At 38.9% G+C, this 288,358-nt stretch overlaps 4 protein-coding genes across 17 annotated transcripts; 2 read left to right on the top strand and 2 right to left on the bottom strand.

Annotated features, from left to right (window-relative positions):
- Window positions 1–39,431: 39,431 nt before the first annotated feature.
- On the bottom strand, window positions 39,432–124,246 carry FTCDNL1 (formiminotransferase cyclodeaminase N-terminal like). Of its 13 annotated transcripts, none has more exons than XM_037523781.2 (8): window positions 124,038–124,246; window positions 121,520–121,598; window positions 93,709–93,881; window positions 79,173–79,294; window positions 76,456–76,551; window positions 75,088–75,240; window positions 55,018–55,203; window positions 45,592–47,337 (listed from the first exon to the last, which is right to left on the bottom strand). In XM_037523781.2, exons 4-8 carry the CDS (start codon window positions 79,282–79,284, stop codon window positions 46,901–46,903), a joined length of 984 nt encoding a protein of 327 aa, XP_037379678.1. In that variant the 5' UTR covers window positions 79,285–79,294; window positions 93,709–93,881; window positions 121,520–121,598; window positions 124,038–124,246; the 3' UTR covers window positions 45,592–46,900. The 13 variants fall into 13 exon arrangements, 12 of the variants coding, with proteins under 12 accessions (XP_054555950.1, XP_037379678.1, XP_037379679.1 ...); XM_037523782.2 differs by having other exon boundaries at window positions 124,006–124,043; XM_037523783.2 differs by lacking the exon at window positions 124,038–124,246 and adding an exon at window positions 123,987–124,023.
- On the top strand, window positions 123,583–138,883 carry CUNH2orf69 (chromosome unknown C2orf69 homolog). Its single transcript, XM_037523778.2, is given in 3 exon segments — window positions 123,583–123,785; window positions 123,788–123,981; window positions 134,250–138,883. Coding segments are annotated over 3 exon segments (1,152 nt in total). The 5' UTR covers window positions 123,583–123,655; the 3' UTR covers window positions 135,078–138,883.
- Window positions 136,403–166,953, bottom strand: TYW5 (tRNA-yW synthesizing protein 5). Its single transcript, XM_037523790.2, has 8 exons — window positions 166,807–166,953; window positions 161,690–161,844; window positions 157,366–157,435; window positions 146,994–147,038; window positions 145,976–146,113; window positions 144,289–144,376; window positions 143,368–143,484; window positions 136,403–141,158 (listed from the first exon to the last, which is right to left on the bottom strand). The coding sequence occupies exons 1-8, from the start codon at window positions 166,882–166,884 to the stop codon at window positions 140,902–140,904; spliced, it is 948 nt and encodes a 315-aa protein (XP_037379687.1). The 5' UTR covers window positions 166,885–166,953; the 3' UTR covers window positions 136,403–140,901.
- Window positions 166,954–166,958: 5 nt separating this feature from the next.
- MAIP1 (matrix AAA peptidase interacting protein 1) lies at window positions 166,959–177,584 on the top strand. Of its 2 annotated transcripts, none has more exons than XR_008553630.1 (5): window positions 166,959–167,666; window positions 171,367–171,438; window positions 171,812–171,938; window positions 173,852–173,995; window positions 175,411–175,445. XR_008553630.1 is itself a non-coding variant. In XM_037523791.2 (5 exons), the coding sequence occupies exons 1-5, from the start codon at window positions 167,217–167,219 to the stop codon at window positions 175,487–175,489; spliced, it is 876 nt and encodes a 291-aa protein (XP_037379688.1). In that variant the 5' UTR covers window positions 166,963–167,216; the 3' UTR covers window positions 175,490–177,584. The 2 variants fall into 2 exon arrangements, 1 of the variants encoding a protein (XP_037379688.1); XM_037523791.2 differs by lacking the exon at window positions 173,852–173,995 and adding an exon at window positions 173,667–173,814 and having other exon boundaries at window positions 166,963–167,666; window positions 175,411–177,584.
- Window positions 177,585–288,358: the final 110,774 nt, after the last annotated feature.

Here is a 288,358-nt window from a genome sequence, read left to right on the forward strand (position 1 = left end):
ATCCTATGCCAAGTTCATCAGTGGAAAGTGGGCTGTTTAACCCCCTTTGCTTCTATCTCTCAATCTGCAAAAGATCTGAAATAATGTTGGCCACCTGCTTCCCTCAGAGAATGGTGAGAATTAATGATATCAGGGGAATGCTGTCAGCTTTCTGAAAGCTCCAGGAATTTGGAACAAGAGGCCCTGCGTGGATTTCAAACATGGCTCCTAATCAAAAGACTCCAGGCGGCCCATATATCTTCAGAACCAGGAGCTCTGCAACACCAGCTTTCCGATTTGTTATTTGAACTGGTGCCCAAAAGAGAAGGGGACAAGACATGACTGAAGGATATGACCAGGACAGCCCTTCTGGTGACTGTCCATTCAGCATCTGGCCAAAGTGGGTGATGACAGGCTCAGATTGCCAAGGCCATTATCATTAGCACATTACTTGGTGCTGAATGCATTGAAAGGACGGGTCAGGCCACAAATGTCACAAAGGCAGAGCACACCACCCCTACCCTCCACCCACCTCTGCCAGGTCATGTAAAGTGAGCTGTGGGGTGCCTCTCTTCCCTCTCCTACCCTGCCTCCACTAACACCCCTATTCTGACTCCCACCCCTCATTTAAGAGTTCAAAAACTGAGCCTGCCAATTTAAGCAAAAAATGCTTTGTGAAGTAACAGGGCCACAGTAATTAATTTTGCTCCTTGACTGGAAGGTGAAAAGCTTTTTATTATGTAAATTATAAATGTCCTGAAGGGAAACTTTATCTCCCTCTCACCAATGAGCTCATCAGGCTGCCTGAATCAGGGCTTTTTTTTTAATGTTTATTAGTCTAGGGGGGCCAGTTAGGACATTTCATAGCTTCTAAGTGCTGACATTTATCTATTGCTTCCAAATAAGCCTAGTGGCAAGGAGCCATGGGCAGGCGGATCAGTGGATATGGGGGGTGGGAAGGGGGGCAGCCTGTCCATAGATGGGCAGAGAGCAGAGCCAGCAACCTCTGAGCCTAAGGCAGAATGGCAGCCCAGGGTCCCCCGTGCTGAGAACCTTTGCCTCTTACTCCCTCTGATCTCCACATCTCCATGCTCCTCTCCTGAGATTCTCTCATCTCTGTCAAGATCAATGACACCTGGATCTTCCCGGGCTGAGGCGGCCCTTACCATCCTCCACCCAACCTGCTATTCCAGCCATACTATTTCAGTTCTTTGGTTAGGGCCCTTTTTTTGCTCAGAAAAGAACACTGGAATTTTTCTTACCCTGAAAGGAACATACGAGGATTACACTTTTTTGTGTCAACTTGCCTAGAGATGTGGTCAAACATTATTCTGGATGTTTCTGGGAGGGGTTTGGTTTTGGCTGACATTTACATGAAAATCAATGGAATTCGAGTCAAACAGACAGCCCTCCATAATGTGGGTGGTCCTCACCTAATCAAGCGAAGGCATGCATTGCACAAAAGACTGACCTCCACTGAGTAAGAGGGAATTCTGCACCCTAAGGTCAGTCTTCGAACTTGAACTACAACTCTAACTCAGCTCTCCTTGGGGTGTCCAGCCTGCTGGTCCACCCTATAGATTTGGGACTTGCCAGCTTCTTTATCACATGAGTTCCTTCAACTTGAGTGCTCTCTTTCTAATATATACATACATACACATGCACACTTACGACATGTATAGTAAGTCTTCCTTTATGTGATCAATAGGTTATCCAAAAGTGTGACTTTAAGAGAAACAAGTAGTGAACCCAGGTCCTAGAATAATGTCTTCTTGTTTTTTCTCATCAACATTATAAGGAAATTATATGATATTGGGCACCATTCAAATAACATAATAAGGATCTGCTGTGTGTCTATATGTGTGTATATATGTGTACATACATACATACATACATACATCCTATTGGTTTTATTCTCTGGAGTTCTATGAAATTCTGCTTCTCTGGAGAATATGGCTTTGACATTGTAGACTACTAACATCATTTTGCTCCAAAAGGTTAAGGTATATAGTAATGATTGGGGCCTAACAAGCATTGAGACAAGAGAAAACTTTAACTTTCTTATTTTACACTGGAATTTCTCTTGATCTGTAGCTGGGCCTTGGGAAACACACCCTGGGCTGCCAAGTGGAGCAGAAAGTAGATGGAAAAGAAGCAGAGAGAGGAGAGAATTTCCTAACAAGTCCAGATTTCAGAGCAGGTTCTGCAACCTCTGCTTAAAAAACAAAACCTCTATCCCACTGATAGACAGATGATTCAAGTTCATAAAAAGCTTCTGGGGAGAATTTCATCCTCCAAGAGTATAGAGGTCTGGCTACAGGTGGGGAGCGCACCAGTGCCCTGCTTTACAGTTTACAGTCTTGTAAAGGACTCAGGAATTAAACCAATAAACTGACATATAAATGTATGTCTTTGTTACTGACCACCAAGTTGGTCTGTATGCCCAATGCCCAGTGAGACCAAACACTGAGCATCAAGTGTTTGAAGCGGAGGAACATTTTATTTATCAGAAAATGGTGCCACCTGTGGTAATGGGCACCTAAGCAAAAATTCACCACCCTGAATGAAGAGGTTTCAAGGTTTTTATAGGAGTGGGTACATGCCAGCTTTGGGGAAAGAATTTAAATATTTTGAGAAAATGTATAAATCAGTAAGGTGTTTAAGGAAGAGGGCATCCCAGCGCTGCCTCAAGTAGCTACTCAGTGGCAGCAGAATCATGCCATCTTGTTGACTATTCAACTCAGGTTCCTACACTATCTGACTTTCTGGATATAGAGAGGTTTGTGCAAGAAACAATTTTACTTGTAGGGAGGTCTGTTAGAGAGTGGTTAGTTAGTGCTGCCCCTTGACTAGTTTCCAGGCTGAGATCATCATGATGTCCGCTGGATCCCATTAAAGGAAATAAGCCATTTTGTTATAAAGTGAAAGGTTAGAAAAGGCATCTTTGAAAAGACATTTTAGAGAAACTGAAAAGTATCAATAAATAGGAGTTGCCCTTGCTGCAGGAGAGCCTGTCAGGTAAGGCAGGGGCTGATGTGGTGACTTGAGGCAGGGAAAGTCTCACTCAAGAGCAGAGGGGAGAGCAGGCTGGGGCGGGGGGGGGGGGTGGGGTGAAGGGGTGGGTGAGGCAGGATGCCTTACAAAGGAAGTTGTATCCCCACCCCTACCACTAGTACCCCATATAGTCCTCCCCTGGATTTTTATCTCAGCCCCACCCCTGCCACCACCCCTACCTGCACCCTGGCCCACATGAGAAACCAGTACCATGAGAAATTGGTGACATATTCTAAGCAAGGAGCGACATTGCCCTAACCCACTTCTAAGTACTGCTTTGGCTGCCTCTGCATGGAGAGTGGATTGGACACACAGAAGACTAATAGGATGACCATTCTCTTTTTATGTCTTCTCCAAATGGATAAGGGAAAACCTATATTTACTTCCTTCCCTTGTTGACTTTTGAGCAGAGACATTGCTGATAATAGGAAGATAGATTTACTTGGAAAGTCTAATTCTAAAATGGCGACATGAGCAAGAGTAGAAATTTGGGGCTGAATAATCAGAGGTTTTCTTAGAGGTCACAGGGGTTGCTAGTAAGTAAGATATTTACTTGAGGTTTCTTTTTCTGGAAGCAGCTTTTAAGGATTGAGAACTAGGAAGAAGAGAAAGTGGAATTTAAAACTACAAACCCTCCCTGATTTAGAATGATTTGACCTATGATTTCTCAGTGATACAATGGTATGGAAGCATGAATTTTCATATTTTCCTGGGCTAACAATATGCAGTATGATACTCACTGTCTCATGATCATGGGCAGTGGCAGTGAGACCCACAGCTCTCAGCCAGCCATGCCATCACAAGGGTAATATCCTATATTCTGCAGGATGCGTTTCACTCTCCATACAGTGAAAATTACACAAGGCAGTCAACACTTTATTATAAAATAGGCTTTGTGTGAGATGATTTTGTCCAACTGTAAGGTAATGCTAGTTCTGAGCACATTTCAGGTAGGTGAGGCTAAGCTATGATGCTTGGTAGGTGAAGTGTATTAAATGCATTTTTTTTAACTCACAATGGGTTTTTGAGATGTAGCCCCATCGTAAGGACAAGAAGATATGCATTACTGTAGATGGCAATGGGATATTTCCATATTTATCAAGAAAAGTAAGTGAGAATTTAAGTCATTTACTGGTTACTGTGGGAAGGACAGTGCTTCTCGGAGCCAACCACTCCTCCAAGACTGGTCTGGGGCCACCTTTAGAAAAAACTTGTAACCTGCAAACACGATGCCCAAGCACTCAACATGACAGAGCAGTGATGTCATAGGTTTGCTTGTGATAGAGTTGAGCCTTCCTGTGACAGAGACATAAAGCAGAAGAGGGAGCAAAGTGGGGTTGCCCCAAATATCTGTTCTCCCTTCTCCCACAGGAATTGCATTTTCGTCTCAGCATTTGGACACCCAAGAAACAGATTTTAATTCCCAGTCTCTTGGAATTGAGTGTGACCATGTGGTCAAATTATGACTAACAGGATGAGTGAAGGGGGTAAGTGTAACTCACAGATCATGCCCCCAAAGGAAAATGGCATGCCCTCTCCTACCCTATTTCTTCAAGTCTATGGGCTGAACCACAGCTATGGTGTTCAGCCAAATTAAATGATGCAGTAAAAGCATCACTTCAACTCTGGGGTGACAGAGTTGAAGATGGAAGGGGCTCCCCACCAAGTCAAGGTGGTCAAGCTTGGACTCAAATGTAAGAGGGAAATCATTTCTATTTTATTAAGGCCATTATTTTAAGCCATATCATAACTAGTACAAGTTGTTTCCTAGAGAGCCTCTAGTATCTTAAAATATTTCCATCCCCTCCCATCCTAGAGGTATGAGGCTAAAAGAACAGAATAGGTTATTCTTCCCAAAATCCTGCTCAGAGTGAGGGACTTAGGAATTTCATGCCAAAGTCCTGAAGCTCGGGTAAACATGCCTCCACTGACTTACCCTCAGCTGCTATTAGACAAAAAATTAAAATGCACATTTAAAAATCTTTTTCCAAATATTTCTTTTTAAAAATCAGTTTTAACATTTTAAGTGGTAGAAAGTTCCAGTAAGGCTTTGGAAATCTCTGCAAAACACATTTACAGATAGTCAAAACTGTGAAATCCATCATCTAGAACATGATATCTGAGTAAAAAGACCCTAGTTTTACTACCTGCCCCACAAGTGACATCAGAGTTAGCAGCCTCGGGGCTTTAATGCTCTGCACCTTTACTTTACTTTCCAAAAAGAGGACTTACCTAAAGAAATATGTGAGGATCACAGCATCGTAGAGACTTAGGGTGAAAGAAGATCTCGCGAGGCACCTGTTCTAAACACCCATTGCCATGCCTTTCCCCCTTCATCTCCTTGATGAGAAGGCTCCCTTCTAATTTGCTCAGAGGCTAATGTTTCCAGGTGGCCAGGTCCTCTCTATTATTCTATTTAGTGCATTTAATACACAAAGTAGTATACACTTGCCAAAAGCCATGCTTTTACTCTACCACACTGCCTTTTTGTAGAGATGAAACGACAAGGAGAAGCAGCATAGCAATATGAAGTCTGTCCTCCTGGCCTTGACTCTTAGCTTCACCACCACGTGACCTTTGGCAAGTCACTTAATGCCCTTAACAGTTAAACGTCCCCTTCCTGAAATATTATAATACATATTTTAAGGATCACAAATAAGCATAAACTGACACATTGTCTGCACATGGCTATTAGTTAATAATGCCATGGTTGTTTTTATGCTTTTTTTTTAATAATTATCAATATTAGAGACATTCGAGGAGCATATAATTAAATCAATGAGGTACAAATCCTAGCTTTGCCACTCACCAGTTGTGTGACCTAAAGTAAGTACCTAAAGTACTTAACTTTTCTATGCTTCCATTTCCTCATATGTAAATGAGGAATGATAATAATATATCACACACTTGCTATGAAGGCTAACTGTGTAAAGAGATAAAAAGCACTTTGAACCGAGCTGTAGTAATAAGAAGCAGTATATATCAACCTCTGTTATTATCAAGGGACAATAATTTACAAAATAAGAAAGCCAGACTTGACTAATTTAGAAACATTTGCTCAGAGTCAATTGTTCATTATTTAGTAAAATGAAGAGGATCATGAAGGTGGATATTTTGGAACAGTGCCTAAAAGAAAAACCTCTTATACTTGTCTTTGATAGCAACTTTTCTTCTTGAAATAAGTGTTGTACTTGGGTAAGATTAAGTAATCTCAAATGAAGGAGTGGTATAGGAAATGAGAGACAAACTGGGGTTTAAAGTGGGCAGCTAGAAGTTTTTAATATGTTTAAGGTTTTCAGAAATATTTTAAACAAAGTGATAGAAAGAAAATTTTAATTTCAGAATCTTAACTTTTTCCCAATGCTAAGTGAAAGTGCAAAGCTGGAAACCTCAGCTGGTTGAGAGAGCATGTCAGCAGGAGCCTGGCTTCCTCCAGCTGGGCCACTTCTTCCACCAACAAGCTGACTGATTTAAAGTGTATCACTTAACATCTCTAAGCCTCAGTTTCCTTAAGGGGAAAATGAGGGCACTTATTAACAAGAACTCTAAGATCCCTGCATGTCTCACATTCTAAGATCCTATGTTAACCTGGCCAGATACACATTAGCAGGCAAGAAGCACAACCCAGTTTTAGGAATAATGTTCCTAGATTCCTTATTCCATGTTCTACTAAAAATTATCATTGTGTTAGAGTATTTTATTGTACAGACCTGCAAATGAAAGGACATTATATTAGTCACAGAAGGTTAGGTAATGCTGCAATAACAAATATTCACTAATATCTCAATGGTTTTTGACAACCCAGTTCTGTTTTGTCTGACACCCTGTCCTTCAAGGGTCAACTTTTACTCTGCTCCATGTCATTATTTCAGACCTCGGCCGACAGAGGAGCACACTCTGACTGGTCATTGGTGTTCTTGGTGAAAAAAGAGACATTCAAACACACGCTGACTTTTAAAACTACTCAGTGGAAGACACCCACATCACTTCTGCCCACATTTTATTGGCCAGAGCAAGTTATACGGGTTCTTTTGACTTCAACAAAGTGGGGATGAATACTCAATCCACTCACAGGAAAAAAAAGCTTGACAGGGAAAGAAATTGGAATATTTGACAAAATTAGTACAACCTACTGCAGATGTCAATGGAGTATCTATCTCCTGATCTGGAAAATGACTTGCTCCTTAAAAGAAGAGGAGCCCTCTCTTCATTGAGGGGAAACACACAGGAGTATGTGGAGCTCAAATGCACAAATAGAAGAACACTTCTAGAAAAACATTAGCTGAGGAAGCAGTTTCTCTTTGCTATTCTGTGAGAAGATAAATGCCAAATAAATAGAAAATAAAAACAAGGAAAGGGGTACCATTAGGGGTGGGGAGAGAGATGAGGATCTGGGGAAACCCACTCTTGGAGAGATGACACCATTTTCTGCAGCTCCAGGCAGTTCCAGCTAATGATTGCGTGCAAGCAGAATGTGAACGCAAAGGATGCCAGCAAGTACATAAAAGGCAGAGGAAGAAGGATCAACATGTTTTGCTGCCATTTCCAGGAAAGGGATGGTGTCCCCAGCAGCCTCCCACAGTAGATGACCAGAAAAAAAAGCAAACACAAATAACACTCATTGAAAATCCGAGTCGTGACTACTGTGTTTCACAGCACATCCTCCCTCAAATCCTGGCTGCAAACCAGCCCAGCCACTTGAAGCAGCGTTGGCAGCTTGCTCTCTCTTGGCACTGGGTATGCATGGCAGCTGGATGGCTTGTAGTCAGTGTAGTTTTGCAGCTGGTGGTGGTAGCAATTGGCAAAAACTGACTGTCCAGATGGGCATTAAATTTTCTTTAATGTTTATAATATGTCAAAAGAGAATAATCCTATGTCAAAGTGGCTTAGAAGAACTTTTACTCTGGAGTTTACAGAAATTCCTTTTTGACAAGATGGAGGTCGCTTTATTCCACTACATATGTGAGTCTTATTCCCTTAAATTAGTTTGGGATGCTCCTCCACAATGGAATCTCCTTTGGCTAAAAGGCACTGGGGGAAGTCTCCAACCTATTCCCTTTCTCAGTTCTCCACAATTTGTTGATCATTAGTCGACATTTAGCAGTATGGTCACAAGCCTTGAGCTGAGGGTCCAAAAGGAAAATAATGTTTTATTCAGGAATTTTTATGATCCTCAGAGGAACCAGCACCATTCAGGTAACATTATGAAATTAGGAATAAAGTAATAACTATGTTTTATAGAGAAAGAGCACCAGGCAAAATGCACCAGGCAAGGAATTAATATCCGAAATATATATTTTTACATTGTTATAAATCAATGAAAAAAACCCAACAACCTATTTTTAAAATGTGCTTAGGGAATAATATGCAATTCATAGAAGAGGAGATGCAGATGGTCTGTATATTATGAAATGATGATCAACCTCATTAGTATCAGGGAAAAGCAAGATTCCATTCTCACCAAACATATTGGGGACACACTAAGTATTGTTATTATCAAGGGCAGTGAACATGTGAGGAAACACGTGCCCTCACCCTCCACACATGGCTGGGGGGAGTAGCCAGATAAATAAAGCAGTATGTCCTCTACCTCCAAGGCTACTTTCTCAGTGCCTATAAACTACAGCTGCACTAGTCATACGACCCAGCAAATGCTCCTTCACATGCACCTTCTTCCCTGCCCCAGGTGCATGCAGGAAACCTACATCTTGATATTCATGACAGCAGCTACCTCAAAGCATGGTCCTGGCCCACAAGTATTAGCATTCTCCCAGAGCTCTTAGAAATGCTGGAAAAGTGGGTGAGGGTCTCCCATCCCAGAACTACTGAAGTACCAGAGTATGTGGGCTGTGGGGCTCAGATATCTCCTTTAACAAGCCCCTCTGGTGATTCTGATGCTCACCACACTTTGAGAAGTACTATGTCTGACATTGTTTATAATGAAGGAAAAATGGAAGTAATCTAAGTGTCCATCATATGTCATGGTTCATTTGTATTTTTGAAAATTAGCCAGCAGTTTAAATGATGGGGGTGGATATGTACTGATCTGGAAAAATATCCAAGACAGACATTTGCAGTGCCGAGTGTACAGTATGACATTATTTATGTTTTTTAAGAAACTATAGAATATCATATATTTTCACATGCATATATTTCTCCATGTATGTGTATGTGTACATATATAAACATTCAGCAAAATGTCTAGAGACACATATCAATCGATCACCATGTCTATTCAGATATTGAGATTGAGACAACAGTCGAATAAAATTGTAGCTTTTATTTTGTCATTTGATTTTGGGGAAGAAGAGTTCATTTTTTATTTTGGCCAGGAGAGTTGGGTTCTAACCCAGTCTGGGCACCAGCCAGCCATGTAGTCTTGAGCCAGTGCCAGCCTCCCTGGACTTCACTTTCCAACCTGGCAAACAAGGTATCGGCCAGTCAAGCCTGAAGTGCTTTCCTCAGCTTTATCAAGGTACGAGTCTTGTCAAAGTCATCTGAGTGTGACAGTCAGGGCACTTGATAAATATGACCAAAGAAATCAAGAGAAGCATGTGTATCTGTGTCACATGAGGAACTAGTTAGGAATCACTTGCACAGTCAGCTCAAGACCAAATGACTTACATGAGAACACTTCCATTTAAATATACAACAAAGGCTATGAGGAGCGCTTTATTTTTAAAGTAAAAGATTAGAAACCTGACAAAACAAATTGCTCCTCAAAATTTTCCAAGGACATCCATTGAAGTGAATCTTCAGGATCCTGTTCTACTAGCACCAGTATGTGAACATAAATGATATGCTGCCCCATCCCAGCAGAATGTACTGGCTCAGATGATAATCACGCATGTGGTGAGTATGTAAATACATCGGGTACATAAATGGTGTCAGCTTGAGAGCTACTGTGATAGGCAGTATCATGTTAGCAGGCGAACAGAAAAACTGGAGATCTGTGTCAATCACTCAAGTATTTCTTCAATTTTACATATCATCAAAAAAAAATTGAGAAAGAGAAATAGCTTGAATTATGTTTAAAGTGGATTTGACCAACAAGATACAGAGAAATTCGAATAAACCCGAATTCCCATGAGGATATAAGAAGCTTGATCAAATTAGAATTAAAAAGAAAACAAAATTTACATTCAAAAGTAAAGAATAAGATAAAGCTAATTACAAACTTCAATCAACTTTAGCCCCATAAGAGAAAATCCTTCACCCTTGATCAAATGCAGGATTCAAACACAGCAGTGAACTAGAAAGAACTTGAGAGACTATTCGTGGCCCTGTCATTTTATAACCAGTTAATGATAAATTTGGAACCAGAACCCAGTTTTCCTGATTCCTAGGCCAGGGATCTTGTCTGTGTATAAACAGAACAAATATGAATGTCTTTAATACCTTGTGTACAAGTGGATGAGTCAGCCAATTTCATAAGGCAAGCACTTTTTAAACACAGTTAATGCTTTTTCATTATCTTTGGAGTGAATTTTTAAAGGAGATTCATTGGGAAGACATTCTTTTTTAAATGTAAGTACAGTATATTTTATTATAATTTAGTAATTCTGGGTATGGAGTCATTTTCTACATTTTTTAAAATAACACAATACACTGTGCTAGTTACTCTGCATGGATTGTCCCAAATCTAGTCTCCATCTTTTCTTGCCCTGCCCTGGGCCCTGAAGTTGACCTCCACAATGAGTTCCCTTTTCTGCAAGCTTCTACTGAATTTGTCTAGTGGGAGACAAGGCCAGAGAGATCAGTAGTTGAAGGGGAAAAAGAAGTAGGGCATTACCCCTCTTTCCTCCAATTCCCAGTCCCATCTTCTCACTCTCTTGCTGGCAGCAGCTGCCAGGAGGTTCTCTTCAAGGCATTGAACTGTCTCTGGACTCGGGTAACAGTGCTCCCTGAGTCCCTCACCACCCCCCCTTTGGTAGCCTTCACTCAGCCCACAACTCTGAAACTAGTCCCTTCATGAAACCCTTTCAGTTCATCTGATAATCGTTCCATCACTTTCCTGGCAGGGCCCTAACTGCTCGCTACAGAGAGTGCTAAGAAGCCCGCAGGTGTTTGTGAGCACTGGTATAAAGCCAGGAGAGGTAAACGAATAAATCCTGGCCAGGGCCAGATCAGTCCTGCACAACCTGAGTCTACTTCTCTGCATGCTCTGCCCGCACCTTGGGAGAGGCAAACTGCCATGGACCCCAGCAGCCTGGGAGGTTCTTTTCGGTCATGCAGAAAATGCAAGTTCCTGGCCACTCTTGACCCAGGTCAGCTGCATGAGATAATGTCTTTCTCCAGCACGGTCTTGGTGACTACTTGCATCAATAAAGCAGTGGCTTCCCTGGCTCATTGTTCATCAGCTGGACACAGATCCACTGAGTATGCAGCATCCACCCAGCCCATCTTTGAGGACCCCACGGATCTGGGGAAGGAATTGACACAGCAGGACACCCTGTGCTGCTTGCTCATGTCACCGTCAGCCTCCATGACACAGGAACAGGCTGACAAGTTTGTCACGAGGGTAAAATCTCCAGCCCTGACAACCTCATCTCTGCTCTCCAGTCACACGAGCTGTTCCCTTTCTGTTCCTCAGACACAGCTGAGTCCTATCCTCAGGATCTTTCAGGTCCTTTATGTGGATTTCTCAATCCTAAGGACTAAGCTGATTCCTCAGATCACTGGACTTCTCCTCGGAGAAGTCTTCCCTCACCGTCTAGTCAAGAGGGTCTCTAATTGTCCCTTTTATTTTCATCTTAACATTTCACTGTCTTACATTATCTTTCAGCTTTTTTTTTTTTAACTGTCCTTTCTCTGACTAAATAGTAACCTTCAGGAGAAGTAGGGTCTTTTTGTTCTTGTTCTCTATCTCCCCAATTTAGAACAGTGCCTGGCCCAGTGAAGTAGCATGGACAGATGTTTGATGGTAAATGAGCAGCTAAGTCAATGAAAGAACTGGCACCATGTGGCCGTTTATTGTGTGATATGACGCTCTGAACTCGGGTGCCTCATCTGTACAATGGGGGTAAGAAAATAATGGACTGTGTATTCGATATATTACATTCCATGCATTATCTAATTGTGCATTTGTAAATAAAATACATTCATCTTATATATTATGATCAAATGAGATACTATAATGAGTCTGAAAGCTGTAAAGCACATCATTCCTATAAAATGCAATGTTCAATTTTAATAAGAATTCATGTATTTGGGGTCAAATTTAATATTTTCTGCTTTGTAATATTTATAGAGGTCAAAAAGTTGTCACTAGGTGCATGTTCAATTCAAAAAGAGGGAGCTGAAAGGGACAGAGTAAGAAAGGACTTCTCAACACATCTAGCTTTAAGTAATAACACATTAGTGTCCTCTAACCAAAAAGCACTGCTGAGGGCCCCGCCAGTTCCCAGTCGCCACAATTATGGAGACATCCTGCAGAGATGACAATGCTCCAGTGATCTCCAGGCTTCACCCTCCCTAATGAGGTGGATTCCACCAACCCTACAGGAAAACCAGGCTCAGCGCTGAGGCTCCATCTGGGGTTTGGAATGCTCACTCTCTCCCCAGCGTGACTGGCAGTTTGTACTGTTTTACAGAGCCTCATGCAAAACGAGTGATTTGCATCCTTCTGCCACAAAACAAGTCTGATACAATATTAAAGTGGGAGGAGTCAGGAGTCTCCCTACTTGAAATATTTTTATGTAGCCTCCACCAACGGAAGGTTCACAGGGGATTTTTATGAAGAAATAATGGTGCCTTCCTCAGAATCCTTCTGGCTCTTTCCTCACCTTTCTCCAACACTGCATACTTCCACGTCTTCCCCTGCCTGGTCTCCCACCTCTTTTCAGGGGTCCCATCCAGGGAGGGAAACCTGAAGATTTGAACATAGTAACTATTCCACAGGAAAGAGCTCTGTGCATTGCTGGGAAGCAATTAGAGACATCTCAAGGCTCCTGACACAAGCGACTTCACAAGTACAAGGTTTTATGGTTAGGCTGGAGAAGTTGCCTTGATTTTTTTTTTTTTTTTTGGAAGTAAATTATGTCTAAGAGAACTTCCCTCATCTGTTCGATGACAAGGGTGAAGTATTTACTGGGTTGTCTGAAAAGTCATGACATATTTTTTCTCTGTTTTTCAAGCAAAAAAGCATCGTGACTTTTCTGACAACCCAATATTAACAAAGACTGCCAGAGCACACACTTTTTGTGGGGCAAGGCCAATAGAATAAACATTACCAAAATGTTACTAAATTTCTAACATATTCCTTTGTTTAATCCTCACAAAAATCCTTTGAGGCAAGTACTATTCTAATCTCCATTCTACAGGTGAAAAAAAATGAGACAGAGAGGTAGTCACCTGCCCAAAATCATGCAGATGACAAAGTAGCATACCTGGGTTCTGACCCCAGGCAGCCTGGCTGTAGGGGCCATGTCTCAGCCACTGGGCCATGCTGCCGCTTACACTGTCACCGGATCTCCTTCTGTGCCAGCAGTCATGATGCCTCACTCTGTGCCTCAGATTCCAATATATTCCATCACGTCTAATGTTCACATGACAGACTGATTATTTGGGCAGGTTCTCACTACTTTCTATCTCATAAGCCTACTTGATGGGTAAGTGTGGGATACTGAAGAGAGAGAGATTCTATTGCCATTTGGCATTGGGTAGTATTGAAAGTGATCCCTTTCCGGGGCCCAGAAGAGTCTGCCTGCCATCAATTTTACTAGACAGGAGCTCTTTGTAGATACCTTAAAGAGAATGTTCCCAGTGGACCTAGGTTTGTGAAACCAGATGTGGCTTCTGTTATACACAGCTCCATACCTGGCCGAACAATGGGAATAAGGAGCCTGTGTCAGGCCCATCAGCTCTTCCCTACACCCATTTTCCCTTCTCCTTGACCTGCCAAAGCCCTGTCTTGAGGGTCCCCTGACCTGGACACATTGTCCTAGTGATACTCTCTTGTGTGTGTTCAGCTCTGGCAATATGAGTGTCACTCCTGGTTAAACAGCCCCTACCTAGAACCTGTATAGGATACTTCTTTCTTCCATCTCAACAATCAGATCAGCAAGATTCAGTCCCCAAATACTCAATAGCAAAAAGTGTTAATAACATGGGGAGGGACGAATAGGCAAATCACAAAGGATTTTTAGGGCAGAGAAACTATTCTGTATAAAACTGTAGAGGTGGATAAGTGATGTTATGCCCTTGTCCAAACCTATGTACAACACCAGAAATGTACACCACCAACAGTGAACCCTAATTCAACCTATGAACTCTCCATGATGATGAGTCAGTATGGGTTCATGCATTATAACAGATGCACCACCAGGGGCTGGATGTTGATAGTGGGGAAGGCTGTGGATGTGTTGGGATGCAGGGCATATGAAATATGTGCTTTGCACTCCATTTTGCTGCAAACCTTGAACTGCTTTAAAAAATAAATTGTATTAATAACATGATTTCTTCAGATTCTTGAAAAGGAGGCTACAGGGAAACCACATCCTAAAACTACAACCACATGGCATTTCTTCTTTTGTCTTCCTAAGGCTTGTTTTCTGTGGTTGCCTCCCCACCCCCCACCCCACCATGCCACTGGGTCTCTTTTTCCTTCTCTGTCCTGATTTCATTGTTTCTTTCTACTTACAGGTCCACACACCTGGACACCACACACACACATCCTCTCTCTCTCCAAAGATCTTTTTGCATGCAAGTCAACTTAGTTTCTCTCTTTTTGCATTTGCCTCATGCTCCTTGTTTCCATTGCTCACGTTGAGTACAGACAACCCGGGTAGAGTCTACATAAAACCCTCCTGAAACGCCAAGTAGCTGGAAATGCTGTTAACACAGTAAGGTAGCACTGTAAGTGAAAATTTAAATTTAAAATTACATGTAGTACAAAGTTGTGTGGTTTTTGAAACACCACAATTTTAACAATATTGAGAGCTTCATTTTATGAACAAATTTTGAAATAATTACAAATAAACATTTTAATGATAACAGAACTTAAAGCTGACAGGAAGAATAAATTGTGGCCTGAATTTAGTCAATGTCATGACCTATGAAGAGAAATGTCATCTTTTTGCTTTAACTATGGCCTCGTGCTATGACAGATTAGAATTTTTTTTTTAAGATTTATTAATTTATACAAGAACCCAGGTACAGGCCAGATGTGCAGGAGGGTGAGAGGATTCACCAGAGACAGAGAGGGGAACAGAACAGGCAGACTGACTGAAATACACGACTGAGGGGAGCAGTGGGTGAGACAGGAGAGGTCTGCCACACCATGTGGGTTTCTCCATGGCCAGCTGGGATCGAACCCACACTGCAGAGGCTGCGGACAGCTTTGTAGCGCTGTGCTCAACCGCCTGCGCCACCAGAGAGGCCCAGGCAGATTAGAATTCTCCAATGTCATCTGGATGCAACTTTTGATTAAAGTAGCAGGATTGTTGTTACACTTCAACAATTTGCTCCCATTATATGATTTAGATATCAAAATCACAACACCTTATAGTTTTAATATTAAATTCAATATTTCATTTTCTAAAGTGTTGAGTATTTTCCCACGAAAGATAATGTATCCATGTACAAAACAGTGCTTTTTCAGTGTATGTGGCCCTGAACTTAAGTGTTGACTCAATGCTTAATGATGTGTCTGCTAAGAGAGCAGATTGTAAAGAAAGTACTTTCTATTGTTCAATAATATCTCCTATTTAATTGCTCTATTATTGAATAAAAATCCCCAAAGTAATTTCACTTCCGGCAATGGGTTCTGACTTTCTTTTGGTGTCTAGACAATAATGATTTACTGAAACGTGTGGGGAGCAGCCAAAGAATAGACTTTAAAAATATTTAATATTTGTAGTTATTGGAGTAGGGGGCAGGGAAGAGCAAAAACAAACCAATACTGCAGGTTGCTACTAAGTTTCTAGATTGAAACAACTTTGATATAAATAGGATTTAACTATCAAAACTCCAATGTAAAAATATTTGATCAAGATGGTAATGCCATGGTCAGAAGTGAGACATTCAAAAAGTCAAAATGAGAATTGTCTATAAAAATATCAAAGACAAGGGGCCTCCCTGGTGGCCCAGGTGGTTGACCGCCGCACTGTGAAGCTGTCTGCAGCCTCTGCAGTGCGGGTTTGATCCCGGATGGCCAGCAAGGGTCCCACATGGCAAAGCAGACCTCTCCTGTCTCTCCCGCTGCTCCCCTCAACAGTGTATTTTGTCAGTCTACCTGTTCTGCTCCCCGCTCGGTCTCTGGTGAATCCTCTCCCCCTCCTGCGCATCTGGCCAATCCCCTGGTTCTTGTATAAAAATAAATAAATCTTTAAAAAAAAATAAAAATATCAAAAATAAAAGGGCCAAACAATCTTTTAAGAAAAAAAGCATTCTTGGAAATTGGACTCCCTTCCACATCAGGTACCATGTTTTCCATGAGTATTTATGAGTGAGCTCATCAATTTCAGTTTTCAGGAAATCCTAAAACTCAGGTATTAGAGGTGCTTGGAGTCTGATCACTCATTCACCATCTGAATTGTCTCCTGAATCACCAAGCAGTTTGTCAGCCTCTACTGATCTCTCTAGAAATAACTGTACTCCATTTGAGACAGCTTGGTTAGAATTGTCACCTATTGGCAATAATTAACCCTGTATGACAATAAAAGAAATATACTCATTAATCCTTACCTGGTCTAATTTTTAAAATCTCTAGATAAGCACTGGCCACATTTTATTTCAATGAATTAAAAGGACATTTACAAACTAAGGAATTTCTCAACTAACTGATGATATTAATTGAATTCTGTTTCACGGGAAGCATACACATTTAACATTGACCTATTTTCTAGGCTTGGCAAGCAAGCTGTGCCATATACAGTGGAGGGCTTTATGTCTTATTGTGTATTCTCAAGAGAGGTAGACATTTGAGGAGATGGAAAGAAATTTGAAAACATGGAAATGAACCATGCTGATACCAGGATATATTCTGGGAGTTGTGGATTCTTAATAAAAACAAATATCAACCCTACAAAAAAGATTACACTGTCAGTTGGCTCATATATTTGCATGCAGAAACATTCTCAGCACTAAATTCTTAGGCTGCCATAAAAGTAGTATACTCCAAATCATTATCTGATTAAGGGGCAGCAGACGAAATGCTTCTACATTATTTTCTCTTTTCATATATTATTATATTACCACTCTTCAAAAAAAGGCCTCTTTACAGCCGAGGCCTATCTGAAGGGAGAGCCCACAACCCCACTTAGTTGTACTGGCCTATGGCAAAATCAGAAAGATAGACTTGGTCTTAGACATTTTTCCACTTCCCCTCTTTGAGATCAGCTTGTGTTACTTCAAAATCAGAAAGAAGAGTTTCCTTCACCAATGCACCAACACACCATTACTTCAGTCCCCTGAGGGGGCAGGGGGAAGAAAATATTATTTAAAAATGAACGATGTAAAAAATAAAAAAAAAATGTATCAAAAATAAATTGTCAAAAAAAAAAAATCAGAAAGAAGAGCATTTCAGGAAGGAGAGGAAGACTGTCTACAGAATAATGGCAGGATACCCAGTGTTCTAGGAAAAGCCCAGAGACAGCTGGCTCTGTATCGGCTGCCAATGTGCTTGTGCGTTCTCCACTGATGGTGCCCACCAACGTTCTTTACATTTGTAACCTACAACTCACAGTCTGTCCTCTGATTCAGGTTCTTTTCCACCTCTTCAGCATCACCAGTACAGTTGAAAACACTCCACTTGTATCTTCACGGCACACTACTGTGTGGGTTGAATATTAGGTGCTCAAAAGAAGACTTTCTTGGTCTATCCAGGTCATGAGTGAATGTTCCCCCCAAATCTTATGGGTATGGCACAGAATCACAGATGGCGTAAAAAGGAACTATGGAGATAATTTGGCTTAATCACTCCACAGATGAGAAAACTGAAGCTTAGTGACATAACAGCCCAGCATCTCACAGTCTAAAGGCAGAAAATTTTGTAAATATTCTTTGCTGCATCTTATCCTAATTTTAGCATCTTCATGTCTTATTAGGCAAAAATTCACCCCTTCATACCGGGATCTTTAGTATATATTTTTTTTCCTTTTCAAAACCGCCTATATTTGCTCTTCCAAATAAAATACAAATTTCCTGAGCATCCTCAGAGCTTGTTCCTATTCATGCATTATCCCCACACCTACCACTTTTAAGACAAAGACTATATTCTGTTCTTCCTTACATATCTGGGAAGGGGGAAATAGAGCCCTTTGGTTCTTCACTTCAGTATTCTCAGATCATTTCAGACTAACACAAAGAGTATTGTGTCTATTGTCTGCAATTTCACTCACAGCTCATGCTGAATAGAAGAGGAATCAACTACCCACCTGTAAAATGTTTGTAATTGCACACTCTCTCCTACAAGGAGCACTGGCTACTGGCAGATGCAGACATAGACAAAACTGCCCGGGGCCATGAGCTGTTGCTCTGCCATGGCATCCAGCCCTTTTAGAGGCTGAACATGGGAGCTCTGAATGTTCAGGCTAAATGCAAGGTTGCAGTGCACATGTGTCATGAAGAAGCCCTCTCAGTCCACTGACTGCCATGAGTTCTCAGATATGCCATAGTGAATTTATTCTCTGCTCTTAGGGAGGATGAGCAGCATATGCAAAATTCACCTGAACTTTAACCAGACACAAATGTTCAGATTAGCTCTTGCTTACACCATCCAGTTTAGTCACACAATTCCATGTCAGGAAACCAGAAAACATGAAAATGATGGCGCCCCATGATTTGACCCAGAACATTGCAGTGGGTTTCAGACAATGACTGTCCCTCCCCTTCCTATATTAGACACCTCATTTAGTGTAACACTTTTATTACATTAAAGGAGGCGCCACATAAAAATGTCAGTAGCATCCAGTTGACTCATGGAATTGAGAATGGTGCATTAGCTGCCGATTTAAATTAATTTTGCTTCTTGAACCATGAAAAACAGTTCTTTGAACAAGAATTCATGATAAATACACATGTGTAAAAGTCCTTTAATCATAATTATTTTAAATACATAAAACACAGTTTAAGACTCTTGGGCTCATTAATTTCTTATGGTATAAAAGAACAAAAACAAACAGTAAATGAGAGAAGTATAAGTCATAATTTAAATGTATTATGCATGGTCATTTAGCTCATTAAATGAAAATATTCTCTGTAAACTCTGAGATCCAGAACATTTCTGCATTACCCAACAACAGGGAGTCATGGTACAATTTTCCTACGACGAACCAATGTTCTATGTCATTATGTCATGTTTTAGCTCTTAAAAGAAGTTCACCTACAATTAAAACAGCAGAATTACAATAATGAATTCACCTTGTAACACCTTAGGTTTCTTCTTTTAGAGCACTTGTTTTCCCTGCAGCGAGCCAAAGAGCAGCAGACACATTCTCAAGGTGTGGCACATGGTAATGGCTTAGTAAATATCAAGTGGGCTGACACTAGACAGGCAGTATGTTCTACATTTATACATGTAGAGTCTAATCCTCCGCACCATCCCCTTTTTTGAATCATAATCATGTAGGGTTTAGATCCCATTCTCTGGAGCAGGCATGTCTTACCAAGGCCTCCAATTTCCTGCTATTGGATATCCTCCAATATCCTGCAATATCCTTCTTGGTCATCCCGTTGGATTAGCATGACCCATCAATATGGCAGAGCATCGTGCTCTTCAGGGCATTCAAAAGGTCCAGTTTCCTTCATACTATATTGTGGCAGAGGATGGGAAAGTTAACTGTAGAGTGAAGCAAGAACTTAAATGTAAACTGTAACTACTTCTGCTCCTCCTTCCTGATGAAGATGGGAAAGAACACACTTGCTAGGTCTACGGCTACACACCAAATAGGATAATCGCTGTGTCCATCTGCGAAGATAGAAATCCGGCAAAGTAACTGCAATTGGTCTGCTATCTGGCTAAGTTTGGAGCAGTCCACCATCATCCTCTAAATATCCACTTGGTTTTTGAAGGGGCCAGAAATTGATTAACTTAATAGGGCTATGATGAGTATCACTACCCCTGAGCTCTTTAGGTCCTAAGAATGGTGCTAATTGCTGCCATTTCCCCTAGATACATGATTGCTTTTTCTCTATTATCTTGGTTGTGCTAAGGAGGTACAGTTTCAGATGCTTCTGCTTGAGTTTTCCACACTGATAGCTCTTAACACTCATGCTAAGTGATCAATCAGGATTTTTGCTGAACCAAGTACATATATTCCATTACACATTTGAGGACTAGAACACTGGGTGGTGCGTTCATGGATCCAGCAGAGCCATCATGAACTAGGTATAAGCCACGACTCCATTTTATTGCCAGTTTCTCCAAGTCCCCACCCTAAAAGGGGTGGAGGAAGAATGTATGATAATGCATAGCTTTCCAGGCATAAGGGCTACCTTGAACACGTATCCATTAGCACTCACATATATCTGAGTATTAACTATTTCCTTGTATACAGTTGTCTGAATAAATGGCCATTTTTTTCCCTGTGGGAAAAAAGCATGAACGAATCAATGCCACATATACTTCGGATGGTGATGGGTCCTTCCTCCTAGAAACTTCATCTCTCCTTCCAGGTCTGAGAATTGGCTCATGGTGAGTCCCTTTTTGGGGACGCTGTACAGATTGAGAGATTCACTTGCTGAAATATCTTGCTATGTTTTTTATTAACCGTGTCCCTAGACCTATGTCTGTCACATCCTTCTAACTATTTATATATAATTGTAATAACTGCATTACACCTTGTTCCTGCAGTTTAAGAATGACCACTTGGCCTCCACTATTCTGGGATCCCATCATCCCTGTCGCAACAAGGGAGTCTACTTCTACATTGGCAAGTCTCTGGCTCACAGAGGACAGCCACTACTTTTCTCAGTGATGCTGGGACACTAATATTGTCCATTGTATTCCTTATTACTTTGGTCAATAGAATATTCTCTAGACTATCTTTGAACCTATTCAGTTCTGCTTTTTCTCACCTTACGAAATACATCTGCACTCACATGTCCTCATCTCTGAGTGTTTTGGTCCTTTTCCACCAGTTTTCCCAGCATTTATTGCTTTTCCATTTCACTTAGTATGAACTATAACCTTCCCCAATCTTCCAGGAGCCATCCTAAAAGTGCATTAGCAACTATAAATACACCCAGGGCCCATATCAGGGTGTTAAATTATATAGAATAGGACATTACTATATTATCAATATATTCTCCTTTATCCAGCCTTGTGGTCTGCTCACATCTTCAGGATCAATCACATATACATTCTCTCAGTATGTGTGCTCAGGTTGTACAGCCATTGTGTTGTTTTTTTCCTTCTTCGGCTTAGCAAGTTCAACACTTCCGCAGACAGTTATGTTGGACTTGCCCCTACTGTTTGTTTAGACGTCAGGAGGACTGGTGGGGATAAATTCTGAAGGGCATATATGTTACTGCATGTATCATCACAAAAGGGGGAGGCGTGTCACTGTAGCCACAGGAATGGACACTATTTTCCCTGACCCTGCTCCTACCAACATCTCAGAAGCCTTGGATTACAACTCCCAACATGCCATGAACCAGACTTCCTGAATGGGAGGACAGCTGAGAAGGAGGAAAGAACTACACAAAAAGACATTTGAGGTGGCACAGGAGGAAGGAGAGACATGAGAAGAGGCTGTTCCTGGGATGGTAGTGCTATGGGGGTTGGGCAGGACAAGGGCAGCAGTTGTGGACCTCATGGTGGATTGTATGCTACATTGTGAATCTTAGGCCTTTTCTACTGTCCCAGTTCTCTAAGATGTGCCTAACCCTTTTCTTGTATTTCTTTGTCCAGAGATGCCTTGGACTCCTGGCAAGATCTCTAGTCTCAGCTCCTTCCCAGCTCTGTGCCCAACATCTTTGGCTGAGAATTTGCCCATGAGGGGAAGATTTTTGGAGTTTGGTCCAGGAATCTGTTCTATTAAGGCCTTTGAATAATTGTATGACGCCCACCCACTTTATGGAGGATAACTTGCTTTATTCAACTAGAGTAAATTTTAAGAGTTCTCATCACAAGAAAAAAATAATTGCAACTTATTTGTGGTGATGGCTGTTAACTAAACTTACTGTGGTGACCTATTTGTAACATATATTAATATTGAATCATTATGCTGTACACCTGGGGCAAATATGATGTTATATGTTAGTTATAGCTCAATAAAAATATTTATGCTCCCGATGGATGTTGATGATAAAAAAGTATACTAATTTAAATGTTAATCTCATTTGCAAAATACCTTTAGAGAAATATTGAGAATAATGTTTGACCAAATATGTATCTACTGTGGCCTAGCAAATGGATACACAAAAAATTAATCATCACACTCATATAACGAGGCGTTTTGTGTTGAGAAGGGGACAGATTCAAAAATGGTGCAAGAAAGCTTGGAAAGTGAACTGGCTTGAGTTATGGTGGTGGGGGTTGGGGAGAGGGTGAGGATTCTCACAATTGTCAGAGGCTTATATGGTTTGAACCTCTCTCCCTCACCAAGGGAGGTAGCGTCCAAACTTTCTTCTCAACAATGTTGAGGTGTTTCATGCAAAGGGAATAAAAAGGGGTGAGGCTTAAGAGATATCAGCAATAATATCAAAAGTGGACTCAGGCTCTGTTACAAAAGACAATGTAGATTTCACTTAGTTTAATGGATAAGAAAATATAATAATGGTTAACAAACCAAGAGGAAGAAATTTTAGGCAAAGTAGGCTTAAATCCTATTGGATTAAAACTGCAGGCACCTGCCATTTAAACAGAAGTCCATTTGAAGTCACCACCATAGACAAGAAGAGTACCCTAGAACACAGCCAGCAACTGTATTGTGGCCAACTAGTACATTTCTAGGTCTCAAAAGGACCTAGACCTTATCTTCCAAACACATCAATGAGTCTTGTTCTCTCTAAAGAGAACATATTTGAAGGAGCAACCAGCTAAAAGTCAGAATGTTTCTAGGTAATGAGGAATAAAAAGCTGACAGCACAGTAGAAATGCAGAAAAGCAGAGAAAATCTCTATCTAGTGGAATTACTCACAAAACTCCCACACAATCTCTAACTTTGTGCAGAAGCTTTTAATACTAGACAATGTCTAGTATTAAATTGCTAGACATTACTTTAGGAGAAATATCAGTGTCAACATTTAACGTTATCCATCACAAGTGTTTAAGGGCATTTGAGAACGCGTGGGCTTCCTTTAAGTTATGATAAGACTAATTCCACCTCCCACAGAGCCAAGATAGTGATGATCTCAACAAGACTATAAATTAAGTCATGAGTTTTACTTTTCCCAGCAAAGTAAGTTCAGAACGTACCATATAATTCTCTAGGCTTGACATATCTCCACTAAAGGGGATGCCCATTGAGTGTGGGATTACAAAAAGAAACTATAGATTTTCTAATAAATGCTTCAAACTGCCAAGAAAATCTGGTTCTCAGGATACTTTTTTCCTTTGTGGCTGAAAATAAACATGTTCCCTGCTTTATAGTTTCCTGAAATGATGACATCCTACTGTAATTGCAAATTCTTGTGACAGGCCAATGATTTTTACCAATGCAGTGATCTATGAAGTGCATTTATAATGACTCAGGGTAGCTCCTATCAGTGGCCATGAATATTAAGTAATCATCATGAGGACTTTTTTGTTAAGAAGGAGCAGAGATTCATGTACTTTTCCATCAGATTACAAATGAAACCCTTATTGGTCTTAAGAAGTAATTCTCCAAGGACATGAATGCAAAGATTGATAGTAAGACACTTAACCCAACACTGCTTTCCTGATTATTTAAGCAAAAGACAAGATCATCACCTACCACATTCAAATCGTAGTTATACAGAGAATGATTTTTTTTGTAAGTTGGTTAAATTATCTAGGCAAAAGACTTTATGAAAGGTTTGCTCAAGAAAAATTTCTAGACTAGTTCTATAAAGTTGAAATGGAACATATCCTAGAAAGTTATGCCAAACAATCAAAACTCCCCAAATTTTCTTCTTGCTAATTATCATTCTTGCTGATTATCTAGGTCAGGACTAATCATTTGATATAGAAGACCACCTATCCCTTATACCAACACACACAAATCCTACTTGTCTCTCTTGGACCAAATAGATGCTGGGGTCCTTTGGGCTATGCTCTTAGAAGAGAGCCTCTGCAAAGCTGCCTTCCTCCAAGGCTGCACTGATCGTGAGAGCAATGTCAGAGGGTCCTACAGCAAGAACACAAAAGCAAGAAATCCTGGAAAATTATAATCAGTATATTCAGGGAAGGGCGGCAGGTTGACATCAACCACCAGAGAATGTGTAGGGTCTAGGTAAATGACTCACACCAACACTACATATGTAGGATTATGCTCACCCCTAAGAGGAGTTCACACTGCATCTTCCCTTCCCCAGGAGCTATTGGTATGCCCTCTAGTACCAGTCATGGGGGTTCTCACTGCCAACCAGTTTCCAAATCCTTGTTAGAGGTTATGCATCCTGGGAAATGAACCGAGGCTCTGAGATTGCTTTCTAGAGGCACACTGAGGCATAGTCTCAGAAACAATACCTGCTGGGAATTAAGGGAAGCAGGTGTAGGCAGAGGGAGTTAAAATACAAATGCAGCTGCAATAGAGGCCTCTGTCAATCCACTGGAGGCTATAGAGCTGGGAAGCTCACTCAGAGTTGCCCCCAGTGATTCAAGGAGGCGAGGGCTTTGGCTACACACCAACCAGTCCTTGCAAGGCACTTCTCTTTTTCTGGGGGCAATTCCTGGAGAGAAACTTAAGTATGAGTTGTCAGCAACCAACTATCCCAGCAGCTGGGAAACGAGGGTTTCTGGAAAAGGGGGTGGAATGGTTTGCTACAGTGTCCATTATGCCATTGGAGAGAAATCTGTAGTGAGAGAACAGTTAGAACACAGATGGTACATGCCCAGTTAACTAGAATTGCTGAAGAGGTTTGATATTCATTTGTACATAACTGATGACAGCAAGAACACTCATCTGAAGCTAAAATTAAGGATTTCCCAAATATACAAGAGAATGGCAAGCCTCATTGTTCACCGTTTGCTCCTTCATCTTCCCTAACATTTGTTATCTGTTCTGCTGTGTTCAGATCTGCTCCTCTGAGGCACATTCTTAACTATCTTCATAGACCTCATGGTAAGTGACCTGAATATTATTTAACATCACACATAACGTTTTTTCACTGAGTCTCTGAACCCTACAGATTCTCAGAGTGCTTTTCACTCATAACCTATAGATTCTACTTTAAATTACATTTTTATATAGTTTTAGTTATTATTGACAGTAGTTAACATAATGGGGCTGAATACTGCTTAGCCATCAACAGAACAGTGATGTCCTGAGCAACCTTGCATCACACCCTGGCTGTGAGGCTGTGCAATGAACACAGGCATGAACTCTGGCTCAGATCCTGTCTGCCTGTGTACTCAAAGAACTAATTAGTATCAGAAGTTTGGAAGAAAATCTCAGAAATAGTGAATCATTGTTTTCAAGTATTCTGCATCTCCAAGAATCTCGATGTCACAGAGGTTGATGCTTTATGGGGAAAAAAAAAAAAAAAAAGCCGTGATGGTCAATGACTGAGATTTTAAAGTGACTTAGAAAAGTCAAACTCTGCATGTGGGGGAAATATGAGGAATGCCTCATCCAATCTATTTCATGTATCCATCAATCTTGTCTAGGCAAAAGAATAATGGAAGATTAAAAATCTATTTGAAGAAAGTTTGGAACAATCTTTAAGCACAAAGTGTTAAGTGTTAAGAAGCACAGTCATGGAATTATGTAATTGGCAGACATTTTTCTTTCATAAAAGTATGAGGAGGAGGAGTGGTATGACTAGGAACAATGGCATCTTAGGGTGATTAAGGTATAGTATACTTTCACAGACAGCCCATTTTAATATTTCAAATATAAAATATAAGTGATACAAATATATATGAACACATATTTTTCCACATAATTTTGTCTTATATCCCTGTAGTGAAAGTGTAAAATTGGAATTGCAAGCATTGCATTTTTTATTCCATGTAGGAATTTGATTTTTGCATTAAAGACTAATAGCTGTCCTGTCATGAAAAGATGTGTAAATAGGAGCTTGAATACTCATAGTTATAAGGGCTACAAGCTATATAAAGAGAACAAAAATGATGTCCTGCTAATGTGAGAGGTTCTGGCAAGGAGGAGGCTTTTCCCACAAGGCTATTAGATGAGGTTCTTCTAGCTTTTGATGCCCTCCCAAGAATGTCTCTGCCATTAGCTTGAAGTAAGGGCTGATCTACCTGTATTCTAGCTGAAGGTGAAGAAAAAAATTTGGCTTCATAGGAAAAGGGCAATTAAGTGGAAATTTTTAAACAGGGTGTCCTCTATGATCACAACTTGATAAAATTAAAAGCAAATAATGAACGTGAACAGAATTATTTTAACAACTTGGAAATCTGAAAATATTTTCTTAAATAAATCCCACAAATGAATGAAAAAGAAACTAGGAACTGTTTAGATAATAAAACCTATGCAATATAGTAAGATCTTTGTAGAGGAAAATTTATGACCTTAAATTATTCATTTTTACAGGAAAAAAGGCTGAAAGATTAAAGAATTAAGTGCTTCCTCTTGAAAAAATGGAGACAATAAACCTAAAGAAACTAGGAAACAAGAATCAATAATGACACGAGATGTCACTTAATTAGAACATAAAAAGTGGAAAGGATATCACAAAAAGTTCATTCTTGAAAATAAAGTGATTAAACTTCTCATGATCAACACAACAAAAAAAGGTAGAAAATATCTTTACTGACTTAACTGCTTGTAATACACTTCTCTTAGGGTTTTTAAAGACGAGTCATTACAATACAATAATCCTTCATGAATTGAAACGTGAATCCTTGAAAACAAATTTCGAATTGCGGTGGCTACCACTGTTTTCTTTTGGGTGGCAGAGCTTGGCGTAGATTTCACTCTTATGCACAGAATTTAATGTTGAATACATTAAAAAAAATCTTGCATGTTTTGGGGAGGTTAAATTTACTGGAAATATATTCATACTGTGATTTGTGCTCTTATGGTTAAAAAGAAACAAGGATTGTCAAGCACTCCATATTAACGGTGTATGCAGAAATTTTTTTCAGATGGATAAAATGTATATGATACAGATGTAAAGTTTTCTATGTAAAAAATTCTATGTAAAAAAAATTTCTATGTAAAAAAAAGCTTTCTGCACAATGTTGATTCTCATCTGGCATATTCTAATCAGGTTATAGTTCAATAAAGTATTTGAATTATTTTTAAAAAATGATTAAAATAGACTCAAAACCCTGATTAAAGAAAAGAAAGTAGAAACAGGATGCATAATAACTACAGATACAAAAGAGATTAAAAATTGTGAGAATATTGTGTGTGACTTCATAGAAAGCAAATTTGAAAATCCAGAGGGACTGAATGATTTCCTAACTGAATAGAAACCACTAAAATTGACCTATGATGAAGTAAAAGTTTGAATATGGTAGTTAGCAAGGAAGAGAGATTCATTTTGGAAAAAGTCACCAAGGTAATATGGTTTTTATTCAATCTTTAAAAGATGGAAAATTCTTGATTTTATTTCACAGAGAAGCACTAACTTAATATCAAAACCTATTAAAGATGACAATACAAAAAACACCCCTATAGCTCAATTTTACTATGCATAGAGACAAAATTCTAAATGAAACATTAGCAAAAATAGAATCAATGTGCAAAAGGAGTAGTATAATAAGGTCAAGGGGTAGTTTATTCAAGGAATGCAGGCGGTTTAATAATAAGAAAGCTATCAACTTAATCACCTACACATTAAAGTAGAAAGTTTATTGAAAATATTAATAAATGCAAAAATGTTATCTGATATGATTCAGCAAATCATCTCCAATTATAAAAACTAAAATAGTAATAGAAAAACTTACAATAACTTACAACACAGCATGTTTATAAAACAAGAGCATATTTATCTTAAATGGTAAAACACTGCAACCACCTGCATTTAAGTTAGGAATTTAGCAGATATGTTCAGTGTCTTTGTTATTATTTAATAATCATCATCATTATTTAATAACATTTAATAATGTTATTACTTAATAATCTTTGTTATTATTTAATAACTTGATTTTTTAAAGAAAATAAAGTAACTGACATTAAAATTGGAAAAACAGACAGAAAAGTAAGCATTTCCTATTGGTAATATGCATAACCAATATGCTTATAAGGAATGCAAGTAAAAAAAAAATGTTTAGATTAGTGAAATGACAAGGGAGCCAGCTATATCTAAAAATCAACATCTTTTTTCAACTTAGGTAGAAATGGACAGATATTATATTGTAGTTACAGTAGCAACACTAAAATTCTTAGAAAAGGTGGGATCCTATATTTCTGAATCATATACAGTGTTATAAATCAACATTACCTTAATTTAAACAACTGTAATAAAAAATACTCAGGATAAAATTTCAAAGATATAGAACTTGTATGAAGAAGACACTACTGGAAGATATCCACTAAGGTCTGGCTGGAAGAAGGACATCTCCATTTGAGAAGACTTAATTTCCTAAAAATGTCAAGTATATAAACATAATGCTATCCTAATTAGAAATGTAACAGGGTTTTGTTTGGGGGAGTAGGATAAGGATTAGATAATTAAATATTTTTGAAGGTCTGTGAAGAAACAATTTAAAACATGTATAGCATAAAATATGTGAAAGGCAAGAGAAACAAAGGATATAGAAATAACCTCAGTGATGGTACACAAAGAGGTATATTTGTAATATATAATGAAATCTCACAATCTGATTTTTGAAAAGGCAAAATCTAATAAAATGTAAAATTAAGTGGGCAGGAAAAAAAAGGACAATTCTTAAATAGATAAAACTTTTTAATAAACATATTCTTTCAATTCATCCAAATTTACAGCCAACAAAATTCACTATTAGTCAGGAAAATGCTAATTAAAGTAACAATGAATTTTTACTTTACCCATATCAGAGCATCTCAAACTAATGAGAATCACCATTGCTGATAGGGACATGAACAACAGGGACCTGCAAATACTGCAAGGCATAAATGTAATGTGTTAGTTACAGTCTTTCAGAAAGCAATACGGTTAACTTGTATGAAGATTTAAAATACATATTCTTTGTCCCTGCAATCCCAACATTTTGGAATCTCTGCCCTAGAAATAAAGACACCATCAGAGAGTGCAGACCTAATGTATAATGATGTTTATTGAAGCATTACTCATAGTAGAAAAAAAAATGGAAATGAAGTGGTTAAAGACATTTTGTCTCATTCACAGCCTGGAGTATTAAGTAGTCATTAAAAGGAATAAATAGGCATGACTATGTATTAATTAATTTGGAAAAACGTCCATGAAATCCTGCTTCATTTTTGTACATGCAATAAATAGGTCTGTATGTAACTGCATGAAAACAGAGGGGAAAAAATGAAAAGATACTTGTCATTAGTTAACATAGCTTACTGGAATGGGGAAGAAAGGAGAAAAAGGATGTGGGAACCCCAGAGAAAGAGAAAAAAAGATTTTAAGAATGTGTAATTTGATCAAATTACATATTTATGTAAAGTTATAAATCTATATGTGTATATACACATTTCTTTTAAATAGGAAAATTTAAACGTCATCTATTGGATTGTGATTGCAAAAACATGCAACTGAATTAAGACCCAAGGGAAAGACAACATCATAAAGCACTACAATTTAGTCACTATGGTAACTTGCAAAGTATTTTTGCAGAGCCGTTCTCACAGCTCCCACACGTACAATCAAAACAAATATGCTAAACACTAAAATTTAAAGAGAATTGGTCATTTTATGTGTTGTATTAACACATTTAATAGTGTCATTGTACATAATGTGAAATTTATGTTAAATCCATATAATATTATACAGTCCAGGCCATCTATTTTTGTGTGCTTTGATGACTATGGTTTCCAAAGACTTAAGGGTATAAAGAAAAAATTTTGATACCACAGGTAATGATAGATATAAGGTGTCCCTTTCAAATATATATGTATATTTAACTTGTATATACTGTATGCTATAGCATATACTGTACTTGTATACATGATCAACTTTCAAAACTCCTATCATTTATCTGAGTTAATTTCCACAATGGTACTAAACAAATGAACTACATTATGCTCTATAGATTATAATAGCATGCCCATAAATAATGCAATACCCACTACAGATTTTGCCTTTTTTTTCCATATAATTTTATGTGTAAAAATGTTTGCTGAATTTGGTTAAAATGGAAAAATCCTAAAAATAACTTAAAATGTTGAAAGATGAAATCTGGGACAATCATAATTTTTCTATCATTCTTAATGAAATGTTAGCAAATTTCATAACTACTTTAAAAATGAAGGTCCAAAGCAACTGTACAAGATCACATAAAGTAACTTTTTCAGCATTTAGAAATAACTGATATTAAGTTTTAAACAACACTGAAGATTGTTTCTCACCAAAAAGCTGACTCCATCCAACCAAATCTGGCATTCCCTTTGTCTGAAAGTCCTTGCTTTGTTCTTCGAGAAGCCTTCACCAACTCCCACCAGCAGAGTATTTATTTGTTCTTAATGTCAATCCTCACTTAGTACTGCTGCTAAAGTGAGTCATTTGCATTTTCTTACCACTTTTGGGATGTGAGCAACTTCAGCGCAAAAACCAAGGCCTGGTCTGTGTTGATTGCACATATGTCCACGGAAGGCCCATTTATGGGTCACTTAGTTACCACTTCTGAGACCTGTTCATGTGATTTTATTCTTGAGTATTCTTATCCTTCTCAGTGTTTCCTGGAAAACTGATTGTATATCCTATCTGTACAGCCCATTTATTTATGCCCAGGATATAGATTTATCTCCTCCTTGTGTCCATTCACTGCTTCAAATTGCTGTCTAATTACTCCATATGTGCATACTTGTCTAAAGCAAGAGCCTAACCAGAAACCATGAAGACTATTTTTTAAGTTTTCAAATATCCTAGTACCAAGCTCATGTAATTTAATCATCAATTCTGGTTAAAGTAAGGAACACATCTTTTTTTCCCTCTCTCTGGTTTCTCATTGTACTGCCAAATTTGTTATTAAATTTATAATTTTCTGATTCATATTTAATGGATGGATTGGGGAGTACACACATAAAGGCAATGACCTCAAAATCCTTCTGGAACCACACAAAGGCCAGGGCAGATGCTGGGGAAAGCAATAAAATGGGCCTTTCTTCATCTCCTACAAGAGGGCCCAAGTTCCTTCCTCCCACTAGACAGCCCCTTGATCCTAATTGCCACACTTGTACATGTGGAATTAACATTTCCAACTGCCTGCAATTATCTCTGTACCCAAAGTTCCCTTAGAAACATAATGACATGGATGGAAATGGAAATACTACATGAGGCTTAAAAAATAATAATAAATTAGGTGGGACCTAAATAAGAGAAAAATAACCCAAGGTGTAATTCTCATGTAGTTTTCAACAGAAACCCTCTGAGAGTTAGTGCAAATTGGGAGCAGATGGGGGAAGGGAATACTTACTTGAGAAGCAATTGACAGAAACATAAAACATATATGAATGTTCATCATCAATAAAAAATAATAAAATTACCAAAAACAAACCAGAGAACAAAAAGGGGATTAAAGCATTTTGAAGTTTGATGCAGTACATTTATAAAGACATGCTGTCCTTGTGAGTTTTTACCAAAAAATCTTATCCATTCTTCAAAGCTAATCATGATTTGATTATAAAGACAATTAAAACTCGAAGACAATTTTTTATATAGACATTTTCATTAAAAGTAAAGCAGAGTCCAGTATTAAAATAAATGTGTAGCACATATGAATAAAAGGGAGGGTCTAAATGGCTATTGGATTGATATTCCCCTCTAAACATATGGCATTGATATCAAGAACTCAGAACAACTTGGGCCAAGACCTAAAACCAGCTGTAATGTGAATCTGCTAAAGAAGTAGAAAAAAATTCCTGTGTTGCATTAAACTTTAGTTTCTTTCCAGAGCTATTATTTTAACAGATACTCATTATATGTGCAATTCACTTCGTTATCATTTTTTTCTCTGCAAGGTTAGTTCAAAGTGTAGGACCAAAACTTTACAGAAAGGAGCAACATAAAGAGTAAGATCTGCATCTCTAATTATCCCAGTGCAAGATCACTTTTCCAAATGAATCAGTAACCCCAGTATATGCTGACCTATCTTAGAGGGACAGAAATACCCTTAACTTCATCACTGAAAAGAGACAGATAACCTAAAAAATTTATAATTCCAGATGAGTAGTGTCAGATAATAACTTTAGAATCTATTGGAGTAAAGATTGGTAGAAAATTTGGGAGGTGGCAAATTTTTAAAATACTTCATTGGCTGCTTAAAGAAATTGGATGGTGGGCCTCCCTGGTGGCGCAGCGGTTGAGTGCTGGGTTGCGAAGCTGCCCGCAGCCTTTGCAGCGCCAGTTCCATCCCCGGCTGCTCCCCAGCCACGGAGGAGGGTCCCACATGGCCGAAGACCTCTCCTGCCGCCCGCTGCTCCCCTCAGCAGTGTATTTCGGTCCTTCTGCCTGCTCTGCTCCCCGCTCTGGCTCTGGTGAATTCTCTCACCCTCCCGCGCTTCTGACTGTACCCAGTGCTTGTATAAATAAATAAATAAATCTTAAAAAAAAAAAAAAAAAAAGAAATTGGATGGTGTTTGCTCATAATAGTAGGCTGACTATGTCTACATAGAAGACCCAGCATCCCTAATAAAGTACACAAAAGATTACAAGTGAAACAGCATTGTGGCCAAAGCAAACAGTTCTCATGTGAAGGGAGAAAGAAGTTATGGGTTATGTTGGAAATTTACTAGACAATAGTCATGTTTCCACTTCTCTGTGGTGGGAAATCTTACTGCCTGTAGTGAAGCCAGTCAGAGCTTGGTAGCCATTTGCAATTCTGACTTTCCCAATAGACAATTCAGCCCCCCTCCCATTCTGTTGAGAGCATTACTATTTGTCACAGTTTGAAGATATTTCATTAATCCATTCATGTTGCCTTTTCCCCAGCCACTTCCTCCTCTTGGAAAGGCAGCAGTATGCACAGAGGGACTCTGGAGTCAGACTGACCTGAGGTCACTTTCTGGCTCCACCATTAAAGTGATGTGGGCCTGAGCACTCAGCTTCAGTTAAACAGCATTTTCCTCATTAGAGAAAAGGAAATCATAAAAATTACCACCTAGACTACAAATGTCCCACCCAATGGCTGCCACACAAGACACTCAAAAAATGGGAATGATAAAATTATTTTTCTACTATGGTATTTACTGGAGAATAAGGGGTCCTTGATTTCAATATTTCATAGTTCTGTCTGTCCCACTTGTTATGCTATGCCAAACAGGACCGCTGAATACAAAGTGGCTAGAGATGAGGGCTTTGTCTGGTTTATTCTAGCTGCCCTGGTTGTCTTGCCTCTCCCCTCATAAACCACATTCTGTTCTTTCTGTCCTCTCTCTGCTCAAAGGCCATCTTATCAATGATACCTTTTCTGACCATGTGACTCAGACCCTTACATCCTTCTGCTCTGCTTTTGTTTCTACATGTTACTTGGCACCAACTGAAAAGTTTTCCATCTACTTGTTTATTTGCACACTACTGCCAGAAAGTAACCCTAAGTTCCAAAGTTCCTTGAGGACAGGAACCTTGCCTGGGTCACAACTCCTCTTTGGAACACTGCCTGACACACAGAAAATCCTCAATGAATATTTATTGAATAAGTAATTTCCTGAGAAAAATAATCTACTTGGAAACATGAGAAGACAGCATCTCTTCCAAACCCCCTGTTGTGGCTCTTTCAAAGAGAGGCTATCCCCCATCTATCCAGTCAGGTTGAAAATGACAATACAGAGTTTGAGGGATGCTTGTCACTCGGATCTGTCAGTGTACTGTCTAGATCACATTGTCATTCACGTTCCTTTTACTTGTTAGGGTAAGTGCCATCTGCCTTAATTCCAAGTTTTTATGAAAAAGCATTATGGCTCTATCATTTCCTACCACCACTTTCAGATGCTTCATAAATGCTGAGAGGTGATGATTTTTGCTTTATGAAGAACATGCAACACTCTTAATTGTGGCCTTAATGACAATCTTTACCTCCTAGAAGTGGTCATAACACATTGCGAGAGAGTACTAAGTCTTCAGAGCCTTATATTATGAAAAAGATACAACTGAACATGTGAAAGTGCTTGTGATTCTAAAATTTTAAACATGATTAAAAACTAATTTTTTTATGTTTTCATTACTGTCACTTAAAAATCTTGAATAAGCTAGTCATGATGATAATAAAAATAATGAATATACCAGGATAATTTAGGAAGACCAGAATTTCACCTGAATTATTCAGAATAGTTGCTCAAAATGGCTATTTCCTATGTAACATATTAAATAATTAACTTAAAATGCCAATAATAACCAAACTAGACTCATTCAATGAACTTATCCTTGGTAACACACATTTCTCTAGCAAATAGTACCATCATTGGACTGAAATATGTGAACTGCATTTATAACAGTCACAAATTGTATACTACTTAAAATTGACTTTATTGAATTACAATTTAGAGACTATTGACTTTCTGGATGTTGAGTGCATTTGGTTTTAACTTTAAATAATCAACTCGAGGTCAGTCATTTCTTCAAGTCAATGTCCAGATTTTAATGGATAATTGAAGATTTAAAATCACATACTCATAAGCTGATTAATTGTGATTGACACAGTCCCTGCTGCTAACGTTGGATCAATGGCAAATTTACCCATGTTACAAAATTTGTTTATGCAGCAAGTTTTCCTTTTAAGAACTATCTTTTAAAAGAAAAACTCAGTCAACTTACACCAAAATGCTTTTTCTGGTTCAGAATACAAGCAGTAAATATTTAAAAGCCTTTTAAATGTCTAATCCTTTATAAAGTAAACTGTATTAAACTGCAGGGCTATATGCTTTAAGTCCTCATTGACCAACTCAACACTCTTCCTTTGCAGTTTCTCGAAAAACTAATAATTGACTAGTTCAGAAAAAAAGTAAAACATAAGATTTCTACATTTTATTTGATTAAAAATTAGAATGATAACCATCATTATAGTAATAGAGCATTATTGATATGTAAGATGTATGTTTATAAACAATAGCAATCATTTCTAATGAGAAATATAACATTTACAAAAGATACACTTGCAATTTCACCTTCAATCTATGTTTTACTAGCAAGAGTGTGGGATAAGTCTTATTTAAGCAGAAATGAAATTCAATATGTAAGATGAATGAATCAATTTATATGGCAGGTGAAATTCCAGAAGACAGACATGTATTTACTCTAAGAAAGTAGAAAGTTCCACATTACGCTATTAGAGTAGGAATACCTGAAATTTCATGCTTTTGAGTGCTTAATCCTTTTTTTATTTACAAAAAAGTCACACACCCAAAATGCTATTTTAAAATCAAAGAAATCTGTTCTGAATCTCATTTTACTATTTAATAGAGCAGCTGAAAAATGACTTAAAGATGTGGCCATATGGTGTGAAAATCCAGAATCAAGGAAAGAATGAGATACTGTAAACATGTAAAAAAAGCAATAAAAGGAAGCAACACTGAGCTCAGTTAATGAAAAGCTGATGATGGAGACTGTCTTTTATTGATGACATTTGAGGACACTGACTCAGTGGTGTTTTCCAAAACATGAATTTTGCATTTCAAGTGTTTGAGAGATTCAGTTAAGTCTCTTTCCCTCAGCCTGGGATTGTTTGCACAGAAAGGCTCCATAGAATAAATTACCAAACCTTCCCGCACAGCTCAATTAACTGAATGAAGCAGAGAGAAAAGTTCCAATCTGGTAGCCACAGAACAGAATATGGCATCATTTTGCTTAAAGAGTTTACAAGTGGATGATGGGGTATTTACAAGGCAGCCTGGATTTAAGAGGAAAGGCTATAGGAAGAAGTGTGAGGAGCTCAAACTAACACTCTTTCTTCTGCTGGTGTTTCCATGGGAAGGTAGACTCAGGTGTTTGGGTTCTGGAGTCATTTTATTGTCTGTCTTTATGAGGAAATTTGGTGTCTCCACCCTATCTCCCTAGCCTCACACATAAACTGAGCCAAACTTCCTGTTCCTAGGAAGTTCTAAACAGTTCCTTCCTTTAACTGTACCTCTTCAATGCAACTCAACTTCCCGTGATAAAACCACAAGTCAGTTGATAAATGATTCTACCACCTAATGCCTAGTCAGTTGTATAACTCTGACCCAACACCTGGGATCTGAATTCAGTTATTTGAACCTTAACTTATTCTGCAAAGATTTTCTGATGCCAGGCATTGGAACTACCAAGATGAATAAAACAGTCTCTGTGCTCAATGTACTCACAGTCCAGCAGAGAAAACAATCTTGCAAATAAAATTTATAACAAATGAGTGAAATTTGACAGTCTAGGTATGTCAACTTTTCACAGGGGAGTTCCGAACGGGGGCAGTGTTACAGGAATTCTGCTGAGTTACAGTGTGCTCATGTCCACAAAGCAGTTTTAGATTTAACTTCTCAGAAAACACGTGGATGCTCTGAAGGCATCCGAGAAATTTCCCTCAAATCCTTGAAAGTGAGGCGTGACCCTTGCCACCTACCCCTTCATTTTAATTATAGCATGTGGATGGCAGAGAGAGACCAGAAAGGAGACTGACAGTTCTGAGGTTGACTTATGGCACAAGGAACTTGGATTGTCTGCCCTTGGTTCTCCCAAACCACTTGGTGACAAGACAACAATAAGGGAGGAATAATGCTAACAATCGCAGGATTTGCTTACACATTAACAATTGACTATTGCCCTCAACCATACATGATCCCACAGTCAAATAAGTCAGAAGCTGTGGAAGTTGGGAAAACCACAACTGAAAGGCTAAAAGCCCCATATTGCACCAGTGGCGTCTTCTGACAAATAGATGACATCCTCACCAGTAGCAAGTGCTGAAAACACAAAGAATGACCAAAAGATAGGAGGGGTAGTCATCTGAGAAAGGGAAGAGATGTTTGTGCTAGCTGAGGGGAAATCATGACACACCAACTTGACCGCCCCCTCCCCACCAAAATCCTCCTGCCTGGGGGATCTGGCCTCCTTCCAATGGTGAGGCCCTCACATGCTATAATTGAAAATAAAACAAAGGATATCATTCATCATCTTTTTCAACAATTGGTTTCTTTTCTACGTTTGGAAGAAAAACTTGGCAATCATAATGCTAAGATTTTTATTTTTATATATTTTCTTCTTAGTGTCAAAATAAACTGAAAAAGAAAAAAAAAATAGCCCAATGGTAAGAAAAGAAAAATACACAAAGCCTTTCAGGGCTCAGTCAGCCACACACTGCCATCAACTGACACCAAAGCATGGAGGCAACACTCACAAGTTCTCCCAACCAAAGAACAGGCTGCCTTCTGCTTCTGTAAGATGTGGCTACTTAGGGAAACTCAAATAGGCTCCCAATGTTAAGTGTGCTGCATATTTAATTTAATCAAAGGACATTTCCCAGACAGTGTCAGCCAGAAAATCTCATCTGAAATGACAAGTATAAGAGAACACAATTGTACACAATTGTACATTCCAGGGAAAACTGAATACAGGTGTTACCCCATTTTACAATGATTATGGAAATACACAACTATGAAACAGATACATTGATGGCATGAATGGCCACCACAGCCACTGCCTGGAAGTAGGTATCTTGTACTCAGAACGGGGAGTACCAGACATCCATATGAAAGTATGAATGATGAAACCACTGCTTTTCATTATCCAATACATATCCCTAATACTCTCGGGTACTTCTTCTGAAAATTGAGTTTTGTAGTACTCAGATCCAGCTTCCATCTGGAAGAAGAAAGGTGAGGGGAAAAGCACTTGAAGCAAGAAGCTACACTAAGTTGCTTCCTTTTTTTAAAAACTTATTTTTTTAATTTTCTTACATTGCCACTATTGTGGCACCCATGAACCATTACCACAGTCCCTTGTTTTCTTCCCTCCCCTGTTTTGCCCCACCCTCTTTTCACCCCCTCCTTTGCTGTAGCCTCAGATCTATGGTCAGCTTGCAAGTTTTGTCTTTTTCCTGATCCTTTGTTAGATTTCCCTATACTCCCCCATAAGTGAAACCAGCCTATATTTTTCTTTCTCCTTCTGAATTATTTTGCTCAGCATAACCCTTCCAGCTCCATCCATGTTGCCACAAATGGCGTGAGTTTATCTTTTTTGATTGCTAAGGTGCTTCTGAACATTAGTAGATCCCAAGGAACTAATTCACTACTTCTACAGGTTGAGTTCATGACAGCTTCCTCCATGGAGGCTGAAGGGCAATGCTGACATTCACTTTAGTACTTAAATAACTGTAATATGCACTAGAGAGAAAGGACAGGCATTAGGGAGGACATGAGCTGACCTGGTGGTCTTAGAAGACTTTTCTGTGAAAATGAATCCAGGCTTCAAAAAACAGAGAGCAATGGGTAAAGGTGTGAACCCCAGGAAAGACAGACCTAAAATGAAAACCTGGTTCTGGAACTTACCAGATATGTGACCTCAAAGAAGTTACTTTAACCTCTCTGAGCATTGGTTTCTAACTGGAATAGTACTGACCTCAGATGTTGTGAGGATTAAATGAGATAATTATGAAATAAGATAATAAGATAATAATGAGTCAAGTGCTCACAAATGTTCAGCACACAGGGCCCATTGGGGTTCTGGGAGGCCTGAAGCTTATATGATTTTAAGGACCATCTTTAAGAAAAATAATCCAGAAATAAGTTTGAGTGACTTTAGAATAAGAAAAATAAATAACAACAAATTACACGTGTGCAAAAGTGAAAAATACTATCATTTTTTGGTAAATTCCTGAAAAACTCACATGATGTTTTAAATAATTATCTCCATAATAATATTTTATATGTTTTCCAGTTTTAGGGCTGCATGTTCTTTGGCTACCAACTCAAATGACAATGATGTGTCATTTTATTTATTTATTTATTTTTTTAAAAGATACACTTTTTTTTTCCAAATTTTTTTTTAAGATTTATTTATTTATTTATTTATTCATACAAGCACTGGGTACAGTCAGAAGCGCGGGAGGTTGAGAGAATTCACCAGAGTCAGAGCAGGATGCAGAACAGGCAGAAGGACCGAAGTACACCGCTGAGGGGAGCAGCGGGCGGCAGGAGAGATCTGCGCGCCATGTGGGACCCTCCTCTGCTGGCCAGGGAGCAGCCAGGGATCGAACCGGCACTGCAGAGGCTGCGGGCAGCTTCGCAACCCCGCGCTCAACCGCTGCGCCACCGGGGAAGCCCTGATGTGTCATTTTATATAAAGAAAATATAAAGTTAATTCACTCCTTAAGAAATGGCTGATAGAAATGTTTTTAATTATCAATGTTTAAGATGCAACTCCCCCCAACACACACATACTTGTTCTTTGTATTTCTACCAGAGATGTTACTAAAAATCAGGGGTTTTGACAATTCTAGCTCATGTTATTATCATGATAAAAGGAATAATTTAGCATGTTTATATTTCTAATTGTGTCTATACATCAACATATATATTTCTATAGGACAGTCTAGATAGACATTATTAAGAACCACAGACTTTGTTTACAATTGTATGCTACCAATAATTACAAAGATTTTCCACAGACCAGCTTTTTGAACCCTGTCTTTCCTCTTCAACTTATGTATTTCTGGCACTGGGCACCAGAGGACATACTCGTTTGTGAAGATCCTCTGACCCTGCTGCATATGTCACAGTATGAATGAGCAGGCCAGCGAGTGAGAGCAGTACTTCCAGAAGCCGTTCCATGCTGGAAGAGTTGGCAATAATTTAACTACACATGACATAACTATGAGCCATGTAAGTAGATCCCACCAAATCCTAATCACTCCCAATTCTTCTTGCCCTTTAACTGGGTCCACAAGTGCTCACAGTCACTCTTCAAACTAGCTAAATAATTTGGGGGGCCCAGTGCAAATGAAATTGGGTGGTCCTTGTCTTAAAAATTATTCAGAATTAAATTGACAGCAGAGCAGTGGACCAAGCACTGGACCCTGTGCTCTTGCACAAGTTATAAATCCATGAGGCCAACCCTGGCCACAGCTACACCACCTGTCATGAGGGGGATATAATAAAAAAAGTAAGTAGGAAGAAACAGCAGTTTCAAAAAACTGTGGCTAAAATATCTTACATCTGCAAGTTTTACAAAATTATAAGTCCACATGGGTTTTATGACCAGGACCTTACAAGAGTCTCAGGTCAGTGAGGGCACCTGAAACTTAAGTCACTTCACCATCATGGTAAGTCTGCCCTGCTGCTGAAATACAGTCGGCACTCAATGAATACTTGAAAATGAAGCTTGTTCCTCCAGGACTTTACAGTCTAGTCAGGAAAAAAAACAAGACATTGATAAAACCCTCGCACAGCTCAATGTGCCAAGTCAGTGAAAGGTGGAGATATGAATTCAAAGGAAAGGAAAGGGCCAAGTGACTCTATATGGTCAGCTGGCCAGGAGTTCTGGGGTATTGGCCCACAGACCAAGTCCATCTGATTCTAGCTGCAGTTTGGGCACCATCTGGTGGCAATTTTCCTCCCTGAGTTAAATGCTAATTGGTCCTAGGGTCGACTTGACCTTTTGGGGACAGTGGGAATGATTCCAGGAGTCTCTCAACTAGTGAGAGCAAGTTTTATGGCTCAAAATGGGAAAATTCAACTGGGAACCACCTGGAAATGTGGTGATTCATCCTCCACTTCCTCACTTGAGGAGGTAGAGTTGCCTCTAGCAGCACAGAGTGCACAGTCCTGCAGAGGAGGCCTGACAGTCTAGGGATGAAGCTAGCAGAAGAGATGCCGATGACTCTTCTAGGTACAGGAAGGAAGTGGGCAAGATGCAGAATATAATAATGGTGTAAAGGATTGGAAAGAAATTTTAAGTGAAAAAGGAGCTCAGGGTATTGGAGAGTGGTCTAAGAACTGGAAGGAGCTTTAGGAGTTTGATATGGGCCATCCCATACAACTGCCCTGGAAGGGGAGGGTTAACCAACTGGATGTACTAACCCACTGGAAAGAAACTGAAAAACTAAAGACAAAAGACAAATAGGCCTAGGAGCAGAGGTCTAGAGTCTTAAGGAGGTGTACTCTCCAGGATTAGGGGAGTGGTATAAATCGAAAAGTTATAAGGTATGGTAGGGGGAGGCTCCTGGTTAACCTAATGGGATCAAAGAACTTTTATTACTTTACAAGCAGCTATTCCAGAGAGTTGTTGTAAAAATCATATACTAGTACCTGACACTTAGCTGGAATTCAAAAAAAGATAACTCTCATGGCGCTAAGCAGATTCATTGAAGACTTCCTGTATCTTACCATTTTATCTTCCCTCTATCCTTGTGAAATACTCAAGTGGGTATCATGATGGAAGATACTACCAAATTTGGGGGTACACAGAGAATATCAATTACCAAATTTATTACCAAAAATTATTTGCACATACTAGATACAAAATAGTTTTGTAACAGTGAATCACTGTTCTACTATGTCAATACTGATTATTTTTTCCAAAGCAGTTGGTCTTCATGAAAATACAGGTTATCAAGAAGTTAGGAAACAGTGACTGGCTTGCAGATGGGGTTTCCTAAGAAAAAGCTAATAGGATGGTACACAGAAGGTTTGGGAGTGGTGTTGGGGGTGGAGCCTACCAACTAAAAATCTTCATTTATCTAGAAGGTTAAAATGGCTACAACAGGAAAGAGAAGTATCTACTATAAGACTGAAAAGATTACAATTCTTTTTTTAAAAAGATTTATTTTATATATTTATGCATACAAGAGCTGGGGTACAGGCCAGAGGTGTGGGGGAAGGGGGGTGAGAGAATTCACCAGAGACAGAGTGGGGAGCAGAACAGGCGGATCGACTGAAATACACTGGTGAGGGGAGCAGTGTGTGAGACAGGAGAGGTCTGCTGTGCCATGTGGGTCACTTCCCTGGCCAGGGATTAAACTTGTGCTGTGGTGGCTGCCGATAGCTTCATAGTGCTGAGACTTAACCCCTTGCACCACCAGGGAGGCCCAGATTACAATTCTTTAATTATATTAATCTACATTTTAAGTAGTGGGATAAACTACATGAAAGGCATTCATTGGAAAACTCTACCTAATGGTTTACTGTATTTCCCATCCCTACCCCAAGTCAACACTCAGACCCCTTATTAGCTAAAAACAAAACAAGACTGTAAAAGGGAACATAAAATTTGACAATAAGAAAACAATTAAGAAAATAGAATACTAATGAGAATAAAAGGCAAGCAATCACCAATGGACTGCTTTCATTTGGACTATATCCACACTGAATATTTCTGCCTTATTTGTCCTTCCTTCCGTTGGATCTGCCGATGGGTTTATTTCTGACAATGTCCAGTCAGGAAAACAGAAACCACAATAAGTATTTATTTCAAAAGAGACAATATAAAAAATTGGTCAACCATTGAAGAACTAGAAGAACAATGAGAGAACATGGTACCCCAGAGACATAACTGCAGGAAGCACCATGCCCCCAAACTGAAGGAGCAAGAGAGGAAGGCTGAGTTCTCAAAGCAGAGCAGCTTACAGGAGAGACGCAGCAGAGCTGGGATTCAGTCACTGCTGGACCTGGTGAGAGGTGCAATGAGGCTAGTTCTGAATTTGTCAAAGTCAGTTGGAGGCTGGAAGCCAGAGCCACTGTCAAGTCACTGCTGAGATGGGGCTGCCAGAAACAGGACACAAACTGGAAGGCAAGTCCCTCTCTTCCCCCACTCCTGCAGCCCCCCACCCAGCTCGCCACAATGGCCATCTACAGAGATGCTAGCTGACAAAATGTGGCTTTCAGAGTCCTTGTAGCAGATGGGCCTGCAGGAAAAGTAGGTGTGGGGCAGAGAGACAATAGCAGAAGATACACACATTACATACTCAGAAAAAGTTATCCACCCCATGTTTATGTCTCTGACTCACATCACAATTAACCAACTAACCTGCTTCAAAATACACCAAATAGGAACAAAAGTTGTGGCAGCGAAATCCATGTGAAGCTGAGATCAACCAGAACCATGCTCACTGGGACCTTCTTTTACACCTTTGGTAAGCTTTCGAGAAGCATTTTAAGAGCCTGCTGTTAAGTGTCCTAATTGTTGTTACCTATGAAAAATGGGCTCCTTCGAAGCCATGTGCAGGCCTGCTTAAAACAATAAGCTTTTCTAACCCCCGAGCGCGACACACTCCGGGAGCATGGTCTGGATGCTTATCAAACAAGTTCCTGGGCTGTTCTCTGAAGTTTCTGGGCAAGTACAAACAACAGAGTCAAATAAATGCCTTTTAAAAGCAAGGCAGTGGAGCACGTACCCTGTCAGTGAGATCCTCATATCCTCACAGAGTAAACAGTAACATGAGAATATTTATACTAAACAAAACTGTATATCAAGTCTGCTTTGGCTCAGCCAGAGGGAATGATAAATTCCTTGCAGATCTCTCATAGAGTGGTCCTTTGTGGGCCACGGACGCCACTTCCAAGACAGTACAAACCAATTACAGAGCAAGACTTTTCATTATATTGAGGGATGAAATTATTACCTCCCATTTTGTTTTATTTTACAGTTGTTTTACTTATCCATATCTTCCCCCTTATGTTGCAGTAGTTTTAACTGCTTATTGAGTCAAAACCAAATTTAGGTTGAAAACAAATGACCAATGTCTCCTTCACACACATACACACACTCCAACAACAAAAGTCCTTATCACCTGCATCATCTAGCTTTTTGCTTTATTTCAAGGTGGGTAAAGTGAAAACATGAAAGAGTTGATAAAATGTGAACTCTATTTGTGCACATCAATTTTGTTCTATTCACAACTGGCACAAGTCATGGGCAAAGTCAGCTGGCAGGAAATGGAGGTTAAATGAGCTATGAAGCCACACTCCATACAAAGTCCGCTTTGTGGTCCAATGGAAAAAAATACTGAAGAAACATTTGTACAAATAGCCGGTTTGTTTCTAAGAGGCCAATAAGAGGAAAGTTTATTATGAATCAAGGTATTTGATAGTTCATTTTGTCAGATTTTCTCAACCCAACCTGACAATCCTTCTTAGTTGTTATAGACCCATCCAGGCTACTTCCACCAGCGTGCAGAGAAAGAGCTGATACTGGAATCAGTCCACGGGAAAGTCAGCAACTTACAGCTGTTTCAGATTTTCTAGAGAACCCTTGGGGCAGTGAGGGAGAAGAGGAAGAGAAAAGGACAATAAGAGGAAAAGGATTTAGAATATGACGAAGAGGTAAGCGGTGGGAAAATTATAACAAAAATAGCAAATGATTGTTTTTCAATAGCTTGATCAAAGTTAATTTAATCAAGTCTATTGTAAACCATTAACTAAGTCTTACATGTGGTGCCAGGGTCCATTATAATATTAAAAAGGGAATAACAGTTCTTATATATTTGTACACATTAGTGAATATTGGAAATTTGTTGACATCTTAGTTAGAATGTATGAGCTTTGTGAAATTCTTATTAAGATGTCTGGGTTTTTTTTTAACTTTCATGGAATATATGCTTTTTATTATTTAATTGTGGCAAAATACATATAAAATGTACCATTTTAACCATTTTTAAGTGTATAGTACAGTGACATTAAGTATTCATATTTTGGACAACAATCACCACCATCCATCTCCAGAATTTTTTCATCTTCCAAAACTGAAACACTGTACCCATAAAATAGATGTTTTTGGTTTTAAATAAGCCTTGCTTAGTCAGCAGTCTTGAACATACTGACATCAGTCTGGAGAGGTTAATTCAGGTAACTGGTGAATGAATCAATTCTCCCTACAACCTAAAATGACTCAGGGCCATTATGTGCTTCCCCCTCATTCATCTGTTTAATATCGATGCACCAAACTGAAGCAAAGCTCTAGAACAGATCTGGAAAACATATTGTTTCATTTTGATGTTACTGCTTCAAAGTACTTTCATTTAGTCCCTCAGAATATGCGGTTGGTCATTACTTCTTTACAGGTAATGAAACGGGGGCTACATGGAAAGTGAGAGAAAGGACAAGAACCCACACACTCCAATCCACTCATTCTAATAAGCCATGTGGTCTCTGCCAAGGTGATAGAATGTCGCAACTGACCCTTCAGTCTAACCAGACAGCATTTGCTCTCTTTACCACAGCAACTAAGTTCCTTTATGACTAAAATATAAACCCAGTCCACCATTCTCCATCTTTGTTATATTTATACTGACAGTGAGGAGGAAACACCCAGAGAAGCACAATTCTGGAACAAAATTAATGCTATCAGATTTAAGAATCAAATGTAAATTAAAACACATTAGGATAAATCACTGGATCCAACAAAACATTGAGTTCAAACTCTTTTATTTTTAATTTCTTATAATAAATTCACATTATGTGTTCTTATTAGAAAAGAACATAATCCTTCCTGCTAAACAAAACCTATGGAAAAATTGAGTTTTGTGTGTTTTATGGAAAGAGAGCATTTTGTATTAAAGCAATATGAATACTAAGGACTTACATGAAGTTAAGTAAGGACTTAACTTTATACATGAAGGACTTACAGAATCATCAAGTGACTCCTTTTAGTTCACAATGAGGCTATATATTTTTTATTTCCTTTAAATAAAATTCTTTATTTTACTTTATTGAGATAGCACTGGTTTGAAATATGTGATTCAGAGGTATAGGAAGATCACAACTCCTCAGATGTATGTCCCACACCACACCCATCAACAAGGCACCCTCAACCCTCCACTGATAGGTTTCTCCCTGCTCAAAAACAACATATCCCCTAAACCTTCAGACTTCCCATTTAAATTCCAAAAAGGATGAACACAATTGAAGCCATGTCCAATGTCATCATTCCATCTCCCTTCACATGCATTAAAGAACTAGATAAATCTGGCTTTTGGAGTTATTTCCAGAATGAACAATAATTGGTCATCCTAAACAACCATGCCTCAAAAGAGGAATGCTATTTTATAATTTTACCTGCTTTTTAGCTACATAGTGCTTGATGATTTAAAGCACACACTTTTTTTTAAAGATTCATTTATCCATACAAGAATTGGGGTACAGGCCAGAGGCACGGGAGGGTGAGAGAATTCACCAGAGACAGAGTGGGGAGCAGAACAGGCAGACTGAAGACACTGCTGAAGGGAACAGCGGGCGAGGAGAGGCCTGCTGCGACATGTGGGCAGCTCCCTGGCCCGCCGGGAATTGAACCAGGCTGTGGACAGCTTCACAGTGCAACGCTCAACCCACTGCGACACCGGGGAGGCCCTTAAAGCACACATTTAAAAAACTAATTACTCAAAAAAGTATGAGTTGAATACAAAACTTGAGAATAAAGAGCGTAGGAAAACAAATCAAGGCCAATTTTGTTTTTCCACGATAATTAAAGGTGGCTCAGCAACAATGGCCATTAAACCCTGTTGATTCAGGAGGGCATGGGAGTACACAAGTACAGAAAGTTAACACAAAGTGAGTCCCTGTGAAGTTTTAATGATGACTAGAAATATTAAGGGTGATTATGAACAATCTATAAATACTTATTATTGTTGAACAGAGAATGTTTCTAATTTTCCAACACAGAGACACCATCAAGTTCTCTGTATCTTCCCCTCATCTTCATTGGTCCAAAGAAGACTTTGTAATGATTGATAATTTTCCTTAAAACTTTAATGAAGCCTTATATTGGATCACATGAACACACCTCCCCGTATCTTCCAGAATTCCCCAATACTTTCCTGTATAGCATATTCAGCACAGTTCTTGCATTCTTGGGGTGTAAAACCAATTAATGCCCTCCCTATAGTACCAATTCCTCTATCGCTCGCCAACTTTTTAACTTGAGCTTCTATGTAATGAGGAGATATGTAGGAAAAATGATCACCAAGAACACCATAAGTGATATATTGAGAGTCTTCCGAGGTTTCCGTAACGTCTTGGTCTTCAAAACTCTCTACATTGCAAGCTATCTCAATTTTCCCTTCATGGGGAAAAGCCATCACTTGGACGCCCTTCAATCCATTCACATTTGAGCCCCGAATGGCACTAGCGATCTCCTTTCCCAAAGCCAAGTCTTGAGAATCTATGGTAACGTTGCAGTTCATCACGTATGGGCTGGCACCAATGCCTGAATCATTAGAAAAATATGTTAACCAAGCAAGGGAAAAAGCCTCATTTTAAAGACTATTCTTTAGTCAATTTTAGTCAAAGGGGTTTCCTTTACTTGGTTTTAATTTTTAAATAATACAAATGTTCCTAATTGTGAAAAGGTAAGATATGTATTCTAAAGATCATGCATATATTTTATAACAGACATTTGAGCTACAGCAGACTTTTTTTTCTACTCTAATACTAGGAATTATTACTAAACACTATCTAATTAGTATCCAAACAAATACTAATACTAAATACTAATACTGATACTAAAATCTAATACTCTAGGTATTTAGGGATATTTTTCCAGAATAGTTATGAAGAGCCCTTATTTTCCAAAATATCAACAGAAAAAAAGAAAGCAAATTAAGAATTAAACATTAGCACAGCAAAAAGCTTTGACCTTTCATTCAGGGGCTGGAACTCAGTGCGTGCAAACAGACAAGAATAATTCACATGCTGTACCCACCCCTTCCTCCCCAAATAAACACCTCTCATCACCAAGTTAGGTTCACATTCAATTCAGTGGACCTCAACAACAATCCTGGTTAGGGAAGGTCACTATAAATATGACAGACAGGACTTGAGAAGGGCAAGGGAATCTTGTAATATTTCAAGATGATGTGGGTTTGGAACACTATATCTTTTTTGGCATGTCTTCCATCCCCAGCTTTCCAAGGGACTAGGGCTGCCCTTGCCACTCGAGAGTCCTGTTATGCAGAGTACAGGGGTAAATGTGCTACTTTTCCCTGCCTCAGGGATAGTGCAGCTCATGTTACATAAATAGCCCCCATTCTAATTATAGTTTACATTATAAGATGGACAACTTGGTTAAATTAGCATTGGTATAAAAAGCTTAGGTTTGCAGTTTCCTCATGTTGGGGGAACCTTACGTTTCTAAAAGCAAAGTTGACCAGGCATTGATGGGGAATAAAAGGCTGACCTCATCTTTAACATATGACAATTCCTTAACTACTATTTCAAAATTATTTAACTGTCATTGCTTTTTCATATTACTTCTGAACTTATTGCTCATGATGTCAGTATCCATCAGAGATATCCTTCTGGGTTCACATTCCCCTAGACCGCAGTGGTTTGGGGGCTTTGTTGCCTAGCCTGGGTACTCTCATACTAATAGAAGCTTTACAGAAAATCAGCACACGGAAACCACACTTCATCTTTTTCCCACACATGTACATAATGAAACATTTCAATTCTCGAGGCTGGGCCTCTTTCTACTGGGAATTCTGCAGGAATGAATCAGATTACAGTATTTCTCTATAATGCTGATTTCATAAAAATTAAATTTCCTAACAGTCAATACATCTTGCTCTCATAATCTCATATACCAATCACTTACTCTAAATATCTTTGAGAACTATATCAATTTTAACATTTCACAGAGTACAATTGGAAATTTTCTTTTGTCAATGCTAATGTCATTCATTACGGAAAATATCCAAGCCTGGGTTTCTCTCTCCTCTACCCCTTACATGTCCTCAAGTCTGCTACACATACCATATTCTGACTCAAGAAGTAGCAACATCTTTACCATTTCCAACAAAAAGCTGGATCACAATGAGTTTGCGGAAGCTACACACACACTGGGTTATAGTCAACACAACTATTCAAAATTCACACTAGCCTATTGTGCCATATCAACATGAGATATTCACATAAAATTTATCAGCTTGGGGGAACAAGTCACCAAAACAATGGTTTCCTTCATATGAGCCCAGAGCTCTCCCTCTCCAAACAACCATGGCATGGGTCACTCTATCCCTATAGCCATGGGACTTTGGACTCTTCCTGAACCCTCCACGCCACAAATTCCAAGGAAAATTTACCAACATATGCCCAACAATTGCCCCCTTTTTGGCATAATCTCCAAACTTCATCATTCTTACTAATTAATGCATATGATAAATTATTTAAAGATAGAAAAAAATGTCGATGTTAAGTCTAGAGCACAAGAGTTTGAAAAAGAAAATACTTGTGCCAATACTGACTTACTTAACATGAGCCCGTCTTTTTAAATTCAAAGTAACTTTCATTTCTTACAAAATAAATATAAATAAAAGGTGTAGCTTTTATAGTCTCTTTTAGATCAGAGGTAACTAGTTAACATAGAGTACTCATTTTTTATTTAGGCTCTGGTTATGTGTATTTTGAATTCTTCTATTAAACTTAATAAAATAAATTTATTTTGTTTTACTGCTCTATCTTATTCAAGCAGTGAATAAGCAAAGACAGCTTATGAATCTGATAAGTTTCTGATCTAATCGGCACAGGAGTTTCCTCCCTAAGAGGTTGTAAGGCCTTTATTCATTTCTCCCTTGAAAAAGAAAGGAAGGGAATGAAGAGACTGAGACAGAGAACAAGCAGACAAACTGCTTTCTGCCCAAATGCATACTTTTCCAGTGTCCTCCATTTGATCCTTCCCAAGTCTGGCACCAATATGGCGACCCAATTGTCATGAGTCAAAAGGCTATGTTTAATCCCTGCAGATCCCATTGACCTTATCCAAATGCTGAATTTGATAGTCTCTGTTAATTTAAACTTAGTAAGAATTCTTAAATAAGAGATAATTAATCCCAGCAAATTGTATTCCTAGCTAAATGTCATATAATTAAAGTAATTCCATTTTTTTTTTTTGCTCTAAAATTAGAAACCTGATGTGAAAGTTTGTTTCTCAGTTTGCGGTTTCGCTCCACTCCTGCCTCCTGCAGATTGGCACTCGGCTGCTCTGGCGGCAGCATGAATCTCCTCACTGCAAAGCTGAAATTCCAATTTTATTCCAACGCAACTGTCACAACGCCCTGAAGCAAGCTAAAAACAAGGAAAAAAATCTTTGGTATGATTTCACTTTCCATGTGTTCTTTAATGAAAAATTTATCATTCTAAATATTGGTGTTTACTTCTAGTTAAATACTTTTTTTATCAAAAAGAAAAAGAAACTGAGATTCAGTTGCTATTATTTCACAGGCAAATATAACAGGCCTGATGTTTTCCTGACAATTCTGTTATTTTCTTGTGTGGAAACACTGTATTTATCATATACTGTGCGGCTGGTGATTCAGATATTGTAGAGACCTTATGGTGAACTGATATAGATGTAAACTCTTTATGCCAGATTGTTTAAGCAGGAAAAACCAAATGCACTTAATTAACATCTGATGTGTAGCTTTTGCAAACACAAATGCAATATTTGTGTTTGAGCACTGGCAGTAATGACTGTGAACTATGCTATTAATGTCTGGTTTAAAGATGCTTGTGGTAGGACCACGTCTGGAATAACACAAATAAAAAACTGCATTCAGACAAAACAACAGTGAAGAGTCCATTAGAAAAATGAAAAAGCAGTACTCAGAAGAAACACATGTCTTTTTTTCCCCTCTCAGATCAAAATTATTCTCAAAAATAGTTCCAGGCACCATCATCCTCAATCAATTAAAGGTGAAAAGACTATAGATTTTTCCTCCACAGCAGGAGCTTCATTTTAGAGGGTCAGAAGTTAGTAGGGATGTCTTTAGAAACTGTATTTCTTATATTAATCTCCCCTCTGGTGGCTAGTATTAAGATATATACAAGGAAAGAACTAAGGTATTTTCACATCTGAAAAGAAAATGTCAAATTTGTGGATTATATCAGTTGGAATAGATTATCTTAAACCTGTGTGCAAATTCTTCATTAAATGTTTTTACTGAAAACCTGCCGAGTGTCAGGAACACACAGGTTGTTGAGTATAAATACACCAAGATGGTTTAAAATAAGATAAAACCTAGTATAAAGGCAACAGACTCAGAACTCAAGTTAAAAAATGTAAACAGTTATTACACCAAAAGCAATTGGTTATCATTACATATTGGTACTTCAAATTTTTAGAACATGTACTAAGGAGAAACCACAGCTGAAACAGGACATTTGATGACTAAAGTCATAAAACTCAAACATAATTGCTAAGTTCAATGCTTTCATGGCGAAAAGAATGCAGGACTCTGAAGGAAGTGGCCCAATCCACGATCAAAGCAAGCTAAGTGAGAGCTGGTGTTGGGAATGGCCCCTGTGGGTCTGAATTCAAGTCACACTTCTGCAAGACACTGTCACTGCTCAGGTGTCTTTCTGCTAAATGGCTATGATGTTGTCCCGCTCTGTAAGGAACTATAAGTCTCAATTTCTTAATTTGAGTCTTTGAGAAGTGAGATAATTCAGAGAGGGAAATACAAAAGTGGGCACATGTTAACATAGCCGGGGAATGAAGCCGGCCCAGGGGAGGGACTTGTCTACTCCCCGGCTTTCCAGAGTAAAGCAGTGTCCTTCACCTGCTCATGCGAAAGCCCAAGTCCTTTAGGTTTCGATTATAGGTTACATATTTCATTACACTTCCATCATCCCAACTAGATTTACAAGCAAGCCGAAAACAAGGTATGTAAGTTCCTTAAAATAAGATTCATTCTAAAACTGAACATTATTTTTCAAAGACTAAGTAAAAATTTTGGTGTGGAGTAAATTGGGTTAACCAATGTCAAGAAAAGTGCCTGACACTGCACTTATTTACACAGAGAGAAATAAGCAGGGCAACTCTCAGTAATGCATTTAAATGACTAAACAGAAGTTCTTGATTCCAAGATGCACCAATTACCTCCATCGATGATTCCTAAGGCATTGTATGAAACTATAGTTCAAAGAATTGTCCCTGTATTTTTAAACAATGATGCATATATGCAGGCCATTCATATAATATATCAGCCAGAGTGTTTAAATTATCCCATAAATGTTTAGGGTTTTTAAAATATATATGTATAAAGTATTTATTTATAGATCTAAGAGTATCAACTATTATTGCTTTGTCCCTATTTATGTTCCTCAGGAGCTGGCCAACTACAAAATTTTAAAAGGAATTTGGTTGAAAAGAGTTTGTGTGTTTGGCACTGAGTAAGAGTGTTAATCATTTCTGAGCTCACTTTTTTCTCTTCTGTTTATAATACTCGTAGGGAACTTCAAAACAGAAACCTGTTCCCTTATAGACTCTACTTCCTCTTGGGTACTGTGTCAATTAATTTGTCATTGGAAAGCTAACTATAAATGTTCAGTTGATAGCACCAATCATTGCTATTTAATTTTTTTAGGAAAGAAAATAAATATAGCAACATTGTGTTGAGATTTTTCAGTTTTGATGGGAGGAGTGGAAAAATATGGTGAGAAATACTGATGCCATTTTAAAAAGTTAGAAAATTATATAAAATCATTAAATTAAAAAATAAGGGGGAATGCCATTCTGGGGACTCAAATTCATTGAAAAAATTAGATTAATAAAACATTCTACCCTGGTGACAGAGGTGTACTAAATTCTACTTCAATATATAATACTTTTTTAAAATGAGGGCATTTTACTCCTTTCTACAAAAATGTCTTTAAGGCATTATTTGTGCAAGAAAACCTAATATTTCAGTTGATCACTTGTCTTAAACTACTTACAACCTGTTTTGTGAAATATTAGAAACCATTTGCTCTTTATATCCCTTACTGCTATTCCTCCTTGAAATATTTTCTACTCTTAGCACCTGTTTTGATATTGTACATGAGGGATTCTCAATGAACAACAGTCTGTCTAATCTTGCAGGCTCTTGTGATCTTCATGGGTTTTTTTGCATTAACAGATTTCTACCACTAGTCAAAAGATATTAGCAGAAAAGACATAAGGGGGAAAAGTCATGCTACTTTTTCCTTCCTACCCTAAATCTTCCATGGAATGCAACATGAACAAATGCACTGAAACCCAGCTTTTATCTTCATCATTACCCTACATGAAAGATAATCACAAGATCAAGGTAGAGAAATCATCAAATTAAGTTGGATGCTTTAAAATTTTTAAAATGCTTTTCTTATATGATATAAATAAAATAGATGTATATATATATATATATATATATATTGCAATATTGAGCTCACACTATCTCTATGCTTTATATCCTTTATATATTTTTATGCCTGAAGGCTCTCCTTCACATTTCTGGCTACTGGCTCACTCCTTTCAGTCTTTTCTCTGATGCTGCCTTCACCATGAGGCTTGCTTCAAATTGCATCATTTAAAATCACAATCCATCCTCTTCACAGAACTCATGAAGCCCCTTGTCTTGATTTTTTCTTCTTGTCTGTAGCACTTATCATTTTTAATATATAATTCATTACTTATTAAGCACATTATTTACTGTCTGTGTCCTTACCCTCTTCTGCCTGCAATAAAAGTTCTTCAAGGGCATTAAAATTCTATTCTACCTACTGCTGATAATGCCTGTACCTTTTGTCATTTCCTTAGTATTTATTCCTAGAACTAGAACTCCTAAAGGGCAGTTATAAACATTTTAGAGCTATTTATACATACCCCCAACTCACTTCTGCAAACTTTATACCACTTTACACTAGCATTAGCAAGAGTGCCTCGGACTACATCTTTACCAGTATTACCTATAAAATACCATCTTTAAACAATTTTGTGGCAATTTTGACATTTTAAAATTTTAATTTAGGTTTTGAAGAAGTTGGTGAAATACTTCTCATTGATCACAGCTCTCCATGTGGAGTAAAAGTTGAGAATTAGAAATCCAATGGGTGAAAATGGAGTAGATGGAGTTAACCCAACCACAGGCAATCACAGATGAAACTAGGAAGCAGAGTTCACTTTGGCTTAAATACTTATAAACCAAGTTTCTTCCTAGGAGACTAAATATGATGACTGACCATATGAATATTTGGTCTTAAATTCAGATATGCTTTTTATATCAGGTTCAAGTTCTTTCCAAACACCAACCCCTTCATTCTCACAGCATTGCAAAAATGAGAAGTTGACAAGGGTTTGCATGACTACCACCAAGGCCAGTTCTACTGTCCTTTAATGCCAATGCTCTGTTTCTAACGCTTGTGCACAGACTGTGATGCCAGTCTGCCTCCTCTGCTCCCATTCACCTGGCACTGCACTGGCTAGGTGTGCAGAATTATCCCTTCAATCTGCAGTGAGTACAATAGTGAAACCAAGAAATAGAATTCTGAAAACCATCACAAAACTTACACTTTCCATTTGTCAGACAAATTCTGACACATTGTTAGGAGAGGGCTAGAGTGGCAGAGATAGGTAAAAGTTTGTGAGATCTAGGAGAAGGGAGAAAGAATACCACTCCTGGCATTTGTTCTCTGTTCTAGAAGTCTGTTGTCTACAAGTTTCTCCCAGGCTACCTCTAGAATAATAAGCATCAACTTGGTCACACTGGACATTCTAGCACAAAAAGAGTTTGCTACCAACTAAAAGTAATCTCTACCAGTATCGCCACCCCCCCAAGATACACCCCAGCATATGACTTCACACCAGGAACAGCAGCAGGGCCCTGGGATCCTTCCCCAGAGTGAGGAGTGGCCTCCCCTCTCCCCTATTGTTATGTATCTTCAGTACCACTCTTGGGGGCTCTCATTGAATATCTGAGAGGACTTTTAGCCTCTCTGGTCAGCTTTTGAAGGCATGTGTAAGAGCCTCGCCTGTCTCAAGAAGGAGGCACCACTATTATCACCCTGCATTACGCAGGAGGAACCAAAGGAAGGGAACCTGGGAATTCCACTACCAAGTTAAAAAACAAAAGCAGAACACAATCATAATGATAACCTGTTAAACCACATCTTCGGTCCGGTGTAGCTCCCAGGTCAGGCTCAAGTGCACTGAAATCCCTCCTTGTGAACCAACCCAGTTGCTTTCTTCTCTGGACAAGGCTGCGCTTCCTAGGAAGGTCAGCTTCACCGAAAAGAAACACACTGCTGCCGGGAACACGTAGGACCAGATTCTCAGCAAGGCCTGTGGGTAGTGGGAATTATAACAAAATTAAGCTCAAGTTGGGTCCAAGGACATGATTTTTTTATTGTGGCAAAATAGATTTCACATGAAATTTACTATTTTAACCACTTCTAAGTGTATAGTTCAGTGGCATTATATATTCATGTCATTGTATTATCATCATCACTAAAACATGTAATTTACACAAATTTTAAAAAATCAAACTAAGCATAATTTATTTTCCCTTGAAGTTAGCCTCATAATAAAAGTCTGTCTTTGTGTGCAGAAGCTAGAACTTTTTTTTCTCATTACAAATCTAATTTTACAAGGGCAATTCCTCACTAAGATTAAGGAAATTAGTACCTTCAATTTTTGAACAGTTTCATAACTGCTTCTAATTGTGTATATTGTTTGGAGAAATAAAAAGTCAGGAGTACAAGGGCCACATTCTCTACTATTGAATATGGTAACTTCTAGCTACTGTGGTATTAAATCTTAATTTTTATTATTTTATTATTTTTAAAGGTTTATTTATTTATGCATACAAGAGCTGGGGTGCAGGCCAGAGATGGGGGGGGGTGAAAGGATTCATCAGAGACAGAGTGGGGAGTAGAAACTACTGAAACACACTGCTGAGGGGAGCAGCGGGCGATACAGGAGAGGTCTACTGTGCCATGTGGGTCACCTCCCTGGCCAGGGATTGAACTCGTGCTGCAGTGGCTACAGATAGCTTCACAGTGCTGCGTCTTAACCCCCTGCACCACTAGGGAGGCCACTTAATTTTAATTAAAATAAAATTTCATAAAATTTAAAATAGTTTTACACTAATTCAAAGGGATATATGCACTCATCGCATATATTCATGCAATGAACATCACTGCAGCATTATTTACAATAACCAAGTTATAATAGCAATCTAAGTGCACAAGGACAGCTGAGTGTATAAAAATGGCTATAAAAAAAGACAAAATCTTGCCATCTGACAACATGGGTGGAACTGGAGGGGATAATGCTAAGTAAAATAAGCCATAAGGACAAATACCGCATGGTTTCACTTTCATGTGGAATATAGAGAACAAAACAGTCAGACAACATGAAACCAAATATGAACCCTAGAAATCTGATTGCAAACCTGAGGTACCAGAAGTGGAGGGGGAGAGTAGAAAAAGGAGGGGCCCAATGGGCTATGGTGGAGGACCCTGGATGCCCTGAGTGTGGTGTGGTAACATACACCTGAAGAAACTGGAATCTTATATTTCTGAATCACATACAGGGCTTAAGAAAATATTACCTTTAATAAAAAGATTAAGTATTTTTATTACTAGTCATAATTCAAGTGCTCGATAGCCATGCAGAGCTAGTGGTCTCCCTACTGAACAGCACATAAAGAACATTTCTATCATTAAAGAAAATTTTGTTGAATAGCACTAGACCACATATTCAATATAAAGAAGGCTAATTTTTAAATATAATTGGTTGCTGCTCTAAATGACAAGTTTTTCTTCCTTTTATTTATGTTTGGATTCTGACTCTGACTGTGTCTTTTCAAAGTGAAACAGGGCTAATGGTGAGGGAGGGGGAGCTATAACCATCCAAGGACAGTGCCCAGTAGAGGACTGGTCTCCTCTGTTGGTTCTTCACTTGCGTGCACTGCTACAACACCACTTAAGCTCAGGGAACAACAAGGGGGTTTACTTAATAAACAGGAGAAAAAACAAAGAGTTCTCAAGGCCACAAGTGGCTGGCTATCTCTCCCCAGATAGTGTCCAAATGTCCTAAACAAACGGCACCTCTTCCAACATGGTGTTGTCCCATCAATGGGGGCATGGAGCTTGGGGCACTCCAGGAAGTGGCAGGCCAGGATCAACTCACCACAGCTGGAGGTGCTCACAGGCGGGGCCCCTGAGTTGACTCAGCAGCAGCGGCAGCATGCAGCAAAGGTTCGGGATGGACACCGGAGCAGAGCGCAACAGAGGCAGTAGCACCAGGAAGTCATGCCACCAGACAATTAACAGCTCTCAGAGGTGACTTGGACACTTAGTGCTGGTCACCTGTCAACAGCACTGGACAGCAGTGCCGGTCACCACCAGCCATTACTGTTACAGTTCTTTGTGGGTTGTTGACCCACACCAACAACAAACAGCTCTTTGAGACACCAAGCCCAAGGCCTGGTGCTCCTCAGGTGATGTCAGAGGCAGGCCAGAGGCAGGTGCTGCCAGCCCAGCCTCTGTGAAGCTCTTCAGCTTCTCTGCGAAGCCTTTCATTTTGTCTTCTTCCTTTGGAAGTCAGCTGTTAGGTGCGCCTGAGAGCTTCCAGTGCAAGTGAGCCTGTGTCCAGCTGAAGCACATCCCAAGGAGTCCAAGCAAGCATGTCCAGAGCGTGCAGGAGTACAAGAGCTGCAAGGGGCCTTCTCCATGCTTTATCTCCTCTCTCTGGGTCCCCCACCTACCAGTCTGATTGGATGGGTTTCAATCTTATGGCTGATTGGACCAATTACCAATGAGCTCATAGCTCTCACCTGATCGAGCCACTCTATGATCTGGGCACCAAATCCACGGGCTTCTTTATTGGCTGCAGTTGCAGCTACAGTGTTGGCGCTGGCCTGTGAAGCCCCACGGGCGGCATGCCCATCACCACTGGCCTCTACCAGCCCAAGACTCCCATGGGGGCCTACAAAGGCCCACCACCCACTGCTACTTACACTACCTGCAAGCAGTGCTCTGGGGCCAAGTGCTGGAGGCCCAAGTTGGGGGTGGTGTTAGATTTCAAAAGCAGATCATAGAATTACTTTCCTGTTTTGCCTAGAGAACTGCTTCAGAGGACCCTTCTGTGGCTCATGGCATCTTTTCTTTGGGTCAATTACTGTACCCTGTCAGCAAGGATGGAGACAGCATAAATTTCTGATATATAAAATATATGTATTTAGGGACTTAGGTCCTGGTCTGGGATAGCAGGAGCATGGGTCTTCTTAATTTGGAGGTAATCATGGAACATCAAAGGCTGAGATACAGCCTCTAAACAAAGTAAGCATAGGACACTCTCCAGCTGCAATTTTAGGGTTTGTGATTTGTTTGTTTCTGAGACTGCCATGTTGATGAGAGGGGTAAATGTGTAGAATATACACACAGTAGATTTTGCACCTCTGGGTTATATGAAGTCATGAGAAATGTTCTTTCTCTGAATCAGGTAGGGACACCAGCATGAGAAGCCTGTGTTGTTGTAGATAGCACAAAGCCAAATCTCCCAATTTACTAAATAATTTCTGTTCTCTACCAATACTTAAAGATGCTAAAGCTTTCAGATGCACTTAAAGCTCCTGAGGACTGGGGGATGTCAGATGCCAGGATACACAATGGACTGAAGTCTAGGCAGTGTAAAATAATGTGTGGGTAGTTAGCGAAGTTCTCCCTCAATTTGGGAATGACAGAGGGTTGAGAGGCAGAAGAAGGGGATAACTTTTAGAACAGTGAGAATGTTCAGACATCTTAACATCTGACTACTCTCCATTCAGATCACCAGTATCTCTCCACCAGCAACTGAGAGTGACTCACACTTTGGCTGCTGCAGGAGCCATGACACTAGAGCTTCTCCTACTATATAAATATGGTAGCAAGTTTTCTGCGCTGCCCAGTTCTTTGCCTCCCCAGGTCAGTGGCTCCATTTGGAGTTACACAGTCCTGGAGTCATGCATATGTTCATAAAACCCAAAATGCCTGAAAGGAAGGGTTCTCAAAGCCTGGTTCCTAAGGGACAGAATGGCAGGTGGTATTTGCAACAGCCACCCTCAGCTGTCAGCAATTGAAGGATGGAGTGCAGGGCTGAATTTTGGTTTATTAGAAACAGCATATACTTTTGAGGCCAGAAGATATAGGTTTGAATACCATTTCTGTTCCTTAATAGCTATTTGGGATCTGAAGCAATTTACTTGATAGCTTTGAGTCTCAACAACTCTATCCATAAAATGAAAAAGGAAACCTCCATGGTTCCAAGCCCTCATCCAGAAATTTGGATATTAAAGAGTAAAATGAACCTTTATCTTGCCTTTCCTTACAAACTGTATTTCAGGGTAGCCAGGTAGATTACAAAATCACCATCAAGCAACCCTGAAGAAAATTGCTTCAGGCAAAAATCGTCAATGGAAAAAACCCTCGTAAAAGTCAATTCGGGGGCCTCCCCGGTGGCGCAGCAGTTGAGTGCTGGGTTGCGAAGCTGCCCAAAGCCTCCACCTCATTGGTTTGATCCCCAGCTGCTCCCCAGCCACAGGAGGAGGGTCCCGCATGGCGCGCAGACCTCTCCCGCCACCCGCTGCTCTCTCAGCAGTGTACTTCGGTCCTTCTGCCTGCTCTGCTTCCTGCTCTGGCTCTGGTGAATTCTCTCACCCTCCCGCACTTCTGACTGTACCCAGTGCTTGCATAAATAAATAAATAAATAAACAAACAAACAAATAAATAAATCTTTAAAAAAAAAAGTCAATTCGGCCAAAGGCAATTCATCTTTGAATCACAAGAAGGGAGAAAGCCAAGCACTGTGACCTCCTGATATGACACAGTGTGAAGTTTAGGGTCCACCTTTAAAGAATTTTTGCCAAGAAAAATTGAATTTCAAATCACTCAAGACTCTAGAGCTTATTTAAAGTTTGTAGGAAATGTGAAAGATAAAGATACAAATTAAATGACACCACAGGGAGAAAACAGACAGACCCAGAATGTAGAAATTCAATGGACAACTGACCCAGTTTCTGTAACCAGCAAATGACAGGAAATGGAGGGTAGGGAGAGGGACTCGTCTAGATGGAAAGAGACAGAGATATAACAATCATAGTGATGTCTGAACTATATGTTGATCCAGACTTAAACAGACCTATCACATAAAGACATTTGCCCAGATTCTCTACATTGGGTATTAGATGGCATCAAAAAATTGTCACTTTGTTGAGTGTAGTAATGGCATTGTGGTTTTGCAAGAAAATGTTACACCATTTACAGATAAATATGTAGGGGTGAAACAACACCATCTTCGGAATTTGCTTTACAGTACTTCAATAAAACTAAAGGAAAAAGAAAGAAAAGGAGAAGAAAAGAATGAAGAAGCTACCTCATAAAATAGCTAGAGAGATTAAGGTTAGCTAAACTAAGTAAAGCAATGCCTATACCACCATTCTAAATTGTGAAAATCCTGAACTTTCTAAATTTAAGGACTGGGATGTCTCTACTTACTAGAAATATTTTAATAATGTTCCCTTTCAGTATCTCTTCTACACAAATTCATGTTGGGAGGAATCAGTTACTTTTTTTCTCCAATGAGGCAAGAAACTGAAATAGTTCACTGTTCTCAAACAACCAAAGTCAAAATATATTTAGTAATAGATATACTTAGTAAATAGATATATTTAGTATACTATACTTTTCATCCTCCAGGAAATAACATTTATGTTTCCAAAGACTGTAACCCAAGGGCCCATGGCAAGTAGGTATTGGTAATTATGCTGAAAAGTAAATTTAGATTCCCTACATTTCAAAGAAATGTCTCAAATTAAGTCATACGAATAATTACTAGCAAACTATTTGTGATACAAATTGCATATTCAAAAGAGCTAGTTTTAATTTTATCATTTTATTTTTACCATCCATCTATGTAAAAAGTAATTCCATATAATTTCAAATGCAAACATCATGTAAACAAACATAGGCCTTTTAAGGAAGACAAAAATTCTGGTATCAAAGATCTACAAAGTGCTTATACAACTCAGCAAAAACAAAGCAAACGACCTAATCAAAAAAATGGGCAGCAGAGTTAAAAAGATACTTGTCCAAAGAAAAAATGCATATGGAAACAGGCACATGGAAAAATGTTGAACATCACTTATTATCAGGAAAATGCAAAACAAAACCACAATGAGATACCACCTCACACCTGAGAAAATGGCCCATATTAAAAAACTAAAACAACAAACGCTAGTGAGGAAGTGGTTGTAAGAGGAACCTTCTTTTTTTTTTTTTTTTTTTTTTAAGAGTTATTTATTTATTTGTTTGTTTGTTTATTTGTTTATTTATACAAGCACTGGGTACAGTCAGAAGCGCGGGAGGGTGAGAGAATTCACCAGAGCCATAGTGGGGAGCAGAGCAGGCAGAAGGACCGAAGTACACTGCTGAGGGGAGCAGCGGGCGCTGCAAGAGAGGTCTGCGCGCCATGCGGGACCCTCCTCTGGTGGCCGGGGAGCAGCCGGGGATCGAACCGGCGCCGCAGAGGCTGCGGCCAGCTTTGCAACCCAGCGCTCAACCGCTGCGCCACAGGGGAGGCCCAAGAGGAACCTTCTTACAATGCTGGTGGCAATGTAAAGTGGTCCAGCCACTATGGAAAAATGTAAGTAAGTTCCTCACAATACTGAAAATGGATCTACCATGTGATCCAGCGATTCCATACCTAGGAATCTACCAAAAGAACACAAAAACACTAATTCGCAAGGAAACCTGCACGCCTATCTTTGTTACTGCACTATTTATAATAACTAAGATATGGAAGCAATCTAAATGTCCCAAAACAGATGAACGGATCAAGAAGACATGATATATACACATAGTGGAATACTACTCAGCAATCAAAACAGATAAAGTCATGCCCTTTGTGGCAACATGGATGGAGCTGGAAGGGATTATGCTAAGCAAAATAAGTCAGAAGGAAAAAGATAAATATTGGATGGTTTCACTTACATGTGGAATACAGAGAAACTGAACAAAGGGTTAGAAAAGACAACTTGCGAGCAGACCATAGATCCAAAGCATACAGCAGGAGAGGGGAAGGGGTCAAAACAGGGGAGAGAAAAACGTAAGGGACAGGGGAGAAGGGCCATGGGTGCTATGGTGGTGGGAGAACTACAGGGATAACATCTGAGGGGAAAAATAAAAAAAAAAAAGTTCAAAAATTAACAATGTAAGAAAATAAGTAAGTTAATTTTTTAAAGGTTTATTTATTTATGTATAGAAGAGTTGGGGTACAGGCCAGAGATTTGGGGGGGTGAGAGGATTCACCAGAGACAGAATGGGGAGCAGAACAGGCAGACTGACTGAAATACACTGCTGAGGGGAGCAGCGGGCAAGACAGGAGAGGTCTGCTGCACCATGTGGTTTCTCCCTGGTGGGCCAGGGATAGAACTGCTGCAGAGGTTGCGGATTGCTTCATAGTGCGGTGCTTAACCTTTTGCGCCACCAGGGAGGCCAGGTAAGTTAATTTTTAAAAATTCTGAATATTAAGTTCAAACACGTGGGAAACCAAGTCTCAGTTTTTAGGTAAAACAGCATTATAATTTAAAGCAATGGTTCTGTGTGCATTTCCTGTAAAGCCGCTGGTGTCTCTGCTATGAAATCAAGCCTTTTCAGAGCAGAGATTTTTAGTATTTTCAATGACACCCAAGACACCAGAACATCTGAACTAATCCCTGATTTATAATTGTGCTCTACTTCCACTGAAATTCACTTCTCCCTCTCCTGCGTTCATGTACTCTATAGCTTTTAATGGTGATAACATCAAATCTGATCTATTTGTATTACAGAGTTAATCGTGGACATTTGTTTCTCCACCTAGGTTTCAAACTCCCTGAACAATCCATGTTCATTAAGCTGAATGATCTGAATTTGGTTCCTAACCACTTTGCACATGCTAGCCAATGCAAACCTGAAATTGCGGTGTCCGTTCCAAACCTACAAGTGAGAGGAACGGCTGACCAGGCTAACCAATTGAGAACTGGGTTTAACAACAGTGGGAGCAGACTGTAACCCTACTGAGAAGCCCTGAATGGATTTTCCCCCATTGTCATCATGTTTTATGAGCTGTCCTCAGAATGATAGTTCAACATGCAGCTGTCAAAGCCAGTACCTATGGGCTGCCTGAACCAGTTGGTATTTGACAAGACACACATCTGAATCTCCTTGTGCTGAACAGTATGACATCATCATGCTGTCAGGCAAAAGAGGCAAAACAAAACTCCACAGCTTCCTAAATTGCTCTGGTTACAAGGTGAATATATTTTTATCTTCTCTTCCATGTTTGACAAGTTTTTCTCACTATTATTAATAGTTCTGATCCTTCCATTTTCATTGGTCATAGTCTAAAAATGTTGAATTAATGACAGTATTTTAAAAATAGATTTTAACCTTACCTACTCAAATATTATCGTTAGTCATTTTTATACCTGTGTATTTATCACTTTCAGGCTTAACTTTAGAGACATCAATGAGTTTGGCTGTTCCTCTCTGCAAAGGAAGGGTCAAAGCAATGAAAAGTATTTCTGTGCAGTGGGAAGTGTGAGCTTCATATTCTTAACATAATTATTTTTTCCTGAGCCTATCACACACATAACTGTGACTGAAATGTAGCGTTTTATTGAGGATATACATTATTTAAGACCGTATCTAAAAATCTTCTTAATTAAATGTAAATGTTGCCCTTCTACTAACATCCTTTTTATGTTTACAGTGATATTTAATATTATTCTTTTTCCTCCTGCTTTCTTTCGGAGCAATTTAGGACTACTGATACAAATGGAGTTGAAATTTAACTATTAAACAGAATTGCATTTCAGCAGCTTCAGGAATATAACTAATGTGCTTGGTTTTGTCACATTTTTGCTAGCAGTCAAAATGTACAACTAGGGAAAAACTTCAAGTCTGTCACTCCCTTTCTGCTAGAAATAGATAAATTTGCTTTCCTCTGACCTACTGCATGAATGTGGGACTTATTATTTTAAAACCAGAATGCTAATGATACTTTTAAAAGTATAACTTTTCAAAACATCAAAATCTTTTCTTATCACTCAGAAACAGTATTTTCCAACCCCTATCACCTCATGCAATAACAAGTAAAGGCAGGGTGGGGGGGGGAAGCACAGAATCTAAAAATTAAACTGGGTGCTAGACTTAAAATCTTATAAGCATCCTCTAGGTTTAGTATAGCTCTCTTAATATAGCCAAGTTTTTTGTTTAGTTGATTTTTTATTTATGTAATTTTTTTAATGAGGAGAAAAAAAAGATTTTCTACCAGAAGCCATAAAAAACTCTCAGATGGTAAAACAGATAGCCCTAAAAGTTTTTGCCTAAATTCATACACATACCTAAAATAAAACTGGCCGATTAGTCGTTTCAGTACTTTGAAAAAGAACGACATTTGAAAATACAGTGTAGTAGCAGTGTGATGTTGCACTGCTTCTAATTAAGTGCAGACTAGGAAAAATTATTCTTAGTTTAGTCTATGGGAGGGGGGTGGTGGAAATTTCTCTCTTTGCAATTCAAAATTATTTTAAAGATAGAGCATTTCTTTTCCAATGTCTTCATTAAACAGAGCTGTTAAAAATTGTCTCCCAACCACCCCCAAAGAGCACAAAGCTACCCAGTATTCACCCCATATGCTCGGCTTTGAAGTGTGAAGCTGTGACCATCCCACTAGACTCTTACACCACCATCAAAGCCATCTCATTACGCCCAGCGCTGAGAGTTAAAGCGCAGGCCCTAACCGCTCCAACACAAACACTGCATTAACAAAGCAACCGCAATATTCCTCCCCCACATGGCTAGAACTTGGAGAAATTTTTACCATATGTACACATGCACGAGATACGAAAATTTATTGTGCTAGAACATCATTGAGAAGTACATTAAACATGCTGACTAGAACTAGCTGTTATTCTAAGGGACAGGAAAATATAAAATGCAGCTGATCTTTATGATGAAAGAACAGAAATATTAGGTTGAAAAAACAAGATCAAGTGCAATTCCTAAATTGCATTTCTACTGACACATTCTGTTGCCTGTTCTTTCTTGAGATAGCAGAAGACAATTTGAAGAGGAAAATAAAACTCTACTGCACGTCACTGAATGCTACTGTTTACTCAGTCAGGTTTCATTTGCATCAACAGCATCTATGATTCAAAATGAACAGGCCTTGCTAAGAAAGTAATTTTACTTGCATCTCTGAGTTGTCAATTTATAATTGGCATGGAGGTAAAAACTAAAATGCAAAGAAAAAACTCATTATGTATTACAAGATAAGCATTTATTTTTCAAAAAAATCTATAAAAAATATTTTTTGTACCTAGTGATTCTTTTCTTTTTGTGAAATCCCTGCATTTCTGCATAAGAGACTATTCAAGAATGTTTATTGTTGCATTTTTTTATAGTAAGGAAAATGAGAAACAATTTTAATGTCTGCAAGTGGGGGAATAGGTAAAATGTGATATATTCATACTATGAAAACTATACAGTAGTTAAAAGGAATGAGCTAGAACTATGTATAATACCACGGCCAGATTTCCAAGTATTTATTTTACTAAATGAAAAAGTTATAGTATGATAGCATGCATATAACAAACACATATAAGAAATTCTACGTTGATTAATAACAACATATACATACATAAAAATAAAAGTCCAGAGAAAATTCTGGATTGAGTAGGAGTATACTAAACTCATACAGAATTTATCAAAGGGTTGGTTCAAGGAATTAGGAATGGGAAAGAGTGGTCAGAGGTGAATGGCAGCTTACCTATAATGTTTGCAATTTTGAAAAAGATAAAACATTCTAGGCAAGGTTCAATAAATAATTGTGAGAATCTTTTGTTATGTTACTGTCTTCATGGGAAACAATGAGTAAGTTTCTTAATGTTTCTGGGTGTTTTCCACTTATAGAAAGAAAAAGTTCACCTAGCCTCTTTCTTTACTGTAATCATAAGAATTATATTCCCCCAAACTCTAAATATACCATATATCCATGGAGATATAGGTATCCATGAAAATGTATGATATATTAGAAGTTTGGGGCAATTTATATATATATATATATATATATATATATATATATATATATATCTTCATACCTGAGAATCCAAGAATCTTGTTATTTCCCAGTATATAACATGGTCTCATGGAGACATATATACAAAGAGTGTGTTATGCCTTTATAGAGCATATGCTGACATAATTAATACTTTGTGCAGACATGATAGGGGTTATTCCAAGAATGACTCTTTCCTGAGTGACCTAACATATTTAACTCACAGTCTAATCAGTAACTTGTTTTAGTCTGTCCTTTGGTGCTTGCTCTCTAATTGTTTCAGGTACCAATTTCATGGTTTCAGCTTTTAGAGGAAGTTACTCTGTTACACTTCTGAAAGTCACAAAGGTATTTACCATAGCAAATGGAAACATCACTGTCACTCTAATACTTTTTGCATGTTCACAATTCTCTTCATTTATCTACATAGTATTTCTCTGAAATAGGTACTGAATAACATTTTGCAAATGAAGAAGAGATAAAGAAGGAGCTGTCTGCTTTAGAAGTTAGAATTTTAGAGCTAAAAGCACTTCAGAGATACCTTGCTCAATGTGGTTTTCAAATACCTTGTCATGGAATCGCCTTCTCAAAAGGCACCATATTTGGAATTTTGATAACATGAAACTGTCAAAAAGGATCCATTCTCTTTACAGTTTAGGAAGGAATAGCCTGGGCCCCAACTGTCAGCACCCTTTTCCATAAGGCCACAGAGAATCAGTAACATTAGTGATAGCTACTTACTAGTGGAAGACAAAGCACCAGGGACTTTACCTATAGGCTTTATTTTCTCATAAACATTCTTACAAGATCATATTATTCCCCACTTTATAGATATAAAACCAAAAAGACTATAGCAGAGACTAAAAATTTTTCCTAAAATCACTTGGCAAATAAGTAGCAGATCTGGGATTTAACTCAGGTTTATTCAACTCCAAAATTCTTATTTACACCCACTTACCATTGGCTTCCCTGTGGAGCACTCAATGTGATATCACTGTTTAGTTCATGCTGATCTGAAATTCATGGGCATACATACATAGATATGTAATGGATATGTAGGGATGGAACTAGGCCTGTCACTTCCATAGAGTGCTCCCCTTTGATAAGGGCCTCTCATTTTCTTTCAGGAGGAATTTTGAGAAGCTGGGGCTGTCCCAAAGAATAGTTCAGAAAGGATAGGGCAAAGCCTGGGGAGGGCCAGGAATCTTTCCATTAACCAAGATATCAACAGTGTATAAATGGTCTTCATATGAAGCCCATTTCCCATAGCAACAGTCAACCTGGCTCTTCCACCCAACTAGTGTTCCCCAAAATGCCAGACCTAGGAAATTAATACATTGGCCTTCCTCCCTCCCAACATTCATTTCGGATGGTAAATTTGGGAGAAAGGGGTAAGCACTGACCTATCCCTTCTTCCCTCTTCCTTCTTAAGAGCTAGATTTCAGCAGGAAACATGCATTCTGGCCCACTTCTCCTTGCCATGAAACTTTCCAGGGCCAGGCCTGTGCTGTCTAGTGCTGCCTGTGACAGGCTCTGGATGAGTCTGTTTCTTCAGTTCAATAAACCAGATCATTAATATTATCAATAATAAAGTTAGTATTTTCATTTTTTATCTGCTTTTCTTTACTGTTAAATTGATCCAAAAATTGGTAAAGCCTATTATAATGCCCTCCTCTTAAATGCCACTCTTAGTCCTCAATTTTCAGTATATCTGTTAATTCCTAAATCTCATTATAACTATTCTATAACCCCTCTAGGTAGCAGTAGCCAAGGTGACTGTCCAGGAGACAATCACACACAGTTACAAGGGAAAGAAATGCATAATTATTATATTGAGATGTCATCTTACTATATATTTTTGATTAATTAAAATTAGATAATAAATCATTTCTTATAAGCAATTTCAATAATCACAATTAAATTAACAATGATGTTATGATTGTTATAATATAACTTTATATTGTCATGACAACTATTATCACATGCTCTGGGGCTCCTGAGAATCAATCACACCCTCATTTGATCAATGGAGAAAAGGTAGATGGGATGATGTGTGCAAGAGGCTGTGAGAGACTTAAGCTGATGCACTGAATCTCACAGACCTATAAATGCACCACAATGTCATTTCTTCAGAATGTTTTAATACTAGCGGTCTTGACCCTGGAAGTCATTATAAGTGCTAGGAGCAATGAAAAAGGAAAAGAAATTCAGGAAAGCATCACCAAGATCTGGATTCTAGGTTTAAAAAGTTAATATAATATCAATCATCTGCTATAAATCCCCTATAAGGTCTAAATTTTCTGAAACAACATCAGCAATCACAAAAAAAAAAAAAATCCATTTCTAGGTACTGATAGATTTTTTGAAAAACAGAAAACTAGAGTCCCTAAATTTTGAGGTCCCGCAGGACTGCCTATGTAGTAAAGGGCTAATGCTAACATTTCAGGGGAAATGACCCAAGTCTTAATTCTGAGTTGGGAGACTCTTTCCCTAGATGAAGAGGTGGAATCCCAGTCAACTCAAAATTTTACAAGTGATATCAGACTAGGAAAGAATTTACAAGTATACAGTCAGGCAGCGAAGATCTCGTGCACGTACACATTCCAATTAGAAAATTCTTATAGTACATTTATTGTCAATATTTTCAATTCTTCACCAAGAGTGAAACATGGAAGGAGGAAAAGCCAATCAACACAAGAGTGTTATCAAGTTGGTCATCCCTATGAGCAGCTAGGGCTGCTTTATCTTGCTGGAATGTCCATCTAAGAGATAAAAGATGAGTGTTCATGTCCCCAAACTGGTCAAGAGTGACCCTGTGGAGTGTTAATTTACTTGAATTTCAGGTTGATGCCGAGCCGAAGTGAGAGAAAGTGTGTAGCTTTTCCAAGTATGACTGGATTCATTTATAACTGCTGGTGATGGAAGAGTAAGTTTTTCCCAGTTCTCTCATTTGACCTTTACCTTCCTCATTATCATCTGTTTTACAACAGTAACGAAACTGTTGTACTGATTAAGTCTGTACAGCATGCATTTATGAACAACTTGGTAATGCTTCTTCATAATTAAAATGCACTAACAGAACCAGAAATCAGTCTTAATACTTTCTACTTAATACTTTAAATACAATACTTAATATTTAATACCAAAGCAGAATTTTTTTGTATTTTAAGCTTTTTTATTTCATGATAGTGTGAGATAATTCTCAAACAAAATGGTACAACCTAAAACTAAGTTAACAAGCACAGTTGTAAAATCAACCATTGTTTTTATGCTATGGAAATGAGAGTAATGCTGATAATGGAGGGAAATATATCAGAATCCGACATCGAAATTGACTAATCTCAACCAGATCCAAGGCTGTTTTTTGAGACAATCTCCATAGCAACTGGAGAATTAGAGTAGAAAATTCTTGAAGTGAAAAGTTGTCCCTGATTTGCCAGATCAGCCCATGTTTTGACAATCTGTAATAAGGTAATCAAAGGGTCTCAAGACTATCACACAAGTGTTGACATCGTGTGAATCTATCATGGCACATGTCCTCCAAGTCATAGAAGTACTAGAAAAAACATCTACCTAGCTGATAATTCTAATCAAATTCACTAATGTTATATATATATTTTAAGATAAATTAAAAAATTTAAAATTGATAACGTAAGAGCTATTCCTTTTGTCATGTAACTTACTTAGCCAGCACTGTTTCTTCCAGTCTTCTACAGAATGTCAAATTATATGACATTGTATAAACATTATTTCATTTTAATAATAACATAAAACAAAAAGCATGTTTATATCACTTACAAAAATTCCTAGATTATGTTTCAGACTTTTAAAGCTGAATATTGTGAGCTCACATGTTAGGTAAACCCATTTCCACTGGCAAATTTTGGGAAGAATTTACCTTGGTACCTTCTGCCCTGACACCTCCCCTTTTATCCTCACTCAATCCTACTCAAGAAAAAATAAATAAATAAATAAAATGAAAATAGGGCCATGTTTTAGAAACACTAGTTACCACACATAAAAATACTGAGTAAAGAAGAAATGGAAAACATATAGGACATATGGCCCACAGTAATTTTTCAGAAAACTGTCTAAAAAAAATTATAAAAGTGCATAAGGATTAAATATTAAAGATTAAAACTCCAGAGATTAAAGATCTTCTATGTTGAATTAGAAATCAGCAAAAAGAATAATGTTCCTATAAATTTACCACTGATTTCAAATTTGATGAATTCATTATTCTTAAAGAATCTAAGATAATTCAAAATCATCATGAAGAAGAGAAAAGTATGGATTTCCAAGTAAAGATAGGAGTGTGGATCCATATGTATACTTTCATGTCTTCTGAAACTCCCCAGGTAAAGGTGGTAAAGAGATATTTTTAAACTTTAACTCACCCAAACAAAAAGATGTGGAAGAGGTGACAAAAGGCTTGGAGAGAAGCCATAAGAATAATAGGTGATGCAGCAGACCCAATGCAGCAAGAGAGATCTCAGAGAAGCAACCTAACTTACCTACAGGCCCCTGGAAAGGTCAGAACTAGCAGTCTCACTTTGGGAGGAAAAGTCAAGTAAATGTTCAGAACAGGAAGACTTGGGGGAAGTCTAACCAGCAGTTTGATCGCATCCCCTTCCACACACACAGGCAATTGCCCTGCCCCAGCCTAGCAGGAGACACGTGAGGTGAAACATAAGGTGTCTGGGCTAGGGGAGATTCCGCATCATTGAGGGCAGGGATGGTTCATGGAGAGAGAGAAATTAAAAGATTTCCAAACTAAATGCTGAGATTCTTCCATGCCTCTTCTGCAACTCAACTCATAAAATATAGACAGCTGTGTCTACACTCCAGACTGAAGACTAGAAGATAATTCTCTGGGAATAATTTTCCTCCAAGAGGAAAGTCATTAAAAAAGAAAAAAAAAAAAGAAAAGAAAAATACTGACTGAGAGGTTTCCCAAAGAAGTGACCTAGTAATATAGCCTTACAGCTAATAAGTCATCCGTTCAGTTTTTTACTGTCTATTAAGGAGTCAACCAAGGATCACCAGATGTCTGAGGAAAGTCTTTAAAACAAACAGGCAAATGCAACCTAGGGATGGGAGTATGAAAGCTGATGGAAGAGGAGAACAGATTCCATGCAAATAGAAGGAAATGTCAAAAATTACCCATAGATATTGCATTCACAACACAAGACCAGGATGTTATTTAAAATCACAAAATAGAAGGAACATTCAGGGAGTAAAAAAAAAAAAAAGCACTTGGAAACTAAATACAGAAGAAATGAAAAACTAACTGAAAGGTTAAAATACAAAGTAGAGGAAATTTGTTAGAAAGTATTAGGAAAATATGAAATTATAGACAAAAGAGAGAAAATAAATGTAGAGAAACAATGCAAGAGTTCCAAAATCCAAACAATAGGAATTATAGAAAGAACTGAGAAAATAAAAGAAATCATCAATAAAGTAACTCAAGAAAATTGTCCAGCACTGAAGGACAAGAATTTCAGGGATTCAAAGTACCTACTAAGTATCTAGTATAATGGATAAGAAGAAACTCATGTGAAGTTCTATCACAGAACACTAGCAACAAAGTAAAGACCTTACAAGCTCAAGCTTCCAGAGGGAATGACAGGTCACATACAAAGATCAGGAATAATTATGGCTTCCTGATCTTTTTGATAATTTATTTTGAATATAATTTGATAATTTATAATTATCAATATAAATCAATTATCAAAATAATCAATATAAATTATTTATAATTATAATTAATTTTGATAATTTATAATTATCAAATTCATTAATGTTATATATTTTAAGATATTTTAAAAAATTAAAATTGATCATGTAAGAGCTATTCCTTTTGTCATGTAACTTACTTAGACAGCACTTTTTCTTCCAGTCTTCTACAGAATGTCAATTTATATGACATTGTATAAACAAGAGATAAAAATGAGATGTAGCCAAATAAATCAAATGTGATTTTTATAAAAAATGAAAATCAAAGTCCAAAATATTTTTAAAGCTATAATCTTAAACACAGACTACGTCTATATGTCTCATAGCTCTCAATTTTATATCCACTTGTCAAATGGCAGCAGTAGAAAATGTAGCCAGGATCTTTCCCCCCAAGTCCCCTTCTTCCATCATTTGAAAGTGATGACATTCTCATACCACTGTTTCGTCCCAAGCCCCAGGATCCTCTGCAATCTCTCCACTCTCTATTATCTTAGGTCACCATCACATTTCCAAATTGCCTGAATCCTATAAGTTCTTCACCCTACCAGCAGAGTGATCATTCTAAAATTTAAAGTCAGTCACAGTCCTTTTTTGCTTAAAACTTTTCAATGGTTCCCACTACCTTTAGGAAGATAAGGTCGAAACTCCTTAACTAAATATGTAAGACTTTCATGATCTGGCCTCAAGTTACCTCTTGAGTTCATTTGTTAACACTTCCAAAATGCTTTTACCATCCCACCCGACCTCTAGGTCCCACTCAGCCACACTGAAGTCCAGGACAGTGAAGTCACACTCAGGTTGCTCTCGTCTGAGCCTCTGCATCACTGTGCCCTTGATTCTAGAAGTTGTTATACTAAAGGGGTGTGTGTGTGTGTGTGTGTGTGTGTGTGTGTATGTATGTATTAAATATATATTAAATATATAGATATTAAAATATATATTATCTATAAAAGTTATGTACAAGTTCATGCCTGTACATTTATACACAAATGTACATGCTTTTAAAACTTGTGAAAAGGGCCTCCCTGGTGGCACAAAGGGTTAAGCACAGCACTATGAAGCTATATGCAACCTCTGCAGCATGAGTTCTATCCCTGGCCAGCCATGAAGCTACCCACATGGCACAGCAGACCTCTCCTGTCTTGCCTGCTGCTCCCCTCAGCAGTGTATTTCAGTCAATCTGCCTGTTCCCCTCCCCACTCTGTCTCTGGTGAATCCTCTCATCCCCACATTTCTGGCCTGTACCCCAATTCTTGTATGCATAAATAAATAAATCTTTTTTAAAAATTGCGAATAATTCTGACCATCTTTACAAGTTCCGTGAACACCAATTTCAGAGGCCACTTTAAGAATCCCTTCCTTGGGCCTCCCCGGTGGCGGTGGCGCAGCGGTTAAGCACTGGGTTGCGCCTCTGCAGCACCGGTTTGATCCCCAGCCATAAGCGCAAGCGAGGGTTCCACATGGTGGACAGACCTCTCCTGCTGCCCGCTGCTCCCCTCAGCAGTCTGCCTGTTCTGTTCCCTGCTCTGGCTCTGGTGAATTCTCTCACCCTCCCGTGCTTCTGACTGTACCCAGTGCGTGTATAAATAAATAAATAAATCTTAAAAAAAAAAAAAAAAAAAAAAGAATTCCTTCCTTAAGGTACAAGTAAGTTTATAGCTGATATCAAGAAGTTCTGAAATACATAATTCACATTTTTTTGCACACATATTAATAGCAACCAATCATTAACGTTAACTGGAATGTTCTCTATGGTCCTTCTTCCCAAAGAAAGTTAAATTATCATCTTAAAGTTGGTTTCCCTGAGAAGGGGTTACTCTAGTATAAAACATACCTTCACTGTTCTCAGAACAGTGAGATCCTAGAATTTGAATACTTGTGTTTCAAAAGAATGCCTGAGCAGGCTGCTACAAAAAAAAGACAAAACTTAAAAAAATTTGGAAGATATTAGATGAACAGCTGTGTAGAAAAGGGAATATAAAAATAAAAACTGAATGTTGGAGCATCAAAATAGTAACCATGTACAGTATATGACTGTTTTTAATCAGATGAAGATTGAAGCTATTACATTTCAAATCAAATGTTATAAATTAGTTCAAGAATGCAGCTGAGCTCTCATTTAATTAGAAATGTCCATGTTTAAATCATGAGGTACAGTAGCTGCCAATGAAGCAAAAGGGCAAGGGAAGGGAGAAATACTATGTCCAGACTCTCCGACTGTCAACTGTCTCTTATGCAGGACAAACATCTGGGGTGGAATAGTCCTGATGTAATGAAGAACTTCATGTACCAGCTAATTTGAGATTTAATGTAATTGAACATAATTGTTTTGAAGACAATTAAAATCATTATTCTGGTCTGGACAATTCTGAACTCTTCATTTTTGTGTGAAATGGATTTCGCCCCATGCTAAATTTTAACTCTTTCTTGGGTGAAAAGCAAAGCAGACTTTGGGCCAAGATTTTCTTGCAAAATAATCTGTAGATTCTCGGGTCATGTTAAAATGCAACACAAGCAGAGAGGTGCTCCTTTGGAAACCCGTCTCACCCCCTGTATTTCAGCTACTCAGTGTAGCTAGCAGACCAGATCTACATTCCCAACGTTAGACAACTCACTATTAAATAAAAGTGAAACAACATCATAGAGGGATTTCTGAGGTCATACAGAAAAGAATGCAATTATCCTAAAGCAAACTTTTCCCCAAAGGTTATGAGCCTCTGCATCTCGTAATTAACCGTGGTGCAGCTAGACAGTCCAGGCCAAAGGTCTTTTCTCCCAATTTGCCTAATTCAAAAACACCTCAAGTGACATAGCTTGAATTTTCCAAATTAAACTTACCCCTGGGGCTGAAATCAAGCATGTGACAGTTCAGTTCTAAAGAAAATCTTAAAGAGAGTCATGTATAGGGATAAAAGAAAAAAAATCAGAGGAAAAGGGGGTAGGAGTTAACATTTAAGTGGTTTTTCAACCTCATCATTACCTCTGCTTGAGAAAATAGGACACAGATGGGCAGAACACACTAGCGTTCTGCCCTGAAGAGTCTAAGGAACTCATTAGAAACTACTGCCGTTTCCCCATGCTCTATGGTGAATTTTTAAAGGGACAAAATGATCGATTTGCCACATCCTACAACATTCAGTGTTCCAAAGTATCCTGGGGTGGCAAGTGAAAGGACGAGTCATAAAGACACAGTGTGCCACTGCCACCCATGAAAGCCAATTGTTGATATAATTCTTCAAGGTCGACTTTTCCCAGGGAGTTGAGCAGTGATTATATTGTCGCAAGCTGTTCTGATTTGTAAAAACGGTTTCCATTAAGGAATAACACACGACCCCAACTTTCTCTTACGTCTGGCCACAGCACCACACTCTTCCACTCCGACACCACAGAGAGGGTAGATGGGAACCAGGTCCACTGCTCCCAGGCAAGGGTGGATCCCCTCTTGAACCCCCATATCAACAGACTGGAAGGCCTCCACGCAGGCAGCCAGAACACAATTGCCTTAAATTTGTAAAAAAAAAAAAAAAAAAGTCATTAAACTTTCAATCGCACCTAAAGAGGCAGCTATTTATTGTCCCACCAGTTGCTTTCCTTTTGTTATCTGTATAGATTATATTGTTTTTACATGCAAACTAAAGAAAAATAAAAGATCCAATAATTCACTTTGTCTAGCCTCTCAACTGTCGTAGTTTCATTTTTTGTTAGTTCTTATGGAGGAACTATACAATGTTTATCAGTTTTAAACAACTTTGCTAGTTTTTTTTATAATTGGTTACTTCTATTTGTTTTAATGTTATCAAATTAATCTAATAAGATTCCTTAATATCAGACTGTTTCATGAATAATTATATTAAAATGTACAAACAGAAAATTTTTTAAAGCATATTTATTTTAGTTTTGCCCTTGTTCAGTCATTACATTTTTCATTGAATTACTATACTAAATATTTTATCTACATCTTGTAGACATCTAAGAGTTTTATATTACTATTCTGAGTTTTCATTAACAGTGCAGCATGACTATTTTAGTTACAGAGATAAACAACAAAGAAGGAAATTTTACATCTTATGATTAACATTCAAGAGAATCCATCCTATGTTTGCTGGGAGTTATCAGTCAGTTCTTTGTCTCCAAATAAACATCTTTTGAAGGAAAGCAGTATGCAAGGTTGAAATCAAGCTTATTTTGAGAAAATTTTGAACCCTTTACTAAGCAATATTAAGACAGTATAGGTTTTTGTGTAGTTATGATTGTTCAAATTCAAGTTATCCCACTAAACCTTATGATGTCCCATGAGACATGAAGCCCATTTCATTTCAACCCATGAACCAATTCAGTATTTCAGACTCCGCTCCCAAAACACAATTGCTTAGCATGTCATTCCATGTCAATTTATCAATGAAATCAAGGCTGACTTCAACACTATTACTTCTCAGATTAAAATTTGAAGATGTTTTTCTTAACCACAAAGGATATAGAATGATCTTGTGGTAAAAAATATTATTAAATCTTGGACAAGGTTCATTTTAATAACAAGGAAATTAGAAATGCTTGAGATCTTCAGAAAAATGATGAAATGCAGTTTTGAGGTAGACTATGTAAGAGAAGGGAGTAGTAAGATTTATACAAGAAATCAATGATTAAAGAACATTCAGATCTATCTGAAGCCCAGTCTCAATATATATCTATGTCTATATAAAGAAATTGAAAACCTACCTAACTCATTAATAGAGCCTGCTATTGTGATGACTGATCTGTTGTAGTCTTGATCAGAAAATATGTTGAGCACTGATACTTCAGGATGTTTCTGTCCTATAAGGAAATATAGCACATAAATGCAAGAACTTCTTTTTCTACAATGAAACCTTACAAGTTTATTACTTCTCATACAACTAGTTTAGTAGAAAAATTCTGGGATGTGATCTTTGAATTGATATTGGCTATTCATGAAATTCATGGGTAGCACTGGTCTATACCCAGACTGATAGCTCAGACACTGGCCTTGGGTGTGCATGCAAGACCTTCTATTAGGCTTGCTACTGTGTTTGCCAAAGTTTTCTTAATTCCATCTAAGAAGATGATCTATTCTTTCAATTGCCAAATCCTATCACTCTAAATTCTGCTCCTTATCAATCTCATCTTCTAGGCCTTAACAATGGATCCTTCCAAAATGCAGAAATCAAACTGGCAGGATCAAAATCTCACATCTGGAAGATGTAGGATAGAGGAACCAGTGCCTACAGCAGGGGGTTCTCGGATGCACCTGTCTTAAATGTTGGGACTCCACATTCTCCTTTTCAGAGGCCACCAACAGCCTTCAGAAGTTAACGACTTCCAGCTTTCTGTGGCTTGTGACTCACTTGAATGTGTAACCTGGAGGAGAAAGCTGCCCTATGCTTGTATGGCAACCACACATAACCCCAAAGTTATTTTTGAAGTTTACAAGCCTGGTTCAGACTCTTTAAAAGTTCCCCTTAAGCCTACAAAAGCAAATTCAAAGTGAAGGACAAAAGTTTTCAGGCAGTAATTAAACCTTTAGCTATGCTATTATACCTTTGTCGCCCTGTCCCCTGGCAGCTTTACAATTAATCTTTTCAGAGGAAAGGAAAAATAGTCACATGCACGAACTACAGCAGCCCTACACTATTAATTTTAATAATGTGAAAAGATAAACATATGTCACCCACTCATAGTCAAATGAGCATCTGTAGAGCTCACCAGTGTATAACCTGGTGTGGGTATAAAATTTATAACTCAGGTTTCTTTACCTAAGAACTTTTAGGCAATTTTTTTTCACATAGCTTAATTAGAAAAAATATAGATAATACAATTTTATTCCACTTAAAAAAAATGCCTTTAGGATATTTGTAAAACAACAGCTCATTTTCTTAACCAGGGCTACCTTCTCTGCATTTGTAAAACTATAAAAGCAGCAGTGAGAACGAGATTATACACCCTCCTATTTTATGTATTTTTTCAACATACTCCAGCTCCTGGAAGAAAAGAGATGATTTGATTTTTCCATCCTAAATCATCTCTGAAAAGCTTTTATTCTCAGTTTCATATGATTCAATTGAATCAAATGTTGAAAGGATAAAACACTCTTTCTTGCAATTTCTTAAGCCAGCATATAGGGGGGAAAATCCTTCTGGCGGGAGGAGCTGTCAGTATGAATCTCAGCAGAAGTAAATTGTTTGGTATTTGTAATGGAGTATAATAGCTATAATTCCATTTGAGCTGCTACCACTAATATGCTGATAAAAACTGTGAGTTGAGACCCAGGCGTCCATCAGTGTGTGGTTGCCACAAATGTCTCTGCACATTCACTTAATCACAGAGACAGGTAACTCAATCCCATTAGATGCACTGTGTCTGAAATGGAGGGGCCCAAGCTGGCTCTTCCTGTAAAGAGAATGCAAAAGCACAGCTGCACACTGACTCCAGAGGCGTTTTCTTATCACCGATTATCAGGAATTTTCATAGACATTTCCAGCTCCTGCCAAGTTGCAAGACAGTAACTTAATGTGTTCATCGTTGCTAGAAATGAACTGGGGGAAAACACTTCTTTCTCCTGAAAAGCAGTAATCAAACCCAAAACGACAATCTGAAACCAAAATGTAATTCCTCCAATGCTTCAGGGCTGTGACCCTAATGCTCACCTGTTGCCAACAAAAGTGATTGATTTAATAACAAAGCATTACAATTAAATCTGTAAGTAACGCTGTGCTTTGTGTGTGGAAGTAAAAACAAATGACACTAGAACTATGTGTCATCACATGAACATTTTAACAAGGGTTTTTAAAAAGACAGAAAAAGAGAAGTGTCTCTTATAGTAAATACTGGCCCAGGGAGAAAGGAGGCTTGAATTGCTGAGTGATCTCATGCACATCACTTAAATGCAATGCCAAGAGTCTTTATACAAAGAAAATGGAGTAGAAATAACAAAGCTATAATGATAGCATGGGTTTCGCTGGCAGGAGTGCTTTGAAAAGTAGTTGGTATTTGGCAAGTTTATTTTTTATTTAACCTGCTGAACAAAAAGCATAACGTACAATTATGCTCATTCTATTAATGATCGAATAAATGGCCCACAAGGGAAACATTAAACCTTTATGTAAATATATCCTCCTCCGGAGCCTGTGAACGTCCTGAAATCCTAAGCAATATGTATCTCAGACACTCGTTGTGAAGAACCCCGCTGCTGAGCAGTGCATATGCAGGCATTTGCAAAAGAACATACACATGTGCACCTCTGGGTAGCTGATCTAGCTCAGATCCTGGAGTCCCACAGAAGCTCTAACAGCCCAAGAACTTGGGGGTTGAGAGAGGAATCTAGGAAGAGAGGTGTGTTCCACAGATACTCTCTGCAGAGCACCAAAATTATGGTACTATCGAAACACTACATGCTCGTCTCAATTGTCTGTTGCTCCTACCATTTTTCCCAAGAGCTGCTTTTGCTATGTTCTCAACAATGTGTTTTCTTCTGGCTTCTGAAATGTTTAGTAAACAGGCAGCCAAACGGAGCCCCAGTCTGGAAGAAGACATGGCGATTTTTCTAGAATAAGAGAAAAGAGATTCTTCATTTCAGTCTCTACAGTTCATTCATATTTTCATGTTCATTAGCCACAAAAAAATCACAGTTTTTTGAAAACCAAGCAGTTATAATACAAACATTCACTATGTTGTTCCTAGAGAACACCTAAAGGATAAAATCCTGGGGCTGACTCACCAGGAAACCATATGTATGTGGTCATGCACACACGAACATGCGAACATAGTGACACCAGAAAATATCTGACAAGTTATTCTGCCTGATCTGTCACTTCAGTGAAACTTTTTCATTAAAGTATATTCCTTTTTAAGGGAATATCCTTGTTTTTCCTTATTCTTGCTTTCAAGGTCTGTACTACTTAACAAATAACCCTGATCCTTTTGTTAAACCAGACTTAGTGTGGAAATGAAGAAAAGAGGAAACAGGGAGGTTATTTATTATGCTCATTCTTATGAAACTATTTTTGTGGCAAAAAGGAAAGTTATCTCTATGGGTCATGCCACAGGAAGTGGCATAAACGAATAGAGGGATTCATTTAGGTGCTTCAAAGGACAAGGACTTGACTAAGCTCCTCTTGTACTTTGATTTCCAAAGTTTCTAAATCAGTTTAAAATTGAAGGACTTTTGAACTGAAAGTTGATAAACACTCTGATGTTACTCAATAATGCCCCAAAATGTGACAAATTTTTGTTCAAATGAATGAATTATATAAGTATGGGAGGTTGTTTTGATACCTGTTTCTAGAAAAGCCTCTTTCAACTCATTATCTTTCAATACGTAAATGATATTATGAACTGAAGAAATTAAAATAGCTCCATATAATAAGAATTTCCCTTTTCAAAATCAGGCCATCATATTTTGGGCTTTTTTAAATTTCCTGTCTAAAAATTAATGTGGCCTTCATGAATTCATTCACCAAATGTTGCGGGGTTGGGGGGGGGGCATTCTAATGCTCTCTGTGTGGGGGACACTACAGTGAATGGTGTCTGACTCTGAGATACACATGAAGCTTATGAGTTTAAGCGAAACTTGCTCTGGGCTCTTGTATATGTATTCTGCCCTATTAATTATTGCTGACAAATAAACCTGCTACAGATGAATAGAAACAATTAGAATTTTCTTTTAAACTGTGCTCTGGGGCAAATAATCCCGGCTCTCCATGCATTAATCCCCTGGCTCCTGCTCACTAAGATGGTTGATTGGCCTGATCATTCTAACCTAGAAGGCAAAGGTTTCACGGCAGGCTCAGGATTGTAGACAGGTTTTCATATTGTGACCATCATCTCATAATTGAAAATTCATAAAAACACAGTCATTAGGTTTTTCTAGACATTAATAAGATTGTTGTAATAAAGCAGCTCAGACCTCTCTCGTTTTTATGTAAACAAAAAATTGCTTTACACAAGGGGTGTGGGCGTCTTCTGGCTTTCATTTGTTTTCAGTGTGTTTATGTAGCTTAATTGTCTCATCAGGCACTTTCCCAACATAATTATGCTTTTTAACAAATGGTGTTTATGGCAACCCCTAACAGTGCAAAAGAAAGGATTAGTTTCATCCTCTCATTCCACATTTTGATTCCCTGTGGACAGCTAAATCACACAAAGATGGTGTTAGAAAAATCTACCTTCACAGCAAAAGCTGAAATTAGCGGCAGTACCAGGCTTTGGGGGAGCAGTCAGGCTTGTTAGTAAAAAAGATAAGCATTTCTCTCCCTTCTGTAAGAAAGTGACCCAGAACAAGTCCCCCACTTTGTGGCGTGGGAGAGTGCGATCCTAGCTCGCCCAGCCCTTCAATCACCTTTCCCTTACTTCCCTCGGGCTACAGACCAGCCAGACCGGCCTCCTCGTCCCGGGAGCACCACCAGGGCCGGCGCAGAGGGCAGCAGCTGCCACGGAGCCGTCCGATCTCTCGCCCCCGGCGCACGCACCACCACCAGCCCTTGCAGGCCCGCCAGGGGACTCGCCGAGGAGGCGGCAGCGCGTGCCCCGGGCTCCAGCGGCCCCTGGGACCCCTGCGGCCCCGCCCGGTTAGGGTGTGGAGTGCCTCTGGCCACGTGGGCTGAAGGGCGACCTGAGGGACTCGGCGAGGGACACGGGCCTCCCCCGGCCGCCCCACGAGGTCCACCCGGAGCAGAGTCTGCGGCCGCCGACGGCGCCGTCCGGGACCAGCTCCAGCGCGCGGCCGTGCCGCTCCCGCGCAGTGTCGGTGCGGACCCGGCCTGCGCGCCGAGGGCCGGCGGGGCTGGACCGCGCCGGAGCCGAGCGGCCGCGCGTGACCCGCGCGCAGCTTCCGCCGGCCGCCAGGCCGCCTCCCCCGCTCCGCCGGCGCCTCCAGCCCGGCCGCGGCCGCCGCCCCCGAGCCCGCCCTGCTGCCGGCCCCTGACCCCGGCCCCGCCGGCCGCCTCCCGGGAAGCCTGACGTGCGTTTCAGAGTTGCCATCTCGCCGCCTCTGCTGGATCTGGGGACTCCGCGATTCTGCCTTGTAAATGAATGGCATTGGTCAAGGGCATTAGAATCTGCTGATGAGGTCATTACCCATTGATTATACGCCGGCAGGGGGCTCTTTCCTCTGCTTTCCACACAGACACCCCTGGTGGTTAATTCCCTCCTGAGAAATAACTGCCCACGAGCGCTAGTGACTATGAACTGGACCCACCCCAAGACGAAAACAGTACGTGCACATGCCCATTTAGTGAAAGTTACAGCCAATATGAACCAGGCGCTAAGCATTTCATTTTTTTCTAGGCCAGTGAACCTTGGGAACACATTTCTCTTCCAAAAAATCAGGACCTGATTTTTTTTTTTTTTTCCCATGTAGCAAGGATTAAATGTCACATTTTGATCCAATTTCATTTCTGAAGTGAAATAATCACTAAATAACTACTTCGGCAGAATAAATTAATTTTTAAATCTATTTTTTATTTTCTAATTATACTTTTTAAACACAGATTTGAGGAAATTAACATTTATGTGGACATTTGGTTTCTAGCCTAATGTGGCATAAAAATAAGTAACATAATGAGTGTTAAAAAAAATCAGGTTCATGATGCTTCTCACATCATCATCATTGTACTTAGATGTCACAACAGTATTATGTGCGATTGTGTCAGCTCCAGCCTTCTCCATCTCGGAGTGTTGGCAGGTAGGAGGGTTGTTGGCAAGAGGAGGGGTGTTAACCTCAGGATCCTGGATCCATTCCAAGACTGGTAATTACATTCTGCCAGCCAAAATTCATCCCATAATTTTAATTGGATAAATCCTTTCTGGCCTAAGCTACTGCTATGCCTGTCAAACTGTTGCCACATTTCACCCCAGAGGTGTCTGTGTTTTAGTAGCAAGAATCAGTCCCTTTGAGGTTGGCTTATCAGTTTAAATCCTCAACGTGCTTTGGAATCCTATGGAATTAAATATATATTTAGGTATTTTTTCCTACTGAATCTGCATAAAGGCATAAAATAGATATATAACCATGTTAATGCCTAAAAACCAATTCCCATCTAATGTTAGCAGATAATTTTGAGAGCTTTCTAACAGGATCGCTGTTCCTACCTTTCTCTTCTTTCCTTTTAAGAGCTTTTTACCTATAACTTTAGCTTCCATTTCCCAAAAAGCATTGCAGTGACCAGTTTCCTTCCATAGAGGACAAAGGAACTGAAACCCCTTGTATTTCACCTTTCCAAACAAGCCTATCTTGAGATTGCCTGCTATGGGGGAGAGTCAGAGTACTAACAGCAGGTGTAGCTTTATCGTGTCTATGACACCTAGGGCTTTGTGGTTTCTACCTGTAGCTACTGTCAGAAGAACTAACACATCCTCCTTGCATCTCCTAATCCTCCCCATGAGAATGTCTCCCCCTTTTAGGGCTGCTGTGATATCAAGATAATGTTTCTGAGAGCATCAACACCCTGGAGTTATTCAGTAAACCTTAGTTCCTCTCTCTCCTCTACTCAAACACAAATGGAAAGCAGGGGGCCAGTGTTCTTTATGAGGGGAGAGGGAACGGCAGTCCATGCCTGCAGACTATAAGCATGTCATTTTGGAAAAGACAAGGAGACAAACACCAGCATGTCTGATGGGAATTTTAGAAATAAGGTTGAAATTATTATTTTATTCTCTTCAAGAATGGAAAGGTGCCGCTGGTGTTAGTGTGGCTCTATCACATGTAACCCTGCCCATTTTCATGATTGAAAAGAGTCTTATGGCACATTTACAATGTATGTACATTAAGCTTCTCATTTTTATTTAACTTAGCATGCTTGGAGGGACTTTCCATACTTTTGGGGTGAATGTGTTATTCCTCATGTCTCCTGCAAGTTTACATTCAGAGCATTAGTTCTCTGTGCATTATGATTCCCATTCAGAAACAATCATTGGAAGAGAAAGCAGCTCAAAGTCCCAGGTGTCAGTTCTGTCACTGGACAACTGCGATTTCCTGACACTCCCATTGATTCCCTGTGAGACAAAGAGGACGCATATCTGTATTCTTCATTTCTATTTTTCAAGCAGGAATAACTTATTCTCATGGGTCTTAGCTCTACTGGCCCATTCAAGCTGAGTCAGGCAAAAGGGAGAACTTGTGTTTCAGTGTCACTTCCCAGATGCACTTGAACCCAGAACTTAGGTGCTGCTTGATCAGAGCAAGGACTGGCAAGTGAGGCCCTTTGGGACAAAAGTGGGTGTCCAAAAACTGGTAATGCAGTATTGTTAAAAACCAAAGTTGGGGGGCCTCCCCTGGTGGCCCAGCAGTTGAGCGCTGGGCTGCAAGGCTGTCCACAGTCTCTGCAGCGCCGGTTCAATCCCCGGCCATGGGTGAGGGTCCCACATGGCGCGCAGACCTCTCCTGCCGCCCGCTGCTCCCCTCAGCAGTGTACTTCGGTCCTTCTGCCTGCTCTGCTCCCCGCTCTGGCTCTGGTGAATTCTCTCGCCCTCCCGCGCTTCTGACTGTACCCAGTGCTTGTATAAATAAATAAATCTTTTTTTAAAAAAAATAAATAAATGAAAGCCAAAGTTAATGCAGAATAAGAAATCCATCGTGAGCAAGATATTAAAATTTTAAGACAGGATCCTAGCCTGCTCTTGCTTGACTCAGTCTTACTTGCCTCACTCTGATGCCTCCCCCTTCATGCCAGTCTGTTTCTGATTGTAGGGTTGAGAAGGAACTGTTCTATTCTGCAATGCCTGCATCCTTTCTTTTCTTTCTTTTTTTTTTTTTTAAAGATTTATTTATTTATTTATACAAGCACCGGGCACAGTCAGAAGCGCGGGAGGGCGAGAGAATTCTGACCAGAGTCAGAGTGGAGAGCAGAGCAGGCAGACTGACGAAGTACACTGCTGAGGGGAGCAGCGGGCGGCAGGAGAGGTCTGCGCGCCATGTGGGACCCTCGCCATTTGGGACCCTCGCCCGGTGGCCAGGAACCGAACCAGTGCTGCAGAGGCTGCAGGCAGCTTCGCAACCCAGCGCTCAACTGCTCTGCCACCTTCCAGCCCTCCAAATGGGCAACAATAGCAGAAACATCAGGGTCACAAATTTCTAGGCCAGTGGATACATTTATTTTATTTGCTGTTCAAGACTTTCCTAGGCTTCCATACACAGGAGATTGGCCAACTTATTTCGAGAGAAGGCAAACCCATACTATTACCTACTTATTGGGATATATTTCAGAATAAGGTTATTAAAATGTCCTTTATTGTACTGTGAGGTTTTGAAATGTTTTCAAAAATCTTTTATAATACATACTATGAAACTGTTTTCTATTTGCATATTTTAGCATTTACCTATGCTCAAGAAAACAAGTAAAGAATTTCCCATAGAAATAAAGAAATCTAATTCCTTTGCAATTTTTTTCTTTGAGGATTTCACTTTCACCATATTTTTGCATTATATCAGATTTAATTCTGACTTCTTCCAACCTCATAAAACATAAAAAAAATTATTTCTTCATTCTGATAAATGAAAGATTTTAAAAAGTGATTTGCATTGCCATTCTAGGCCAAGTACAAAAATGGTTTCAGTTTTTTGTATCAAATTATTTGAATTATGTGATATTATGAAACGTGTTCTATTAGCCATTTTCTAAAGTGGCAAATGGATTTCACTGGGGGGGGGATGCTACCCATTTATTTTATTTTATTTATTTTTTTATTGACTTTTTTTTTTTAGATTTTTATTTATTTATTTATTTATACAAGCACTGGGTACAGTCAGAAGTGCGGGAGGGTGAGAGAATTCACCAGAGCCAGAGCAGGGAGCAGAGCAAGCAGAGGGACCAAAGCACACTGCTGAGGGGAGCAGCGGGCGGCAGGAGAGGTCTGCATGCCATGTGGGACCCTCACCCGTGGCCGGGGATCAAACCGGTGCTGCAGAGGCTGCAGGCAGCTTCGCAACCCAGTGCTCAACCACTGCGTCACCGGGGAGGCCCTGTACCCATTTATTTTAAATGAAGAAAAGGAGCTTGATATTCAAAGAAGTTACAGTAGTTAACAGAAATGCCTATTGCCCTTGCACCTCTAGGAAATGAGCTCTTGCCATCTTTGTCTTACTGAAGAAAGAGGTAAAAAAACATAAAATTTCCAGAATCAATAATTTTTCATTAGAATATTTGGGAAATATCCTTCCTCTAAACAAGACTCTTCTTCTTCAGTTGGCTGATCTATTTATCATGAAAGATCACTAGGCTACAAATGGAAGCAGAGTAATTAGCTTCAATTTGGCTCATGTAAAGAGCCAAAAGTTAAACGTCTATGATCCATCCACAGCTTAATTCATTCCTTTCCTTTCTGTACCTTCCATGTGGTGATTCAGTGAATTTCTTTATTATGGAATCTAGGCACTGGACAGTACAAAGTATCTCCTAGAGCTTCTCTTCAAAGTTTTTTTTTTTTTTTAATAGCTATTAGTTATATTGCCACTGAATAGCAATTCCTAAAATAGACTGTGTTTTTGCTGAACATTTATATTAATTTATGGGACTACATTAAGATTATTTCTAAAACTATTATAATTCACAAAATATATCTTATATTCAGAAAAATGTTGGGAATGTTTAGAAACATTTCCCCCTATATAACATGAATTTCTGTTGCGTTAGAAGATTTTAGCGTAAATACTTACTTAAAGCTTCCAACCGGGGATGATGATTGCCAACGTTCATGGAGAAGAAAGATACTCAGTGTCACAGCCTGGAGTGGCCAGTCATGCTTGGTGCACTTCTAGGCACTACTGTATTGTTATTGTTCTTTCATGTCCTGTGTATCTGCAAGTGACTGTCAACTTTTACTGACACCAAGAGGGTAACCTTCTGTGTGCACAGGGATCTGAGACTCTGAACAGAAGCATTCCCAAGATGTCTGCATGTCCTAATTCAGGTGTGTGTTCAGAGGCACCTCTTAACTTGAAAAAAGAGCCCTTCTAGACAGAACCAGTTCTCCTGCCAGTGAGCAGATATCCAAGTCCTGTTTCTGCAGGATATTCAAGTTCCAAGGAAGGTTTTCCTGTTGATTTGTTTTTGATTTATGGTGTATCTTAGTATTTGAAGACATTTAACTTTTTAAAATATCTCTTCATTACATTTAGACAGAAAATATCTAATTTCTTAGGACGGAGTGGGAAAGATTAATTTTTTAGATGCTATTGTTTTTAATGTTTTCTTTATCCTGCTCTGTGCCTCTCAATTATTATTCAACTCTTTTAGCTTGAAGTTCCATATTTTTAGAAAAGATTTGATAATAAAAATTCACTCAGGTCAGAAGTGACCACAGTGATTATTTAGCACCTCCTCCTGCCCCTTTATTCAAATGATGGCTGATCTGAAACAAATAGGCAATAGAAGTAAAAGCAGAGCTTGTGGTAAACTGGTTATGTCCAGGTGGTTATGTCCCTGCAGTCTACACTTTGACCCATAGACTCTTCCTAAGCACTAAAGTGCCTTTGAAGACCACCAAATAATTCGACTACTTTTATAACAACATACAAGGTTCTCACCTCTTGAAATGAGCCCAGGATGCTGTTTCAAAATGAGGTGTTGTGAAAAATTCACATACCTTTTAAATTATTGAATGGGTGTTAATAATAATTTCTATGGAGAAAAATAAATATGAATGGCTATTCAAATCTGAAATGATCCAACAAAGGCTTTCATTAATATTGGAGGAAATATGCTATAGAAAGCAAAAGGATAAAGATTTGGGGGAAGGAGGAAAAAAAATTCAAAAGATGCAATCAAATAGATTAGATAATTATCGTCAGACAAGAGGCAAGGATGACGGCAGTTCAGTTTCCATATCACTAACCAGTTCAGGAGGCAGTACAACAGCACTGACATACCCAGTGCCTCCATCATTTTTAACATTGTATTTTTGTTTCTCTAACTGGGCCAAAAGGAAAGTGGTGTTCCTCACTGGAGAGTCTTGAATTTCTATATTTCATTAAGACATGGGGCTCCTTTTTCTTTTTTGCACCCCATCTAAGAGATGCAATATAAATCTAATAATATATAGCATTTAATATATGTAATGGATTGACTCTATAATGATAAAACATAGTTTAAAGCTAAAAGGAAACCTGAAATGTATCTAATCAAACACTTGAAGGTTATGAAATCCAGGCTAAAAGAGGTTAAGTGATTATCTCATGTCTAATAATACTATTTAAAAATTTAAATGCCTAGAGGATGAAATTCAAGATCCTGCTCAGTATGATGCATTCAACTTTTAAGATTGCCTCCTTTCATTTTTCCAACCCTAATCTCATAACCATACAAAATTTGAACTTCTAGATGTCTCCGACTCTGCTTGTCCTTTCTCAAAAGTTCATTCTATGACCACTTTTGACCCACCCAATAAACAATCCCACCTCTGTGAAGACTTCCTGAATTCTATCCTTTTCCCCAGAATTCATCATATTCTTTTCTGTGTCCTAACACGTCTCACACTTACCATTGAAACATTGATTGCATTATATTGTTGTTAATATATTTTATAAGCGTGTCTTTCCTCTGTTAAATCACATAGGAAGAGGATAATGCTAGCCTTTTTATACCGAGAGGTTAGGCCAATCTTGAATTTTAGTAGACTTTGAAAAATGTGATAAAAGAATGAATTAATGGACGGATGGGTGAATAAGTATATGCAGAAGTAAACGAATGTGTGAATTAATAAGTTAACAGAGTAACAAGGGAGTGAAGAAATAGGTTAAGTTTCTTAACCTAACACTCTTGATAACTTGGGAAGGATAATTCTTTGTTGGAGGACACTGTCCTGTGCATTGTAGGATATTTAGTAACATTCCTGACCTCTACTCACTATATGCCCACCTTCTCCTCCCCAGAGAGTATAAAAAATGTTTCCAGATATTGATAAATATTCCCTAAGGGCAAAATTGCGTTTACGTGACAACTGTTGGAATTAGATATACAGAAAGGTGGCTGGATGGTGGAGGACAGAGATAAGAACTTTGGGCTCTGTTTCAGTCCAGTACTTTTTCCATCATGACTTAGGCCTGCTCAAATCCAAGTTCAATTCTTAGTCTTCTCATAAAATAATCTTAAAACCTGAAATCACTAACAGTTAACAAAATGTAATTTATGGGATATAAAGCACTAAAAAAGCAACACTAGGAATAAAGCTATGCCTTCTTTATATCAACGAATCTGCTTTACACTGCTTTTATAAAGATAACTTTTTGAAAGCTAGTTTTATGTTATTAAATAGTACTTATTTGGTCCTGTGTAAAAATTGCTCCTAGAAGGCATATGACTTTAAATTTTTCCTAAACACCACTTCATAGCACCATCTTGTGGATCTTAGAGGAATTCACTGATTTCAGTTTTAAAACGAAATAGTTACTTCTCCAGCAAAGGTGGAAAAGGAGAGAAACCATAAAAAATTAGGAATTCTTTGTTTGTTGAAATGTTCTACAAATCTCTAAACTAAAGACTTCGTAAGTTTGACATTGACTTTGGTATTTGGCCGAGATTTCTATTTGGCTTTAGCTACAGCCTTCCCGTTGGCCTTTGGAAAGTTAAACAGTCACATACCTACATCATCATCCCCATCATGCCTGCATCATGTACAGTCAACAAAGCAAGGGCATTCTATCAACAGTGAAGGCCAACCTAATGTAGTGATTATCTTTGAATATTCACTTTAAAAGTATAGAGATAACTTGGAATTAAAATATCCCTATGTGTTGGAAGTATTGGAAGAGCAAAATGTTACAAAATTAGAGAAGATTGTGAAAGTTAATAGTCTTAAATGCCAAACAAATAAGTATTTTTAAGTTGTCATATTGAAACACAGAGAAATAGATTGAAAATATGAATATCTGCTCTTATACCATGATATCAAGCCTTTACATTTTTGTTCCTAAGATTTTTTTGTGTAAAAGTGTATCTGTAACTTTTGTTTACATCCCACATTTCTTTTTATAGTCAGAAAGTTAATTCTATGATTATATCTACCTTCAGCCGCTGAAAATTATTGATATAATACTAGGTTGTTTGGCATTTGGCCTAAATGTATATTTATATATCTCTATTCTAAACCTAAAAGCAGAGAAAAATGGAAAGGAGATGATATAAAACAATAGATTTGAAGCTTCTTCTTGTGTTTGAAAGAAAATACTTAGGACAAACTACCAGAAGCCTCAAATGCTAAGGGCAATTCTGGGAGCCCATGGGGTTATTGATATGGAAACAGCATTTCTATTAACAGATATAATTAAAATCTAATTGCATAGCTAGAATATTTACTTGATTATAATTCTTCTTAGTTTTTGCCATTCCAATAGACAATCTTCTCCATGAAATAAGCTTAGCTTAGCCATATACTAAAAGATTTTGTTCCTTGATCATTTCCTTTGTTTATTCTCAAATGGAAAACACCAAGAAATTGCCAACCAGGTTAGCCCAGGGCAATTGGGTATCCAAGTTCCTTTCTTCTCTAAGGTAAGATACCATGACTTTGGGAAATGGGAGTAGACACAGGTATTAAAAAGAGAAATTTTCCTACAGGAAATTTCATAATTGTGGGGACCACAAAGTAGTTGTTTTATGTTACAAAACAGTAGCCTACTTTACCTGTCTATGTATCTTAAAATAGAGGCCCCAGCAGGTAGATTAGGGCAATGAGACCTAACAACCACAATGACAATAATTGTAATGACAACACTCTTTAATTCATATTACCTCTGTTGGAAAGCAATTAATGCTATGAATTACACATTTTTGGCCTTTGATTGGGCATAGAAGTGTTCCAGATTAGGCAATATTACATAGGAGAAAAAGTTTGGACCAGAAATCAAGAAACCATTTTGTTACTCCAGTCTGTCACCAAATATATAACATTGGACAAATAACTCATAGCTCTCTGAACCTCAGTTCTGAGGAGTGAAAAATAAGGGAGCTTGATAAGGTTTTCTATAATATAATGCCCTTTCCAACTTAATGGGTTAAGATTCTACATCCTATTGGGTAGGAACATAGCCCAACCCTTCATATTCTCTTTCTGAGAAAAGGTACATAGGAATCATTTGAATAATGGTGCCCTGCAGAATTTAATGATCAAAGGTAGACATACTATCTGTTAAGTTTTTAAACTTTTGTTAATACCATTTGTTTTATACATATACCACAGCTCTGCAAATATTTCCTTCAAATTTCAGGAAACAAATTCTAACTCTACTACTTGAAAATCTAGGTTTCTAATTCTCTGAACTTTCCATATACATATATATACATATATATTATCCTCTAAGCAATTTTTTCCTGAAGAGGGCGTGCAAAATATTTACTCCTTTGAGGTGCTGTAAGTTTTCCAAGATCAAAATAAGGTTGAGTTTCACCTCATTGTCTACTTGGATATTCACAGTGGCCACTGTGATTTTAATGATTATGAAATTTATCTTTTTCTTTATTTTCCGATTGTTTTTATTTTGGTTTGGTTAATTTGTTACTTTCTGGAAATTTTATTTTCCTGTTTTAGCTTTGGGAAATTGTCTTCCTTAATCTATCACTTTCACCTGTCCTGACAAAGAAGACATTCCCAACTGTGATGCTTCCCTGGATCTTTTCCAGCACCTGTGTTTTTATTGCATTTAATTATTTCTTCCTAGAAACAAATAAGAACCTTTGAGCTGTCTCTTTAATACGAGGACACTCATTTAACAAATAAGTAAATAAACTATCCTAGTCCAATACCTGGCTACTCCCAATGACTCAGTTATCTCCTGTTCTCATTACTGCAACTTCATTTCTGTATTTGACATATTTTGCTCAAAAGTAAACTAAAAACTGAAAACATTTGAGATCAATTTGGTGAATTTCTTTATGCTACCTTGGTCAAACGCGGTTTTGGTATGAAAGTCCATATTCAATACTCAATTGACTCAAATACACGAGTATGCAAATTCAATATATATATATATATATATATATATATATATATATGTGAGAGAGAGAGAGAGAGGTGAAAAGGGAATGACATTTCTACTTAATGCTACTTTCTTATCCTGCACTAGTTTCTCACCTACTAAAATAGTATATGCTTACTTCTTAAAACTAGAATCCTGACATGTCTCATGTTGAACCACAGGCAATAGCTGGGGCAACGGTTGGTTAATTTCAAAGTTAGGCATTGTGTAAAATTTAGCCTAGAAACATGCCATAATAGAAAGTAACTTATTGGAATTAAACATGAAGTTATATTATCAAGTATTCTGATACAAATAAGTCAAAATATTTTTGGTAAATGGATTTTTAAACTACTATTTCTATATCTTTATTAATGTCATAATAGGGACACACAGGTTTTATTATTTTATGACATTTACTGATAACTTTATTTCTATTCAATATTTTAAAATGTTCATATTACCATTTTTTCTCTTAAAGTTATCTTGTATACAATCATATTATTAGCTTTATTTAAAATAAGGAATTAGACTTCATGCAATCAAAATACTGAAAACATAATCCCTTTAAAAATATCCACCATCTTTCTCTTCCCTCTCCTTCTAATTCAAACTAGTTAGTTTCCTTTGAAGAAGTCTTTCCCAGTGTTTCTGCAAACTATTTTTGTTTGAAAATTTCAGGGTGGAATAGTTTTTTAGATGAAGGAAACTGTATTTTCAATTATAGCTTATAAAATAAAGAAAACCATAAACTCCCTTTGGCATCAATTTGACTTAAGGTCAAAATTAGATTTCCTCTTCCTATAATATTTGATTATAAACCTCTCTTCTTGTAAATGGATTTGGGGGGTCAGCTGGAAACGACAATATACTGTATGAATACTAGAGTTAAAGCACAATTTGAAGTGAATAGCTCACTTAATTTTGACCTTGTTTTGTTACAATAAAGAATTTTCAGTCTTAGAACTGATGCTATTGTATTATTTTCTTAATTCAGTAACAACACTGGCTTTAAAATTTTCAGATTAACACCAGTACAGGCTGGAATAATTTGTGTTCACATCAGGCTTTGTGGAGATAGTGTTGGAACAGTGGCAAAGAAAAGTACTAGGATCTACTATGCAAGAGATAAACAGGCAATAAGTAATGTAATTATTTATTAAGTACTATGAGAAAATGGAAAAGGTACTATGGAGCGATAAGTTCTAGCCTCTAAGGCCCTATAATATATAGCTGCTTTTAAAAAAAGCTTTCTACCAAACATCACAAAATCTCTTAGGGAAACTGCCCTTCAAGTGGGAGAGCATGGGGACTGGGCTAGAAAAGTCACCTCATTTCCTTTCATCAGCTCTTATTTGAATGCATCACACATCACTTAAAATGATGTCTTGAGATAAAATGAGAATTCAAACTCATTTTACCTTAATTACTTAATATATATTAGACTGCTTATTTATGGAATCATTATCACTGAGCTGAAAAAGACCTGAAAATGTTCTCTAGAGAGGGAAGGAAATACATGTGTCCTTCATTAAGGAACTAGATTTTAAGAGAAAGGGAAAATCATTACAGGGTTTGTTACTGCCTGAATGTTGGCATCCTCTCTAAATTACTATGTTGAAAACCTATTGCCCAAGGTGATTGTATTAGGAACTGGGCCTTTGGGAGAAGATTAGGTCATGAGGGTGGAGGTCTCATGTATGGGATTAGTGTTCTTTTAAAGAGACACCAAGACACCTTACCAAGGGACACAGGAACGGTGGACAGTCTGCAACGTGGAAGAGGCCTTTTACCATAACCCAACAACTCTAGCACTTTGATCTAAAAATTAAACTCCAGAACTGTGAGAAATAAATTTCTGTTGTTTGAAGGCTAAGCAGTCTATGGTGTTTTGTTACAGCCGTCTGAATAACCTAAAACAGGCTTGGTTAGGTTAGCATCTAGGAGTAATTTTATTTGATAACAAATGACTGGTGATTTAGCAATAAGAACCACTTAAAAGCTCTACAAACCTAGCATTTCCAGAACCTGAAAAGAGAGCTACACCTAAGTCTTTTCTGAAGATGGCCAGCAGCAGATGGGTGACTGCAGTTACCTATGTTATTTGATCACCTTCCCAGTAATCATGACTTCACTTCCTCAGTCCTTGTCCAAGAATGAAAATGTGCTGAGAACCATTTGGGCTCTGGAAAAGATAAGTTTATGCACAAGTCCTTAGTTTTATGCACAAGTCCAAGATTATTAAAAACCTGACTGTTAGTGATATGGTAATGGTTTCTATCATAAGTTGTATCTAGAGGTCAAAGTAATTTTTGATCATGAAGACAGATTTTTAAAAAAGTTTCTTAACTTACATATTACAAGGACTTTCCAAGATTATACTATAAATATCAGGCTTTGTAAATATTTATTATGTCAAGCTCTTGAGGGGCATACACATGTTTTTGACAATTTGTTATATTTTTGAACACAAAAGTAGAGTAACCCAGGTACCTAGTTTTAACAATTACCACCATGTAGCCAATTTTATTTCATCTATACTCCATCTGTTTTTCCCTTAAAATATGGTTTTAAAGGAAAATCCAGCTACCACATTTCATCCATAAAATTGAGATTTTTTTAAAAGAATTATTCCTTTATTATAAGATTTTTATTTTATTTTATTTTTGTGTAGAACAACTGGAGTGTAGCCCAGAGGCTGGGGGTAAAGGCGGGCAGTGAGAGGATTCACCATAGACAGAGTGGGGAGCAGACCAGGCAGATCCACTGACATGCACTGCTGAAGGGAACAGTCAGTGAAACAATAGAGGTCTGTTGCACCATGTGGGTTAGCTCCCTGGCCTGGACAGAACTTAGACTGCTTTGCCATGGGCAGACAGGTATGGTAGTAGCACTGAGACTTAACCCCTCGGCCACCAGGGAGTCCCGAAAAGGAGATTTTTGATGTCAACATATAGCTAGTCTTTCTATGATTTACTTATATCTGCTTTGGAAAAGTTCAGGTTGTCCAAGGAATCAGGAGCATGACCTTCAGTATAATCAGGACTATTAATGTTAATTTGGTTTCTGAACTTAAAATATGCCTAAACATGTTTAAAACTTGAAACTAAAAAAAAAAAGATACATATTATATCAACAAGAGATTAATGAAGTAGTACATACAATTAAAGCCTGAATAAGCAAACAAAATTGAAAAAAAAAAAAACAAACTTAAAACTACCTCTTTGCATGGGCACCAATGCTCATGAGTCTATTTTTCTCTCTGGGAAACTATACCGTCACAAAAAGTCCATGCTTTTTATGTTGGGACTAACAAATCTTATGTCTATATAATGTCACCCCATTCTCCCAGCAACTAGTCCCTGTCCTACAGATGGATTTGGAAGGCTGAAAAAATGGGAATGATCACATTATCATCTCAAAATAATATATTAATAGAAAAAAAGAGCATGTTCAAAGAAATGGTGTTGATCTAAATAATTACATGACAGCATGTAGAAATTCTGTCTTAAAGGTACTGTGATTTAGTGACTATGATGTATTATTTTCTTAAAGTGAATGGTAATGAAAAATAGTCCTCTTATATATCAAACTCTAATTTTAAAAAACTTGATATCAAAAGGTATAAAAGGTATCATTGTTCTTTGCAACATTGAATACTAATACAAAATTTTTTTAGAAAGCCATCTGAGGTAATTTAAGATTTTTTTGGTTGAAAATCGACAGGTTTTTGATAAAAATAAACTCAATATCTAAGCACACAATATAAGCCTGTCATAAAATAAGTAAAACAATAAGCTGTCACATAAAAGTTATGCCATTTTTAAGATTAAAATTAAACTGGTTTTAGCTGTTTAATATTACTTCCTCAATCAAAAAAATTAGATTAAAATGTGCTATAAAGAATTTTTCTGATATTGTTTCTTTAGGAATGGAGGATAGAAGTGCTTTTTAATTTTAAAGGTTGAAAGATTTTAAAAATGGATGAATTATATTTTTAAATTCCCATTAATTTATTTTCAAATGAGGAAAACCCACAACTTTGAGAAAGTGACTATTATGGCAAGGGGGGAAGCCTTGATTTGTAATTGTACAAATATGAAAGCCTACATTTTGTAAGCATAAAGATTACATTCTCTTCAAAAGATTTTCAAATTCTCATAGGCATATAACTTAGAGAATGAGAAGATTGTAATTTGAAAAATTACAGATTTCTTTGTTTTTTTGATGTGTGAAACCTATAAACAAATATCAAGAGATTGTATTGCAAGACTGAAAATCCCTTGTTTAATTTTGTAAGGGACAGTGCCCTATGTGGCTTACAACCCTGATTTAAAAGAAAAATGCAGAGTAATGTGAAAGACACTCTAATCATTGCATCTAATTACAAAGAAGAATAACTCAGTAAAAAAATCTAAGTATCCTTGGGCAGGCATGTGGTCTGGTGGTCAGAGCATGGGGTTTCAAGTCAGTAGTCTAAATTTCTATTTTAAACACCACTTCTAAATTTCTCCATGACTTTGGGCATGACATTAACTTTATTTTTAAAAATGAATTTGAGATTTGTGCTTGACAATTAGAAAGTAGTTTTGAAAATCCTCTACTAGAGGTATAAATCTAATACAGTAGAAAAATTAACAGAGGGACAGGTGTTTTCTTGACTTCTTGGTGTGAAAAATGTTACAGATGAAACAAAAAGTCAGGTGAACTAGAAATGAATAAAGAATTTTTTCCTCATCACTTGCCAGTGCATGATAACACTGCTATACCCAAATGTTATTTCAAAGTCAGTTCAGGGCATTAGTTAATAATCAACATACTGATACGATGACTAATTCCAATAGCTTTTCTCTAAATTGTTCCTTTGTTTTTGAGGAAATAGTAGTCTTCCCTCAGTGGAGCCAACACTGCTCTTTTTATACTAATTGTTATTGTCACTCTAAGGAACTTGTACTCCACAGCAATGTGCCTGCTTTGTTTTTTGTTTATGTGTAGTGTTTTTTAAGTGTTCCTCCAAGTGTAATAAGTACAGACAAATTACCATGTAAGTTTTCCTTAAACTACAGCTGGATTTCTAGGGATGAATGCAGGTAAGTGATTCAAATTTTAACAAACCTCTATAAATCAATTACCACAGTAATTTTCACTGGGAATAATTAACATTTGAATTCAAAGGATGTGACCTGACTTATAGCGCTGTTCTATTTTCTTTCTTTCTGTTTTATTACAGAGTTTCAGTACTTTATGGATTTTTCTCATATGATAATATTCTTGTAAGCTTTTTAGTCCCTAGTTTAGCTAAAGAGTATGCTTTATCCTTGGGAGAATACACTTTGTCAAATTTGCTAAAATGGTCAGTATGCAAATTAAAAATAAAGAACACATCAGAATATCATGGGATATTAATACAGCACACAGTGAGGTTAAACAACATGTGGTCAAAATTTCAACCTCAACAAGAACCTTCAGTGCCTGATATATTGCATACCTTCCAGGCAAAAAGTGATCTTTAAAAACAGCAATTTATCAAGATAATGTTGCATGAAAGGAAATGAGAGAATCATAAGGCAAAATAGAACAGCTTATGAACAGGTATTGTTTTATGTTTCCCTGATTAGAAATACAGCGTAAGAATGCATTGCTAAAGTACTTAAAGCACGATTAAATGGTCCAAATCTCATGTGAGAAATCACTGAGTTTAAGGATCAAATCCCAACAGGGTCAGTTTGGTCTTCTGGCATTAAGGTGGAGGAAAATTAGAATTATGCTTTCATTAAATTTGCTCTCTAGGGAAGATCTTAAAATGGAATCCTTATATAGTGGTTTGCAGTAGCTCTAACAGCTTCCAGAGTGCTTCTAGATTCTCAAGTGAATTTATGTTAACTAAAATGGGAGAAATTCAACTTATCAATAAGTTCATGAAACTAAAGTCACATTTATTTTTTTAAAACCTGAGTGTTTAGAAAATATTAGTAGCATCTATTCTAAATTTGTTCCTGTATTAAGTTCACTAAATTCCACTTTACATTTTCCTTGGGCTGCTCAAATGCATGCTGCATTCAAAAATAAAAACAAGAGAAGAATTCCTTTAAGTTTGCTATAATGTTTTAAACACTCAGCTTGCCCTTCAACCAAGGTTCTCCATGTTTTCTAAAGGGTCCCATATCCAAACTGACCTTATCTTGTCACCCCTACACATACAAGGAAAATAGATTAAAACACCACCACCACCTCCTACACATGTGATGCTATCCCTCTGAGAATGGCAAGGTATGAAAAATGAAATCTTGGATTAAACTCTTCCATGACAGAAGTAGGTACAATAGGTCAACTCTAGAATAAAGAATGCAAGATTTTCACCTTCATTCTTCTGAATGCATTTTCCTTAGGAAAATGCATTTTCCTATTATAATGGCATGCTGTAACTCCTGGAATAGCTTAGTTAATGCTTCAACTTCTCTGAGTTCATATTTCCTCCCACTAGCCCTAGCTTTATCCAGTATTACAAGATTTTTGCATTCCAATACTAAATCTGCTAAAATAATTCACGTGGATATGGGGCATTTGGCTTACGCAAAACAATCAGAAACCTGGTTGAAAACTCTGGGAACAGAGAGTCCCTCTGTTGTCTCAAAGTATTTATCCTATAAATCTCAAATTTTAGTTATGACATAGCAAAGCTGTCTCTAAAAGGCTACCATGAAATCAGAAATAATATTAACAGTGGCTGGACTATCTTCATCTTGAAGTTTGCTTTAAACTTTAAGTGTGCTACAAACAATTTTTAGGTTGGATTGTTAACCACAAAAATAAACTTTTATTTTTTTTTGACAATTTTTAAGTTCCTCCAGATTAAAGATGGAACTTATATTTATTTTGTTTTTTTTTTATATTCCCCATACAATTGCAGCCCGATTTTGACCCCATTCCCTCCCTTCCCCGCCTCCCCCCCAAAATGTGTCTCTGGTTCATAGTTGTTTGTTGATTCACAAAAATAAACTTTTTTTTTTAAAGATTTATTTTTATTTATTTATACAAGCACTGGGTACAGTCAAAAGCACGGGAGGGTGAGAGAATTCACCAGAGCCAGAGCGGGGAGCAGAGCAGGTAGAAGGACCGAAGCACACTGCTGAGGGGAGCAGCGGGCGGCAGGAGAGGTCTGCGCGCCATGTGGGACCCTCCTCTGGTGGCTGGGGAGCAGCCGGGGATCGAACCGGTGCTGCAGAGGCCGCGGGCAGCTTCACAACCCAGCACTCAACCGCTGCGCCACCAGTGAGGCCCCACAAAAATAAACTTTTAATAACTGTACCTTGAGAAGTTATTAAGATGGCAACAATGTATATAGTAATTACCACTAAAATACATTTTCACTGCTGACTTACTCGTTTGAATGATACTAAATATAACTTTATTAACTTTACTAATCATTAATATTTGTCATCATAGAATTTTATAACAGAATAAATTACTGTTTTTTTTTTTTAAAGATGTATTTATTTATGGGCCTCCCCGGTGGCGCAGCGGTTGAGCGCTGGGTTGCGAAGCTGCCCGCGGCCTCTGCAGCACCGGTTCGATCCCCGGCTGCTCTCCGGCCACCAGAGGAGGGTCCCACATGGCGCGCAGACCTCTCCTGCCGCCTGCTGCTCCCCTCAGCAGTGTACTTCGGTCCTTCTGCCTGCTCTGCTCCCCGCTCTGGCTCTGGTGAATTCTCTCACCCTCCCGCCCTCCCGCGCTTCTGACTGTACCCAGTGCTTGTATAAATAAAAAAATAGATAATAAATAAATCTTTAAAAAAATGTATTTATTTATGCATACAAGAGCCAGGGTACAGGCCAGAAATACAGGGGGTCAGAGGATTCACCACAGACAGAGTGGGAAACAGAACAGGCAGACTGACTGAAATACACTGCTGAGGGGAGCAGTGGGCGAGACAGGAAAGGTCTGCCTTTCCATGTAGGTCTCTCCCTGGCTGGCAGGGGATCGAACTTGTGCTGCAGAGGCTGTAGATTGCTTCATAGTATAGTGCTTAACCTCTTGCGCCACCAGGGAGGCCCAGAAGAAATTACTGTTAAGGACTAGGTTCAACTGTGAAGAACAGAAAACCCTAAATTCCAAGATTCAAATAAGACAGAAGCTTCTTCTTTATAAAAAATCTGGAAAGCAGCTCAAGACTGATCTTGACATACATTCAGACCTTCCTGACCATTTTCAATATTTGGTAATTCAAGATGGCAGCTCCTCATCTAACCATTGCGTTCACAGTACAGAAATAAAACATGTAAAGTGTCCAACCTAGAATACTTTCTTGAATTTTAATATCTAATATGGATCATGATCCTATGAAAGAATCGAATCATTGTAGAAATGTACAAATTTTACATCAGATCATGTAAAAATTTTTGAAAACAATGAACAGAGCAAGAATCTGATAACTAGATGGGTGTAGTAAATAAGATGAATAGCTTACCCTTCAATGAATTTTTTCCATTAAATCCCCCATTTTAATCTAAAATAATCTCCAATATTTCAAGCACCTTTTACAAAGCCAGCATTATAAGAAATTGATGAAAGAAACTGAAGAATAAAGATCTTATCTGCTTATGGATTGGAAGAACTAAAATTGCTTAAATACCTATACTACCCAAAGTGATCTATAAACTCAGTGTTATCCCTATCAAATTTTCACGGCATTCTTCACAGAAATAGGGTCCTAAAATTTTTTTTTTTCTACTAATTTTATTGAAGTAACATTGGTTTAAAACACTGTATATGATATAGGGAAATAGGTTCATACCTCCTCAGATCTATGTTACCAAACCTTCCACCGAAGGTCCCATAGTCCTTGAAGGTCCCACAGTCCTTTACCATAGATCACTGCACCCACACTCTACTTATTTACTTTTTTTCCACCCCACTCACCTACCCTCCACAGAACCCCCAATATGCAGTCATATTTTTAAGGTTTGTTGAATGTTATTTCCTTGAATAAATTCTCTATTCCGTTTTTTCTCACTTCACCTTCTGGAATAACTATCATCCTTATATTTACTCTTCTGAGGGAGTCTGGTATTTCCACACAGTTTCTTCATTTTTCCTAAATCTTATTTCTCTTTTCTTCTAGTTGAGTTATTTATACACTTATGCATTTATATCTTCAATTTCTGAAATTCTCTCTTCTTCCAGATTGTTTAGTGTACTTTCACTTCATTCAATACCTCTTTTTGTGTATTTTTTTTTCATAGTCAGCCTCATTTTATTTATTTATTTTTTTTAATTAATAAATTTTATTTTTATATTCCCCATACAATTGCAATCCCCCCATTCTGACCCCAATCCCTCCCCTCCCACCCCCACCCCCAAAAAGTGTCTCTGGTTCATAGTTTTTGTTGATTTTGATTTTCACTTTCTTATAGTTATTCATTTGGGTCCTAAAATTTTTATGGAATCACAAAAGAGCCTGAATGAGAAACATGAACAAAGCTGGAGGTATCACACGTCCTGATCTCAAACTATGTTATAAAGCTATAAAAATCAAAACCATATGATATTGGTATAAAAAAGGCATAGATCAGTAAAGCAGAATAAATAACACAGAAGTAAACCCAAGCTTACAACAAAGAGAGTAATGGATACAGTTTCTCCAATGAATGATGCTGGGAAAACTGGCCAGTCACACACCAAAAACCAATGCTGTCTTATGTTACACACAAAATCAATTCAAAAGCTGCAGCCATAAAACTCCCAAAAAGAAACATAGGTAGTAAGCTCCTTGTCATTGGTCTTGATAATGAGTTTTTGGGTGTGACAACAAAAGCAACAGCGAAAATAAACAAGTGGGACTACAGTAAACTAAAAAGCTTCTGTAAATGAAAGGAAGACAGGAACAAAACAAAAAGATAACCTTCTGAGTGGAAGAAAATATTTGTAAATCACATATTTGATAAGGAGGTAATTCCAAAATATATACGGAACTCAAAGCAACTACAAGAAAAACAAACATTGATTAAAAGATATTTTCCAAAGAAGGAATACAGATGGCCAATGATGCACAACATCACTAATCATCAGGGAAATGCAATCAAAACAACAAAAAGATACTGCCTCACACCTGTTAGAGCTGTTATTATCAAAAACACAAGAGATAACAGTGTTGGTGAGGATATAGGGGATGAGGAACACATGTGCACGCTTAGTTGGAATGTATAGGCATAACCAGAAAAACAGAATGGAGGTTCCTCAAAAAACTGAAAATTGGACTGCCAAATGACCCAGCAAATCTATTTCTGAGTAATTATTTGGAAGAAATGAAAACCCTAACTCCAAAAGGTATCTGTTACCCCCATGTTCACTGTAGCATAATTTACAATAGTCAAGACATGGAAGCAGTTTGTGTCCATGAATGAATGAATGAAAAGACAAAATCTGGTACATATATAAATGGAATATTAGTCAGTCATCAAAAAGAAGAAAATCCAGCCATTCGCAGCAACACAAATGGACCTTGATGGTACTGTGCTAAATGAAATAAATCAAACACATAGAAAGTAAAAGAAAAATATCTTGCTTATGTGAGGAATCTAAATTAAAAACTGAACTCAGATACAGAGAACAGACTGGTGACTACTATAGGTGAGGGCTTGGGATGGGTAAAATGAGTTAAGAAAGTCAGAAGGTATAAAATTTTAGTTATAAATGTAGTTGATAATACTGCATTGTATATTTGAAAGTTGCTGAAATCAGATCTTAAAAATTCTCATCACAAGAAAAAATGTTTTAGCTATGTGTGGTGATGGTTTTAACTAGACTTACTGTCACTTTGCAATATAACAAATATTGAATCACCATGTTGTACATCTGAAATTAATAAAATGTTAAATGTCAATTTCATCCAAATTTGAAAAATGCACTCTTCTAGACTACTGCTTCTAGACACTAGCTGAGTGACCCTGGTCAGTCTCCTAACTCAAACCTCACTTTATCTGCTGTAAAATGGATATAAGAAAACCTGTCTCAATGGATTTTTATAGAACTAAGTATACTAGTAACATATATGTGTAAAAACAGAGTACAACAGAAAATGTACACAAAAAGGATTAGGTCCTTCACTGGTTTAGCTAGAAGAGTGACTTTTTAAAAAACTACTGTTTTGAAGAATTACCTTGGGAGTTGTTAAAAACGGATATTTGGGGGTTCTGTCTTCTGAATATGTGAATCCGTAGGTTTGGGCAGAAAAGCCTAAGGGTGACTTTCATGCAGATGGTTCCCAGATCCCCTTTTGAGAAAAACTGTTCCAGGTGACAAAAACTGGTTCAGGTACTTGCTAGTGTTAAATGGGAGGCAGTTGTCTCTAATCCAGTTTGCCTTTCTAACAGATTTATGTGTAGTTGAAGGAAAGACATTTTCTTTCTACACCTCCTTTACTTCCTGTGAAATGAAGGTAATTACTTTTTCCTTTTCATAAAATACTAAAAAAAAAATTCAGTGATCAAGTCTATTGCTTTTGTTCCGGGAAAAGATTTTATAAATGAGGAACTAGAAAAGGTGAGTAACAGTTTAAAAGAGAAAAAACCAAGAGAAAATGTGTTTGGTACAAGGCATAAAATTATGTTTGGAATGAGGAACAATATGAACAAACACACTTAAAAAAGACTGGAGACAAACAAAGTAAAGATACATCAGAAATATGGGGCAGATTAGCAACCAACCACTCAATCTCCAATGTTTTATTGGGCATTGGGAAATGAAAAGGGGAGTTCAAAGGAAAAGTAGCACACAGTAAAGGGAGAAAAAGGAATGAATATTCAGAAGAGCAAAACTGAAGGTGAAATGCAAGTCAAAGGGGTTCTGGAAATTGTATATTGTCCAATTATTTTCTTAAATCCATGAAAAAAGAAAATTCTGCTGAATCAAAAAAAAGTAGGCAGAGTATCTAAAGAGAAGAACGCAGAACTCAGAACCTAAAGGACAATTTGTAGTTGAGAGATTTTTTCTTTTAAGTCAGCAAATACCCACACAAGGATTTCATTGACAGAAATTTGATTATAAAGTCGCTAGGGAGGATTTAAGGTTCTTTCATTGACTCAGATGCCAGGATGAAAGACTGGCTTTCAGGAATAGACCAAGTTAAAGTAAACGTTAAAAAATAATAGTGAGAGGAGAAAAACTTCTGGTTATTAATGTTACTAAAATAGGATATGGAGCTTTAAAATGAATGTGTTAATAAACTGATAGAAGAAATAACATAAATTATAGAAAACCCTGGAAAAAAATTGGAAAAAAATAAAAGTACAATAAAACATCTACAGCAAGGTAATTCTAGTTATTCATTTGTGATTTTCTCTATATTTTACTATGTTTTTCTCTCCCTCCATTTCAAGCAGGCAGCCATGCTGTGGATTTCCTTTGTCAGGGGAATTTAGTAGCTTTAGTTTAGTTTAAAAGTAAAAACTACATATACTCAACAAGTGCTTGCTATAAAAACCAAACTTCATCAAAGAGATTATGGTAGGAACCCCACTGGGGAAGAGAGAAAGGGCAGCCAGAAAGAGGTATCAACTGTGCCAGTTAAGTTTTTTATATTTCTAAAGGGCTTTTATGGATAAAAAGGACGGCAGTACTTAACAACTGTGCTTTTAATAGCATCCAATTTGTCCAAGTTGTAAATGTAAAACTAGTTTTTAAGCCTTGAAATGCAACTTGGAAATTTAATAACTTCACTTTATTTTATTATGGATTTTTAAAGTTATGAAATATTTAATGCTTACAAAAGGATGTATGTGTATATACACACATATATAATGATACATATAAATAATATATATGGTCATGGAACAATAAAATTAAAATAAACAGCCATGTAACCACCACCCAACTTAAGGAATATTACCTCTAAAATCCTTCAAGCCTCTGCCTGATCACATCCTCCTCCCCTACCAGAAATAACTACCTATGTTATTATTGTGTTTATAATTCTCTTACTTTCTAAAATAGTTTTCCTATAAATGAATGGTATAGTCCTATATCATATTGCTTACTTTTGTAGTCTTTGAATTTATGCAATATCATATACTATGTTTATAATTAGCTTTTCTATTCAACATTGTATTTCTGAGATTCACCTAAATTATTACATCTGGCTATAGTTCATTCAATTATCACTGTTATATAATATTCCATAATTTGAATAAACTACAATTTACAAATCCATCCTTCTTTCAAAGGACATTTGGATTTCAGTTTTGTTTTGGTCTGCTATTATAAACAAGACTGCCATGAAAATTCTTGCACGCATCTCTTAGTGCATACATGTAATAATCTTTCTAGGCTAAATACTCAGGAATAGAATCACTGGGTTTCAAGGTGTGCCAAATTGGTCCCCCAAAATTTTATCACTTTATATTTCCTCAAGCAAAGTAGTCTTCCTTTACAACAAGTGGTATAGTAAGGCTTTTCATTATTGCCAGCGTGCTAGGGATAAAATCCTTTATAAATCACTTCCATTTATTTTTTGTCTGTCAGAAATTTAAATATGGTTTACTGGGAGACTCTTATTTTTCAGATGGCTTTGAATAGAAGGCCATTTGGTGGTATTTTGCTGATGGCTGGACTGGGTTGGAGGGTCAAAAATAGTGTCACTCACTTGGTATCTTAACGTGTACATCTAGTAGGCCGGGCTTGGTTTGGCCCCTCTCGATGTAGTCTCCCTATGAAGGATAATCAAATTTCTTACAGGGCTGCTTAGAGCCCCAAAAGAGAGTGTTTCAAGAGGCTGGACAGAAGTCCCTAGGATTCTAAAGTCCTAGACTTTGCCTCAAAAGTTCTAGAATGTCACTTCTACACATCTCATTATCAAGCAAGTTATAAAATCCTGTGTGGATTCAAGGAGTGGTAAATTGGACCCTAATTATCAATGAAAGGAATGTAAAAAAATTTTTAAAGATTATTTTTATTTATTTATGCATACAAGAACTGGGTGGAGGCCAGAGGTGCAGGGGTGGGGGGGTGGAGGGCGGTGGGCTCAGAGAATTCACCAGAGACAGAACAGGGAGCAGAACAGGCAGATGTACTGAAATACACTGCTGAGGGGAACAGCGGGCGAGACAGGAGAGGACCGCTGCACCATGTGGGTCTGCTCCCAGGGCAAGGATCGAACTTAAGCTGCAGTGGCTGATGAAAGCTTGATAGCACTGAGACTTTAACCCCTGTGCCACCATGGAGGCCCCCATCAAAAAATTTGTAACCACTTTTAATCGACCATATTTGAGTTCTATTTGCTAAATGACCCTACACTTATGCTGACCCTGCATAATTTAGTTTCCCAGAAAAATCACATATTCCTAGGCATATTTCAGGTTTCACATTTTCATATTTTTACTACAAACATTTTCAAAATTGAATCACCTGATTTGAGAAAACAGGATTCTGTACTTCCCACCCAAATTGCAGCTAATTGCTGCGGACCAGCACAGCAGTGAAGGATGAGGCCGTCTCAGGGTTGAGAGACTGCGCAGGGTGGTCAGGGATTCGCTGAAGAAATGACAAACAGACACACTTCAAGAGAGAGTGTAAATCTGAGTGCCACTTTATTTGAGTTAGTTGCCAGTATATATACAGGAGCAGTGAATGAGTGGTTTACATCTGGACCTAGCCTTTTTCTTAAGTAGATAATCCATTAGTTTTGTTTTTAAGCTATATGATTGTATTTTTTGTTTTACTAGCTACTTTTTCACTTAAACTATATTTTAATTATTACAGGGTTTAGTAACGTTTCATTTGAGTCAGCCTTGTATTAAGGATTTCATATGATTTTTTAATTAACAACAAATGACCTTTATAGAAGAAAGAAGGAAGTTTTAGAAAGACAATGAAGGGATAAAATTTGTAGTTCTAGAAAGACGAGATAAGGTTTTAGCTCCTGGTAGTCGTAATCCTTTGATAGGCTTCTGTCTTATCCATGTCTTCAGGGAACTTTGATGTACTCCCCTGCCTCGGGGAGTTTTTTGCTGTTCTCCCCCTGGGCGCTGGTTCCTTGCCCAGCCAGACCTAGGGATCTTGGTGATAGCCATTAGCCCTAAAGGTCACTGCAGGGGGAGGTGCAGCAGCTAATCTCTTAGCAAATGATAAGTGTAATTTTATATTCCACAACTACCCATAAGCTAGTTTGTGACATTTTATTTAAATTTTGCTTTTTACCAGTCACAATTTTGTAGTAATTGTATTCCATCCTTTACGAAAGATTAGAGGTTGCCAACTTCCAGAGTGTGAGCAGCAGGTATACATCAGAGTGCATACAGGGAAACTGGCTTGCAGGCATAGGAGCTACTAACTAGGAAATGATTCCTATTCCATAAGCACAGTTAGTGGATCTAAAGGATTGGTCATGGGGCAATGTTCTTTTTTCAATAGCATACAGAATGAGCCAATATCTTAAATCCAGGTGTCTGGAAGGGCCTCTGCAATAGTAGCTGGGAGAAGGGTAGGAAACCCCAATGATTGGGAATGAATACTCTCTAGCTTCATTTACTTGGGATTCAGAGTTAAATTTAAATTTACTTTAAGAAAAAATAGTTTATTTTTCTGCAGACTACTTTGTAGATGAAGATTCACAATGGTCTCAGCTAGAGCCTTAATAGTTTTTGCCCATCCAATCACTATCCTTTGTGAAAACTGCAACCATTCTCCTCAAGGCCACTACTCTCACATTCTCAACTGACAGCACTGTCCTTTTTCTCAGAAAAATCTGAATTTCTGTCTATCTGTCTCCCAAGCTTATCAGTGCCCATGAGCATTCTTTCCTCCAGTGTCAGAGGAAGAAGTCTTCATGATAGAAGGAGACTTAACTACTCCCCTTCAAAGCTAATTATCTTTCTGCCTCTTGCCTTCTCTAGCAAATAGCCTCTCTTATCTGTCCCACCAATTTCTCCTATTTGATACTTTAGCTACATTTTACACTAGTGAAATTTATTCTATTATTAAAAAAAAGTCATCTTTGATCCTAAAGAGAGTTTCCCTCGAGCTACTGCTCCACTGCTTTCTTTTCCATGGTCAAGTTAAAAAAAAAAAACACTTATTCAAAAATGTTCCATATCTCTAATTAACTCTTCAACCCACTGTAATCTGGTTTTCACTTCCACTTCCACTAAAATTTCTCTTGCAAAGGTAACAAAGTCTCAGGCTCCATTTTGGAATTCCTTTTGACAGATCCCAACAGTGGTCTTATTTAATCACTCTACAGCTTTCTACAATGTAAACTAAACCCTCCTTAAAATCTTGCCTTCCTCACCTGCCTTACAGTATTCCTATTTCTCTGACTATTCATTCTTAAGTTTTATCATTGTATGCTCTTTCTATAAACAATTCTTACATATTCTTCAAAGTTCCGATCTCGGTTCCCACATAGTCAACACTTTTGGGGGTTCTCTTATATACTGCCAGATGTGGATGCTAATACATCCAATTCAAGTTAAACTTCACAAGAGACTGAGATAAAAATATTGGCAATTTTCATCCTTAGATAGTAAAGTCAGGGAAGACTTATTTAGTGAGGTAAATTGAGAACTGAAACAATAAATAGCCAAAGAAGGGCAGAAGAAGAAAGACTGAATCAGGTAGCCCTTAAGGTGTAAAGAGTAATGTTCTAGGAAATTAAGTGTCGGTATGGCTGGAATACCATGGGCAGAGGGAAGACAGAAATGATAGTAAACCCCAGAATTAGTCTATTCATCCACCACAGTGTTGCATGGGCCCAAGGCAGACCTCTCCCCATCTTTTACACAGGACAGAGTCTACCTTTAGAGGGGCACACAATACAATGCTCATTGTAGACAAAATTATTATCAAGGGCAAATGGGCAGGTAACTTAAGAATGTCCAGTGTATTCTTCCCAAAATCTCCAAACAGACAAGTTTCCCTACCTCAGGCAAAATAATAAAGACTGCACACACACACACAAACACACACACACACACACACAAACCTTTAAGGAAATATTTTCCTAACAGTCCATACTTTTGCAAGGTCGTGGCACAAAGGCCAAGTCAAATCTTCAAAATTACTGCTTGTTTGGGCCCTTTAACATTTTAGACAAAGGCACTTTCCTTCTCAGGCTATGACTTGTAGGGGTTGTTTGCTCCATCGGTCACATATAGAAAGTCCATAAGGATTTATGAAAGATAGCTATTTTGAGAACCTGATGAATGGTATATAGATCCTCATCCCAGAAAAATACACCTTGTCATTTTTCCCTTAGTTTTAGGGGCTTCAAGTCATCTGGGAACCAACAGAAAAAGTTAGCATTATTAGAGCTGGTATAAAGGTTTCTGCTTTTGCTCATCTTTATTTTCTAATTTTCCTAAAATGAAAATGGATTTTTTTGTGTGTTATAACACAGAAGTGTTTTCCAAAACAAAAACAAAAACAAAACACCCCACACTATACAGTATAGTTAGGAGCTCTTGCTAAATAAATTCATTACATAGTGATTTGCCAAATACTGACAGACTTTGATTAAAATAGCCACCACACAAGGCACTAAATTTTCTCATCTATGAAATGGAGCAATAATTATTAATCACCCACTATGGTGTATAGACTAATACTTGCACAATTCTAATAATGACGATTTATCGATGTTTCCTTCCAGGTAGTCTCTGTTTTTAGGTTGTAGTTTTTTCCCTAATATTGAAGCAGATATAATTCCACAGCTGTTTCTTCAGCTATCCTGTTTTCTGTGAAGGAACACCTGCTTAGAATGTACCTAAGGAGTTATTTCTTTGTTTTTTGATAATTAAAGCACTGCTATGGTGATGGCTGACATCTGGATTCACTTTTAAAGACTTTGCTGTGTTTTTCTGGCTCCTGGGAGATTCATGAATTCTAATGCATTAGATGGAAATGTGGTGATGTGCATCATTTTGCAACAGCAATTTTACTCTTGCTTTGTTATTTTCCCCCACTGCAATGAGTGAGAGCTGCCACTCTGTTACTGCTGCTAAGAGATTAGGGGGAACTGAGTTGAGCTCCAGAAATTTAATATGCCATATAATGCCTGATTTATTTTGATTCTGGCTTTGACTTGAATTGATAAACTCACTTGGGACTGCTCTGCAGAATCAATATCCAGGGATTAATTTTTTTTTAAACACTGGTTCTGAAATAATTTATTTTGGGGAACATGAAAATCTAAGTTCTCTTAACTCTTTCCAATTGTAATAGAGAAAGAGAAACTTGTTGGTAGAATTTTAATATTATATATAAGTTCCATGAGAGTTATATTCCTCAATCTCCACTCAATGATAGTTTACCACATTTTTCCATGGTTTGCTTTCTAGAATTAGGTACCTTGTTTAAAGCAATTATAAAGTATATTATTACTGCTTCTGCATTGACATTCTTTTTGTAACAACTCACAGGTAACATTACTTCAGTACTCACAGATGCAAGAAACAGAATTTGATTCTGGTTGATTAAGCAGAAAAGTTTTCTAACAGGAGATGGGAGAACGCAGAGATTTGTTGGGAGGCTGGAATAACAGACCTGAGACTAAGTTTGCAGGAATAATGCTAAAAACTACCCTGTATAACTGGCCCAAGGAGGAAATCAGAGTCACTACTTACTACTCCTCAACTGACACTAAAAGTATGGGTTGTCAATCACACTGCCTACCAAGGCTGCCATTGCACCAGGAATTTAACATAGCTAGTCCTACCACCCTCAGTGTCAGATGCCTTTATGGACAAATTGGTTTCTAGGCAGAATCTTTCCTTCCTTAAGCAGTTACTTTCGAATCAAAGTCATAGGCAAATTGTTGAATGTTGAAGCTTAGGTCACATGTCCGCAAACCTTGCTGAGAGTCTGAAAATTTAGTTGGCAGATTTTACCTTGGGGAAGCAGCACTAAACATTAAGATTGGAAATTTCCTAAACATAGCAAATCTATTCAAATCATCCTGGACACCCCCAAAACATGACAATTTCTCTAAAGAAGAGAATCATTATTTGTTGAAAAGCTATGCTAAGTGCCAGTTGCTTTAAATACCTTATTTAATGGACAACAAAGTAAATCTTTCAGCCCTGTTTAATGATGGGAAAACTGAGGCTCAGAGTTGTTACTAGCCCCTCATTATTTTGTTGGTAAAATAGAGAACACAGGTACATATCCAGGTTTTTTTCCTTTAGAATTCTTCCTTGTCTCACGACATGACTCCAATGCCCATTTCCTAACTTCTAATTCATGTATAAGTAATGGTGTGCCAAGCTGTGGATTGGAGGGGAGCGGAAGTATCATCTCAAGGAGCAGGCCATGAGGGAATGTTAAGCTGCAAGAAAATTTAAAGACAATACTAAAGCAGACTAAAAATAGTTCTACCTTTTAAATTTATTTTTATCATAATGTGACAGCAATGCTAAAGAAATCAGCAACAAAATATAACTTCTTGCTGAAGTACACTGCCCCCACTTCTCGGAACACCAGGATATATAAGATACCCTCAACTTAATCTTTAAGTTTTTGTTTTTAAAGAGAAGATTGTTTAGAACTTGAAGTACAATCAACAGTTTTATCTTCCTAGAATAGATCATAATGGGAACATTTAACACAGGATGTACGTAAAACCTGGTAATAGGCCAAATATCCTTGAAGGGTTCTTTTGGTAGTAGAGGCTCTTTTGGCAAGGTGGCTGTTGGTGATGGGAGGTTGGGTGAGGGTGAAATGGCTCCCAGTTTTACAGGGTGGATCTGGAAGAAGTATTGCCTTAAGCTGACATGAGGAAGTTACTGTTTAGATGAATCCTCAAGTGCAGAGAAATTGAGATGTTAAAGAATTACTTTGTTCTATCACCGAGTCTTATAAATTCTGTCTCCAAAATATCTCTCAAATATGCCCTTTCTTTTTCTTGTTCTATTCAGATCTTTTTTTTTTTAATGAAGGGAAACATTTTATTTATTTATTTTTAAGATTTATTTATTAATTTATACAAGCACTAGGTACAGTCAGACGCGCGGGGGGAGCAGAGCAGGCAGAAGGACAGAAGTACACTGCTGGGGGAGCAGCGGGCGACAGGGGAGGTCTGTGCGCCATGTGGGACCCTCCTCCGGTGACCGAGGAGCAGCCGGGGATCGAACCGGTGCTGCAGAGGCTGCGGGCAGCTTCGCAACCCAGCGCTCAACCGCTGCGCCACCAGGGAGGCCCTCTATTCAGATCTTAATACTACTTAACCTAGACTACTCTAACACCCTGCTAACTGGTCTCTTTTTCATCACTAATCTGATTTCAATCTATTAGCCACATAAATGTCAGTGATCTAAGCATGAGCAAGATCATGAAATTTCCCTGCATGAAATCTTATAATTACTTTTATGTCCTTCAAAATAACAAAGTAAATTCTTTTGCAAGACTCAGAAATTAAAGATATGACCCCTTCCTATGCTTTTGGCTTCATACTTTGCCATCCTTTTTTTTTTTTTAAAGATCTAGTTATTTATGCATATAAGAGCTGGGGTGCAGGCCAGAGATGCAGGGGGGTGGGGTGAGAGGATTCATCAGAGACAGAGTGGAGAGCAGAAGAGGCAGAACTACTGAAATACACTGCTGAGGGGAGCAGTGGGCCAGACAGGAGAGGTCTGCTGCTCCATGTGGGTCACCTTCCTGGCCAGGGATGGAACTCTTGCTGCAGTGGCTGCAGATAGCTTCATAGTGCTGCATCTTAGCCCCTTGTGCCACCAGGGAGGCCCCCTTTGCAATTCTTTAAGTCAGACTACAGTATAGCTAATTTGAATGACTTATGCTTCAAATGTGTGATGCTATCTCAAACCTTCTGTTATTGCATATGTTGTTAATTCAATGACCTAATTCTTATTGTTGTCCTCTGATAAGTCTTCTCTCTTTCCTAAACTCAAACTGCATTAAATAGTCTATATTCTGTACTCTTTCCCATAGTACTGCAGGTTTATTTTCATTTTATAACTTAAATTACAGAAAAGTAATTGCACTCTGGTTTGAATTTCTTACAAATTTTTTACAAATTTCTTACACTTCTTTTTTTTAAGGCAGTGATTATGTCTTGTGCCTTTGCCGCTCCAACATTTGGTGCAGATTTTGTTATGGATAATAAATACACATAATATCTTTTAATGCCAGGTTCTATACAGTATGCAAGATGTTAAGGAGGTGCCAGTCTAGTAGTGTGGATACATCAAAACTTATATATCTAAGACACAACACCTAAGATGTACCATAGCAGTGGCTTAAGTGAAATTGTTTGGTTATTTTAAGGAAGGAGTGTTCAACTGCAGTTTTAAATGAAGTGGGGTACAAAATTGAGAAAGGCCAAGGAGAATGATGATACTTGAGATGGAATCTGAAAAAGGAATTTCAAAACTTGGAAATGCACAAATTTAAGGAATAGTTAAGTCACTACTGACAGAACAGAGCAGAAAGAGTAGAGTAGCCCACTGAGCATATACTGAGTACTGGGGAAAAGCTGGAGAAGTACACTTGGCTTTAAATGCTGGCTAAGGAATCAGTATTTAATTTGGAAGGCAACTACAAAGTAATTGAAGGCAGTAATTAGCAAAAGACAGACTATTTGAGCAATTGTAAGAGTCTGAGTAAGGAGTAGTAATAAGGTCATCTTTGATGAGTAGTTAGTAAAGACAAATAGATCTGTGTAATTTATTAGTGGTGTGATTTTGAACATGTTGCTTAAACTTGCAAACCCCAAGTTTCTTCATGTATTTCAAAAAGACTGTTGTGATTAAATTTACATAAAGAAATTAGCACAGTGCCTGGCATATACCAAGAACTTGAATTCATCAGTGATATTTCAGCTACAACTTATAAAAATTCAACTCAAATTCAAATCAGCATAAGCAAATAAAAGAAATTGTTAAAAGGCTACTGACAAAATTAGTGAACAGACTAGAGAGCTCAGAAATAGAACCATTCAAATATAGTCAAGTGATCCTTGATAATGGAACAAAGGCAATACAATGGAGCAAAGAGTCTTTTAACAAACAGTGTTAGAACAACTGTACATACATATGCAAAAAAATAAATCTAGACACAGCTCTTATACTCTACACAAAAATCAACTCAAAATGCATCATAGACGTAAATCTACTTTTGGAAGATAGTTTGACAGTTTCTTACAAAACTAAACATACATTTATCATATTTTCAGCAATTATGTTCCTTGGTAATTACCCAAATGACATGAAAACTTATACCCACAAGAAAACTATACACCTGTGTTTATAATAGTTTTACTCATATACACCCAAAATTGAAAGCAACTAAGCTGCTCAATTGGTGAATGAATAAACAAACGATGGTATAGCAATGCAACAAAATACTATTTGGCAATAAAAAGAAATAGGTTATTGTGCAATGAAAAACATAGAGGAAACTTAAATGCATATTGCTAAGCAAAATAAATTAATATAAAAATCCTATATATTATATGATTTCAATTATAGGACATTCTTTTTTATATTGTATTATTTTTTATTGAGGTAATGTTGGTTTACAACACTGTATGTGACTTAGGGGTATAGACTGACACCTCTTCGGCAGTGTTTTACCACACCACAACCTCCACCAAAGCACCCATAATCCCCACCATAGTTCATCCGGCTCCCTCACCCTTGATCCCAGCCCTCAAACTTCCCCCTGATAGTCTCAATTGTACAGTCACATTTCTACGGCTTGTTTTATGGTTTAGTTTTGTCTGTTCCTTTATTTTGTTTCTCTATATTTCATGTAAGTGAAGTCATCTGGTATCTGTCTTTCTGACTTAATTTCTTAGCATAATTCCCTCCAGGTCTATCAATGTTGATTTATCTACAGTGTTTCTGAATATATTTCTGTGTACAGAATTTTTAGTAGCTGTTCTAGGTACTACATTATATATTTGTCATTTTTTAGCTGTATTCCAGTGTGTATATATACCATATCTTCTTAAATCACTCATCTATTGTTGGGCACTTAGGTTGTTTCCACACAACTTGGCTATTGAAAGTAGTGCTGCAATGAACATAGGAGTTATTTTGTAAAATTAAACTGCTCTAAGAGTAAAATAGTTAATTAGAAAATTCACTGAGCAGTGTAATATATAATTCATGCATACTAATAAAAATGAAAAAGTTGTATTTTAAAATAATAAGGGTACTGAATTAATTCCTAGAAACAAAGGAAAGCCAGGACTTCAGGAACTAACACAAGGGATTTGATTTCTCTCATGTATTTTTGCTTGTTTGTTTTCATTATCTGATAAATATGCAGGTTTTCTTCATATGGTAGGAATGACAGTCACTCCTCCCACACACACAAACCCTAAAAGGCCTAGATTGATATCTGATCTAAAGGTAATCGAGGGGTACTATATCAATTGGGAAGTTATATTAAAGCTTCAAAAATGGTCACCTATGCTATGTGATAACAAAAAAACCTGGCAAAACTACTGTTTGTAGTAATTTAGATCAATAATGAGCTTAATGAAATTTTTAATAATTAAATTTACTTTCAAATAATTGTAGATTCATGTGTAGTTGTAAAGATAATATGAAGAGAGCCTATGTACATTTTACTCAGGTTCCCCAAGGGTAACATCTTGAAGAATTTTAGTAATTTTTTTTAATTTCTAAAATTTACTTTATCTAATATTGATATTGACCCTATTGCTTTACTTTGTTTAATGTTTACATGATAGGTCATTTTCTATTCTTTTACTTTTACTAGCCTATATCATTATATAAGAAGTGTATTATTTATAGACAACATATAGTTGGGAAATGTTCTTTTCTTAAATCACCTCTGCCAATTACTGTTATTGAATGAGACCATTCACATTTAATGTAACTATTAATTTATTAGTGTTTTGGTCTATTTTAATTTTTTTGTTTGTTCTTTTCCTATACCTCCACAGCTATCTTTCTTGTCTTGACTTCTAAAGTTTAAACATTTTCAAAATTCCACTTTGATTTATTTAAAGTGTTTCCGAGTATATCTCTTTATATATTGTTTTTAGTGATTATTCTAGGTACTATATTATACACTCATCATTATCACAGTTTACTGGCATCATCATTTTACCAGTTCAACAGAAGTACAGAAACTTTACTTCCCTTTGTACATCTCCATTTATAATATAATTGTGTTAAATATTTCCTCTATACACTTATATATGTATGCAGAGGAAAAATTATAGCATCAAACTCTTTCCTTCAACTGTCACACAGTTAAAAACCAAGAGTAAATGTAGGGCCTATTCTATTCACCTTATTTTTGCTTATTTTTCTTTCTTTTATGTCTGGAGAATTTCCTTCAGCCTTTCTTTTAGAATAGATCTGCCAGTGACAAATGCTTTTAGCTTTCTTTCATCTAAGAATGTCTTAATTTTCCCCTTCATTTCTGAAGGATATTTTCATGGCGAATAGGATTCTGAGTTGATATTTCTTTTCTTCAGCACTTTCTTTCAGCACTAAAATTGTGCTACTTCGTTTTGGTTTCCATGGCTTCTGAGGAATTTGCTGTGATTTGAATTGTTTTTTTCCTATGGATAAAGTATCAGTTTTCTCCAGTTGCTTTCAAGATGTTTCTTTATTCTTAGTTTCCACAAGATTAACTATGATGTGTATTCACATGGATTTCTTTGGATTTATCCTGTTTGGAATTCACTAAGATTCTTACATTTATAGGTTATGTCTTCTACTAAATTTGTGGAATTCTCTGCCAGTAAGTATCTTTTTCAATCTTGCTCTATTACTTGTCCCTCCTCGTAAACTCTAATGACACAATGTTAAATATTTTTATTATAATCTCACAAGTCCCTAAGGGTCTATTCATGTTTTCCCCCCATCTTTTTCTCTTTGCTGTTCAGATTTAGTTTTTTCTATTGTTCCAGCTTTATGTTCACTGATTCTTTCCTCTCTTCTCTAAATTCTATTTTTGACACAATCCACTCTATATTTTATTTAGGCTCCACTTTATATCTTTTATTTCTTTGTTCTTCCTGTTTTTTAAATGTCCTGTCAAGTGTATTTGAAGTGTTTGCCATAAATTTTTATCATTGCTGCTTTAAAATCTTTGTCAGTTAACTCTACATCTCTGACATCTCACGGTGGACATCTACTGACATTTTTCATTCAGTTTTCGACATTTACCTTATTTTTAGTATGACAAATGGTTTTCAAATGAAATCTGGACTTTTTCATACTATGCTACGTTTCTCTATATCTAATTTAACTATTTGGTTTTAACTCATTTCCCCTGACACCATTCTGGTAGGGGAGAAGTATTCCTACCTTACTGCTGCCAGATAGACGTACAGATTCCTCACTTGGCCTGTTTTGACACTAGATGAGAGGCAGGGGCTCTTCATTATGGCTGAGCAATGATAAAGTCTTGACTCTTTAGTGGGACTACCCAGTTCTATAGCTAGAAGGCCAATAATTTCAGCTGGTTGCTCCTAACTAGATAGACACAGAAAGAAATGAACTAAAGAATAAAATGGCTAGTTTTCAAGAAATGTAAAAAGTCTAGCGTCTAGGACTAGTTCAGTTGGAAAACAAAACATTCTCATTTTTAGTCTCTCCAAGTAAAATGCAGTCTGTTGGTATACATATAATCATGAGTGTAAATAGAAGATCCTTTATACAGACTGCTGAAAGAATTCAAGTAATAATTACTAGACCTTATCAGTTAGACAGAAGGTATTTCAGGATTTTAAAATAATGGTCTTACAGAAATATTTACTCAATGTAAAAATAAGTCTATGTACAGAGAAGCATAGCTTGAAAACAATTGCGAGTTGTTACTTTTAGAGTATAATCTAATAGACTATAATCTAATACATAGGAAACACATGTTTTAGTAAGTTGTATAAATAAAGGGGCTATCAATGTGGTCTTTAAAGGACTGAGAGTATTTGAGTTTGCAAAAATATCTCTGGATTCCTAACTTTTATTGGCAGAAAGCAGGTTGAGAAATCCAGTAAGATGCCAACATGAGCTATTTCTAATATATTCAGTGGGTGATGGGGATATGCATTGCCCAGAATCCAGAGCTAAAAGTCATAAAACATAATGAACTATGGAATCACTTGTAGGGAGGTGAGCTGGGCCAGAATCAAGAAATATTCCCTTACCTAGGAGTAGAGGTATCTGGCAACTATCCCATGCCGAATATCAGGATTGCTAGGAACTAATGACGGCTTTGTGCTGCTATTTCTTCCTCCTTTTGAATGGTGTGTAGATGGGATATTTCTTTCCCTATTAACCATTGAATATTTGGTATTTTAGGGACAGGTAACTTGTCTTTTTACTTTATGAATTTCCAAATCAAGAGGATCTGCCACATCTGCACCCTTGTAGATCGTGTGATCCTTAATTTAAGAGTGTGAAAGCATGACTGGATGAGAATTAAGACATTCTGGGATAGGTGTGATTGTATTTTGCATGTGAGGAGGGATATGAATAACTGTCATCAGAGAGTAAATTGTGGTAATTGTAAAAATGGCTGAAATTCTGCAAAAATAACTGTACTCCCTCTATCCAGGTCCTTTGCAATATACTTTCAGTTTCTCCCAAAAAGAGGTGAAATCTATTTTTTCTTGAGTCCAAGCTGGCTTTTGTTACTTGCTTAGCTAATAGGATGTGCTGGAAGTGATAATAAGCAAGCGACAAGTCCATGCCTGGCTCTTTCTCACTTTCTTAGAATCCTGCCACTTTCTCCGTGAGAACAAACCCAGACCAGTCTGCTGGATGGTGATGGATATACACCTATTGCCTATTGCCTTAACTGACAGACAGATATGTAAGTGAGATCATAATAGACAAATCACCTCTTATACATGCTGCCAGATAACTATAGGAATCAGCCAAGATCAGTTTACATGGGCCCAGATCAACAGAACAACTCAGCTAACCACTAGACTCATGAAGCAATGATAAATACTATTTTTATAAACCACCAACTATTAGGTTGGTTTGTTATACAGTGTGTTCTGATTACTGACAACAGATTTTATGTTTGGAGAACTGGAATAGCTGTCCAACTGACCTCCCATGACTCCATTCTTATTCATTTTCAATTTTCCATATTGCTATCACAGTGATCTTTTCTTAAGTGTAGAAATGATCATGAATTTCCCTATATAAAATTCTTAAGTGGTCCCCCAATTCTTTCACGGTTAGGTTATGGTTAAAGTGTCATATAATAATCTAGTCTTATCCAACACTACTTCATCTCTTTTTATAGTCCCTTTGTACATAAATTTGAAGATTTTTGAATTCTGATGGATAGGGAGTGGGACCTAGGTGTGGTTATTTTAAAATATGTCCAGATAAGTTTTAACACTCCTCCTTTCAAAATGTAGAGACTGATTATCCTCCCCTTGAATGTAGTCCAGATTTATTGACTAGCTTTTAATTAGTTACCCTCCTTCCCAGCCCAATGTAACCATTAATCTGCTTTCTGACTTAAGATATGCTATTTCCAGATCCCTCATATAAATGGACTCATATGATAAGTGGTCTATTATGATTAACATCTTCACTTAGAATAATGTTTTCGAAGTTAGTCCATAGTGTTCCATGTATCAGTACTTCATTCCCTTTTATTACTGAATAACATTCTATTGGGTGGCTATGTCACAATTTATTTATCCATTCATCAGCTAATGAACATTGTGGTGTTTATACTTTCAAGCTATTATGAATAACGCTACCATGAACATTTGTAAGCAAGTTGTAAACAAGTTGATGTATGAATATATGTCTTCATTTCTCTTGAGTAAATAAGTAGAGTAGAATTTCTAGGTCATATGGTAAATCTATGTAACATTTTGGAAAACTATTAACTCATTTACTAGAGATATTACACCTTTCCTATCAGCCAAACAAGAAGGTTCCAACATTTCTACATCACCACTGATAGTTACTATCTGTATTTATTTTTATAGACATTTGAATAGATGAGAAATGATTTCGCTTATGGTTCTGATCTGCATTTTTCTGACATATAGTGATGTTTTTCAATATGTGTATATTACTTTAATATGTATCTTCCATAAAATATCTATCCAGATCCTCTGAGCATTTTAAAAATTGTGCTATTCTTGTTTTTACTATGAGGGAAAAACTCTTCCTATACTCTAGCACACATTCCTTATCATATAGGTGATTTTAAAATATTTTCTTCCATATTGTGGTTGTTTTTTCACTTTTTATTAGTGTCCTTCAAATCACCAAAAGTTTTTTATTTAGGTGAAGTTCAATTTGTTCATTTTTAATGTTGACTCTTGTGTTCTTGGTGTCATTTACAAGAAAGTTCTGGCTAATGCAAAGTCATGAAGACTCCCCCCTATTTTTTTCTGCTAAGAATTTCATAATTTTAACTCATACATTTAGATTTCGGAATCATTTTCAGTTATTTGTTATGTACACTATAAGGAACAGATCCAATTTCATTTTTTTTGCATGTGACGATCAATTTTTCACACTCTTTTAATAGTGGATAAAGTACAGTGTATCAAGTATAGTCAACTAAATCATTGCATTTGAGAATTCAAATGCTGAAGATAATCCACAAGGTCTTTATAGAGAGAGATTTGTATTCTGTTGATGCATGTGTTTAAGTCATATGTTACAAGGACAGTAAAAAGGGGTGTCATTTAGCTATTAAGACTCACCCCCAAAACTAAGCTTGCAAATCCCTAAATACCTTTACTCTCTAATCTTGTTTTACCAGGCATTTGGGGGACAAAACTATACATCAGAGATGCACTGAAGCCTATTCCTCTCAATGTTGAATTTTGACACAGAAACTTATTAACATGAGAAAACAAGCAAACAAACAACAACAAAAAAACCCATTTAATGGGATCGCTCAAAGAACATCAGAAAGATTTGATTCTAATCCAACAAAGAATTTTTTTAAATTTTTTTCCCCTCATTTCTTACTTGGTCCCCATAGCAACTCACGTTTAAGGTCTTCTGTCTCCCACCCCACCCCCATTCTCTATCATTCTGTAAATCATCTTACCATTTAGTAAACAAGTTACATATTTGTGGCCCATACACCAAATTTGGTTAATACATACATTTAATTTAATACAATGTTTTAAACATAAATCTAGTAAGTTGTTAACACTTCAATTTGAAATGACAAAAAAAAGCTGTACCTAATTTATCTTGAAAAATTTGAAGGTTTTGCATAAAGTTACCTTGATTTTACGACTAATGAGTAGTGCCTGACTCCTCCAAATATGACATCTCCCTCTAATTTGCCAGTCTTTATGTCTCCTACTATACCACATATGATCAGTTTTACTGTTTATGATATAGATCTGGCCTCTTTAGAGATAGGAATCTGTGACTTCTTAATGTTGTCCTTCCCAATATAAATTAAACCTTTCTAAGATTTCTATCAATAGTGCACTTTTTAGCTGTTACTTGGAGTAATGTAACGAAGTTCTGATGGCCCCCTTTCTCTGAGTCCCTAAAGAAGTGTCAAGAGTCAGAGATGAGCTGTAGCCTTTTGGGCAATGTAAGTATATTAAAATCCTTGTGGAGGTTCTTATTTTTTAGAAAGGAGGAGCAAACTGAAACAATCCGGTACAATAACTTTGTATATGTAAGACCTCTTTGCAGGGAAGGAGAGCCAGGAACTAAGAGGGAATAAAGGATGGAAGTGCTGGGAAGTCTGTGACCACAATTAGTAATTTACTACATGGGTCTTCTTGGAAAAAGAAGAGATTGAAAGAGAAAATAGATATTACAGGAATATCAGTGGGGCCTATGAGAGAGAATTGTCGTGTCAATGACTTACCATGAATGACTTAAAAACTCCAGCGATGTGTAGACATGTGTTACTTTCTTTGGAAGCTGCAAGTTGTGAAAATCCTTTACTGTGGGGGAAAAAAGTATGCTTATTTCAGTCCATTTCTTTACTCTGCCTTTTAGATCTTTATTTGTATTTCTCAAAACACTCAATTATCTTAGAGATATTGAGGCAATTTTGTAGAATTTAATGTTCTCTGCAATTAATTTTCTTTCTGAAATAAGAACTCCCCATCCCCTTCTATAGTGATAGATTCAATTAAAAGGTTAGTCTAGACCACAAAAATCAAAAGCTGTATTTGGAATACAAGTATATGTTTGAGCCTTGGTGGTGCATTTCACTAATCCTATACCTAAGAAGGGAAAGTAATAAGAAGTATGTGATTTACAAAATAAATGAAGGTTATTGGACTAAATAAGATTATATATTATTATATACTTAGCTTCTGTTTCTTTACAATCAGTTATTTTTAGAAAGCAATAGATCTACTTAGTAATAGTAATTAATTTTTGATTGATTTCACTATTATGATATCTGGTGAAATAAAAAATTTAGCTTACAGTAGGTAAACATATTACACCTCTAGGAAGTCACTAGTATTATACTAAAATTATGTATTATTATTTGTGTTCTCTCATTTGTGTTCTTTCTCCTAGGCTACTTAACATTTGATATGTGGAGCAAATAAAACAGTATGTGTGCTTAAGCACACATATATATAGACTCAGAACAGTTAACTTAGTAAGTGCTTAATTTGATTCCTGGTCTAGAGTTAGGACATAATTTTTATAATCCTCAAAAATATTCTTTCCCACATTCTTTACAAGTGCATCACAAGCACTTCCCTGTCTTTAATATACATTTGGCCAATTCTTATCCCTACACAACTGGTCACCAATGATTGTTGGACACCTATGATGTACCTATTGTTCAAACTGTTTTTGCTTAAAAAAAAAAAACCAACAAAAACAAAACAAAAAATAGCGAGTCCTGTTGGCTGCAAACACCACCCACAACTCTGGGAAGCAAGTAATGCCCTGGCCCCATCTTCTCTCACCTAGTCCATGTGCCCTTCTTCCAGCTACCTACAGAGATGCATTTCACTTCACATTGTTAAAAGAAAACGAGCTCAAAACCGGGGGCACGTGAGCTAAGCCGACCAAAACATACCTAATTTGACTGTGGCTTCAACCTACCCCACAAATGTAGTCTTAACTAGTCAATGTGGAAATTTTCTGATCAGCACTAGTGAAGTAATCTTTTCATTCCTCAAAGGAAGATGAAATAATCTACAAGATCGAGTTTCCAGTCTCCATAGGTGGGTTTCTTAGGCCTCAAATAATTCCCGCTTCCCTTGCCCTTTTTCTACCTATAAAAACCATTTATTTTTGCTCTGCTTTATGGACCTCACTTCTACTTGCTAAATGGAATACATCTAGCGGCCCCATACACAAACTGTTTAATGGGTTGGATTCTGAAAATAAAATTGGTTGCATTTTTGTTACTTAACATCTAACTAAACATTCCCTAGGAACCTAGACATCTTCGTCCATCTACAAAGTAAACCCCCGGGTTTACTTTGTAAACCTGGAGACTCCCTCATCCAGGACATGCAGACTTCCCACAGGTTTCTCTACGGAGCAAATGACTTCTATCTTTGGGATTTGTTTCCCCTTGAAGCTGAAAGGACGAGAAGAAGCCTCACCCGAAAGGTGAGCCTACTCAAACGGGAACATGGTGTACTCAACGCTCCACAGAATTACTGGACAGCGACCTTCCCCTGTGGCTCGGAGTCCTGGGGTCTTTGCCTCTCCCCTCCCCTCCTAGAGCGCTCTCTTTCCCAGACTTCCGTTCGAACTTCCCGGTCGGGGCAGATCCCACCAATCACAAGCGTCCTTGCTCGGGCCACGCCCCCTTGGCCCCCTTTGGGAACGCCAGTCGGATGTCGCGCACACCGCCCGCTTCTCTTACGCACGCTGCGTGAGGACGTCGGTCTGGGCGCCATCGTCGCCCCCGAGCCGACTCCGGCGGGGGCCGCTCCCGCCGACGGTTGGGCGGCCTACCGAAGTCCCTCCCTAGGACCTCCCCACCCCACCCCCTCGGACCGCTCCCTCGCGGCGACCCATGTGGGGGTTCGGGCTCCTGCGGTCGCCGCCGCTGCTGCTCCTGCTGCCGCACCTCAGAATCGGAATGGCCGCGTCCTGCCCTCAGGCCGGAGTCATGAACCTGGGCGGCAGCGGCGGGGCGCACAGCTCCCCTCGGCCGAAGGGCGCCGGCAGCAGTGCCTGAAGCTGCCCGCCGTGCCGGGAGCCGACCCGCAGCGCAGCAACGATTTGCTCCTGCTGGCGGCGACGGGGGAGGGACCCGAGCGGCGGAACCTCCCTGGGGGCCGGCTGAAGGAGGAGCCGCCACCCCAACATCACGTTCTCTATTTCCCCGGGGACGTGCAGGTAACCTGGGGCCGGCCTGGGCACCTGTTCCTTCTTCCTGTGCCTGTGGGTGTTACCTAGATTGTTCCCTCGGAGCTGGCGCCGGGCTCCTCGCCTCGCTGGAACACACCCACACGCGCTCCCGGGGGTGGCGGTTCCGTTACTCCACAGAATCCCAAACCGCCTCTTGCACACCCCTGGTCCCCTCGTCATGGGGCGCCAGAGACAGGATGTCCTTGGAGGGTTACGACCTCGAAAGAGTCCGTTCCCCGCCCTAGGCTTCGAGGGAGTGGATTTTGAGGCGGAGAAGGGCTGAGACACAGAATGTGTGTTTTTTTCCCCTCTGGCTTGGCTTCTCAGGAGAGAAGAAAAGAGGGGAGGAGAGAGGGGGGACAGGGAGGTTTTTAGATTAACTCAGCACATAGTGTTCAGAAACGCTGGCAGTAATTAAAAAGCAAACAAGTTAACAACCAGAATCACTATAAAGGTTTGACATTCTCAGTAACTAAGAAAGGAAGGGTGGGTGGAAGAAAAGGGAGAGTAATTACTAAGAGTGTCAGTTTCCTGAGACTCGCCTAAATTCTGTACTCGTGTGTCTGTGATTTTTATCCTTATTATTAATTTTATAGCTGCTGGCAAATACCTATGTATGTGTACCCCCCGGAAAGCCCTATCTTAATCAGGAACTGGGTTCTCTGTTATGGTCGCCACACTCTGTATGTGGCTCTTTAAGTTAGAATTAAATAAAATTTAATAGAATTAAAAATCCAGTCCCCCAGTTGCACTCGCTGCATTTCCAGTGTCTGTAGATACGAAATATTTGTGCATACTGTAGTAGCCAAATACAGAACGTTTTCATCATTACAGAGAGTTCTTTTGGGTAGTGCAGGGGTAGACAGGTAAAATTAGAATATAGCTAGCCATTTTTCTTTAACCATGAAATAGTAGTTTATTGATAATGATGCTTTTTCTGTTTATGCCCTTTTGCCAACTAATGGCCTGGCATTGCCAATAGTGATTTCAGAGGTTTGTGGACCAGCTGCTTTGTGCATCTATAGTAATGATGATGATAGTAACAACTAGCCTTTATTGATAAAATGTGCCAGCCAGATATATTATAGCGCAAGTCTTCAGATGAGTTCTAAAAAAGTGCCAATACAGTTAGAGTAATAGCTCCTATTAGCTGACATCATCCACTTCTTTATGTAGCCGGAAATGCCATTAGCTTTTTGGACAGTGATACACTGTTGATTTTTGCAGAGTGTGCTCTAAAAGCCCTAGATCCTTTAGAGAAGCAATAGTGTATAATGCATCAAAAAGCTTTGAGCCCAGATTGCCTAGGCTTGAGCCCTGATTCTGCACTATTTAAGCCATGAAATCTCTAAGCAACTGTTAAATTTTTCTGTATTCTAGCTACCTCAGCTATAAAATGGGAATAATAATTATAGAGTATCAATGAGAAATACGTGAATACCAAAGACTTACAGTCTCTTCTCATCTTTCTGGTTACATTTTTAATTATTGGGGTACCTTGGCATTCAGTTTTTGAACTTTTCCTCTACCTTCTTTTACTCCCTTAATGATCTCAGTCTTAAGGTTTATATAATACCTGCACTCTGACAACCTTCAACATTTGTGTATCTAACTTAGACATATTCCGAACCAACTGCACATGTGCTATTTCCCTTTGGATTTTTAATGTATATCACAGACCTGAAATCTTTGGTTCTTAGCCCCTTTAAGACCTCCTCTTCCTGCAGTTTTCTTCATCGGTTAATAGAAACTGTTCCTTTTTAATTGCTCGAGTTAGAAGCTTTGAAGTTATCCTTTAGTCACTCTCTTTTGCATACCTCATCTCTTAATCAATAAGGTGACTTCTAAATGTATCTAGAAGTGATCAGAATAGCCATTCTAAAATGTATGTCAAATCATACCACACCTCACCTCAAAACGCTTCAATAGCTTCCTTGTGGCTCAGATTAAAAGCCAGTCTCTTATCAACCTGCCTATCTGTAGCTTTTCTACTCTTACTTTTCCTGTTCCCTGTTCTGTTTTAGTTTGTGCTAGCCACGCCAACTTTTTTCGTGTTAGGTACACTTCATAAAAGCTTTGCAAATACTCCTTGCATCAGTCTTCCTGCCAATGATCTGTAGGATTCATTACCTAACCTGTTGCAAATCTTTACTCAAAGTTGCCTTCATAGGCAATCCTATCTAATAATCCTATGTATGCACAGAATTCCTGTGAACGTTTTTATTTTTAACCATTTCATTTACAGTATTAATTACTCATTTTTATTTTTGTCTGTCTTACACCACTGAAACGTAAACTTAATGTCTGTTTTGTTAACTGATAAATCTGTGAGGCTTAATCCAGACTAGCATGTAGTAGGTGTTCAAAAGATAACTTGTCTAATGAATGAATATATATAAGTTGCATAAGTATTTGATAAGTCTTGACTACTATTATATAGGAAATGATTTTAGACTCAGATTTCTTCATCTATATCTTGTGCTTCTTTTGAGCATAATGTTTATCCTTATGAAATCTACCCTGTATGATAGTGTACTGATCCTTTTGGAATTGATTCATAAGCATTTTAAAATCTTTCATTTTTAATTTGGATAAATACTAAATATAATAGGGTCAAACAGAACTTTGTAGAGTTCCAGTAGAAGCTTCACCTTATCTTAACACAGATTCGTATTTTGGTGTAACTTAGATCTAATTGTCTATGTAATTTTATTTATTTATTTTAAAATCTTTTTTTTTTAATGATTTATTTATTTATACAAGAAACTGGGTACAGTCAGAAGCGCGGGAGGGTGAGAGAATTCACCAGAGCCAGAGCGGGGAGCAGAGCAGGCAGAAGGACCGAAGTACACTGCTGAGGGGAGCAGCGGGCAGCAGGAGAGGTCTGCGTGTCATGTGGGACCCTCCTCTGGTGGCCGGGGAGCAGCCGGGAATCGAACCGGCTCTGCAGAGGCTGCGGGCAGCTTTGCAACCCAGCGCTCAACTGTTGCGTCACCGGGGAGGCCTGTCTATGTAATTTTAATTCCAAATTACCTTTACTTTCCTGTTCTTTTTGCACACATCTTTTGTTGCATGTCTTTTTTTGATTCTATGCTTGACCTTTTATCATTTTGAATTACTGGAAAGTTTGAGGACATCCTAATTCATATCTCTTTAGGTCCCTTATAATGTTTGTCTTATCAGTACTGATTTTAAGGGAGGACTAGGGTTTTTTTTAAATAGGTGCTTTCCATTTATCTCTTGAAAGCCTCAGGGCATAAAATTGTACTTAACTTTTTTTAAAATGTAAGCTTACAGCATGATGGATTTTGACAGCATGATTGGATTTTGATGTTATAATTATGTGAATATCACAACGATCACATTATACATTTCCATCACCTTAAAAGGTGCTTTGTGCCCCACTTTGGTTAGTCTCTTTTCCCCACCCAGGCAACCACTTATCTGCTTTCTTTCACTGTAGTTTTGCCTTTGCTAGAATTTCATTAATTCAGAATCATATAGTATATCTTCCTGTGTTTGGCTTCTTTCATTTAGCATAATACTTTGTACATTCATTTTTACTATTGTCTTTATCAGTAGTTTGTTCCTTTTTATTGCCATGTAGTTTTCTATATATCGAAATGTGATTTGTTTACACATTCAGTAATTCATGAAGACTTGGATCATTTCCACTTTTAGCTCTTAAAATTTTTTGCTTTCCTAAAGGCTAGAATATATAGATGACTATGCCCTAAGTGTGTATCTTCAGGAGTAGAAGACACATTTCTCCCGTGTGCCTCTCCTTTACCACAAACACTCCTATCATACTCACAACATTTCTGACACCATATGTGTGAGGGGTTTTCCTCCACAGCAGATAATTCTCTTTTATACCTCTATCCTATAATTCGATTCAGTTCTAACACTATCTGAAGTTAGTGTCAGATCAGACAAGTTAAGAGCTAAGTCCCACAGCACTACTGCCCTAACCCCACTTCAGATGTCAGTCCCAAGTCTCAGGTTGTTAAATATACTTTTCACTAAATGGTTGTAAATCAGGGTTCCCGGGGCCTCCTCTCAGGTTCTATTAATCTCTTAGAGGCAGCTTACCGAATTTAGAAAAATCCATTTAGTTACTGTTTACAGGGTCAGTCTAAAAGTGAATCAGACTTGGGCCCTGAGAGCCAGACCACAAGGTGCCTTGTCTCAGTGAGGAAAGAATTCAATGTTGAGGCCAGAGTTAAGTAGAAGAGCAAGAATTTTTGTCAGAGGACCTCCCCACTGGTACAGAGGCTTGAGCGCCGCCCTGTGAAGCTGTCTGCAGGCTCTTCAGCGTGGGTTCAATTCCTGGCCAATGGGCGAGAATCCCACATGGCGCGGCAGACCTCTCCTGTTTTGCTGCGCCCCTCAGCAGTGTCTTTGGTCCGTCTGCCTGTTCTGCTCCCCGCTCTGTCTCTGGTGAGATCTCTCACCCTCCTGCGGCTCTGAGTGTACCCCAGTTCTTGTATAAATAAATAAATCTTTTTTTTAAAAAAAGAAGTTTTTGTCAGATAAGGACAGGGAAGCTTTCTGCGCAGAGAGGGTTCCTGAGCAGGTAGCTCCTAGAGGGCAGAAAGTATGGATTTATATACTTTATTTGAAATAAAGGGGGTTAGTGATTTTTTTGGGGGGGGTGGTGGAATGTTGTCATCTTGGACAGATTCTTACCTAGTTGATTCTGACCATCTGTGGAGTCCAGGAGTTGGGACCTCCTTGGCTGGAGGATATCTTTTTCCTGGAATGTGCATATGGGGCTGACATAGGATCACACAGATGTTGCTTTATGGGATGGGGCAGCCTTCAGAATGTCCTTTATTTTAGCATATTTCTGAATGCTGTCTCAAGGCCGTGGGGCAGCTTCCAGAATGGCCTGTTTTCAGCATGTTTCAGAATGCTGTGGTAAGGCCAGGACCCTAATAGTCTTACTAAACTGACTGCCCATATTACTTACTCCTTCAAAAGGACTTATAGTGGGTAAATAAACATCCAGATAAAAGAGATGCATGGTGTCAGGTACGTGGAAAGATGTGTGGAGCTTCCATGTCTCCTGACCTACTACTCTTCTGTCACTTCTGTGTTCATAAACCAAGAGGCTTCTTAAACCCACATTTTGGGGGGGTTTTTGGATGCTTCATGACATAGGCATCGTTGATCATTAGCTCCATTTCCAATCCTCTCCAGAGAATGGGAAGTGGGGCAGAAAGTTCTAGACTTCTAATTATGTGTTTTGAGACTAAGCAGAGTCATAAAATCTTGAACTCATTTTGTCTCATTAACTAAATAACTATAGTATAAATAACTACATAGTTTCTAGAACCTCAGTTTCCTTAGCTATAAAAAGGATTTAGATGAATCCTTACAGATCTAAGCTGTGATAATTTTATATCTCACAAATCAGACTATACAGAAGGCGATGTCAGAATCCATAAAAAGTTAATTGACAGTCTCTGGGAATAAATATTTTTAACATATATGACAAACCATTAATATTAATGAGGTAAAAACTCTTTAAGAAGAACTGGATAACCTATTATGAAAATTATCAAAGGGCATGAGCAGAAAATTAACAAAAAAAAAAATGAAAACTGCCATTTAGCACAGAAACATAGTCAATCTGATTAGAAACCAAAACATTCATATTAATTGAAAAGTAAGACATTTTATCATAGTGGCATAGATTTTTTTTCATAATGCTAATGGATGAGGATGTGAGAAAACAGGACTCTTGTATACTTGCAGTGGCAGTGTAAATTGATGTTAATCTTTCTGATGGAGTCTAAAAAAATTATGATGCAAATCTATTTATTGATATGGAATTATGCCTATATTTTTAAGTGAAAAAACTATGTATAAACTTGTCGAAGGAGAGGTAAAAACATGCTCTCATCTACATACTTACGTGTGTGTGTGTATACTGAAGAAAAGTAGCCTAATTAGATACCAAATTTTAATAATGATTATTACTGGTTGGTGGTTTTATAGATAATTGTTCTATCTTATGCCTTTATAATTAGACTAAATTTTTGTGGTGAGGATTACTTACTTTTATTAGTTTCAGTTTTAGAGCACAGTGGACTACGGTGGAGGAATATGGGTGTTTTGATGGTGGGAGAACTAAAGTGACCCCACCTGAGGTGAAAAAATTTATAAGGATATAAACTAAGAGTACCACACTAAAAAAAGATTGTTTAAAATAAAAAGAAAAGAAAAATAAGTCTCCTTTTCTCCCCACTCACTCCAGTCTCATTTACTTTACCCTAAGGCTATCACTGTTTGATTTATATATTGTAACAGGCATTCTATGCTGATGCAAGCTTTTTAAAGAAATGGTATCATAGTATACAGGTTTTGTTTTTTAGTTTTTTTCTTTTTGGGGGGGGGGGCTTATTTTACAGCCCCTATGAAAAACCCATAGAGCTTCATCATTGTTTTGAAGCAGAAATAACCTTATTTGCACATGTATGCAAGTACATCAACAAGATAAATTCCTAGAAGGGTAATTCCAGGTCAAAAGAGATGTGCATTTAAAACTTCAATACATATAATTTGTGGTTGTTAGAAATAAGGAAAAATCACAACTTTATTTCTTTCACATTCTATATCTAATCTGTCAGCAAATCCTGTTGATACCTTCAAATTATATTCAGAACCTGACCTCTTCTTACCCCCTTCACTCTGATTCAAGCCATCTCCTCTCTTGATTATGCTTCAGTAGCCTTTTACTGGTCGCCCTGCTCTAACTGTGTCTCCTTTACACATAGAAGCCATAACAATCCTTTCAAAATGTTAGGTTATGTCATTGCTCTGCTCTAAACCTAAGCAAAAGCTGAATCCTCGTGGTATCTTACAAGGTGTGATCAGCGTCTCTCCTCTCCAATAATCTCTCTAACCTCCCTGGTTCTTTTTGCTCTGTGTCCACCCCACTGGAGCCACACGGCCTCATTGCTTTATCTTAGTTATACCAAGCTTGCTTCCCAGTCCAGTGCCCTTTGCTGGAAATATCCACAAGACTCACTGCCTCAGTTATTTCAAGTTCTTAACTATAACCCTGTTGTAGACCACCCTGTATTTTTTTTTTTTTAAGATTTTTTTTTTTTAATAGAGGCATGTTTATTTATTTATTTGTTTGTTTGTTTTGTTTATACATGCACTGGGTACAGTCAGAAGCACGGGAGGGTGAAAGAATTCACCAGAGCCAGAGTAGGGAGCAGAGCAGGCAGAAGGACCGAAGTACACTGCTGAGGGGAGCAGCGGGCAGCAGGAGAGGTCTGCGCACCATGTGGGACCCTCCTCAGGTGGCCGGGGAGCAGCCGGGGATCGAACCGGCGCCGCAGAGGCCGCGGGCAGCTTCGCAACCCAGTGCTCAACCGCTGCGCCACCGGGGAGGCCCGACCACCCTGTATTTTAAATCTTGTACCCGCTTCAAAATCTTGCACTTTCCCCTGCTTTATTTCTTAAGCACTATTTGTACTTACCACCAGCTAGTGGTTTGTTCTGCCCAACCACTAGCCACTGTGGCGCTTGTTAAAATGTTAGTCTAGTTGAGGAACTAAATTTTTAATTTTATTTAACTTTCAATTGAAATGTAAGATCTGAGATTCACTTCTGTTTGTGGAAAACTTTTAAGTATATTTGAATAGCTTGAATATACTTTTTCAAATTTTATGAAATCTAAATTCAGATCAAATATTTCCAGTGAAATTTAATTTGAGATGTGCTTTGAGTGTAAAATACCCACTGGATTTCAAAGATTTAGTTAAAAAAAAAAAAGAAATTGTCTCTAGCTAGTTCTTTTAAATATTGGCTGTGTCTTCAAATGAGCATTTTGAATATATCAGACTCAATACATTGTTAAACATAATTTTACCTGTTAACTTTTTACTTTTTGAATGTAGCTATTGGAAAATTTTATGGGTGGTTCACTATATAGCTTACTTACTTATGGAGTTTTTTATTATATATCTCTCCACTAGAATGTGAGCTCCATGTGGTCAGGGGTTTAGTTTGTTCTGACTCATATTCAATCAGTAAGTATCAGTAAGTAATAAATATTACTTACCAGTAAGTAATAAATTTCATTGACTTTCCCTCTTTTTTTTTTTTAAAGATTTATTTATTTATACATAGAAGAGCTGGGGTGCAGGTGAGAGGATTCACCAGAGACAGTGGGGAACAGAACAGGCAGACTGAGATACACTGCTGAGGGGAGCAGCGGGTGAGACAGGAGAGGTCTGCTGCGCCATGTGGATTGCTCCCTGGCAGGCAGGGGATCGAACTCGTGGTGTAGAGGCTGTGGATTGCTCCACAGTGTAGTACTTAACCTCTTGAGCCACCAGGGAGGCCCAACTTTCCCTCTTTTAAAGAAAAGCTACTATGATTGAAAATTAAAGGAACACAAAGCTTTTATGTTTGTCCTAGCACCTATATAAAAAGTTATACATTGAGGGCCTCCCCGGTGGCGCAGCAGTTGAGCGCTGGGTTGTGAAGCTGCCCGCAGCCTCCGCAGCGCCGGTTCGATCCCCAGCTGCTCCCCGGCCACCTGAGGAGGGTCCCACATGGCGCGCAGGCCTCTCCTGCCGCCCGCTGCTCCCCTCAGCAGTGTACTTCGGTCCTTCTGCCTGCTCTGCTCCCTGCTCTGGCTCTGGTGAATTCTCTCACCCTCCCGCGCTTCTGACTGTGCCTAGGTGCTTATATAAATAAAATAAATAAATCTTAAAAAAAAAAAGAAAAGCACATTATTTAAAAAAAAAGTTATACATTGAATGTTTATAAGTAAGAACAAATTAAAAGGGCAAGAGAAATGAGTAGACATAAATAGAAATCCAGATGGCTAATAAATAGGTGCCAGAGAGGTTAGATTATTGGAGAGTTAAAATTTTAACTTTGTTCAGATTTTCAATAAATTCAAATTAAAATAAGTTATCCTGTGTCTCTGAAATTTAACTAAGATAAAATGGAAATATACATATACCTCACCGGAAGACATAGTATTGTAATCTATATGATCAACTTTAAATTATGAATATTCTTTGACCTAGTTTTTCCATCATCTAGTAATTTATTTATTTTTTTTTTTATTTTTTTAAATTTTTTTTTTTTAAGAGGCACGTATTTTATTCATTTATTTATTTATGTCAGAAGCACGGGAGGGTGAGAGAATTCACCAGAGCCAGAGCGGGGAGCAGAGCAGGCAGAAGGACTGAAGTACACTGCTGAGGGGAGCAGCGGGCGGCAGGAGAGGTCTGCGCGCCATGTGGGACCCTCCTCCGGTGGCCAGGGAGCAGCCGGGGATCGAACTGGTGCCGCAGAGGCCGTGGGCAGCTTCGCAACCCAGCGCTCAACCGCTGCGCCACCGGGGAGGCCCTAGTAATTTATTTTTAAGGATGTTATCACAGATGTATACAAAGATTTTTCTATAATTGTTCATTGCATTTATTTGTAATACCAAAACTGAAATCAAACATAGTGTTCAGGTCGCTACAGTAATCCAAAGAGGGGTGCAGGATGGCAACTTTGGTAGGAAAATATTTTAAAAATCTTTTTTGGTGTCTGTTTAATAAACCAAATTCATATTTTCAGTTAGTTAATATGTTAGGAATAATAGGTCATATGTCTACTAAATAAAATCTGTCAAACATATTAATCCTTGTAAATGTTTTGTTTTTTAAATTCCTACTGTGCTAAGTATAGTTATATCTCATAACCCTGTCTTTTGATGGGTTTGAGGCTAAAACTAAAGAAATCTTATAACCAGAATCAAAATCTTATAACTAGAAAGTAATGATGTATTTGGGCCTCCCCGGTGGCGCAGCGGTTGAGCGCTGGGTTGCGAAGCTGCCCGCAGCCTCTGCGGCGCCAGTTCGATCCCCGGCTGATCCCTGGCTGCTCCCCGGCCACCAGAGGAGGGTCCCACATGGCGCGCAGACCTCTCCTGCCGCCCGCTGCTCCCCTCAGCAGTGTACTTCAGTCCTTCTGCCTGCTCTGCTCCCCGCTCTGGCTCTGGTGGGTTCTCTCACCCTCCCGCACTTCTGACTGTACCCAGTGCTTGTATGTATAAATAGATAGATAAATCTTTAAAAAAAAAAAAAAAAAAGAAGTAATGATATATTTATAATGTTCACATCTGGTGCATTAACCATAGGACACTATAATATCCCCCAATAAAAATGAACATTTTTGTAGAAAATTTATATAAATGTGTATTTAATGCTTATTTTATCCTTCTTTTCTTTCAGAATTACCATGAAATTATGACTCGTCACCCTGAAAATTATCAGTGGGAAAAGTGGAGTCTAGAAAATGTTGCCACTGTTTTAGCCTGCCACTTCCCCAACAGTTATATTTGGGTGATAAAGTGTTCTCGGATGCACTTGCATAAATTCAGCTGCTATGACAATTTTGTAAAAAGCAATATGTTTGGTGCTCCAGAACACAGTACTGACTTTGGAGCCTTCAAGCACCTTTATATGTTATTAGTTAATGCTTTTAACTTAAGTCAGGACAGTTTACTATCAAAGAAGAATGTGAAAGATTTGAATAAGGACTCTAAAGCATCGAACTGTAGATCCAGTTCTTCTCATGCAGCTAATGGTTGCCAGGGAGAAAAAGAGAGGACCTGCGAAAAATTTGATGAGTCTGTCATGACTTTTTATCCACCATCGCTAAAAGGTGCATCTTTTACTTTGATTGGATTCAGTAAAGGTTGTGTTGTTTTGAATCAGTTGCTCTTTGAATTGAAAGAAGCCAAGAAAGATAAAGACATAGATGCTTTTATCAAAAGCATAAGAACAATGTACTGGCTTGATGGCGGTCATTCTGGAGGAAGCAATACGTGGGTTACTTATCCAGAAGTCTTGAAAGAATTTGCACAAACAGGGATTATTGTTCACACCCACGTAACACCTTACCAAGTTCGTGATCCAATGAGATCTTGGATTGGAAAGGAACACAAGAAATTTGTTCAGATACTTGGAGATTTTGGCATGCAGGTGACTAGCCAAATTCATTTTGTAACAGAAGCTCCTTCCATAGAGAATCACTTCAGGGTCCATGAAGTACTTTGAAGACTGTACAAATATTAATGTACTCGTTCAGTGGAAGAGCATAAACATGAGTATTATAAATTCAGATAAGATATATTCATAGATATGTTGTCAGTTTGGGGAGGGGAGGAAGCACACATTCCTAAAATTTGATTGTAATGTGTAGTAGTTTTCCTTGCTTGTGAATGTGAACATTTTTAATTTGTACTGAATTAAAATTAGTTCATTTGAAATCTAAAAGGTGATCTGTAATCCTGTGAGAAATAAGACCCTTAAAAAAATTACAGTAGTCCTTAGAATAATTGATTTTTGAGTAATATGTTAGACTAATTTTGATAACACTCTTAATAATTAGCTATTTTGGCATTCAAAACTTTTGAGTGGTAACTATTTTTCTTCAAACAAAACTAAGTCACGCTAATGTTTTCTATAGTTTTGGGATAACTGAACCCTGCCTCTTCTGCTTTGTAAATTCATGTAGTCATTCTTTAATGTGCCAAAGTGTTTTTTTCTCTAGTCAAAATATATTTGGTTCAAAATGTTCAAGAACATGCCATAGTATAATTTGGTTTTTAAAAACATTACATTTAAGCACTGTGACTTAATTTTTAATGGACAGCTTTTGGATAAGACATTTTGGAGCTTCTTGAATCTTGGCCAAGAGCCAATTCTTTTGGAAATATAAAGTTTTGAGTGTAATTACGTATTATAGGGTAAAAATATACTACAGATTGAAAATCTTTTCATCATTTGAAAGAGCTCAACTTAGGTAAAATACGTAATGCTCTATTTGTTTTAGTTTTCTCTTAAAAAGGAGACAGATTTTGTAGCTCTAAGTCAGTATCTTACCAGAAGCATAATTTTGTCTGCCAAAACAACTCTTTAACCAAAATGCAAAATTATATTACTGTAAGAAAAATTATGAGGGAAAACTCGAAGACACGAATGATTTATTTAATTTTGGCCCAGAAACTGAATTTACTTAACGTGCTGCATAATTTGGGTAAGGTTTCGTTCAGCCCATTTTCCTTGACCAAGAGAAATACACTTTGAGAAACCAAGATCTAATGGCAGCTGACATTGACACAACTCTGATAAAAGGTGAGTAATCACTTTTTTATTAGACTTTGCAGTTTATGAAATAATTAAGCAGGGATATAACATCATGCCTTAAGACTGAAAAAAAGACATTTTTATTTTAATAAAATTTTAATATTTAATATTTTAATAACTCACAGGCTTTAAATTTATAAACTATAGAAAAAGTTAATTCTTTCTTCCCAAAATTATATTTTAATGACTCTAAAAATACATTCCAAATATTCATACTTAAGAGAAAGTTTCAAACTTAAAAGTAACATTCTTCCTTCTATAAACTGCAGAATAGTATCTCTTAATTTTTTAAGGACAAAGTAGTTTTATATTGCTTCAGTTTCTTTAAATAACTATTTTGAGACCAAAAATTCTCATCAAGGAAAACAAGTCAATCTGATTCTAGCATTGATTTCCTTGTCTTAAAGCACCACCATTTTTTTTTCAGTTTAATAATTCTTGGTTAAACTTAAGTGTATCTAGTTGAGTTACTGAATGTTCTGAGAGAAAGACATTTATTTTTATAGGATTAACTAAAATGGGAAAAAGTAGGATTTTTAACTGAATTAAAAAAATCTGGGTTCTTTAGCTATCTGGTCATGTGACTGCTTAGGAATAATTGTTATATGCTCAATGGATGTTAACATAGCTCATTAGACATCTGGAAATGCCATTGCATCAAAATGAGACATTCAAGTTGATCCATATTCAAATATTTTAATAGTTCAAATTTGTCCTTTCCCCCATGTGTTTAAAACAAGTGTAAATGTTATTGTATCCTTTTGAATTGTGCCTTTGTGTTTGTGTAACTGAAAAAAGTAGTCATACAAATAATGTGAACATTGTTACCACCACAGCATGAATGTACAGTTGTATTAAAATTAATCCATAGAAATGTGTTTGGATGTGCTTTATGTTATTTGATTTGTTAACTTCAGATTATTATTTGAAAGGAAGCTGTTTCTACTTTTCCAGTTAGGGTTTATATGTTCTCATTAATGTTCATGTTTCTTTAAATGAGCAACTTTGAACCTTTTCTATAAATAATACATCCCTTCTTTTATTTAGTGCTCCACCAAAATTTGCATTATTTCCATTTCTTCTGTTGAATTTCCTAAACAAAATCTTTCAAAAATAAGTTCTTCCCTTTTTTTGTGCTTATCATTCTGTAGCTGTCTTAGAGACTCGGTTAGAATATGTGTGATGTTTTTCATTTTATTCATGTGTTAATATCTAAGCATTCACCAAGGGCAAGGCAGGTCTAAGTGCTAAGGATACAGTACAGATAAAAGACCCAACATGTGAGTATGGAAATGTGCAACAGACTATGGCTTAAGAGGCAAGGCATGACACAAAAGTAAGTGTTCCTAAAAAAGCTATCGTTTATTATTTCTTCTAAAATGATCTTTAAGATACATATTTGAGGGATAAGATAATCATTTGTAAATATAGGTTGCTCTTTACAAATGCCAAGAGGCCAGCAGCCCTAGGTAGTGATGGACAGTCATTTCAGATGGTCATTTTAGTATCCCAGTTAATGAACTTTAAAAAATAAAATACAACCTAGGCGTGTTTAAGACACCCAAACCTTCATGGCCTATATACTGGAAGCAAGACTTTCAGGTAACACCAGAGATGTGTGCCAATCTAATGTTAGTTCCTCCTGACTACATGTAATTTTTAGCACTAGGGGAAGGAGTCAGTGGTTCCAACTCCCTCAAGATTCCAGCTTCCTGCATTTTTTTGGTCAGCATCTTAGATTTAACTTCCATATCTGTTGGCAAATTTTGATAGGAAGAAAAAAGCATCCCTACTAAGGTTCTTCCCAGGTGCACATAGCTGCTATTCAAAAGGATGTTGCCGTTTTTATTACCCATTTGGTATTTTATGGAAATGTTTGCAGTTAATTATTGGATAAACAGAATTTCCATGTAAGTATATACCAAGACAAATATTAATGCTTACAAAAGCTAATTCTACATGTTTTTAAAATTTATTTTGAAAGGATATTAGAGAGGTGAAATATTATTTTCAAATTATACACAAAGGCAAATTCCAGTCCGCCCATCTATCTGTCCAACCATAATCATCACTGGTTTCTTGTGAATCCTTTCAGAGATAATTCAGCACAAAGGAAAAAATGCTTACTTAGGGAACACCTTTGTTTTGCACAAATAACAGCACACTAAATAAACCCAGCTTCAAACCTTTTTCTCATCTAATGCCTTATAAAGATTTTTTGCCAGTAAATATAGCCCTGCCTCATTCTTTACACAATATCCATTATATATTGCACTTTGCTGTCTACCTGTTCATTGGTCTTATCTTGTATTCCTTGCCTGTGTAGTAGGCAGTACAATAAGAAATGCTGTTGGCAAAGGAAAAACATTTGTGTCAGTTCAAGCCCCCAAGTTAACCAGAGAATAACTATCATCTATTCAGAAATATTTGAGATGTGTAGCACATGAGAAAGAATGGAGAATTATTAATTTGGTCAGAACTGTAATTCCAGTTTCTGTCACTTAACCCTGTGAGCCCAGATCATTATTTAAGCAATTTGATGACCTGATTGCTAAGATCCCTTTCAGCAATAAAATTCTACGATTTGGAATTCCTGAGATCTAGCTACTACATACTGTATAACATAATAATTAAAAACATCTCATTTGGTCTCAATCCTGTAAGTAGAAGAGATTAAAATAAATTGTATTTAAAACAAACAGGCCCATAAAAGTTACAACTAGGGAAATAATCTTAAAACTTCCCAAAAGGTTCATCTCTAGATTTTTCAGGTGTTACAATTTAACATTGCAACAGGAGTTATCTCAAATCTCTCCACAAAAGAATATGATTAAATAGAAGTTTGTACCAGTTACCAACTGTCTCTACCGTTAAACTATCTCCTTGTATTTAGGCAATCCTATAAAGTATATGTTATGTCTTAAAGATAGGAAAATAAGCTTCATAAAGATTTATTAACCTTGCTAAGGATATCTTGTTTACTTCCCAAATAAAAAAAATATATATATATATACATTGGGCAAACTGTAATCCCAATTTTACTTCTAAGATTTCTATGTGGATCTGGATACAATTTTGCACGGATTCTCAAACTGGTTCAAAAGCAAAACCAAGGAGAGCTTATTAAAAAGCTGACTATACTGTTCAAACAAACAGGGGTTTTGATTTTTCTTTCCATAAGGAATCACTCATAACATATTTTGTTTAAACTAAGAAGTAACCAAAAATCAAACTCTAATGGTTAGATCTCACAGTTTTTCACTTTTGTTGACCTGAGTAACTTCACTGTAGTCCTCACATTTTCCTTAGTTATTGTAACCTCCTCTTAATAGCTGAAAACTCTAAACACAGGAGTGAAGGGTTTTCAAGAAAATTTTTTTCTCTGTAATTAACATGCAGCAAATTAATGTACTGAGGTTGCTTTAGATGGGCACATTTGGGTTCAGTGAATATATTTGGTCTTTCTTCAATGGCATTGCAATGTAATTAGTAAGTGCAAGACAAAGAATGGCACAGTTCAACATATAATAGCTCATTGTCTTCAGTGACAACAGCATCACTGGGATGTCTAATGTATTCATTCTTAAATTTTTTTTTTTCTGTTTTAAAAAAGGCTAGTTGGAAAAGTTTTTAGTGGGAGGCAAACTTTTGGTTAAAGTTTAGCTATAGGTATCAGTTAAAACTGATTTGAGTATTTTTTAACATTCAAAAACTTAAAAGGGATAGACCTGACTTCTATTGGGTGCCAAGAAAAACCAGGATCAGATTAAAAATTTGTTTTGGATATATCACAAAATTAATTCAAATGACTGTCATCTAATCCAGTGGTTCTCAAATCTTGATTATGCATCAAAAAAACCTATGAGCTCTGTCACATACTGATACCTATACCAAGTCCCAAACATACTGAATCAAAATCTACAAAGTTAAGGTTTAGGCATGTTTTAAAAAGTTCAAAAAATTAATGTAGACGTTGTTGGCTGCCTACCCTTTTTCCTTTCTTATCAGAACCCTGATTTAAAAAATTATCCATTCTGCACCCATACATATCTCAAGTGCCTCAGGAAGGATTCTACTTCCAGCTCCATAAACCCAGCTGGCCTAAGGATTATTCCTTACGCTGTGCCAGTGACTGGCTTGGGGATGGACAGATCTAAGCAACTTTCAATCAACGAGACCCAAGGATTTGGTGGAAAATTCTGGGAAAGCTTTCTTATATTAAGACAGGGCTCCTGGAATCCAGCCTGAATCCTCCACTGCATGTAAATGAGGATGCACACGGCCCCAACTGCTATTGGCAATCATCCCATGACCATGAGAGTAGCCAGCTTAGGATGATGCCAATGCTGCCATTGAGAAGAGTGGGGAGGAAAAAAACCTCTACTTCTTGGCGGCACTATAAATTAGAAATACTGAAGCCCATCCTAGCAGAAAAACTTCATGCATAATAATTTAATATACTTTCTTATTGTTTAATGTTTAAAGTTGGATTTTTAGTTATTTGTATCTCAAAATTAAAGAGTGGTCCCAGTTACTGTATTTTTTCAACCATAACACTATATTAAGTAGAAACTATGCAAACATTCCTTTAATCTATAAATCTGAAACTGATTTCTTTCATAATTTAAACACAAAAAATCTTAAAAAAAAAACAATTTACGTATTATTCAACTTTTCCAATATTTGAGGTCAATTTAATCTTAACGCTAATATTTCATATTTACTTCATTATTTACTCGAAGTTTTTGCTGTAAGCTTTGTCCTGAATGTGTAAGACCATTCGCCGTGCATAGAAGTCCCTGTATTCCTCTGGTAATTCAGCCAGTGTTTTTAAAGCTCTGTCCAAAATTTGAGCAGCTCTTGATGCTGCTGTAGGATCTTTGTTTCCATAGGTATCTGTTTTATCATAGCATTCAGATGGAAGGTGCTTCCAAAAGACATTCACTCCAACTCCAAACTCTTCAGAAATTACATTATGGAACCATAAAGCTGGAGAAAGTTTAAAAAAACAAGTTAAAAATAAAACGTACAGTTAAAAAAAAAACCAAAATGTCAGTGAAATATCACGAATTGCATATAGCCAATGTAAGAAATAATTCTTGTAACTAGATTCCTTCGTTAGCACACTCCCAGCTTTTAACAGAATCATTTTAACTTTATGAATTGCCAACCAATTTAAAGTGTCAATGGCACAACCTTACGTTTAAAACCTTTGGAAATAGCAATTTTTCCTTTTAACTTGAAGGACATAATAAAGTTATATTTGTTTTGTAGTTCTGTAATTTAGGGTTGTGTTTTGTGTTACTTGTTTACATTTCCTTAGTCATCCAATCACATCAAAAGTGTTACTTTTTGGACACAGAACATTTCAATTATTTTAGGAGTATCTTTGACCTTTTCTGATTCAGTTCAGTACTTGTTTCAAAGACTTCCTGTTCAAGCTGAAATTTGTTTTCTAACTTGCTCAAATTTGCATTCATTGTAGCCTTTTCAGTTTTATATTTCTAATGGAATGATAGTCATCTTATATTTATGTATGTCAGCTCCTTTAAGCATTTGCCTGTGTGATCCAGTGATCAAAGACCAAATGGAATGGGTATGTCTTAGTGAATACAACTTGGATGGAAGATCCACCAGAGCCCAGGAACGTTCCCTCCTTTTAGATCTTCTTACTATGGAATCTTCTTCCCCAACACTTAGATGAAAATCTATCCAATGGACAGAAATTAAGTATTTGGCACCAGTGAAATACAGTATTCCTCCATAATTTAATAAAAATCCAACTTAATGATGGGAAAAAAAAAAAATATATAAAATAAAGCAAATATTTTTGTGGTTGAGAAGATAAGTAAACTTTATGATATTATAGTTAATTAAATATTTACTTTCACTAGAAAGTTACTTCTTTGTTTTCAGTTGAATCTGAACATTTCCAAAATATAAGTGGCCACAGGAATATTAAAGGAACACCACCATATAACGAAAAAGAAAAACTATTCACATAAAAAAAAATGTTGACTCTTGTGAAAACTCCTAGAAGTGCTCTAGGAAAAACAGAAGCCTAAAATGGTTTGATTTGCAAAACTTGTTTTCAAACAAGTAAGATTTTAAATCTTAACTACACTTCCTTCAGAATCTTTTTAAACCTTACTTAATATAATACCAAGAAAATGCTAATCATTCTGTTAAATTTAAATCCAAAGATGGAATGTTTGCTTTTACTTAAAAATACATACAAATGTTCAGGGTTTTTGTTGTTTTTTTATTGGGGGGGGGCACGTTGTTGTATATAGAACAAGGGGGAAGTGCACAGTTTTTAACTATGCTCTGAAGATACAATACCCAAAACCTTAAATAATAGAAATGGACTTAAGGACCAGTGTGCTGGTTGTTTTCAATGGATGTGAGAATAAAAAGTCAATATATCATATTTTTATAAATACCTATGTGAAGGTCATTGTATCAGGCCATTCAGGAATACAAAGATGAACAAAACAAGGAATTTATAATCTAATCCCAAATGAGATTATGATGTTTTTATTATGATTTTTTAAACTTACCTATTACTGAAAGGAGTTACTAATATTATTAATATATTGATATAGTTATGGAAATATAACTATATAAATGGAATTGGTTAATGTGACCCATTTATCTTAATTATGCTTTTTGTAATCTTCAGGTTATTAGCTTTTGAATAATTAGATATTAATTATATCACTGAATACTAAATAAGAACGGATGTCTATTAAACAAAGAAATTAAATGACACTAGTTTAGACTGCAGAAAAATAATGCATACAAAATATGGTTATAACATTTCAATAATAGAATCTGATCTGTTTTGGTTTTGAAAAATACCATTTTTTTTGGGAAATAAATGACCGTTCTCAAATACGTAGGTATTTTAGAAATGTAATTATTAAAAACAACCAAGGTATCTTTTCTCAAAAATAGTGTGTTGTTTGATGTACTTTAATAACTTAAGAGCTCAACATTATAAACTGCCTTTGAAAAACAAGACTTAATTTTTAAGAATTTTCCTAAGCATGCTTTAATCACACACATGGTTGTATATAAAATAATGTCATGTAAGACAGGATACATATAACATATATTTGGTACTGAGTCATATAGTGGGTGAGTGTCAGAGTACAGATATTATAAACAGCACATTTCTGAGGTTTAGAAATCTTACCAGGAATAAATAATATATCTCCAGCTTCAAGGAAACATTCATACCTTCTTGCCTTGGAAAACAGTGGATATTTAGCTAAGTCTGGATTATCTATATTCAGTACTTCTGATTTAGTGCCTGAAGTTAAAAAAAAAAAAGGGATAATATAGATTAAGCAAAGTTAACATTTTAAAAAAAGTAATCACAAAAATAAATTTGAAAATGTATTGTTTTCTGTACAATTACTATACCCACACTGTGAGAACAATTACTATTTTTCTGAAACCTAAGACAATTTTCATTGACCCACCCTTTATCTATGATCACTGACATGCATGTAATATAATTAAGGAAATCTAAAAACCTCATACTTCATCTAACCTATCATTACATGGACATACGTACACAATGGAGAACACAATATATCATAATTATGAAGAAGTCCTAAAATGTTTTTCTATGAGAATAAAGATATTTCTCAAAAAGATCAACTGAATAAACTAGACTTAGAAATACAAACTTTTTTTTTTAAAGATTTATTTATTTATACAAGCACTGAGTACAGTCAGAAGCACAGGAGGGTGAGAGAATTCACCAGAGCCAGAGCATGGAGCAGAACAGACAGACTGACAAAATACACTACTGAGGGGAGCAGTGGGCGCTGCAGGAGAGGTCTGTGCACCATGTGGGACCCTCATCCGGTGGCCGGGGATCGAACCAGCGCTGCAGAGATTGCGGGCAGCTTCACAGCCCAGCGCTCTACCGTTGTGCCACCGGGAGGCCCAGAAATACAAACTTTTTTAAAAAGTACCTGATAAGGGCCTTCCCTGGTGGTGCAGTGGTTGAGCACTGGGTTGAGAGGCTGCCTGCAGCCTCCGCAGAGCCAGTTCTATCCCTGACCACTGGTGAGGGTCCCAACAAAAAAAAAAAAAAAAAAAGTACCTGACAAATATAAATACTGGGCATCTCGAGGACTGAAGAGTACCACACGTTTTTTTCCTGTCACTTGTATTAAGAAGTTATCCATTACCTGAAGACCAATAAGAAATTATGGATAAGCAGTATCTAAAATTCAAGTAAATTGAACCAATGGTATTTAAAAGTTAACTGTAAATCCTATCCTTTAATAACTGCCTTAGTAATATTCTACCAATGAAAACACTTACATTCCAAATATAACTCTGCCTTTTTTGAACATACTCCTATAGCACTGCCTTAAAATGGGAAGGACTGCAGTCAGGAAACCCGTTGCCCTTGCCTCACCACTATGGCACTGAGGGAGTTACCTCAATTTAAAGTCCTTTTTGGTTAATATTTATTTTACTTATCATTAAGGAATGCTAGAAGGCCAACATTAGATAACAGACTGGGAGTACTTAGGAAAGTTAGGTGTTGGGAACATACAACATATTGCAGCAACCACTGTTGTCACTCTAATAAATGCCAACCATAATTTGATTATAGGTATCTTGATCTCCCAATTATTTCTACAGAAATTTAACCTAGCAAATTTTCTTAATACTGACTTTTCCTGTATACGCAAGGGTCTACTTTGTTGGTATACATTGTGAAACATATTAAAAGAAAGAGATACATAATTCTCAGCAAGGAATTAAAATATATACAAAGATATGTTCATGATCACTTTACCTAAGCATTTCTCCTTTCAGCTCTGACTTTTACTTATGTAAACCTTAACTATATAATTACTATTCCTATGACTCGTTTTTAAGAAAAGCTTTATGAGTCCATTAATATTAAAAATAAAAGGGATACTACTTTTAAAAAGTTAAAATATAGACACAGAACATAGTTAAGAATATGTTTATCACATCTTTTTTCACATCATTCATCTAAATCCCTTAACAAAACAACATACTAAGATTATGTCAAGCTCAATTATAGTTACAATGTCAAAATACTCCCAAAAGGTCCTCAGCTGAATTATGAAATACTTATTAAACAATGATTTAGAACTTAAAAAAATTCTTTCACTTTTAAGAAACCTTTCAGAAACTGCTTTAATTTCCTAAATTTCTCCACCTCAAACCAAACCATACACAATACTAGATTTTCAATGTTTTAAAATTATGTATATATGTGCACATATACTTAAGCAAATAAAATGTTATCACTATGTAAATGATCAAAACCAATATTGTATATATCTTGCTGCTCAACAAAGGTAACACATTATACAATTTTAAGAGATTTATATCCTAAGACTTTCGGATAACCCCAAATTCTTAAGTTTGGAAATGGCTCTCCATAAACTTTTGTCTTTAACATTCCTCATGCCACAACTTTTAAGAATTCCCCCTCGTAAAAAAAAAAAATTTCCCCTCGTCTGCTGGCCATTTTTCATGTATTAAAAAAAATTACTTCATAAAACAGCATATATATGATAAATCAAAAACAAGACCACAGTGAAATGCAAATGTGAGACACAAATTAGGTTTTAGCATTGGCTAAATAATTCAGTCCAATTCTGTGTGCAGAGTCAGTTATCAAAACTCATGTTTTAGCAAATTAATATGTCAAAGATTTTACAGTATTCTACAGAAAGTTGAAACTGTGAATGATAAATCAAAAAAGCTAAATATCTATTGTAGCTTTAGATTGCTCATACATCATAGTGAGTCCATAGTTGCAATCCTGGTGAACTTATTCTAAAAACACTGGAAAAGAACTGTTCTTCTTTGAAGAATTTTGGAAACTTAATATCTCCTTCCAATAAAGGAAACTGCTTTCTGATATCTGCAACATCCTGCATGAAGAGAAACATAATCTTCAAAAACTAGATTAAAAATAGTACCAGGAAAGTAAAAAATTTAACGACAAATACAATATTGGCATAATGTTTATTTCATCGAGAGCTCTCATCAGACCCCATTGATAAAAGAGTAATAGGGCAAAGCTATTATTGTTTTAAAATACTGTAAGATGACTACAACCAACAAATGCCCTCTCAAATGAAGAAATAACAATATAACAAGATTCAGACACAACAATATCACTCTTAGGCTTAATATGTTTCATTAATAGATAGATTCCTGTTCATTTAAAAGATGAATCATACAACTATCATCTATCCTAATATTAAGTATTTTAAGTTCAGATGTGAACTTAACATTACCAACTATGTAAAACCTTTGGGGTTTACTGAGGGAGGAGAATAAAAGAAGGTAAAGAACTAAACAGTAACATGGGGGAAAAAACACAATCTCATTTGTTCTCTTTACAGGCCACTTCTTAACACTACAAGTCATATTAACTTGACTCTGATATAACCTAAAGATTGTATAATGAATTATTCAGAATTTTTATAATTATTTTAGATATTTTATTAGCTAAATGGTCAACTCTAACATATACAGAATTGTAATATATACAACTGTAATATATACAGAAGGAACTCCTTAACTGTGTACAAATTAGAGATGACTTCAAATGCTAAGATTTTATGATCCTCCCTGAAAACTAAATAATCAAGTTTCAATCTTTTATGCAAGGATACAAATAGAGAAACGAATGGTAAAGAAAAAAACAAAACATGTTTCAGGCAATGAGTATAAAAATTCAATCCCAGTTAAAAAGCATATATCCATTTAAATTTTAAATAATTATATTACATTCATGATTCTTACCTTTCTAGGGTCTTCTCCAAGTGACCGTAAGTAATATTTCTCATCCTTACATGTCCCAAAAAATAACATCAGCATTCATGTAAAACGTTTTAGGAATAAAAAACAAAGGAAAATAAGTCTTAAAATCTTAGGTAGTTTTCTGAAAAGTTGTTTTCTTACCCTTTCTACTAATGCTCTCTGGTGGCCATCTGAAGAAATGTCTTTATATGCTTATAATAAAGACTGTATTCACAAAACAATAAGTAAAATAAATTCTAAAAGCTACTCACACATACCACATATACTCAACTTTGACTTTATAATTCAAATTATTTGGACGCTTAGTAATGTCTTAAGACTTAAAGAATTCCCATTTGAACAGCACATGTGATCTCAAGGTATATTAGAAAACTAATATAATACAAATGTGGACTAAGATAAATAAAATATCTACATTTTTAATAATAAATTTGTTTAAAATCTGGAACATTACATTTTATCAGGCTAAGCCTATTCCTGATCATATAAATTCTCTATTTAAATCCTTTAGCGCCAGCTTTGGCATAAATTAGAAATATATCAGAGTAGTAAATTTGTTACTTTTTAAAATTGTCAGTCACAGGCCTCCCTTGTGGCGCAAGGGGTTAAGACGCAACCTATGAAGCTATTTGCTACCACTGCAGCACAGGTTTGATCCCCAGCCAGGGAGCTACCTAAGGTGTATTTGGAATGTAAGTGTTTTCAAAAGCAGAGCAGACCTCTTCTGACTCACCTGCTGATACCCTCAACAGTATATTTCAGTCAATCTGCATGTTCTGTTCCCCACTGTCGCTAGTGAATCCTCTCACCCCACCCCACACACACACCTCTGGCCTGTACCCCAGTTCTTATATACATAAATAAATCTTTAAAAATAAAAAATAATAAATAAATAGGGCCTCCCCTGGTGGCGCAGCGGTTGAGCGCTGGGCTGCAAAGCTGCCCTCAGCCTCTGCAGCGCCGATTTGATCCCTGGCCGCCGGGCAAGTGTCCCACATGGCGCACAGACCTCTCCTGCCGCCCACTGCTCCCCTCAGCAGTGTACTTCGGTCCTTCTGCCTGTTCTGCTCCCTGCTCTGGCTCTGGTGAATTCTCTCACCTCCCGCACTTCTGACTGTACCCAGTGCTTGTATAAATAAATAAATAGAGGATCAACATGGCAGCGAGGAAACGCTGCGAGTAAGATCTCCCATTAAAAAAAAAAGTTAATAGGGAGGAAAAGCAGCAGGTCCCAGTGAGAACTGGGACATGGAAGATAAATGGGCGACTCCAGCAAACTACCTGAAGAAGAAAGTTGCCATAAAAGAGGAGTAGAAGGGAGGAAAGGTCAGAACCCTGCTACCCTTCCCCACCCACAAAGTCGGCACTCTCCGACCAACAGAAAGGAGGAAAAGACAAAAAAACTAAAACAACCAACAAGAACAAACTACGGATCAAGCGGGACTGTAAGTGGAAAGGAACTATTTCAGCCATCACACCCTGTGAACTGGAGCTGTGGAGAACCCTGCAGGATTCGCTGCGGAGGTGAGCAAACGGCTCCAGGTGCCATTAGAGAAAAACAGAGACCCCCCCCCCCCCAGACCTGCACACAGCCCCGGACCAGCCGATAAGCTTGTGCAGAAAAGCTGTGCGCTTGAAAAGCAAACGCGGATCGCGGCTGCCCAGGTCCCCGCGCATGTGTCCTAGGCTTGCGGGGAGACACCTGGGGGCCCTCACTGAGGTGAATGTCCCTCACTGAGTAATCAGAAACCAGGCACCCAGACACGGAAGTGGGGTGCAAAAGGCGCCATTTCTGCGGACACTGAACTGGGCTACAGCCTGCGTCCTGGACCTGAGGGCTTTGGAACTGAGACCCGGGGCACGAAATTCGTGGCGTGGGTTCCCCACGATGGTGGGGCATGAGGCAGACACAGCACCGCAAAGCCGTTGAGGCTTTCCCCATCTCTACCACTCTGTTCCCCTGTCCCACGGGGTAAAAAAAACAGCTCCCCAAGAACACTAGGAGAGATCTCTGGCGCCACCTAGCGACCAGAAAAAAATCACCAACACCCTATAGAACAGGGACCTTTCTTCAGAAAAGACTGCTTGAAACCTGCAGACGGGGCCCAGAGGGGGAGCGGGAACCCACTGCAGGGGCAGACCGGGTGCAGAAGAGTGTGCTGTCTCTGAATCGCCATTTTAGAATAGGGACCTTTCTTCAGTAAAGACTGCTTGAAACTGGCAGAAGGCTCCCCGTGGAGCTAGTGGGAGAAGGTTCCCTGCACATTCAGAGGTGAGCTGAAGGCCCCCACAAGACCAGTCCCACCTGGCAGGAAGTTGGAGCCCAGAGGAGGATCCAGAGATTTGGAACCCAGAGTGCAATCCAGCTGCCCCACCTCCAGGGAAGTCTGTGGGACTTCAAGACGCACATTTGTAACTAAACACAGAAGGAGGAGAGATTCTGTGACAGTGACCATTAACATACTCAAAGTACCACTGCCTCACTAGACTTCTGGCATAACAGTTTTTGACTCATTAGGATTGCCAGTTTCTGAAACTCCCAAAAGAACACACCAAAGACGCCACCAGTACCAGCGGCACAGTGTCCCAATGCATAAGGCAAATTAGAAGACAGGCAACAGGGAAAAGAAAAACTACAAGCAAAGTAGCAACGCCTCAGAAAAAAGACACACCAAAAAAAAAAAAAAAAAAAACAAAAAACCACCCACCAGCTTGCAACTACGGTGAATTGTAAGAACTTCTGAGCCTTCCAGAAAAAGAATTTAAAATTGCCGTGATGAAAAAACTGATGGAAGTCATTAAGGAAAACAATGCTCAGAAGAATGAAATTGAGTCCCTAAAGAGGGAAGTAAAGGAAATGCAGGAGATCAAAGAATTAATGGAGGCACTAAGGAACTCTGGGAAAAGCAATGAAAGCAGAATAGATGAAATGGAAGAACGAATAAGTACTCTTGAAGACACAGAAATAAAAAGAACCAAAACAGAAAAGGAAAGAGAAGTACGAAGGAAAAAGACCAAAGAAAGACTTCAGGAACTATCTGACTCCATGAGGAAAGGAAATATAAGAGTTATAGGAATCCCAGAAAGAGAGGTGAGAGATGTAGGAACAGAGAAAATATTCAAGGAAATAACTGAAGAGAACTTCCCAAACGTGAAGAAGGAGCTGAAAATTGATATACAAGAAGCAAGAAGCACATCAAACTTATATGATGAAAGGAAAAATACAGCAAGACACATAATAGTAAAGCTCCCAAGCAGCCAAGACAAGGAAAAAATAGTGAAGCTGACAAGAGGGAAGAAACAGATAACATTCAAAGGAAAACTAATCAGACTGACATCAGACTTCTCCAAAGAAACACTACAGGCAAGGAGAGAGTAGAGGGACATAGTCAACAGACTCCAAGAAAACTCTATCCCGCAAAGCTATCCTTCCTCTATGAAGAAAGAATAAGGACCTTCCCAGACAAACAGAAACTCTGGAATTTCATTACGACTAAACCCCCACTCCAAAAAATACTACAAGGAGTCCTAAAGCCAGAACCTCAGGGGGACGAATAACAATGAAAGAAGGCCAAAAAAAAAAAAAAGTTATTAAAAGAATAAATAAAATCAAAGGAAAGACAAACACAATGGCAACTACAGATGCTAACATATCAATATTAACTCTAAATGTAACTGGACTAAACTCTTCAATAAAAAGACACAGAGTCGCAGGCTGGATTAAGAAACAAAACCCAACCTTTTGCTGTCTCCAGGAAACACATTTAGCTACAAAAGATAAAAATAGACTCAAAGTTAAAGGATGGAAAACAATCCTACAAGCAAATGGACCAAAAAAGAAAGCATGAACAGCTATACTTACATCAGATAAAACAGATTTCAAACTCGAAAAGGTAAAAAGAGACCCCAACGGTCACTACATTATGATCAAGGGGACAATACTTTAAGAAGAAATAACACTCTAACATATATTCACCAAACGAAGGAACACCAAAATATATCAGACAACTATTATCATCTTTGAAAACAGACATCAGAGAAAACACATACGTAGTGGGAGACTTCAACACACCACTATCAACAATGGATAGATCGAGACAAAAAATAAGTAAAGACACTAAAGCTCTCAATAAGGATCTAGAGCGCTTGGGCTTAACAGACATCTATAGAACACTAAACCCAAAAAAATCTGTGTACACATTTATCTCAAGAGCACATGGATCATTCTCCAGGATCGATCACATACTGGGACCCAAGACAAACATCAACAGATACACCAAGATTGAAATCATACCAAGCATCTTTTCTGACCATGAAGGCATCAAACTAGAAATAAACCATAAAAAGAAGACAAGGAACTCTCCTACCTCATGGAGATTGAAACCCACACTACTGGAAGACCACTGGACAAATGAGATCAAAGAAGAAATTAAAAAATTCCTTGAATTGAATGACAGGAGGACACCAATTTCCTAAATGTATGGGATGCAGCAAAAGCAGTAATAAGAGGAAAATATATAGCAATAGAGGCTCACATCAAGAAACAACCCAAAGAACCCAAAGAAACAACCTAATCTTGAAGCTCAAAGAACTAGAAAAAGAACAAAAAAAAAACAAAAACCAAAACCAATAGAAGAAATGAAAAACAAAGCTGAAATAAATGAAATTGAAACTAAAAAAAAATCCAAAAGATCAATGAAACCAAGAGCTGGTTCTTCGAAAAAAATCAATAAAATAGACAAACCCCTAGCCAGGCTCACAAAGGAAAAAAAGGAGAAAGCACAAATAAACAGGATCACAAATGAAAGAGGAGAAATCACAATAGACACAGCAGAAATCAAAAGAATAATCAGAAACTACTATGAACAGTTATATGGAAACAAGTTCAACAATCTAGAGGAGATGGACAAATTCCTACAACTCTACAATCACCCAAAGCTAAAGAAGAAATTAAACACCTAAACAGACCAATAACAAGCAGCGAAATTGAAATGGTAATCAAAAACCTCCCCAAAAACAAAAGCCCAGGACCTGATGGATTTACAAATGAATTCTACCAAACGTTCAGAAACAAGTTAGTGCCTATCCTTCACAAACTCTTCAAAAAATTGAGAAGGAAGGGATAATACCAAATACGTTCTATGAAGCCAACATTACACTAATACCAAAACCGAACAAGGACAACACAAAAAAAGAAAACTACAGGCCAATCTCCCTAATGAACACTGATGCAAAAATCCTCAATAAAATTTTAGCTATCAGAATCCAACAATGTATCCATAAGATAATTCACCATGACCAAGTAGGATTCATTCCAGGGACACAAAGATGGTTCAACATCCAAAAATCAATCAACGTTATCCAACACATCAACAAAAAGAAATATAAAAACCACACGATAATATCAATAGATGCCGAGAAAACTTTTGACAATGTGCAACACCCATTCATGATAAAAGCCCTTGAAATTCTTGGGATACAAGGAACATACCTCAACATCATAAAGGCCATATATGACAAGCCAACAGCCAGTATCATTCTCAATGGCGAAAAGCTGAAAAAAGCATTTCCATTAAGATCTGGAACAAGACAAGGATGTCCACTCTCACCACTGCTTTTCAATATAATACTGGAAGTCCTAGCCAGTGCAATAAGACAAAAGAAAGACATACAAGGAATCCAAATAGGAAAAGAAGAAGTCAAACTATCACTATTTGCAGATGATATGATAATATACATAGAGAATGCCAAAAACTCCACAGAAAACTAATTCAACTAATCAATCAGTTCAGTAAAGTGGCAGGATACAAAATCAACACGCAAAAGTCAGTAGCTTTCCTATACACAAAAAATAAATCTGAAGAAGAAATCAAAAAAACATCCCTTTATTATCGAAACAAATACTTGAGAATAAATCTAACAAAAGAGGTACAGGAACTATACAAAGAAAACTATAAAACACTGTTAAAAGAAATAGAAGAAGACACAAAGAAATGGAAAGACATCCCCTGCTCATGGATTGGAAGAATAAACATTATTAAAATGGCCATCCTACCAAAAGCAATATACAGATTCAATGCTATTCCAATAAAAATTTCAATGTCATTCTTCAAAGAAATAGAACAATTATTGATGAAATTCATATGGAACCACCAAAAACCCCGAATAGCCAAAGCTCTTCTGAAAAAAAAAGATGGGAATGGAGGCATCACACTCCCAGACTTCAAACTATACAAAACCTTAATCATCAAAACTGCATGGTATTGGAACAAGAACAGACACACAGACCAATGGAATAGAATAGAAAATCCAGAAATAAACCCGCAGATTTTTGGTCAACTAATCTTTGACAAAGGAGCAAAGAATATGCATTGGAGCAAAGAAAGTTTGTTCAATAAATGGTGCTGGGAAAACTGGGTCACTACATGCAAAAGAAAGAAGCTTGACTACTACCTAACATCATGCACAAAAACCAACTCAAAATGGATTAAAGAACTAGACATAAGATCTGAAACCATAAAATACACAGAAGGAAATAAAGGCGAAACACAACTCAAAATGGATAAAAGAACTAGACATAAGACCTGAAACCATAAAATACATAGAAGGAAATAAATACAGGCGAAACACTACATGATATGCACATCAAAGACATCTTTACAGACACATCACCCAAAGCAGTGATAGTGAAGGCAAAGATAAACAGCTGGGACTACATCAAATTAAAGAGCTTCTGCACAGCAAAGGAGACAATAACCAAAACAAAGAGAAACCACACCGACTGGGGGAACATTTTTGCACACAACACTAATTAAATAGTACTGATCACAAAAATCTACAAAGAGCTGATGAGACTCAACAAAAACAAAGAAAATAATCCAGTCAAAAAATGGGCAGAAGAGCTAAAATGAAACTTCTCTGAAGAGGAAATGCAAATAGCCAACAGGCATATGAAAAAATGTTCAACATCACTTGTAATCAGGGAAATTCAAATCAAAACTACAATGAGATACCATCTCACGCCAGTGAGAATGGCACATATTAAACAAACTAGCAACAACAAATGTTGGCGAGGTTGTGGAGAAAAAGGAACACTCCTGCACTGTTGGTGGGAGTGCAAACTGGTCCAACCACTATGGAGAGCTGTGTGGAGATTTCTTGACCTACTAAACATAGAGCTTCCATATCATCCAGCAATTCCACTCCTAGCTATTTACCCAAAGGACACAGAAACATCAACTCCAAAGAGCACCTGCACCCCTATGTTTACAGCAGCACTATTTACAATAGCTAAGCTTTGAAAAGAACCCAAATGCCCAAAAGTCGATGACTGGATCAAGAAGATGTGGTACATATACACCACGAATATTACTCAGCATTCAAAAAAAATAAACACATGCAATTTGCAACAACATGGATGGAGCTGGAAGGGATCACGCTCAGCGAAATTAGCCAGAAAGAGAAAGGAAAATACCGGATGGTCTCAGTCATAGCAGGAATCTAGAAAACTTAAATAAGGGACCAGGAAAAAGAATATAAGAAAGAAAATATCAAAATCAACAAATAACTATGAACCAGACACTCAATGGGGGGTGGGGGGCAGGGAAAGGAGGGCTTGGGGTCAAAATAAGGGGGTTGTAATTGTATGGGGAATATAAAAATAAAATTTAAATTAAAAAAATTAAAAAGAAAAAATAAATAAATCTTTAAAAATTCTTTAAAAAATAAATAATAAAAAAATTTAAAAAATTGTCAGTCACAACTTCACTGAGTGTAATAGAGAACTGCTTGAATTATAAAACATTACCACTGCCTGCATTTCCTATAATTAGAGAAATAAAATATACTAGGTCAAGTATAAGGAAAATTCAACTAAAGAATTCTGCCTTTTTTTTTTTAAGATTTATTTATTTATTTATACAAGCACTGGGTACAGTCAGAAGCTCGGGAGGGAGAATTCACCAGAGCCAGAGCAGGGAACAAAACAGGCAGACTGATGAAATACACTGCTGAGGGGAGCAGTGGGCGCAGCAGGAGAGGTCTGTCGTGCCATGTGGGACCCTCGCCGGTAGCCGGGGATCGAACCGGCGCTACGGAGGCTATGGGCACCTTCGCAGCCCAGCGCTCAACCACTGCGCCACCAGGGGAGGCCCAGAATTCTGCCTCTTTTATATCAACATTATCAGAAAACAAACTTCAAAATATGTCTCACTTGCCTTAACAACATATTCTATGTCTATAACCATGAATTTATACTCTCAGATACACTGTTTCTTATTTCTGGCTAGCACTGTATCAGGTAATGTCTATAAATTACTAGAAAAACAAGTTTTAAGGTATGTTCTTCAAAATTCTAAGAGTTTTCAACCAGTTCTAATGTTTCAGGATTTACTATAAAAAATTAACTAATGAAGCAGTTAGTTACAGAGTTGCCTTCAAGAAGGAGTCATTGCTTTGGTGCTAGGAGTGTGATTAACTACGGCTCCCAAGTGACAAGTCCTATACGTCCACCTCAGTCTTTGAACCAAAGACACCCTTCTTTGTGTCACAGCCCAGCTAATGACTGAGCAAGAAGCTAAAAGGCCCAGACATTTTTACCCAATGCAGGACTCCTCTACCAAAAGTATAATCTCAGGATTTCCACATCGAGCTGGCAGAGACTTGGTCAAATCCCCATCATCATCTGATGGCTTCCTCTTACCTAATCCTCCCTTCTCCTTATTACTCTCCAATAAACCTTTTATACTCCTAATTCCAATTTAGCATCTGCTTCCTGAAACACTGAGTTGATAGTCCACATTCATCTTATTTACATACTTTTTAAACTTCTATCCTTTATCCTGTCATTGTTTTTACTTTACTTGACATCTCATGGTTATTTATAACATGTTGCTCATACCTGTTACCTCTGATAGGAAAATACAAAATGGCAAATGCATATACATGGTAAAGCATAGTTATAAGGTTTAAAAACATTTTCAGGTGTGGCTAATAGAACCAGTTTTAGTAGCCATTCTAGCCATGTTATAGAATCACAGACCTCCAGAGTATGAAGAGGTCCTGGTGGTAACCTAGTGTAATCATTGCCTGATAAACTAATTTTTTCTTTTTAAAGATTTATTTATTTATTTATACAAGCACTGGGTACAGTCAGAAGTGCAGGAGGGTGAGAGAATTCACCAGAGCCAGAGCGGGGAACAGAACAGGCAGATTGACAAAATACACTGCTGAGGGAAGCAGCGGGCGTGGCAGGAGAGGTCTGTCGAACCTTGTGGGACCCTCACCGGCGGCCGGGAATTGAACCGGCACTGTAGAGGCTGTGGGCAGCTTTGTAGCCCAGCGCTCAAGCTCTGCACCACCAGGGGAGGCCCCTGATAAATGAATTTTGAAAATACAACACCTTTTACAACCAAACTGACCACTAGTACAGCTAACTCAAATGCAGACAAAAGTTATATTCAAAGCTTAAAAACAAAATTTACTGGGCCTCCCCTGGTGGCGCAGCGGTTGAGCGCTGGGCTGTGAAGCTGCCCACAGCCTCTGCAGGACCGGTTCGATCCTCAGCCACCGGCAAGGGTACCACACTGTGCGTAGACCGCTCCTGCCGCTCCCGCTGCTCCCCTCAGCAGTGTATTTCCTCGGTCAGCCTGTTCTATTCCCCGCTCTGGCTATGGTGAATTCTCTCACCCTCCCACGCTTCTGACTGTACCCAGTGCTTGTATAAATAAATAAATAAATCTTTTTAAAAAAATTACTTTTAAATGTGCTTTTGAGATAAGTCACTTTTTTAATCTATACTATAGATATGGTTCAATTCTTATCTCAAGGTGTTTAAATTGAATTTTTTAAAGCTGTACTATGTAAGGTAACTAAATAGATTTGTAATCCCAAACATTGTAGTAAATATGCAATAGAAATCACATTGACAACAACTATAATAATAAATTGTAGAAAGTCTAAGTATCAATAAGATATGAAAATAATGTTCTCTATTAGCATTTGAAATTTGCATATCAGAGAACATTTTCAAAGGCAATAATATTAATAGCTAAATATTTAATGAATAATTTCTGTCAGGCACTGTACAGATTTTATTTATCTAATTATCATAAAAACCTTATGAAATAGGTACTGTTTTTATTGCCATTTTATAAATGAACATACTGAAGTGAAGAAAAATAATTTGGCCAAGGTTTGAGACCCAATAATTAGTTAGGATTCATGGCACACACAGCCAAGCCTAAGAATAGCTATCAAGAAGGCAATAGTTCTTGTATGACTGCCATTTTTTATAAGAAAATCCATTTAGCATATATTAAGTATATAACTAAATAAAATATTAAAAACAAATTACCTCTGAAATAAAGAATTCTTTGTGCTTTTCTTCAGCTGCCCTCTGAATCAACTTGTCAAAAGGTAAAGTTCTGAAATAAACACCCAAGAATCCTCGGAGTTAATAAAACCAATTGGTAATACTCTAAGCACTAATTTATAGATATGCTGGAATTGGATTCGATCTTATTTTACAATATCCATTTTTTTTGTATAATCCATTATGTAGAATTCTATTATTTTCAAAAGTAGTCATGTACTTATTTGGCCTAGGCTGTATGTAACTTTGATTTCAAGAATTAAGTTTTTTAAAATTTATGGTACAGATGGATCCATCTCACCTATTAATATCCTCTTTCAAGTTACTACTAGAAAAATACCCTTGAGAGGGTATTCCCTCTCAAGGTCCCATCCTATCCCATCAAAATTCTAGAATCTTGTACATTAAGATATCCTATCAGTGATATGCTACCTGGTTTTCTCTGGGAATACATAAATTTTCAGGCTCTTCTTGCAACCTGTTTTCAAGCATTGAGACAAAAAGTTTTGTGATGAATGGGACAAGCTAATTGTGCTACTTTGGAAGAGAGTAGACAAATGGTCCAATGAAAATAAAGTCTCCCCCCTCCCCACCCTGCAACCGATCTTCCTGCCTTACCACCGCAGAGCACAGAAGCCCTAACACTGTTCTCATCCTCCTGTACCACCTCTGTCATTTTGAGGTTTCTGTGGACTATCTCAAGGAGAATTCCAGTGAAGTGACCCATTTTCATTCTTCTTCATTTTTCTGTCCAATTACCTACTTCCTTTCATCTTGGCAAATAAAGCTGAACACCATGGAAAAAAGTTTGCGTCCCTTACCTCACCTTCTTGAACATAGAGGGCATTTCCTCTCGAGGTACCATCCTATCCCTCCAGCCTTCTAGAATCTTGTACTTAAAAATACCTTATCAGTAACACAAAACAATAAAGTCCTGAAAATCATCTGGGTCAAAACTCTCTTCTCCTACCCCACCACATTCCAATCTCTAAACGCTGACTGAGAGTTGTAATATTTTCCCTTTTACTACCAAGTATCATTCACTTAAAATCTATACTGAAGACATAGGGAAAAAGGTTAAACAAAACCCTTTTCTCATTCTCTAACAAAATGACTGTGAGCTTACCTTCTAGTAATGTTCTCCTGGAAACATACTGGCTTAAGATAAATGGGAAATGTCAACTATGATATCAAGTAATGCTGCTTATTGTAAAAAATGGCCCTTGACTGGTGAACCTTGTCTAACCTAGAAAGTTAGTTAAAGGACTATAAATATTTGTTTGGAAGCAGATTATCTGGCTTCCCCAAGTGCAACCAGATGGTGGAACTATGTTCCCTGAAGGAACCTAGAAGCTAAACTTAGATATAAATCTTTCTTCCATCATTTTGACCTACATGATCTGGAGTAACTTAATGTTTTTCTCATCCATATAGTTATTTTTAAAAACTCTACCTCATAAATTGTTCTGAAGTTTAAATGAGTAATAGCATCTGATAAGAGCTTATTAAAGGACAAATGGTGAAGTAAACAACAATGATAATGTATCCATTAGAAGCAAGTGGTCATTAACATTGGAAAAAAAGAAAGAAAAACAGGCAATTCTCCTCTGAATCTGCCCTCACTCACTCGAGTGTGTACTACCAATAAAGCTTCATTTCTAACTCACATTTTTAAAAAAAAGGAAAGAAAGAAAAGAAGAAGAATCTTCACTGTCCTATTTCCTATTTTGGAATGACTGCTTTGCAAGATTAAGACCAGGACTGAAGAAAATATAAGAAGCATTAAAAGCAGGATGATGACATGAATTAAATGATAGGTAGAAGTGGTAAAGCTTAAATAAGATTCAGACTTTTAAAAAATAGCTTTGACAAGATGAATCCAACACTATTCTTTTACCACAGAAGGTTCTTCTTGTGAAGACTAGCCTGACTCTGGAATAGTGAGAGTTACCAAGAAGAAGTAAAAGTTAATGTGGAAATAAATTGATCTTCAAATGTTTAATAAGCAAAAAATACAACTTTAAACTGAAGTGATAGTGATGTATGTGTGCAGAATTTCTTACTTTTAAATAGTTGGTCTAGAAGCCCCTCTTTTTTCAATGTCCCTGGCAATTGCAAAAATTGACTAAATCTTTCTTTCTTGTACTAAGAAAATAATCTTGCAACTCTTTAGTTCTAATGAAAGACTTGGAGGAAGTTGGAATAAGAAGTATTACATAATGTATGTGCTTCAAAACAAGTTTATAAGACATGACAAAACATCAAGGCAATTTAAGACGAAGTTTCAATACCCATTTGTTATGGCATTGGAATTTCTGGAAAATAAACATCATTAACTGCAGTTTGAAAAACACTCATCATTCCAGCACTTTCTTCCACTTTCTTGATTTAATAAAAAATGAAAAGTTCTTACACTTGGAAAAATTTATGGCAATTAAATTCAATTCATGTCCTATTAAAAACCAAAACTATAATGATGAATATTCAAAGGATCAAAAACTGTAAAATGCTTTGGCAAGCTCCTGTACAAGCCTGGAAAGCTCTAATGAGAAAGGAATGGCACTGGACATTAGAAGCTCTGTTTAACTCATCTCTAAACTCTGGAAGGAACAGTGAAAGCCACCTTTCTTTAAAAATCAGTCTTTTGTTTTTCAACAGATTGAATTTGCTGGGAACTACACGTGCTCAGAATTTGGAAGTCATTTGACTTTTAATTTAACATTTTAAATAAAACTCATGGGAATAAGTAACATCATAAGATTACCGCATTTAAAGTTTTCAAGTTTAGACATTCTGCACTTTTCACTCTCTTACTTACTTTTAGGAGGTCCCAAAGCATAAAATGACAAACATGAGGGGAAAAAATTTGTTAAAAGTTATTTTATCAAAAGAGGAAAGTATTTTTTTAAAGTTTTCCAAGTTGATGAAAATACCATACCACAAGAAATCTACTTGTCCTACATTCCTCTAGAAGGCAGCCAAAAAATAAAAACATAGGCTTACATTTATCTGAAAACATGGAATTAGAAAATCTTCTAAAAATAAAAGCATTAAAAATTTAAAAAATATTATGGGGGAAAACTTTAGAATTTATTACTCTAGATAAGAATTACTAATGGGATAGGTTCAATCAATTAATAAAGCACTAAATGAATAAAACACACCCAGTTCTAGATGTAATTAACTCCAGTTAAAAAAATCCTTAATTCCAGGCTTTCTCTGATGGCACAGGCAGTTGAGCACCGCGCTGTGAAGTTGTCCGCAGCCTCTGCAGCCAGGGTTCGATCCCAGCCGGGGAGGGTCCCACATGGTGCAGCAGACCTCTCCTGTCTCTCCCGTTACTCCTCTCAGCTGTGTATTTCGTCAGTCTGCCTGTTCTGTTCCCCACTCTATCTCTGGTGTATCCTCTCACCCTCCCGTGAATCTGGCCTGTACCCCAGTTCTTGTATAAATAAATAAATAAATCTTAAAAAAAAAAAAAAAAAATCCTCAATTCCTTCCATGACTCCAGAGAATATTGGGTATACACCCTTTTTTAAAACTGATCTTTATAAATGTTTTTGTATAATCTGTATAATCCTTTAAAAAAAATCTTGTCTTTTAAAAGTCATTTAAAAATTAGTAAGTGGTTCTATCATGTCAAAAGACAAGGTGCGGGGCCTCCCCAGTGGTGCAGGGGTTGAGCGCTGGGTTGCAAGGCTGCCCGAAGCCTCTGCAGCGCCGGTTCGATCCCTGTCTGCTCCCTGGCCACTACCGGAGGAGGGTCCCGCACGGCACGCAGACCTGCCGCCCGCTGCTCCCCTCAGCACTGTACTTTGGTCCTTCTGCCTGCTCTGCTCCCCGCTCTGGCTCTGGTGAATTCTCTCACCCTCCCACGCTTCTGACTGTACCCAGTGCTTGAATAAATAAATAAATAAATCTTTAAAAAAAAAAAAAAAAAAAAAAGACAAGGTGCGGGCCTCCCCTGGTGGCACAGGCAGTTGAGCACCGCACTATGAAGCTGCCTGGCACTGTCAAGCTGCCTGCAGCCTCTGCAATGCCGATTCGATCCCGGCCAGCTGGCGAGCGTCCCACATGGTGCAGCAGACCTCTCCTGTCTTGCCCTCCCGCTGCTCCCCTCAACAGTGTATTTCGTCAGCCTGCCTGTTCTGTTCCCCGCTGTCTCTGGTGAATCCTCTCGCCCTCCCGCACATCTGGCCTGTACCCCGGTTCTTGTATAAATAAATAAATAAATCTTTAAAAAAAAAAAAAAGACAAGTTTTAAAAAAGTTATTTGTATGTCCAGAGTAAACCTCAGAAGAAATACCTATATACAAAGTTCTTACTAATGAAGTCCATCTGGGCAACTGCAGCAACATGAATCTTCACTTCTCTCGCTCCTCCGACCTGGCTTAGGTAATCCACTGTCCATTTACTTGTGCATGCCCCTAGATCAATTCCTTCCAATACTAGAGGCTTTCTCTGTAAGTAGGAGAAGAAACACAATGAAATTGAGGGAAAACCAACGACATATAAGAAGGTATATTTAGCAAAGAGAACAAACAAAAAATGATTCTTGATCCCAAGAGGCTCACACCAAAACCTTTTGAAAATTCATGCAATCGTTAAAAAAGGAAAAGGACCCATTTAAAATACTTAGGACAAAATTTTAACATTAGAAAAACAAAACCAAACAAAACAGGTACACCATCAAGAGCAGAGAAAGAGAAATATCAATATTATTTAGAGCATTTTTGTAAGTATTAGGACAAAAATATAAATAATTAAAACTTGTACTTTACAGTCAAATATTGTAACTTTATTTTGATACCATTTCAAACTTACAGCAAAGTTGCAAGAATATTACAGAGATCCCATACCCTTTACTCTGATTTATCAACTGTAAATTTAATCTATTGTCCCTTGTACTTTATCATTTGCTCTTTTTTAATACGCGAGTATAAAGCATAGACTTAAGCATAATATAATTTTGTCTAAACTATTTCAGAGTTAGTTCTGACATGCTCCTTTATCTCTAAAAACCTTAGTATATTTTTCAAGAACAAAGGACATTCTCTTATATAACCATAGAACAATTGTTAAAATTATGTAGAACACTGACATGCTACTATCTGATTCACAGTCTATATCTAAATTTTGTTCAATGTCCTAGCAATACCCTTTCCTTTAGTTGTTGTCTTTGTATTCGTGGGATGCCACATTGCATTTAGTGGCCATGTCGCTTTTTATCTGGAACAGTTTTTCAGCTTTTGTCTTTCAAGACCTTGACATTTTGTAGAGTACAAGCCATATACAATCCCCTTAAATTTCGGTTTATCTGATGTTTCTTCATTATTCAAGTTGCAATGTTGTGGCCCTCTCAATTGAACACATCAAGTGGCAAAGATATTTTTGCCCTATTATTTGTGGTATTAATTTTGATCAACTGGTAATTCCTGCTTGAATCAAGTATTGATATGCTAAGTAAAAATTTTGATTTTAAAATTCCATCTTCTTCTACATTTATTAGTTGACATTCTAATGTCAAAATGAGCTCTATCTTCTCCATTTATTTTATTCACTGGGTTATTAATCTATTGACATAATTTCATGTGCAGATTATCCCCAGATTTGGCCAGTAGGAGCTTCTTCAACCTGGCTCTTTTGACTCTTCACCTGAACAGTTCCTTACTTTAATAGCAAAATAAGACAATCCAGTAATTTTCTCTGCCTCAGAGACACATCATGTCTTCATGCAGCTCTGATTTCTTTTAGTGGGGAATGCTATCTACTGATAGAAACCTCTGGGAGCTGCATATATTCATTGCTCTTGGAGTATAACTATTTCTACACTCTCTCAATGGAGAGAGCTAGGAAATATGTACAGTTAAGTGCATACTGACTCCCATCTCCACCATTACATATACATACATACCACATATGTATATAACTACATATATATACATATATAAACATATACACATAAACACTTAATGGACTAAGCACCATGATGCTTCCAACACTGATACCTCCAACTTGGAACTTATACCACAAGATTCATTCTAATCTTCATTGTTTATGTAACTCCCTTCCCCAAAAAGAGAACCAGGTTCCTAACATCCTCAATATTTAATCATTTGCAAATCTCAGAATTCATAATTCACTGATGTTAAGTCATGTCATCATAAAAAGCAAGATTACTAACTAGAATTCAGTATTTCTTTCTTTTTGTCTTTAGACTGAAAACATTAAGTATTGTGCTCAAAAGTGACTTGAGTTACTTCTTCCTCTTATTTTCATTCATTATTTTTTATATAGTCTCTATTAGAGTTTTGACTTTCCTAATCATTCCTTATCCTTCTTATTTTTACAATAACTTTTAGAATGTAAAACATGAATGCAGTCTCCAAAATTATACAAAAAGGTCATCTCATCCACATTTTCCACTTAGTACTTACTCGTTACCTATAAATACCAGTCTTATTAATTTCTGGTTTATCACGCCTGTATTTCTTTTTTTTTGCAAATTGATTAAAACATGTATGCTTCCTTATATGCCCTTCTTTTTTATACTACACTTTTTTTTTTTTGCAATTTGCTTGTTAAAATTTAAATATATATCCCGACAATCACTATCAGCTCAGATTATCTCCCTCATTCTTTTTTACAGTTTCGTTAACCATAGTGCAAATGAACAATTTATTCAGTCAGTTTCTTATGGAGAAGTTTGCAAGTACAATAAACATTATGTAGATATCTTTATATTTCTGGCAGTGTATCCCCAGAGTAAATTCCTAAGAGAAGGATTGCGAGATCATAACAACATATACATGGTTGTGCAATGTGTCGAATTCTTCTCCCAAGGGGTTGTACCACTTGGCATAAGATTCAGAGTACTAGCTTCTTCACAGACTCATGAACAGTACTATTAAAATCCCTTGATTTTTGCCAATACAACGGATAACGGTATATATTGGCTTCAATATCTTTTTCTTTTAACTGCGATAACATTGGTTTGCAACACTGTTTTAAGAGTTTACACTTGTTACCACATCATGCCCATCACCAAAGTACTAACTTTCCAATGGCCCCCTCTACTCTGTGCTTCCACCCCACCCCACTCCTTTCCCATCTGTTAATCTCAGTTCTGTTGTCAGAACCCAAGGGTTTGTATTGTTTTGTCTCATTGCTGGCTTTGTTTCTTTATTTTTCACATGAGTAAAATTATCCAGCATTTTATCTCCTTCTTAACATTTCATTTAGCATAAGGCCTTCACGTTCCATCCATGTTGTGGTAAATGGCCACATTTCATCTGTTTTTAGGCTGAGTAGTATTCCATTGTGTGTATATAACACATCTTTATCCCATCATCTGTCAATGGACACATATATGGACAGTTAATGTACAACAAAGGAGCAAAGAGCATACAATGAAGAAAGTCTCGTCAACAGTGATAGGGGTCTCCCCGGTGACGCAGGGGTTGAGCGCTGGGTTGCGAAGCTGCCCGCAGCCTCTGCAGCGCTGTTTCCATCCCCTGCTGCTCCCTGGGCACCAGAGGAGGGTCCCGCACAGCGCACAGACCTCTCCTGCTGCCCACCCGCTGCTCCCCTCAGCAGTGTACTTCGGTCCTTCTGCCTGCTCTGCTCCCCGCTCTGGCTCTGGTGAATTCTCTCACCCTCCCCTGCTTCTGACTGCACCCAGTGCTTGGATAAATAAATAAATAAATCTTTAAAAAAAAAAAAAAGTTAAAAAAAAAAAAACAGTGATAGGAAAACTGATCAGCCACACGCAAAGAATGAAACTAGATTACTGTAACACTACATACAAAAATTATTTCAAAATGGACTAAAGACTTGGATACCAGTCCTGAAACCAAAAAAAAAAAAAAAAAAAAAAAAGAAAACATACATTCCATAACATGGGACTTAGGGATATCTTTGTAAACTCAACTGACAGCAAGGGAAATAAAAGCAAAGCAAAAATTAACAGATGGGACTACAGCAAACTATATATAATATATAGATGTAAAATAATATTATATATATTAAATAAACTATCAGACTATCTTCTAGTCCTCTGGTCTACCTGTTCATGCATTTGTACCACACTATCAAGTATGGCATTATTAAAATGTTAATTTGATAGAACTATGCCCCCTTATAGTTCTTATTTCAGTGTCTCCATGCAGAAAGAATTTGTTTTCCAACTTTGCTATTAATTTCCAGCTTTATTTCATTGTGACCAGTATTTCTAAATGTTCATTTTAAGAAACTTAGTGTTACTTTCTTTGTGGCATATTATTCATTCTGTTTGGGGAGATTAAACTACAAACACCTATTCCATCTTACAAAACACTTCATATGTAACATTCAGATCTTCACAATAAGGCCCTGCAGGTAGTTTATACTAACACATCTTGAGGTGGAGATAGGAAAAATAACATTCCCGGCTAGTGATCCAAATAAATGAAGACTTGAATTCTCCCTGTAGGTTGCTAACTATTGAAAAACATCATCATTCCCGATTCTTTTAATACTCAGAACTGTAGTTCTCTATGACAATCCTTACAGATGGAAACATCAAGTAAAACTGTTGGGGGTCTGGGGCTGTCCAGTAGGCAAGTAGGAGGAATTCTCCCACGAATAGACTAAATGTAACCCTGAGAACTTTTTTTTTTAAATATCTGTTGGATTGTATTCTCATTGGTTCTGAAGCCTGGAGTCCCTTGCAAAGCGGTGTTAAATAAAAGTACTTTCTCCTCACTTAATATTTTTCTTAGTTTTCTTTTAAAGAACTAAAATTGAATTACACATATACATCATTCCAACGTCTGAACTAGAACTCAGGTTAGTGAAAATACAAGACCAGTGAGACTTTCCTGGGGTATTCGCACTGACTCCAGAGTAATGAAAAACTGCTCCTCCAAATTCAGTAACTCAGCAGACTGCTGGGGTGCCTTTAGCGCCCCCAGAGTTGGGGTAGCGAAACCTCACAGCTAGGGAGGCGGGGGTGTACAGGGTACAGAAGCTGGGGGAAAGGGGAAGGCGGAGGGGCCATGGGGACTGTGAGGCCCAGCGGAATAGGGGGGCAGTGGGGCAGCGAGAGCCGGAAGAACGCTCCCTTCGTTGCCATGGCTGTGGCAAAAGACCTAAAGGGGTTCTAGCAAGGCCTCTTCTTGCAGCTAGAAGTTCTTATTAAGCAAAATGTTTCTTGTGCTCAGCTTTCCGCGTTTATACTGCTTTCCAGAAACGTGGGGCTGTTCTCTCCAGGAAATTTAATAGATGAGCCAAGCGTCCACTCCCTTGGCTGCAGTCAAGCGGACACCTTCACTCGCCGCAGCTCCTCCCTACACCCTGGGTCACAAGAAACCAGCACCGAGCAGCCTGAGTGCTCGGGATGTGTGTCCCCTGCTTTCTAGGTTTGACCCCGCATTAGGCTCTCACCTGCGGATAGAGGTGCTGCATGAACTGCTCCTGCGAAATACCCTCGAGCCGAGGTACCGGGATGCGCTGCCCCGCCATTGTTGCTCAAGCGGGTTCTCTTCCAAGTCCTCGGAACCGAGGCCCCAACACGTTCCTCAGCGCACGCTCCGCCCGGAAACACGAGCCAGAGAGAAAAGGCCCGCGAGGCTGGCGGCCTGGCTAGAGCGACCCGGTCCCAGCGTGCGACGTTGGCCGAAGGTTCTCTGTGTGGTCTGTGTGCTGGGGAGCCGGGATAGGGCTGGATTTACCAGCGGTGGCAACCGGCCAACTTTAACCTCCAGCGTCTTTCTCTGAGCCCGACTGGGGTGGTTTCCCACCGACCTAGTTTCGTTGAAGCACAGGCAAGGGAAGGGGTGAAAGGTAAAAAAAAAATGGCGCTGACCGCTCGTCTGCTGCCCAACTTGCTGCTTTATAGGCCGCTGCCCGGCGGAGTCGTCCGACCCTGGACTCCCAATACAGCCGAGGTGAGGCCACCGTTGGCTGGATTGTGCTGCTTCTGCCGCCGCCGCTTCGGCTCGGGAACAACCCCATTTTCTCGTAGCACTTGTGCGGAGGCGGCCTTGGTGCCGCCTGCTTGGAGCCCTTGGCGTCCCTTGCTCTTCCATGCGAGACTCCCCGCAGCCCTCCAGGCGTTCCCTGCCTGTTCTCGTCGCTGCTACAGCACAGAGGAGCAGCCCCAGCCGCGACAGAAAACCAAGATGATCATTTTGGGGTTCTCCAACCCTATCAACTGGGTTCGGACTCGTATCTACGCGTTCTTAATCTGGGCCTATTTCGACCAAGACTTCAGCATCGCAGAATTCTCTGAAGGAGCCAAGCAGGTTTGTTTCCGTCGCTAACCCCCTCTCATGTGTTCAACTGTTATACGCATCATTGTTTACCAGTGAGGTTTACACACACCGGACCTTAAGTTAGCAAGCATGGATAGTTACCCAGACACAGCCTTGCCTTATGTTTGCATTGTCACCGAGGAGAGCCTCGTTTGAAACACCAGGGTGAAGATCCCCTATTACCTTTTCTACCCGCTACAGCTTTTTCAGTAAGATAGAAATGGATTCAAAGCCCATCTCTGCCTCTTAAGTGTATTACCTTATAGTTTCTGAATGTGATTTTCTGCAAAAGGAAGAGGACGCTGCCTGTGTTAACCTTGAGTAAGGGAGCATCAAGGTTAATATGCAAGCTCAAAATGCATTTATTTGGGAATAGCAGACCATTATAATTCTGGGTATACAGATGAGGGACTCAGGGGTGGGAGTTAGGGAGTAGGGTGGAAAGAATGATGAGGTGATGGGGGAAGAGGTAATACTCAGATGCAGGAGTGGAAAGATAAATATGATCAGGTGGAGTGATCACAAGGTAAAATGGTTAGTGGAGAGGCTCACACAAGTAAGTAAAAGTTCTCTTTATCGGCCCTTTCACACTAGATAATCTTGTTCTTTTTGGCTTCTTGGAATGGTGGTGATTTAGCACATTCTAAGGATCAGATCCAGTTTTAAAAGTAGCTTTTCTTGTGGTGACATTCTCCAAACCTATTTTAATGTGACTACAGTGATACCACTTTTCACACTTGTCGCTTAGTAGTCACTCCATGTCTGAATAAATGAGTGGTTACAATAGTTTTGAAGAATTAATGAGGTAACATTTCCAGAGTACTATGCTACATTTTGGGTAGAAAGACAAAATTTTCTACCAGTTGGTTTGACAGAGCTGCTTTATTCCTTCTCTCACCACCTCATCATATTCCTTAAAGAATTGCCTAGAGATGAACAATTTCCCTCTTTGAAAGAATTTGGTGAGGGGCCTCCCAGGTGGTCTAGGGTTTAAGTCTCAGGACCCTCACCTCTATGGCCTGAGTCTGATCCCCAGCCAGGGAGCTAACACACATGGCTCAGCAGACCTCTTCTGTCTCACCCGCTGTTCCCCTCAGCAGTGTATTTCAGTATATCTTCCTGTCCTGCTCCCCAGGACAGGTGAATCTCTGGTGAGTCCTCTCATCAACACCCCAACTCCCCACCCCCGCACTGCTGGTCTACATCCCAGTTCTTCTATGCCAAAAAAAAAAAAAAACCAACAAAAAACTGGTTGAGACTATCTGTTGATAACTACAGGTTAGTGTGTATGCTGAAAATCACTTATCCTTTGATGACTCATAGCTCTGACGCTGACAGTTAATGTTCCTCATTCTGAGTGGTTGGTAATATCCTGCCTTGCCACAGAATAGACAGTTTGGGCCCTGAGATTACTTGCAGACTTTGTGTGTACATACAATTTTTCTTAGCATGAAAATCCATCCCTAACTTCTTTTTCTTACCTTTTACCTTACAATCTTCTTGAGAGCTTACCATTTCCAAACATCTCAGAACCTTTGGTAAATAATACAAGTCATCATTTATTTCCCAGTTCATGTCTGCATACACCTTAAAATTATGCCATCATTGTAATCATTTTATAATATTGACTGTATATGGTTTGATAGTTTTACCCATTTGTCAAGCTGAAAAATATGCCCCCAGATGGGACAAAGTCAGGGGGTTTTATAAGAGGAAAATGAGATAAAAAGTTCAAAAATTGATTAGGGTTATAAGAGTTTTACACTATTCTTGGCTATACATAATTGGTGACTGAGTCTCTAGAAAGGATGGAAAAGTAATAACTTGCTTACTTGGTTTCTTTTTTTTTTTTTTTAAAGATGTATTTATTTATTTATACAAGCACTGGGCACAGTCAGCAGCGCAGGAGGGTGAGAGAATTTACCAGAGCCAGAGCAGGGAGCAGAGCAGGCAGAGGGACCAAAGTACACTGCTGAGGGGAGCAGCGGGCGGCAGGAGAGGTCTGCGGGCCATGTGGGCCCCTCCTCCGGTGGCAGGGAGCAGCCAGGGATGGAACCGGCACTTCAGAGGCTGCGGGCAGCTTCGCAACCCAGCGCTCAACCGCTGCGCCACCGGGGAGGCCCGCTTACTTGGTTTCTTAAAACAATTGCTTTTGGCCCTGACCAAAGGTCTTTGGCATAATTCAAAGGAGATAGATGATACAATTTACGTAATGGCTCCCAGCTCCATTTTATAATAGCTAAACAGATGCCAACCTCTTGAAATTTCATATTCTTTCTGTAAACACTCATATGTATTTATTTATGTGACCTGCCAGGTATAAATTAAATGTTTTCAACTCCCTGTAATCAGTGTCAGTATTAACTCCTGCTTCCCTGAGTCCATTCTTTACTTCTTTGTTTATAGAAATTAACAAAGCAAATTAATATGCCTAGCTCAGCATCATAATTAAGTCATAAAACTCTGCTCATGTCAGTTCTCAAAACCTTTTGTACATGCAGAGGTAAATTAGCATGATTCTACTATTCTCCACAACCTGTAAGCTTGCCCACTTCCTAACCCACGTATGACTCTTCAGCTCTCTTATGTGTCAATAAGAAATGGAAATCATCTTCGCAATCTTTAGGAGTCAGACCTTGGTTCCTACTTCCTCTGAACACACAGTACAGAGGAGCTTTAGGCATATTTTAGTCACTCTGATGCAAGAGGTCCTCCAGCTGTTAGCTATTTTAGCCTCTCTGCTTGCTATCAGCTAGTCTCTCCACCCCTCAGCAGTTCCTGAATCATCCTGTTCTTACCCCTGTTATAGTTCTTTTTTTTTTTTTAATATTTATTTATTTATTTACACAAGCACTGGGTACAGTCACAAATGCGGGAGGGTGAGAGAATTCACCAGAGCCAGGGTGGGGACCCTCCTCCGGTGGCCAGGGAGCAGCCGGGGATCAAACTGGCTCTGCAGAGGCTGCAGACAGCTTCACAACCCAGTGCTCAACCGCTGCGCCACCGGGGAGACCCCTTGTTATAGTTCTTAAACTACTAGTCAGTTTACTTGCCTCCCTTCTCAAGTAGACTGAAAGCTCCTTGAAGACATGCAGAGTCTTATGTAGTGTCATTCCTCACTGCTGAAATGTGGAGGATTGCAGTTGGTTGTCCCTCACTTTAAAATGGCATGCCTACTTCAAGGTTGGGATCCACTCAAATATAAACTCATTTTCTTTTCTTCCCCCTTTCCCAAATTTGCCTTCTCTGTCTTAATGAAATTCAGCTCTCCATGCTCCCAGTACAATCTAGATGGTTCTGCTCCTCAACTGCCATTTTTGCATTATAAGAGGGCTCATATAATAGTCAGAATGGTTAATTACATCATCATTATTTTAAGAGAAAATATATAGGAGAATTTCAATTGAAGACCTAGTGTGCACACCACATACTATCTTTTCCCAGGTCCTGAGATTGGATACATAATTAGCAAATATGTGAACTATGACTGCATATTTGGAAAGGCAATGAAAAAACAAGCCAGCCAGCTTCAAGGGTGTCACATTTAACATTGATATATTAGTGTTTGACATTGCTTATCACCTTTATCATAAAATAGTCTTTGTTACACTTACCCGTTTTAGAATGAACATTGTATACTGTATGGCATTTTGCAAAATAATCAACGTCCTTCCTTCACTATTTTTTTAAGGCTTTTGCTCATGTGTCCAAGTTACTGTCAGAGTGTAAATTTGATCTATTAGAAGAACTCGTAACCAAAGAGGTAAAGTATGTTCTTAATTACCTTCAAAAATAATGTATAATTCTCTTGTCATAAATGATATATGGTCCCTTTATTTATATTTAAAAATGGTTTGTGTGCCATAAGCTAAAGCAGAGCCCTCAGATCTTTCCTTTTGGGTACTTTGGGTCATATAAAAATGACTTGCCTCTTAGGCATAAGTAAATGTGTCTTTGAGTTGTTCTTACAGAGACTTCTCTATTAGGAATTACCTAGTTGAATAACTAGAAACTTTTAAGCCTTGTTTTTGAACATGAGTAAATTTTAAAATAAATTTAGAAAATATTTTTCCATGTTTTTGAAAAGCTTTCAGAAACTCAGTAGGTGAACTATGGTTTGCTTTTTCCAAACTTAGGTACTACCTGTATTGAAAGAAAAAGTTACTTCACTATCTGACAACCATAAAAATGCCCTTGCTGCTGACATAGATGATATAGTATACACATCAACAGGAGACATCTCCATATACTATGATGAGAAAGGTAATACTGGAGCATAGTCTACTTTTTTTTTTTTTTTAAAGACTTATTTATTTATACAAGCACTGGGTACAGTCAGAAGTGCCGGAAGGTAAGAGAATTCACCAGAGCCAGAGCTGGGAGCAGAACAGGCAGAAGGACCGAAGTACACTGCTGAGGGGAGCAGTGGGTGTGGCAGGAGAGGTCTGCAGGCCATGTAGGACCCTTGCCGGTGGTCGGGGATCAAACCGACGCTGCAGAGGCTGCAGGCAGCTTCTCAGCCCAGCGCTCAACAGCTGCACCACTGGGGAAGCCCACATATCTATTTTAAATGATCCGTAGTTGTCCACATAAGCTTTCCTAGTGGGCAATCACTTAAAGACCTAGCTCTGAAAGAGTTAAAATAGGGTAGTAGTTTTTTATGCCCTTCTATCTAGAAGTTTCCCCTGCTACTGTCTGATTTACATGGGAGAACATAATCTCTTAAGTTGAAGAAAATTGTCTAGGATAAGCTGCTTCCTTGTCTCAAATTAAAAATATTTGTGTTTCAGTTTTCCTACCTTGAAGGAAAAAAATTGAGCATTTTAAATGTCCAGCTGTATGTAAATAGGAGTAAGGAGTAAAAGAAAAGTTCATATTATCAGCTAAAGTCTATTGAAAGTAAGATAAGCTACACATCTCCAAATTGGATTTATTTGGAGATACTTTAAAAAGTTGAAGGAATTTTAGTGATAGTTATCTGGTTCTTCTTGTCCACTGCATACAGTTTGCCCTATACTATTTTTTTTTTTTTAAACTTTATTTTTGACAGTTGTGGTTTGTTGTTTTTTTTTTTAAAGATTTATTTATTTATACAAGCACTGGGTACAGTCAGAAGCATGGGAGGGTGAGAGAATTCACCAGAGCCAGAGCGGGGATAAGCAGCAGGCACGGCAGGAGAGGTCTGCGCCCCATGTGGGACCCTCGCCAGCTGCCGGGGATGGAACCGGCACTGCAGAGGCTGCGGGCATCTTTGCAGCCCAGCGCTCAACCGCTGCGCCACCGGGAGGCCCTGCCCTATACTATTCTTGAAAATGTGTTAACTTAATTATTCCTTCTACAAATATCTGCATATGTACCATGTACAAGGCACACTAGGAATCTAGCCTTTACTTACATACTTTCTTAAGCAGTTTTTATACAGGACTCCTACTAGTTACAAAGTTTTCATGCACATGTTACATTGAAACATTGTAAAGATACTTTTAGTGATGAATATTTTGTTCTCCCCATAATTACTCAAACTGCATGTCAGCAACTTGGTCACTATCTGGTTTTTACAGGCATAGCAAATTGAATGAAGATAAAATAGAAGTCTGTCCTCTTTCTGGTAGTTAAGGTTAAGTTAATCACTTAGTGGCAAGAAATGAGTTTTCCCTCTTCATTTTTGGTTTGACAGTCTATGCCTATTATAATTTTAGGAAATACCACAAATTAAAAACAATCCATGTAGTGGATCAATGTACACTTAGTAAATAGTACAGCTCAGTAAATAGTAGCTATTACTACTACAATGCAGAGAAGAGGGCAAAATGTGTCATAAATCTTGAGAGAATTTTCTGAAAACTAAGTATAAATACAGATCTTGACTAAAATAAGCCCCAAATTTGATCTATAGTAACTGCATAAATATTGCAAATTTCTGATTTCATTTTGGATATATGGATGATAGATTATAGCAATTTGTATTTGTGTGTGTGTTTTTTCTCTAAGGAAGGAAGTTTGTTAACATCCTGATGTGCTTTTGGTATCTAACCAGTGCCAAGATCCCCAGTGAAACTATAAGTGGAGCCAGTGTGTTCCAGGTTAAGTTGGGGGATCAGAATGTGGAAACTAAACAACTTCTTAATGCAAGCTATGAGTAAGTCTAATTACATTTCATTGTTTCCTTTCTCTAGAAAATGGAAGGTAGTATGAAGGTTTGAAAACTAAAGGGAGCTTTAGGAAGAAAAGGATTGAAATTTGACAAGTTATTTATGAAGAAAAAAAAGTCATAAAGACATACTGGCCATGAAACAGGAGTGTTCAGAAATTAGAACGAGGTAATTCTGTTGAATTTAATTAAATGGTGTTTCAGCTGTCTGTTGCTGCATTACAAACAACTCCAAAACCCAGTAGTTTCAAGCAGCCTTTTTTTCCCCCCTGCTCAGGAATTTTGGAAAGGCTCAGCTGTGGGATTTTCTCTTCTTCATCTGACATCAGCTGGGGCTTCAGGAGGCAATGGGTTTATTTTCACAATGGCCTCTTCACTCACATGTGCGGCACCTTGGTGCCACGGGCTTATCCATGTCATGTGGTATTGGAATTGTGGTAGTCTCAGACTGGTCACATATTTTATATGGGGTTTGCCTTCCAAGAAGCAGAAAGCAGAAGATGCTAGACAGTAGCGGGCTGTGCCCAGGATTGGCGCATCATTTCTACCATGCTTTACTGGTCAAAGTAGTCATAGGACCTGCTCTATTGAAAGGGCATGGAGACACTCCACCTCTTGATGGCAGCAGCAAAGTCACATTGCAGAAGGGCCCCTGTGTTGGGAGATATGGTTATTGCCAGCCTTGAAAAATAAAATCTGCCTTAAGTATTGACTGTCTCCTATTTACCCAGTACTCCAGATTGGTTCAGATATAGAATTGAAGGGTTAGTTATGAGATTATTAAAGGACACTGTAGTATATTTTTGTGCTAATAAAATTTAAACAGTGAACAAGTCGTCAATAGACAATTTAGTATTTATTTAAAAGAGAATACTGTTATGTTGCCAAAGTTATACACATTTGCTTTAAAATAACAAACATCCCAAAATGAAAATGTATTTTGTTTCATTAAGGTAAAAAAGAAATTGTAACCTCACTAGTTTCCCTTTTCTTGAAAAAAATGTTTATCTTCTTCTGTTTTAAATTTTGCTTTATTTGTAATTGTCAAAAATCTGTATACTTAAAATTTATTTTAAACCTACTGAATTATCTTTTTTGATATTTATAACTAAAGAACATGGTAATCATTACTAACTTTTGGTTCTTCTGATAATCCCTACTAAGATTATGGATAGCTCATAAACACTGTTATTTTCAAGATTTATCTAATGTATATAACCCAAATTTGACTACAGTGCTATTTATATCACCATAGTCCAATTTATTTCTTATGTTAGGCATATGTTAAAGCTCATATTTAACATTAGAATAACAAGTTTCTGTCAAGAACAGGCAGGTTTTGGAAGCTAGATCAATCCATTAAAAATAGTTGGGAAAAAATTAGTTGAGAATATACTTAATATTATGGGGATATTTTTATTATTGAATTAGTAGGTTAAATTTCTTTGATTTGACTTTTATTTATCTTTAACCATTCACTTGCTGCTAAAATCTGCCTCTGAAATACTCTTGGAAATTAGATAGCTATCCAAGAAATATTTAGACTGATGTAAGATTTACATTATTTGTAATTTTTCCCCCTAGATTTCAGAGGGAGTTTACGAAAGGAGTAAAGCCTGACTGGATCATTGCTCGGATCGAACACTCAAAGTTATTAGAATAATCCTTCTTGGAAAAAACAGCTTCGTGGACTGTTAGCACTACTCTGGCTGTTGGTGTTCTCTTGCAATGAGAAACTAAGGAAGAACATTTTTTGGATCACTTGATCTTCACTTAGATAAGTCTGTGAATTTCTTTTCTATTTTGAAATACTCCTTGTAGTATATTGGCAATGATCTAATAAAGTGTTTTCCACAGATTGTTAATCACCTTCTATAAAATGTCAGTAAAAAAAAACTACAACAGCACATTGTTGGTGTCATATTCGGTGTCATTTCTAATGTTGCATATGTGTACATATACCCAAGCTATAATTTTATAGACATGAAGGTATTGCAAGAAATACACATTTTTAAATTATTCTTAAATATTTAATTGTGATTAATACAGTTATGACAGTAATTCAAGTATATGTAAGATTTATTTTTAAGAATCACTGCTGCTTTTTGATTACTGTCTTGGACTCTAGCTAGAGGAGAAGGAATGGATGGAATTAAAGCAGTTTGGTCAATGCAGAGCTAAATATCAGTGGACTTAAAGCTTACTAAAGGTCAAAAAGGGGGTGAAAAGCCTCAAATAGTGCCTTAGATACCTAACAGATATTCTGACATCTGTGTACTTGGAGTCCTAGAAGTTGTGGTTAGGGAAACAAAAACAATAGAAGAAACAGGGTCTGAAAATGTTTATACTTGATGAAAATGGTAAACCTACATATCAAAAAAATTCAACAAGCATAAAAATTCAACAAAAATTAACACATAAAAAAAAACCTCACTAAGGTGTATCATAATCAAATTGTTGAAAACCAGAGAACATTGTAAAGCAGCTGGAGAAAAGACTCAACCCATATAGAGAATGGCTGCGCGTTTCTTAAACTGCAAGTTAGAGACCTTGCTACACATTTTTAAAGTGTTGATAGATAAAACATGTTGACTTAGAATTCTATATTCAGCAAAAATGTCCTTCAGTAAATGTGAGAAAATAATTCTTAAACAGAGGAAATGAGATAATTTGGTCCCAGTGTACCTATTTTATAAGACCTGTTAAGGAATAAATTCAGAAATGGACTCATGCATGTTGGATAGTTGATTAATATGGAGCAGCTGGCATATTGCTAGTAATAATACAAAATGGTTCAGCCATTTGGAAGAATTTTTGGCATTTTCTTAATACAGTTAAATATATGCTTACCATAGGACCCAGCAATTCTATTCCTAGGTATTATATCCATGAGAACTAAAAACATGTATCCACACAGAGAATTGTACATGAATGTTAGCAGCTTTTCTTTCTTGACTCCAAACATCAAAGACCCCACATGTTCATCAGTAGAAAAATGGATAGACAAGCAAGTGAAAGAAGCCAGACGCAAAAGAATTACTGTATAATTCTATTTCCATGAAATTCTAGAAAAGTCAAAACTACAGTGACTAAATCAGTGGTTTCACCCTGAAGCAAAAGTGGGATAATGGTGGAGGAAGAGGGGTTGACAGCAATATTGTACAAAGGGGTGGAGTGATGAAAACTATACATCCTGATTGAGGCAGTGGTTATAGGACTTTGAGTCCTCAAACTGTGGACTTAAAATGGGTGCATTTTATTATGTCTAAATTAATGTTACATGAAAATTAAACCTGAATAGGTTGACCTCACTAGCTCTTACCCTAGGATCCACTAGATCTTAGAACTTGATTGCTCCAAATGGTTACTTTTAGCTTTATTGAGATATAACTGGCAAGTGAAACTAATATTTAAAGTATACAACATAATATACATATGTGAAAGGATTCAAGTTAGCTAAAAGATCCGTGTTCTCACTATTTACCCTTTTTACAGGGGCTGAGAATGCCTAAGATCTACTGTCAATAAATTTCAGCTGTACAATAATGATTAGCAACTACAGTCCCCATACCATATATTAGATTCCCAGACTTCATTCATCTTCTAACTCAAAGTTGTACCTTTTACCATCATTTAAATCTTTATGAGTTTGATTCATTTTCCTTATAAGCTTCAATATATCAGTGACACTGCAGTGTTTGTTTCTTATCTGACTTACTTCACTTAGCATCTTGTCAAGACTAAATAATTTTTCATTATGTAAAAATAGAGAATATATCCTATATGTTCTCTATTTTATAATCTATACATATGTTCTGATATATAACTCTCTGTTACATACACTCTATACTATATAATATACAAATTCTATATTATGTATGTTTTGTATGTTCCACATTCTATAATGTCTATTCTATAATGTCTATTCTATTGGCTTGTCATAAAAGTCATGACATTTTTCTGTTTTCTATGCAAAAATGCATCCTGCCTTTTCTGACAATCCAATATATGCAACATGTTCTATGTTATATGTAGTAAAATTCCATTATATAATAATTACATAATAGAAAATTATTCAGCCTTAAAAAGGAAGGAAATCCTGTTTATCCACATTTTGTTGATCCATCTGTCAGTGGAGTTTGTTTTCATACCTTGGCTATTGTAATAATGCTTCAGTGAACATGGGAGTGCAGATACTGGAGATGATGGGTTTGTTTCCTTTGGATTAGTACCCAGACATGTAATTGCTGGATCATATGGTAGTTCTATGTTTAATTTCTTGAAGACCTTCTATACTGTTTTCCATACCAATTCATAAACCCTCTAGCAGTGCACAAGGGTTCCCTTTTTTTCCAGCATTTGTTACCTCTTTTTTGGTAATAGACATCCTAACAGGTATGAGATTTTGATTTGCATTTCTCTGGTGATTAGTTGTGTTAAATACCTTTTCACGTCTCTTGATGACCATTTGTATGTCTGAAAAACTGTATTCAGGCCCTTTGCCCGTTTTTAAATTGTATTATCTGATTTTATTCTGGTTTGTTTTGTTTTGTTTTTTGTCTTCTGTAGTTGTATGATTTCCTGGTGTATTTTGAATATTAACTCATTACCAGATGTGGTTTACAAGTATTTTCTCTTATTTCATAGGTTGCCTTTTCTTTTTTTGGATGATTTCCTTTACTGTGCAGAAAACCACTTAATTTGCTGTATTTCCACTTATTTTTGCTTTTGTAGCTCTTTGCTTTAGTGTCAAATCCAAAAAGTCCATTGCCAAGGATAACAACAGTGAGTTTACCTCCTATACTTTTTCTAGAAGTTTTATGTTTTCAGATCCATTTCAGATCAGAGCTTTAATCCATTTTGAATTGATGTTTGTACATGGTATAAGGTAGGTAGGAGTCCAATTTCGTTGTTTTACATGTGATTTTCCAGTTTTCCCAACACCACTGTGCAGTATTATAAAAATTAATTGACCATGCATACATGGGTTCATTTCTGGGCTCTGAAAAATGTTAATATTTAATAGAGTGCATTGAATCTGTAAATTGCGTTGGGTGGTATAGACATGTAAGCAACATTAATTCTTACCACTCTATAAAGAATATATTTCCATGTGTCTTCAGTTTCTTTCATCGATGTTTCATAGTTTTCAGTGTATACATCTCTCACTTCCTTGTTTAAATTTATTCCCAAGTCTTATATTCTTTTTGATAGTATTGTAAATGGAACTATTTTCTTAATTTTAGAATAGTTTGTTGTTATTGTATAAAAACACAACTGATTCTTTTGTTGCTTTCACTGGGTTCTCTGCTTGCAGCATCTGCCTGTCCCTAGTCATAGGCTCTATTTGTGAAGAACAGAGGATCTTTGGTCTTATTTTAAATTTGGGGCAAATTATTTTATCTGAAGTGTAAGTTTGGTTTGATTTCTATCTAGTTTACCTTTGAAGATCTTTGAAACTATGCAGCTACTTGTGGGAACTCTCCAAATTTTCCATTCCATGTACTTTTCTGACCATGTCCCCTATTTCAGGTCTGTGCCCATTTATAAAACGAGAGAACAAAACTCCCTTCATTTCAGGTTTTGATTCTACTCCAATTATCTCTTTAACTTTTAAAAGTTTCCTGGAGTCTTTTTTAAGTCTTTCATTAATTTGTCCTTTATAATTTTAAATCTTTGTTCAGTTATCTATAAAGGAACAGCCACATGTCCTTATGTAGTGCATTTCATATTTTTTTCCTTTCAAATCCTTTTTCTTTGCTTATGCACAACTGGGTTAAAAGTCTCCTCCTGGTCTTTCCCACCCTGCTGCTTTTAACCATTTTTTGCTTTTTGAGTAGCTAGCAATTAAGCAGGCTAACTATATAAATTAGAGAACCTGGGATAATACATACCTAACAAAATCTCAAACTCTGCAGTGAGTTTGTGTTGGTTTTATTGATTATTAAAAGAATTCTTTAGTTACAGCTCTTAGCTCTAGACTAAGGCTTAAATTCAGCCTCTTTTGATCTGCTTTCTGATCTAGCAATTTTAAGGGGATATTGTATAGTTTTCTGGGATGGGGACATGCCCTTAGGAACAAAAATTATTATATTTAGGAGGCCAGGAACAGAATGAATAGAAAAGGTTTAAGTGATTGATAAAGATAAAGGAAAGATGGATGGATGGGTACACTTACATATGCTGCTTAATGAAACAAGGAGAAACAGTCATTTCTATAACCATAATGGGAAACAAAAGTGAGTACTCTCATAAATCAATTAGTCAAAAATACATAACAGAAATACCAGGCTTTATCAACAGAATATTATTTTTAGATGCCCATACATATGTATGTCTGGAGTCTATGTATGTATGCATATATAGATCCAAAAAGAAAATTTTAATAAATTTCCCAGAGTAGAAATTATATAACCACATTGTCTAAACTAAGAAATAAAACTATAAATCCACAAAATAGCTAAAATCATAAAAAATGAGATTACATTAAAAATATAAGGCCCCCAATCTGAATTTACTGCTTAGCTCATTGGTAAGACCTGACAATTTTCTGTTTGAATAAAGCAAACTGCTGATTTTATGGATGCTTGTGGAAGAATTTGTTGTGTAGCTTTATTTCAGATGTGGTTTTACCTTTAAATGTTCCACTTGATTCTTTTTCATAGATTACATTTTGTCCTCTCTACACTTCCGTTTTCCTTTTTAGCTCCCTGAATATAAAATAGTTATTTTAATGTTTTCTTCTACTAATTCTATTTCTGTCATTCCTAAATATATATTCTTAGTAACTGCCTTTTCTTTTGGTTATTGGTCCTATCTTCCTGCTTCTTGACTGATCTTGACTGCTTCTTGATAAGATGCTAAACCTAATCAATTATAGAACCTTGAATATCTGGCATTGTCTTCCTGAAAAGAATGTCAATTTTGGACTTGACAGCCTCCCCAATCACATGAGCCAATTCCTTAAAGTATCTTTCTCTTCCCATATATATCTGTTTATAAAACATGCATTATGTATGCACATCATATGCATATATGCATACACGTGTACTGTTGCGCTCCTGCCTCCCACGAGAGGGGCATTTTCCCTGTTGCTTTTGATACGATGCCTTCACAAGCTGGATGCAACTTCTTTTACTATGTACAGTCCCCCTCTCAACAGGTATTTGTTATTATTGGATACATGACATTGCTTTTATGGTTCTATAAACTGTTATTCTAAACACCACATGGTGGAGCTAATTGTGTATAGAATTTAAATGCTGTGATCTGCAGTAAGTTTGATAGTGGATCAGGTCATTGAGCAGTGGGAAGAATGCTTTGTTTACTCACAGGGTTTTTTGGGTAGATATGTTATAAAAAACTGCTCAACAAAAAGTTTTATGAACAGAACTTGTTAATGTTGAAGGAGTAAGTGCATGAGTCAAATCATACCACCCTCCCTGGTTGCTGGGACCACCACAGATGATGCCATTCAGGTTCCCTGTGAATACTGCCCAGCTCAAGTGGTTTTTCTCTGGGTGGTATGGTGCAAAAGTAGGATAATATAGGCTATGCTGCAGTCACAAATCTCAGTGAACTGAAGGGGGGTATATTTCTTGTCCACACTACATGTCCAATTAAAGAAACTTGAGAACTCTGCTTAGTGGTGGCATCACCTGCCCTCCAGGACACAACTCATGGGCAGCCACTACCTGATACTATGACAACTGAAAAATACAGCTCCGAAGGGTCTCACGTGAGCAATTAAATGCTGAACTTGGAAGTAATACAATTTGTCAGAACATGATCTACCAGAGATCTAGGAGGTGCAGTTCTACCACATACCCAGAAAGCATTTGAGAAACATTTGGTGAATAGCAGTAATGATCAACACCTGCAACAACTATTTCTCGTTTTAACCCTACAATTGGCTACCGTGCCCAGTGAAAACATGCTATTTCACTGGAGTGATCAGGAGACTCAAGAGGAAAAAAGGACTTTCTAGATCTTTTGGTGACATTATTAGCAGAGAATTATTGACCACTCTGTTATTGGAGCAGGGAAAGGAAGATCTCTAGCTCTGTATAACAATAGTTATAGGTGTCCTAAACCAGTCTTACCTGGAAAAGGCACAGAACACCTGAATTCTATTCTCTTCATTTGATGAGCTCAAATTTGCTCAACTAAGACCCTATATAATAGCAATCATTATAAATGGTTTCAAAATGATAATTTATAGAAACTTAGAAAAACCTAGGTCTTCATGAGAGTACTTATTGTGGATCACCAAAGGTCATAATGTGAGTAGATTATGCAAATGTTGGTATCATTTAGGATTAGTTCTGATTGCATGAAAACAAACATTTTTAAAGCATGGCTTAAATAATATAAAGTTGACCTTTCTTAGACATAGAAGTCCAGAGACAGGATGCTTGGGGCTAGTATGCCAACTCAAAGTCCTTAAAGATCCAGCTTCCTTCTGGTCACCTGTGCCTTAGGTTTGCCCCTTTTCCTCCTAGTACAATGTGGCTGGTAGAGCTGCAGTGCCATAATCATTGTCCAGGTTTTGCACCATTCCAGGCCGGGTAGGTTCACTGTTGTTTCTAGCGATTTGAAGGAGAATTTTGGATCCCTTGGCGTCATTTTCACAGATCTTAATGATAAGCAAGGCAACACGTCAGCAGGGAGACAGGAACTTGAGTCCCCTTCCACAGTGTGATGCTGCCCTTTTATACCCTCCCTCCCAGGCTCCGGTGTGCACACTTGCACATGCGCACACACCCATGCTCAGGTTTCCATACTCAGGTACATGTGCTCCATACCCACGCACCTTCTATGTTAACAAGATCAAGGTCAAAGGTGATAGCCGCAGAGGCCAATGGCATAAAAAGCCTTATCAACTTCATTTACCCTACAGGTAAATGAATGGGGGAGAGGAAAGCATGGGCAAAGGGTATCAGCTGTATAAGATACTTCCCAAGAGGTCACACACTTACTAGGAATTATTTTTATGGCTACACAAGATTTTAATGGATCTGGGACACAGATTTAGTCTTTTAGCTGGGGACATTATGCTGGGTCTTAGGACTAAGAAGGACGTAGCGCCAGCTAGCAATTTACCTGATTCGAGAACCAGTGCGGACTCGTAAATAACTGACAGCTGGCTTTGCCCTGAGTCATGAAGTGGGAGCCAGCGGCTTCCAAAGACCCCATGTGCTTTCTAAGTTGGGCTTGGTAATAGCCCTAAATATTGCCCAGCTAATTTTTCAAACCTAATTGTATAGAGTATCCAGAGAAGATTTTGGATTCCAGAGCTTTTCAAGGATGCTTCAAATATTAGGTCCACAGTCCTGAGAGCTCACTTCCTGTTGCTGAGACCACACAGTCCAGAGGACTCTGGATATAGCTTTTTCCCATTTTCAAAACTAGAAACCTCCCCCTCCTCCCACCATTTCATAAAACAATCTGTCTACTGGACATCCTATCAAATTTAACTTTATTTCCTTAATAAATTGCAACTCTGGCTCACTTTGTGAGATGTAAGCAAAGTAACCTGTGATACTTTTCACCTTTGTGTAAAGAAATCCACCAGGAAGTATGGAAGAATTGGATAATCGGTTCCTGTTATCAATCTTTCGTTAGCCTCCGAGGTTGTGAGTGCTGAGTAGCTCCGGTCAGAGCAGTGTCGGCTGAGCAGAGCTTGCTGCTTGGCTCGTTCCTGCCCGTTATCCAGGCTTTGTTGATTCTCAAAATGGCATTGCAGTGTAGCAGCCTACTCAGGGCAGCTGAAAACCTCCAAAGGAGTACACTAGAATTGTGTGCTAGTCTCTCTCCTTTTTAATATCCTTCTTGTGGCACATCAGAACAAGCCCTGTACTAATACACTGGAAAATCGAGACACAAATGATATTTACCTCAAGCCAGAAGTAACCAAATTGAATACTTGACCTTGTTAATTAATTCATATCTAGGGAAAAAAAAACCTCCCCATTGTTGCTTCCTAAAGGGAAACAAAAAACCTGAATAACTTAAAAATGAATTTAATAAAATTCATAACAAAGCACTTATTTTAGTTATTCAAGTACTTTGAGGGAGTTATTTTTCTTTGGAAGTACACCAAGAAGTAGCATTGTCCAAAGAAAGTCATTCTGTCAGCTTCTTTCCCACCGCAACCCTCCAAATCCCCATGCTATCTGTCCCTCAGTCACATCAAGTGACTGTCCCTAAGTCCCTGCTGCAGCATTTTGTGGGAGCTCTCCTTCTGCCAGCTGTGCTCTTCATTGCTCCGTCTCCTCTTGCCATTCACCTTCCAGCTTAATCCCACCTTTTCTGAGATCTTCCACTCTGCCAATCTGAAACTGCCTGACCCCATCACTCTATATCTGACACCCTGCTTTATTTTTATCACATTTATTGTCATCTACTAGTTTCTTGTTTGTTGATTTGCTCACTGTCTGGCCTTCCTCTATTAGGATAGAGACTCCCAGTTTCAGCATCACCCTTCATCTTATCTAGCAAAATATTCTTTTTATTATTTAAATTTTATTTTTAATTTCCCCATATAATTATAACCCCCTTAATTCGACCCCAATCCCTCCTTTCCCCACCCCCCAACCCCCATAGAGTGTCTCTGGTTCATAGATGTTTGTTGATTTTGATATTTTCTTTCTTATAGTTATTCTTTTTCCTGGTCCCTTATTTAAGTTTTCTAGATTCCTGCTATGAGTGAGACCATCTGGTAATTTTCTTTTTCTTTCTGGTTTATTTCGTTGAGCATAATCCCTTCCAGCTCCATCCATGTTGCTGCAAATTGCATGTGTTTATCTTTTTTGAATGCTGAGTAATATTCCGTGGTGTATATGTACCACATCTTCTTAATCCAGTCATCTATTTTTGGGCATTTGGGTTGTTTCCAAAACTTAGCTATTGTAAATAGTGCTGCTATAAACATAGGGGTGCAGGTGCTCTTTGGAGTTGATGTTTCTGTGTCCTTTGGGTAAATAGCTAGGAGTGGAATTGCTGGATCATATGGAAGTTCTATGTTTAGTAGGTCCAGAAATCTCCACACAGCTCTCCATAGTGGTTGGACCAGTTTGCATTCCCACCAGCAGTGCAGGAGAGTTCCTTTTTCTCCACAACCTCGCCAACATTTGTTGTTGCTAGTTTTTTAATATGTGCCATTCTCACTGGTGTAAGATGGTATCTCATGGTAGTTTTGATTTGCATTTCCTTGATGACAAGTGATGTTGAACATTTTTTCATATGCCTGTTGGCCATTTGCATTTCCTCTTCAGAGAAGTTTCTTTTTAGCTCTTCTGCCCATTTTTTGACTGGATTCTTTTCTTTGTTGTTGTTGAGTCTCATCAGCTCTTTGTAGATTTTTGTGATCAGTCCTATATCATTAGTGTTGTGTGCAAAAATGTTCTCCCAGTCGGTGTAGTTTCTCTTTGTATTTGTTATTGTCTCTTTTAGCAAAATATTCTTTACCTCACTCATACTCAGTTTAGGGCAGAGTTTCTTAATCTTGGTACAATTGACATTTGAGGCAATGTAGTTCTTTGGCATGGAAGCTGCTGTGTGCACCAGGGATATCCCTGGCCGCTGTCCAGAAGATGCCTCTGACATGTGACAACCAAGAATGTCCCCAGACATATCCATATATCCTCTGGGTAACAAAATTACCTGCTTTCGAGTATTGTTCAGGCGGTTGACTGTTGTGTCACTTGGTGGTGTTCATGAGGCAACATTGTCTTAGAGTAGTAATAGCCACCATATGTTAAATGCCTACAAGAATTGGTCAGTTACATCAACTCAATATTTAATCTTTATAATAGTTTTAAAAATAAATAACATTCTTGTCCTCATTTTACATACAGGGAAATTGAGACACAGAATGATTGATCAACTGGTTAACTGACCTAAGTTCACACTGTTAGTAAATGGTGAAGACCCAGATTCAAGACAGGCTAACAGGAATCTCATTGCCCTGCCTCTGAGAACACAGACTGGGCATCAGGTGGATTCCCTACAACACCCCTCCAACCCACCCATTCGTTCATTCAAAGTAACTACAGGCAAGTGAAAACTTTCCTCTTCTAGCCCTGGCTACCTCTGTAAATAATAACAACAGTAATAATAACATTAGTAATTTTCCTGTAGGGTTGCTTCAGGAATTGATTGCAATAGCATGATGCTGTGAAAATGCTTAGCCTGATTTCTGGCACATAGTCCTGAATTCATTTCTCCTCTCTTTCCTTTCCAAGCTCCAGCCACTGAAAACAGGTCTTAAAGACCTTGCTTTGAAAGTCTATTGGGAAATACAACCTTTCAGCAATCTGCAGAGCTTGTGTTACTGACCGGGAGCAGGGAAAGCAGCCCCGAAACAGCCTGCCAGGCCAGCATCTGTCCTTCTCTGCTAATGACCAACACACAAGCCATCAGCACTTTCCCATTAAGCCAAATGGGGCTTTTAAATCTGTACTGATTAGCTATCCCGGGGCCTGGCTGACAAGTAGCCTTCCCGCGCCATTTCTTGATGTGAGTCAGTGAATTAATTGCCTGATCTATTGTTTTCTAACACGGCCAATTAAATGAGTTTTTCCCTAGCATGAGCCCATAGACAGCAGGGGGCTCTCTTTGCTAACATGACACTTGGTTGTGGTCTCTAGCTGGCTCAGCCCTGCCAAAAACCGGGTACCTTTTAAGAGTTTGCTTAGAACAGGGGCTCTAAATTTAGAGGTCACAGATTTCCATGGATAGAATTGTGTGGGGTTGGATAGGGAGAATATCGATTGTTTATTTTCACTAACTTCCAACTAAAGTTTAGCAGTTTCTAATGTTACCTAGGCAACAAATCAGATACTTGTAGATCCTACTACAGAGATCTTGAAAGCTGGTTTCTATCCCTCATTACTTAAAAATTACAAAATAGGGCCTCCCTGGTGGTACAGCGGTTGAGCACTGGGTTGCGAAGCTGCTGCAGCCTCTGCAACACCGGCTCGATCCCCGGCCACCGGTGAGGGTCCCACATGGCACGACAGACCTCTCCTGCCTCGCCTGCTGCTCCCCTCAGCAGTGTACTTCGTCTGTCTGCCTGTTCTGCTCTCCGCTCTGGCTCTGGTGAATTCTCTCACCCTCCCGCACCTCTGACTGTACCCAGTGCTTGTATAAATAAATAAATAAATCTTTTTTAAAAAATTACAAAATAACAGTGGCTAAAGGATTGATGAAGATAAAGGCCTGCTGCCTGATGGTGTGATATGCTACAGTAATAAAGAAGCACTTAGGACCAGATCACATATTTGTTTTTGTTGGTGGTATATTTATAACTGTCTTTAGATATCATTACTTGACTTAGTAATTGTAGTGGGGTAACCAGGCACAGGGCAGCTGGGGCAGGTGGAGGCAGGGAGGCTGGCAGCAACTAAGTCCTGGCAAATCTTAAGCTCTTTCTATGGGCTCTCTCTGCCTTTCTTTCTCTCATCCTCTTGTAGGTCTCGCCTCTTCGGGAGTCATGCCATTTGTCCTCTCACTGCCACCAATGCTGCTTCTTTTATCCCAGCCTCCAGGCTCAGGTGTGACATGTACTCATGCTTGCACCCATGCTCCAGGTGTCCACAATCCCAAGCGCCTCCTGCATTAACACGATCAAGGTTGTAGGTGATGGCCAGAGGCTAGTGGCATAAAAAGCCTGATTAACTCGTGTACCCTACGGTCATTTTACATACTTTATTTAAAACATTATTCTGTTAGGGGGCCCATGGACTTCAGCAGACTGTTAAAAGGGTTCATGGTACAAATTTATACAGTTCAGAACATGTAGTTGAGTCTACGAGGCTGGTCTCTGGAGAAAAGAAGTTAGTCCTTCAAGGGACTCTAATCATTCACTCATGGCTCAACTCTTGCCCTTTGTCTTTTCTGGTGACATAAACACGTGCCATTCTCACAGCAACACTGTTAGCTGCAGTGCTGGCAGCATGCAATTTACATCGGAATGAAGTTTTGGTGTTTTCAGGCTTGTATTGACTGAATTTTAGAGCACAGAGGCTGCCTGTCCTTCCTTAAGGAGGAAGGGCCTGCCTTCTCCAGCTGCTTCTGACTAAGTTCTGTTATGCTTGGTCCATGGCCAGGGCTCAGGAATCTCCTGAAATCACAGCAGTTTCCCTGTGCGCTTGGCTCTGAGGCTCTTTTCAGTGAGAAGACCTCTGTGCTCCAGACCGTTTCTTCAGCAACCCTTCTCCTACTCACACAGGAAGAATTATGAAGTACCTTTAACAGGAAAGAAGAATTGGGAATACAGAGAATTTCCTTCCCAGCCTCTTCTCTCTTTTCCCTGTGGGAAGACAGGCCACACTGGGGTGACATCCAGGCTGGGCCAAGCTGAGGCATCCTGTTCTCCTGAGCAGCCCTGCTATTTTATCTTACTGCAGGCCTGGGCCTCGGAGGGCTCAGGAAAAGCAAGCCCAGAGGATGACTGTTCCTGCCACACCCTCCTGCTCCCTCCCCTTGACCTCCTACTTTCCAGTTGGTCTTTATGCTGCCTCTGCCCCCACAACACCTCAGGCCTGCTTTTCCATTCCCCAATCAGATCTTTATCTTCATTCCCTAGAAAAATAATCATGACACCTGCCATGTAATAGTAACATGAGCAATAACTACCCCTTTTCCTAAAGATCTACAACATGCAAGTATTGCATGAGATGCTTTAATTGCATCTTCTAACCCCCCTAACTAGCTCTCATGGGTTGACAGTCCCCCCTGCCCCAAATTCATGTCCACCTGTAACCTTGGAATTTGACCTTATTTAGAAATAGGGTCTTAGCAGATGTAATGAGTTGTCATTGCAGACACAATTAGTTAGGGATCCAGACAAGATCATCCTGAATTAGAGTGGCTCTAAATCTAAGGACTGGTGTGCCCTTATAGGAAAAGGAAAGGGCTCAGAGCCAGAGAGAAGAAAGCTATGTGAAGAGCAGTAGGGAGTGGGGTTGTATTGCCATAAGACCAGGAAAACCTGGAACCCAGAAGCTAGAAGAGGCAAGAAAGGACTCTTCTCTAGTGCCTTCAAAGGGAAGTCTGTTGATGCCTTGATTTCTTCCAACCTCCAAAATATGAATGAGAAAAGTCTCTGTTTTTGGGCTTTTTTAGCCACCGTAGGATCGACCTCTCCAAAAATATTCAGATAGACTTTTTCCAAGATGTCCAGAATAGTCTCTTCCGATATGTGTCACTGTGGCATGTGGCCCTAAAGCCAAGAGAAGCCCTTCAGGGCTGGAGAGAAAATGCTACCATAACCTTAAGGAATGGGGATTGTGTCAATTTAAGTTCATCTCCAGAAATAATCTTATTAGAGAAAGCTACCTTAAAGCAGCACAGACAACTAGAGCAAAGTTTTATTTTATGAAGTCATCCCCTCCTCTTCATGTGATACCCTGCAGTGCAACCATCCCAGGCCAGGCAGATTCATTGTTGATTGGGCAAATGGATAAAGGATCTTAGAACCTTAGATATCGGTGACATACCTTTTTTTTAAAGATTTATTTATGTATACAGGCCAGAGGTGTTGGAAATGAGGATTCACCAGAGACAGAGCAGGGAACAGAACAGGCAGATTGACTGAAATACGCTGCTAAGGGGAGCAGCGGGCGAGAGATAAGAGTGGTCTGCTGCTGTGCCATGTGGGTACCTCTCTGGTTGACCAGGGATCAAACTCTTGCTGCAGAGGCTGCAATAGCTTCACAGTGCTAAGCTTAACCCCTTGTGCCACCGGGGAGGTCCTGCAATATGCCTTTAAGGCTGAATCAGGAGGCCAGATACTCAGGCAGACAAGCAGGCTCCCAGGGAGCCAAGCAGGCAGCACCAAGCCTCCCAGCCCCGTGATCTCTGTGATCTCCCATGATCTCCACGCTCTCTCTCTCTCTGACTTCCCTTCTCTTTACCCCTCTTTTTTGGCCCAGGCATTCACATTTATATATGCACACTCCCTGTGTTTGCCAGCTTCTCGGTCCAGGTGTCAGTAATTACAGGTACGTATGCCCTGTGTTCATGGTCCCAAGTGCTTTTTGAAATAACATGATATCCTGTGTAGGTAATGAAACCTGAGCGGAAAACAAGGACACAGGTGGTGGCCATAGAGGCTCACAGCAGGAGGCAAAAAGTCCTGACTTACTCCATTTCCTTACAGACCCTCTCCCCTCTCATTGATACCCGGGCCTCTATTCCATTCCTTATAACCACCTCCCCCTATGCCCTATTTGTCCTGTTTATTTTAGAATTTATAGCCATGTAAATTCTCTACACATCTATAATTAAATTTGTCCTTTCTTCCGCTAGTCTGTTGATGTTAATTTGTTTGCTTGGCCAGCCCAAGAATAACCCAGGGAAGTGGGGGATGTTTTCCTGTGCCCCAAAACAATTCAATTTGTGGCACTTTTTTACAACAGCCACAGGAAACTCATATGCAAGCCAGTGTTACTCCCATTGTGAAATGAAGAAGCTTAGGCTCCTACAGACAAAAGACCTGCATGCAGGAGCAGGGATTTAATCCCTGAGCTAAGAAATTCCCAGGGCCTTCCAGCCTCCTTCCACTATTGTGCTCAACTAGATGTGGACTTTGATAGTTGACTCAAGTTTCAACTTTGGAGCAGATATCGGGCACAAACTGTAGTAAAGAAGAGTGGAGAACCCCGGTCTAGGGAAGGGAAGAGAAAAGCAGGAGCTGCTCTTCACCCTCTGCTGAGCTCTTCTGGGAATAAATTACATGGGACCTCAATTCCAGAACCATTCCCTGGGAAAGTTTGTTCCTCCTCATTTTTATTCCTATCCAAATTATTTTAAGGTTTCCAGAGATGTTCAAAATAAGGAATCAAGATCTCTCTCCAAGGCAGACTTCTTGGTATTACAGGAAACTTTGTATTTCTCAGCATATTGGGGTCCCAACAACTATTAGGAAGTTTTTCTTAAGTGCTGGTTCTGGTCAGTTGTTGGTGACCAGAGAGGACTAGCTTCTGCCCTGGTGCACAACTTTTTTTATAGGAGCATTTCTAAGAAAATGGTGTCTGTCATGACACAATCACTCCATTCTGAGGCTCTTGCAGGGTTCACCTTATCCATATCCTGAGCCCTATAGCAGGCGGTGAGGTTCTGGGGATGCTAGACACCTGTGGACACTGAGAGTGTCAGCATGGTGCATGACTGACCAGTAACTTGCTAGAAGATGCTGCCAAAGAATCAATGGTGTCCGATTACTTGGCTGACAGGCAGGTGGTTTATCAGTGTACCTATCCCTGGCTTGTCAAGAGTTACAAGGTTACACACTGACAGGAGAATTCTTAAAGAATAGAGTTTCTAAGACAAAATCAATTTTAAGTTTCAGCAGTCCCAACACTATCACTTTAGGTAAAACTCATCACAGGTTCAAATCCCAGCTTGCTTCTTATCAAGTGGGGTAACCTCAGGCAAGCACTTGAACTTCCCTGGGCTCCAGATCTGTTCTCTGGGAAAATACTAACCCATCTCAAAGGCTGTGGCAGACTGAGAAATTTAAAGTCAAATAGAAAATAAAAATGGGAAAAAGCCAAGTAATAAAAGTGCATGTGCTCCCTTCCCCAATTTCATATTAAGGATTATAGTCAGATGTGGATATGACCACACAGAACTTGCTAAAACAAGAAACAGATTATCCTGAACAAACAAAAACCTTTAAAGCTGTTGATCCCCTTCCTTTTATATTCCATCTAATTCTTAGCAGAAAAATAGATGATGGCGGGCCTCCCTGGCAGTGCAGGCAGTTGAGCACAGCTCTGTGAAGCTGCCTACAGCCTCTGCAGCGCGGGTTTGATTCCCAGCTGGCCTCGGAGATGCCCATATGGCGTGGCAGACCTCTCCCGTCTCGCCCTCTGCTCCCCTCAGCAGTGTGTTTCAGTCAGTCTGCCTGTTCTGTTCCCTACTCTGTCTCTGGTGAATCCTCTCACCCTCCTGCACATTTGGCCTGTACCCCGGTTCTTATATAAATAAATAAATCTTGAAAAAAAGAAAAATAGATGATGGGGAATCAATATCTGCTGAGTCGACAATTTCTGTACCTATGTACAAGACTATTGTTATCAATCTTGAGATCAAGGCTTCTGTAAATATGTAAGAGCCTTCCTAGATGTGTTATAGCCTCTTGAACTCCTTTGTCCTCATGTCCTGCAGAAACATCCTTCAATGTTAACTAGTCCAACTGCTTCATCTGAAGGACAGGGAAACAGAGGCAGAAAATGGCAAATCCTCTTCACACTTCATTTTCCTATTCTGAAAAATGGGACTAACAGACTTGATCTGTATTTTTAGATTATAAAAGGTGCCTGGTATGTGATAAATCTCACTAAATGCAGCGAAGTTAGTAATGAAGAGAAATTCTGAATGAGACTGCTGGGTTCATGCTCTGGCCTTGCCCTCAATATTTTGAGAACTTGGGTTACTTAACTTAGCTCCCCCTAGAATTGTTGCAATGATAAAATCAGTTAATGTTTACTACCTGCCCCATGGTAAATGCTACATAGGAATTAATTCTTACTGTTATTCAAACAAGATATTATGATAGTTATTGAAAATTATCCACTTAATTAGTGGCAGACTCATTAATAGAATAAAAAATGTTGGGATCCTCCCTAACTATATGTATGCTTCCACCAAACGAACGTTCCTCTCCAAGGAAACTTGTGCATTTCTAACATCTTTAGGGATATTCCTGGCACCTACGATTATTATAGAGCTGAACTGTTTATTTCACCCACCAGGATTGTAGAGTTTGCAACACAGCTTTATCAGTAAGCTGTAATAGTCATCAATAAGCTGTACACACATTCCTGGGACTGAGAAAGAAGTTCTGCCATTTGTGTCCATTAGGGGGCGCCAAAGGGAGCCAGAAAGGTGGGAGGAAGAGGAAAAACTAGCTTCCTTTTTTCTTCCTGTTATTGGGGAGGTCACTCAGCAATGAAACCTACACCTTAAATCTTCCCCAGAAGCAACAGATTCTAGTTTCCAGTTTTCCCAACTTTTGCAGACACTCCCTTATCAAAGATTGGAATAAAAAAAGTACATTTATATGCATAAAAGTACACACTTATTGTAGCATATGACCACCTAATGAAAACATAATGAAATAGTGTAGCACAAATGTAATCATGTATTAGCATTTTTTCCAAAGATTTATTTATTTATTTGTTTATTTATACAAGCACTGGGTACAGTCAGAAGTGCGGCAGGGTGAGAGAATTCACCAGAGCCAGAGCGGGGAGCAAAACAGGCAGACTGATGAAGTACACTGCTGAGGGGAGCAGCAGGCGAGGCAGGAGAGGTCTGCACGCCATGTGGGACCCTCTCCGGAGGCAGGGGATGGAACCCGCGCTGCAGAGGCTGCGGGCAGCTTCGAAGCCCAGCGTTCAACTGCTGAGCCTCTGGGGAGGCCCTATATTAGCATTTTAAAGTCCTTTTTATTTTTCTAAGAAAGCTGATTTCCTCCATTTCCAAATCTTTATTAGAATTGGATCCCACTTCTGGAATTTTAATTTTTCCTGCTTCATTCCCCCACTCAAAATGCCATTCTGTCCCCACATCTCTTACACTTCTTCCCTTACTGTTGATGTAACTTACACCATGTCTATAGTAGGTGCACAGTGAGTGGTGGCTGATATTATTACCACAACAGAACCTGACTCTCCTAAGACAATAAGGTGTAAGGAGATTAAATGAGATACTTATGTGTATTTCATCAACAGAACCCTGACTCATTTTTTTGAGTCCTTTACCAAAAGGTACAATGAGGAGTAATGGAAAACACAAATCATACCAGATATTGATCCCAGCCTTAAATTTCTGGTGATCTAATCGAATTCCTTTCCCTAGAAGTTAAAGAGTACAAATTAACATGAAAGGTCACACATTCTGGGAGGTTTCAGAGCAGGAGCAAATCACTGTCCTCGGAAAGCCAGCAATGACTTCACAAAAGAGATAGAATTGGGGCTGAATCTTGAAGAATGGCTTGAATGCCAAATAACAGAAAAGAAAAACCAGAAAAAACTTTAGATGTGTGATTTATGTGATTTAGATTTTCTATCACAGTGAAACAAATTCTTTTTTTTTTTTTTTTGCCTCACGGAGCATAGTAGGATTGCACAAAATCCACTAGGAAGTAGACCCAAGAAGGTCAGTAGCTACGAACCCAGGAAGGAAAATGTCAATTTCTCCAGTCTAGGATGGGATAATTCTACACTGCCATGACCAAGATGCTATAAAATTCATTTTCTTCTTCCTTTATCTGACAACCCCTCCACTGTTCCTGTTTCCATTACTACCCCACTCAAGTCCCTTCTTCCCACATCAAAAATCCAAAATCCTCCCCCAACAAACAGGAATTTTTTTTTCACTCACCTGACTTTGCAGACCCTGTTGCATTATCATCTGTAATCCTGTTAGATTTTTCCTTAACATCTCAATGAAATTCTCTCATAAATCCCTCTCTTTGCTGACCAAGTGCTGTGCAGTTGCTGATTTTGCAAGATACGTGCTAATGTAAAGTATGTCTCCTTTGAGTCTTTTTATCACTTGGTTGCTCCCTGCACCACCTTCTCCATATTTATGTCCTTATCAGAGCCACACACAGTATTTCAAATGAGCCTCAGTGTTCTTCCTGCCATGCCAGAATATTGACTGTAATCCGATAGCCTTTCTCAAAATTGGTTTGGGAGATTCTTTTTCTCCTTGTGGTGAAAATAGCTTGCCTTGTAAATGCCAGAATATATTTTTGCAGAGTAGATTTTTACAAAGAATGGTGTCAAATGCTGCCCAGAAAGGTGTTTAAATTATTTGGATCGATAGGCTGGTTTAGCCATTAACATTTACTTTGCAGTTTAACCTCACAGATTTGCAGGATATTTCCCCACTGAAAATCTGTGCTGATTTCCTTGTAATTAAACAAAACCTTCTTAGCAATCCTTACATTTAAGCTATGGCTTAGAGCTTCAACATGCTTTTCCCCTAATGTTGAAATCATGAAGTCTGTAGTCTCCCAGATCTTTCTCAAGGGCTCTCTTAACAGCAAAGGAGCCTTCACAGCTTCTGTCCTATTGAGCTGTTGCCACTTATAATTTCAAAGACATATTCACAGACTCTGCTCTGCATCAGACAGGGTTCTGTGGTTACCGAGTATATGTGAGTTTGTGGCTCCTAACCTCCTTTTAAGTTTCCACTTGTATGTGAGATTGTCTGTTTGAGGAAGGTTTTGCGCACCCCCCTCCCACACTCACCCCTCCTCGGTGTTTCCTGTTTTCCTTGGGCGGGCTCTGTACTGTAATCATATTTCCCTTCCAAGTTTTCTCTACACTGATTTACTTAACTGTTTTGACGCCTTCTCTGTAGCTAAATTTGCATTTCTGCAATACAGTTTTGGGAATTATTTCATACAGGTAGAGCACATTTCACTTGTCTCATCCCTATCACCTCTCTCTGCTCAATTTATCGATGCACATGCCACGTCCTTCCAGATATAAGACCCGGAGGAGCCTCAGTTTTGCTTTTCCTGTGCTTGGATTGATGTCAAGATGATTTATAAAGCACTCTCATCCCAGCGCCATGGGCCAATGATACCATCAGTTTAGCAGCTTCTGAACTGCTTCCTGGGCTTGCCTGTTGATTAAGGCCATGACGACCAGATGCGACTCTTTCTACATGTTCATCCAGCAAACCCTGGTTTTTAAGTCAGTCACTGATGGTGAGCGTCGTTTCAGTCATCATCACACGATGTGCCTTTGGCACTGTTTGATTCACATTCATAGACCGCAGTCACCCGTAATTAAATCCTGTCGCTGTTGCATGAATTATTTTATCTAGTCATCTTTAATTCACCTCCTTCTCCTTTTGGAAATCTCCGTTGAGCTTCAGGCTTCATCCTGTAGACCTTTTGTCTATTTCTGAAGCTAAAGCTAGATTGATTACATATTCTGGTCTTTGAATTCCATGTGATAGTCCTGTCAGGAACCAAAAGCAAGCTGTTACCCATTTAGTTTTCTCCTTTCTTTCTTTTGGGTTTTTCAGATTTTTCTGAAGATTTTCAGACCACTGAAATCCACCTCAAGACAGCTTAAGTGTTCTTCTCGACCAGTGGTGCTCAACTGGAATGGCTTTGACATTTGGGAGTGTTTGGCAATTTTGGAGACATTTATAGTTGTTTCATTGGGGGCTGGGGTGTGCAGAGGCCAGAGAGGCTGCTAACCATCTTGACACACTTACAGCTTCTCACAACAAATAATTATTCACTCCTACATGTTAGTAGTATTGAGGCAGGAAAACCTTGAAAAGGGCCATATGAGTCTAGATGTACTTAAATATGGTAATAACATGTCTCTACACGTACCTTCCCAGATCCCTGAGAACGTTCTCTGGTTCAGGCACAATCAAAGGCTATCCTTTGCCGATGTATCTGTATCTTTCATCCAAATTATATTTACTGATGTAAAGTAGGTTTACATCTTTGTAACTGCTCTGGAGTTTATAGGTTCAAACTCGACAAATGTCTGCTTTCCCACCCTGCCCACCACCAGTGTCCCAACAATCCCCTGTCACATTCCATGGGGCCCCTTCCCTCCCCCACATCTCCCCTTCCCCTTTCCCTGTGCTTGCCCCTTCCCTCCCCCACACCTCCCCTTCCCCTCTGCTTGCCTCAGTTTTACAGTCAGATGTTAAGAGTTTATTTTTGGCTTGGTTTTGACTGACCCTTTGTTATATTTCTCTACATTCCATGTGTAAATGAGATCATCCTGTTGTCTTTCTCCTTCTGACTTATTTTGCTTAGTATTATCCTCTCCAGTTCCATCCATGATGTTTATTACACCAGTTTTAGGATTTTTGCATCCAAATGTTTGAAAATACACTGGAGCAGAACCCAAGTTTGCTATTAATCCTTGCTCCTCTCGTCATTGAGTTATCACAAAAGAAATAATATATCCCACGAGTATTTCATTCATTCATTCATTCACATTCTTTTACTGTTCCTAGATGCTGGGGAGTAGCAATGGAAACAACTGAGATGTTTTTGTGTTCTCGGAACTTACAGTCTCCTCAGGAAAACTGACAAAATTGAGAAAATCATGGTGTAGAAAACAGTATAATACAGAACAATGGGGGGAGGGAGAAGGGGAAGTGGGAAGTGGCTCCTAACTTAGATTGGGAGGTCAGAAAAGTTGGTGGAGGGGGTGACATTCTGCACAAGGAGGAGCTAGACAGGCAAAAGCAGAGATGGAGGGCAGAACTTGTATGGAGGAAATTAGAGTGAACTCAGAATGTGGGAGGGAGTGGTGTGGCCGTCCCACAGCAACCAGCGAAGGTCATACATGACTCTTTAGACCACAAAAGAAATAATATAACTCAGGCCTCCCTAGTGCCTCAAGGGCTTAAGATGCAACTTATGAAGCTATCCACAGCCACTGCTGCACGAGTTGCAACCCCAGCCAGAGAGCTGACCCACATGGCACAGCAGACCCCTCCTGACTCGCCCGCTGCTCCCCTCAGCAGTGTATTTCAGTCAGTCTGCCTGTTCTGTTCCCCACTCTGTCTCTGAATCTTCTCACCCCCCACACCTCTGACCTCTACCCCAATTCTTTTTTTTTTATTTTTTAATTAATTAATTATTTATACAAGCACTGGGTACAGTCAGAAGTGCGGGAGGGTGAGAGAATTCACCAGAGCCAGAGCAGGGAGCAGAGCAGGCAGAAGGACCGAAGTACACTGCTGAGGGGAGCAGCGGGCGGCAGGAGAGGTCTGCGCGCCATGTGGGACCCTCCTCTGGTGGCCGGGGAGTAGCTGGGCATCGAACAGGCGCTGCAGAGGCTGTGGGCAGCTTCACAACCCAGCGCTCAACCGCTGCGCCACCTCTACCCCAGTTTTTATATGTATAAATAAATAAATCTTTTTTTAAAAAAAGAAAGAAAATAGCCCATTAGTATTTCATTTATTCATTCACTTTTTTTTCCCTTGTACCTAGATGCTGGGGACCACACAAGGGTGGGCAGGAAAAGGAATGTGTGCTACTCCATCAGGTCCTTTATCATGGAAAACAGATTTCATTCAAAATGAGCTGAGGCCTCCCTACTCCCAGTACCCCCCTCAGTCTGTAAGTGCTGTTACTGCAATTTTAGGTGAATGACCCACAGCAGTTTTCTACAACCTGCAAGGACTTAGAAGTTATAAATTTATTATGTGAGGATAACCTTTCATGCAAATAGGAAAATATGGTTATTATAAAAAAAGAAGGGAGTAAATTAATGAATTTATCTATATTAAACTGTCAACACAACATAACAAATATGGAGATAAGAGTTGAGAATGTTACCTTTCAAGAATTGAGAAAAAATGATAGTAAGTTCTGCTTTAATACTGCAAATTAATTATCATTTTCATAGTTTGATTATGTGTTTGTATCCCATTTAAAATTAGGAAAACTTAAAATAGTCTAGGTTTGGGTTTCTATATTTAAATATGTTAAAATTAATGGAGACTAATAAAAACAGTTTGTTCAAAAATATTTAAAACAATAAATTCTATTTGAGTGTAAAAAAAAGAAATTCCATCAGCTTGGAGGGTTTAACAATGATATCATCCAATCAGCATTTTAAAAACTCATTCTGGTTGGTATGGAAAACACAGAGGGAGAGGAGAGAAAATAAAGACGAGCCTGGAATTGGCTGTTGGAACTGTTTAGGCTTGAGCTAGGCTGGTGGCATTTGGGATGAAGAGAAGGTGATATTCTAAATGTCTTGCCTATAGATTAAATTTGGATGGAGTAGAGGAAGGAGGGGAATCGTCCCAATGCCCATGCAGCAAAACCACTCAGTGAAGGGGATAAAAGGGCGTTGGCTCATCTACCAGCTGCAAACATCAGTCCCGAAGCCCCTGACATCCTCTCTGGACTCCCAAATGAGGTACGACTGAAGACAGATGAGAGAAAGAGCAGGAATTCATCACTGATCTCTGACTGGGTGACCTCCACTGACCTAAGCTAGGGAGGTTAAACTCAAGCAGGCAAGAAGCAACAAAGGGTGTGATGGAGGAGTTGGCAGGCAAACCATGCAGAGAACAAAAATGCCATGCTCTTCGTCACAGACACTGTGGCCAGCCCCCAGGGGACAGGTTCCAGTTTCTTTCAAAGACAAAGAACCCATCTTTGTTCATCTGCCTTGGTTGACATAGGAGATATATTAGGAGAGACAATGAGATGAGAGTGAAGATTGGTGGGTCAGTAGAGAAAAGGAGAATCATAAGAATAGCAACAATTTCCCATTTGTTCTTCTTTCATGGATGTTCTAGAATCCTTGGCATGTATCTCATGCAGTAACCTACAGAAAATGAATGTTGATCCTTCTGCTTGTAGCACTATTTCCCATAATTTAAGCAAACTAGCTTTCCTTCGGAGCTCTCTCTAAAGGAAAAATTCTTATGTATTCAGAGACCAAGTCTTCCTGGCCTGAATGGTCTAGAATATATCAGTTGTACTTAGAGCAAAAGAGAACCTACTTCAATTGCAAACTGGAATCTGAGAATGTACTTTGCTTTGAGCTCTGGGGAGTCTGCTTTTATGTTCCTTGGGTAATCTAAACACGACCTTTCCAAATGTTTTCATCTAGAGAAAATGGTTTCAATCTCTTTCACCAGAGGAACATAGTCCTTTTATTATTTTCTTTATTGTTTCTGGGATGTGTGAGGTTTCCTATGTGCTCAAAGTTGTACTTTAGAAATCAAGTCAGACATTCTAGTTGGTGTTATAAACTACATCCAAATGAAGATTCTTTTTCTGCTTTGATTCCAGACTTCACTGGAACCTGTACAAATAGCTTTAAATTCCTTCCCCAACTTTCTCTACCAGTCTTGATCTACCTGAGCCAACTTCCACTAGGTGTCAACACCAAGGGGTGGGGATAGGATGGTTACAGGCCACATCAAAAATAATCTTTGCTCAAACTCCAAGGCATTGACTAATTCAGAATCCAATCCACTGGATGCTGGTCCATCTGCAAGTATTCTTTGGAAAACAACCAAAACAATTGTCTCAAATACCTCTCTGTCTCTGTCACTAACTCTGTCTTTATCATCCCTATCTCTAGGTGTCATTATTAAGGGAATATGGCAATAAGTATATTTCTTTTAATTGTTGCACAGAATGTGTGGGTAAGTAGAGTTTAAAAGTGCCTTTTAAAATAACAAGCTGGGGCCTCCCCGGTGGCGCAGCTGTTGAGCACTGGGTTGCGAAGCTGCCCGCAGCCTCTGCAGCGCTGGTTTGATCCCCAGCTGCTCCCCGGCCACCAGAAGAGGGTCCCACATGGCGTGCAGACCTCTCCTGCCACCTGCTGCTCCCCTCAGCAGTGTACTTCGGTCCTTCTGCCTGCTCTGCTCCTTGCTCTGGCTCTGGTGAATTCTCTCACCCTCCCGCGCTTCTGACTATACCCAGTGCTTGTATAAATAAATAAATAAATCTTTAATAAAATAAAATAAAGTAAAATAACAACCTGAAGCCGCTCTCTTTCTAAGGGACTGAACAATTTCTCTGGGTATAGATTTCCCTCTGTATTTGAAAGACAAGTGTCCCTTCTCTCACATCATCCTGTGCCCCTCCTATCCTTCTGGTATCAAAGAACCGGAAAAGATTATTAAGCTGCTCTGAAAAAAAAAAAATAATAATAAGGTGAGAGGGGGAAGGACAAAGGAAAGGAGAGAGGAGCTGAGACATGTCACCAGTAAAACACACCAATGGGGGCCTCTCTGGTGGCGCAGGTAGTTGAGCACAGCGCTGTGAAGCTGTCCACAGCCTCTGTAATGCCAGTTCAATCCCTGCTGGCCCCGGAGCAACCCACATGGCGAGGCAAACCACTCCTGTCTTGCCCACTGCTCCCCTCAGCAGTGTATTTCATCAGTCTGCCTGGTCTGTTCCCCTCTCTGTCTCTGGTGAATCCTCTCACCCTCCCGCACATCTGGTCTGTACCCTGGTTCTTGTATAAATAAAATAAATCTTTAAAAATAAAAAATAAAAAAGAATACCAATGGCAGGAGGCAGTGTTGGTGACTGAAGGACTTTTAAGGACAGGAATGTTTAATATTGACATTTAAAGTTGTTTGTTTCCTAGTGCTGTGGTGTAAACATTGTTGCTTCCCTGGCTATCACTTCATCCCAATCAATGCTCCTACACTTCAAGATAGTCTGCTCTATCCTCAAATGCCTCACTAGGGGGGTGTTGAGAGACAAGGAGAAAGAGCAAGCCGAGTTTCTCATCTGGGTCATATTGGAACAGAAAGCCAACAACAGCTGCATGAGAAGATATGTGAATGAGACTGAGAATTTATAGGAGCAGCAAATTAAAACCAGAAGTGCTCTTGAGAACATGAGACACCAGGAATTCACAAACATCCTGGGGAGGGCACTGAACTTTTGTAGGAAAGAGAGTTCCACTATCTATATGTAAATCTGAAAGAATGGCTAGTTCAGTTGATATTTGAGTTACTTAATATTGAAATATGAAGAGGCTACATGTGTCAGTTCCTGTTCTAGTAGCTTGGGATACAGCAAAACGGAGGGGGATAAAACCCTCTCTCTGTGATGCTTATATTCCGTGCCCATCTGCAACTTCAGCAACTACTGGGTTGAATTGTTAACATCTTTTTCTTGGTTGAGGAAAGTTGAGGAAGGAAGAAGTGCTCAAAGGCATCATAAATTCCATTTTGACCATTTGAAAATACCTATGAGCCATTCAATGGAGAAGTCTGGAAGGGAGTGGAGTCTGAATTTCAGAAGATAAGCCTGGGGAATATTTATGAATTGAGGACTGATCAGCATATACTTGTTATCTAAAGATATCCAAACCCATAAGATTAGGCTTGACATATCTGGCACTTGATGATAAGGTGTAGAAAAGATGAAAATAAAACTCTGGGCTGAGCAGTAAGCAACCCCAGGATTTAGGGTTTGGATAGAAGAGGGGGTTTGCTAACAAAGAAGCCAGAGACGGTGATTACTGAGGAGGAAAGAGAGCCAGGAGACAACTGGTATACAGAATGCAAGAGAGGAAAAGGATAAAAGGACCATGACCAACTTCACTGAAAGTTGATACAAAGTCAAGCAAGAATAAAGCTGAAAACACTTCCATAGGTTTGTCAATGTGGAGACCATTGGAGGCCTTGATAACAACAGTTTCAACAGAGAAGAGAGTGGAAGCCAGAGGCTGTTGTGGAGTGAGCAGGAGTGAGGAAGCAGAGCGAGAACACTGAAGGTGAATCGGTTCTGAGAAATGGGATAGCGGTTGGAGGATGCTGTCAAGTGAGAAGAGGGTCTATGCTTCCTTTTATTTATTAGATGGGACATGATCCGGTATGTCTATGTGATGTTGGGAGTGATCCCATCCAGAGAGAAGCATCATAATGAAAGGAACAGAGGAGATAGTGAAAGGGGACAGTAAAGGGACTGGGACATGAGCCCAAGGAAGTGCTAACTTTCGGAGGCTCCATATGCTGTGGCAAAAGGAGGAAAAAGGCCAGGCAGACACAGGTCTCACCATGTTGGTCTTGTTGAGGTGTTAGAGAGCAACCCCAATATAAAATGGGTTGCCTGGCTGTGGGTCCTCACCCACGCACTTAAAGGGGACTTATTAATGCTAAACTGTAGACATACACAAACAGTTGATACAAGGTTTATTTACAAGGGAAGGAGAAATGAAGAAATGTACAATTCAGGGAGAAAAGAGGGAGATAAAATCTTAAATGTGACTCTCTCCCTCTCTTCTGCTGACCTGGAATCCCAATGACACGCTGAGAACTGGTGAAGAGCCAAGAGCCGTGAGGCCAAGAAAGAGACCTAACGCCCACATGTCTGGTTTTATATCAAACCTGGCAGCTTAACTCCATCCTCAGGTCCCAGCAAGCTTCTCTTTGGTGATGATGGGATTTGTCATTTCCAGTGTCTTGATGGCTTTGGTCTGGAGTGGGGGTGGAATCCACCAAACCTGTAGGGGACATTTCCCCCTAACAGAGGTAGTAAATCAGGATCAAGAGCAAGTTCTTTTATTTCTGCCACTCCCAGACCTCCAATTTTAACTGAACTCATTATGACGAACCTTTCTGATCACTGCTATGTCACCAGCCAAGAAGCAGAAGAGCAGGGAATAATGAGGGTTGAACTAAAAACAGACGCAACAACCAAGAAGGAAGTCTCTAGAGTCCAAGTCTCACCATTTAGTCCTGAATTCAGATCTCCTCCAAGAGAATATTTTAGCCACAGTAGGGTGTTCTAGAGGGTCCTCAAAATCATGGGACATTCAGTAAGTGTGATGGCATGTTTTCACAGCTGTGGATTTACTGACACCTGGGACTGGCCATGCTCAGGTCATCTGGGTTGAGGTACCGCTTAGCCAACAAGCACTTTTTTGTGGTGGGAGAAATTAAAGACTTCCTTCATAAATCTCCCTGGGGCAGGGAGATGTTGATGAAGGTCAGGCAGCTGTGGAGAATGGATATTCTGTGACTGGTGAGAAAAGAATTGGATAAGGATAGGGCTGAACAGAGAGTGGAGAATAGCCCAGGAGAGGGATTTATTGCTGGGAGCAGTGGGCGTGGGCAAAGATTATTAGACACAGCGGGGTTTTGCTGAGCAGGTCCTACATGTGCTGCAGCATTTCCAGGAAGGGAGAGGAGAAAATGGAAGGAAATTATAGCCTGTGTACCTGAATGGGCCAGAGCTGATCTAGGATTTTATGCATATTTTCTTACTGAAGCCTCCCGTAATCCTGTGAGGTATTTCTGTCCTTCATTTTCCAGGCAGGCAAATTGAGACTCGGAATATTATTGTGTTTAAACAGGTAACTAGAAAAGAGAGATCTGGAATTGTTACCTGGTTCTACCTGGCTCTCAATTCTAAGCATTGGCTGAACTGACACTGCCAGGCAGGGTGTTCAGTGACTGCTCACTGCACCAGAAGACAGACCAATCAGAAAGTTTTTCTGGTAAGAAAAGTTACCTGGAGAGGCAGGTTAGTAACAGGATCAGCCTGAGTAGTGGTTCTGCTCGACGGGATCTGTTCTGCCATCTTTTCTTCCCTAGATTGCTACAGAGGGTATTTGAAAGACTTGCCTTAGTGGGCTCCCACCTGGCCCTGGAGTTTGAGGACCCGATTAGGAAGGAAGAGGACAGAATCTCATAAGGGAGACTCAACTGTGGAGAACAGACCGTTGCTCCTTAATTTTCCCCCTTTTCAAAATGATCTCTGTCCCCAACTTTGCCTCAGTGGGGTAAGAAGATTCAGAATTGTCCCTTCCCCACAGACTGGGTTAAACACCCCCCAGATCCCCCAGGATGCATTCAGCCAAACCAGACTGTATGGGAGTTACCCATGCACAGCACATCCTCAGTGTTTACATGTTGAATAGTTTATGATTTGCTCTACATCTGATCAGGCAGAGTCAACTACCAAAACTGCTGATCCGTGGAAACTTCACAGCATTTCCAGGCATAATAATGGCTACAGCTACAGCTCATTCAAAGAGAGAAATAGCCTTTGATGAGCTGTGCAAGGACAAATTAAGACGTGACTCTCGCCCAGTATCTGGAGAGTGGCCTGCTGCTGCAGACTTTACTTGAAAAGAAATGGGCCAGGTTGCTGGAAGGCTTCCGCCTCAGCCTCCCTCTCTGCAGCAGAGGGCAGGACCGAAAGGTGGGCAAATGTTCCAGGAGTCTTCAGGGCATCAGGGGTGAAAGAGGCTGTTGCTAAGGCAACTGTGTTATCTCTTCTCTTCCACCCTATGGCAGAATTTGCTAATTGTCCCTAAGTTTCCATTCTTAGTAATAGAATCCCTATTTTTTTTTTTTTAAAAGAGGAATACATTTGATTGACTGGAATCAATTCTATATTTGCCAGCCTGTTGCGTTGCTTGTGGACATATGTCTAATTGGACAATGAGATTAAAACTGAAGTGTCATGTACAACTTCTGCGAGAGATCCTTAAAGGGAGAGGTATAGACTTCATTCCTCTGACCTGCTACTGGCAATGTGGATGTGATGACTGAAACTGAAGCAACTACCATGAACCATGAGATAGAAAACATTCAGAATGTCAGAAGGAGCCTGGGCCCCTAAACAATGGGGGGGGTCCCAGATGCTTGCCTGGGTCATCACTATATAAGCTACTAATAAGTTTTGGTGCTCGTAGTGAAACCTAATCTATCTTGCATACAACCCCTGTCTTAGTGTAACAGGGTGGTCCCCAGGAAAGGGGGAAGCTCCAGGTTTCCTGTCCCACCCAAAAGGATGGTGGAGCTGAGCAGGGAGAGAAGCTGCAGAGGAGACTGAGGAAGGAAGGAAGCAGGATGGAGCCAGGAGGAGACCTGGAGGAGGCACATGGAGCTGAGAGACACGTGAAGAAACTGCGCTTGTCTTTTGGTTGTGGACTGGGTGACACAGATGTGGGTGAGAGACCCGTGGGGAGGTGACAATGGCGGTTTTGTCTTGATTTTGATTTTGCTCTTTTCCCTCCAGACTTGTCTGATTGTTTCTGATCCTTTTCTGCGGTCCCCACTCTAAGATGCTTTAGACTTGTGGCAGGCTTTGGGGCCTTGCTCTGGGCCAATCCCATTTGGATGGACTTTTACCCACGAGGGGACAGGTAACTTTGGGTACTTGATTTAGAAACTATTCTTTGCCTTTCCTGTATTGTTTCCTAATTGTATTAAAGTTCCATCCTACTAAAGTCTCATTTGTTTTATGTTGATGCGGAGGATGGCAGAACCTATTTAGAGCAGGCGGGTTTGGGGACTCTGGGCTGCCCCTTTCCCTGCCCTGTCACAGATTTGGCATCCAACGTGATCTAGGACAGAGCCATCCGTGGTTAGTCAGCCCCATGGGGAAATTGGGTTTCCCTATGGCACTGGCTACCATAAGCGCAAATGTGATTTTTAGTTTCTCTAGTGTGTTTGTTTCATATGTAGATTTGCTATTGAAAAACTGGCTTGGCTTTGTGAAGATCTGTGTATCTGCGTGTAATTTGTTTGTAGTGACTTACTAAGACATTTGATTTTGTGCAAATTGTTCTGTGCAACAGTCTTACTCAAAAGATTAGGTAGTATGTTGGACCATGTGGCCAGATCAAAAATGGCGTCTGAGGCCACTTGGCAGGCTCTTGTAAAACTTGGAGGTTCTTGTTGCTAGGACTTTGGATCTTTTTTCTTTTTGTGATCTCTGCTGTCTCATTAGCATTTCTAAAGGCAATAATGATTCTTCAGTGATTTGTTGCTTTGTCTTCGACTACTTCCTGACCTCTGCCTGAGGGGTTTTGCAAGCCAACTGTGGAGCAGTGGTGTTTATTTATTTATTTATTTATTTTTTAATTTTTATTTTTGTATTCCCCATACAATTTAAATTAGCAAATGTATGCCTGAGTGTTAACAAAAGTTAACTGGTAATTGCTGGTAGCCTTGATGGATTCTTGGAGATAACTTGAATTTTTGTAAATCTGGATCAGAAAAATTACCAAGATTTTGTTTGAGTCTGAAAGGATTTGCTGCTGTGAATTTCGTCTACACAATTTGTTTTAGGGGTGTGTGCCATTTGAATTCTGGATTTAATTGCTGGTGTAAGGCAAGATTCTAAGTTTCTGCTTCCTACTGAGGAAGGTCTGTTGTGGAAAGCACTCTTTATGGTGCATCATGTTGTTAGGGGAAAAAGAATGTCCCAAAGCTAATTCCATACAGGCTTTGTGGACCCCCCCCCCCCAGGTCAAAGCCAAAGACACTGGGAACTCCAAATCCCATCACCACCAAAGGGAAGGTGGCTGGGACCTGAGGGTGGGGTTAAGCAGCCAGGTGGATAGAAAAGGCAGACACGTGGGCTTTGGGGGGCCCCATTTTGGCTCTCCGCCAGCTCACAGCGTCCGGCCAGCTCTGAGAGTGACTTTGGGTTTCCAGGTAGTCGGATCGGGTAGGACGCATTAAAGACTTTATTTCCCTATTTTCTCCCTGAGGTTTACATTTTCCTTATTTCCTTTTCTCTTGTAAATAAACCTTTTATTAACCTTTTGGGCCTCCCCGGTGGCGCAGCGATTGAGCGCTGGGTTGCGAAGCTGCCCGCGGCCTCTGCGGCGCTGGTTCGATCCCCGGCTGCTCCCCGGCCACCAGAGGAGGGTCCCACATGGCGCGCAGACCTCTCCTGCCGCCCGCTGCTCCCCTCAGCAGTGTACTTTGGTCCTTCTGCCTGCTCTGCTCCCCGCTCTGGCTCTGGTGAATTCTCTCACCCTCCCGCGCTTCTGACTGTACCCAGTGCATGTATAAACAAAACAAACAAACAAATAAATAAATAAAAACATGCCTCTATTAAAAAAAAAAATTATTAACCTTTTGTGTGTGTGTGTAGTAGAGTATTCATAAGTCCCTTTAAAGCGCGCGGGTGAGAACCCACAGCCAGGAACCCGTTTAATATCGGGGTTGCTCTATAACAATGTAACTACCAGGTTTTCATACCTTGGTTGTTGTTGTCCCTCCCTAGTGTGCTTAGATGTTGAATCTGCTCTTTGAGCTTCTGTTCCAGAGTGGCTAACAGAAGTAAGGAGATGACTACTTTTAACTGAAAGTTAATTGCTGATATTTTGATTTTTGCTCTTTCAGGTTCTGTTCCAGGAAACCTGGAACCTCCCCCTTTCCTGGGGACCACCCTGTTACATTCGGACACCTTCAAATTACCTCAGTGGCCCCTGGAGAATCACATTTCTCATTACAACAGCCTTGCCAAGAGAGCAAAATGTAACCACTTTTACATTGTTAGGAGCAGCGATTTGGAGTGCTTTTTAACAACTTTCCATCATCTGTAGCTAGCATGATAGACCCCACTTATTTTCATTTCTTTAACTCATTGTTATTTACGTTTCTTTTGTGTGTAGTCCTTCAAACTTTAATCCACCTTTCTAAAACCTGAAGGGCGCCTCCACGTGGTTTTCTTATCAGCTTTTCAAACTTGACATCTAAAACCAAATTCTCATTCTCTCACTCAGAGCAGCCCTTAGGCCTGGGTGGGGCACTCCTGCTCTGGGGCCTCATTCTCATGCATCCCCAGTCATGCCCGTCCCCACTGGGCAAGAAGTCCACAGGTAGGCAGATGTCTCCGCTCTCCACATGCCTCCCCACCCCCACTATAGATCACATATGCTTGTGTATCCAGAACTCCAGAGTTCCCTGTAAGATGCCTGAAGTCTGCTCCAGGGCCTGTGCAGGCCTCTTCCCTGGTTAGTCCTGAGGATCAAGCGGCCCAGGGAAACTGTCTTAGCCAGTTCTTTAGCCTCCTTGATAACTTGAAATTATTTCTATATAGGGTATGTGAATTTCCATTTATTCTCTTGCTCCAGGCCTCATAAATGTTAGGGTGTATGTAAGGAGATTGGAAGCCTTTTCATTTGAGGTGCACCCTACACACATAGAAGTGATCCCATGATCTAATCTGATGAATAAAGCAGCACACACTAACAGACCTCCCACAACACGAGGGCAGTTCGGAAGGGAAGATGGAGCCCAGCCTCCTGGGAGGTCCATGCCCCTCTTTCTGGCTTTGCTCTCATTTCAGATGACTTTCTCTGCTCTCTGGAGTTAGCACTGCACTCTCACTTGAGTGTAGGTGAAATATTATCATTCGAGAAAACATCTAAAAGCAAGGCCTCCATGCCCAGACACCACCTGGTCATGGTGACGTCTTCAAACCACCTTGCAGCCTTCAGGACACCTTTAAAAGCAGCCCTGTGTTTACCCCTGACTCTTACCTGGGAGGCTAGTCAGGGAGGTTTCACAATCCTATTGCTAGATGGGAAAACCAAGGCTTAGTGAAGTTAAACAATTCCAGCAAATAGAGGGAAGGGTCTAGACAGGAAGCCAGGCCTTTTAACTTCTAGTGTGGTATCTTTTATTCACCTACCCAGTCTCAATTTAATTCAGAAATGAAACACCATCAGAAAATGCCAGTATTTCCTTTTCTGAAAGAGCCTGTGAACTGTTTTTGTCAAAGGCCGGCATGTCTATTTATGAGATTCCTTTATTTCTCTTGGCTAATGATATTTAATCACACTTATGTCGCAGTAAGCTGGGATAATGGGGAGAAATGCATAAGGGTCAGCTAACAACATGTAATTTGATAAAATCCCAAAGCTTTTAGGGAGTGCAAATGATCCATTATATAAGGTTTCATAAGCCAAAGGTAAAATTAAAGTTAGAGAAACGGCCTAAAAATGTCAGGTAGGTGTGCTGGACCATGAAGTTTCTTTTTCTTGGGAAGATTCAGAATCCACTAACTTGACTACATTGAAACTTTTTGTGTGAGAGTTGGGCATATACAGCAAGCCAGTAATCAGGATGGTCAGTGTTCCCTTTAATAAGCTGGTATCTCTGATGTCTCCCCAGAGCCAGATGGTGAAGTGTTCCACCGAGATAACCCGGGAGCACCACCAGACTGTTCACAGAATCCCTGTATCAGTTAGTTTTGCATGTAACAAACCACTGCCCAAAAACTTGATGGATTTAAACAACCACCATTGACTAGCTCTGGATTCTATAAGTTGTCCCTTTTTTTTTATAAAAAAGATTTATTTATGCAGGGCCTCCCTGGTGGTGCAGCGGTTGAGCTCTGGGTTGCGAAGCTGCCCGCAGCCTCTGCAGCGCCGGTTCGATCCCCGGCTGCTCCCCGGCCACCGGAGGAGGGTCGCACATGGCGCGCAGACCTCTCCTGCTGCCCGCTGCTCCCCTCAGCAGTGTACTTCGGTCCTTCTGCCTGCTCTGCTCCCTGCTCTGGCTCTGGTGAATTCTCTTGCCCTCCCGCGCTTCTGACTGTACCCAGTGCTTGTATAAATAAATAAATAAATCCTAAAAATAAATAAATAAATAAAATTAGTCCAGAAGAAGCAGAACCTTTAAAAAAAAAAAGATTTATTTATGCATACAAGAATTGGGGTGGAAGCCAGAGGTATAGGGGCAGGGGTGGGGGTGGTGAAAGGATTCACCAGAGACAGAGCAGGGAACAGAACAGGCAGACTGACTGAAATACACTGCTGAGGGGAGCAGCGGGTGAGGCAGGAGAGGTCTGCTGTGCCATGTGGGTTTCTCCCTGGCAGGCCGGTGTTCGAACTGTGGCACAGTGGCTGACGATAGCTTGATAGCGCTATCTTTAACTCCTGCACCACCAGGGAGGCCCAATATAAGTTGTCCCTTTGAGATAAACTCCTGTGGGTGTTTCTGCTGGTCTTACCCAGGTTTACTCATGTGGCTGTGGTCAACTTATGGGTGAGCTAAATGGCCAAAGTCTCTTTCCAATCCTCTATCATCCTTTTAGAAGGCAAGTGCAAATTTTCTTACATGTTTCCAAGCAACAATTCCAAACCCCAATGTGCAAGTCCATTTCAAGCTTCCTTTCTATCACATTAGCTAATGTCCCATTTGTAAAAGCAGATCCCAGGACCAAGTATCAATGAGAGGACATGGAAGTTCAAAGAAATGGTCACCATCCTTTGCAAATCTACTGTTATCTTCACTGACTCCCCCTAAGTCTCATGTCATTATGACATCGAACTTGAAGTCCAGGATTTTGTTGTCTAAGTCAGCTTTAATTGCTGCTTCAGCCCTCTCCCTTCCAGTGTCCCTTCTCTTGATCTGGAGACCTATGCATGAAAATGACAAGACCCCCTCCCCCACTCATGCACACTCTATGTCAACAGAGATGAGGAAAGGATAATCCACACTTTTTTGAAGAGGAAATAAAAGTACAAACAATAACTGACTCATAGCATTTCTAAAATCTGGGCATATTTTGCCAGGCACACTTTTATAGAGCAGCAAATGTTCTTTTTTTTTATTAAAGATTTTATTTTTATTTATTTATTTATACAAGCACTGGGTACAGTCAGAAGTGCGGGAGGGTGAGAGAATTCACCAGAGCCAGAGCAGGGAGCAGAGCAGGCAGAAGGACCAAAGTACACTGCTGAGGGGAGCAGCGGGCAACAGGAGAGGTCTGCGGGCCATGTGGGACCCTCCTCCAGGGCCGGGGAGCAGCCGGGGATCGAACCAGTGCTGTGGAAGCTGCGGCCAGCTTTGCAACCTGGGGCTCAACCGCTTCGCCACCGGGGAGGCCCAGCAAATGTTCTTAATTAGCGTTCTTAATTAGTATTATCCTTTGTTCTCCACCTCTCCCTGGAAGTATTCACCAATCCTTTATCTTGTGCCAGTTCCTGGAGAAAGCACAAGATACATTAGAAAAGATGCCTGCCCTCAAAGGGCTTGACACTTAGATTACATACAAGTCATAGGTGATTCATATTAAATGCTTAATGGACCGACACAGTGCATTCTAGAAGTATAGCTCCTTCTAGATGATACCTTGAGTGGATGAGGCAACCTAAAATGGGAGGAGAGTGCTTTCCATTCTGAGTTTTCAATTGGTACCTGGGAGGCCTGGCCTGTATAATTTGCTTCCTAATATTATCTTTCAACAATATAGTAATTATTTCTCTAGAACAAATAACTAATTTTTTACCATTCTTATTACTCTTGCCTAAAATTACTTGGAAGATCTGAAAATTGTCCCTTCCTGCCTGCTCCCAGATCCTAGTCGTCTATGTTTCAAATTTTTACTCATTAAAAGTATGAAGATACTGGGCCTCCTTGGTGGCTCAAGTGGTTAAGTACCGCACTATGAAGCAATCTGCAGCATCTGCAGCATGAATTCAATCCCTGGCTGGCCAAGGAGCAACCCACATGGTGCAGCAGACCTCTCCTGTCGCGCCCGCTGCTCCCCTCAACAGTGTATTTAAGTCAGTCTGCCCATTCTGTTCCCCACTCTGTCTCTGGTGAATTCTCTCATCCCCCCATATCTCTGGCCTATGCCCCAGCTCTTGTATGCATAAATAAATAAATCTTTTTTTTAAAAAAGTATGAAAATACTGCAAAAAGGGCTGATTCATTGAAGGTATACTATAGAATATATAGAATGCCTATACCGTCTCTATCCTATCTATAGGACATCTTCTACAGCTTATTTGGAATTATAGAGGAGGAATCTTGAGAGTTCTCTTGCAATCACTGTTCATTTAGTGCTAGCAATTCTATATATTTGACAATGTGCAGGCCAATCTTGAAGAGTGAACATTAAATGCATGATCTGTACAACTATTTAATGTCCCAGAAGACGTAACTATTGGTAAAAAACCTGTTTATAGTTATGTAAGCCTAATATATTACTTCATTTTCATATGAACGCAGACTATTTTAGGTATAATTAAAATCTATACTGAATTTTCCATGAGTTCGACTATCATGCAAGTGGAGAGAAGATTATACTTTCATTTGCTAGGAACTTACCAGGAATTAGCCACTTCAGAAAATCACCAAGAGTAGGGCTGCTTAGGGTTCTTTTTTTTTTTAAAGATTTATTTTTATTTATTTATACAAGCACTGGGTACAGTCAGAAGCGCGGGAGGGTGAGAGAATTCACCAGAGCCAGAGCGGGGAGCAGAGCAGGCAGAAGGACCGAGTACACTGCTGAGGGGAGCAGTGGGCAGCAGGAGAGGTCTGGGCGCCATGTGGGACCCTCCTCCAGTGGCCGGGGAGCAGCCTGGAGATCAAACCAGCGCTGCAGAGGCCGCGGGCAGCTTCGCAACCCTGCGCTCAACCGCTGAGCCACCGGGGAGGCCCTGCTAAGGGTTCTTGAACTGCCAACACAGCACTGTTTGCAGTTGGCATATTAACTGTTGCAATCATGGTCATTCTGCATGTAAGTGCAAACATCTGACTTTTTCACTATGTTTTCTAATGTAGTCATGCCTGAGCATCTACATAGAGAAATGTGTATTATTTTATTATGAATTGCTTTCCTTTGATTTCTTCATCAAATCACAGTTGTGACATTAGATTTTCTAAAAATTATGTGTGGAGATACTATTTGTGATTTAAATCTCAAGATAGGAAAGTTGTTTTAAACATCTCTAAAAGGAGATGTTGGGCTTGATAGGGTTTAGAAGCATTGCCCTAACATGAACTTATCGGGACAGACCACCTCTCGTATGTCAAGGTAGAACAGTTTAAAGATGAGAGGTGACCCATTCCATGAAGTCATACCCAGGGTGAAGGGTAAGCAGAAAGCTAGACTTAATATTGGAAAGTAGCTATCTGATTAGCTTAGAAGTTAGATGAAACTCTGATAGGTTTTCTTAGAACATTCAGAAAAAATGTATTTTTTTTTTTTAGGTTTAGAAAGATTTTCTTTGATCAATTTTTAATTTTAATTTCTTGCAGAATTTAGCCTTGTCTTTGTGAACACCTTAGATTATTTCAGTCAATGATCTTGGGTTCCAGATGTAGAGAAGCAACTGCCCTGCGCTCAGATTCTCCTCCTCCTCCTCCAGACTCAGGCTTGGTTGAGAGGGTTGGGGCACCTCTTGCCTCAGGCCAAGAGGCACTGCTGCTTCTAGCCAGGCAATTGCCTCCTACACTGTCCAGAGAAAGAATGGCCAATCTGCTAGCCTTGGACAAGGCAAATCCTTCTCTAAAACAGATTTGCTGCCAAGCCTAGCCGACATCTTGTTTCCTGGGTTTGACCCACATATAGCATCTACTAATGCTAACCTCCACCAAGTTACACTCTCCTTCTGGAACTTTTGATAACCCCTATTGCAAAAAGCCAGACCTGAGTAAATCCTCCAAAGTGGCTGATGGAGTGTGATGGCCCTCATTTTGTTGAGTAGAAATTTGGTTAGTATTTAGTACCAGTCATTTGTTTGTCTCAGTTTGTGTAAGTGAACCTTAAGCCATTTGAATTCCCAAACACCTTTCTAAATTGACCAGGTTTGACTGTTACAGATGGCAATTTTTTTTGCCCACCCTAGAAAAAAGCTGGTCAATCCACTCACCCAACCCCTTTTCATCAGCATGGGGGCTGTCTCATCAGGGACATTTCACTCTGCTCTCTTTCAAGTTTTGCCTAGGACCAGAAAAGCTGTTAATCTTTTGCAGATAGTAAATCAGCTGTTTTAGTTTTTTGACACCTTCTTTTTCCATTTCTGCAGCACTGATAGAGGCCATAAACTAACCAACTGGCATTTTAAAAGAGCCCTTCTTTCTTCTATCCTAAATTATGTCTTTTAGGCCATGAATGTATCTTACTGGGCTATAGCAGTTTTCTTTTTCAAAACTTGGCCTGTCACGCTTGGTAGGAATACTATAATCTGTTGTTAGCTTTGCAGTCTCTATCCCATGTCAAGGTGAGCCAAACCATGTTATTAAAGCCATGGAAATATTTGGGTTGAAAAACGTGCCATTCTTTGGTGATGAAGAGGTAATACTCCCAGTCACTGTTGGAAGCATCACAGCAAAGCATTGAAGAAACCAGATCTGGTTCTATACAAAGTGATAGAGAGAGGGAGTGCCTCTTGGGGTGACACTTCAGTTCACAGCCATTTTCCCTCACCTCTAGGGGAACTGCCCCAAGGACATGGGAAGGATTTTGGGCAGCCACATCAGGTGAAGTGGCCCTTCTCTCTGGCTACTGGTCATGGATACATCAGAGGAAACCTAACCCAAGCTGAATTGGATCCTCTCTGGAATTTCAAATTTGGGATTTTGAGTAGAGACACACAGAGACAGGACAGCTGACTCCTGTCCATTGTAGTGCTCTGGAGAGAGGCTCCCTCATTCCTGCTGCTGGGATTCAGCCAGTTTAGGTTGTTTTCTTCCTGCTCAGCTTTAGGAGCTGCCTCAGTATCCTTTAAACATTTACCATTTTTACTTAACTTAGGCAGACACTGTTTCTATCACTTGCAACCAAAAGAATGTTAACTAACATACAGACCATGGCAGGGAATACCAAAGTAGCAAAATGTCGGCCACACTTAATGACAGAGCAATGAAGACAGACAGTCCGTACAAAACAAGCAGTGTTTTCATCGTGGGCACACTGGCGACCTTGGATTCCAATTAAAAAGTAGAAAACATGATCAGACTGGTGTGAGTATGCTTATGGGGAAAACAACACAATCTATTGGAAAGCAGAAATTTTTAGAAATAATGTAAGATGTTTGGCTATTCGATGACTAGGCATACATACAGAACAGAGAAACCAAAAGGGGCACAGCGAGAAGGGCAAGAATAGGGGACTTGACAAGCCACTAAAATTAAAAGAAAACAAACAAACAAAAAACTTCACTTTGCTTCACCCTAGGGTGGCCCTGCTTTCTCCTGGTAACCCCAAATTCAACTTTTTCTCAGGAAGAAAGTAGGAGCAGTATACTAATGAGAGGTCAACTTTATATTCTTTTGATCAGTGAGAACAGATTAATATTCTCTTGATCACACTGGGTCACCTTCCTGTACTATTTGTTTGTTTTAAATGCAGCAGATAAAGCTTCTTTGTCTCCAGCTCCGGAGGTCATTGGTTCCAGGAGAGAAAGGAAAGGACAGGGAGACAGAAGGGGATGCATTGTCATGTATTGCTTGGAAGGGTGCCTTCTTGGGTGGAAGGCAGTTCAGTTTCCTAAATCTAATGATATGGAATTTTCTCTAAAGAGAATGCAGCTACCCTAGTCTGATCCCTTGAAAGAGTTAATATTTCAGGTACTGACTCAAGATAACAGAGTACTGACATGTAGATGCACTGGCAATATTTATGATTTGCCAGATGATCCATTTGGCTTTGTAAGTTTAATGTTTTCAGTTCGATAGGTGATAACTCTGATTGGATTTATGCACCCAATAATCGACTAGGAAATAGTTCTGATTCAATAAGATACATTATATGGCTGCATCCATTTCAGTAAGTAATGTCTCTGGATTCCTGTACACTGCTAGGGAATTCATCAAATTTTTTCCAAGAGGGCTATATCAGATTTTTAGGACAGTATATTTATCTCAGAACAAAGACAAACTATTGCCAGTAGTATAAGCTGGCTAAGTTAATCTAGTTTGTAGTAATCATTTTGAGGGCTAATTCATGGTTACTGTTGGTAAAATCTGCAGTGAAATGAAGATCATTGATCAAATGAAGGTTGAACCAATAAGAGCAAATGCACTATTCAATATTCCACTATGATTCTGACTAGTTGTAGTTTATGTAATTTGGAGAAAACAAGCAAACAATGACCATCTAAGATAATGGGATGTTTGCTTTTCAATCATTGGTGTGGAAAGAAATGCTTTTATCCCCAGGAGCTCCTTGGTAGGCAACATAATGAAACCTTTACTACAATTCACAGCCTTTAGGCTATCTGCAAACAGACATACCAAGTTCAGAACTGCCTCTTCTCTGGGTAGAAACCATCACTTCTGGATCCACACAGAAGTGCTGATGACATTTTCCAAGAAATATACAGGCAAAGTCCTCAAGTTTTCAGGCATCTATGTTTTTTTTTCTATTTGGTTATGTTAAAGTTTGCACAATAGTCCATGCATGAGGATCCACTTTAGAGTTTGTTTTCTTTTCTAAAAAAGAACCATGGGATTCTACAATTTATCAAGTACTTCTCAAATGCCAAGCTCTTTAAGGGCTGTGGATTTGTTAGTTCATTTAATTCTCACAGTGGTCCCACTAGGTGAGATTAACTTACTTGTCTAGGCCTTCAAATAGTGACAGAATTGGGGCTTGAACCCTGTATTTTGGAACTGGGAAATATACTCCTAGGTGCAGCTTTGCACTTAACAGCATATTTTGCCCTCAAAATGACTATCTATGTTTTGTTTTGCCAAATACTGTCTTTATTTTCTCCTTACAGTAACATGCCCAGATCACAAGTGAACAGTTTGATTAATTTGACAAGAGTATGCACATGTAAACCAATATCCCAACGTTTAGTATCAAAGTTAATAAACATTTGTCATCACCTTAAAAAATTCCTGTCTAGAAAATTCTTTTCAAAGTCTACAGCCCCTCCAGTAAGACAGCCACTGCTCTGATTTCTGTCTCCATCTACTTAGCTTGCCTGCCATGAGCACACCATGGAATTTAGGGTCTAGCTTCTTTCACTCAACAAGGACTTTCAGAGATTCATTCACATTAAGCATAATTAGTAGCTTTTTCCTCTTTGTTGCTGAGAAGCAATAATTGTGCTTAAGCAGCTTACCATGACTGGTTTATGCATCTGTTTGTTGAAGAACAGTGTAGTGGTTTCTAAAATTTTATGTTATGAAAAATGAAGATTTAATGACTATTCTTGTTTAAATAATTTTTCTGGACATACATTTACATTCCTTTGGGGTAAATATCTAAAAGTGGAATTGCTGGAACATAAGGTATGATATATTGTGAACCTTGTTTAAAAAAAAACTTGTCAAGCAGTTTTTCTAAGTGACTGTGTCATTTAACAATTCATTAGCATGTATGAAAAATTAGGTGTTCCATATAACCTCCACACTTATAATCTCCACTCCACCACTTAAAGAAAAAAATACCAAAAAAAAAACTTTAAAATTCTTGACTACTTATATCTCCTCAATGTAGTGGTCATTACAAAGTTTATCATAAGGATACAGAAGCATCTCAAGCTGTCCAGTTTTAATTAAGTCAGTCAAGAAGTTATCAGTAAAATTCTTTCTCTTTTGCTCTTTCTCTCCCTGACTCTCTACCCCAAAACCCCTGTCTCAGCTGCACCTGCTTCATGTTTTGTCTTTGGAAAACTAAGTCACTATGAGTGTGCTTCCATCTCTGATTATACTTGGTGGTCCCATTTGCACAGCTGAAACCAGGAGGGAGAATGTGAGGGCTGCAGTTTGGTGAGATTTCAGTCTTGGTACGAAGAGCTCAAAGTGTCCCTTTCTGTCAAGGCCAGAATCCTGTCTAAAAGGCAGCAAGAAATTGTGTCATCTGTCACCGCTAGTATATGGTTTTGATCAGCTGGTATTTATTTAATTTCTCAATTGCCATTTCCAAATAATAACAACTATCTTATTTTAACTTCATAAGTTGATACAGATTCACCAAAGAATAGATAATCCATCCATTCCTACCTGTCAAGAGAATTTTATTGTATATGCACTTTTGTTATAATTATTATATTTTATAGATATTATGGAAAAAATACAAGTAGCTCATATCCCCAATAATAATGATGTCTATCTTAGTCTGCGTTCTTTATAACTCACAACAGTGTTTGGTGAAGGCAAAAAGATAATTATTCATTTTTGTTGCCAGTTCTAATGTGTGAGACTTTCATAAAAACCTGAATAGAGCATTTTCCCTCAAAACTGATCTTTTAACTTTTGATGAAACCAGTTGAGAAATGATGTTTCACACTTAATATATATTGTTCTTTGGCTGACATATGACATTAAAATCGTTAGCTTAAAGATTATGGTAAAACACCTCCCTTTAAAAATAAATATCCTCAAAATTTCAAAATTAGAAAGTGACTAAAGGGAGTTACTTCAATCCCTAAAAGAAAGACCTCAGTAATTTCCTTTTAGTCTAAAGGATTACCATAAAATTATCATAAAATCCTTCTTAATTTCCCTCCCTTTCTCTCTTGAGCACATACAATCACAGATACAGAACTTTTATACTTGGAACCTAACCTGTACACACACACACACACATACATATGCATATATATATATATATATATATATAAGAATTCTCAATTATCTGGCTGTAAATTACCCATTTGTAATTATCTGTGACAAATTGTTAACCCCAGACTCATGCACTGCTGCCAACCAGGGTACCTGGGCTATCCCTCCCATTATAAATTAATGGGTGGTCAAGGATAGCAAATGACTTTGAATATTAACCTAGGGAATACTCAATTAGAAAGAAGAGAAAGTAACTGATTGTGCCCCCAAACTACAGAGCAATGTGCTTTTGCATGATCCACCATTGGGATTATCTCCACCTATTGGCTCCTCTCCACTGGTGCAGGTGATTGGGGGGTGTGCATCTCACAGCAGCTCCTAGAACTGGGCAAATTCATTCTCCACAGCTGCTTCTGTGCATATCCTGAGCACTATCAAGTTAGGAATTATATTTCCTTAAAAATGTAGGGATCAAAAAAATTCTTAAATTTGCAAAACTGATTTAATATCCCAATAAAGAAAGCTTTCAATAAAGAAAGATTTTCCCACAGCAGAAAACATTCTCCTAGCTAGCAGGACCCTTCCAAAGCCCCATGTCTTAACTCTGCACAGCACAGGGTGGGGTACTGTGCAGAAAAATGAAGGAGAGGGAAAGCAGACGTGCTTGAGCAGCCTCTATAATTGCTCATACTCTGGCTTCTCTTGGATTCTTGGCAAAAGAATTCACTTTGATCAAGTTCTTCAAAGCTTCCAATTACTTACAGGATAAGGATTGTGGATATCAATTTACATTGACCATAATTTAGTGACGCTAAGTATTTAAATATAATACTATAAAATCAATGAGAATAATTAATATTAATATTGCATATTTTATAGCACCTCAATTTTCAGAGTGATTTCATATACGTTATTGAATTCAATTTCCAAAACACTCCTTTGTGATAGTGAACCTATCACAGAAACTAAGAATTAGTGAGAAATCTGTTGCTGATTTTCTAATAGTAAGCATTGACTCTCCTCTGTTTTGCCAATACTTAATTTCTTCTCCAATTTGTCTTATACACCACTGCCTGATTCACCTTCCTAAAGAACACTTTCCACCTTTCATCTCCTCAGCTTCTTTCCTGGAGGATCTACTTATCTGGCATTCAATCTATTCCATACTCCTATCTCCAGATTCTAGTTTTTAGTCAAGGTCACCCTGCTATTACCCAGTTATGACCACTGAATGGGTCATTTCTTTTTACCAAAAATTCCTCCCCGCCCCTTTCAACCACCTGAATCAGTTCAAATCCTGGTATTCCTAATAGTTTTGGATTAATATGTTATTATCCTGAGGTTCATTTTAGTTTTATGGCTCTTAGCATAAAATAATTTCTAAAATATTTTCCTTCTTCCATTTAATTCTTTTCAACTTGAACTTCAGTTTGTTCAATGACACAGTTTCCGCCCCTGCTTTCTTTTGTTGGTTTGATTTGGTCTAAAATTTTCTAGATCTTTATTTGAAAAAATATAAGGAATTTTGTTTTAAGGTTATTTTCTCTTGCCCTCGCTTTCAGTCTTTTCCTTGCTCTCCCTTTGCTTTAACAAAACTTAAGGCATAAGCATTCTTTTATTATTATTATTTTATTTTATATATTTTTTACATCATTTTTCATTTTCACACAATGTATGCATTTTCATCTTGGTTATATTCCCCATACAATTCCCACCCCCCTTATTTTGACCCTAATCCCTCCTCTTCTCCCCCCTCCCCCTCTGCCCCCTGTAGTATGTTTCTGGTTTAAAGTTGCTTGTTGAGTTTGATTTTTACTTTATTATAATTAGTCTTTTTCCTGGTCCCTTATTTAGGTTTTCTAGATTCCTGCTATGAGTGAGACCATCCAGTATTTTTCTTTTTCTTTCTGGCTTATTTCGCTGAGTATCCCTTCCAGCTCCATCCATGTTGCTGCAAATTGCATGAGTTTATCTTTCTTGATTGCTGAGTTATATTCCATTGTGTATATGTGCCACATCATCTAGATCCAGTCATCTATTTTTGGGCATTTGGGTTGTTTCCATAGCTTAGCTATTGTAAGTAGTGCTGCCATAAACATAGGGGTGCAGGTGCCGTTTTGAATTAATGTTTCTGTGTCCTTTGGGTAAATACCTACGAGTAGAATTGCTGGATCATATGGAAGCTCCATCTTTAGCAGGTTGAGCAATCTCTACACAGCTTGCCATAGTGGTTGGACTAACTTGCACTCCCAACAGCAGTGCAGGAGAGTTCCTTTTTCTCCACATCCATGCCAGCATTTTTTGTAGCTAGTTTTTTTAATATGTGCCATTCTCACTGGTGTAAGATGGTATCTCAGTGTAGTTTTGATTTGCATTTCCCTGATTACAAGTAATGCTGAACATTTTTTCATATGCCTGTCGGCCATTTGTATTTCCTCTTTGAAGAAGTTCCTTTTTAGCTCTTCTGCCCATTTTTTGACTGGATTATTTACTTTGTTTTTGTTGAGTCTCTTCAGCTCTTAGTAGATTTTTGTGATCAGTCCTTTATCATTAGTGTTGTGTGCAAAAATGTTCCCCCAATTGGTAGGGTTTCTCTTTGTTTTGGTTACTGTCTCTTTTGCTGTACAGAAACTCTTTAATTTGATGTAGTCCCGGCTGTTTATCTTTGCCTTTGCTATCACTGCTTTTGGTGATGAGTCTTTAAAGATGTTACTGAGGTGTATGTCATGTAGTATTTCGCCTGTATTTCCTTCTATATATTTTATGGTTTCAGGTCTTATGTCTAGTTCTTTAATCCATTTTGAGTTGGTTTTTGTGCATGGTGTGAGGTAGTAGTCAAGCTTCTTTCTTTTGCATGTAGTGACCCAGTTTTTCCAGCACCATTTATTGAACAAATTTTCTTTGCTCCATTGCATAGTCTTTGCTCCTTTGTCAAAGATTAGTTGACCATAAATCTGTGGGTTTATTTGTGGATTTTCTATTCAGTTCCTTTGGTCTCTGTGTGTTTTCTCGTTCCAATACCATGCAGCTTTGATTATTATGGCTTTGTAGTATAGTTTGAAATCCTGACGTGTGAAGGCATAAGCATTCTTATTGATGCATTTAATCCATTTACATTTATTGAGATACTTATATATTTAATTAAATCATTTAGTGCCCATCAGAATAATCTGTGGGTCAAGCCAGAGCTGTGCATGTTTAGTAAAACAGTCCATCCTAATCCTACTTTCTTGTGTTGTGTTTTCTATTTGTAAAACTTACTCATTTTTGTTTTGTTTTGCTTGTTTTTTGTTTTGTGTGGTTTTAGTTTTTGTTTTTTGTTTCTGCAAATAAAGTTCCCTGCCTTGGTATTTGAAAGTTTAAATCTTCTATTTAGTTTACTAGTATTCTAAGGATTTTTTAGCAATTACATTTAAACAATTTTTCTATCACAACTGATATTTCATCTGTATCTAAAATCTCATTTCTGGCACATATTAAAAATATTCCCAACAGCAAGTACTGGAGAAGATGCAGAGAATAAGGAAATGTAATGCAATATTGGTGGAAATGTGAACTGGTACAGTAATTTTGGAAAGTGACTCAGATTTACCTTCAAAAATTAAAAATGGAACTATTATATGACCCAACAATCCCACTTTTAAACATTTACCAAAAAAACATGAAACCACCAACTCAATAAATTATGTTTTACAATGTTTACTATAGCACTATTTACAATAGTTAGCACATGGAAACAACCCAAGAGCACACTGACAGAGGATGAATTAAACAGATGTGTTACAGCTACACAATGAAATATTACTCAGCCATAAAAAGATGAAATGTTGTCATTTTAAAAAAATGGAAGGAGTTCTGGGTAATTATGTGTAGCAAAGTAAGTCAAAATGACAAGGAAAAATATTGGATATTCACACATCAGATGACTCAACAAAGCAAAATCCTTATTAATAAATGAAGTGAGGTGTTTTGAGGTTAGGGGGGAGGCAAAAATATTAAAAGGGTCTGAGGGATGGAGGGGGAGAAGCAAGTGCAAATCTTTGTTAAAAAATAGATTTAAAAAAAATCTCATTCTCCTCAGAATAAGGCACACTCACTCAATTTTATTGAAATTGCTATGATGTATTCATTCTAATTATGAAGTATTTTATGTGTGTGTTTTTTTAAAGATTTATTTATTTTTTTATACTAGCACTGGGTACAGTCAGAAGCGCGGGAGGGTGAGAGAATTCACCAGAGCCAGAGTATGTGCGGCAGGACCGGTCTTCTGCACCATGTGGGACCCTCACTGGCGGCTGGGGATCGAACTGGCACGGCAAAGGCTGCGGGCAGCTTTGCAGCCCAGAGCTCAACCACTGAGCCACCAGGGGAGGTCCTATTTTATGTGTTTATATTTTAATTTTCTAGTGTTTTATAGCCATATTATCAATAATCACTTGACTTTAATTAAAACTTCTATTAGTTGTTATATTTCCTCAAATTGAAATTCTTTGGGAAACTTTCCAATAACTGTTCACGCAAGAATTTATAACTGGTAAATTGAACCTTGCATGTCCAAACTTGACCTCCCTCTCCACACCTGTGAATGACATTGTTGCTGAAGAAAGAATTCTGAACTCATAGTCATTCCCTTCAGGACTTGGAAGGGATCACTCCATTGTTTTCTAGCATCTTGTACTATAGTTAAGACGTCAGCATGATTCCTGCTCTTTGGTAGGAAACTACTTATTCTCTCTTCTAGTTGTTAAGTTTCTCTTTTTAATCTTAGGATTCAGAAAATTCCTGATAATGTGTTTAGGTTTGCTTCTTTTAAAATTATTACTTTTCAAAAAGAAAATTATTCCTGTTCAGCAATCAATGCTTTTTTTCAATCTGAAGACTCTTCAGCTTAGTGAAATGTTACATAGGCTTCTTTTTCATTTAAAAATGTCTATTTTTTTAAATGCACAGCATTATATATTTTGCTTACTTTTTCATCATGGTAAAATATACATAACATAAAAGTTACCATTCTAACTACTTTCAATGTGCAATTCAGCGGTATTAAGCACATTAACACTGGGTGTAACCATCTACCACCACCACCATTTATCTCCAGAACTGATTTCATTACACCGAACTGAAACTCTGTAACCATTCAACAATAACCCAACTATTTCCCTCTTCTTACATCTCCTAGAAGCCATTATTTTACTTTCTGTTTCTACAAATTTACCTATGCTAAGTACCTGGTAGAAGTGGGATCATAATATTTGTTCTTTTGTGCCTGGCTTATTTCACGTAAGTGTAAGGTTTTCAAGTTTTTTTCCATGTTGTAGCATGTATCAGAACTTCACTCCTTTTTTAAGGCTGAAAAATATTTCCTTGTGCAGTCATATCACATTTTATTATCTGTTTGTTCATCTCTCAGGGGACATTTGGTTTGTTTCCATCATTTGTCTATTGTGAATAATGTTACTGTGAATATTGGTATACAATGATATGTTTGAGTCCCTGTTTTAATTCTTTTAGTTCTATACCTAAAAGTGAATGCCTGGCTAATATGATAATTCTATACTTCTAGAATTACTTTTTTTGAGTAACCACCATACTGTTCTCCACAGTGACTGCAGCTTTTGTATTCCCCACTAGAAAAACAGAGTGTTCCAAATTTTCTACATCCTACTCAACACTTATTTTCTGTTTGTTTGTTTAATTTTGTTTTGTATTGTTTTTTGATAATAGTCCTTGTGGGTGTGAAGAGGTATCTCATTGTGGTTTTGATTTGCTTTGCCCTAATGGTTAGTGATGTTGAGTGTTTTGTCATGTGAGTACATAATTATTGATTTGACTATTTCCTCTTAGTTTTCTGCCTTTCTGGCTCTCCTATATCCATCTGCCTTGTCTTTTAATTTTGCACTTATTTTCATCTCACTTTCTACTATACTCTGAGGAATTTCCTTAGTGAGATATTTTAATTTATTAACTTCATCTTCTGCTATGTAAATTCTGTTCTTTAGAACATCTGCTATTTATTTGGTGATCAAATTTTTAATTTTCAATGATTCTATAGATTTTTTCCACAGCCATCTGCTCTTTTGGATGTGACATGCTCTTGACTTTTGTTTCTTCTACTAACTCTATCTCTTTGGGAATTAGTTCTTCCACTCTTTGAGTTTGTTTCCTCTCTTTAATATATTTTTTAATTTAAGTGATTGTTGATTTATAGTTATATTTATTAATGGTCTGTGTTGGCTTGGATTGGTAGCTGGGTTGTATTTCTTCAACCCAAGTAAAAATTCCTGATTTTCTGACAAAGACAGTTTCTAAATATATAAACCTCTCTTTTGATAATTGGTAGGGAAAGCAGAGGGAAAGGTGTACAAGTTTCTTGTATTTTCTTTGGGAACCTCACAGTGACCACATATTATTTAGGGAACTTCCTGTTTTTCTGGTCCCAACATCCCTGCCTCAGGACACATTATATCAGATTTTTCACTTATCTGGCTAATGGAAGCCTGTATCCTGTGGACAACTACAGAACCTCCAATTTTGAGAGCACAGGAGAGGTGCAACTGATCTTAAGACCTTTAATTATTCAGCCAGTCTACCATCCCCAGTTCCTTCTTTAAATTACTGCTATCTTTGATCTCAGAATTCTTCTTGAAAATTAACTTCCTTCACTCATTTTTAAAATGTTTCTTTCTAATTTTCTTTTTTTCTGGAAGAAGGGCACTCCTCCCTTTTAACTAACTACCTGAGGCTGGAGCTTCCTCAGCTTTGAGTAGATTTTCCATATGCTTTATATCTTTCAAGAATTCTTTACTTGCTTGAAGTTACCCATGTTGGTTTTTCAGTACCACATTGGTTTAATTCTTCTTTTGCTATTACATGACATTTTAATAGAGTTTGGAAAAAAGTAAGAGATTAAATATACATACATTTTCCACAAAGATTAATCTGAACTTTTCAGTTTAATATTCATTCAGAAAATTTGAAGTCATAATCAAGTCATAGTCCTTCCCCAAGTAATCCTTCCCAACCACTCAGGCCTATAGTGCCCCTTCCTCATGGGCATGCACGGAGCAGGAATAACAGAAAGGAAAATGCTATTTAAAATCAAAGTTAGCTGTGGCCATTTCTGCACACACCCCCTACAACTTTCAAGGATGAGTGGCAAGATTGACATTTCTGGGAAAAAATAGATATACTTGTCCAATTGTCTTATAGAATCCAATGAGGAAGTAGATGACCCATTGTCTAGTAGCTAGTAGGTCTTTGGACAAACTAAGTGCCAAGGGAAGCTAAAACTGAATTAAGGAGAACTGAATTATTTTAATACTAGCTTGGGAGGCATGACTAGCAAGGAGTAAGAGACAAAGAAAGCTAAAATACATATCTGGATGCTGGGGCCTTCATTGTTAAAAATAGTCAAAGACCACATGGCGCGCAGACCCCTCCTGCCGCCCGCTGCTCCCCTCAGCAGTGTGCTTCGGTCCTTCTGCCTGCTCTGCTCCCCGCTCTGGCTCTGGTGAATTCTCTCACCCTCCTGTGCTTCTGACTGTACCCAGTGCATGTATAAACCAAACAACCAAACAAATAAATAAATAAAACATGCCTCTAAAAAAAAAAAATATATAGTCAAAGAATTTTCTAAAATATTGAAGTGGATATTTTTCCTATTGACTCCCTTAGTTTCCGAAGATTGAGTAAAAATTGCTATACTAAAATATGCCTTTTGTTTCTTTTTTAAATGAGAGTAGTGCTGGTTTGGTACACAATAAGAAAAGGCAGCAATTATGAGGCAGAAATAAAAGTGAAAACAAGATTGTAGTGATAACTGATGCTAGTAAGTTCAAATGTGATCTTGAGTATGAAAGTCTCTGGAATTTTTCTGGAAACCTTGGGAGGGAACGGAATGTGGAGTTTCCACTAACATCTGGATTATAATTTTATTATTTGATCCTCCACTTAATTGTGTGTGTATATAGTCACTATAAACTTCTTAGGTGTGGAAGGTGTGCTTTTGTTGTATGCATCTATCTTTTTATTTCCCATGAGTTTAACACTGTGGTATGCACCATATGCTTTCATTAAATAGCTTTTAAGTCACACAGTATATTGAAGTTCTACTGATTCATTTATAACCCTACCTCTTTGTGAAAAGAGGAGGAAAAAGGCCTATTGTGGTTGGGGTGAGAGGTAAAGCTTGAAGGCAGACTGGCCTGTTTGAATTAAATCCATAACAAATCTACTTTATAAGCAGATGTCAAGACTTGAAAATACTTCATTTAGTGAAATTTGAAAATATACAGTAGAAACACAGTGAGTGGGGAAAACTTGTGGTGAGACCATTTGAGGCCTTCCTGGTTTTCCTCAAATGTCAAAGCACCTATAATATTGGGCCTTAGCTTTAGTCTTTATATCTATATCTTATGGGGACAAGGCATAGTGTCTGCTTCTCTCCAGTAGCAGACTTAAGTTTCCTAAGAGTCCATGGAGTTATTCAAATGAGTTGATCACATCCTCTCATGGAGTTGAAGGGGCTCCTCTCTTGACACCATAGTCTGTCTCCCACAACTCTGGTTGGTCACCCTGCTCTCAAAAGCTGCCCCCAGATGGCCATGGGTAGTCTGTAGTGTTCTTCCCCAGCCTCAGAGTATCTGTGACAAATAAGCTGCTATCAATCTCATCTCGTGGGGGTTGGGTATCACAGTTGATCATTTCTGGAACTTTAGGGTGGGGTTCCCTTCTTCACCAATGCACTGAATAGGTGAGTCAAACACCTGACTCTAGCAGAAAGCAAGATTTTTTCTCTCAGGAAAGAGATATGTGCTTGGTTATGAGACAAGAACATGATACAGCTGCAGGCACTTCCTGTGCATCCTTTCATTCATTTAGGAAATACTGGTAAGGATTGTAGCAAAAGCTCCAATGGGAGATGCAAACACTAAAGTTACTCACTCTTTTGGTGGTCTCATTTGTAACAGGATGATTAGAAATCCCATGAGTATCTCCTGCTTGACTCATTTTAGAAGTCAGGTGGAAACCAGGGCTCAAAGTGGCCTGCCCCACCTCATAGGGAGCCCACCTTGGGTTTTAGAGTCCAAATCAGCCTTGTAACATAAAATTTCTAACATAAACATTCTGTGGAATGTTTCCCTCATGTGTCCTCCTTTCAGGTCTAACCTTTCAGGTAAGAATTTGAGGATTGGGGGTTTCCTAGTGGTGCAAGGGGTTAAAACGCAGCACTATGAAGCTGTCCACAGCCACTGCACCACAAGTTCGATCCCCAGTCAGCCAGGGAGCTACCCATATGGCACAGCAGACCTCTCCTGTCTTGCCCTCTGCTCCCCTCAGCAGTGTACTTTGGTCAATCCACTTGTTCTGTTCCCCACTCTGTCTCTGGTGTATCCTCTCACCCCCCATACCTCTGGCCTGTACCCCAGTTCTTGTATGCATAAATAAATAATTAAAAAAAGCAAACAAAAAAGAATTTTTTTTTTTTTTTTAAATAGAGGCATGTTTTATTTATTTATTTATTTGTTTGTTTGTTTTGTTTATACATGCACTGGGCACAGTCAGAAGCGCGGGAGGGTGAGAGAATTCACCAGAGCCAGAGCGGGGAGCAGAGCAGGCAGAAGGACCGAAGTACACTGCTGAGGGGAGCAGCGGGCGGCAGGAGAGGTCTGCGCGCCATGTGGGACCCTCCTCTGGTGGCCGGGGAGCAGCCAGGGATCGAACCGGCGCCGCAGAGGCCGCGGGCAGCTTCGCAACCCAGCGCTCAACCGCTGCGCCACCAGGGAGGCCCAAACAAAAAAGAATTTGAGGATTGAAAATGCAGGCCATATTTCTGTTGATTGTGACTAGCATGTGCCATTTACAACCACACCAAATGAGTGACTGTTAAGGTAATTGGTTGAGTGAGTCTTCTTTCCCATCACCCTTACTACCTTTCTCCCCTCAAGGCCATCCCAACCTTCTTTAATATCCTGTCTACTAAGATGCATGCAAAGTATCGTTTCCATTTTGAATATTTTAAGTTGAATAAGAAGTTTATTTCTAAGATATTTATTTTGTAGTTCATTTCTTTTATCTTGTAGTGGCTCAAAAGTGGAAGCTGGAAGCAGAAATGGATCCTGACTTGGTCTCTTTTCAGCTGTGAGACTGTGGGTAGGGTTTGGATGTTATTTCTTAATGTAAAATGGAGACACACCTTCCTGGGTGTGTTGCTGTGAATATTTAACAAAGCCATGTTTATCAATTCCTGGCCTGGTGCCTAGTGTATAGCAGATCCTCAGCTCATGTTACTCTCCACTCTTATCATCCATTTAATTTGTAAATGGGTTACTTGCTTATCAAAGGTTTCTGGTTATAAACAGAGGCAAGGAGACCTTATATACTTACACTATATTTAATGTAAGACTCAAAGAAGAACATGAAAGCAAATAGCAGCCATGTACTAGTGTCTCCTAACAGTAACAATAACCAACAGAGTAAATCACAGAATAAAAGACTGGGCAGTGAGTAGGGCCAAACTTGTATGGATGCAATGCCCCCCCCTTTTTTTTTCTTTTTAAAGATCTATTTATTTATTTATACAAGCACTGGGTACAGTCAGAAGCATGGGAGGGTGAGAGGACTCACCAGAGCCAGAAGGGAGAGCAGAGCAGGCAAACTGACGAAGTACAATGCTGAGGGGAGCAGCAGGTGGCAGGAGAGGTCTGTGCGGCATGTGGGACCCTCACCCAGTGGCCGGGGATTGAACCGGCTTGCAGAGGCTGCAGGCAGCTTCGCAACCCAGCACTCAACTGCTGTGCCACCAGAGAGGCCCAGATGCAATGCCTTTTAAAGGTGGAAGGATAAAAGTGAGCTTGCTCTAAATCTATCTCTTTAGGCAGATTTCTCAGGAGTCAGAGGGACTCTGGTTATAATCTTATTCCAGAGTTCCAAAACCTCTCCACAACCTCATTATCCTCCCGTAGACTTCCCATACTCAAAACCTTATGTTTTCTTGAAACACTTCCTCCCTATTTGTTACCAAGTTATGCAGGATTTGAAGAACTCATTGATGCTGGAATTGATGATTGATAACACCTTAATATATAATCTCTTTCAAAAGAGATAGGCATTTAATAAGGGACTATCTCTAGTACCAAAGAAATGACTTTCCAATGGTAATTTTTATGGGTTAAGAGTTGAGCATATAGTTCAGAATTTGGTCTTTGGCAACTAGATTTGAATTTGGATCCAGATTTAATTCTGGATTCCTCACTTAATAGCTGTCAGAAGTTAGGCAAGTTACTTATCCTTTGTAAACCTAGGTTGCTTTATCTATAAAATAGGAATGATAATAAAACTTACCTCATAGGATTATCATGAATATTCAAGGAAATAATTTCCATGAAGCATTTAACCCTACACTGGCACTTCCTCAATGTATGTTAGTTGTTATTGTCACTTTGTTATTACTAATGTGAAATCCTGTCATTGGAAATGATCAATTCTATTCATATGTAGCCAACTCAGATTGGGGGAAAAGGTGGAAGGTCATTGAATCTGAATTAGTTATGGAAAGTGGCATATTAAGGCCATTTGAATCCCTGCCTTCCCTGGGCTGGATTCATGGCTCTCACAACAGAGCCAAAGCATTTTTTGTATTCTCCAGGCGGAATATAGAAGCTGCATGTTTCATTGTGACAAGTTTAATTCTAAGATAAAATATTTTAGCTGTTTAGCATATTGTTAAATTTGGCTGGCACCCTAGCTTCTGAAATTCTGAAATGCACATTTGGGGATTGATGGATTTAGAATTTTTTTTTTTTTTTTAGGTTTTGCTAACCATAGGTTTAAGTCATTAAGTCTCTTCATTTCCTTTTACATTGGTTAAACATTGACAAAAATATAATCACTGAATGGCTCATTTGAATAAAACGAAATAGTCAAGGGAAGATACAACAAAGCTTAGGGTTTGGTATTTCTTGGTTTCCCAGAATGCTTTCTGAAGCTCTAGCCAGTTGGAGGTTGGATATGCTAAATTTGACCTTTGTGAATGAATTGAGAAATGAGTTGGCCTTCCATTTAGCCAGACCTTGATCTGTTGAGTTAAAGAAAAGAGTGTGATTGTTCCTTGAACAACAATTTTCAGGAACAGCTGTTTTCCAGCTTATGGGGAGGAAGAATTTCTGTCTGCTGGTAGCTTCAGCTGAGGGTGTGCAGACTTCCTGTTCTTCCCCAGTTGGCGCTAATGCATTCCTGATTGTCTGCGGTGGCTGGGCTGCTCTCCTCGTCAAGAGAAAAGGGGTCAGGATCAATTTTCAAAATCTCAGACATTTAACTGTGTGCAGAACTTGGCTATTTTAGACATAACTACCTAAATTAAGAGGAAAAACCTCTCCCTCTTAAGAGAACTGCTGTAAAAAAATAAACAAGGCCTTGACTGAGAAAGAATTCCAACTTCCAAAGAATTCCAAAGCTGATGTTCAGAGTAACTCTGGTAATCATTTTGATGACCCCAGTTTCTCCATCTCTAACACAGGTACAATTGTTTAAGCCAGATAATGTTACTAATTTCTTTACAACCTTTTTAATAAGTTATGTGAGTAATTCATTTTCTCTTGTGAGAACTGTAGGAAATCCATGATTTCATCCCATTGTTCTCATTTTTGGATATTGAGAAAAAATTCTGGGCATTTATCCCAGAGAAATGAAAACATTCACACAAAAACACTGACAGAAATGGTCGTAGCAATTTTAATTGTAATAGCCAAATACTAAAAACAATCCAAATATCCTTCAGTGGGTAAGTGGATAAGCTGTGGTGCAGCCATACCAGGGAATACCACCCAGCAAGAAAACTGAATTGATACATGCAACAGCTTGGATGGCTCTCAAGTGAATTATTCTGAGTTTAAAAAAACAACTGAAGAAAGAAACTGTATGATTCTTCCATTTATGGCATTCTTGAAATAACACATTTTTAGAGATGGAGACTAGATTAGTGATTTCCAGGGGATGGAGATGGGAGCAGAGGATGGCAGTCATCCAAAAGGTCAGCACAAGGGATCCTGATGGTGATGGATTTCATCTGTATCCAGGCAGCAGGGGTGATTACATTAGCCTATACATACAATATAAAATTGCATAGAATCACATACACACAAATCAGTTCATGTGAAACTCTTGAGATGATTAAGATTGATGGATCGTATCAATATCAATTGTCTGGTTGTGATATTGAAGCATAGTTATGCAAGGTGTTTAGCATTGAGAGAAACTGGTGAGAGAGTACAAAGGATTTCTCTCTATTTTTTTTTAATACAAGCACTGAGTACAGTCAGAAGCGCGGGAGGGTGAGAGAATTCACCAGAGCCAGAGCGGGGAGCGGAGCAGAGCAGGCAGAAGGACCGAAGTACACTGCTGAGGGGAGCAGCGGGCGGCAGGAGAGGTCTGCGCGCCATGTGGGACCCTCCTCCTGGCCGGGGAGCAGCCAGGGATCGAACCAGAGCTGCAGAGGCTATGGGCAGCTTCCCAACCCGGCGCTCAACCGCTGCGCCACCGGGGAGGCCCGGATTTCTCTGTATTCTTAATGACTGCATGTGATTCTGCAATCATCTCAAATTTAAAAAAAACTTTTTTTTTTTTTTTTAAATAGGGACAACAACAAAAATCTCTCTGGTAAGATATTAATCTCAGTTTTTAGGTCAACTGAATTTCTTGATAGTCTTTTTTTCTGTATTTTATCCATCACTGCTATGTGTTGGGAGTAGAGTGAGCTTTCAAAACTGAGTTCATGGTGCCATATTAGCCTGGCCAACCTCGCTCTAATGAACTATGTGACCATTAAAATAATTTCTGAGACTACATTCAGGTTCAGTACCAGGCAGCAATTCCAATCACACAGTCCTCCAATGAGGTTAGGTTAACCTCTTTATTCTAATGTGAAGTGTTCACAGTGCTACTAACTTCTTTACAACCTTTTTAATAAGTTATGTGAGTGATACATTTTCTCTACAGAAAGCTAAAGGTTCAAATTAGCAAAGTCAAAAGATAGAAATCAGAGTCCAACTCATTTTTAATCTGACTTTGGAACCTATGCTTGTCATCTGCAAACCAAGTGCTGTTAATTGAGATTTTAGTAAAAAGTTTATCAAGCCAGAATATGAATTGTATTGTACAGAACCCAATAGATTATCAACTGTGATTTGGCTCTGCCCCTCTTTCTACTCCCCTCCTCTCAAAAGAAGTGACTAATAGTCAGAACTTCACACCTCCAAACTAAAATTTGTGTACTCTGATAACTGGAGGAAACAGAGTTCACTGTAAGTCATAGGATAAAGGGACTCCCTGGCAGCGCATAGGGTTAAGCACAGCACTGTGAAGCTGTTCGCAGCCACTGCAGCATGAGTTCCATCCCTGGTGGGCCAGGGAGCAACCCACATGGCACAGCAGACCTCTCCTGTCTCATACCCGCTGCTCCCCACAACAGTGTATTTCAGTAGATCTGCCTGTTCCACACTCTGTCTCTGGTGAATCCTCTCACCCCCACGCCTCTGGCCTGTACCCCAGTTCTTGTATGCATAAATAAACAAATCTTTGAAAAATAAAAAAAGTCATAGGACAAAACTGTGTAATCAGAGACTTAATCTTTTGGAGTAATGTCAAATAAAGCAGTAATTCAACTGAGACATTCAGAAAGGTGGTTCTCACATGTGCTGGTCCTTGTTTTTCTCCATAGTAAAGGACAGCTGCTGGACTTTAATGAATCTAAACATATGAGGATAGTTCTCTGAGGAAGTCCATGTTGATACTTATTAAAAGAAGTAGAAGACTATTAAAGATTCAAATGAGGTCATCATTCCCTGATAAGTTCTTCTGAGGCTGTAGCACTAGGCCATTAGAAAAGAATTTGATGAGCAACTGTCAGGTTTCCAAAATAGTGACTAGTATTTGTATTAGAAGCAATCAAGCACGTGTCCAAACCCCACTGCTGTTACGTGAGTGTTTGGGGATGGAAATGGTACACAGCCGTGTCTAAAGAACAAGTCATCACCCTATGATAATGAGGTTGGGGTTAATGCTAATGCTGGATATATTTGGAAGCTTAAGCAGGTGCTTTGGGAAAGGCTTACCCATGATCAAATGCTGACCTGCTGGGAAGCAGAGAGACAACTGGACTCCCTGTTATCTAAATGGCTAGGGGAGATGCTCCATTTGTCTCTGAAATTGTGAACCTATAAGTGTTATTTCTGGAAATTGCTGAGTTTTTTTTTTTTTTTTTAATATCCATGTCGGCCTTTAGAGTCAAACCTCTTTAACTTATAATGCTGGCTAAATGGGACATTTAGGGACTCTGTTTACCCTCATTAAAGTATGGGTCCCAGGGCCTCCCTGGTGGCGCAGCAGTTGAGCTCTGGGTTGCGAAGCTGCCCGCAGCCTCTGCAGCGCCAGTTCAATCCCCGGCTGCTCCCCGGCCACTGGAGGAGGGTCCCGCATGGCGCGCAGACCTCCCCCGCCGCCCGCTGCTCCCCTCAGCAGTGTACTTCGGTCCTTCTGCCTGCTCTGCTCCCCGCTCTGGCTCTGGTGAATTCTCTCACCATCCCGCGCTTCTGACTGTACCCAGTGCTTGTATAAACAAAACAAACAAACAAATAAATAAATAAAACATGCCTCTATTAAAAAAAAAAATTAAAAAAAAATAAAGTATAGGTCCCATGCCATTGTCCCCCGGGCCTTCAAAAAAGAAGCACTTCCCAAGCCTCTCACTCACCCCCATATCACCCTCGAGCTGTCTAGGAGGAAAGCGAGCTGGAGAGAAGCGAAAAGAAGTTTAACTCTGTTTTGCTCCTCCTTTTGAAATGTATATATCTCTATCATGAAAGACCCAGTGCTTTTTTTTTTTTTTTTTTTGTGGGACCCTCGCTGGTGACTGGGGATCAAACTGGCGCTGCAGAGGCTAACGGGCAGCCTCGCAACCCAGTGCTCAACTGCTGTGCCACCAGGGGAGGCCCTCAGTGCTGTCTTGAAAAGTAAATTTAGGGGGAAGGGAAGTCCTGAAAGAGTGTTGACAGTTGAAGTATTTGGTCAAGAGTGTTTGGGGAGACTCATTCTCCTCCTGCCCCCTGTCTATCTGAGCACTGACTTTAGGGAGGGGCAGTGGTGAGTCTCATGCTCACTGGGTCTGCTGAGTGGGTCTAAGATGCCAACAGCTGAAGCTAATCCCTGGCTCATTCCTTCCTCCCCCTCCTTCCCCCCCATGCCTTGGAATTGCATGATTTCAGGTGAAGATGCTTCATAGAGATGGATCTTCTGTGATTGCTGTAGACCTTTACCTCCTGGCAAGGTCTGCATTTCTCTGGGTTTCTAGTTCAAATTGGATTAAGAAGTCAAATATCACCTCACATTACTCAAGTCAACTTTATCAGTACTGTACTGTGTTCCTCACCGACTCCTTGAGTCTTTACAAACTGGTTATCCCCAATAAACGAGGAAGGGTGAGCAACTAGTCCCTTCCAGCTCTAACAGCAAAGTAAGAGACAGGAGACAGAAGAGGTCATTGAAGGTCATTGGGGTCATTGAACCCCAAATAAGATGAACAACTCTTAAAAGAGAAAGAAGGGACCAACTCAGTCTCTGAGAGGAAGGAGATCTGATGAAAAGAACACAGATATGCTGGTGTGGTAGTAAGACTTGAAGCACTACATGTGGGTGGAAAGCCGAGCTTGGCCATAGGTAGGACATGCTGGATCAGGCCCAAGAGTCTCTTTAAATGAGTCTAAGGAACTTCCTGAGAGAAAACCAATTCATCCTAGAAGAGGAATCAGGCCCAATACTGGAGGAATGTTATTAATTCTTAACTTTGGATGGGAAGGGGAACTCTGAGTAAAGCAGAGGGTTTATCCCTTGGATTTGTGTCCTGATCCAAATCTCCACACTAAAAACATGCCTGAGCTTACAATATTGCCTGCATGATATTTTATTTTGAAACAGTTCAGTATGAACATGTGGGGTGTGTGTGTAAATTAATTTTAACCTAGCTCTAAGGGCTTGTATGTTTATTAGTTAACATTTGAAATCCCCATACCTTCAACCACACTTCAAAAACAACTATGAAAGCTTTTCAAATATTCTTATCAAACTCTAGCCAAGCACACATTTGAAATACCACTAATTTCATCACTGAAAAATTATTTCTATTATCTTTTATGCTGATTAAGTCATGTGGCCCTGATACTCCTCTAAGTGTCTCTATTTTTCCTCTACTTCTGAAAAGCATCTTGGGCACTGAGTTCCCCTGGATCCTGTGATTTTTCTAGGGGGAACAGCAGAACCCACATGGGTGGTATGACCAAAGCAGTGGTGATGACCAGCTGCGACTGGCATCCAGAAGAGGGTTGGGTTTTTAGCAGGTCATGTATAAATACAAGAATAAAACCAGCAATCCAGGGCAATCCAAAACAATACATTGTTGAAATTGAAACAATATCCAGAGGAAGGAAAAGTGTGAGTTCATAGACCCCAAGTGTCTCCAGCACTAATAGGGAAATGAAGAGTGAGGGTATTTTGAGGAGAGATGGAGAAAATTTGCTGGTATTAGCGGTGGGTGTGTCAGGGAAGAACAGACTAGATACAGAAACTGAGATTCCAGTGAAGGTGGTGGGGGGAGAAGGACAGAACAAGAGGGGTGTCACGCCAGTCTCTGGAAAAAGAAGGCAAGAAACGGTGTGGATGTAGAAGAACCTGAAGCTGGAGGGAACCTCAGATAGCCTGGACTCCTAACTGAGTGTCTTCATTTTCTCTACACGATGGACTTTATAGTGAGACTGCAGAAAGAGGAGGGGAGAGGAGAGGGGGGTGGAGGGGCGAGGAACAGAAAGAAGGAGGAGAGGAAGAGATGAAAAGCAGGGAAGGAGGCGGGAGGGGAAAGGTGTGAGGCAGAGGAGGGGGGATTTGAGAGGTGAAATAATCTCTTTGAGCTGCTATAGGGCTACCGGCTGATCTGGGCTGCAAGTTGAGGGCTGTCTCAGCCCAAAGTCCCCGTTCTTTCTCGACTCCATCAATGGCATTAGCTGTCGTTTCTTTGTGCAGCGTTTCCTAACCAAAACCTGATATTATGCCTTTCTAGTTAAGTACTCTCCTTGAAAAGTAATTTTTGTCACAATTAATTTGATGGATGCTCAAGTCACGACAGTTTTTTGCATTAAACTAAGTGATTCCTATTTCTCTACAGTCTTCTCTCCTTCAACCTGAGCTCCCCAGAGTCCCTGCTTTGTTAGGCTCTGTGATCTTTGTCACCTAGTGCGAACTTTAATTTGGGAGAAATCCCTCACTTTCTTGTAACTATGGATAATTGCCATACATTTTTGGCCTGCCCCCTCTCCCTTCATTATCCTTCAAAGAGTGGTCTCATTTTTTTTTTCTTTTGGGATTTTTGGCTGCAGTTTGATTCTGAAATAGCACAATAGGGAAAACAGATTTTCCATTCCTACCAACTTAAGCCTTCTCTAAACAGCACAGAGCACATGCCCTCCCTTTCCCGGGCCAGCATGCATTCCTACTCCCAAAGAACCCATTGGTCTTCTGAATCTCAAATCCCTGTAGCCCGTTTGGAGTCTCTCTCCACATGCCATCTGTATGGCAATAACAGTGCTTCCCTGCTCTAATCTCATCATAGAAACTCCATCAAACACCCTAAAGAAAGAGCCCACAGATGTTCAGGAAAATACACAATAATCCTTGGCTGATTAATTTAATATCCTTTGGAGACATTCTATAGATTACCAGGCTGCTGTTTTATTCCAGAAACCATAACCTCCACTACTGTCGCTGCCGTAATGTTTCATTTTGATTCATCTCAGGGCAAGGCAAATGATGCCCCAAACAGAAGAACAAAGGGATGAAACATATATCATTGCCTCCCTGATCAGAACGTCTGTGCTGAGGAAGGAAGCCTTCAGCGGCAGAGTAGAAATGACACGCGAAAGGATAAATGACGTAAACCATTTCAGACCTTGCTGAATGACTTTGCATATTTGGGATTTTTTAAAGATTATGCTGTGTGTTTCTTACCTTGTTTACCTGAACATAAAACTTACTTTAGATTTCCTTAAAAATAAAAACCAGGTATCTTTTTAAAATATAACAAACATCTACTGTTTATGTAGATTTATTTTGTACTCCTTTGAAAAAGTATGTCACCATGGGGGTAGGTAAATGTTTTTAGAAAATGGCCAAACATTAAATATTTTGGGCTTTTCAGGTCATATAGTTTCTTTTGCAGTCTGTCAACTCTATTACTAATATTATTATAACTATTTCAACTCTATTATTATTATGAAAGCAGCCATAGTAAATGAGCAAGCATGACTATGTTCCAATATAACTATATTTACAAGAATAGGTAGTGAGTCAGATTTAATCTATAGGCTGTAGTTGACTGACCCCTAGAATGTAAACTACATAAGGCTAAGTGAAGCCCCTAGCACACAAAATTTGCAATGATTGATAGGAAAGTATAGCTACTGAAATTGAGAAGGATACATAAACATTGTCTGATAAGACAGTAATACAACCCCATTTTACAGATCGAGAAACTAAACTAAGAAAACCTAAATAACTTACCCAAGATCACATGGCCAAGTAGTAGAGTCCTGTGGCCTCTGTTGGTGTGAGGTGTGACATGACAGACACAGTAAGCATTCTAAGGCCCTAAGCTGGGATCTGTGTCACACCATGTATGAGATCCTTAGCCTCAGGACCCCAAGAATTGTACTCTCAATTTCATATAAAAGCTGAGAGGCTAAGCAGTCTTGGGACAACTGTAACTGGTATCCATTATACTTTCCCCTGAGCTGTCCAATGAAGTGGCTTAGGATGTGTATGTTCTCTGGAGCCTGAGTGCCTAGACTGAGGTCTCGGTCCTGCTGTTCACTCAGGGAATAGGTATGTGGGTTAATGCCTTTACACTCCAGAGCCTCCATCTGCTGAGTGCAGTGGGGTTAGTACAAAGTGGGAAGGTGTGCATTCAAGGAGTCAGTACATGTGAAAGGCCTAGACCAGTGCATGAAAAGCACTGTTATTTTAACACTTAACACAGGTCAAAAAAACAAAACCAAAAACTGCTCTACATATATATAGTTAATAAGACTTGTGATCAGGGCCTCTCTGGTGGCTCAAGGGGTTAAGCACCACACTATAAAGCAATCCGCAGCCTTTGCAGTACAAGTTCGATCCCCGGCCGGCCAGGGAGCAACCCACATGTTGCAGCAGACCTCTCCTGACTAGCCGGCTGCTCCCCTCAGCGGTGTACTTCAGTCAATCTGCCTGTTCTGTTCCCCACTCTGTTTCTGGTGAATCCTCTGGCCCTCCCCCTCATCTCTGGCCTGTACCCCAGCTCTTGTATGCATAAATAAATAAATCTTTAAAAAAAAAAACTTGTGATCAGTGCTCAAGCAAAGAAGAGAAGGAAGAAAAAGAAAAATGATGGGAAAGATGAAGAAGGAACATAAAAAATAATAGGAGTATACATAAATGACATGATTGTGGAAAGGGGAGAGGTCTTGAAGTAGACATTCCATGCATGTAAAGATAATATGCAGACTGAAAAACAACGAAGATAGCCATAACTCCACTAACTCCTAGATATAGGTGGGGTATCTCTTTCCCAGATTTTATATCCATCTTTGTATGTTCTAGAGATGTTCCATGTTTTCCAGACTGACTTTTACTATTAAGCAATCATCATTTGAGTGCCACCCAAGGTAAATGAAGGAGGGTCAGTCCTGAAATGCTTCTGCACAGGAAGGCAGCCTGGCGTGGCAGCCCCTCCTGCTTGCTCTCCTTGCCGCCTCTTCTGTACTGGCAGCAGCTCTGTGCTTCTCAGCATCTCTTCTAAGTGCTTTGCAAGTTGTCTGCTGCTCACTGATGCCTGCTTTGCTGCAAAGGGTGGGGACCAGTTTCTTCTGTTATCCTCCAGAGTCTAGCTAGCACAAAGCCATTGTATCTAACAAACTTTCAATGTCTTGATGATCACACAAGGGAATTTCAGTACAAGAAGGGAAACACTGCCGAGGATCTGACCTTGTTATGTCCAGCATCCATTCACCACACACTTTCCTGATGGATGTTTCTTTCCTGAAACTCTGACTTGTTACAATGGAGAAAAGAATATCAGTTGACAGCATAATGATGATGACTGATCAGATAGTAAGCTCCATTAAGTCAGCAACTTTGCCTGTATTACCTAATATCATCTCCCCTTCATCTAACACAGTGCTTTGGCACAAAGTGGAGATACCATAAATATTTGTTATGTGAACATATGGATGAGCTCTACAGAGGTTCATTGCCCACGGTGAAGGCAGATTTTTGGTAACATCAAATAGAAGATAGTCATGCATCACATAATGATGGGTATACATGTCAAGAAATGTTCCATTAGGCAATTTTGTCTATGTTTGAATGTCATAGAGTGTAATTACACAAACCTAGGTGGTACCCCTACTACCTTGGCTATGTGGAAGTCTGTTGGGTACAACGTCGTATGTGTGTGTGTGTATGTGTGTATTGTGACCTAAAATATGCTCTGTTGTCTAGAAATATATGTTCTAAACATAAGCATAAGAATGCTTATTTCATCATACACACACACACACACACACACACACACACACACATACACACACTATCCATCACTGACCAAAACACAATTAAGCAATGCATGCCTACACTTTCTGCAATTAGATACAGATTATTTTATTGGTGAGAGTTCCCCACCCCATCTCTAACTAACATACATTTCAGCTTCTATCCTGGAAATCAGAAACTGATTTTTTTTAGATAATGTCTTTTTGTCTCTGATGTGTTGGCTATATTATTTTACATAGTCAAGAGCACAGTGTACCAATTGCTCTGTTTTTATTTTCTCACCCCCTCTGCCTTTGAAAGTATTTGTCGATATGATTTTTTTTTAAAGATTTATTTATTTATTTATTTATTTATTTATTTATTTATTTATTTATACATGCACTGGGTACACTCAGAAGCTTGGGAGGGTGAGAGAATTCACCAGAGCCAGAGCGGGGAACAGAACAGGCAGACAAAATACACTGCTGAGGGGAGTAGTGGGCACGGCAGGAGAGATCTGTGCGCCATGTGGGAACCTCACCGGTGGCCGGGAATCAAACCGGCGCCACAGAGAGGCTGCTGGCAGCTTTGCAGCCCAGAGCTCAACCACTGCGCCACTAGGGGAGGCCCTATTTGTCAATATGATTTTGAAAGACTATGTAACCTCCCATGAAATGTGGTAGATGCACACAATTTGCTTAATCTTCTTTTATTGTACATTTGCAATTATAAATGACATTACAATGAACATTCTTTTTTTTTATTTTAAGATTTATTTATTTATTTATTTATTTATTTATTTATTTATTTATTTATTTATTTATTTATTTATTTATTTATACAAGCACTGGGTACAGTCAGAAGTGCAGCAGGCTGAGAGAATTCACCAGAGTCAGAGCGGGGAACAGAACAGGCAGACTGAAGAAGAAATGCACTGCTGAGGGGAGCAGCGGGCATGGCAGGAGAGGTCTGTCGTGCCATGTGGGACCCTCTCTGGAGGCAGGGAATGGAACCCGCGCTGCAGAGGCTGCGGGCAGCTTCGCAGCCCAGTGTTCAACTGCTGCACCACCAGAGGAGGCCCTACAATGAACATTCTTATATTTAAATCTTTGTCCATAGTTTTTACTATTTCCTTAATACAGATTCTGGGAATAAAATAATGGCATCAAAATATTTGAGTGTTTTTATGGCCCTTGTACTCTTGCCAAATTGATGCCCAGAAAAAATGGACCTAAAATATGCTCTGTTGTCCAGAAACATATGCTGTAAACATAGGCATAAGAGTGCTAATTTTATCATGTACTCCTCAGTATAATCATTTAAAAACTAAATCTGATAATGAAAAAATAGATTGCTATTTTATACTATGCTTCTTTGATTATCAGTGTGTCAAAAGAAATTTTTAGGAACCAGATTAACATTTATAGTTTCCAGTTGTAATAGATACTACAACAATTATTAATATGTATAAGCTTTCTGTATATAATTTCCTTTAAGACTAATGCACTTGCTGCTGAACAGAAGGCTGCAATGGGCTGTAGAGTCCAATCACTGCCATATGTTTGGTGCTTATTATTAAGCCCAACTACTGAGCAAAGAAAGACCTAATTAGCCTTTTTGGGAATTATTTTAAGCCTTCAGCAGTGAAAGGCCTAAAGTTGATTTATTTCCCAGAATCTATTTGTGTTTGATGCCTTTTTAAGTTGAATCAGACTAAATGGCCAGACATGGTTTCAACCTTCTGTGAAGAAGTTCCTCAAGTTCTAGGAGACAGTAAAAATAATCACCTCAGCGCTCTTGCACATCTCTAAGATACCATTTGAAGACAAAAGATTGAGTCATTTGAAAAGAGATAGAACCACTGGGGCACTAACAGAGACAGCGTGAATTGAATTGATCTCAAATTACCAGTGGCTGAAATGGAGGCTCTGAGCTCAGTGTTGAGAGGCATGAGCTCAGTTGAGGAGAACTTGGCCTTCGCTGCTAAGGTGGGAATTAAGAGAAGGCACTCTCTGTAATAAAGACACATGTTCTTTCATGGGACTGACTTAATCAAGAAAGCTGCTTCTGCCAGTGATTATCCTAGCCTAGACTTGAATCTGTGCTTCTAAAACAAAAGCAAGTTGTCTGGTTCTAAAGTCATCCTACACATTATTATGCTTCCAAAGACTTTATTGTCTTGCAAGGATGGGAATGGATTTTTACCCTCAGAGCACTGGGAAACACATTGTAATTCCCATCCTTCCTCTCCACCCAATTGTTGTCTAGATGATTTTGCTCATTTGGGCCGTTATTCATCTATGGCACATTTGGAAACAGAATCCTGAGGTTGTCATGAGTCTGCATGTATTTACATAGCTCCCAAACGCCAGAATGATAAACACTGTGCAGATGTCCCATAGGACAGTAACCCAGCCTGCCTTTGGCCGCTTCACACACAAATGACTAAACACACCAGTCTTGGAAACAGTCTCTGTGGCAGGCGGTCACTGACTTTTTTCTCACAAAAGACAAGGGGCCACGATTAATTAAAACCAGGAGCTTGTTACTTTTAAAGATAACAGAATGCGAGCCATTCCAAATGTCCCTCAGTCTTGCAATTGCAGCATGTCAGAGGAGGCCAGAAAGAGAATTGCTGTAGGCTGTCTGTAGCAAGAGGCCATGCCTATTTGCGTCCCCATATAAATATTTACTGGGCAGATGTAGTATTTTTTTGAATAAATAATTGAGTGAAAGTACAAACTAGTGAATGATTGGAATAACTTCTCTAGTTCTGCATTATCCCATTTTATGATTCAGCAGGTAATGAACAGTAATGCTAGAACCCAGGTCCGGGGGCATTTATGAGGTACTTAGCCCTGGGTTGAGTACTCCCCATCCCTCTTCTCATGCATTCTTTGTAATGACTTGATGAAGCAGAGCTTTCATTTCTTAGAAATGCAAAGATTGAGGCTTGGGGAGGAAGTTGTGAAGTGTGAGGACCAGGACTCAAACCCATCTGCTGGATTCCAAAGTCCATATTCTCAACCCACCTCTAAGGTGGTTGCTTACTATCTAAGAGTCACATTCAGGGCAGGTCAATACCTTTGAATGGTCTCAAGTATAATTTACCTGGTTACTGAGTTTGATATTACTAGATTCAGTGGACTCTTCAAAGATCCCATGGTCCCAGCACCCTTATTTTGGAGTTGAGAATCCCAGGTTCTATCCCAAGTCCATGGCTATTCAATTCACCTGTGTAATAAGATGAACACCTAGCACAGGCCAGGTAACACTTGATCCGACCTTTACCCCATCTCAAGCTGTTGCAGGTAGGGTCAAAGTAGGAATTACGTAAACTAAAATAATGAATTTAGATCACACATATTTTCTAAACATCACTTAAGCCATTACCAAGGAAAATCATCCTTGTGCAAATAAATCCCTCCGCAAAAATAAACATTAAAAAGACAGATGTATGAGAAATGCTTCCACTTAAAAACATCATTAAAATGGTGAGAACATGATGAACTTGCTAATTGTGCAATGTCATCAGCAAATTTTTGACTATGGCATTTAAAAAAAATTGATGTGTGAGCTGCCTATATGTTATCAACAGTGGGAGAAACTGTATCAGTGGTGCTACATTAATGGGGAAAGCTAAAAGCAGGAGTGAAGTTAAACTTGGAAAATATTGACACCAATTCCTCTGATTGTATCACTTCTGTGTGTAAATGGGTCTCCTTTACCCTCCACTCCTTCCAGCCCTACTTCCACTCCTCTAACTGAATCCCCCAATCTGCTTCAGTGGAGCTAATGCAACTGCTTCCCATCAGGCTACTTCTGTCTGCTCCTGCCCATGACAGTTTCCAAACTCTATGTTTGCCTAACTGTGGCCATGCCTTTAGGGAAGATTTTTGCTAGCTTTCTCATGGGTCAAAAGCTTCTTTGCATTATTTCCCAACCTTTCTCCCTGAACTCTCTCCTTATACCCCAGAAACATTTACAATCCTCATATGAAAATGGACATGCATGTTATGCAGGTTATCCCCTGTACCCTAAAGTTACCAATCTCATGAGAGGCTTGTTCAAGACCTCCAGATCTCCCTCCAGCTCCATGAACACACAGCTCACCGTGACCGAGGGGTTTCAAGTGCTAAAATTGTATAAACTATGGAAGAGGCATGTAGCTTTAAGAAAAGTTAAGGAAGAATTTCTAAGGAGGACTAAAGGGTGCAGCATAGGCACTCCCCCTTAATACTGAGTCAGACTCCTGTGAGGGCAGTTGATGTCACCTGCTGTGAGTCTGCCCACTGGGAAGAGCAAAATGGCAAAGGACACCAGGTCAGGTTCTTGAGGAAACACCGGAGTAAACTGTGGTGGTTAATAATTTTGCGTGTTTAGAAAGCTCTCCCACCTTGTGTTAAACCAGATTAAATATAGGCTATATTTTTATCTGCTAAATTTGGCAAACTTAATCCCCACCCACCCCATTTTTCAATTAATAGATGCCATCTCCCTGGCCACAAGAATAAATATATGCTCCATTCCCATTTCAAAGGAGGTTGGTTCAAGTCCCATACACACAACCCAATTCGGGTCAGAGACATTTCTGGGGGTAGAAATATGCTCTTTGGCTACTAAGCTATGAGCTGCTAACCTGTGGGTTTCTGGCAGCCCTGCTCTCTGTTACAAAATAACAAGACTAAAAAAAAGTGAAGAGAAGCAGAGCTAAGCAGTGAAGGAAACAGACCCAGAACATTGGAAGCTTTGAGTGCCCAGAAACAGCTTGTGTGACCCTGGTTCCTGCGGCTCTCCCTTTGAGCCTTGGTGCTCCCCATTCCAGCCACAGAAACCGGGATATTCCCTTTTATTCTATTAAACAAATTAACCTACTGAATTGGGTTCCTATGTTCCTGAAGTCACTCCTGATTCAAATATAGAGAACTTTAAATTCTGGATTTTACCTTTCTAAGTAACACATGTAACACAGAGGATGGGAGCATGATACTGTGAGCAGGGTTCACCTTTTATTAGGGATTTGTAGAATTAGGAATCATTTGTGGCGAAAATCAAATCCCAGACTCCTTTCCCATTTGTGGGCTGTCTTCTTACCATTTCCCTACATCATAAAATCAAAGCCTTCATTTTACACATGAAAGATCTTAAAGTAGGTGAAGTTAAACAATGTGTCTAGATCAAATAGCTCAACTCCATGTTTCACATCAATTATTTTGTATTGAGGTTATGAAAATATTTTAATGTGAACCTAAGATAATAAAAATGAGAAAGACAACTTGTACATCTAAAAATATAATGTAGTCAATAGGGAAATGTAAATGTTTATGTTGTTTCTATGATAATTGAACTGTAGCAAATTGAAGGGACTGTTTGTTAGTGGTTCCTTGGCAGTCAAGTCTGTGATCACCCTCTTTCTTCTGCTACCAGATCTGGCTACCATAGCAATGCCTAGACACATGATCCAGGTCTAGACCATCACAGAACTTGAGTTTCCTGGCCACAAGGATGGCTCTGGACTAGTCTATCACCTTAGAAAGAAATAACCAGTGACTGAAGGATAGCCCAATTACACTCCTCTCCTCAGACTTGAATTGTTAGCTTTGATGAGGAACATGTTTCCCTTTCTGGGTGTTAAAATGAGAGAATGTATGTCTGCCATAGTGGGCACCCATTTCTCCTACCATATGGGAAAAATCTCTCTGGGGTTGGAGGAAAAACCGAACACAAAGAGAGAAGCAGAATCATGTGGTAGACTTGGTCTTTATAATTTTCAAATCCCCAGATCCACCATTCCTGAGAATCCCCTTCTCTCTTTGAGAGAGAAAAAAAAAATGTTGTTTTTTTTTTTAAATGTTTTTTATAGAAGCTATTTTGATGAAAATTTCTGACACTTGAAACTAAAAAAGTAGTTTTATTTCATTTGTGACACTGCTGTTCTTCTCGTTGGCATGGATTATTGAAAGTTGCTTGCTTGTAATTCTCTAAATTAATAATGACCTGATAAAAGCTAATAGAAAATCTAAGGGTAGGCTTAAATTCAACATGCATTTTGGAGGAAAATTTATACTAACTTCATGCAATATTAAAAAGCAAATTGTAGCTTTAGGCTACAATGTGAAAAAAAGCCTAGAGAAGAAAACATATGAGATATTGTAGAATAAATCTAGGATAGGAAAGACCTCCACAAGCAACTTTAAAAACTAGAGACCATAGGAAAAATATTGATAGATTTAACTGGGAGCTATTTAAAATTGTTAAAGTATAAAAGTTGCTATTAATAAAACTAAAAGATAGGTGACAGAATGGAAATTGCAAAACATATCATTTATAATGAGTTAATGTCAATGTCTACAATATATAAAAAGTTCCTACAAGTCAATAAGTGAACATAACACAGGAGAATTTGTGTTATTTTTTAAAAAGTATAAATATCCAATTCATTATAATTTTCACAAGAGAAAAAAAAAGATGACTGATTTTCAACTTATTCAAACACAGGCAGTATATATTAATAAAAGTTGAAAAATTATTAGAAAACACAGCTTTTCTGAGGAATGTCCCATTTGCATTTTCCCATCTCAGATGCGGGGAGACTCCATGGAGGTCATCTTTGTGCCACTGATACACCTTGTGCACAAATCTCTTATGACCCTAGAGTCATTGCATTCAGAGTTTGCTTATAGATTTGCTTTCCATTATTGACCGAGGCCTGTATCCATCACTTTGTCTTAGTGACTAAGACAGTCTCTGTGAATTCCTGATCTCTTTCTTAGTGACTGCCCGTAGAATAGATTCTCCATAAATGTTTGGCAAATGAATAAATAACCAATAAATGTTGACTCAATGTCTAGATCTATAGGAAAGTGCCTTTCATTTCATTTAGACTCTAGATATTGACACATCTTGTCTTACTCATATGAGGGGGAAAGTGACAGCAATCTCTGCATTTAATCAATTCTAATATACCAATTTTTGGTGTCATTGCTCTGTATTAATTGGGTTATTATTCCTGATGATGTGACAAAACAAAGGCAGCTCCTAGATGTTTTAGTTGACAAATGATTCAAAGGTCATTGGTAAAAACTATCCATCCTGGCTGTTGAGTGAAAATCTTCTCATCTTGACATTTTGTAAGATCTAGGAAGCACCAGAACAAAAACTTGCAGAAAGAATGTCAGTGCCTTGAAAGATAATCTAGCATCTCCATCACTCTTGATGTCCAAGGAAAAAATAGCCATCAGCAATTATGAGTCAAAAAACAATTCCAAGAGTCAGACTTGGAATGTGAAGAAATTTAGAAATTAATATTTTTTTCACCTGTATCTTCCTCTTTATACTTGCATACAGTTGCTCTATTATACAGCCTATATCTGCATCTAAAAGAAGTTTCAATAAGTATAAAATAAAAATTCTAAGTAATGAAAACACATTGCATTGTAAATGTAGAGATGAATTGGGAGTGAGATTTTTCCCTCCATTAATGCTATATTTAATGATGATGCATCTTGCAAATACGGACGTATTGGATTTAGTGAAACATGGCATAATAATAACTTCTAGCATATTTTGAGCCCTTATTTTTCCAGAACAATTTACTCATTTAATTGTTGTAACAACTTTAAAGACAGACTATGTATCCCATATTATAGATGATGAATTCAAAGTTTAATTCAGTATCAATAGAATTTTTGAGTGAATCAGAGTTTGTGCAATTAATCACTGCTTGAAGGAAGCAGCAACAGTGACTTCTTTGCACATGCACATTTTTGTCAGGATCTCAGATTTTGGAAAATTTTCTCCAGTACAAAAAAAATACGTTTAACACCTATCTTGTTAAATCACAAGGAAGGCAAGTTAATTGTGAGCGCGTACTCATGTTTATAAATAATAAGTATGAATGTCTATTGCAAACATGGCATGTTTAATGTAAACATCTGAGGTGCAAGGGGGGATTTATTTGTAGAGATGTGTAGCCACAAACCAGAAAACGGTGGCAAAGATCTGCGCTGTGACAGATTCGGTCAAGTCTTGTCTCTGTGACAGTGGCCTAGCTCATCCCTTCTCTCAATGCTCCAACACTGAAATACTAGCTGCCATCTTACATTCCAGTGGCAGGTCTACTGTACTTTAAAATCTATACTTATAGATTTTAGCTCACAGAATCAATTTAGCAGTAAATAAGTCAATTTCAAAAACCCTCCTAATAATAAGTACAAAGTTAAGTTTAAAAATGCTGCAAATGAGAGTCAGCTATTGAACATGTATAAATATAAGCCACCTGGGATGAATCAGAAATCTTAGCTAAGTGAATTAACTCTTAAGTCTTCTTTCCAAGCTGCCAGCTGACAGTCTGTTTAAACCTTGACATGACCTTATTAGAAAATCATTTGGAAAACTGCTTTATTAGCTACAGAATATCTTCACAGATGGTAAAAGTCAATACAAAAATAAATTTTAAGACTTTTTGTAAGTGTCAGGAAAAACTGTTTGCTTAAACTCTTACAAAGCTTTCTATTTATGAATATCTTTTTTTCTTGAACTGATATTAAAATAACAGCTTCTTCTGAAGGCTAGCTAATTAGTTTGGGGGTGAACACAGGTCTATGTAAAGGTATTATCCATCCTGGGTTTTTTAAATTTTTTTTAAACATTTTTGAGTGTGTTTTATTTTAATTTTTTAAAAAGATTTATTTATTTATTTATACAAGCACTGGGTACAGTCAGAAGCGCGGGAGGGTGAGAAAATTCACCAGAGCCAGAGCAGGGAGCAGAGCAGGCAGAAGGACCGAAGTACACTGCTGAGGGGAGCAGCGGGCGCCAGGGGAGGTCTGTCGCGCCATGTGGGACCCTCCTCCAGTGGCCAGGGAGCAGCTGGGGATTGAACCGGCACTGAGGGCAGCTTTGCAACCCAGCGCTCAACCTCTGCGCCACCGGTGAGGCCCATATCCATCCTGTTTTAAAAGGATACCCCTTACTTCTGATTTTATCCAGTTTGCCTTTCTTCCAAGCATCATCCATTTTAAGGTAGAAATACAAGTTTGTACTTTTTTCTCTTCACATAATTTTCCTGCTGGTGGGTTACTATGTCACTAACTGCCATCCTCAAGCTCTGGAGATACAGTGGGATTAGTGGTTATAACATGGAGGCAGGGGTCTTAAATTTTGTCAATGCTTAACCATTTGTGTCACCTAGAGGTGTATATTTATCATTCTTGTTCTTTGCAGAGAAATGTTAGATCTTGGCTGTGGGCCTGATGAAACAATGGCTAGTGGGGTTTTGCACCAGAGGGCACAATGCCCCGTGTGTTTTCCTGGTGCCTTTGAACTTTGCGAACAGGACACTGGAGGTGGATTTTCTGTTTCCTTGTTCCCTCTTTTTTTTTTTTTTTTTTTTTTTTTGCGGCAAGAAGAGAGGTAGGATATCCTGTTCTCCTATTCCTATCAAGAAGGAATTTTTCTCATATCTTTTTTTGGTAAATACAAATCTGGACTAGTTACTAGGGTGTCAAAGAGCCAGGGAATTTAATCTATAACAGGTTTAGATATAATCCTATTAAATGGTCTTCTGTGTCCTTTGAAATTTTGATTAGCTAGGGAACTGCCCATGTCGAAAGCCATACAGTCTTTCATGGAAGGAATTATGCTCCTAGTTACAGTTGGCCCGTAGGATCATGTTTTATTTCTGTTTTTGCAATTTCATTTTTGAGCCCATCCCAGGATCATTTCTCCTTATCCATCATTCTTCTCTACTTGGGAGTTTTTTAAAATCTGTGAAAAGTGAAAAGGCTTTGTGAGTAAATCAATTAGTTCTGTATCAGACTAAAAAGGCAATCTTTCCATTGGTTTTCATGTGGCAAATACTTCATTGTCAGAGATTTTGTCTGTCTTGATGACAAAATCCCTGCTTCCTAAAGCAGCAGCTGACACATTGCAGGCATTTAATAAATATTTGCCGAATGAGTGAATGAATGAATGACAGTTATTTGGCTAAACTTGCAATATTAACTAATGTACTAAAAAGGCTGCTTATTTTCTTTATAATGATCATGTGTGAATGGTACAAGCTAACATAAAATGTCTTTCAAACCACTGGAGTGTTAGAATGACATTGCATTATCATAAGCAAACAAGTCCATCTCTGAGAATATCACATCCAGATTTGGTAAAGCCATATCCAGATTGATAAAGTCAAACAACCCATATACAATTTCATCTTCATAGTTATAAATTGACCAAAGGATTTTTGCAGGGTCACTCGCTCTCTTATTTTTTTAATTCAAAAGAGAGGCACTCTCCCCTGGTGGCGCAGGCAGTTGAGTGCAGCACTGTGAAGCTATCGGCAGCCTCTGCAGCGCCAGTTCGATCCTGACTGGCCAGCGAGGGTCCCACATGGCGCTCCCCGGTCTCCCCCGTTGCTCCCCTCAACGGTGTATTTCGTCAGTCTGCCTGTTCTGTTCCCCACTCTGTCTCTGGTGAATCCTCTCACCCTTCCGCACATCTGGCCTGTACCCTGGTTCTTGTATGAATATATAAATAAATAAATCTTAAAGAAAAAAAAAAAAACAAAGGAGAGGCACCAAGAACCCTTTGTTTTCTACAGTGAGTTAGGGATCATTGTCATGTTTGCTGTTCCCAGTTCATGTTCATGATGTACTCCTTTTACTCAGACTTCAAAATCAGATGAGAAAGAATTGAGCAGCATTTGATTCTGTGGTGACTACCATAGGCCTTCCCAACAATTCAGAACTTCAGAGGGTAAACTAAGAAATTTCTTCTACATTTCTTTAAAATTTAATTCAAAAAGAACTTTACTAGTTTTATTTGAGTATTCTTTAGCCAATGGTTTAATATTTTTTCTATCTACCAAGGCCTTAAAAATGTATTTCCTGTCCTTGAATATTGTGTTTAAAGACATTTTTATCTATCGAGTCTATTTAAGTAAACATTCCTTTCTCCTGCTCCATTGAAAATTCCTAAGAAAACATAACCACTTGTCAGAGTCTCTGACTGGCATGACGTGGTCCACATCAATGTCAGTACCATATCCAAAGCAAGAAGCTTCAGAGTTGTTCTTTTAGGTAACTTACGAAGTTTGAATCTGGGTGACCTTGCTGACTTATACCTCCAATGACAAACTCTTTCCGGTTGGATTTACTTTTACCCCTTACAGAATGAATAAAAAGAAAAGGAGGTCATGCCTTACCAAGCAAAATGGTTATGACTAAGATAATAAAACATAGATTTCAATTTTATTATAGTGAAATTATTTAGCAAAGTTAGCTCATATTGTTGCAAATCTGATGTTACCCATTGACCTTACATCTTTGATACTAACAAAGGGATAATGGCATTTTCCCTCAGGAAATCAATACCAAGCAAAAATACTTAATAACTCATCCTATAGAGACCCTACTGGAAATTTTCAGAAGTTATGGACACTGAATTTGGTAAAGACAAGAATTATAAATTGCCTTTCATTTGTATTTTCTTTATTAAACTGATGTCTTGCTATGTTTATTATAATTCCATCATCATTGGAGGACTGCTCTTACATCAGTTAGGGATGAATATATTTCTGTGCAATTAAAAACATTAAATCATGTGTAAAATATACTTACAATGAATTTTTAGATGTGAACCATGTGTATTAGTTATAGGAGTTGAAGGTTTGTTTTGAATCTTTCACATTTTACTGGCTACATCACTAGGAGGTTAACTAAACTTATAAAATCCCTTATATTTTCCCACCAAATTTAACAACTTATAAGCAAAAGAAATTCTTGCTTATTTTATACAAGTGTAGGGAGAAACTTATATGTGTAAAAATAGTTCCAAACAAACCATATTATTGACATGTTTTCCTAGCTTACTTAAGTTCAAAGGTTAGTGATAGGCAAGGCACTGAATATAACCCAACAATTCTATTAGTACCTTATATTCATTTGACTCTTTAAGACTGAGAGGGAGACAACCACCAATTATGCTCAATATTGCAGATTCATGATAAACATACAAGGAAATTGCTTTCAGCCAGCCAGATATCCCTAGCCAGATACTCCAAAACAGGAAACAAACAAACAAACAAACAAAAAAAAACACCAAGCAAAAAGGGAACTTCTATTTTTCTGGGAATGTAGCCTGGCTAAGTGACTGACTTTGGAACTAGCATCGACATTCCCCGAGGAGAAGATCTGCTGGAGATACATTTCTGCCATGCCACACAGAACTGCCCTTCGGGAAACTTTCAAGGCAAGCTGTTTCAGAGTCAGGTCCCCTCTAGCTGATTCTGTGAGCCTTCGGTTTGGCCCCACCCAACATTTGCACGCCCCTGCACCAATCCCTGGTTGCATTGTCATAGTCAAAACAGCCAGACTGGTTTCACTCAACATGTAAAATACTAGAACTAGGAACTCAATGCAAGCAAATACCTCTCCATTCTGTATTTTTTTCCTACCAAGAAAGCGTGATAATAGATGACCACTTAGAAACTTCATGGCTTATTCAATATATGTGTGGGCTGCAAGGAGGTTAGTCCCCTTCAATTATCTCAGTGAATCAGGCAAGTTGTTGGTACTTAACCTCCAAATGAAGATAATTATAGCTTAATAGACTGCTTGAGTAGGACAAAAGTCTTGGATACTATTTTCCAAGTGATTACCAGTAGACTTATCTATCTTGTTTGAATTGCAAATGCAGATTAAAATTAAAAATAAAACAATTAACAAGAATAAAGTTGCATTTTCAGTTTTCCTCAGTTTCATTATCTGTAAAATGGGAATATTAGTATCTATCAACGGTTGTTGTGAGGATTGGATGAGTTAATATAAAAGATACCCTTGTATGTGCTAAGCACTTAATATGTTAACTATTATGTGATTCATAATTGCAAATACAAAAAAATAATGTACAACAAAAGAGAAAGATAAAAATAGAATCGGACTTTAGGTGGTGAACTGTAAGGCCAGGGAAGGACATGGTGCAGGTTTTCTGATCCTATGCAGATCGGGTAAAGGAGGAGTCAAAGTCCTCAGTGGTTTTTTGCAGGTCTTTTATTGGGGTTACCAGGTACACAGCAGGCAGGGGTGCTGGGGGGCTGGGAGGCTGGCAGGCCTCCCAGCCCCCAGCAAGTCTTCACTCTATCTGGGCTCTCCGGTGTTCTCTGCTTCTCTCTTATTTTCTGCTGCTTCTTGGCTTCTGCTGGCGTCCCTGAGACGCCGCCCTTAAAAGCCCTGTCTGAGCCCAGGTGAATCCCATCTACCTAAGCCCACACCTTATTCCAGGTGCCCACCATCAGGCATGCATTCAGGACAAGGATCCATCATCTATCCTGATGACGGGAGGGCAGAAAAGCCTGACATTTTTCCTTACCCTACATGAACTTAATGTAGTACATACGCATGCTGATTTTTCATGATGCACATATGAAACACATAATGTTCTACTGCGATGTTATATCAATCAAAACTTAAAGTAGAAATAACTTTTAAGATCTTTTTATCTATAAAAAGATAGATTTAACAAATAAGCTGCAAAGAAATACCTTGAATCTATTTATGCAAAATGAAGACAGTATGCTGTATGTACAGATATGTATGTAAATACATAGAAAAGGATGTGGAAAGGGACAGTGGCTACTTCTGAAGAAAGCCTGGAATGAGGACAAAGATGTCTCCTTGAGAATGTGAACTTCTTTAAGTTGTTTGACTTTATTCCAATAGAAATCTTTTCTTGTGTTTTTATATTAAAATGCAATTTTAAAATTGAAAATGCAGAATATTAAAAAAAGAGATTTCTGAAGAAGACAGATACTCTGGGCCTCCCAGGTGGCGCAGCGGTAGAGCGCTGGGTTGCGAAGCTTCCCACGGCCTCTGCGGCGCTGGTTCGATCCCGGGCTGCTCCCCGGCCACCGGAGGAGGGTCCCACATGGCGCGCAGACCTCTCCTGCCGCCCGCTGCTCCCCTCAGCAGTGTACTTCGGTCCTTCTGCCTGCTCTGCTCCCCGCTCTGGCTCTGGTGAATTCTCTCACCTTCCCGCGCTTCTGACTGTACCCAGTGCATGTATAAACAAAACAAACAAACAAATAAATAAATAAAAACATGCCTCTATTAAAAAAAAAATCTAAAAAAAAAAAAAAAGAAGACAGATACTCTGAATCTGTCAGCTAATCTTTTAGCTGGGGAGGTTTTTGAAACAGATTAGAAAATACACTGAAACTTCACCCTTCAAAGTGTGTGGTCCGCAGGCCAGCAGCATTGGCATCTTGTGGGAGCTCATTAGAAATGCAGACTCGTTGGCCCCAGCCCAGACCCACCCTATCAGGACCTGCAGTTACCAGATGCCCAGGTGATTCATATTATGTTAATGCACATGCTCTAAATCTTGTTTAGGAGCAAATTTTTTTCAACAACAGGTCTTTGTCTTCAGGTTATAGTATTGAATGATATGTTGACAGATCTTATTTTAAATATCCTATAAAAATTAGGCTTTAAACATGTTATTTCTCTTGACTATCTTGGGCACATTTTGTAAAAGAGGCAACACAGAAAACGAGCAAGTGGGAGGCCCTCCATCTGCTTTGTTATTACCCTTTGCTGCCATTAACAGGATGAGGGGCAAACATCTTACTCTGTTGACCAAGGTTGTAGACTTTCCCCCACCACTTGCATGGTCACCCCATCTGTACTTTATCCATATCTCTCTCTAAAAGGAGATGTGTTGGGCCTCCCTGCTGGCGCAGCGGTTGAGCGCTGGGTTGCGAAGCTGCCCGCAGCCTCTGCAGCACCTGTTCAATCCCCGGCTGCTCCCAGGCCACCGGAGGAGGGTCCCACATGGTGCGCAGACCTCTCCTGCCGCCCGCTGCTCCCCTCGGCAGTGTACTTCGTCACTCTGCCTGTTCTGCTTTCATTCTGGCTCTGGTGAATTCTCTCACCCTCCCGCGCTTCTGACTGTACCCAGTGCTTGTATAAATAAATAAATAAATCTTTAAAAAAAATAAAATAAAAGGAGATGTGTTTATGCAACTCCAAGTTCAGTTTTCTTCTGTCCTTTAAGGTCAGTTCTTTCTAAGATATTTAGGAAAGAGACAAGCCTCTCCTCTCTCTGCTTTGGAGTTACTGCTTTATCACTCCTGCCTGTGTCCTCTGGTGTGTCTGCCTCGCCTCAACCCACATCCTTAAGAACAGGGCTGTGGGCAGCAGCTGTCTCCACATGCAGCTGGTGTGTCCTGCGATGTCCCCAGGGGAGGGCTGTGAGTGGAATCTCCACAGAGCCAGTTCCTGGTCATGAGGAAATAGCAAGTACCAGGGAATAATTATGGTAGCACGGCACACAGGTACATGTGTGTGTGCGCACGCGTGCACGCACACACACACACACGCACGCACCCCTTCCCAAGGACAAACACAATTCTCAGAGAAAGTGCAATGTAAATCAGCATTTTCTGAACTGTCTATGAACTTGCGAGTACTGATGACATTTTTCCCTTTAAAAGCAGAAGAGGAAGTTTAGGAACACTGGTGTGAATCTGTAGGAACGAGCAGAACCCTTTCCATGATGTCCCATAGTGTTTCGACTCTGCCTGACTCACAATAGCTTTACTTCATATGTGTTACCACCTCATTAACACTACTCACCTCATAATCAAAATGGGCACCCATTTCCAAATGGCTGGTCCCCTGGTCAGCCCACAGGCCTGTGAGGGACTGTGTAATCCCCCAGACTTGGAATCCAATTCTTTCTCCCTGTATCTGTGACCCTGCTTGAGAGAAGAGGCGGGAGGGTGGGCTTCCTGGGGCTCCTCCTTCAGCCGTAGTTGGGTCTTGCTTTCCGTGAAGGCCTCCTGTGCTTGTTGGCCCCTTTCTTGTCTGGGTTGAAGTTGACTGAAATGTTGACTGATCTCTGAAGAATTAGATAGGAGTGGGGGGAACCTTTCTTTCTGTAGAATGGTAGTTTGGGATGTCTGTAGACATTTTCCCAAATTCTAAAAGAAAACCATCTTAGAATTTGTGATATAGTGAGAGAAATATAAGCTATTCCTGAGACCTAGCAGAGAGCTTCCTTTCTCAGCCTCAAGTCCCTTCACTATAAAATGAGCTAAAATCCCTCAGAGTGCTGAGAACATAGCATGTTGTTCTTAAATATATAACACATGATATATTTTATGTTTTTTCATACTACTTATTTTTTTTTAAATTTATATTCTACCTTGCCTCAGAATGGATTTAAGGGACTTAACAAGGACACATAAAAATAGCAAGTGAGCATAAATTAGAAATATGTGAAGAACAAAAGGGGAAAGTAGCGAGAGAGACATAAAATGGAGTCAGGCTGCAGCTACCCCAGCCTGGCATCCCTTAAAGTCTTGCCCTTTTGCTTCAGGAAAATGTTTCAGATTGTTTTTACACCCAGGTAAGGTGTACAAAGGAGAGGGTTATAACTCTCCCTACATGCAAGGCAATCAGTAATAGAGTCTGTAGCAGGTAAGGAAATTCTTCTCGCTTCTGAGGACTACTGACCTGTCAAAATTTAATCAAGGACTTTGTAAAATTAAAGGCAACTTTGCTGTGGTTGTTGTTAAGAGTGATAGATATAATCTTTGTATCCGTACTTTTCAAATTAAGGCAGTCACCTTTCTTACAAAAGTATTCAATGAATTAGAACATGTAGGAAACTACCCATTCCAGTTCCATAATCTGTTAGAAGGGGCAGAATTCAGGAGGGTAGAAAGTACAGGTTTCAGGACACACAACTAGTATTCTTAGGAGCTAAGAGGATCACGATTTTGTCTTCAAAATGAATGAATGGACACTCTGATTTTTAAAAAAGGCAATCTGATTTTGAGGTCTGATTTTAAAATGAACACTGATAAGAGATGCCTGAAAGTGATGCCTTTTCAGGCTTTTGATACTTGCAGCCAGTTCTCATGCCTCATTTTCCCACTGGGTAGGAGTGCTATTGAGTGAGAAGGGTTATTAACCTACCAAAAGTCTAAAATCACAGATACCATCACACAGGAGAGGAAGCATCTTATCTTTCTAGCCACATCTCTTGCCAACCCCAGGCACCTAGACGCACCTTCAAATATATACTCAAACACATGCATAATCACACATTCAAGTACACACACACATTCACGTTCACGCTGAAATACCCCATGAACACATACATCACACAGTCACACGAGTCTTTGATGATTGCAGCAGAGACCATGTTCTCTCACCTGCAGTTCCAGGCATAAGCTGAACCCCTACTTGTTGGACTCTCCTTTTCCATCTCCATTGTTCTCACTTTCCCCAGTAAACCTATTTGTCTCTTATGATTCAACTTAGAAGCTTTCTCTGAATCCTGGACTGGTAAATTCCCTTAAACATCAGCTTTCACCACAACTTAGCTCAAAGCAACACACGAAAGAGATGCATCACCATAACATCCATGAGAAAAGATGTGACAAGTGTACGGTGTCATAGGAGATGTGCGGGGGCACCCCAGACAAACTTTCAACCACCAGACACAGGCACACAGTGTGAGACAGACACAGAGAAAGCAGAAGAGATTAGAGAACTCAGATGGATAGCAACAGATGGGATATTTATTTATTTTAAATGCTTTTTGCTGAGAGAGCCACATGAGATGTATATCTTATTTCCAGAGAAGTCTCCGGGGAAACAGCTGTCATGCGGTTTCATTCCAGAACTCTTTAGTACAGTACAAACAATATAATGGAGGACAGACAGCCTAAATAGCAGACCACAGCAATACTGAGCCGCTGCAATTACAGTTCATTTTACCCTGTAACTTCTTCTTAATATGAAGGGAAATGTTTCCTACAATAAAACAGTGCAGTGACCTTTGGGTATTAAATCGGGTTTCATGCTCCAGGACTGTGATCAAAATATTTTCATACTATTTTTTTTCCTTCCAAATGGAACCAAAGTACTTTAAGGAAATTCACCGAATCCTTGAAAAACTAATGATCCCTGTATAGCCTCAGGTATGTTGCTGCAAAATTTAATTTTTGCTAACCTACCTGAGATAGCAAACAGCAAAAGAAACACATAGAACTAACCTGTCTGCTGCATTTCTGTTCTCTCTGACCCACTCTTCACAGCGTGCCATTCTCTTGCCAAGTGTTCGGGGATGCTCAGGTTCTTACAGTGACTCCAGACATCTATGACATTGACTTCTCCCTCTCCTGGCCCAGAGGCCCAGAGGGAGAGAGAGTTATGGTTCACCCTTTATTCACCTTATTAAGAAGTACACTCACATTGTTCTTTCTTAATCAGAATGAAAATCAACTTGTTTCTGAGAGTTTAATCATTGGACACAAAAGATACCCAGGATTGTTTATATTTTTTTATGCATTGGATCTATGCATTTAACCATTTATTGTATTCTCATAGTCAGATATGTTATTTATTCTTATTTATGTATTTATTGACTAGTTAGAACCTATTCCTCTCCCCTTTTTAAAATTAATTTATTTTCTTACATCATTGTTAATTTTTGGACAGTATTTGAGTTCCCCCCTCAGGTGTCATCCCTGTAGTTCTCCCATCACCAAGACACCCGTGATCCGTTTTCCCTCTCCTTTATTATTTTCCCCCTTTTTTGACAATAGCACCCTGATATCTTTGTGGGAAATTACCCATGCTTCTTTTGTGGACCCTTGGAAAGATGGTCAATGAAGGCATGTGGTCCTCCACTAGCCTAAGGGTAGCCCTTGAGCTAGAAGAGGCCAATTTTAAGTTAAACTATAGGAAAATAAAATGTTTGGCACATACCCATTCCTAGGCTAGACCCCTGCTAAGTTAAGCTCTATAGCTCCTGTTACCTTGTCCTCCAGAACAATTTAATTGCTGTTCCCAGTGGCTTTTCCAGTCTTACCTTCAATTCTATGAGCTACTTGTGGTTCTCTATTATTTTTTTTTCCCCTGCTTAACAAATCAGAATAGGTTTCTGGAACCAGCGAATCCTTATGACAAATGACTTTACGATCAGATCTTATGTTGAGGATAAAGATTAGGGGGTAAGAGAGAAAAGAGTTCAGTGTATTAGCTAGTTTCAACAAATATGGTTTCATTTTTTCACATAACAAAACATCGCGTGGAGGGCATTGCTGGTGCTGGTGCAGTAGCTCCACAGTCAGGGAAGGGCGGAAGGCATGTGGCTCTGTGGTCCCCCCAGAAGTATGAGAGTCACACCATCACTCCATACCCATTCAGAGGAGGTGCAGGGCAGAGGGCTTCTCAGCACGCCTTTTACTTGCCGTGGAGGAAAGATCTCTTTTGGCAATGTCACAGACAGACATCTTACAGCTCATTGTCCAAAGCTGAGTTATTTCCACCCCTGGCCTTGCCATTGGGTCCACCTTCCTTCAGATAAAAGTATCTCGGCCACAAACTTGAACAAAATTGTCATTTTGTTAGCAGGAAAACTGGAATACTGACTGTTACCAACATCTGCCATGGTCATGGTCAGTGGGTCAAGCCACATCTGAGGACTTGTTCAGCTCAGGCCAGTTCACTTGCCACTATGTTCAACCAACTCAGCCCTGTGGCATTGAGCCGGAATTAAGATACAGGGATAAAAAGCCTCATTCGCTGACCTCAAGAATTTCCATTTCACTGAGAAGACAAAAAGCAGTGATAAGAACAAGCAAATTAAATACCATTTGAAATCTACCACAATGGAGGTACACACACACACACACACACACACACACACACTGGTACATAGAATATGGACTAAATCTCACTGAAGTTAAACCTCTCAGAGGAAGTAACAGTTGAAGGTGAGTAAGCATTCACAGGTGATCCTGACCAACAGTTGGGGTAAGGGAGGAAAGGGGTAGAGTAGTGAACCAGTGTGGCATTTTGAGGTCCGTGTTACTTTATAAATGTGAAGTTCAAAGTGAAGGAGGTGAGTGATGGAAATACCAAAATTTGAGACTAGACTGCATGTATGACATTCCCGATGAGGGAATGTCAAGATCAGGTTGTGAATGATGATTGGAAAGATCATGGTAAGGTCTTCAATTAAAAGACAAATCTCCTGTCTCTCCATAAAGTGACCAAGATGACAGCTGAGGTCGTCTTCTGTGAAAATGAAATAAGTTCCATTTCGTCCTTAGGTTGTCCCTGTGCTATGGGAAGTTTGATGCCTATCTTAAGATTTTGGCAAGTTTCCAGAACCTCTATTAAGTTTCCTAGGGATGGGGTAATAAAATTCAAATAAACTGGAACTTTAAAGCAACAGAAATGTATTGTCTCACAGTTCTAGAGCCCAGAAGTCTGAAAACATGATGTCAGTGGCCACACTTCCTCGGAAGACTCCAGGGAAGAATTTTCCCTCGCTTCTCAAGCTTCTGGTGACCCGAGGTGTTCCTTGGCTTTTAAGGGCATAACTCAGTAACTATCTCCATCTTCACACCACCTTTTCTCTGTGCCTCTGTCCTCTTTTTATAAGGACACCATTTAGGACACAGGATTTCACCCAAAGATCCTTAATTGCATCAAAAGACCATTTTCCAAATAATGTCACATTCTGAGGTTTCTAGCAAACATGAATTTGCAGGGGACACCATCAACCCAGGAGAAGCACACGGGTTCATGGTTAGTTTTGGCTCTGAGCTTCTGCTCATCTTAAAATCTTACTCCCACTTTTCATTTTCCGTAGATTTACTATTTTCTTTACTGCAAACCAGCCCAGCTATACAGCTCAGTCTCTTTCCTTGGTGTTCCCTAATTCCCTTCACCCAAGGTGTTTATGAGCACCGAAGACTTTACTTTTGGAGTCAAGAGTAGTGCACAGATTTAAGCAAGACTCATAAACATCAAATATTAGAAACTCAAGTTCTTAGATGTAATTTGGTTAACCCACTGCTAGAAATTTCTCATTACCCTTTTATTAGAAACCAGAATCCTGTTTTATATCTGTTCCCCTTTCTCCTTTCTACCTGCCATTATTTTTTCCTCTCTGGACTCTTTCTGTTCCTCATAAAATTAATTTCTCATGAGGTTTATTTGACTGTTTCACTGACCTCCCCAGCTCCCCAAGGCCAGTACAGACAACACTAGTAGCCCAGAAATCGCCCAGGGGACAGATGAGATTGTCTCTCCCTACTGCTGAAACCAGTCACTGGCCACCCAGATGCCCTTTTTTGAATAGTTAGACACTTTATGCTCTCACAGAAAAGTATGTACTCTCCTTAGGGCATAGGAGACCCCTTAGAGACAAGTGGTGGAGCGCGTGTCTTTCCCAGTAAACTGGCACCATTCTTAACTTACAGTTTCTTAGTCTTTCCTACCCTTTTCAATGTTTTCTGACTCTCCTCCTTGCTAAGACACTCATCCTCAGGTCCTCAGCTCTGTTCCAGATGTGTCTGCTCCCTCCAGATGTGACTGCCTATCTGGTATCCCTGAAGGAAGGAACAACTCAAGAATCCTGTCCATCCTCTGTCTTCCTCACCCATCCTCAAATTTAGACCCATCGATTATGTGACTTTTTTTTAAAGGACTATTTTTATTAAGAGTTTATTTTTATTTATTTATTTATTTATTTAGCACTGGGTACAGTCAGAAGCGTGGGAGGGTGAGAGAATCCACCAGAGCAGAGCGGGGAACAGAACAGGCAGGCTGACAAAATACACTGCTGAGGGGAGCAGCGGGGGCGGCAGGAGAGGTCTGCACGCCATGTGGGATCCCCCAGTGGCTGGGGATTGAACCGGCTCTGCAGAGGCTGCGGGCAGCGCTCAACCGCTGCGCCACTGGGGAGGCCCGATTATGTGACCTTTTATGGCTTCTTTCACTCAGCATATTGTTTTGGAAATTCATCCATGTGGAGGCCTATATCAGCACTTCATTCCCTTTTATAGCCAAACAAGTCCTTTTTAAGGGTATGCCACTGAAGCATCTTTTAAAGGTAGAGAATGTGTCTAGTGGAACAAGAAATTAGGTTGGAGAAGAGGAAGTTAAAGCATGACCATTTTGACTTGCAATTTGAGGAGCATTAGTTTCAGGAAGATGCTGGGAAGTTGTTCCCTATATATGCACAAAATAAAAGGAAACTAGTGAGGAGGAGGGAAGAGGACATCCATGGCCGAGCTGAAATGGGAACGCTTCATTCAGACAATCAGGACAGTTGCAATAGAAAGGCACCACTGAGGGTAACTGTGGAACTGAAATCTCTGACCCTATATAGATGAAAGGCTCATTTATTCCTTTCAGATATTTGTAGACATTCATCACCCAAAAGCATGGGACTTGGCTGCATATGATCCAAGATCATTCTCATGCTGTTATTCTAGGATCATGAAAAGGAAAATTCAAAGAATCAAAGAGTAAGTCACAGTGTGTTTGTGAAGGGACAAAACTGACTGGGTTTGGATAACTGCATAAGTAGCTTTAAATGATATAAATTGGTTATAATGTTAGAAAGGGGCAGGCAACATTTTGACAGGAAAACAAATTAGTTAATGCAATAAAGCAGCAATTGATAGCCTTAATTATAATTTATGGTGCATAGAAAAAGGTCAACTCATCTTCTGGATTTTATTTGGGTTAGAGATAATTATGTTTAGGTAAAAAGAAATGAAACTTCTAATTGCAAGATAATGTCAGTTCTTTAGAGAACATCTTGCTCCCTCCAACAAAGAGAAAAGAAATCACAGTTATTATTTCCTTAATTTAAAATTAAAGTTGAAAATAAATTACCTGAGAGGAAAAATTATCTATGACGATTAAAAATATGGTAAATTCTCAAATCATTAGACTTAAATGCTTTAAGAAAAATAACCATCAGTGCTTTCAAACCAGTTTTAAGTCCTAATCCCTGTATACATAAATAAATATTACCATACATAGATGCAGTGTGTGAACCAGCCTGGGTTTTAAGAGAGGAAAGATTATATTTCTATGTTTACCCAAGAGCTAGCTAAAATACATTCCATTTGGCTCTGACACATAGAAATTAGAGTTTTAAAAACTGGAAAGGGAGTTCTATGTCTTTAAACACACAGAAATTGAATGCACTGTGTATTTTACAGATATCATGAGAAGTCGCTCTCCCACCTTTTACTGAGAGCCATCAAAGGGGCAATTGTGTGAGCAAAATAACATAGCCACATGTCACATTCCAGATATATCGATTTATCAAATCCTGGAAAAGGCCTTTACACTCCCTGACCTGGTGGTCAGCACTGGTCCAGCGGGAAAATCTGAGAAATAGAGAGTGTTCAAGGCAAAAAACACATAAAAAATAAGCACCAAAAATCATTTTTGTGCATAGTTGTACCTTTCTTTATTTAGGCTCTAGAAAGTTAGCACAGGGCCTCAGGATGACTTTTGGAACTTCTAAGCACCTTTGTCTTCGCAGACCCCTTCTTCCATCACAAAGTATTAAAGATTGTATTTTATGACTGCCTTGGCATGGAGATGAATATAATCTAGGTTGGATTCATTCTTCACATGATTTTTCTTCTGATTTTAAAAGAAATTAAAATTAAACCATTTTATGGGTTTTCTTTTTTTTTGATGAGATTTGTTCTTTTTAATTTTTATATTCCCCATACAACTTTAACCCCCTGATTTTGACCCCAATCCCTCCTTTTCCTGCCCCCCTCCCCCCGCAAAGTGTGTCTCTGGTTCATAGTTGTTTGTTGATTTTGATTTTTTTCTTTCTTATAGTTATTCTTTTTCCTGGTCCCTTATTTAGGTTTTCTAGATTACAGTTATGAGTGAGACCATACGGTATTTTTCTTTTTCTTTCTGGTTTATTTCGCTGAGCATGATCCCTTCCAGCTCTATCCATGTTGCTGCAAATTGCTTGTGTTTATCTTTTTTTTACTGCTGAGTAATATTCCATTGTGTATATGTACCACATTTTCTTGATCCAGTCACCTATTTTTGGGCATTTGGGTTGTTTCCAAAGCTTAGCTATTGTAAATTGTGCTGCTATAAACATAGGGGTGCAGGTGCTCTTTGGAATTTTTTATGGGTTCTTTAATGTTGGGGGGCCTTATGTCTGTGTCTGCAGTCCCCATTGGTCTATTAATATTAACCCCCTGAGTCAGTCAGTCAACAAATACCTATCCCACACAGGGAGCTGGGCTCTGCCCTGTGCCCAGGAAGACAAGAATAAGCCTGAGCTGTAACTCACAAAGTAGTTGGATGAGGGCATTTTCACTTGGAGAGGGTAAGAAGCGATGGGTCAATATCCAACAGGGAGTGGCGTGGGGTTGGTATGAAGGGCAGGAAGAAGGTGGAAGTGGTGAAGTGTGTGACAGTAGCTATTACGTAGGAGATTACTTCTACATCTAAATGAAAGTTCTAAGGGCTTGATGACAAATGAAAATTTTAAGTGCCTGAGTGAGCTTGATGACAGAAGGAAAGAGATTTGAGAGGAGCAAGGGCATAAAGAATAGGAAGAGTAAGAAGTCATTGGCGATGCTGTGGGGTTAGATGGCATCTTATACCATAATTCTGAAAGGTTTTATGTCACATTAGTATGATTTCCTTGTGCGTTGGCCTTCAATATTTCATTTGAAATGTTCTCTTTATTTTTACTGCTCACAAAAAGACAGAACCAAACTTATAAGTATAATTAAAATGTGACTTCAATTGAGGTGTGATCATGTTTTCACCTAGTTCTTAGCAGTCATCTCTTTCCTCCCCACCTCCAACAGTATGCATTTGTTAAAAAAAAAAAAGAAAGAAAGAAATGTAAGTGCAATTTAAAAGGAGATTGGTTCAAATTCATGTTCCGATTCTTTTCAATTTTAACAGCCTGGTCAAAATGTCCTGGCCACCCACTACACGAGGACAGTTCCCTAGTAACAGATACCACATAAATGGCCTATTTGAGTGGAGATTGAAATTAGCATTTCAATACTATTTTTAAGCTTGGTTTCCAAAAACACGTGCTCCTTCCTCTAAAATTGTCACCAATCACAGTGCGAGCTTGCAGCACTTTGGAATAACCCTCCAGATATTTTTAGTGTTTTCTCTGTGAAAATACCAATGTTCAAAAAAAGGAAGACAAAAGTAGAAAACCCAGCCTCTGGAGATGCACAGAGATATGCCACTATATGAAAAAACATTTAGGGACTAATTTCCCTTGGCTCTGTGCTAGGAAGTTTATATGTGATGAAGATGGTGTCTGACGTCAGAGAGCTCACTGGAGGAGAGAAACAAGCAAACCAGACAATGATGATGTAATGTACATTGCTCCAGTGACATGTCCAAGGTGGAAAAATATTCCAGAGGAGTTTGCCTCATAGCTGGGGGGATAAGAAAGTGACCCAGGTAGGTTTACAAGAGAAGGTGGTATTTAGGCAAGGACAGCTAGTTGCCTGCCCGATGTCTACTGCCTTCCTTATTAACTTACTGCCAATTTATTTTCAGTGTGGCAAAATGCTTGACTAAAAGATGACATTTCCCTAATGATCATGTGACTAAATTCTGACCAGTGAGACACAAAGGAACATTCTGATCACTTTCATGGGAAAATCCTCCCAGGAAAGACAGCCAGCCAGAACTTGTCCTTTTTTTTTGCTTTCCCTTCTTCCTTCCTAACTGGAATGTAGATGTGTTAGCTATAGCTTCAGCAACCATCTTGGACCACTAGCTGAATCTGAGAGTAGGAGCCAAGGAAAGGTGGCAGAACAGAAAAATAGAATCTGAGCGAGGCACTAATGACCACGGTGCCTGTCACACAGCTCTGGACCACCTACGTCTGGACTCCCTTATGTGAAAAAATAGAAACCCATGTATCTTAGCTATTATTACATTGAGTTTCCTTAATCTTAGCCTATAAGTGTGCATTGAGCTAAGTTTTTTTTTTAAAGATTTATTTATTTTTATACAAGAATTGGGGTATAGGCTGGAGATGCGGGGGGTAAGATTCACCAGAGACAGAGTGGGGAACAGAACAGGCAGATGGACTGAAGTACACTGCTGAGGGGAGCAGCGGGTGAGACAGGAGAGGTCTGTCCCACCATGTGGGTTTCTCCCTGGCCGGCCGGGAATTGAACTCATGCTGCAGTGGTTGCGGATTGCTTCAAGGTTGCATCTTAACTCCTGCGCCACAAGTTTGGAAGAACTGTGAGAACCAACAAGTTGAAGAAGCAGCAGAAGGTAGGCTTTCCAGGCAGAGGAAAAAAATTCTTTGGAAAGCATAGGGGGCACGAAGGCACATGGAACATGAAGGGACTTGGTGCTGGTTCTGCTTGGCTGAAGTTACAGTCAATAAGGTCAGGGAATAGAGCAGCTACTGTCTTTCAGACTGGAAATTACATTTAGTCCTTTAGACATAAATAGCAGCCACACCAGAGGATCACCATTTACTTAATAGCCACAGGTGGGAGCTGTGGTTTTAGTGAGGAGGAGAGAGAGCACCTGTGTGGGAAAAGGAAGGAAAGATGAGGACAGAGCAGGGCCAGTAAAGGTGTGTCTTCAGGAGCCTCAGCTTCTGTAGTGGTGTCTGCCTTTTCTGTGAAGGAGTAAAAAGGGAGCCCCGAAGAGAGAGATTTGGGGAAAAGCAGTCACTGTTCTTTATGCCCTGGTGTCCTTGTATATGCAATTTTCCCTAATTAAAATGATTTCATGGTTCCACCTGATCCAAAACTTATTTGAGTTCCTCTTATTCAATTTCCACTGCAAAGACTTCCCAGCATGCTGGGATAGGCTCCCCTTTCTCTGAACTCTTACTTCCATCACTATAAACAACCCTGTTTTGTCTCACGTCATATCTGTGGTAGCCCACAACACCATCCTCCAGCTTTGTATTAAAACAGAAAAAGAAAAATTACATGGTGTTTTAGAATTAGCTGGTGTGGGGCAAACAGGAGCAGAGCACATAGTTTCATGGTGGATTCCGGCAAATGGAAAAGAATCTTGGAGCCCTCGGTAGACTTGTTAGGCCTTCAATGCTGAAGCAGTGGGCCAAATGCACAGCTAGACCAGGCAGGAAGGGAAGCTGGAAGGCTGGGAGGCTGCGACGCAGGTAGCAACCCAGCCTCCTAGACCTGGTGATCGCCCTGTTCTCCCTCTGATTTCTCTGTCTTCTCTGACATCTCCCTGGCTTCTCTTCTCTCTCGTCTCTGGTAATAATCTCCTGGCCTGGCATCAGGACTTAAGGTATGTGAGCCATGTGCCCTTCAGCTTCTCAGCCTGGTGTCTGTAATCACAGGTAAGTGTGCCCCATGTTCACACTTCATGCTCATGCTCCCAAGCACTTTAACACAACATCACACCTAGACAATGAAGACTGGGAAGAAAATAAGCCTGAATTGCTCCATTTTCCCTATGATTTTGGACATGCTACTTTATTTTTAAACTTTTTTTTTTATATAAGAACCGGGGTACAGGCCAGATGCACAGGAGGGTGAGAGCATTCACCAGAGACAGAGTGGGGAACAGAACAGGGAGACTGACGAAATACACTGCTGAGGGGAGCAGCAGGCAGGACAGGGGAGGTCTGCTGTGCCATGTAGGACACTCGCAGTCTGGCAGGGATCGAACTGGCGCTGCAGAGGCTGAGCACAGCTTCACAGCGCGGTGCTCAACCACCTGCACCACCCGGGGAGGCCCAACACTCAACTTTAAAACTTAATTTCCCCAGCTGCAAACTGAAGGGAAAACAATTACCTTCAGCAGTTGTTATAAAGTTTCCGAGAGTTCATATGAAGTGATTAGCTCTATGCCTTGTGTAGAATAGGCATGTAATAAGAGGTAAATTTTAGCCTTATTTCCATAACACATAGCCTGCACTTAATAATCACCCTTGCCTAAGATGGATACAGGCCCCAGGGTCCCCAAGGTGACCCTCAGTTAGAAATGTCTTTATAGCTCCCTTGTTTCCTCAGTGACCACATCACCTCCTGATCATGGAAGGACCACACTCTTCAGTTTTGAACTAAGGGCTCTGAGATCTGGGATACAGGATGCAATCTCCTTGAAGTCAAGGATGGAGCATCTTTAACTTCTGGGCCCAGTATGGTAAGGGGTATATGGGGGGTGTTCAATGCATATTAATTTGTTAAATGGATGAATCTGAGGCAGCAATTGTTTTTCTTCAGGAAAACACAGTTCCTTTTCCCTTTCTTTCCACCTGGGTTACTGAAATATGCCTATCCCTTCAAATGTTAGTACTTGTGCGTTCTTGAATCTTTACCGAGGCAACTTAACTCCTCATCCTTTATTTTAGTCAATTCTGTTTTGAAAAAACAGGTAATAAGCAAATGAAGATCTTCAGGGAAAACAGGACTCTTTAAGCCTTTGGAAAAGGGTCAGGAGCAGACCAAGTGCACACCCAGCTGCTACCTGCAGTGGGCACCAGCCACACAAAAGCAGGGTCTGTGTTCTTGCTCCACAAAGCACCTGATTCATGAGACAGCTTTGCAGGAATTTAATTAGCGAAGGAATGTGCAAAGCTTAAGCGCTTCAGATGTCATTAACTGTTGGGGAGGGGAAGAGGGTCTAACAGATGTCGAATTCGGCCTCATTCCTGCAAAGCAGACCGTTGCTCACATCGTTTTTCTATTTGGGTAACTCTTGGGTAAATCTTGTTAATGATATTTCATTCTTTCAGGAGTCTGGTTTAACATGTATCCAGTTTAAAGTAAATAGAAATGCACCTACCACATGAGGGGAAATAAGCTGGTGTATTTTTTAAATCTGGTTATGTCAGGGTTTCTTTTGTAACGTCATTATTTCAATACGTGGCGTGACGGTTAGTCCATGAGTTGAATGAACGTGACTCTTCCATTTCAGAAAGCAAAGTTGTGGTCCGTCTGTGAAGGAAATGCATGTTTGGGTTTCAAAGACTGTAAGGGTCTGTGGCACTTGACTCCTTTTAAATCAGGTTGCCATTTCTGTGCACAGAAGAACGCTCTGTGAAGTTGTTCGCTGGCAGGGCAGCTTCCGGTCCTGGGTTGGCCTCAGAGGCAAAGTGCCGCTCTAGTGAATCTAAGCTGGCCTCCAGCGGGTTGAAATGTGCAGGATTTGCTCCTCATCCACCAAAATTAAAACTGCCTCCTCACACAGATCCCTCTAGCTAGCTAGGCAAGAGTCTGATTTATCTTTATCTGATTTATCTTTCTACCAGCTCCTGTTTACACCCTATTTGTCAGTGTCTGTTCCAAATTCTTTCTGTTGTGAACATCTCGGGATACACAATTTTGGCTGATAAAATTAAAAGGAAGGAAAAGCTACACACCAACTAGACTTGCTTAATTCCATGTATAGATTCCAACTGACTTTTGAAAAATCTTAAAAGCAAGTTCCTAGAACTTTTTTCTCTAGAGATGTTAGTGTGATGGCCTTCTGTGACTGATTGCTGCCAGGCCTAAATTACACTCTTTCAAAGCATAATACCAGCTACTCATAAGATGAAAAAAGAAAATCAGCAAAGCAGGCTTCTTGTCTTGGTCTCCTTGATTTCTGGACCTCTATACTCCAAACCCTTACAAATGAACACTGAACTGTCTGCCACTATCTTCAAGGTCACTTTTCACCCTCATTGTACATTTAACCAGCCCAATATTGCAGTGTATTGTCATGTAGGGCAATCAATCCCAAGAATAAAGAGATTTTCTAGTATTTGGAGGTGACACAAAATGCTTTGGACAGTTGACTGTGCATCTTCCATAGCCCTTCCGCTCTCAGTTTTTTTTAATTGCATTAAGTATTTTTTAATTTACTTATCCACTTAGCCAACAGCTATTTGTTGAGTGCCTACTCTGTATCAGGCTCCAGTGATATAAGGGAAAATAAGACACAATCCTTGCATTCACAGTGAGGTCGGCAAACAGCAACTGAGAGAAAAAAGGGGAGCTGCAGCAGGGATTGAGCCAGCTACATAGAAGTCATGGAGAGTGGTTAGGTGAGGGTCTCCACGTACAGTTATATTGGTTGTGCACTGCTAAGGGTGCCTTGCACCAACCTGAAATGCTCCAACTAGAGAAAGGGAGCTTTTCTCCCTGCATCCCACAAAACATTATACTTATCAGAGAACCAGTCAGGATACACACAACCTTTACTAAGCATAGTTTTAATGTGATTCCATTCCACATTCCTGTATGAAAAATTTTTTAATCTTCAAATTTTTATATTATTCTCATTCAGTTCTTTATTCTAGGAAAAAAAAGAAAGCAATGCTCATAGAGTTCGTGGACAGGTCTGTTGGATAATTAAGGTAGTACATGAAGAGAAAATTGCGTTTGTTCCACTGTCTTAACACTGCATGTAGATGGAAGGACACCCCATCCCCCTTTTACCAAGTGTCAGAAAAAGCCAGTGGGTGAGATTTTTTTGCTGAATCTTTCAAAAAGAAAACAAAGTCAAAGCAAGTTCAAAATGCACTACATTTTAAATCAATAGAGGCAGGTTTGAAACTTTAAAAAGAACATAGACTTTCAAAAATAAAGCTTTTGGCAAACTATCACTAGACATGGTTTTACACTAATGTTTCAATGAACAGTTGAAAAAGGTTTGAAAAAAGGGTAACTTGCTGGAGAAAGTTTTCAATATCAACAAATCACTGGGTTTGCCTGTTTTTTTCCAGTTTAAACTATTTAGCACCTTTCCCCCACAAATTCTTGTTTTTGTAGGAGATATTACAAATCCTTCCATTTGCCAGCCACAATAGGTTTCAGAAATGAAGCCTTGCATAACAAGGCATTATGATATTTAAATGGCTAATTCCACAGGGGTTCCCATACTCTGCAGGGTTTTGACTGCCAGTTATGACTCTGTCCAAGTGGCAACAATTAATTGTGATGTTATCTGGAAGGTAATTTCTATGTCTGCAGGTATGCAAAGAAATGTTATGGACCTACTCTTCTGAACTATTTGGAATCAGTCTGGACAACCTTAACCCAGCAGATTAGGAAAACCCTACGAAGACAGGACACTAGGGCAATTTCCCTAGTTCTAGCCCACCATCACTGCTTACATATCTCCTAGCGCAGTACTGGGCCAGTGAGCAATGGGAATGTGAGGAGGACCAAGCTGGAATGTGGTCCTTGTATCCCAAGCCTGTTGTCACCTTAATTTTTCTTTATATGACTCTTGTGCCTTTCTAAGCTCTGCTGAATGCTTAATTTACTGCTCATTGATTTTCAGTGATTTAGTAGAGAAACCAGAATTCAAAAATCCTTGAAGGAAATCAAGCTCTCTTTTACATAACTATAGGGCGTTTATGATGGGATTTATTGGGCATCCTTTGGGAGTTTCCATTCAACTCATTATTCTTCCTGATGGGAGTTTTAGAACAGCTTATCTTGTCCTCTGTCTTCTCCAGGCCTGGCCTAGAAATGCATGCAAAAAAGCCCTTGCTGTGCTCCCATGAAAGGGACAGGGACTTGTCTCATTCTTTCTGACACTGTCAGGGCCACCTTGCCTCTGGCCAGTACAACCTTTGAGTCTTGCCAAAGGCCTACTCCCCTCCAAGCTGCCAAGCAAACTGCTATGCAACCATCCCAGGTGGGTAGATTCACTGTCAGTTCTCACAGATGAAAAAAGAATTTTGGAGCCTTTGGGGGATTTTACAGGCCTGTAATGCTGAACCAAGGAGCCAGCAATCTCTGGCATTCTCCCTCTCAGTCTCGTGTCAGCTTGTAGTCATATCAGAGTGATGCCACACTTTTGTCCCTCAACTCTCTGCACAGGTGTCCAAGTTTACACAGACGCACACACCTGCTGCCTGGGCCCAGGTGTCCATAACTACAGGTATGCCTGCCCCACACCCACACCACCTAGGAGGCGCACAAGACTGCAGGTGGTAGCCAAAGAGGCTAGCGGTGGGAAGGTGTCAAAAAGCCTGATTGTCTTCATTGACCCTAAATAAACCTTACTGAGAGGAGGTCTGCCTCTAATGCTTGGGACCGGCGGGATCTGGGGCACGATCTGAGTGGAGACCTGTGGGGCCAGCTCCATGTTTTTCAATCAGGTGCTCTCCCACCTTCTTTATCTTCTATTTGCATCCTCTAGGAGCGTGCAGTGCAGAGATATGTCAATAAGCAGTAAGGTGCAGTGCACCCCTGGGAGCCATCAGGATGCATATGCAGAGTATAGACAGAGCACGAAAGGATCTACACAGAGCGAGACCTGGAGAGGCTTCATGGAAGTCTCGTTAAACAAGCCTATTTGAACTTAGCTTTGAAAGATGTGGTGGCGGGTGGTGGGGAGCTCACTGGACAGAGGATGAAGTTGGAGAGGAAATGTGCAGTAAACCACTAGGAATATAGAAGCAACTGAACAGGCTGCTGGCCACACATGGAAGCTGTCAGCAGGTTCCGTGTGACTGATGCAGAATGGGGATTAAGGATGAACCCAGAGAGGTGGGAGAGATCACAATTGAGGACCAGCACGAGTGTGCGCCTGCATAAACTTGTACACCCCTTGCCTTGGTTTGCTACGCCAAGGTGTCTGGGCTTTTGACAGGGATGGGCTTTTGACAGGGATCACAGAGGCCATGGACATTACTAATCTACAGACACATAATCTTACTGTGTTTTAGAAGGCTCTCTAGAAGCAGTACAAGTTACGATTTGGGGAGAAGTTGAGAGCAAAGGATAGTTTGGAAGGTGTCATTGTCATGATTTGCCGTTCGGAGGCAACTGAGAGTCTAAAATTGCAGCCCCAAGGGAGTAAGAGACCAGGTGGTGCTTGGGAAGTCCACACCACTGTGGGATACTGTCTGGTGGCAGTGTTAGGCAGGTAATTATTTTAGAAATGTTTTGGCTGCAAGAAAACCTAACTGCCTGTGAGTTCTTTTTACCCCCAACAGACCTAGGAGACTGATGGCCTTGGCTGGGCACCCCACAGTCCAGGCTGGTGGTTCTGCTCTGCCACAATGTGAGTGTTCAAACAGCAAGAAAAGGACAGAGGCAGCACAGCCAGTGTCCTGGTTTCTTCTCATCCCAGCTGTCAACTGAATCCCACCCCATCACCAGGAAAAGAATGGCAGCAGGAAATCATCTCTGCTATCAGGGGGCAGGACAGGGAGTAAAGTGCCACCCCCATTTGTGGCTTGTGCCCATGTCACAGTTGCCTGGGGGTTTTTCAATGTCCCCTTGGCCCCTTTCTCCACTCTCCTCCCCAGAAGTGAAATAGCAAGAACAAGGGGCGTGGATATAGAAAAAGGCTGCTTTTGAGGGTCTTCACCCCCAGCTTAAGCAACAGAAGCATGAGCAAGGAGGCCAAACCGCCTTAGGGGGCCTTTGCTAGGAAGCAAAATGACAGAATAATAATAATAATAGCCAGCATTTAATGAACCGTTTTCATTTGCCATGTGTCAGGCACCACACCAAGGGGTTTCTTTACTTTTTCTCGGTTAATCTCAGACTTGAGATCAATAGTATCACCCCATTTAAAATAAGAAAATTGAGACTTGGGGTGCTTCCCTTGCCCAGGACACACAGCCAGCCAGTAGAAAACCAGGAACAGAGCCAACACCAGCCACCTGAGCCCCCATCTGTGACTGTCCCCTTGGCATTACAGGGTGTAGGATAAGTGAAATTGGTCAGGCTTTTATGTCTCTGGGCTCTGTGGCTATCACCTGCATTCTTAAATGCAGAAGGTGCTTGGGAGCGTGGGCACAGGGCACATGCAAGCCTCATGATGGACACCTGGAGTATAGTGTGGGCATGTGCAAGTGGGCATACCTGAGCCTGGAGGTGGGGGGCTCAAAGGGTGACATCACTCAGAGATAAGACAGCTATGGTGCACTGGCTACGAGAGGGAGAGACCAGAGAAGGAATAAAGATTTTCCAGGGGCTGGGAGGCCTACCAGCCTCCTGGCCCCCTGCCCTCCCTGCCATGCCTGCCTGTGGGCTCATCCCAAAACGATTGATGTAGAAACCCTGAAAAAACTCACTGAGGGATGCAGGATGCTCCTTTATCCATCTGCCCAAATCGATAGAGAACCTGCCCTGTGCTTTCTGGCACTACATGGGACCACCTTGACCCAGCAGAATCACTACCAAAAGTCTGTCATAAGCTTGAATGTTGGGAAAAGGCTGCTAGCCAGGCCAGGATCCTTCCTGACAACTAACTTTCCTCTCTGACTCCTGTGCTCACAGCTCAACAGCTGCATGCAGGTGGATCTCTGCTGAGTTTAAGGGCACATTGTTTTTCCCTTTTACTTTACCTGAATTATCTGAATGACTCCCCCAAAGGTATATCCTGCCACCAGCTCCTCTTTACTTCCTGTGAACATTGGGAGCCTGCAATGCACTAAGTGCCATCGAGCCCCTGGGGTGAAGTCTTGAGTGATTCTCCCTGGGTTCACATATTCACTGTCTCCTATCAGAAAATTATTACGTTTTGATTTTCTGTTAGAGGCACAGCATTAATGTTCACTCAGGACAGTGCCTCTAACATTTGTTATCAACTTACAACCAGTATAAATAGTGTCTATAACAATCACAAGCAGGCTGAAATGATCAGCGTTCTTCAGGGAAAATTGTAAAAAAGGATGAGATTTTTGCTTTTGTTTTGGTGGTTTATGGGCACTTTGATCGAGTGCTTAGTGGGAGAGAGATCGCAAAGGGTCAGCACAATAGCTCTGGAGGGTGAGAAGGTGAGCGAGGTAAGGTCCCTGCCCTGCACAGTTGGAGGGCTCCTTCACCTCAACTGTCTCCTCTCCAGGCTCCTGACTGACGGGAGGAATTGTCTCAGGCACCCAGGCATTGCTCAAATCATCTGCTGAATAATTGCCCTTAAAAAATAACAGCTGAATGCCTTTTCAAGGGAGATTATGGAATCTGTCCCGGCCCCCTTTAAATAAAGCACATTTGCTTATCTCTGGAACTGTTTCTTCAGCTCTGCTGGAGGTGGGCATATGATTTAGTGACCTCATAAATTCCTCTCCAGCCCCTGGATTCCATAATTCTGTTTCCTCCATAGTTGGTGAAAAGCAACTATAGCCAACCTCTTGCCTTCTTTCTACTCTTCAACACTGTCATCCTCCCCGGCTTTAGAGTGTATTGGTTCCCATGGAAACAGCAATGTCCTTGCTGTGGACAGAACTTAATCACAGCCAAAAGGGTGAAAAAAAAAGTGCATTTTTATCTTGGATTGGAATTTGTATCATGATTCATGAAATGGAAAGGAGAAAGGAAAATCAGGAGGATCACAAAGGTGGGGGAGGGGAGGCAGGCAGGGGGAGGGGGGAGGGGCAGGTGCTGAAAATGATTCTCTGTGAGGCTGCCTGAAGAAGCCAGGGGAGCAAGGCTTTTGGGTAAAATGTACTGAGTCCTCACTACATGCCAGGCTGGGTCCCTCCCCGCTCTTGAAAAGGTTCTGTAGAAGCAGGATGGTGACAGTCTGCAGACTGCTAGTCTGAGCTGATTTGAGAGGTGCCTGCCCTAGGGTATCCCCCACTGTCTATCGACCATGCTTAAAATTCCAACACCAGACATAGTTCTCTTAGAAACAACTTTCAGTGGACACATGTCTCACTATATAAAGTAGTGTAAGGTGTGATCCACTTATATTTTTAGAGGATATTTTACTAGACAGAACTTTCTCAACTCCTAACAATTAGTGTGGGCTCTGATACCTGGTAAACATTTAATAAAGTTGCAAGTCTCTGAAAACTCCCCCACCTCATCTAGGTCTCCTGTTCTACTAATCTTATCAGCTGCTACCTGATACCTGAACACCTGTCCTAAACATCCACCTCAAACTCAGGTTTGTGGAGTTTGAGCCCTTTTTAAGAAAAGAAATGCAAAATTACTAATATAAAGTCAGCACAAGGTCTTGAAAAGGGTCCATGAAAATGAGGGCCTTAAATGTCATTGGCTTCATGGTAACTTGAATCTGCATCTATTATCTAATTTAATCTTTAAAACAACACCATGAGACACATAGTTATTTTCCTTAACAAATGAGAAAATGAGACTCGTGAAAATTTACGAGATTTACTAAACTCATGAACTCAGTTATGATTCATTGGGATTGATCATTAGGAAGAGCTCACTGGGAGATCTCTCCATAACTGATTTTTGCTTGCTTGTTTTGATTAAACCTCAGTTGTAACATGCTGAATCAATCCCACATTTCCCAAAAAGTGACTTTCATTTCCCCTCCAAATCCAAGCCAGTTGATGGAATTGGATTTCAGCTGTGTTTGGAGTGCTAAAGATGGTATCGTGCATCCCACTTGCAAATAATTGATAGGCTTCCTGCAATGCGTTGCATGCTCTCACACAGAACAGAGATGGAAACTGAGACCATCAGTTGGGTGTCTGGTTAATATCTGTAGGCAATCTGTGTGTGGTCTTCCAGGACTGGAAGTCAGGGCCAATCTGCAAAGTGGTTGGACACAGCAGTTTCTGGAATTCTCCTGGTTGTACTGAGTTACCTGGACATTTTCAGATTGACAATGGCATCACCTCCCTTTTCTTTCCTTACTAAAATTAGCAATATTATCCAGTCTTCCATTTAAATCCAATCCGTTTAAAATAGATTCCTTTATAAGTATCCACACGTGCAAAGATCCAAATTGTAGTTCCTGGCACTGTCTTCAAAATGGTAGAAACTCAGCTAAGTCAGAAGCATTGCACACTCTCACTCAGCCACCCCAGAAAACCACAGTGAGCTCCTTGGTGAAGGGCTACTCAGCAGCAAGTCTTGCAGCAAGCCAGCTGCCACCTAGGGTTAGGGTGAGCTCCAGCAGGAATCCACCTGGCACAAAGTCACAGAGAGCCAGGGACCCTCCCCTAAAGAGGGAGCAGGGATGTGAGGAGACTTGGGACCCCTGAGCAGAATCTTGATTGGAATATTGTAGGAAATATTCACATGAGTCACCTCCAACGCAAATCTTTCCTAAGTACTTTTGTAAGCCAAGCATTTTTCTTGGCCTGGTGGTGATAGCACACATTTATTATGAGATTGCCAAGTGCAGGCACTGGAATAAATATTTTTATACCTGTGGTGGAATTTAATCTCTCATCTAATCTATCCTCACAACACCATGGAGAACAGTGGCAAGTTACCCCTTTATTATAGATGAGAAAACTGAGGTTCCATGAGATCAAGGTCACCAAGCTAGACAATGGTGGAATCAAGGTTCACTGTAGGATCTTGCTCCAAATTCTCACGTTTGTAAAGGCTTTATCATGTGCCAATACCCGTAGTCTTTTATTTGATCTCCACACTCATCTGTTAAGGTATTTTCCTCTCGTCTCCAAATGACACTATCATTCAAACTGGAAAAGGGAGTGAAGTAAAGGGAATGAGATATGTTTGCTACAAATGCTAATACAAATTCAAGTAAAATAAGTGCAAACAAAAGATGAAGAGTTTACCAAGTCAATTGTTCTGCAATGGATTTTAAGAATAGTTTGGATTTTCAACTAACAGAGTTGGAGAACAGGGAATTCCCTAAGGAAGGACTCAGATGAACAAATACAGGAGCATGCTTAGAAAATGGTATCTCTAATTAACATGGTTTGACTGAGCATAGGTTGCCTGTAAAGGCTATTTGGGGAGTTGAACTGGCATTGATGACCAGGTTGAAATTTCCCCAATCTGGTAGACAGTGGAAGAAATATGATCAGGTAAGAACTTAACATTAAGAAAGAAAATGCCACAGCATTTGTAGACCAGGCCAATGTAATAGTTTGAACAAGAGGTAACAGAGATTTCAATTTGGGTCAGAATAGGGAGGGTAGAGGGGTGAGTTATGCAAGGGATATGTCTGAAACACTGGATCTTGTGTTTTCTGTGGGGAACAGACTGAGGAAAAGACTTTTACCAGAGCCCTGTAAACTCTGTCCTTTAACTGGGCCAGGATCCCCACAGGAAGCCAAGGAATGTGTCTGGGGGAGGTGAAGATGATTCCTTGGAGAGACCCAAGCCTGCCCTGGCCACCTGGGGATGACCCATCTGCGGCATTGACTGAGCACTGTTTTCCCACATCTGTGAGCCAGAATCATGAGGGGTGGGGAAGAGAATGGGAGCGCGAAGAACTTAAGAAATGGTTTCTGCGTCTGGCAGGAACATTGCCTGTTGTGGGACACAAAACCTATATTTTGTAAGTATAATTGTTTTACAGCTTTCTTTATTTTCTTTGTTGTTTTCTGTGGTGGTGATTTTCCAAATGAAGTTCCTTCTGAAAATTACTGCCTGTCTCAGCTGTGCTTAAAGGAAATAAGAAAAATGGATTCTTTTCCACTTGGATCTGAATTTTGAAGCTGAAGGATCCTGCAGGCTCAGGGCTTGCCCGAAGCAGGCAGGGAACCCAGGGAGAGATTAGGGAAGTGGCAGGGTGGGCTCCAGCAACTGTTTCCTCTGGCCCACAGTCACCTCCACCCCCTTCCCCGGGAATATTTGTGTTTTGTTTGATTTCCAGAGGGCATTCCCTTACATCTGGATATACCATTGACTTTGGATGATTCATTTATATAATGACCAAGACCGAAGTGACACTGATGGACAAGAAGAGCACTCGTGTGCGCCCAGGATCTTCTAGCCCTCCCCGTCCATCATGCATGAAGCTGCCAGAGAGATAGACCTAAAAAACTAACATTATCTCTCGGAAGAGAGATCTCTAGGATAAAATCTCTCCATTTTAACCAACCTAATCTGATTCCCATTACTTCTAGGGCTCATTTGCCTCTACTTTATCATCCAGCAATGCTGAGCTGCTGGGTATTCTAGCCTTCCTTCTCCTGAGCAAGGAAAGATACATACATGTTTGTGAGCATATGCAATGCACAATACACACACATACACCTGGCATATGCGGTCTGGTGTTACTTCCTACCCCTTTGGGAACTGGCGCATCTCTTAAGGTTCAGGAAAGCTTTCCTGGTCATCTTGGCTGATTCACAAACCCAACTTCTGGGCTCCCACAACACCTGTCATACTTCTCTGCCATTTTACTTACCAACTTGTATCATAATAATTTTTTTATATTCCATTTCAGAAGCAAGATACAGACCACGGGCTCCTGAAATATAAAACCAACTTTTCCTCCTGTTGGTATCACAGTGGCCCGTAGCCACATGTGGGTGCTCAATGAATGTTTGGAGAACCAAGCCCGAAAACCACCTGAGGTGAGGCTGGGCCTACCTCCTGCCATCTTTTCTCTAATGTGGAAATGCATTAGTCATCTCCACACGGACAAATAGCAATAGTGTGGACAGACTTTATAATCATTCTTAAACAAATAAAGGTGAAAACATGGATTGGTTAAGTGTTGTCTTCATTCAGAATCATCATGTGAGGATCGCCGAGCCCATTGGCATTTCATGTTTATTGACACATGGCAAAATCTAGGTTCCTGTTTTGAGAGAAAATGTTTCTCACGAAGCTTTATTAAAATGTTCAAACAGGGCCTCCCCGGTGGCACAGCGGTTGAGCGCTGGGTTACGAAGCTGCCTGCGGCCTCTGTGGCACCGGTTCGATCCCCGGCTGCTCCCCGGCCACCTGAGGAGGGTCCCACATGGCGCGCAGACCTCTCCTGCCGCCCGCTGCTCCCCCCAGCAGTGTACTTCGGTCCTTCTGCCTGCTCTGCTCTCTGCTCTGGCTCTGGTGAATTCTCTCACCCTCCCGCGCTTCTGACTGCACCCAGTGCATGTGTAAACAGAACAAACAAACAAAACAAATAAATAAAGAAATAAACATGCCTCTATAAAAAAAAAAAAAAATATTTAAAAAAAAAAAATGTTCAAACAGTCTCAGAGACATCACATCGCTCTCACAACCTAACTCTTTAGTGTAAACAATCAGAAATGCCAAGATTAAATTCCCCTTCGAGCATATGTGGGCTTAAAAAGAAAGAGCAGCCATGTTTGCAAAATAAACCCTGAGCTTTAGTGAACTCCTTTTAGGTGGAGGCTCCAGACTCCATCAGCTAGCGCCATATCTGAGGCCCACCATGCAGAAAGAGATGACTCAGGACAGGCTTTCAAGACCAGGACTTCCTTCTCCTTTAAAATAAGAAAGAAAAGCTGGAGGAGACCCCATTAGCACACCAGCTAGACTGAGGACCCTTTCTTATTTTTCAAGCATATAGGCCTCAAAGGCCAGACCCCCTGGTGACTAGTCTATCATTCCCATTGACATGGGAAAGGAGAAGCAGTTATTTTGTTTGTTGTTGTTTTACTTGAAAACAAACGATCAACCCGGGAGCCTGAAATCAGGCACAGCAGGGAGAAAAGGACTACACGTGCTTTCTCAGAAATGCTACAGTACACACAAAGCGAGACATGGTTGTCACCATGATAATGTGATTGTCATCATTTGCTCTTCATGAACAATTGGGAAACAAACCACTGGGGAATGAGAAGATGACTTTTCTTGGCATTCTTTCCCTCTGAAGGTCTAGACTGCTCCTGCGTCTGTGCACAATAGATTCACGAACAAAGAAATTTTTGAAAGCATAGCGCATATAATATGCTCATATGTACATTCTGAAAACCACATGGGATTTTTCTACATTTTAGCTTACACTCAGAAGCTGAAGCTGTCATTAAGTAAAGGGAAAAGGCTGCTTTCAAACATGAATCATTTTTTACAGACTTCATTAAAATAGAATAAACTTCTTTGCTAGTTAGTGAAAGGCAGTGGGGGAAGGAAATTCTAACTCTTCCTTCTGTGCTGAAGATAAGGAAAGATGATTCCATTCTTGCCATTTGAAAGAGGTGGAAGACAACACATCCATTCTAAAGATAAATAAAATGAAGCATGAGAATGTCACTGCAGACAGACTAGCCCAGACACTAAAAATGAATCAACAGCAGAAAGCACGAAGAAAATTTAGGTTTTCTGATTCCAAGGCCAGAGCTTTATTCCCCAGGTTTTGGGCTGCTCCCAGAAAATAATCGCTAGAATTGAAGGGACAGTGGTTAGACTTATACATTTAAAAGGTTTCTCTTCTCATATATCTGAAACACATCACAGTACCAACCTCTAATTACAACTTGTCTTTCCCTCACATGTTGAACATCATATTTGAAATTGTGCACCCTTTTCAATTTTCAAATATTTTTGATCATCAGTAATAAAATAATATAAAAATGTGCACCCACCATCCAGCTTAAGAAATAAGTTATTGTAAATACAGTGGAAGTCCCTATGATACCGCTTTCTTCCCTCATCGTCATCTCTCTCTGGAATTAGATGTTCATCATTTGTATTTCTTTAACAGATGCAGGTACTTTGATAGGTGCTAGCCTAAGAGCTTTATAAATAAGGTTTCATCATTAATCCTTGTAATAACCCAATGAGTTGGATACTACAATTGTCCTTATTTAATAAAAGACAGGACTGTGACACAGAGAAGTTAAATAATTTGCCTCATTTCACACAGCTACTAAATTGTAGAACTAAAAGACAAATCCAGGGCCTCCCCGGTGGCGCAGCGGTTGAGCGCTGGGTTGCAAAGCTGCCCACAGCCTCTGCAGCTCCAGTTTGATCCCCAGCTGCTCCCCGGCCACCGGAGGAGGGTCCCACATGGCGCGCAGACCTCTCCTGCCGCCCGCTGCTCCCCTCAACAGTGTACTTCGGTCCTTCTGCCTGCTCTGCTCCCCGCTCTGGCTCTGGTGAATTCTCTCACCCTCCCGCCCTTCTGACTGTACCCAGTGCATGTATAAACAAAACAAACAAACAAACAAATAAATAAATAAATAAAACATGCCTCTATTAAATAAATAAATAAATAAATAAAAGACAAATCCTATGCTGCCTCATGCTTGTGACCACTGTCTTTCTGTCTCTGTCTGTCTATCTATTGATCCATCCATCTAACTATTCCTAAACAAAACATGTCACTATTTCAACATCGTAATGCCTTCGTGACACAGAATGTATTTTTTTGCAACGTGACTTTTCCCCTGTTAATAGTATATGTATGAGATTCATCCATGTTGCTGCAGGTGGTTATAACTCATTCATTTTCATTGCTGTTATTACCTCATGGTGTGAACAAGCAGAATTATCCATTTTAATATCAGTGAACACGTAGGTGTTTCCAGAATGTTTTTCTATGACAAACATTGCTGTTATGAATATTCCTACACAGAGTTCCTATGCACACCTGCATTTTTTTCTACAAAGGTATGTGCCTAGGAGTAGAATTGCTGCGTGAAAGCATATGCTTATCTTCAGGCATAATACATATTGCCAAATTATTCTCCAAAGGCGTTGTAATAGTTCACACTCCTTCAGCAATTGAGTTTCCATTTTCCACATTATTACCAAAACCAGGTATTGTTTTTCTAGTAAGTATTAGATATTTTATACTTTTAAAATTCTTTCCACCTTGTTTTAATTTGCATTTCCTTACTTACCAGTTAGGTGGAAGAGGCTTTTATGTAGATCTTCTGAGTGTTTCCTGTTCCTTTTTTTAAGAACCACTTTTCTCTTGTTTTCTTTTTCTTATTAATGTATAGATGTTCTTGGTATTCTGCCTAATAACCCATGTCCATTATAGGTATAACCCATTTTATTGCACTCCACTTTACTGTATTTCATAAATGCTATGTTTCCTACAAATTGAAGGTTTGTGGCAATTCTGTATCAAACAAGTCTGTCAGCACCATTTTCCCAACAGCACATGCTCATCTCATGTCTCTGTGACACATCAGTAATTTTCTGTATATCTGTAGTGGTGTTGTGACCAGTGATCTTTGATGTTACTATTGTAATGGTTTTTAGGGTACCAGAAATCATACTTATATAAGAGGACAAGCTTAATCGATAAATGTCATGTATGTTCTGATTCCCTGATACACAAGTATTTTGAATTTGGCCAGTAAATAACCCTACAATGACCTCTAAGTACTCAAGTGAAATGCCACACATCTTTCACTTTAAATAAAAAACTAGAAATCACTCAGCTTAATGAAGAACACATGCTAAAAGCCAAAATAGACTGTTAGATCTCTTGCCTTGATGAGTTAGATAAGTTGTAAATGTAAAGGAAAAGTTCCTGAAGGAAATTAAAAGTACTATTCTGGTGAACAGTCAAATGATAAGAAAGTGAAAAAGTCTTATTGCTGATATGGAGAAAGCTTTAGCAATCTATGTAGAAGATCAAATCAGTCACAACATTCTCTTAATGCAAAGCCTAATCCAGAACAAGATCCTCTCTTCAATTCTATGAAGGCTGAGAGAAGTGAGGAAAAAAAGCTTGAAGTCAGCAGACGTTGTTTCATGAGGTTTAAGGAATAAAGCCATATTCATAACAAAAGTGCAAGGTGAAACAGCAAGTGCTAATATAGGAAATGCAGGAATTCATCCATAAGTCTATGATAACTGAAGATGGCAAATTGAACAGATTTTCAATGTCGATTAAACAAGCCTCTATTGGAAAAAGCCATCCAGGACTTTCATAGCTAGAAAGGAGAAGTCAATGTCTGGTTTCAAAGCTTTAAAATATAGACTGACTTCTTTGCTAGGGGCTGATATAGCTAGCTGGTGGTTTTAAGTTAAAGTCAGTGCTCCTTTATCGTTTTGAAAATCCTAAGACCCTTAAGAATGATGCTAAATCTGTTTTGCCTGGGCTCTCTAAGTAGAACAATAAAGTCTGGATGATAGATAGCCCATCTGTTTACAACATAGTTTATTGAATTGTTTAAGCCTACTGTTGAGATATAATGCTCTGGAAAACAAGGATTCCTTTCAAAATCTTCCTGCTCATTGACAATAATTCTGTCTATATCAAGTATCTGTATCAATGTATCTCTCTGTCTATATCAATTCTTTTTTTAATTTTTCCAAAGAACCCAAGAGCTCTGATATACGAGGATATTAATGTCATTTTCACACCTGCTAACAGAACATATATTCTGCAGCCCCTTGATCAAGGTATCATTTCAACTTTCAAGTCATATTACTTAAGAAATATATTTCATAAGGCTATAGCTGCTGTAAACAGTAATTCCTCTATGGATTTGAATAAAATATACTGAAAACCTGAACATGATTCACCACTCTAGATGACCACCACTTTAGGAGGTCAAAATATTCACATTAGCGGGAGTTTGGCAGAAGCTGCTTCCAGTCTTTAAGGATGACTTTGAATGAATCAAGACATCAGTGGAAGAAATAACTGCAAATGTGGTGGAAATCACAAGAGAATTAGAACTACAAGTGGGACAAGGAGATGTGACTGAATTGCTACACTCTCGTGATAAAACTTGAATGAATGAGGAGTTGCTATTTATGGATGAGCCTAAGAAAGTAGTTTCTTGAGAGGCATCTACTGCTGGTGAAGATGCTGGGAACATTGTTGAAATGACAAGAAAGGTTTTAGAATGTTACATCATTACATACAGTTGATAAAACAGCAAGCAGCAGGGTTTGAAAGGATTGACTTCAATTTTGAAAGAAGATCTACTGTGGGTAAAAATCTATCAAACAGCATCACCTGCTATAGAGAAATCTTTCATGAAAGGAAGAGTCAATTGATGTAACAAGTTTCTTTGTTGTCTTATTTTAAGAAATTGTCACAGTGACTCCAACCTTCAGAAATCACTGCCCTAATCAGTCAGCCTCCATCAAAATGAGGCTAGACCTTCCACCAGCAAAAAGATTAGAACTCACTGAAGGTTCGGATGATAGTTAACTTTTTCAGCAATGAAGTGATTTTGATTCAAGGTGTATACATTATTTTATGGAAACATAATGCCATTGCACACTTAATAGACTATAGTATAGTGCACACATAAATTTTATATGCACTGAGAAAGCAAAAAATTCTTGTGACTTGCTCTAGTAATATTTTGTAGCCTCTTTAAGATTTTCCTCATGTACAATTATGTTGTCTACAAATATGAACATCAGCTTTACTACTTATTTTCTAATTCACATTTCCTTTTTGTTTTGTTTTATTGCATAGACTAGGAACTCTATTGAAATAAAAGGTTCAATAGAGTAATGATATTGACAATTCTTTTTTGTTCACCCTTTCACTATTTTATTTTATTTTAATATTTATTTATTTATACAAGTACTGGGACAGTCAGAAGCTCCGGAGGGTGACAGAATTCACCAGAGCCAGAGCGGAACAGGCAGACAGAGGGAGGACACTGCTCAGGGGAGCAGCGGGCCGCAGGAGAAATCTGCACACCATGTAGGCCCCTCGCTGGGGCCCGGGGATCGAACCAGCGCTGCGGAGGCTGCGGGCAGCTGGGCAGCTTCACAGCCCAGCACTCAACTGCTGCGCCACTGGGGAGCCCCCACCATTTCACTATTAAACATGATGTTAACTGTAAGTTCTTTCTATATAACTCCTAGGATAAGGAAATCTTTTCTGATCCTAGTGTTCTAAGGGTTTTCACCAGGAATGATACAGAATTGTTTTCATAATTTCTCTGCATTTATTAACATGATCACATTATATTAATGTGATAACTTAAATCAATTTTATAATGTAAAGCAATCTTATATTCCTGGCAGGAAGTCAATCGATTCATGAAGTATCATCCTCTTTATATATTGTAAATTAAATTTGCTAATATTTTGATAGGAATGTTTGCATTAATGTTCAGGAGACATATTGTGTTTTCTTTTAATGTCTTTTATTGGTTTTGGTAGCAGAATAATGTTAATCTCATAAAGTAAGTTAGAATGTGTTTCCTCTATATTATAAAAATGAAAATTTTTTTAAAATTTTAAATGTTTGAGAAAATGCTATAATGAGGCAATCAGGACTAAGAGTGCATTTGTTTTTAAGTTAATAATTTATTTTTAATTTGTGAACATTCTTTCAATTGCAAATTAAATATAAAGGATAATTAATACTTATTAAATGTAATGGATATAGAGCTACTCAGATTTTCTATTTCTTGTCTCATTTTGGTGATTTTTTTCCTTTCAAGGAATTTTTTCCATTTCAGTTAAATTGTTAAATTTATTGGCATAAAATTTTTTGTATTATCTTTTTGTTGCAATTTTAATGTTAGTAGAACTTTTAGTGATTTTTTTTTCTTAATATTGATTTTCTTTTTTTCTTTTTTTTGGCTTGGGTTTTTTCTTCCCATAGTTTAATTAAGTATTTATCAGTTTTAGTTTTTCCAAAGAACCAATGTTTTACTACATTGGTTTTTCTCTACTGTTTTTAGCTTTTTCTCTCTTTATTTCTGCCCTTATCTTCAGTAATTCATTTCTTCTGATTATTTTGAGTTTAAATTCCTTTTGTTTTTTAGCTTTTGAAAAATCTTTGTCAAATACAAATATGAGTCATTAATTTCTCTCTAAGCATTGCAATAACTGCAACCCACAAATTTTGTTGTGTTTTTATTATCATTCTGAAAAATACCTTCTCACTTTTGTTCACATTTTTTTTCTGTCCCAATTTATCTTGTCTCTCCTTCTGATGTTGTTCCATATGTCACAGAGGCTCTGTTTATTTCTTTAAATCTTTTTTTCTTCTTTTGTGGTTTAGTTTAAACAGATATGCATAGTCTTTGAAGTTACTGATTTGTTTTTCAGCAGTGTCTAAACTGCTGATAATGCTGTCCAATCAATAATTTGTTTTGGATATTGTATTTTTCATTTCTACAGATTCCATCGAGTCTTTTTTTAATTTTCTCTTCCATATCTATGGAGATTCCTTATTTGCTCCTCCGATATGTTTGTGTTCTTTTAAATCCTTGAACATATTTATAAAGTCCTTCTTTATTACTTCCATCATCCCTATAATTCCTGGACCTCTTTTTGTTAACTGAGTTTCTTTCAAGTTAGGGTACTATTTCTCTTTTTTACATATTCAGTAGTTTAGATATAGGACATTGTGAATAGTATACTGTTGAGAATAAAGATTTTATTATGTTTCTTTAGAGTTCTGGGTGGGAGAAGCAGGCATTTAATTACTTATGAGAATGCTTGATATTTTTGAGATGCCTTTAGCTGTGTTAAGATGGGTCTGATAAAGCCTTTATAGTGTGTCCAATTGAACTCCTTTTAGGATCTCAATCAAATGCACTGTGAGTTTAATGAGGTCTCTGCATTCTGACTGGCTAGAGCTCAAATACTTCTCAACTAGTTCAACTAGTTGTTTGGCTCAGTCATAGCTCCACCTTTTTTTAGCTCAGCCCTATGTAGTCTCACTCTGCAAATGCACTGCTTAGTTTTGGGCCAGACTCAGAGAATGTCCTAACTGTGTCACTTTTTCTATGTAGCTCCCTCCTCCCTGAGATAGTGCTTCTATAAATTCCAGCCACTGAGGACCCCTGAGCTCCAATCTCTAGCTGCATGATTCAGCAAGGCTGCCATGTTCTGTTTGAACTTGCTGTTCTTTCCACAGTCTGCAAAGTGCCTCCAGGCAAGAGCTAGTAATCTTGGGGCTTATGTCATTTTATTCTCTTTGTTCAGAGACCACAGTCATGTGTTACTTACATCCAACATCTGAAAAAAAAAAAAAAAACAATATATTTCACACCTAGTTTCATCATTGTTTGCGGTGAAAGAGTTAATTTGGTGCTAATTACTTTATCATGGCCCAAAAGTTTTTAACTTTTAAACATAAATGTGCTTTAAATTTTATTGAATGCATTTTTTCAGCTATCAAGATTGTCTTGTGGGTTTTCTCAAATTTGTTATGGTGGTGAATTACTTTAATAACTTTTTTAATGATAAAATGTCCTCATACCTAGAATAAACCCAACTTGATAACGATGTTTTATTTTTTTAATATTTTGCTAGATTTGTTCTTCCAGTGTCTTGCCTATATTTAAGAATGAGATTAGCCTACTTATTTCTTTCTCATACTGTCTTGAATTTTGTTATGAAGATAATCCTAATGTTTTAAAATAAGAGGGGGTATGTTCATTTCCCGCTGCTGCTGTAACAATTTACCACAGACTAAGTGACTTAAAACACACAAATTTATATCTTAGCATACTGGAGGTCAGAAGTCTGAAATGAGTTTCACTGGGCCAAGATTAAGGTGTCAGTAGGGCTGCATTCACTGCAGAGGCTCTGGGAGAATATCAGTTTTATTGCCTTTTCCATCTTCTGGAAGCTACTGCATTCCTTGACTCACAGTCCCCTTCTAGCCAGCAATCACATCACTCTGACCTCTGCTGTCACCTCTCCTTCTCTCACTCTGACTTTCCCACCATCCTCTTCCATTTATATATATATATATATATATACACACACACACACATACACACACACACACACAAATGATTACATGAAACTCACGTACATATTCCAGTAAAATTTTCCCGGTGTAAAATCTTCGATTTCATAACAGCTGCAAGATTCCTTTGTTGTGTAGGCAAACATTCATAGGTTCCAGGGATTAGGACTTGGATATGCTTGGAAGTAGGGGAAAGGTCTTAGTTTCACTAATGTAAGAGGAGACAACACTTTCCAGTCTTCATTTCTTGCGGAAATTATTACTTC

The sequence above is a fragment of the Talpa occidentalis genome, unplaced genomic scaffold (assembly GCF_014898055.3).
Source record: "Talpa occidentalis isolate TD23 unplaced genomic scaffold, MPIMG_talOcc4v2.1 talOcc4.3, whole genome shotgun sequence".
NCBI lineage: Eukaryota > Metazoa > Chordata > Mammalia > Eulipotyphla > Talpidae > Talpa > Talpa occidentalis.

What these genes read in the sequence shown, in the direction of transcription:
- TYW5 (XM_037523790.2), bottom strand. Translation starts at nt 166,884, where the DNA reads ATGGCGGGGCAGCGCATCCCGGTACCTCGGCTCGAGGGTATTTCGCAG. An exon ending in TTGGAGAAGACCCTAGAAAG is followed by an intron (nt 146,114 to 146,993) that starts GTAAGAATCATG and finishes CTCTTCATGCAG; the next exon opens with GATGTTGCAGATATCAGAAA. An exon ending in AACTATGGACTCACTATGAT is followed by an intron (nt 144,377 to 145,975) that starts GTATGAGCAATC and finishes ATTGGTCTTCAG; the next exon opens with GTAATGGATAACTTCTTAAT.
- FTCDNL1 (XM_037523779.2), bottom strand. Translation starts at nt 81,729, where the DNA reads ATGGCAACTCTGAAACGCAC. An exon ending in ATGGCAACTCTGAAACGCAC is followed by an intron (nt 79,295 to 81,709) that starts GTCAGGCTTCCC and finishes CTCTTATTCTAG; the next exon opens with AAAAATCGCCATGTCTTCTT. An exon ending in GTGTGGTGCTGTGGCCAGAC is followed by an intron (nt 55,204 to 75,087) that starts GTAAGAGAAAGT and finishes CACTACCCACAG; the next exon opens with GCCTTGCTGAGAATCTGGTC.
- MAIP1 (XM_037523791.2), top strand. Translation starts at nt 167,217, where the DNA reads ATGGCGCTGACCGCTCGTCTGCTGCCCAACTTGCTGCTTTATAGGCCG. An exon ending in TCTCTGAAGGAGCCAAGCAG is followed by an intron (nt 167,667 to 171,366) that starts GTTTGTTTCCGT and finishes TATTTTTTTAAG; the next exon opens with GCTTTTGCTCATGTGTCCAA. An exon ending in AAGAACTCGTAACCAAAGAG is followed by an intron (nt 171,439 to 171,811) that starts GTAAAGTATGTT and finishes TTCCAAACTTAG; the next exon opens with GTACTACCTGTATTGAAAGA.